Below are 284,366 nucleotides of genomic sequence, written 5' to 3' on the forward strand. Positions count from 1 at the left end.
CAGGTCATTGTGACACAGTTGGGGCGATTCAAGGAAACACGGGCTGTACACTTTGTACACTGATAACAAACTAGTGTCATGTAACTGAGCAAGCAGGGTGCAAAGAAAGCGGGGGGAAAAAAATAACTTGGTTTAGATGTTTTTTTTAGTTGTAATGAAGGAGGAACATCGGGTTGTTGTCATTAGGGGACGTCCTCCCAACGTGAAAGGCACTATATAAATGCAATTTGTTGTTGTTGTCATCATTCCTCTTCAGCCTGTCGCAATGTAAGTTCTGTGCTCCACGGATTAGGACTGCACTCCTATCACAGCGTTGAGATCTCCATTCTGCATAATTGTAGTTTGGGATTCTTGATGAAAATGATGATGATAATAATAATACTAATACTTGCTGTGTTTGTAACTATTTCAGGGCTGAGAGGCTCTTTTGCCACCAAAATCTGTTCAACTCTTTTACTTTTCACCCTCTTAGTTCTCTTGTTTTTTGAGAGGCATTTTATTTCCCCCAGCGTTGAGCCCACATGATCTGTCTCGAAGGGTAGGTTGGCATGTCGCCACCTCGGCCGACGCCACTCTTGAGCTGTCTATGGCAGAGCAGCTCTGGATGATTCACCCACTTGAATCTTTTTCATTACCACCACTACCACCACCTTGCTTCTTGTGACCTCTGCTCAACTCCTCGTAAGTGGACAAATTCAGGAACTTAATGCAGTGGTGAGCCTTGTCAATGGGAGGTCTGGGGTGAAACTTGGTTCCTCAACACTTTGTGGTTTGGTACCACAATGACACCAAGACTCTTTTCCCTCACACAGCAAGCTTCTGGTTTACCCTTTTTAACAGTTTAATAATTCTTTCATTTGATATAGTGCCTTCCACTTCGGGAGGATGCTTCAAAGCACTTTACAAGATTTATTCTGAAGTGTAGTGACTATTTTTGTAAGCAAACACAAACAGATATGAAGCGAATGAGCAATTTTATTTGGGCGATTGTTGGCCAGGACAGCAGAAGAAGCTCCCTTCTCTTTTCAAATAATGTCATGGGATCTTTAACATCCACTTAAACAGGCATCTTGGGACCTTGATTTAACATCTCATCCGAAGGACGACACCTCCAACAATGCAGCACTCCCCAGCACTGCATTGGAACTGTCAGCTTAGACTATGTGAGTTCAAATTCCTGTTATCGGGCCATGATCTTCTGACTCAGATGCAAGAACGCTACCTATTTAACCAGGCTGACACACTTCAACTTCCAGTGAACGTAACCAATTTAGAATCTGGGGAGCACTGAATTACAGAACATCTCTTAATTTATAACATTTGAGGTATAAATCATATAATTTTGCATTTGTGATATTCTTGGAGAAAACTTGGAGCAGAGTTCAAGGTATAATTAGGTTGAAGAGTAAATGTGTAGCTCTTCACACTTCTCTCTCTAATTCCCCTTCGAAACATTGAACATTTGGAATACACACAAGATCATGAGATTTTCCATTTACTATGAACAATGGGAAGGAGTGTATTCTGAAAGCTGACCCGGCCTTGTCAGGAATCATGGGAAGGACTTCAAAAGCATTGTGATCAGAATACAACCCTTGAACGCAATGATAGACCTTTTTGTTTTTGTCACTTAATGATTTTAATGCACAGTCCACAAAGCGAAGCCATACAAATGGAAATTGGAATTTATAACTCTGGGCCACAGCGCTGAAGGTTGATCATTTTTTTCTAATCGCTCTGTTTGACCATGCTTTTGGCCACCTTTCTCTCCCTCACCACCTCCCCCACCCCTCCCCAGCTTGGGCTCCCAGTTAGCTGTGTGAAGGGTTTTGGGACATCCTCCTGATGTGAGATAAAAGTGTAAATTGTTGTGGTTATCTCTTTAATAATCCTTAATAATCCTTGCATTTGATATAGCGCTTTTCACGTCGGGAGGACGTCCCAAAGCGCTTCACAGAACACACTGCAAAGTGAATTGACTGTATATTTGTGGGCGAACGCGGCAGCCAATTGCGCACAGCAATGTCCCACAGACAGTCGTAGATTGAAAATGACCAATTTATTATTGTTTTTTTTGTTTTGGAGGGATTATTATTAGGCGTGTGGAGTAAGGAAACTTGCCCAAGGTTTCGCCCTCTGCCTGGAATTGAACCCAGGTCTCTCACTTGCAAAGCAAGTGCTCTAACCACTGAGCTACAGGACTCCACAGAACTCTTTGCTTTTCCTCTCGGGCAGCTTTGAAAGTCGCTGCTGTTCCAGCCTGGCAATAGCCAGCGTCAGGTCATGGGCACGGGTTGCTTCCGCTCCCAGCTCACAGCATTCAACACGAGGACCTTCGTGCATTTTAAATGAAGCAGATGCGGGAGATAAGCTGTGCGCAGAGCGAGGGCAGCTCAGGGAGTTGTGTTCTCTCCGCCACACAAGCCGTTTTGTTTCTTAACAGCAGAATGAGCCAAGTGCCGTGTGTTGATTTTGTTCTCATTAACTTTTGAAACTGGCCTCATGCAAATTTAAACAAGGTATCCAGGTCATGGCAAGCTCTGAACTTTCAATATTGTTCAAGCCAGCATGATAATAATAATCAGATGATATTATTGGTGTTGCTTTATCTAACGGTATACTCGTCTGACCAGACCACACACTTCCCCTTGTGAGTTTCCTGTGTGCGTGTGTGTGTGTGTGTGTGATGGGGGGGAAAGGGGCTTACTGAACTCATGTGTTTGTATTGCCTAGCAGTGTCAGCCTGGCTCAGTTGGTAGCACTCTTGCCTGTGAGTCAAAGTTGTGGGTTCAGACCTGACATTGTAGGGACTTTGAGCTCACAGTCTAGGGCGACTGATGCTCCAGTGCAGTTTGAGAGAGCGCTGCATTGTATTGTGGACCCACATAGCACAGGAGCTGGATTAGCAAGACTGCCACTGAGGGTGGGCTCAATTCTGACATTCTGTTGCCAAATATATCACCTTGGAGCCAGTTCAGCTCGAAGGAGATTCTACTTACCTCCTCTTTCCCCCTCCCCAGGATGATAGTCACTAGTTGGTCATTTGACGTGCAACAAGCGTAGGTTTGAGCTCTCACTAGGTGGATGGCAGGTACCAGGAATTCCCTGCAAGCTTCCTGGTGGGCAACACAGTTCTGCATGAAATGAGTGAGAGCCTCGCCACCGTCTTCCTGTCCATAGGTCGGGCATACATCCCTTCCTAATGAGCGATGATTCCACCGAAGGAGGTGTGAAGTTTGAGCAGCAGCTTGTTACCTCTCTACAAACCTTGCTGAACAAGTTTTTAAAATTATTTTTCAGTATGGTGGGAGCCATCCCATTCAGATAATAAAAACTTCAATATTTTTATTTTTGAAAAGTTAATTAAATTAAGATTACAGAATTTTAAAAGAATGTCAAACCCATTTTCAGGAAATAAACAAATTGAATGTTAAAGAGAGAAAATCAAATTATTTTTCCCATGTTTGCGTTATTTTAACATTTATATCCAGTTTACATCCTCAACCAGCTTTCGAGTTGTGTAACGTGGGACGTTTATTCTGAACGGTATCAGATTATAAAACTCAAATTCCACTGCGGTTTAGCCAATGGGATCATATTGTCTTAACATTTTAAGATTGTCAAAATTGTGAGAAATCCTTAAATTTTGTTGCCAATTTCCACAGTTCTTACAAAGGATTTTTCACAATTCTGAGTGATCTTAAAATTGAAGACAAAATGATCTCGCAGGCTAGGACCAGGTGGCATTTTGGAGCCAATATGCTCCACGAGTGGTGAACAGAGGCTTTTGTGGACCTTGACGTGACCTGTTCCAAGTGCGGCAAAGAGGCTAGTGGCTCTTCAGTGGCGAGCGACACCTCTGCTACTGTCCCTTTCGCAGCAAACCGGCGGCATCTTTGCCCATCCCCTCATATTGCGGGACCTAGGGCTGCAGTTACACCCAGTGCACTGTTCGTCCCTCTCAAAGTGTAGAACTGTGGCTATAATAATCCCTCCAAAACAAAACAAAAAATTGGTCATTTTCAATCCACGACTGTTTGTGGGACCCTGCTGTGTGCAATTGGCTACCGCATTTTGCCGACAAATATACAATCAATTCGCTTTACAGCATATTCTGTGAAGCGCTTTGAGACATCTAGAAGACGTGAAAAGCACTATATCAAATGCAAGGATTATTATATTATAAAGTTGAGGCACAATAAAAACGTGCGTGCATATACCCTGGCTTATCATGACAGGGAACTGAAAAGCTGTTCTGGCTTGCGTTGCTCTCTCTGAATGTGAGGTGTTAATGCTATTCCTAGTTTAATAGTTCATGAGGCTGGTTGTCACCACCCCTCCTGTCAACCAGTAATCAGGGGACATTATCATCATTCCTTCCCTTGTTAGTGCCTTAAGCAGTTGACATAGTCAAAATGCTTCCTGCAGCCTGTAGCATATGACAGTCATCGCCATGGTGTGGTGTGCAGAATTGACACTCCATTAACTGCCTTTTAACAGCTAAATCAGGGTGGCTTTTAGTTACCTCTTGCCCTCCTTTCTCCCCGCCCCTCCTGTTTTTTTTCCCTTCAGTGCAGCACATTTTCGGCACTCAACTGCAGCACAAAGGGCCATCTGTAACTGTTTCTGTCAAACCTACGCTGACACGTCGCGTTCCACAAGTTTAATGTCAACACAGCTGCGACTTGCTGCTTTTAGAAACCTCCCAATCGGGAATTGGGGAGCTATCTTTCCAATGACGGATACAATTTCAGATGCTGTTAATTTTGCAGATGTAGAATTTTTAGCTGCTCTTCTAATCCTACAGGCAGACTCCAAATAGTTGAATGCTTTGCTGGAGTTCAGTGTTCTACCCCCCGCCCCCCTTCCTGTCTTCAGACCCAGCTTGTGATTTTGTTATAAGGACAAAATGTAAGGCCCACAAATGCCTGACTCAGTTGGTAGCACTCTCACCTCTGACTTAGTTGATAGCGCTCGCACCTCTACGTCAGAAGGTTGTGGGTTCAAGGTCCACATCGGGACTTTGAGCTCACAGTTTCGGTCTGTACTCCGGTATAGTGGTGGGGAATCTACATTGTCAGATAAACTGTCCTTTGAATGAAAAGTTAAACTGAGAGCTTGTCTGCCTATTCAGGTTGAAGATCCCAGGATTATTTCTGATGCATGCAGAAACCCATCACCATGTTTAAGAGTATCCAAACCAGACAAAGTATCATATATATATATATTATATATATGCCATTTACACATGGAAAGTTCCCTGGAATGGAATGTGTGTTCTCTCCCTGGAGGGACATACCATGGCAATAAGGTTCTGGAGACTATTAGGTGCAGGTTGGCACGAGCCCATGGCACTATTTGTGGAGACTATTTGAAAAGAGAGGGGAGTTTCTCTCGGTGTCCTGACCACTGATTCCCCAGATAATTGGTCAAACATACACAGCTGTTTGTGGGACATTGCTGTGAGTATTATTATTATTATAAAGTGCTTCATATAAACTTAATATAATCAAAATCGTTGAATTAAAAACACTTCGAAGCACTTTGAGACATCCTCCTACATCAATATATTGAGATGAAAGCTTGATGCATACATGATCCTGTGAAGTATTTTGAGATGTTTCAATGATATGATAAGGTGCAATGCTAATTGCAAGGATTATTATAATATAATCCTTGCGTTTGATATAGCGCCTTAACACGTCATCTCAAAGTGCTTCACAGAATTGTATTGAGATTTATTGTTAAGATTTCGGGAGCGGCAAAATTTCCTTTAGTTCCAAAGCCAATGGTGCACTGCCAGGTGGCTGTAAGGAAGCACGAGGGTGTCTTCATACCTCTACCTAATCTTCTACCAATGCTGTTTTGCCAAAGGCTCTAAAGGGGTGGTCCACCAGCCAGCTAAACACGACTGAAGCTAGCGGAGGATTGAGCCATTTGTCATTTTGGGGGAGTGAGGAGGAATGCAAGAAAGGTGATCATTGATAGTGCGATGTGATCAATTGTTTGGATATTACTATAATTTATTATATAATAATAATCCTTGCATTTGATATAGCGCCTTATCACGTCTTCAAGACATCTCAAAGTGCTTCACAGAATATACTGTAAAGTGTATGGACTGTATGATTTGTGGGCGAAAAGCGGCAGCCAGTTGCGCACAGCAGTGTCCCACGATCAGTCATAGTTTAAGTGTCCAAATTAGTATTTTTTTGAAGGGATTATTACCCCCGGAAAAGTGATCCGGCAATTGACCAACAACCTACTTAATGCTAGGTAAAACCGAGATGTGGAGTAAGGAAACTTGTCCAACGTTTTGCCCTGCCTGGGAATCAAACTCAGGTCCTTTCGGTTGCAAGGCGAGTGCTCTAACCACTAAGCTACAGTACTCTACTGTTTTCAGAATAATGCACATCAAATCTTTGGAAACTGGTAACTGTTGACATTGAGTTTACGCACGATCTTCATCAGCTTGTCATGTGCTTTTACCATTTGCAGTGTTGATAAACTGGGGGGAAAAAAGGCAGCACAGAAGTCCTTATCTGAAAGTTTTACTTTGGATTGCAAAATTGTTAAACATCGAGTCCAGGTTCTGTAACTCTTTTAGAGATTTCGCAGTTTTTTTGTTGGTGTCATATTTTTCAAGGTTTGACTTTTTCCCCAGTAACATAGTCTGCTGAGAATCCAGCCGGCGAGCTCACCTGCTGAACTGGCATTAACCTACTTGAAATAATCTGAACACATTCTCATTCTGTGACACACTTCAGTTTGAAGTTTAGTAATTGATTGATCTGAGCAACAAAACACTGACTGCTAGAGCTGTCCATTCACAAGATTTGTACACCTAGCCACCTCGTCTTCAAAACAAAGGTACCGACCGATACCATCTATGGTTCGGCGAGTTTATTCAGTTAGTGGCAGAGGCACACATGCTGGTCTGGGCCCAGGTTCAAAGCTTGGATGTTGCCCGAAGAGGTACTATGGCACTTCATTTGTGTTTAATGCACTGGATGAGGGAATCATAAAATCAGGCAGGGTTTCCAACTCGAGGCCTGAAATTTCTCATGCTCTTAGGCTTAAAATGTATGATTCTGCCAAGTTTTGAAAAATAACTGTTGGTTTGAAATATAAGCTGTTATTCTATGTTTCTTAAACTGTAAACTGGGGTAGAGGGGGGTACTGTATTAGAAGGGGATAAGGAGTAGAATGGAACTGCCTTGCTGCAGAAGAATTGGCAATGAAGAAGTATTCGTACTCTGAGGTATTGAGTGGAATCAGCGAGTGGCAGTGAGATGGATATTGGCTGCCCTGCTGAACTTTCTGTCTCCTTCGTCCCCTTTAATGACTGAGCTAAATTCTGAATAAAATCACAGATTTGTTGGATTGGTTCCTATTAGTGTTGGCATATTCTGATCTGAAATCCTGTTTGGAGACCGTCTCACTCAGGGACACAGCCCAGTTGATATAAACATTTAAGAAATAGCTTCAAAATTAGTCTGCGGAATAATCTATTCAGGCCTATTTACAGCCACTGTTGCTTTGGTGTGTTTTTTTNCCCTGCCAGATGCCTGTCAGTAGAGAGGAAAAGGTTGTCCGGGAGGGTGGGAGGGGGGAGAGAGGGTGGAGGGGGAGGGAGCGCTGCTAAAATCGTGTCACGTAGCACTAATTCATCTGCACTCATTAGAGTGAGCGAGGGACAGCGGTGATGGCCAAGAGCTCTACTCTATACATGACATACGAACAGTTTGGGGAATAGAAAATTGCTTTCTCAGGAAGCCCAGCCAATTAAGGATTTGACCATATTGAATGTCAAGTGTTAATTTAGGTTTTTCTTCATTTTCCCAGTAGTAATGTGGGTCCTGTGATGAGCAAATACATGTCAAGTAAAGTTGATTGCATGAAGGACCCAGGGTATTATATGTCACTGACAAGTCACAAATGTACTCCAGCATTTTAACCCCTTAGGTGTCACAGAAGAGGATTAACTATGTAGACGTAGACATTGATAAGAATGGTTTCCTTCGGGAAAAACTGTGGCAAATTCAGCTGGGGCTGGGACAAACAGGAATAGTAAGATGTGGGCTGGGTTGAGACTCAGGCTTGATGAAGTCTCTCTCTCTCTCTCTCTCTCTCTCTCTCTGTACAAAACGAGAAGGCATCTTTGGTCATTACTGAAGGCAGGGATCTGCACCAGTGATTGAAGCTGGGATTCTCATTAGGGCTAAACTGATAGACTCTTCATTACTGCATCTTAATGAGGGACTGGTTAATTTTTATGTAACATTAGTATTTTTATTGTTTATGGTAATAAGCCTATTATCACATTTTGCTTGTGTGTATATTATCAGTTTTACATTTTTATTATCTGATTACAGTTGTGTTTCTTCATTGCTGCCATTGTGCTGTAACTCCCAGCTCCGCAGTGGGGAAGACTTTCATCCCAGAGGGAAGACCTGCTTATATATACATTTAAAAAAGCAATAAATAATAGATACTTGCCATATCTATTGAAATTAGTTGCAATTCACTATTGTTTAATACTACATACATAAAAACATTCCATTTCAGAACCACCCCCCCCCCCAAAAATAGGGTTACAGTATACACAATAACAACAACAATTTGCATTTATATAGCACCCTTTGTGGAGATAGCACCTCGAAGCACGTAACAATGGCAGAGCTTAATGTCGGAGAGAGGGGGGAGGTGACCCTAGGCACAGTCATAAAGAGAAAGAGCTTCAAATGCGATCTCAAGACAGGCAAGGAGAGGGCGAGGCGGAGGGGTTGATGCATCACACAACATAGAATGCCTTTTGATGACAATGTTCTGGAGACATCCATGAAAAGAAAACTTTAATTTGGGGAACTTTACTCCTGTACGTTTTCAAAATAGTTGCGGAAGCCTGTAAGCATGAGAGCCAATTTTTCGTTAATTACTACGTGTTGCAATTTGTACCTTTGAAAAAATAACGAATAATTATTTATAGGAAAATAGCAATGGTACACACAAGCTCTTGTGAAATGTATGAATGTGCCCAGAGATTGGACAGTTAGCCAAAATTAATATTCAAATTTGTTCTTTAAACTTATACAAATGGACTGGGGCAGGTTACTGATGGAGACTGGTGGTATGTATCATAATCTTTAATTTGTATAAAAGAATGCAAAGTAGATTTTGACTCATTTTTGGATTTGATAGACTGACCTGTAGCCAGTTGGCACACAGACAGGTGTGCATGTCTGGCAAACCTTACACTGTTGGTGCCTAAAGTCCTACAATTGACGATCTGTGTAGCACATGAAGTGGCAGGAAGATGTAATAGGTTTAAAAACAAAAGCGAGCTATAGTCTGAATTTGTCCTGTTGTGCAGTGGAGGGGGTGGAAAAGGTGCTTGGCTATAATACCAGCAGAGAAAAATTGGATCAACTCTTCAATTCCTTTTCCTCAAACCACTTCCCTCTTGTTGGAAAGTTGTTGGTGCCTTGCCTTGGAGAGCAGAGAAGGTTGTGTCAGCAAACATCAGGGTGGGCTCCCTTGATGGCTTAGCACGTTTACCCAGTGAATAGTTGAGCCATCCAGACAGGAAATCCCAATCTGTGCTGAGTTAGGGCATCCAGTCAGGGCATCAACTACAATTGGTCTCATTGCCCTTGGTTATGGAGGGGGAATAATAAATACATTTACATTTGATATAGTGCCTTACCATGTCGTTGAGACATCTGAAAGAGCTTCACAGAATTTTTTTTATTGTGAATTTTCATGACTATGTATTTGTAGATAAACACAGTGACCACTTTGTAGGATATTACTGTGCGCAAACAACCACGAAGCGAAAGACCAATTTTATTTTGGGATTGTTGGCCGGAGCCACCAGTAGAAACTCCCCTTTTTTGAACAGTGCCATCAGATTTTTAACATCCACCTGAACAGGTAGACAAGATCTCGGATAATTAATCATTTCCTACAATGCAACATACTCGCAATGAAGTGTCAACCTAAACTGTGAGTTTCATGTCATGAAGTGGAGCATGAACCCACAACCCTGGCTCAGGGACAAAAGTACCAATGACTAAACCTGGCTGACGCCTAATAATCCTTGTATTTGATTTAGCACTTTTCCCTTTGGGAGGAGCACTCAAGCGCTTGACAGGATTTAGTGTAAAGTGTAGTGACTATAGTTTTGTAGCGACTGGTCCCACGTCCCCAATCACACAGCCTGTCACCACCTACTGTTGTCCAACACATTGACTAGTGATCACTGGGGTGGGGTCTCGGAGGGCGAGCAAGGAATCTCTATGGTCTGACTAATGATACAAACACCTTCAGGAATGAAGAGAATACTCTGTTTGGTAAAGGAATAAAATCAGGTGGTTGGGGGTTGAGGCTGATTGCATTGTGACCCTGCCCAAAGATAATAACAATAAATCAGAAAAATTGGTTTGGTTTTCATCCAGACTACCTTTTATTTTAAAATAAGTCTGCAAGTTTGTAACAGAAACTCAAGCCACTCTACCTTCTCCTCCTCCATCAAGATAGTAGTGAGGAGTCCTCATTGCATGCAGTAACTTGTGAACCCAATCCATCCTGAATATAATCCACCCAATATCCCACCCGTCCTTCATAATAATAATAGTCCTTGCATTTGATATAGCGCTTTTCACGTCTTCTAGACGTCTCAAAATGCTTCAGAGAATAGACTGTAAAATGAATTGACTATATTCGTGAGCTCAATACAACCATGTGAATTGCTCCTTCGTGTGTAAATCTTACGCTGTTGTGGATTCCATCCAACTCACTCCTGTAAAACAGTTCCTCTTAGATGCTTGCTCATCCCCAATGTAGGTCAGCAAAATTTCGAGAACTTCAATCATTCCCACAGCTCCGCTATTCACCTCTGATCTTTTTCCACCCTTCCAGAGAAGTGAAGTCTTTGCATTCAAAAGTAACTTCCCTCAGTGAAGCGATTTGAGAATGAAGTGAAGTTCTGACTTGAAAACGTGCTGTAGTATTTTATTCCTTCCAGCACGACACAGAGAATTAGCATCAATTCTGAGTTGATGGGGTGTGTGAAGAGAATCACGCAGCATGTACTGAAGAAGGTGAACAGAAAGAACTTGGAACCAATGTAACATTATCCCCTTGTACACTGATGATGAACCTTGTCATGTGTCCAAATGTCCAGCTTGTAATTTTTCATTTTACATGTGTAAAATTGATTCACCGCAAATTATGGCATTCAGTTTAATTGGCACCAAGACTGCAGCCTGATAAGATTTTGGGAGTGGGTTCTTCAAAGGGTTAAAGAGCAGAGAAAAAAAAAATGGCTTTGGGGATGCAGCCAGTTGATAGGATTTTTTTCCACTGCACACACTCAAGTGACCCTCTCAACTAAGCTTTTTTTAAAGTTAGTTTCCCTGTCTGCGTTCACTGCTTTAGAATCCTTGTGGTGATATTTAATTACAGCCTTTCTGCCAGCTGATCGTCTTCTGATCTTTGTGGGGTTGAGTGTGTCTGGGTGTGTGTAACCATATGTGTATGACTGTTTGTGTATCTGTGGATCTACACAACGGCTCTGCTAAACTTTCTTAAAGTAAATTCTAATTGTTAGCAATCTTGGCTGCTGATGTTAACTTCCCCTTCCTGTCACTTTTGAATGATGGTACCTGGTGCAATCTGCCGCAGTGCGAGGAGGGCTCCCTGGAGTATTGCGACCCACGTAGTAGAGCTGAAGGAGCAAAAAAAATGGACTGTTTTTTTTAAGTACCATTCCCTAGTTCTTGAGTGGAGGACGCCTTCCCTTCTCTGTGCTTTTGATAAATTTACGAAGTCAAATCGCTGACACAGATGGATAATCCAAGTGTATAGGGTGAAGAGTTATAAATTAACACATTATTCCCTCTTAATGTGAAATACTTGAGAATGCATTTTCTTGGTCCCCTGACGTCTACCTTGTGAGGGCTCGCATTGTACTCTTCAAGTGGCATTGATTTGCTAAAGCGCTGAATGAGCATCTCGGGCCAGCTGCCTCTTCCACTCTATGTTGCTGGGCTTGCTCGTTTCCCGCTGCCTGCCTGGGCCACACACACACTGGGCTGGGCGGCTGCTGCTGTGGCTGCTGCTGTCTGCTTACCCCAGCTTTTCCCCTTTGCAGCCTCATTCTTTTTGCAGAAGTACAGGTTAGCCACTTCCATGCTTTTTTCCCCCTTCCCCTCCCCTCCTAGCCTTGATGACCGACCACAAAGCAGTACGTAAATTTTAAAAAGGTGATTTTTTTTTCTCTCTCTCTCTCTCTCTCTGTGTTTCTCTTGCCGAGAGATTTCTTTAGAAACCGTAGCGCTGTCACACTTACTGTAGTGGGCTGAAATGGAGTTAGGACCAAAGGGTGTTGAGAACTAAATGCACAAACTGGCTTCTCTGCTTAGACAGATTATTTCGCCACAAAACAGACAGTCAATTCACTTTATAGTATGTTCTGTGAAATGCTTTGAGACGTCTCAATGACGTGATAAGACACTGTGTCAAATGCAAGGATTATCATTATGGACACTAAACTGCCTCGCTGAGAGCAACTTTCATTCCCCCCTTGTTTGAATGCCATCAACTATGTCCTCAATCGTCTGAGAAACCTTTCAAAATTTCCACTGCGGTGATTCTCACAGCAAGATCTATACGCGAACGTGCCTCACTACACCACTGGCTGACTGATATTGAATTGATGGAACAGATAAGATGATCATTAAGAGAAGGAAAATAGGATACAGTGCAGATAAGCACATAGTGAGCACAAGCAGTGAGTTTGGGCAATGCTTCGAACATGTTTATTGCACATAATAATTTTGTGCCTATAACATTGAAACATGTCAAAGTGCGTTTACAGTAATTACAAGGAAATCCCCGTTATATAATGCCCCTCAATATAGTTCTGCCGTGCATGATCCAGACACACAGAACACCTGATGTCACTTCTTGTGCTATGCGCACTGTGCGAACCGCTATAGCGGGAAGCAGCACTGACATCACTTTATGCAGGAAGTGAAGTCTACAGCATTCTGAAAAGCCAGAAGTTGGCCATTTTTCATTGCCTTGCTTATTGTGGGACGTTGAACACAGCTGACCATGTTGTAATGGAGTTTCCATGTATTGTGAAATATATTTGTAGGCAAAAGTTATGACCAATTTATGCATAGCAGTATCCCATAAACAGCCAATAGGCAAAAGATCAATTTGATGTGTGGTGGGGGGTGGTTGGGTGTTGCCAGGGTTTGCTTTGTTTCTTGTCTTATTTCTTTCTGTAATCCAAGACATTCCCATTATAACGCAGTGGTTCAGGTGCAGAATTTTAATCTGCAGGATGCGATATAAATGGTGACCTGGCGTTGCCATGTATTTTTTTTGTATGAGGCTAAGTTACTTTAGTATTTTCCTTGTATCCACATGCTATTATCAAGATAGAAGAATGGGCAGGCAGCCTGTTTTCAATGCTGCTCTACAGCTTGTCTGTGGGAGGCATAAGACAGTGCCCAAAGATGACCTGATAATTTTCCCTTTCATCTCAGTATTACTTTACCTCTGGAACTCTCTAACTCAATCACTCTGCCTTGCCCTTCTTCATTACCAGTCTTCAGATTGCACAAGAAGTCTCTCCTACAGTCGCCTCCTCTTTCTTCCCAGCTTGGCATGAACCTACGTCAATGTTAAGTGCTCCGAGATGCTACATAGTGTAAAGGGCGCTATATAAATGGAAGTTGTTGTTTATGGTTAATTAAGAAGTCAAGGTTAAACCTCACTTTACTCAAAAATGACGATTCTAAATAATTACCGGGTTAAAATAACGATTATTGGAAACAACTTGTTTTGTAGGCTGGAGGATGGGGAAAGTGAGGATGGGGAAAGTGAAAGAAACAAATAACAAGAATATATCATCATAAAAAATAGTGAGTAAGAAAGTGGGAATATTGCTAAAAATATGATAGTATAACCAGTGATATCCCATGCCACATTTTACTTCCCTTCTCCCCCCACACCACCTATGTATTGTAATCAGAAATAATTGTAACAGTTTAAACGTTAAGGAAACAAGGTCAGTAATGGACGTAAACGATTGTCTGTTTGCTGGAGAATCTTTTAATTGATAATAAAATGCTGTATCTGTGCTCTGGGTTGGGGTTCCAATGGTTGCTTTTGATCTCTTGGCATTGAGATACCTGCAATATGACCCAATTATCCACATACATTTATGGTGTTGCTGAGGTCCAGAACACAGGTTTGTTTCACTGTGTGACATGTTGGGTGAAATTTCACCCCTGTCTAGATTTATTTCTATTAATGTAGCTTTTTATAATGTCCAGAATTAGACAAATTGTTGAATTCACTCTGAAGTAGTTTTCTTTTAGCTTTTTTTTAAAAAAAAACTTGCAGAAAAACGGCTTCAAAATTAAGGCTGAATGTAATAATTTGTTAAATTCCGAACACTCTGAAATGCTACATTAATAGAGTAAATCTAGACCTCTTGGAATTTCTCCTCCATACTTTCAATACATACTCCAGTCCAAACCAAAATAAAATATAGCACTTTATCACGTCATCGAGACATCTCAAAGCGCTTCACAGGATTCACTGTAAAGTGAAGTGGCTGTGTATTTTGTCGGTAAAAGCAGCAGCTAATTTGGACACAGCAATGTCCTAGGACCAGTCGTGAAGTAAATGACCAATTTTATCCTGGGCATTGTTGGCCAGGACACCGGGAGAAACTCCCTTCTGATATCCATGAAGATTCAGAAATGTGCCAGCAGAATTGTCAGTATAACTCTTATTAGGCAGCAATAGTAAGCAAATTTCACTCTAAGTGTCAGTATATTATTATTTCCTTCATTTAATTTTATTATTGCATTCTTTTTATATGAATGTTAATTTTCCAGTAAAGTATTTGCTCATAGTTTAAACCAAGGTTTACTTAAAAATGTTGATGCAATTTGAAATGGTGACCAGTAAAACTGTTAAAAGGATACATCAGTACCAAGCTTATTTATAACACTCCAGCAACAATAATGAACTCCTTATATTTACCCAGGTTAACTCCATTCCAGCTATTTCTCACTGATTGTATGCAAATACCGAATTTTCAATTATAATATTATACAAATTTATTCAGAATTGCGGCCAGTGTGGAAGGCTTCTTAAAGACACTTTTAGTTAGAGGATCGTTAATATTTATGGTTACATCGACATAGAGTTGCGGGAGGGGGAAGGGAAAGGCACATTTTGATATTGGATCTACATTCATATTTTAGAGTCTGGCTAAATGTATTTTTGTTACACATATTTCTTCCTTTTTTTGTGTTTTTGGGGCCAGGGAATCAGCTAGTCGTATGACGAAATCAAAAACCCATCCCCATGTTTTAGTAGTTTGGTTTAGATACTCATAGATTTCCACATAAACACGAAAATTTGTATTTGTCTGGAATGGAATGTGGTCCCTTTCCTCAGAGAGACTCACCCTGCTCACCTCAAAGGTTGGCAAGAGCCAAGTCTTGTTGACCCCAGAGTGTGCATTGGGGCACTGCTGGGTTTTAACCAACTAAAACTGTGCCACTTGCCATTGTGAACCCTGTCTGACAAGCCTCTTATTGCCTATCCAGTTAGACCCACCCTACTGTTTTGGACTTTGGTTTGCAGGGTTAGCAGGACTCCAGTATTAAAGTTTGATTAAATGTAATTTAAGGACATGTGGAGCATTCTCTAGAACAGAATGGCCGCTTTGTTCTTTTCATTGCAAGTATCTAACTACAGCAAACTGGCTATGCAACATCCAGTGTTTGTATGAGACTTCGTCTCTGAGCGCTCCCATGTTACTGAAGCCTGAAATAAATACAAGAAACACAACTTTGGAGTGTTGCAGAGAAATATTCTTCTTCGTTCTCACATCCTCCTGATGATTAGGTCCTCATAATGTTTACAGCAGGGAAGGAGGCCATTCAGTCCATCAGGCCTCTGCTGGCTCTCTGAAAGAGCCTTCCATTTAGTTCCATTCTCTTGCCTTTTTTCCCCACATCCTTTTTATATTTCTTCATTTCAGGTATTTATCTGATACCCTCTCAAAATCTAATATCAATTTTGCCTCAACCATAGTTCTAAGCAAGCAATTCCATGTCTAACAACACTCTGTGTAACAAAAACTCTCCTAACCTTTGCTCTTTTGGTAATTACCTTAAATCTTTGCCCTCCAGTTACTGTCCCAGTGATCAATTTTCCCTGTTTGCTTTATCAAAATCCCTCAGCATTTTCAAAACCTTTATCAAGTCCTCTCTCAAATCCACATGGCATCCAACATTACACATCAGGTTGGTTTTATAGCTGAGTAAACTGAAATGAGTGGGAAAAAAATACAAGTTTTAGGTGTTACAAAGAGACATGATTTATCTTGGGTTAGTGTAGAAGCGATGTCATTACTCAAGACTACTGCTGATTTGGATCGCCGTGTGTGCCAGCCCATGCTGTTTTGAATGGTCAATGTTACAATATCCTTCACTGGTGGACAGGTGCTAATATCAAGTGATAAAAGTCAGTGTTCAGGGAGTTCTGAAATAGTTATGGCAAGTGTTAAACAGCCACCAGTTCTGAAGACCAGTTTGACAGATTAATCTGCTGCTCACTATCCCCGCCTCTTCACATCCATCTCTTTAATCACGTGACTCTTTAACAAGCTTGTGGGCACTCTCGTGTGTAGGATAGGTTGAACAACCAGCCAAAAAAAACATTAGACCCAAAATTGTTGGCCAGTATCACAGCTGAGTCATGAGGATGGGTACAGTGCTCGGCAGAAAAAGGTTAAGCCTGCCCCATATTATATATATATATATATATACCCACATATATATAGATTACGTCTGTATTTTTCCCAAACCAGATGTGCTGTATGTTTTTGGAAAGACTGATCTTTAAACTGTGAGATCAGGATTTGAATGCAACACAGATTTGATGTGATAGAACATGTCTATTTTCTGGCTGGAAGGTTCCTATATGAAACATGTTTAAGGGCAGTTTCAGCCCATCTCTACGGGCCATGAGCTCAAAAGTACCACCAATTTGGCTCCAAGTGATGCTCAGTTGTCAATGTCACTCATCGAGGTTACGAGACCATCCACCTGGTCTGGAAAATGGAGTGAGGGGGAAGGCAATCTTCTAAGTTTGCGAGCTTGTAAGTTAAGGCCTAGATTTTTGGAAAGCAGAGCTGAAATGAGTTTTGCTCTGCAGTTAACAACAACAACTTTGATTTGCATAGTGCCCTCCACACCGGACGGCATCTCAGAGCGTTTTCCAGTAACGGATCCCAGGGCTGAGCCAAGGGGAGGGGGAAGAAGGTAAGCAAAGGCCCAGTCGAAAAGAAGGGTCTTTAGCCGAGACCTGAAAGTAGGAAGAGAGGGAACGAGGCGAAGGGAGTGAGGAAGGGAATTCCAGAGCCTCAGGGCGTAGTGGCTGAAGGCCCAGCTGCCGAGGGCGGAGTGGAGGATTTGGGGGAAAAGGAGGAGGCCAGACCCAGTGGAGCGAAGGGAACGGGCACTGTTGTGAGGAGAGAGGAGGTTAGAGAGGTAGGGGGGTGCAGAGGGGTGGAGGGATTTGAAAACAAGAGTGAGGATCTTGAAACTGATCCTCTCTGGGACAACAACAGCAACAACAAGATTCCATTTATAGAGCGCCTTTCACGTCGGGAGGACGTCCCAAGGCGCTGTACAGTTGGGTCAGGACCCAAGCAGGAGGGAAAATGGTCAGGGTGAGGGGAGGGAAGGGAGGGAGCGAGGAGGGGGTAGAGAGTCGAGAGGGGAGCTGAAGGCTCGGTCAAAGAGAAAGGTCTTGAGACCAGCCTTGAAGGAGGAAAGGGAGGAGGCGGCGAAGGCACTAGGGGATAGAGTTCCAGAGCCTAGGGCCTGAGAGGCTGAAGGCCCGGCCACCGATGGTAGGGCGGTTGGGGCGGGGGATGTGGAGCAGACCGGAGCCAGAGGAACGGAGGGTACGGGCAGGTAGGTAGGGGGATAGTAGGTCGGAGAGGTAGGAGGGAGCAAGGCCGTGAATGGCCATGTAGGTGAGGATGAGGATCTTGAATTCGATGCTCTGGGGGATGGGGAGCCAGTGGAGGCGAGCGAGGGTGGGAGTGATGTGGTCCTGGTGCGGGACAGTACACGAGCTGCAGAGTTCTGAATGACCTGCAGCTTGTGGAGGGAGGTGCCGGGAAGGCCGGCGAGGAGAGAGTTCCCATAGTCCAGCCTTGAGGTGATAAAGGCGTGGACCAGAGTTTCAGCAGTGTGAGGGGTGAGGTAGTGCCGTAGTCTGACGACATTCCGGAGGTGATGGAAGGCGGTGCCAGTTGTGGCGCGGATATGAAGGAGAAAGGACAGCTCAGGGTCGAACAGAACACCAAGGTTTCTGACAGGCAGCCAGTGGAGTCTGGCAAGGACTGGGGTAATCGGGGAGCGGAGTTTGGTACGGGTAAGAATGCGGGTGGCAGAATTCTGGATGACCTGGATTTTATGACTGGTATTGGAGGGGAGGCCGGCGAGGAGGGCATTTGAATAGTCCAGCCAAAAAGTGACAAAGGCATGGACCAGGCTTTCGACACTTTTTGGAATGAGATATTGGTAGAGACGGGCGATGTGTCGGAGATGGATGAAACCGGTGCTGGTGAGGGACCGGATGTGGGGGAGGATGGATAATTGGAGGTTGAACCTGACGCCTAGGTTGTGTACGCGTTCGGAGAGTTTTAGGGGCAAGTCGGGTAGGTGGAGGAGGTGAGAACCATGTGATTGAAGACTTTGACGAGAGCCAAAGAGTATGGCTTCCATCTTGTCAACATTTAGCTGAAGGAAATTCGCACTCATCCAGCTCCAGGCAGGCTGACAGAACATCAGGGGGCTAGGGGTCACAAAGTGAGGTAGAAAAATAGAATTGGGTGTCGTCCACATACATGTGGAAGTGTACCCCATGTCTGCGGATGTCATCCCCAAGAGGGAGCATATAGATTAGGAAGAGGAGGGGGCCAAGGATGGATCCTTGGGGTACCCCGCAGGCAACCGGGTGAGAGCGGGAGGAAAAGCCGTTTGTGGAGATGTGCTGCTGGCAGTTTGTGGTAGGACTCGAACCAGCGAGTGCGGTGCCACTAAGGTGGATGACGGAGGAAAGGCGGTGGAGGAGGATAGTGTGATCGACTGTGTCAAAAGTGGCGGAGAGGTCCAGGAGGACAAGGAGGCAAAGGGAACCCTGGTCACAGATGGAGAGGATGTTGTTTGAGACTTTCACAAGCGCAGTCTCTGTACTGTGGGCAGGGCGGAAACCGGACTGGAGGGGTTTGAAGAGGGAGTGGGAGGTGACAACGTATTCTAGGACTTTGGCAAGGAAGGGCAAGTTTGAAGTAGGGTGGTAATGGCTAGAGTTTGAGGGATCCAGGGAAGGTTTTTTGAGGAGGCGAGTGATGACAGCAGTTTTGAGGGGGACAGGGACTGATCTAGAGGAGAGGGACTGATTGATGACATCAATCAGTAGTGGGCAGAGGAGGGGGAGCTGGGTGACCAGCAAGTTGGTGGAGAGGGGGTCGAGGCAGCAGGTGGTGGGTTTCATTGAAGTGATGGTGGGTGAGAGGAAGGAAGGAGAGGTGGGGAGAAGGAATGTAGGATGGGGGTCGTTGTAGGAGTTGATGATGGGGAGGGTGAGGAAGATGGAGAGGGGGTGGTGTGGGTGACAAGAGGCAGGAGGATGAGGCTGCCTGGCGGATATTATTTATTTTAGTTGAAAAGAAGTCCATGACCTCCTCGCACTTGGCATTTGATATGAAGAGTGAGGAGGCCTGAGGGGGGACATGGAGGAGGTAATGGGTGGTGGGAAAAAAGGACTTTAGGGTTGTTTTTTGCCTCCAAAATGACGTTGGAGTAGAAGGCCGCTTTTGCACATGTCAAAGAACGGCGGTAGCTGTGGAGATGCTCGAACCACATTTGGTGGTGAACTGTCAGGCCAGTTTTCTGCCATCTGCGCTTGAGCAGCTGGGTTGGGGTTTTTAGGGAGCGGAGATGATTGTTATACCGGGGGATTGGATGGGTTTGGAGATGGTCCTGGATTTCAGGGGGACGAGAGAATTGAAGGTGGAGGAGAGGTGATCATGGAGCAACTGGATGGGTCCTTCAGGATAACTGTGGGTGGAAGGCCAGAGGGATAGGATATCGGAGGACGTGAGGGCCTTTGTGAGAGTCTCAAGGGGTAGCCTTTTCCACGGGCGGTAGACTATGGTTGAGGGCTTGGTGGAGGAGAGAGGGATGTGAGAGGAGAAGGAGTTGAGGAAGTGGTCCGAGATGGCCTAGTCCTGTAGCCTTGTCCTGTAGCTCTGAGACGCCGTCCAGCGTAGAGGGCACTATATAAATCCAGTTATTGCTGTTGTTGTTGTAGCTCGGTAGCTGAGTTCTGTAGTTCAGTGGTTAGAGCACTCGCTTTGCAAGCGAGAGACCTGAGTTCGATTCCTGGCAGGCGAAACCTTGGGTAAGTTTCCTTACTCCACACGCCTAATAATAATCCCTCAAAAAAAATAATAATAAATTGATCACTTATATCCACAACTGTTTGTGGGATGCTGCTGTGCGCATTGGCTGCCACATTTCACCGACAAGTATACAGTCAATTCACTTTACAGTCTATTCTGTGAAGCGCTTTGAGACAACTAGAAGCCGTGAAAAGCGCTATATCAAATGCAAGGATTATTGTTCTATTATTGTCCATTATGCTCAGGTCAGAAGTGTCAAGACCGTGGGTGATGATGAGGTCGAGGGCACGGCCACGGTTGTGGGTCGGGGAATTAATGTGAAGGGTGAGGTTTAGGGAGGAGAGGAGGGCAGTGAAGTCAGATGTGGTGCAAGGGGAGTTTAGGTGGAGGTTGAAATCGCCCATTATGAGCAGGCGGTCGGAGCAGAGGGATAGGGAAGAGAGGAGAGTAGAGATGTCAGAGAAGGAGCCAGGGAGCTTAAGGGGATGGTAGACCTGAAGGATTTTCAATGGAAGAGAGGGATGGAAGAGGGTGAGTTGTTCAAAAGAGGGGAAGTAGCCAGAAGAATAGGGGAAAGACCAAGGGAAGCTTTGAAGATGAGGGCCACCCCACCGTCACGTTGGTGTGGTGGAAGGTGTAGCCTGGAGGGGAGACTTCAACTAAGCGGACGGAGTCATTGGGGGAGAGCCAGGTTTCTGTAAGCCCAAGAATGTCGAGGTGCTCATCCATGATGAGGTCATGGTCATGGATGGTGAGGGCTTTGTTTGTGAGGGAACGGACAGTTAACCAGTATGAATGCTTGATGCTGACATCCCATTCCCCATCAATGCCATCGCCCACCTTGACGAACAAGAGAGTGTTCAGTGTTGTGCCCGTCAGTAGGAAGTATACATCTCTTTGGTTGTATGTGGATGCCGAGTTTCACGCGTTGGATCTGAAGATTGTCCTGTTAATTAATTTCAAAATGATTTGAGACTTGAATGAGAAACCTCATCATCTTTGTTCTCCTGTAATTACATTCCTGCTATTATTCCGGCAACATTGCTTTTACAACAATTGCTGTAAAACCTGGAGTGAGAAAGAAGCAGCCAGGCTCTCACTAGTGTCATCCTGTTCGTAGAGATCATTTAAATAATTATTTTTATATATAAATATATAAGTGTGTGTATATATATATATATATGTGGAGTCCTGTAGCTCAGTGGTTAGAGCACTCGCTTTGCAAGCGAGAGACCTGAGTTCAATTCCAGGCAGAGGGCGAAACCTTGGGCAAGTTTCCTTACACCACACAGAGCCTAATAATAATCCCTCCAAAAAAACAAAAACAATAATAAATTGGTCATTTTCAATCTACGACTGTTTGTGGGACATTGCTGTGCGCAATTGGCTGCTGCGTTCGTCCACAAATATAACATCAATTCACTTTACAGTGTGTTCTGTGAAGCACTTTGGGAAGTCCTCCTGACGTGAAAAGCACTATGTCAAATGCAAGGATTATTATTATTATATAATATGGTCGTCTGGGTCCAATATCTCATTGACCACAGCAGAAGTGAAGCACAGAGAAATGGCTGACTTCTGGGCTGTTATGTCGCCAATGCTATCACTTCCTGCGTGTGGCTCAGGTGGGCTATGCCACTTCCTTCTTGGCGTGACATCAGCAATCATCCGGTGACCTGCAATTCGGCCATTTTTCTCGCTCGCTCAGCCAGGTGTTCCCAGTGAACAGGAATCCACACTACGTGAAGCAACATCATTATTGTAAGTGCACTTTCGGGTAAGAATTATGTGGAGGGAGGAGAGAGTATAAAAGCTCGAGGTAGAGGCCAGTCAGCTGCTGTCGGCTTTATCCCGAGTGACGCTGACCACCCACCCCCTCCCTCCCCTCAATCACCGGTGTGAAATGGAGTCAGGAGCAGGCTTGCGGGTGGGGTTCTCAAGTAAATATCATTCACTGTACCCCATCTGGCTGCCATGTGTTCTCTTTGTAGCTTGATGGTTTTAAAGAAAACAAAATAAAGAAAGAAAATCTTCGTGGGTGAGAGGCTCAGAGTGGTTTATGATATTTATGCAGAGATCAGAACCATGGTGTGAAACAAATTGTATTCAGCTCCTGTGTGAAGTGGGGTTTATTATTAGGGCTTGAGTGGCGCTGGGAATACCTCTCACCTCTGTAGCAAGTGCCCAAGGGATCTATACCATCCACTAGCTGTGACAGATGTGACCAGGGCTTTACATCTCATCAGACTGGTGCTCACGGAGCACTGTAACACCAAGTCTGGACTCAGAGGGAGATGGGACTGCCACTGTACGAACTGTGCCAGCGGCTTTATACTGAGACGGTGGGGAGAGGATTGGGGAGGAAGTTGAAACTTCTCCAAATCTACTTCTCCTCCTCCAGCTGCGACTCCCAGACCCCTGATGTCCTGTCAGCTTGTTTGACGGACATCAAGGCCTGGATGAGAGAGAATTTCCTTCAGCTGAAAGTCAGCAAGATGGAAGCCACACTCTTTGGCTCCCATCAATGTCTTCTCTCCTGCAGAGCTGAACCCTTCAAACTCCCCAGGTTCTCCCTCAGACTAACTAAACCCATGTGCAATTTAGGCATCAGGTTCAATCCCCAGCTTTCCTTTCTACCTTTCCTTGACCAGGCCTGCTTTTTTGCACCTCCGTCACATTGCCCGCTTCTGTCTGTACCTCACAACCAGCGCAGCCGAAACCCTCGTCCACACCATTGTCACTTCCCGACTGGTCTATTCCAATGCTTTCCTCGCTGGCCTACCCAGCTCCACCAAACACAATTAATCCAAAACTCCACTGCCCAGATACGCACCCACACAAAACTCCATACCCCTATCATATTAGTCCTTGACAGGCTCCACTAGCTCTCAATTACCGAACGGATCGATTTCGAAATTCTCTCATGGTTTTCAAATCCTTTCAGGTCCTGGCACCTTCCTACCTATCCCATTTGCTTACCCCCCCATTGCACTACCCGATGCCTCCACTCAGCTGGTTCCAGCTTCCTATTTGTCCCTCGTGCCCTCTTCTCCACCATTGATGGCCGTGCCTTAAGCCACTACGCCCCAAAACTCTGGAACTCAATCCCAACACCTTGCCCCCCCCTCCCTCCTTCAAATCCTGTCTTAAGACCTTCCTTTTCGATCGTGCTTTCGGTCACCTCCCCCGTCCCTCTCCCCCTGGATCTTTGTCAGACTCCACCACCGTGAACTGCTCCGGGATGCTACCCTGCGTGAAAGACGCTATATAAATACAAGTTGTTGTTGTTGAAACCTTGTCCCCAATCAATGATGGTAAACTATTGAAAGCTGCTGAGCAGAGAAATGCTCTGCGAAGTTACTTTTGCCAGGGGCACACACTGGTGATTGTAATGATGTAATGCAAGTGCAGGAACCAGGAATGTCTCAATAATGGACTGACGATGATAAAAAATAGAATACACTGAGGTAAAATTTGTGGCCTTAAAGCACGAAGAGGTTCTTTAGTACACTTGTTTCTCAGTGGCATTGTAATATAAGCTCCTCGCACTAATGGACGTTGGGAATGAGTCAGCGATAATCCTAAGCGAGTGACATTATTATTCTGTTATTATAAGTATTCTTATAAATGTTACTTGCTTACATCGTCGGACCCCTGCAGCCCTCGCCACGGGGGTGAAGGGACATGTTTACGTGAGAAAATAGGGTTATTTGCTTCCTGGTAATTTGTGGCACTGAGCAGTTATTTTTCAGCAAGTGAGAAAAAGAACAGGGGAAGATGTGGACTGTTGGTCTTCAGCACCATGTGAGCAGCGTGTAATCTGTGTGCAAACCTACATACCTTGAGGGGGGAACAGGATTTGATGCTCATTCCCTTCCATTTTTTTTGTGTTTTTTAAATGTACAAATGCCAACTGTCCCAAGGCAGTATAACGCCCATTTCAGATGTGTCTTGTCTGTACTGAGTTACAGGCATTTGCATGTAGCCTCCAGGTAATGTAAAATGTCCCTGCTATGTGCCCCCAGCAACTTCTCGTCCTGCTCTGTTTAGCCAGTCCATCGTGTCCCATGAGCCGAGCCATTAGCTCTGTAGTGTGTGTGCATTGAAAACCAACAACATGGGTGGGCAACTGCTACTTTGCACTTGCCCTGAGGACAAATAACATTTGTCCCTTATGCGTTAGGCAAAATAAAACTCCCAAGCCTTCTGCATCATGCTTAATGCTATCAAATTGCATTGTTAAGAAACCACTGTCAAGGCCTGTGAAGAAGAATTCCCAGCAGTTAACAGAACTGGGAATGGCTTTTGTTCTAAGATGAAAAATTGGACAGAAAGTTGCTTGAGTTTCTTTGTTTTAGTGGTTCATTGCTTCATGGGGTTTACAATGCCAGAGTACAATGAAATGCCTTGTTTCTGAGCCTGCTGTTGATGTGTGTAATGGACACTGAAATGGCCTACACAGAGGAGAGCACCAAAGTGCTTCTGTCTCCTTTGCTTATCTCCCAGACGATACACTAAAATGTATGTCGTTGCACATCATTAACATCCAACTCACTTGAGCACATTTTTGGCTTTTAGTTTCTCAGAGTGACAGCATTCACAACTCTGTGTCGACTGCAAGGTGAGAATCCTTGACAAAAATTGCACTCAATTTTGCCCAAATTCCAACCAGTGGGTGTGTGTGTATGTATATATATATATAATGTTGCTGTTTGATGTGTATGTTATATGTTTACATTATATGTTTATATGTGTATGCATCTATGACATGTTGCAGTCAATAAAATATAAAATAAAAGCGATGTTAAAAATCCCATGGGACTATTCAAAAAGAGAAGAGAGTTTCTACCAGTTTCTTAGCCAATAATTCCCCAAATAAAATTGGTCACTCACTCCATGGCTGTTTGTGGGACACTGCTGTGTGCAACTGACTGCTGCATGTCACCCACAAAATACAGTCACTCCACCTTACAGGATATCCTGTAGTACACCCCGAGGCTCTGGAACTCCCTTCCTCATTTCCTTCACCTCGCCCCCCTCTCTTCCTACTTTCAGGTCCCTGCTGAAGACCTTTCTTTTCGACCGCGCCTTTGATCACCTTCTTACCCCTCCCCCTGGCTCGGCCTCAGGATCTGTTATTGTGAAGCGCTCTGAGAGGCCGTCCGGCGTGGATGGCGCTATATAAATCCAAGTTGTTATTGTTATCCTGTGAAGCGCTTTGAGACGTTTCAACGACCTGATAAGGAGCTATATCAAATGCAAGGATTATTATTATTAATAATAATGTTATCTATGCTTATTTAGGTAGGTACAATTAGACCAAAAACTATAAATTGTATAGGATTACGTAGAAATAAATACATGATACAACATAGAAGCAGGTGTTTCAACTCAAGTAATCCGTGCCGATGTTTATTTACTTCATGGACCTCCATTTTTCCTAGTACTCTCTCCTAATAACCCTACATTTATTTCTCCATCATATATATATATGCAATATATGTGTATCGAAATTCTACAAGGTTTTCATTAATCCAGGTATTTTTAAAATAATCCTCTTTTTGAAAAACAGACAAGAAGATGTTTCGTGTCGGTCTCTCTATGTCTAGGTCCTGCATGACATACACTTTGTACAGTATGCAGTTTATAGCTTGAAGCTGGCCATACTTGACACTTTTCCAAGCTGAGATCTCACCGATCAATATGATGCACAGGGGTTTCTCTGCAGAAGATGCAATTTACATTTTTCTGGTGTTAAGTAACATTACCGCTTTCCTGAGGAGAGCTTTTTTCAATCCTATTTTTCTCACCAGGTTGACAATCTGTCTCATAGAGGCCACAAGGAGAGCTGGTGTGGGGAAATAGAAATGTCAGACTGGTTTGCCAGAAGGTTTTCTGAGGATGATGTAGAAACTACAGTAAACCTTGAGGGTTGAACATACTGTTATAGTACATACTGTTATAATGTGTCATATCATGGAGGCATCTCAACATGCTACGTGGGGTATTTTCTAATTGTAGTTATTTTGTAGGTGATCAGAGCAGCCAACTTACACTCAGCAATGTCCCACAAACAGCTATGAAGTGAGTGACCAATTTTATTTGGCCAATTGTTGGCCAGGAAACCAAGAGACACACCACCCTCCACTTCTCTTTTTAAATAGTATCATAGGATCTCTAACATATACCTGAACAGGCAGACAGAACCTCGGTTTAATATTTCATCCAAAGAACGCCACCTCCAACAATGCAGCGCAGCCCAGCGCAGATAGTGTGAAGTGTGCTATATAAATGCAAGTTATTGTTGTCACACCATTCTGCACCAGTTCCGCTTTGATGTGGTTTACTTCCACATTAAAGTGGAGTTCCCAAAGTTCAGTGTAATGCTTCTAGTTACCAGTAGTTGGTGCTATTTCTGAGCCCAGGTAGTGAATACCTTGTTTTCAATCTCCCTTTGTTGAGAAAATTGTAGATTTTTTCCATAGTAAATATGTTCTTAGAGAGATTTAAAATCGTGATGGTCAGGGAAATACTGAAGCATTTTCTGCATGTGTCAGAATTTATTGCTTGTAAACCACAAATGACTGTCGATAATACAATTTTTAAAATCCAGTTTTTTTTTGGTCTGATATCAGCCTGGCTCGGTCAATAGCACTTTTGCCTCTGAGTCAGAAGATTGTAGGTTCAAGCTCCACATTGGGACTTTGAATTTAGGCTGATATTCCAGTGCAGTGCTGGGGAAGCTTTGCATTGTTGGAGGTGCTGTCCTTCAGATGAAACATTTAAACTGAAGTGTCTTTCTGTTCAGGTGGACATTAAAGATCCAATGGCCCTAATTGGAAAGATAAGGGGAATGCATAGCAGCCCTGAGTTAGACAAGCGGAGTGGAGTACACCATTTTTGGGATTTATTTGCTTGGTTTATTTCAGAATGGCACTCAGTGAAAACAACATAGATAGCAATGGTGAGGTGATTGGGGGCAAAGCCAGAGAGCAGCTGGAATGAATTACAAAAGCAAATCTTGTTCCAGTTTTGGAAAATGGGACTACACTATAGAGCTCGGAAGAGTTAAGAACATGTGGTGTTCCCCCATGTGCAGCCATTGTAAATTGTTTTCAGTCATTCAACAACTTGCTTTTATATAGAGTTCTTCATGCAGACTAGGGTCTCGAAGAGCCTAAAGTTTAACTGTGGCTTGGGTGTTGCTCCACATGGAAAGGGATTAACACTCTTCGTTTCCTTTCTCTCTGTCTCTTTGTGACTGTGATTCAGTGATGCTCTGCATGAAACATGAAAAGCTTCACTCAGAATCTCACCCTAGTGGTCTGCAGTCTGAACCTAAGCCTATGTTTACCCTGGTCCCATCAGCAGCTTATGTTCTGCGAGTTAGGTGGGGGGGTGGAGGTCTCCTGTAGGCACTGAGAACAGTAAAATATCCTGAAGTCCACTACAGCTATTGAAACTGTGGCAATCTTATTACTCAGAAACCAACATGGAACCTCCATCCCCCTTTACTCCGCACCTCCACAGGCATAACTGGACACTGCGCTGTCCCCTCAAAACCAACCAAGTCTAGGGAGCTACACAGGCATCAGCAAAAAAACTGTGTTCAAACTTTCCTGGAGTGGTCTTGGTATTAGTTTTATGCCATTCAGAGGAACACTCAGCATTTGTTAGACTGAGAGAAAAACAAACACTTTGCAGGATTCAAAGCAGAATTTATGCAGCCCAGTTTGCCATCAAAAAGACGTGACCCACGGTCAGAAAGCACACACATGTACAAAAGCAGAAATCCACCCCACTTGTGTATGCATTGTGTCTGGATCGCGTTTGATTACGAATCTCATTTTCTGTTATCTGATGCAGGTTCTGTGGTTAAATTGGAAGTTTTTTTTCCACCATAAGCAATTGCCAGCAGGATGTTTTTATGTTGGTTCAACACACACAGTCACACACCTCGCACACAGAAAACATGCTTTAAAGGTTGCTGCAGTCTCTCAGCTTAGGAGCACCGGTGCACTTGAATCTTGCTCATTGTGGATGGACATTTGCTGGAAAAGGCTTTAATGGTAATCCTTGCATTTGATATAGTGCCTTATCATGCTATTGAGACATCTCAAGGTGCTTCACAGAATATACTCTTAAGTGGACTGACTTTTTTTTGTGGGTGAAATGTGGCAACCAATTGCACACAGCAGTGTCCCGCAAACAGTTGTGGATTGATGACCACATTTTTTTTGAGGGATTATTTCCCCTGGAAAGCCATCGGTTAAAGTGGGAAGTACAGTGGGTGCTGGAGGAGTTAATGAAGAGAACTTGTGTGGTTGTTCTCCAGTGAAGCACAGCAGCTTCACTTCAATGGGGGACTTGTTTTTTTAAAGTCTGGCACAGTTTGAACCGTTGCGACTTTTCAGACTTTACTCCCCGAGACAGAAGTTTTTGTGTAAGTGACACATACATCACAAGTCTGTCACAATCCTGAGGCAGGGGCAGAGGTCGAGCCCAAGAGCAGAGTGTTGCTGGAGGGAGGTCGAGGAAGCAGAGGTGGCCTCTCCGTAGTGTGTTGTCTGTCTGGATGTGTGTTGCTTTCCCGTCAGAGAGGGTTCAGGGCAGCCAAAAAGCAGTTCCTTGGCAGTGCTTAATGGCAGGATGATGTAGTCTGTTGTGACTACTGCATTCCATTCAGGTTAAACTGGGGAAATGGCATTGTGTTCAAATTCCAAGTCACATGAATGTTTTATTGCCACAAGTGCATTCAGTGTCCTCTGGGGGAGGGGGGGGGGGGGGGTTGAAAACGAGGGAGGAAAAGAGAAGATTCAGGAACTATCAGAAGAACACTTCCCCTGGAAAATGTTAGCGCGGGTCGTGAGGCTGATTTGGTGTGACAGTCACTTAGGAGGATTTCACATTTCTTAACCGTGGCTGTTTAGAATCTCATAGCTCAGACAATTAACTGCTGAAGGAAATATGACGAGACATACGCAAGGGGTAGGGAGGTAGAGAGAAGGAATGTGGCTGAGCGCAGTAGAGTTGCCTGCTTGTGTAAACTGCCAGATCCCCCAGAGCTGTTTGTGCTGTCTGCTGAAGGCTAGGAGTGATCTGTTAACTATACAACTGACTGGGAGGCCACAGCAGCTCATGGTACTGTATGTTACCACAATACTCCCTAATTCCTCTTCTCCCTCCTCCTCTATTTTTCTTCAGGAAGAGAGTATGGTTGAGTTTAAAGTTGCAAAGAGGGTGTGTGTCTGTGTGTGTGTGTGTGTGCTGAATAGCTGCGAATGAAATGAAAATAAATGCAGAGAATTTAATGAATTTTTCTCCCGACTGTCATATTTAGCAAATCTGACCGAGAGCAAAAGTGATTTGAGCGCTTGTTTGGAAAAAAAATGGCAGTGTTTAGAAATAAGTTGTTTGGAGCCCAAACAGTTAAAGAAGCTAAAACGAGATTGGAGTAAATACTGACTCGAGCTCTCTCTATGTTAACAGCAGTTTGCAGCAGCATCTTTTCAAAGTAAAAATGGGGCGAATGTTATAGAATGTGGCATTTATGTTGTAACGTTTACTAAAGTCATTTTGTGTGTGTGTGTGTTTTATTAATGGGGTAAGCTGTTACTCTGTGTTAATGAAACCTGAACTCAGTATATTTAGGGGCAGGTGTGCCAACTCAGTGTCACTTTGTATGCTGCTGCACAATTCATTTATCTTGAAGTATGTTATGGAAAAGCATGAAAAGAGAACAGCACTGCCTGTGTTTTGATAAACACACACTATAGCTGGTGAGCAGATTACAAGACAAATCTGATTACCTTATAACAACCAGTGAAATATGAACGATGGGTGAATGGTGGTGAGGCTGAAGAGAATGGATGAATACTGAATTGCCACAAATCCTTTTCTACACCTCTTTTGAGTTCAATCTCTAAAGCGGTCTCCAAGTACTGTAGCATTATAGCAATGGGTCAAGGGGTGATGCTGTTTAGATAAGGTAGGCAGAGTCCGTGCAGGCTTTCTTCCTACCTTGTCTTTTTTGTTCCCGAGAATTTGGGACATTAAAGGAATCAGTGTGGTAAAGCAAGGTATAGTCGTTGTGGCAATGATTGGATCTGGTGCTCTCAGCATATTCCGTTTGGTCATTTTTTTTAATGAACATGCACTTGTACAGTACCTTTTGCTTAGGATGAATATCTCAGAGTGCGCCACAAAGGCGATGGGGATCACTGAGCAAAGAAAAGGAGGGGTAGTTTGATGATGTTGAACAAAGTCCTGGTGAAAGAAAAAAAATTTTCTCAGAGGATTTTGAAGGCAAGGAAGAGATTTTGACAGGAGTTCCACAGAGTGGGAGGGTGGTGAGATAGGAGTGAGGAGCGAGCAGAGGCTCAGAGATACAAATGGTACTGGCAGGAGAATAGAGTTGTCGGAGATTGCACAGGTGAGAAAATGAACAATATAAAAGCTCAAAGTTTGCATCGCAAAGCACATTCCTCTACAACTGAAAAAACACCTGTGGCAGCCCGAATGGTAGCAGAGTGCAGGGAGAAGAGCGCGGAAGGGGATGAATGTGGATGCCAGAGCATTTAAGTTACTGTGTCCCTTTATGACCAGTATGGTGTTTCATGGTAGAAAATATTACAACTTTCAGATGTTTGATAACCATCTGTCTCTAACCCCGTGTTCTGGCGCTTCTTGCAATCATTTTAGCGTTAAAGGTGAATTATCTTCTTCTGAGTTTCTCCCACAATTGCACAATGTTATTCACTTCATGGCAGCTCTTGGGAACTTGCTGTGTGCAAAATGGCTGTCACGTTTTCCTACAAATACCCAGTCACTACATTTGACAGCTCTTACTTGTGAAGTACTTTGGGACTTCTCAATGTTAGAGGCTATATTAAGTGCAAAGATTATTATTATTACAAAGATAACTGCTGCTCAGTGGAGATGCTGCAACATCAAGCATTGTAGTGAGAGACATGAACAGAACCGACATCTCTTCCTTAATAACATTTTGGATGACGGGGAGAGGAGGAATGCATTTTGTAGAATATATATCCACTTTAACAAAGAGGAAGCTCTGAAAGTTTTTCTCTCCTTACAACTTATCATATAAAATCTTCAAAATATCTAGCAAGATTTAACAGATCCACAAACTAAATTTTATAACAGGTGTTTATTGAGAGTGATTAGTGTCAGTTGAGTATAATTATTTATCTTATATTACCTTTTGGGGTATTTTTTTTCATGTTCTGCCTTCCTCACAATTATGATGACAAGGTTTATGGGATCATAAACTTAATGACCAATTGACTGTGAAGCAAAATCTTGTTTTATGGCATACCTGCAGACTTGCAGTGCATTGAGTGAGCACTCGACCCTGTGACTGCAGTCATTGTTCTTCAGACTGTTATTGTTAAGGGGTCATTTGCTTTTTTTGATTGTCTGAATGCAAAGGCCATTAAAACATCAGCGGGCTACTAGTAAAAGGTGAGGAATTTTGCTTCTGTCATTTTCTGCCAACTCTCCATTAAATAGACATGGGTTTGGTGAGCGAGCAATGTGGTCTTTACACAAGGATGTGAGCTCTGAGCACCACAACGGAGATACTTCAAGGTTTTTACTGATCGTCACCTGTTACTATGTAAATCTAACTGAGGTTTTGCTCAGGAGGCGATAGGTTCAGACTGTAATGGGATGGGGTTTAAATGCTGAATTTCACAGGGATTCAATCACTTTAAATTAATAAGCATAATGCCTGCAATATTAATAATTCTGTCTAAGTATATGAACAGCAGGAGTTGGAGAACCTTTCTTTGTATTTAACTAAAGCAATCAACTCAATCTTAAAAGACACATTGTACCAACATGTATATAGGCCTGAAATTCCACCCAGTCTTAACCTGTAAGATGATTCTTAAATTCAGTCTTTAATTTGGACACAGATTTTCCGTAGTTCTTAAAAGGAAACCAAATTAAGAATGAATTTACAAATTTTCCACAATTCTGCATAATCTTCCTGTTTGACCATGCTTTTGGTTATCTTTCTCACCATCCACCCCCTCTTCGGCTCCCACCCCCAGATCAGGTGCCGAGCCAGTAGTGCCAAGCACATTGGGACATCCTCCTGATATGAAAGGCGCGATATAAATTTGTATCGTATAATTTTATATTTTAAGACAAAACGATCTTGCAGGCTAAAGGCTATGTAGAATTTCGGATCAATACTGAGGTAAAATCTGCAATGTTTCACAACCAAATTGATGTGATGGTTATTGCCAATAACTGTCTGACAGTGAGCAATGTGTGATTGAATGTTTAGGGTGAATATGACTGGTAATAGTGAAACCGCAGGTTATGGTGAGTCACTGAGGTGTTTGGCAGTTGTGATAATTGTCCCATTGAATGGGTGCAGTTTTACACAACTTACTGTGGAGATGGTGTGTCGTGTACACCCAAGCAATGTAATCAGTTAAAAATTGACAATAGGCGTAATGGTTCAAGTGCTGCTATCAGGGCCACAATGGTTTGCCTGATTCTCTTTCCTTATCATAGACTAATGGCAAAATGTGGGAATTTAATTAGTGTCCTTGATTTAATTGAGATTCACACTAATAGAGTTTAGATTTGGCAACCACATTTTCAGAGTCTCTCTCACATACCACCTACTAAACATAATATTCCAGCATGTCTAGATGTGGAAAGGAGTTTTGGCCATAGTTATCTAAAGGAGTTTCAGCCATGGTTAAATATTTCCCCTTCATTTTAAAGCTGCTTAAAGTGCGAATGGTTAGAGGTCAGTTGTATATGCGCTGAATATATTGGGAATCCTGCCCAGGGCTTTGTGGGGCTCAGGGCTCAGAGCCTGGCAGCGATGTGAGCGTTTGACGAAATGGCGGGACACAGCTCCTCGCAGGTGAATATCCGCCCTTTTGACACGTTGCTCTTTGGTTGAGTTGCAGCACTTGCTTTTCTTTATGGTTGTGTTGGGTCTGTCCCCAGCCATCCAGAATAGTCCAGCCAATAGTAAAAGTGTAATAAACAGGCAATCCCATGAGAGGGAGAAGACAGTTTTCCTAAGGAATGAAACAAAATGCTTTGTTATTCATTTGAACGCTGTATGAATAGTTAGGCTCAATGGGGCGAATGGCCTCATCCTTTACTGCAATTTATATGATTCCAAGAGCCAGACTTTAACAAGTATTTCTTGACTTTATTCACGGAATGGGTTTGGTGCTCTGAAGCCAACTCTCTTTCACTTACAGAAATGCCAGTGCAAATTTCCATAAAATTGAAATGAGGTTTGGTGTAATTAATGAACAATCATGGCTGCTCTCTGGTCTGAATAGTAATTAGCTGTGATCACCCGTGTTTAGTGATGACAGTGTTCCTGTAATGGTTTGACAAACTGGTGGGGTTATACCAGGTTACAATACAAACCTGCAGCACATGGTTGGGGAATCAGACTGCAGAGTTCAGCAAACTTGGATGTTGAGGCACATAAAACATTTGCATAGATGAATATACAAAGTCAATATGAAGCGATATTAAATATCTTTTTTGAACAGGATTACTTGTCCGTGTATCAGCCTGGCCCAGTTGGTAGCACTCTTGCCTCTCAGTCAAAAGGTTGTGGGTGCAAACCGCATGTCAAAACATGGAACTCATATAGTCAAAGTTGGCACTCCAGTGCAGTGCTGGGGGATGTTGCATTGTTGGAAATGCCGTCCTTCAATTGAGACATTAAACCTGTTCAGCCGGACATTAAAGATACCATGGCACTATTCAAAAAGAGAAGGGAATTTCTCCCAAGTGTCCTAGCCAACATCCCTCCAAAATAAAAGTGAATATTCGCTTGATGGCTGTTTATAATAATAATATTCCTTGCATTTTATATAGCATCTTATTACATCTTCGAGACATCGCAAAGCGCTTCACAGAATATACTGTAAAGTGAATTCACTCTATTTTGTGGGCGAAAAGTGGCAGCCTATTGCACACAGCAGTGTCCCACAAACAGTTGTGGATTGAATGATCAAATAATTATTTATTTATGGGACATTGCTGTGCATAATTTCCCACAAAATACACAGGCATTCCACTTTACAGTATATACTTTGCAGCTCTTTGGGACTTCCTCCTGATGTGAAAGGCACTTTTATCAAATGTAAGGATTATGATTATTATTACTGTAGGCTCTGTCTACATCAATCCAGCTTGTGATATCTATGAATTACAGGATATTTTTGTGCAAATCCATCAAACTTGCAAAGAGGCTTTTATCTATACAACAGTAGAGGGTAGATTCGGGAGGAAATATCTCTCGGGGTACGGTTAATCAAATAACTCAAAAGCAATAAATTCATGAGTTAAAGTTGTCCTATATCAGACTATGTGGTACACCAATCGGTCGCATTAAAATGCAGTGTATTGGCCCCTGCTGGTTCAGATTGTGTTGGATTAGACTTTGTGGTACATCAATATGATATACGTTAGCTCTGATATTTCTGGTTTCCAAGTCTTTCTTATTTGTTTTTATTCACTGAGAACTTTGGTTCTGAAGTGATAAACAGTTTTGCAGCACCACTGTCACTATAGCTATTACCACTGTCACCACGGCTATATCCAGCACTGCACCTAGTACTGCATCGCTATAACCACAATGTTGCCACAATTGATCAGAATGTGTGCTAAAATACAAAGCTCAGCAGCAGCACTCACATTATCAGATAGGTAAACAGAATACTATAAACGTTTACAGGTCATAAGCCACAGATTTACTGCATAGGAGCCTATTTCACACATTGTATATAGGCTTGCTCTACCGAAGCCCATTGGCACTATATCAAATGCAAGGATTATTATTTTATCAGACGCTGTGCAGTGCAGAATATACAATTCAAGAGCCTATTTCACATACTCTACAATCTGCAGCATTGGCTCAGTATTTTCTACAATTTTCTTGCGTGCACTTAGCAATGAGGTGATGATCAGGTCTTCAGTAACAATAATAATAATCATTGCATTTGATATTGTGCCTTATCACAACTTTGAAACGTCTTAAAGCGCTTCGCAGAACATACTGTAAAGTGAATTGACTGTATACTTTGAGGGCGAAATGGCCACAGTTATGCAAAATCCACCTTGAAACCGCACTTTCAGCTTCTCTGGGTGGTGTTTCCATTCTGTACTCATTCAACTGGGACTTGTCTCTCTGAGCTGAAGTTGCCATATTAGGGCTACATTATTCTGTAAACTCAGGACCACCAGGACAAGACTGAGACTAAGAGCTAGAACTCACTTTAATTGGAACTGGGGATATCACAAAGTTGTGATGTACCAATCTACTGTGAATGGCAAACACATACCTTAGTGATTTATTGTTCTCTGTGTGGCGATAACTGTAATCCGTGATAATTGTGAACCCTCTCCCACGCCCCCCCACCACCCTCCGCTTCCCCGTACAATGTTGCTATTTAACAGCTTAAACTGGTGATCAGTGAAAAATATGGTCCATAATTTGCCATCTCTGCAAACAGGGTTGGAAGAGCAATGCTCGTTTGTGAACTTCAAGAGTAATCTATCTTCACAGAAACCATAGAAATCTATGGCATTGCAGGAGGCCACTCAATTCCGTTGTATTAATAGCGTTAAATGACAAAAGGCTGAGTGGACCCACTAGGATTTTAAGCAGTAAATTGCCGTTTCCCAAAACTGGCCTTTTTTTTGTTGCATTTTGCTGGCTTTCAAAACTCCCAAACAGAAGTGGCAATTAGCGCATCTAAGGTGGTTTGTGAAGATTGCAAAACTAGTTCTCTTTGACTTACAGGACATTGCACAGAACATGCAGTCCAATACATTACATAATAATGTGCATGCGCAGATGATTCAAAGTCAGTATTTCAGCAGCACTTTGCCATGGTTTTCACACAGTTAGTTGGATTTGTGGGGGAGAATGACGCTGTCTGGATGGAATGAGAGCTCCTTTGAAGTAGAAGTTAATGCTTATTGGTTATAGATAGAGTGATCCCTGTACTTATTGCTCCTTGCATTAATTGACAGCTAATGATATTCTGATATTAACCTGAGACCACACCTCAGATTAATTTAGCACCTCTCATCCAATAAGTGATTTTAACCGGCATCCTTGTTGATGCTGATGCTTGGTGTAATAATCCTTGCATTTGGTATAGAGCATAATCACATCATTGCGACGTCTCAAAGCACTTCACAGGATATATTGTAAACTTTAGTGAGTGTGTATTCAATAACTGGCGGGCAAACAATTTTTTTAAAAAAGTCATTGGGGTCTGAAATGTGAGGGATTCCTTAATAAGCATTTTGAGCCACTATCTGTCACCTAACACATGGGAATTCCATTCCACTAATGCATCGCATTGATGTGATTACCGAAAGGGGTCTCCATTTGTGATCTGGAATCCCATTAGAAATCAACAATAGTTTCCATTTATATTGCGCCTTTCAAGTGAGTAACATCTTGGAGCGTGTAGAGGTGGTGTGGTTTGACGCCGAGCTGGAAGGAGAGGTGACTGAAGGCACAGTCGAAGATGAAAGTCTTCAGGTATGATTTGAAAATGGAGGGCAAGATGGAGGCATTGAGACAGAGCGTTACAGCATGTTAAACCCTCAGAGTCTTCAGAGAGCAGGTGTGACTAGCAAAGGAGTGCATAGTTGATTCAAATGACCCGTTCAGAGAGTGCCTGGACGTTCTGGCTGGTCAGCTGCTGGTGCCCATGCACTGAGCGGAAGCACTAAGCCATGGTGCCTCCAGGGCTTCACCTTTGAAACGCTGCCTCTGCTGGCCATTCCAGCAGGGAAAAGGACTCGTTTGAAATGTAGTAGTCAGTGTTCCCATAACGTGCATGTGTGACACATGTTTCTTTTGTCTTTTCATCTTCCACAACAGCCAAAAAGTTTCCTGCCGTTTTCATTCCAGCTATTGACAAATGATTGCCAGATGTGAGCTCCTTCCAGTGATCCTTTCTCCCGGTAAACCTGCAGAGATGGGTTATTTCATATTCCCTGTCCATTTTATCTCCTTTCGCATCTGCCACAGTTTAAATGGAATGGCCTCCATATGTGGGTCTTTTCTGCATTATTCTGTTGTTTCTCAATCTCTTTTACCCGAGGATTAGGCAATATGGACAGAGCAATGAAGGACAATTATTGTTTGTAATAAGTTAATAATTGGAACATTTTAATGACTTAGTTACTGTGGAAGTTAAGATGTGCACAGGACTCCACTGTCCCAGGGCAGTAAATGCAGTTAAAGAAGGGTGCCAGATTGGAGACTTTATAGTAATGACACTGGTAAGAGATGTTGAGCTGCCTTTGCTTTTTGCTTGTCATTCTATATTCCGGTCACAGACTGACAGTGTTTGGTTATGAACCTTAACCTGACGTCTTTTGGGGAAGTATATGAGAAGTCATCTCTTTGTGACCACTTTGACATTGTTGTTTGGTGGGTTTAAACACTGACAATGAATAATGATGAAGGGCCTCTGAAACACTCCCCCACTGACCCCTTCAGCTTTGTTGCAAATATGGGCAGTCAAAAATGTTGTTCAAAATAATGATGGAAAAATGTTGCAACCATTTCCAGGAGGAGTTTTCAGACATTGAGCCCAGGTGCAACTGAACTGGGAGCAAGGCTGCTACTTTCAAGGCAAATTGTAATTCCTCAGTACAGTCAGTGTCTGGAAGGTGACCCTTAACCCTGAACAATGACACATCTCATCTTATCGAATAGTGAAGTTATCTTTCCCCAATTCAGGATAACTGCTTACGTACTATGCACAGTGTTACACATACTATGCAAACAAATATATAATGCACACAAATTCACCACACTTAAGAGTGCACCCATGTAAATCCACTGTATGTAGAAACACACTGATTTATGGATCTATATGTAGAAACACACTGCACATATAATACATAGATTACAATTGAAAAACACAATTGCATATATATATGTATAAAATCAAACAGACATCCACAGGCTAACTAATTGTGCACACCTGTGTTCTTGTGTGTATATAATCACAAGTACATATGTTTGTCCACATTCAAATAAAACATACACCCAAACCTCTTGTTTTCCATGTTGATTTATTTATAAAAATAGGGAATGCAAGTTTACAAACAGAACCAAACTTGAACCATTCTTTTTCTTTAGCTGATAGGACCTTCCATCTATTCAATTAAAGTTTGATTTTTTTTAATAGTTATTTTTAGCCTTTCAATTTTTTTTAGTCAGTCTTTCAGAGAGATGACCAGGGATTGAAATGCCAGTTGCCCATTGGTACTTTTTTGAACGTGTTAAAACAGGACAAGTGGTGCAAGTCAATTAATGGAGTCTAAGGGTGAAAAATGCAACATTTCGTGACAGGTTTCAATGTGATACACATGACATTTCATGACAGAATTGATGTGGTATCACATTGAATCTGTTTTGATGTGCCATATTTTTTACCTTTCCCCTACCATTCACCCCCCCGATTCCCAAACAGTAAAAATAAAGTTGTTAAAACAAAAAACACGACACGAGGCTGAACAATTCTGTTTTGTAACTAAAGCAGCTTGCCCTTGCTCACACGCTGACTGCTGTGCTTCTGCCTTCCCTGTTCCTCTCAGTGCGGCTACTCATGGAGACAGCAAGGCGCTAAGCAGAGGAGGTGTCATCCGCTCAGAGCAACTAGGGATTGTCCTTCAGAGGACAACTTGTCACCAGCCGTCAGCGAAGAGAGTGGCTTAGTGGTCTCTGAACATCTGGCAGCGCTGCACAGGAAGCTTAGGGGGTGTCATTAATTGTGATGAAATAATTTAAACCATCAGGAATAAATGAGGCTGTTAAGCTAAGTTCAAATTCCATTTACTGTGCGCACATGTGTCTAGCAGCCTGTGCAGTTCTGGGTTTTCAGTAATCCCATCGCGGGATGAACGTAATGTTCACTTTAACCAAAAGGCTTTTTCTTTCTCAGATCCCTTTTCTTGTAAGTTTTATTTCCGCTCTGTTCAATAGGTCTTCCTTTCCCCTCACCCTGCTCAGCCCCCCTCCCCTCCCTCCACCTCCAGCTCCATTTCCTGAAGGAGAGGCCAGGCAAGTAATCTCTGTTTTCTGTTTTGAGGCTTCTCTCGGTGTCAATCAGAACCAGGCACTAGGAGATCTTGTCATCGCTTCCTCAGACACCACAATACCTCTGTTATGTTCCATGCCTCATCAGAACCGTCTCTCTTCTCCCCCACTAAAGATTGTGAAATCACAGTTTGGTAAGAGGAAGGGAAGAAATCCCGGATTCTGCAACTCTGTGATTCAGTGGATAGCACCAGAGCAATAAGCTAGTCATGTTTATTTCATCTCACTCGGTCCGGGACTCGGAAAGTCAGCTTGTCCTGTCTGCAGACATAGAGCACGGTAATTAGATAGTCAGAGCTACATATCAGCAAAAGAGAGATTGCCAGATGTTTACCAAGTCCCACTCTGTTCCTGATCTGGGCCCCATTCTCAACATTTTGCTCTATTTTCTGTGAACTCTGCACTGTTTGCAGTTGAAAATTTACAGGTGTGGATCCATGCCCACAAACAGCCCTGGCACACTGGCCTGCCTGCTGCATTGGCTAAAGAAAACACCACACATTTCACAGTTGTGCTGCACAAGTTTTGCAGCAAGATGAGGATTTGATTGTTTCCTGCATGGTTTGCACTGCTGCATCAATCCAATCATGCATGCTGCTAGAACCAAATTACACTTGGCATGTTAAGAGGTCAATATTGAATCTTTTTGAATGATTTTAAACCACAAAGATTTCTGATCAAACCCAACCCCTCTCATTCCACCCAATCTGCCTTCCAAAAAAATAAACATACATATCTTAAATCTTCCTCCTCTTTCTCTCTCCCCACCCCACCCCCCTCTCCCCTTAGACATTTTCTAGTATAATTATCATTTCCTGAAATAGGTGGGTTTACTGAATGAACATTTTCAGTTGTCAAATAATAATGGTATTCTTGGAGACATATATTTTCACACCTTTAATTTGCCGTGAAATATTTGGCTGCAAAAATAGCATTTATGCCAGCATTAGCTTTTGGATGTGGAGTTTGTGTGGTGGGACACCCCCTACTTATCCCTATTGATTCTGCTTCTACACCTTTCTGGAGCAGAGCATTCCACATCTTCACAACTTCGTGACCTGAGTTCTAACTGTTTTCTGTTCTGATTTGAGCCCATCTCCTTCTTGTAATGGGTCCCTCTACATGAGAGAAGTGTCCGCTATCTAACCTGTCAATCCTTTAAATTAATTTAAATACCTCAATCAAATCACTCTAAGGAAAAAAAACTCCAGTCTACACAGCCAGCATAATGTAGCCTATTCTCCTAGAAAGGGATAAGTGGGGTCGTCATAGGGCTGAGTTGGCTCCAAGTTGCCATGCCTGGATTGTAAGTCAGGCTATCACCTATGGTGGTCTTCGTAGTCCAAATCCTGAGCCAGATGGGTCCACAGTACTCCAAGCCACTATTCCTGTCTTGCCTGGCTCATTAATGGGATTTTCCAACTGCTCGTTTCCACGGTTCCCTTAAACCCTGTCTGCCAAAGCTCCAGTGGGTAGGGTGGTCCTAGTTGGACAAAGAGCTTACCAGTGTTTATAATTGTAAGCTGTGTGTTTTAGCTGGTTAAACTCTAGCAGTAAACCCCCAATGTGCACTCACAAACCTTTGCTTTTGGGATTGGGTTCCACCCTTGGGGAAAAACTGTGTACTACCCAGCAGGCAAATAGGAATCATACACATGTAGAACTCTTATACCTAAGTGGAACTTGAGTCCTGGGTGATTGGTTATGTGTGTGTATCAGATACCTGGTGGTTGACCACTCTTAACCGCTCCCCATCCCCTCCCACCCAAAAAAAATGTAGCCATTGGAAAACAAAACATACACAACATAAAAACTGATGAGTTGAATGAAGAAATTCTTAAGAACATTGGAGACTGTGCATAGTGGGTGGAAAGATTCGCGGGTTGGGCATGGTATTTTGGAGGTAGTGGTCGGCGAGGGCAGTTCATCATAAGAAAGAAGAAAGCATTGCGGGTACTTTAATTAACCAGTAGAGGTTGGGTCTAATTGTGACAAGACTGTGAGATGACTGCAGCAATGTGCTTCTGTGTGGTTTTACTTGTGAATGGCAGCCTTATAATGGGAATGCCATTCAGGGGTGGAAAAAAAACAAGTTTCTTTTTTTTTATTTGATGTCATTGTAGGAATTGAATAGGCTGTTTTTATTCAGCAATGCTGAATGTAGGTGACATTCAATTACAGCAGTTCTTTTTAACTGCAGTGTCCAAGTAGCTGTGATGTGCTATAGCTCTTAGCTCAGACAGCTCTGAGGAAAGCTTAACCTGAGGCTTTTTCGCTCAGCATGTAGGGAACATGTACAAAGCAGCCCTTCTGTAAGTGTATCATACAGTGCGAAGAAGGGACTTAAAAAAAACATTTTTATTTCCTGTCAGAGCTCAGTGACAGACTTGACAAGGGAAACACCAATGTTTCACAGGAGTCTCTTTACAAGGAGAGGTATCAGTCTCACTGGTACAGGAGCAGTACACTGAATAATACGAATTGCAAGATCATCTCCCTGCATTGGTCCAAAGAGCGCTTTGTGAAATTACTGATGAATGCAATTAAATTGATTAAAACCCACATTATTGTATGTAAGGGTTGGAGGTTTGTGTTTTATAAATGGAAAGGCTGACAGTCGAGCGTGAGGATGTCAGAGCCAAACTGAACACTTATGCGAGGTGTTCGTGCTGGAGATGACAGCATGTTCCACATTGCACTGCATTGTCAGAAAGGAGTGACGCTTGGAATTTTCCTTTATTGACCAGTGTTAAGAGAAAAAGTACTTTGTTTGAACTGTGATCGTAACATAAGAAGCTGGTTCTATTCTTGTATATTTTATTCTTCTCCACTGCCTTTCCTCTCAACTCTACCTTCACAGTTCTATCCTCGCCTGGTTTCCTTCTTGCCTACTACAACATCTTCACTTCATACCTGTCAATGGCTTCTCCACCCTTCCCCACATTGTCAAATGCAGCATTCCTTCTTCTCTTTAATATCTACATGCTCCTGCTCGGCGATGCCATCCACGGACCTGGGGTTAACTTCTACATGTATGCAGATGACACCCAACTCTATCTTTCTGTCTCCACCCTCGATTCCAGGACCACTGCTGTTCTGACTGATTGCCTGTCGGACATCACATCCTGCAGGAGCTTGAACTTTCTCCAGTTGAATGTCAACAAGACATTTTGAAGCATCATTCTACATAGATGCACACTCCACCTCATGGAGCCAGTGTGAAACCTTGGTGGCTTGTTCAACTCTCAACTATCCTTTAAACCCCACATAAGTCCTTTAACCTGTTCAGCTTTCCCTCACCTCTGTAACATTGCCCTGAGTGTGCCATTATCTTTTCCCTCAGACCACAGAGAACCTTATCCAAGTTTTTATCATGTCCAGCCTGACTCTCCATCTCTCTGCTTGCCAGACTTCCCAACGCTTCCTTCCACAAGCTGCAGACATTCCATTCCTGCATTGAGCTCTATGAGCCTATCACTCCTATCCTACCATCGACACTCCTATCCCACTTTCTGCCATCACTCTCTGGAACTCCATCCACGCCTTCTATCACCCTACCTGCCCTCCACCTCCACCCCAAAGCCCAGTTCGGGTCCAAATTCCTAACTGTCCAGCACCTTGGGACGTCCTCCCGACATGAAAAGCGCTACACAAATGTAATTTGTTGTTGCCTAGATCAAACATTGGATGTTGGTCTCTGGATCTCATTCTTTGTTTTTTGATATCACTCCTTAGTCCTATACCCAGCTCTCTGGGTTGCACCCTCAGGATCTTGATCTCTAAACTTCAATCCTGAATCTCACTCCCTAGCTTCTGTTAAATCTTTCTCCCTAGATCTCAGGTTAGAAGACCTGATATTGTCACTCCAGACGACTGTGGGTATGATTGGGGGATGTCCACTGGTCCTGCCATAAATCCTGATTTTGGGGAGCGACACCTAAATCTGATCTCACTAGAGTATTCATTTACTCTATTCACATTAAGTCATTAAATGATGGAGCAAGGGTTCTTTGAAGTTAATTTGTTTTTTATAACCGGATTTTCTTTAATTTGGGTGCTTCCAAACTATGCTGACTTATTGAATATGTTACGGCCCATTTCCTGAAAGACTGAAAAAAGCAGGGTTGAAGGTGGGAACAGTGGATGATACGGGGCTTTATTTCATGAAGCCGTTGCCCCTTTATAAGAGCTGCTCTGCCAGGATTGAGTTACAAGCAATAACATTTTTTACCGTAGTCTCCACTTGCTGTCAATTCTGGCAACACTTAACCAATGCAGTTTATTGGAACGGTTTAAAGACTAAACCTGCTGTTGTAACTTTCAGGTCTAGTCCCTATTATGACGCATCTCACTGCAATAAGCAGGCTTGGAACTTGGGACCCAGGGACTTCTTTACGGCTATTACTCATGTCACTGGTAGGAGAAGTAGACTGACATCCTCCTAACGTAAAAGGTGTTATACAAATGTAATTTGTTGTTGCTGTTGAGCAGAGGAGAGTTATTCTGAGTGGAGAATGACAGTCAGTGCCAGTCTTTCCCCCATACTTTTGTGTAATGGTTTGTTTCCATCGCTCTGTCTGGCTGAGGACTGTGGCTTTTCAGGAACATTGGAGAGTAATTTGTGATGCTCAAAGAAACTGGTGAGAAATGCTGGTTTATAACTCGAGTTTAGCGCTCCAATATGCTACCACGCGTGGAGGGAGCGATATAAATGCTAGTTGTTGTTGGTGTTAAATTTTGATGTGCTTCCTGAAGTGTGTAAAAAGGCCAGACAGCAAAGTGCCACCTGCCCCCGGCTGACTGTTTCCATTGGTCGCCTTTTTTTGCAGATTTGTGACCACATCTGGAAATCGACACAAACAGTTGTTCAAATTTTGCAAATTAAATGGAAGTCACGCTTAGCACTTCCCCTTTGAAAACATCATGTTAGGTCCCATTCTTGCCCCAGGATAGAAAAGCCTGTCAGATTAGAGTTATGTCGCACTCTGCCAAAGTTCTTATTCATACAGCACCCGCTCAGAGCGACCGTTCAATCTGCAGAGCCCAACATACCGGAGGTTGACTGGAGCGTGCGTTTTGGAGCTATCTGTTGTCGACTGTTCTGAACACAGAGTGATACCATTGATTTATACAATACAATACCAATTTACATTTATGAAGTGGCTTTAACATTGGGAGGATGTCCCAAAGTGCTGGGGACAGGACAGGACTACCCTATTGTAAAGAGGTAGTGTGGAGAGTGTCCATAAAATGACAGTTCGCTTTATAATGGGGCTCGCTCAGGCATGGCTACCAGATATCACTCCTGGGTTGTGAAGCCATCCATCACATGACCTTAGTGATGTCTGCGCAGATCGCCATTTGAAGACTGCTAATATATTAATTTTCAGGTAACAAAATGTTGGGGTCCACAGCTCTTTATAGCTAATACTCTCCAGAGAGGGAGCGTCCTTCTTGGGAGAGACTGAACATTCCATTCCGCACGCATGGAAATTCCCACTGTATACATACGTGGAACTCTATCTGGTTTAGATGAGTTAAGCACGGTGATGGGTTTCCACAAGTGTCAAACATCCGGCTGACCTATGAGCAATGGTAACGGAAGATCAAACTCTGAGTCGGGTCTGAGCAGATCCGGAGCTGGGAAAGCCTGTGATTTACAATCCAGTTACCCCCAGAGAGAAACCAGTAGTATAACAGCGATAAGGCACTACTTAGATGGAGATTATCATACTATCAACATATAAAAAGAGTTACCCCCCCTTGCCCGCCTCAACTCATTGTTTCATGCCTGCTCTTCCTGCAGTACGCTCAGCGTGACAAACTACAAGTACTTTGGAATGGATAACAAAGCTTCCTAAGTGGTCATTATTTAATGACACTACGTGGTAAGAAGTGTAATTATAGGCTGCACGGCAGGGGGGGAGCAGGGATTGAAAGGATATTGAGTTGAGAGAGGCGGGCCCTCCTGTTGTGCCGCTGATTAGTCTGCCAGTGTAAACAGGGCTCTCAAAATGAGCACTAAAAACAATCCGGAGAAAACAGTTTGGAAGCCGTGTCTGCTATTATTGGAAGGTAAACACAGTACAATGGTGAGGATGCTCATACAAAGGCATGCACTGAAAGAGTCAGGGAATATACTGTTACTACCTCCCTCTGCCAACTGACATTGAATGTGGGGAGATTTTCCCGCTCACTCGCACCCTGCTACTGAATCCTGGTTGTTTCAAACCCTTCGGTAAGCTGATTATTTTTAACATTTCCGTACAGCCTGTATCTTGCAAGATAAACCCATTCTCTGGAGCTCTGTCCTGGAGTCCCTCCAAGTCTCCCCATCCTCCCCATGTTCAAAACCCGTCTCAAAACATTGTGCCTTTCACCACCATTCGCTTTCCCAAACTCGTCACTTCTCCATTGCCCCCACCAACGCACTAACCAATGATGTGAAGAGCCTTGAGACATCCTCCTATAAAAATGTGTCATGAATTGTATTGTAAATGCTCATTTGCCATCAAAAGAACAACTTCAAAAACAGCTGTGTGTTGCACTGACCGTAAGCTTTGGGGTCCCACGTAAGGAGAAGCAGACAGCGATCCAAATGGTATGACACCATGGCCATTAGTGTAAGAGTGTGACAGCCTGACTGTAGTAATGACATAAAGTGAAATAAATTGTAGATTGCTGATTGATTATACCTGGCGGCTGTGTTATTGATATTCATTGTGTGGAATAGAATATTCAATATTTACTACTCTGTTTCCAGTCTTCTATTTAATGCACTGGCAGTGGTCAGTTCCTATCTGTCACGTGGCACCCAATTTCCTTCCTGGCAATATTCACAGAGAGTAGACCAAACAGACAGAAAGTTGTGCTGCTGACGGTGGAGTGTGGAATGAAACGGTTTCTACATTACCCATCACCCAATGGGTAATTACCAATAGAAGCCACTGATCTAATGATGCCATCATCAATAGGAGTAAATTGTGCAGACTCTTGTGGCCTTTACTCACCTATTAAAGACAATTACAAAGCAGCATAGATATGGCACCTGAGTAGTCACAAGATCACAGGGGAAGTTTGGATGAAGAAGACCCTTCAGTCCATTTGATCTCATCCTTCCCGTGTGTCAGGCTGGCTCAGTTGGAAGTGTCAGAAAATTATGGGTTCAAGCCTCATGTTGGGACTTTGAATCCATATAGTGTATGTTGATACTCCAGGGCCTCGCTGGAGGTGTGCTGCATTGCTGGAGATCCTGTCCTTTGGATGAGATGTCAGATCGAGGTCCTACCTGCCTGTTCAGGTGGATGTTAAAGATCCCATAGCACTATTCAAAAAGAGAAGGGAATTACTCCCGGTGTCCTGGCCAACAACCCTACAAATAATATTGGTCACTTATTCATGGTGACATTGCTATGTGCAAATTGGCTGCCCCATTTGCCCACAAAATACAGAATCACACCATTTATAGTATATCTTGAAATGGTTCAATGACATGAAAAGGTACTATATCAAATACAAGATTATTGTCCTACCCACAATTCCCATCTGACCAAGACAGCATCAAGCTGTTTTTTTTAAATGAGTCCAATGTCCTCGCCTCAATCATCCTTCACTGTAACCTGCTACCGTCATTAATTACCCTCCAGGTAAAGAAACACTTCTTGTCTATCCTGAAATTGCCCTTTGCAGCCCTAACCCTGTGGCCTCTTGTTCTGCTGTCTCCATGCATCCGACAGTATTGTTCTGGGTTTACTTTCTCAATCCTATTTAAAATGTAGTGACATTGGAGTATTGTATCCTGTCTTATCAAATTTCTTAGATTTCAACGTAACAGAAAGAAATATAATAAGGCTGGGAAATGTTGGGAGCTCCTAAATATCAGCTACGGGTTTTGGAGCAGAGCATTTCTAATATACACAAATCTGGTAATAACAATATAAACATTATTTGGGTGTGAACACAGTTCAGGCTCTGATAAGCCTCCACGTCAAGTAAAGCACCCTGGGCTCACACAGATATTTATCAGTTGACATGGTAGCACATTGGAAAGTGCATATCAACATGCATTGCCACAGTACAGGGCTACTAATAATACAGAGATAATAATAATTTGGTCACTCAATCCACAAACGTTTGTGGGACACTGCTGTGTGCAATTGGCTGCCGTGTTTCGACCACAAAATATCCAGTCAATTCATAATACAGTATATTCTGTGAAGCGCTTTGAAACGAATCGAAAATGTGATAAGGCGCTATATCAATTGCAAGGATTATTATTATAACTTAGACATGTTTACACCCTGCTTGTGCAACCCTGAAAACTGTGGAGGGGAAGAGAGAAAAAGAACATAAATATGAGGCAATTCTGTTGTTTTCCCCCAAATGACATTTATTTATTAGATCCACTCGTGGATCCATTCAGCATATCTGTGTCTGGCACAAAAAGACCTTGACAGCAGCACAAATGTAATAAATTGGACGCACTGTGTCATCTGGTCGCTGGCTGCTAGGAGTTATCAGGCATGTAATTATAACCACATGTACGACTATTTTCCACATAATCTACATTAACATGTATGCAAGACAAGCCAGCGGATTAGCCATCAATTTCCCCTCTAAGAATGATGTGTCCCGGAAAAGTCAGCGTTCCTTGTGGCTTTTTTTAATGGATGTTTGGAAAACTGTAAGGAAAGGCTCTTTTCCCAGAGATTGTCGAGGTTCAGCGACAAGAAAACAAAAGGATCGGTCGGGCCTTGCTGCTTAGTTACAAAGACATCCTTCAGCAGTGCTCCAGCCCCAGTGACGGACGTCAGTCATTGGACGTACTCACTGAAGCGATGACTATTGCACTGAGCATGGGGTGGGGTGAGGGGGAATGGGGATAATGAGGGGAGAGGGGAGGGTTTGGGTGTTAAGGTCTGCAACCTGAAACCGCTAAGCAGTACTTCATAACGTTTCTTCCTGCAGCACTTAGAGACTTGTTGTGGCAGTGACTTTCCCTGAGCTCAGGAGTCACTGTATTAGGTTGAGGTTTCTGGGCTGACTTTTCCAGCTCTGATTCTGAATAAAGTCTCACTGACCCCCGACACCCCACACAATTAAGAACATCATTCTCCCTTTCATTCCATGTTTTATGTGTCACTCTGTTTTTTCCTTTGTCCTATCTCTCACTTCCCAGCCCATCTCAGCCTACCTTTATAACTGATAATTGCATGTTTTCTGTTCAAGCAATAAAAGAACTTGTAATTAAATCTTTTTTTGATATGTTGCGGCCATATTTTAAACAGAACACCCTAAAAAGTAAGGGATGTAATACTTCAGCCAGCTTAGACCATTCTACTTGTGAGGCTCTGGTATTCCAGGGTTAATAGGAGCTGAGAGGGATGACTCCCTATCCCCAGTGACTGGTCTGTCCTTCCAGGTCCTGCCAATGAGCAGTGCTGTCATCATCAGTGCCGTGGAATACTGTATTACTAGTTTTTCTTTCTTTTAATGATGAACTGCTTCACCATTGGTGGCTGAGCCTTCGGGTAAAACCATATCCAAGGCATTGTGAGTTTGGCATAACCATTATACCTAAAAAGGGTATGTGCAAAATGTATCTATTCTAGTTTACAGCCATGAAACTATTTTTCAGAATTTACGGTGTGACCGTTCAAGCCATTATGAACATAGGAACATGAGGAGGCCATTCAGCCCTTCAAGCCTCTTCCACCATTTAATTAGACCATGGCTGATCTGTACTTCAACTAAACTTTTCAATTCCAATTTCCCGCTTTCTCTCTTCGTGGAGTCCTGTAGCTCAGTGGTTAGAGCACTCACTTTGCAAGCAAAAGACCTGAGTTCAATTCCAGGCAGGCGAAACCTTGGGCAAGTTTCCTTACTCCACACGCCTAATAATAATCCCTCCAAAACCCAAAACAATAATAAATTGGTCATTTTCAATCTACGACTGTTTGTGGGACATTGCTGTGCCAATTGGCTGCCGCGTTCGCCCACAAATAAACAGTCAATTCACTTTACAGTGTGTTCTGTGAAGCGCTTTGGGACGTCCTCCCGACGTGAAAAGCGCTATATCAAATGCAAGGATTATTATTATTATATCCCTTTATACCCTGACCTACCAAAAATCTAACAACCTCACTCTTGAAGGTGTGGATGGATCCAACATCCACTGCCTTTTGGGGCAGAGAATTCTAGATTTCTACCACCCTTTGAGTGAAAAAATGCTTCCTGATTTCACTCTTAAATGGCCTGGTACTAGTTTTAAGACTATGCATTGATTCATTCCCCTCTGTACCCTGGAAGTCATTTCCAAAACCACTTTGCTTCTGCCTCTCTTGTCGCCTTCAAAATCCGCCTTATAAACCTATCTATTTTAACATGCCTTTGGTCAACATGCCTTTAAATCTGACACGTCGTTGCTGGGTGCCCACCACCCTATTTGTCAAACACTTTGAGACGAACATTCCTTTTTGCAAAACGCACTACATACCTGCAGGTGGTGGTGGTGTTTTTTGATTCTGACCCTCTTGAATTGGTGGCAATGGACCGCCTGAATCATTAGCTCTCCTTGATGGATCTCAGTGAATGTTGACGATACCTGTGGCTGACTAGTGTCTCTGTATGTGTGTGTGTGTGTGAGACAGATCATTTGCAGCTTGTTTTTTGTTATAATTACAGCATGTTCCTTGCTCTTTGTCCCTCCGATCCCTTGTTAAAATGCCCAGTTTGACGTGAGTGCGCACTGTATTAGTTTGTGTGATTTATTGACTGACTAATAGCTGTAGGGTATGACTCTCTGTTGCACCTCAGCACTGTGTGAGGTGTCTCCGTGCCCACTTTTCCAAGCAGAGCAGAAGACAGCAGCAGCTGCTGGGAGCAGATCAGTTGAGAGGTGCTGAGACTCGCCTGAAAACATGTCAGGCTTACAGGTTTGTTGTTTTACACTGAGGGTGCAGCCATAGTCTAAAAGTATTGATTCTTTTCTTGTACAAAGACAGAAACTGTCAGCGCAGCAGCCTGACCTTGGTACAGCTTAGACAACTATTCCCCACCCAGACTGTGAGACAAATCCCGCAGGACAACTGCATGCAAGAGATGCCGTTGTCCATTTCACACAGAAAACACTGCAAGCCTCATCTGAATCCTCAGAGGACGACGGCAGTGGTTGTGTGTCATGTCCACAGAAATGACAAGGCTTCAGTTTTACAGGGAATACTCAGGGAAGGAAAAAACAATGCCTGAGACTTTCAAACTTCTTTCTCGTTTTTTTTGCTCAAGTCTCTTTGTGAGACCTTGCTGTATGCCAAAATGGCTGCTGCGTATGTCTGCAGAAACAAACGGCTCATTCAATCCATCTCGTCTCGTCGTCCAGGCCCTCTGCAATTCTGCTCAGACTGTATTTCACCTTTTTATTCCCCTTCTCAAATCCACATTTCTCCAATTCCCTTTTCAATGTTGTGACCAAATCGGTGTTTTCTGCTCTACCTGGGGGTCATAAAAGAGCTATAAAAGAGCTGTTTTGAGAAACCCTCAAATATGTGCATTTCTGTAGCTTTGGCGATTTTATATATAAAGGCATATAAAAACACATCTGGCCTTGGAGATGCATTCAGGGCCAGATATCTTTTTGGCCTGCATTGTAAACGTAGGGTCTAATTCAGAAAATGTGGTGTATGTAGGACAAAGTAGTGTGATCTTAGACAGATTGAAAGAATAGAAATCTGTATAAGGTCATGAATAACGTACAATATTACTTTCTCGTATTGAATATTTGACCGCGTTCTTGATGCTTTATTCCTGGAATGTACAAGTGAACTGATAAGATCTAATAATTACAACATTTAGTGGTGAATCAGCAGAACTGTGAGACAATGATCTGCAGAGAGGCTTCTCCAAAAACTCATTAGCCATTTCAACAAATTAGTGACCAGTGCACTGTTCAGACCAGGTTATCCTGATAGTTTTGTCTCAGCCAAGATCCTATTATCAACTATCTAGAATTTAAATAGTGTTTTAAATAATCATAAAAATTAGTCTTATATTTGATATTGCACCTTATCACGTCATTGAAACATATAGTGCTGTGCAAGAATTACTTTAGGAAGTAGCAGGTGTATTTCAAAGGTGAATGCAACAGCCAATTTGTGCACAGTAATGTCCCACAAACAGATATGAAGCGAATGACTTATTAAAATATCTGACTGTGGTCGATTGCAGATATTCTTTACGGATTTTGTGGGGGTGGACTGTGTCACAGTGAGTGTACAGGAAGGTATGGTTTAGGTAAGTATTTGTCTCAGGTGCTGTCTAATTAGAGTAACATTATACTAGCATAGAAAGCTTCGGAAGCCAGGGACAGGAAGAGGCCATTCAGCCCAGCATGCCTATACCACCAGTATATTAGATTTTGACAGATATTTGATTCCAATCATTTTTAATCGCTGTCCTTTCGCCATACCTCTCAATACCGCACCTCCCCAAATATCTGTCATCTCCCTTTTAAAAATCTCGGAGAATTCCACATCTTCACAACCCTCTGTGTGAAGAAATGCTTCCTGACCTCAGTTCTATCTGTCCTTGTTCTGATTCTTGTTCTGACCTTATTCTAATCTCAGTCCTAACTGCTCCTTGTTCGCTAGAGCAGAGATATTTAAGGAGGGGACCTAATAGAGGTGTTTTAACATTTTTAAAGAGTTCGATAAAGTTAACATACTGAGAAGGCTGTTTCCACTGGTTAGGAAGTCTGTAACCAGGAGATATAAGTATAGGATAGCTACAAGGGGATTTTAAAGAGAATATAGGATAAACTACTTCATGTTGTATAGTGAGATTGTGGAAAACGCTGCCTGAAGCGATGGTTGAATCCGTTGGTCTAGATGCATTCAAGAGGAAGCTAGACCTTCATATAAGAGAGAGTGGAGTAGAAGGATATGGGAGTGAGTAGGGAATAAGCGAAGACTCGTGTGGAGTGTAAACACTGTGCTGTACACTTTTTGTAAATATTTGATCTTAAAGCTATGCCCTCTTGTAATGGATCCCTTAACCAGAGTGAAGAGACGTCCACTGTCTAACCTGTCAATCCCTTTCATTATTTAAAATACCTCAATCAAGTTACGCCTTAAGATCCTCTGGTATAATAATCCCAGTCTCATTTACCTAGTGTCTCTGAGGCGGGTCTGTGTGGAATGCATTTGATCCAGATTACTAACGTAGAACTCTTCTTCAGAATTTTCTGTATCGCTTATTTAAGTGGAGATGTAGAGGATGTGTGCAGAAAACAGCTTCACATTCTTAACTAATACTGTTTATCAAAGTACCAGCCAACTCTCCCTCCGTTCCTTCCCTTCCTTCCAGTCAGATAACCCACTTACAGTTTGCAAATTTCTTGGGAGACAAATGTATAAAGCAGCGTACTCAAATACTGCAGCTCATTTTTTTAAAAAAAAACGAGGAGCATAAATATAAGGCAGCCAGGAGCGCATCTGAAAGGGAGTTTAGGGGGAACTTCTTCACGTAGAGAGTGGTGAGAATATGGAACTCATTGTCAGAAGTTGTGATTGAAGCAAATAGGGTCAATGAATTGAAGAGAAAACTTGATTTGTAATAAAAAATAATAATAATCCTTGCATTTGAAATAGCGCCTTATCACGTCTTCCAGACAACTCAAAGCACTTCACAGAATATACTGTAAAGTGAGTTGACTGAAGATTTTTTGTGTGGGCGAACATTTATACACGAGGGAGAAGGGAATAAAGGGGATTAGCGGACTAGTTGGGCAGAATGGGTTGTTTCTGTATTGTATGTAATGTTCTGTGTAATTCTATGATAGAGCATCTTATCTCACCAGGGCACACAGGGACATCTATAAGGTGCTCTAATGTGGGAACCAATACGTGGCACCTGCAATGTAAACAGCACTTTGCCCGTGGAACTCCGGCTGTGATGCGAGACCTCAACTTGGTCCTGAGATGGGCCGGCAGGCAGTGTACTTGAACAGTATGGGCATTAAGAAATATAGAGAAAAGGTGAGAAAATGGCATGAAGAGGTCTGCCAGTGATCTAATAAAATAGTTGATCAGACTCGACAGGCTGAATGGCTTGTTCCTACCATCCATCTCATACATTGTTAGATACCTATATATTTCTCCTATACGTGGCTCTTTGTCTGGAAACAATAATACACAAACGGGGGAGAAGAAAAGACAATGAATAAAAGATGCTAGACAGCTAACGTCAGCATTACCTTTGATTTCTCCACCTCCCCTCCCTCCCCTTCTCATCTCAATTGACCATGTTGGTTAGATTTGAAATTCTGCCTCTGAAAGACAAGAACGGCTTAAGACACCATTGACTATTGATGTACAGAGGTGTGTTTCTGCCCTGTTTCCAATACTCTGCCAAATGATACTGACTGTTTTTGCCATGCATGATACGGTGCGGGTGTGGGGGTGGGGAGTACAACAACAATTTGCACTTATATAGTGCCCTCCATGCAGGGTAGCGTCTCAGAGCACTTAACAGTGGCAGAGCCTGAATCCGAGCTGAGGGGGTGGGGGGGAGGTAGCCATAAGTACGGTCGAAGAGTAAGGTTTTCATGCAGGACTTGAAAAAGAGGAGAGAGGGGGCAAGTGGAGGGATTGGGGGAAGTGTTCCAGAGTTTCGGGGTGTAGTAGCTGAAAGCACGACCCCCGATGGTGGGGCAGAGGATGCGAGGGATGAGTAGGAGGCGGTGCCAGTCGAGTGGAGAAACGTATGTGCAGTAGGAGTGAGGAGAAACTTCGAGATATACATCCACGTCAATCCAAAGTACTGAATACTGCCATGATGGCTTAATTGTTTCTTTTTATCTTCTTATTGTCCCTTTTTATATCTCCGTGCCTCTGCACGTTCCAGGTTTCACTCCTGTCTGTCCCTGTGTCGCTACTATGTCTCTACTAACATATTCTCCCTGAGGTCACCTACAATGTTTCTCCGAGCTCTATCCTCAATCCTTTCCTTTTCCTCATCTACACATTCCTCCTTGGTGACATCATCTGCAGGCATGGTGGGTGGTGGTGGGCAGGGGGGTGGTCTTCCACATGTACATAGATGAAATCCAACTCTACTTCTCTGTCTCCACTCTCCACTCCAGTCCCTGTTCTGACAAACTGCCTATCAGATATCGAGTTCTGGATGAGACGTACCTTTTTCCAACTTGATATTGTTAAAACCAAGGCTATCCTGCTCAGCTCCCACCAGTGCCTCCTCACCTCAGGCACCAATCACATTAACCTTCCCAGGTTGCTCACTCCAACTCACAGACTCTGTCCAGAACCTTGGTGTTTTGTTTTCAACTCTCCTTCAAATCTTTCACCCAGACACCGACCAAGTCCACTTTATTCTATCGCTGCAATATTGCCCACTTTCGTCACTGCTTCACCCTCAAATCACAATGATGTCACCTCCAGACTCAACTTTCCCAATTTCCTACCTCCCAATTCAACTCCCAGCTCCATCCTCCTCAATCTCTAGATCATTCAGCTTGCATTCTCTCCTGCAACAGGTTCCTCAACACTTCCTTGCCTGGCTCTACTGGCTCCTTAACCCCCAGCAGATCACCTTTACTATCTTTATCCTTATCTTTAAATACTTTAAATACTTATCCATTTTCAGGTCGTGCCTGAAGACCTTCCTCCTCGACCGTGCTTATGGTCATCTTTCCCCTCCCCCAACTTGAGTCATGCTCCGCCATTGTCAAACCCTATGTGAGGGGCGCTATATAAATGCAAGTTGTTGTTGTTGTTACTATTCGTGACCTCGCTCCATCTTACCTCAGCAGTCTCCAGTGACCCTACTCGACCAGCCTCTGCTTAACCAATTCTCACCTGCTTCATCTCCCCCATCCCCTTGTCTGCTCTGTCCCACCATCACTTCTAGTCACTTTGTCCCTCCCTCTGTAAGTCTCTTCCCAAATTACTCCCCTTTTCCCTTCCTTCCCTGCTTTTGAAAACATATCTCTGTGTGTGTTCCCCTACCCCTCCTGGCTCCATCACAGCTCAGGCTCATGCAGAGTCTTTGTAAAGTGCTCTGAGACATTCTCTCTACGTGCAAGGTTCTATAGACAGCAATTGTACATTCCTGTGCTTTTATTTCTTATCTCTTTCAAACCTCTCCAACCCCAACGGGGTCAGATGACCAAGTGATGTCCTCCCGGGCGTTTGCCAGGGCAGTAAGAATTCCTCAAGGTACCTCACTCGCTCTCTAAATTTTCCTTCAATTTCTAAACGATCTCCACAGATGCACCTTTATAGAAAAGCAGTGAAAAGATTGCAAGCTGCCGAAAACAGCATTAGCTATTTTTAAAGGGTACAGGAAGGAGGCCAGTTCTGAAAGGGTCAAATGACAGCTGCTGACTGGGAGCTGTACTGTTGTAAGCTTGCCTGATAACAAAGTCTGTACAAAGTGTGCAAATGGTCTGGCTCAGCTGCTATCATGTTTTAGTCAAACCAAAGTTAGACACATCAAGCTCTGAAGATTTCTTGTCTGAACCCAACACTGTCCCTGATCTGGGCAAGTGTGACCATGATAGGGCTCTTCTGCGTTAACAATTCAATAAGATCATCACAAGCTGTTTATCCAAGATAGATATCAAAACCATTTAAAGGGACATTGTCCTTATGAAGCAACAAGCATCTGGCAAACTTTTTTTGCTCTGGGGAGTGAGTAAAGCCAGAGAAACACGTATCGCGCCAATGTAATTAATGAAGGTTTTACATTGTGGCATTTTGTATTAAAACCAAATGAAATAACAACAACTTGCATTTATGTAGTGCCCTTCTCGGTGGAGTATTGTACAGTGGCGGGGTTGGACACTGAGCAAGAGGGAGGGGGAGGTGGCCATATACGCGGTCGAAGAGGTAAGTTTTAAGGAGCGATTCAAATATAGATAAATAGCGGATGAGGCAGAGAAAGAGAGGCAGGGAGTTCCGGAGGTTAGTGGGACACACTCTGATGGTTACCAGAGTGATCGGGATACACACAGCAGGTATTGTGAGAGTGGAGCCCAGTGGTTAGAGCACTCACCTCGCAAACGTGAGACCTGGGTTCGATTCCCGGCAGGGCAAAGCGTTTCCTTATTCCACATGCCTCTGTTTGTGGGACACTGCTGTGCGCAATTGGCTGACGCGTTTTGCCCACAAAATATACAGTCAATTCACTTCACAATATATTCTGTGAAGCGCTTTGAGATGTCTCAAAGGTGCTACATCACATGCAAGGATTATCATTATTGTTATCATTCTGGTACTTGTGAAACAGGTGAGAGTGGCGAAAAGTCTAAAGTTTTGTGCAGCAAGTTTTCTCTTTGATTCTTCTCCTGTTCTTGTCTCTTTCCATTGGTGTTTTCTTTCTCTTTAATTCTCAATATTAATTCTTTATTTGTAGAATCCAAGGGTGTCTAGAGATTTGATTGCCCCATGTGGAGCTTCAAAGAGACTCGAGCACACAAACACATTGTGAGACATGAGTGCACACAAGCACACTGAGACAAGCATGCACACAAACTCACAGACAAGATCATGTACTCAGACAGCAACAACTTGCATTTATATAGAGTCCTTCGCATGGGGTAGCATTGACACGCATAACCACGCACATTGTGAGAAACAAGCACACAGACATGAACACATACATGTGCTGTGAGACAAAGACATGCGCAAACGCACACACGCAAACTGTGAGACTCCAGCACCTCTTCACAATGTGAGGCAGGGACATACACACCTACAGTGCAACACAAGCAATTCAAGGGCTGCATTCCTCTGTTTTCTAGACTTGGGGGAAAAATGAGATGTGAGCAAATATGGGCATAATGTGGGACTGATGCATCAACAGTCGAACCATCTGTGTTTAGAAGCACTATGGACTATCTCTCAGGAACCAGAATAAAAATAAGTAGCAAAAAAGGTGAAACAAAGGACAGGTTTGTTTGCGAGAGATCATTAGGAGGAACTCTTGCAGCATTCTGCAGCTAAGAAAGTCAATATTTAACTCTGAGGCAGACAGACTCAGAGTTAGTGCAGGTAATGGAGGCAATAGCTTCTGAACTGAGATGAGCTTTAAGTATGGCAAATATTATAGTGGGATTAAAATCTGATGGATCAATACCGATTTGATATTATCAAATATCCTGTGTGCAAATTGGCTGCTGCATTCTCCTACAAATACAGTCACTACACTTTACAATATATCCTGTAAAGCACTTTGAGGTAGCCTCATGATGTAAAAGATGTTGTAAGAAATACAAGGATTATTATATTTATTTATCTTGGTTTTCCAGCTATTCTTAAAGATTGGGTATGGGTGAGAACCACCCTACTCCCCCCCTTCCCCCTGTAATTTTAGAGTATTTCCAGGTAAGTGCATCCATTTGCATTTCCCAGAGGGATACATCCTGATTACTTAATCCTGATAAGTAGCCTGCATAAGTTGATAGGCCGGTCTGGGAGTGCAGAAGGCATCTGTCGTCACAAGTCACAGCAGGTACCACCCCAGACACTGAACTACCTGGACATGCCTAGAGGAGCAGATCCTGTGGAGGCTCAGACTCAGCAGAGCTTTGCCATCTGATACACAGAGACCTGAGGCACAGTTCACCATTAGGTCAGCACTGGCAGTAGCACCAGAGGTCAACTCAACTGATAAGTTACTTAGACCTTCCCAGCAGCAAGAGAGGACAGCTCAGGAATCCGTCAGTTTGTTGTGCAGTGCTGCAAAAACTGAGGAACTAGCAACATATACAGTCCACAAAATATATTTTGCCCACAAAATATACAGTCAATTCACTTTATTGTATATTCTACGAAGCACTTTGAGACATCTCGAAGATGTGATAAGGCGCTATATCAAATGCAAGGATTATTATTAAAATTGAGAAGAGAAAACTTGCATTTTTATAGCAGGCTATTGGGTTGAAGCGTCTCCAAAGCACTTCACTGGTAAATAACACAGAATTTAATTCCAGTGACTATTTTTTTGAAGATTAAAAGAGTAACCATTAATAGTCCCACACACAGCTATGAGGTGAATGACTAATTTATCATCAGGATTGCTGTTCTGGACCCTGGAAGAAACTCCCTTCTCTTTTCAAGTATTGTGACAGATCTTTAATGTCCAGTGAACTGAACCTTACTTTAATGTCTCATATGAAGAATAGTACTGCCAAAATTGCAGCACTCCCCCAGTGCTGTAATGTCATCTGAAGCCCTGACTTGGAACTTGTACCTACAACTTTCTAATCCAAAACCCAACATTTACTTTTGGTCTGAAACACATGGAAACCCATCACCATCTTTAAGAGTATCTCAACCAAACTACCCAGAGTTCCACGTATTATGCATGAAAATGTCCCTTTGTCTGGAATTTTTCTATTGCTGATTTATTCATAGATATCTACAATTCCCAAAGAGATGCACCCAACAAGGATCAGGCACAAATTGACAAGAGCTGAGGCTTGGGGACTTCAGAGTGTACATTGGGGTATTGTTGGGAGTTTAACCAGCTAAAACCATGCAGCTTGCCAACGCAAGCACTATCTGGCAAATCTCCTGTTGCTTGTCCAGTTAGGTCCGCTCTACCTGCTAGGGCTTTGGCTTGCATGTTAACAAGACCAGAGTGGGAAGAATCCCTGCCCCCAGTACAGAAGCTACCAACTGAACCAGGTTTATGAGCTACTGTACTGATTAAACAGGCCCTGTATTGCCAAGCTTTCACTATATGTTTCTTAGCAGCAACCAGAAGCAGGTATGGCTCTGCAACAGTGAGTCTAGGCAGGGACCTAGAAAATGACCTAGACAGTATGCCTTGGCAGACTATTCGGGGAGCGGGGGAGGGAGAGATGCATCAGAGCCAAGGGTCATCCTGTCTTTCCTGACATCCCCACACATACTTTGCCAGCAGAGGTCTCTAGATAGTTCTGGATCGAGGTCTTTAGATAGAGAGAGCTCTGGTTAGTTGGTTCTCTTCCCACCCACACACCCCCAGTTGGGGTCCAGACACTAAGTATAGCGCCCTCTACTGTTGTCCTAGCTGACATCATTCAACTTGGCACAGAGCTGGGATCTTATCTTTATATTTTACAAAGGATATGATGTGAACTCTAAAGTAGTCCGTCCAGGTTGGGCTGAAATGCAGATATTTATAAGTAAATCAGCAATAAAAAAAATAACTCACTTCTGTTCTTCTCAAGACCCTCCTCTTCGGCTGCACTTTCAGTCACCCTGCTTCCCCCCACCCTCCATGCCTCCTAATCCTAACTCCCAGCTCAGGTGCGCATCCTTGACTGTCCAGCGCTTTGGGACGTCATCCTGTTGTGAAAGGCGTTGTATAAATGTAATTTGATGTTGCCACCAAATTTTATCCAAAGTTTCTCCCATTGCTTTTTGACTGCAAATTATCCAACTCAAATGCAAAGCATTAAAATAATTTCTGGCACTACAAGTAATTTATCTCATGGCAGGGAAATCTTTCTGCTGAAAGCCATTGTGTGTTTCAGTTAATATCACAGCAAATTCCTGGAATCCTGTTGGATTGAAGAATGGGAGAGTTGTTGCCAATTTTGGAGATCTTTGTTTTTGATCATTGGTGGCTTGCATATTTCCACATCTACCCACTCCCTTCCCACTTGTCTCCCATAAAGTACACTATCCCTTTAAATTGTGTGAACATTGAGAAGGGTTAAACAAGCAAGAACTGTTGTCCTAACTATGTATATTGCTACACAAAAACCTTTATCTCTTTAAGACTACAGATTATGGAACTGAGACAAGTGCCACTATTTCCTCAAAGATCCCCTTTACTATCTACTGTCAAAGAAATAGTGATTCCAAATGACTGTGTTACTATCCCAGTGCTAGGGCTGTTTGGTTAGCATTACAGATTCCCGTTTGCTTTCATGTTATTCCCTAATTATGAGGAAGACAACTTGTAAAATAAAAACATGTACAGTAAGTGTTTCTGTGCATTAAATACACCTTTAGAGCAGTCAGTGTCCCTCCCCTAACAACCTGTGAAAACAGGGTAATATAACTAGGGCCTGTGTTTGTCTTGGCTGGGGAAACATTTTGATAAGAAAGTTGTTGCTGATGCAGAAATCCGTGCCAAGTCGTAAAGGCGACTCTGGTTTTGGTGGATTACTCACTGTCTGTTTTTCTTGGTGTCATATGAACCCAACTGTCCCGTCTCCAATGTGAAAATAGTTTAGCAGTGACACACCAAACCTCCTTGAGCTCTGCTTATGTTACTTGCCGTGTTTGCACTGAGCAGTGTGAAATCTGGAGGCTATTACTCATACACGTCCTCCCTAACAGTTACTTTCAGAGTCCTTGTCACCCCAGATTTCACAGTTGCACAATTAAACATGTCAGGCATGTACTTAAAGGCCACTCCCTGTTTCTGACACCACCTCTGTTTGGTGGGGCATCGATGCCTGTTCTGTAACAGGGGTCGCCAGTTTCGATCTGTAATGGACATAAATCCAACAGTGCAGTGTTTTTTTGCTTCGCAGACCAAAGAAGTGAAGACATCATGGCAGGCAGCTTGCTTATACAGCATGGAAGCAATGACTGAATCATTAGTAATCTAAGAAAATGGCCCCACAGAAAGTAATTGCGATGAGCTTTGTGCATGTGTGTGTGTCAGACAGAGGGAGAAAAACGGCTCACTTAAACTCGGACACAAATCTCACTCTACCAACTGTTAATCTATCTTCAGCTGTTATTTTAACCTGTAAAGGCTATTTTAGCAGTGTAAACTGTTGATAACTCCAAGGGATTTCATTTTTTTTGTTAGACCATGTGAACGTGTCAGCCAGCAGCTTCCTTGTACTGTTGCAGGAGAAAGTGTTTTTCTAATGTTTATTTCTAATTACATGAAATGTAATTTAACTGAGATTATGCAAAGTGCATTTAATTTGGCCCCTGAATATTGATTTGTTTGGTTAGATCTAACAGACAGGATCAATGATTTGTGCCGCAACACAAGAGGTTAAACACTATGTTACTAAAGATACAAATTGATTCAAATTTGTCTCTTCTCCCCTCCCCATTCATCCCTTCCCCATCCAACACACCCTATGCCAGAAAACTTCGGAACAATTGCAAACAATTGCAAGTCCTCAAAGTGTATCGGTAGCTTCACTCTTTGGAGCACTAACAAGCTTGGGGTGGTAAAGCAAGGATTTATACCCAGATCTTCTGTAAACAGAACTCTTGATCTTGGCATAGCTGTAAAGGGGAGGTGCTGAGGAGAAGCCAGGCATCTCTCCCAAGAGACGCAGGAGGTCACCACAGACATCTCTTCCAGTGCAATCTTGGATCCACGAGTCCATCTCTTTGGAAGGAGGGAGTGGTCTGGTTCTCACTCTCGGCAATGATTGGAGGAGGAAGCCTGAAGAGCAAAGCTGATTAAAATAAAAAGTTATTCCACACTGAAACTCTTACTCCAGAGAAAAAGATGGAAAATCTGAAACCTTGAATCTTTTTGACCAGACATTTATTTACAGTGAGAGGTGTGACATGTGGGTCGCAAGCCTCTATTGTGAATAGTTCCACAGCACCTGCAGCCTCATTCTTGTATTCCTCGTTTGGAATTTGCAGAAAAATATTATGACTGTTATTTGAGAGACAATCATGTGCACGTATTTTAAAAGCTGGAAAGGAACTTTTTTAAAAAAACATTGGCTACAGAGTCAGTTCTGAAAGATTTTCTCCAGAGGATGGAATAAATTTAACGGGCGGAATAAATTTCCACCGAATGTGATGAAGGCTGAATTGCGAGACATATTTCAAAGTGACTTGGACTGGGTCCTACATCTGGGGAAATAGATGGGTTCAAGCTTGGATGTAGACCTGGAATGTGATCAACATGGTCTATCTTAAGGTTTTGAAGTAGGTCTGGAGTGCGACATGCAATGCCCGCCTTAAGGTTGGATGTAGATCCAGAGTATGACAGCTAAGGCACAATGGGCAGTGGTGAAATACAATAGACTATACGTCTTGGTCTTTGGAACTATGAGTTTAGTGACAGAAAAATAATTATGATTTATGCGGAGTGGAATAAAACATACAGGACAAGGTTGCAAAACCGTTATTCCCTTCCAACATTCTCTTTTCCTGTGAGAATGCAAATTCAAGCTTCCCTTCATTACCTTCCCCATCGAGTATAGTTTGTGTGTCTAGTTTCATTCTCATGTTGGGGAGCTCATAATTTAGACTGATACTCCAATGCAGTGCTGGGGGATAGTTTGCATTGTTCTGAAGTGTTGATCTCCAAGTCAGACATTACATCGAGATCCCATCTGCCTGTTCAAATGGACTTTAAAAAATACTTGGCACGATTTGAAAACTGAAGGGAGTTTCTCTTGGTTTCCTGGCCAACAATGCTCCAGTTAAATTTGTCAAACCTCCTGGCTATTTGTGAGACATTGTTGTGGACAAATTGGCTGTCACATTTGCCGACAAATATACAGTCACTATACTTTACATTTTGTGAAGCATTTTTGAGACATTTTGGCATGATAAAGGGCTATTACCATCATTATAATTATGGCCCATTTGATTTCAACCTTCCAGAATACGTACCCTACCATCTTTCCATTATAGCATCAAGCTGTTTCTTAAATGAGCCTAGTGTCGTGGCCTCAATGTTACTTCCTGGTAACCAGTTCTGTTTAAACATGGGACCTTCTATATGACTCCATTCCACAGCAGAGAGTTTATTTAGTCAGGTGCAGTGATAATAATAATAATAATAATAATAATCCTTGCATTTGATATAGCGCTTTTCACGTCGGGAGGACGTCCCAAAGCGCTTCACAGACACACTGTAAAGTGAATTGACTGTTTATTTGTCAGGTGCTACAGGACTCCACTGATAGTGATAACACGATCACCTCTTAAGTCAGAAGGTTGGGTGCAAGCCCCACGTCTGGACTTGAATTCATATATTCGCCCACAAATATACAGTCAATTCACTTTACAGTATATTCTGTGAAGCGCTTTGAGACGTCTAGAAGACGTGAAAAGCGCTATATCAAATGCAAGGATTATTATTATATAATCTAAATTGACACTCAAAATGCATTGTTGGAGGGGCCGTCCTTCAGATGAGACGTTCAGCTGAGGTCCTGTCTGCCTGTTCAGGTGGAAATTAAAAATCCTATGGCACTATTCGTAAAGAGAAGGGAGTTTCTCCCATTATCCTGCGCTATATCAAATGCAAGGATTAATATTATTTACCCATTGAGAATAACATTATAATTAGGAAATAACATTATGGGATATTGTACATAGGTAGTTTGGGACATATGTGCATGCGACCGCCAGGAAGGTGAACTAGACGGACCTTGTATCATATAGCATTTTTTATATTTTTATATACTTATAGTGGGAACACTTTTATATTGAAACTTGGCACATGTTAATTGCCCTCCCAATTCTCTCCATTGTTTGAGGGCAGGGTGCTGAAATCTGAAGTTTCATTACTGAGCCTCAGTACGTCATAGGTTTCAGTGAAATAAAGAGGTTGAGGGGGAGATGGACAAGGCTGAAACAATAGCCAGCCTTAAGAGACGGCACACAGATGGCAGCCTGACCAGGGAGGGCAGCTGCATGCTACGTGTTTTTTTAAATTTAAATTTAAATCAGGTACTTTCTGTTGAATATTCGATTAGGAACATAGAAAAACAGGAACAGGGGGAGGCCATTCAGCCCATTGAGCCTGTTCTGACAGTTTATTAGATCTAGGCAGATCTTTCTGTCAGAGGGAAGAGTCGCCCACTATTTAATCTGCCAATTCCTTTCATTATTTTCTCAAGGAAATCAATCCTTAACCTGCTCCACTGCAAGGAATATGATCCCAATGTGCCCACCTCTCATCATAGCCAAATTCCTTCAGCCCACGTTTTAATCTATTGAACCATTGCTGGACACAGCAGTAGTAATATCCTTCCTAAGATTGGGTGCTCAAAGCTGAAATTAAACAAGCATTGAAGCCAGTCATTAATTTAAAGAGTTTTATAGTACTGTACTAGCAAATGAGGGTACTAATAGTAAATGAAACAAACTCCTGTTTTATTATCTACCAGTTGAAACTTGGTTCTTTCACTTGTTGCTTGTTCCTGGTATAGTTTGTTGGGGGAGTGGATGGGAGTTGTTCACATCACCTGGACGGACGACTGATAGGAGACTCGGGCTGCCTCTGATCAGGATTAGGGTGTTGTGGCGTCTTTGTTCCAGAGTATTGCTTTTGCAGCAAGTTTTGTTTTCATTTTGAAACGCTTGTGGTGGATACGACCCAGTGTACTACAGAATCAGTATTATTAACTCCAGGCCAAAAATAACAAGCAAAACTAAGTCATTGTGTCTGAGACCATGTGTAGTGCAAAACCTGAACTTCGGCCCACAGTATAATACTCTAGACCAAGGTTAATGCTTGAGTGAGACAGAAATAGATGTGGTGGATAGCACAGGAGTGCCCTGCATGTTGCATTGATCCAGTCATCTGGAATCTAAATCAGTGAGCTGGATCCTGGACCAAATTGTGTTTTTTTCTTGTTCTTCACTGTGTCCCATCAGGATATTTATTTATATTTACAGTATATTTTTTCAAATATAGTTTATTTACAGCAGAAGTAGAATATGCTTTGGGATGGTACTGGCAGGAATACAAATGCACATGGGAAAATCGGTGATGGATGCCTAATGATCCTCAAAGGGTTATTGCTGTTTGTTGACTCTAATATTGATAAATGTTATACCATTTTGAGGTTGGCAAGTTTTTAAAGGGAAAGTTAATGTATTTGATTTAAGCTCTCTGGCCAATAGGAGTTTATTGTGTGTCTACAAACTAGTTTATCACACACTCTCATACTCACTCACCCTCCTACTCACTCACTCACTCACTCTCCTACTCGCTCCCTCATGCATTCTCCTACTCACTGATTCACTCACTCATTAACTCTCCTTCCCTCCACCTGTGGTTGTCGTCCCCTGAACTGATTCTCTTTTCAGCGTGATCTTATTTTGTGCAGTAACTGAACCAGGAGAGTTCTGTTAAAAACACTGCCCCAACACACACACACACACACAAACACACACATACACACACACACACAGGGAGTAGTGTAAAACTTCTTCCAGGTGGGGAAAATAACTTTTGGACCAACGTACAGGGAAATCATTCAGTGATTAAATTCTGTTGAGTTTAACAAGGTGTCACTGTATCTGTTAACGTCACGGCCAGTTCGAGGAGCGGAGAGTGCCAGTGGGGGAGGTAGCACCAGCAGAAGCTGGATGGGTTGAGTGTCGCCTTCCTGAGTTATGATTTCTCTGAAATGCAGCAAGTTCCAGTTCACCTACAGTAAAGAGAATGCTGATTCAAAGAGCGGTTCAGAGACTTCTCCAATGTTAAATAAGTCCTGTTCAGGATGGGCGCATGACCAGAAACTTCACATGACAAATTTAATTCAGAGACAATTCCCTGCAGGAAATTTAATTCAGAGACAATTCCCTGCAGGAGAACGGGAACAGACTTTTTTTTAAAAAAAATCTTTGACTGAGGTAAAAAGTTTAGTACCCAGATAAAGCGATTAAGCACTTCTGACAATTAATCAAACCGACATGATGCTGCCTGCTATGGACTAAACAATAGAAGATTAGTGCTGAGACACTCACTCTAACTTGTAATAATTTCATTATAACAGGAGTTTTCTTTCATTCAATTACCAGGTAAGCAAATTAGAGCACTGCAATCGGTAAATTCGCTCCACAGTTATAATAGAGGTTCAACCTTCCCAAGGTGAAATAAATAAACTCCCCAGCAGGTTGATCCATTAAAGAGTTACATCCCCTTTATTCCAGGTAGGACTGAACTCCCCGTTCATTTGTTGACTTGGTCAGGTTGAACCATAGACAAAGGAAACAATAATAATAATCCTTGCATTTGATAAAGCACCTTTCGCGTCAGGAGAACATCTTGACAATTAATTAAACTGACATGACACTTCCTGTTATGGACTAAACGACAGAAGATTGGTGCTTAGACTCTTATTCATACGTGTGTCAGCCTGACTCGGTTGGTCGGCCTTTGTCACGTCTGGACTTGGAATTCATATTGAATCGGCTGACACTCCAGTGCTGTACTGAGGGAATGACTACATTGTTAAGCGTACGTCCTTCGGCTGAGACATTATCTCCAAGGCTCCATCTGCCTATTGAAGATCTCATGCCACTAATTGAAAAGAAAAGGAAGTTTCTTGCGCTGTCCTGGATAACAATCCCCCAAATATAATCGGTCATTTGTTTCATGGCTAATTGTGGGACATTGCTGTGTGCCAATTGGCTTCTGCATTCTCCCACAAAACACAGTCACTCCACTTTACTGTGATGCACTTTGAGATGCTCTCTGAGATGTAAAAAGCGCTATGCCAAATGCAAGGATTATGATTGTAATGGTATTATTATAACACTTTAACAAAAACATTTTGTTCAGCCATCACTGCTGGGATCTCTGGGAACAGGGTATTTGCTTGTGTGCACCCCACCCCCCCTGCCCTCCCATACCCCCAATATAGTACTTGTACTGCAGTCTACACAGTAAAATAAGAGCAAAGGTAAGAACAGAACAGAAAGAATGATCAGACTTGAAAAAGAAAGACTGAGATGACCATTTTGAGAATGACTGTTCATTTGAGCTGGCAGTTAACCTGACACATTAACCTCTACCTTTCCCATTTAGATTCCAATCGACCAGCTGTGCATTTCCACCATTAGTTTTGTTTTTTTAGTTCAGATGGTCAATATTCTCTATTTTTTTGTTTCGTGAGACTTAAACATATTGCTGGATGGACTGGTTGGAGAAACTGTGTCTGGATTGCCAACATGGCACACAACAAAGAGTTTGAACTTTCTGCATCTTTTTTAACCAGGATCTAATTCACGGTATTTCTTAATGGAATTTGTTAATAAAGAATCCATTAAAATTCCCATCGACCCATGAGAATTCCGCTTTGGACATGGATCAAGCTGGAATTGCGTTCTCGTGTTCCATTTCTCTGAAGGTGTCCTAATTTATACACTCCCACTTGTACCCTTGTATTCCTTATTAAGGAATTCCCTTTGAAGCAGGTAAACACTTAAACAAGTCTAAAAATTATACAATGTGGCTCTAAAGGAGATGCCCCCCCCTCCCATTAGCAAACAAAACCAGGCAGATTCTCAGCACTCCAAAGCATTGTTGATGATTGATCAGCATTTCTGCTTCAGCTGTAAGACAAGGAGGCAGAGTTGTGTTCTCAACCCTTACAGGTCAGGCTGGTTTGAGCTGCCTGAGACGTACCTGGTGACCAATTGTTTTTAAAGAAGAGTTGATAATGAAGGAGCAAAAATTCTCCAGGTTTTCATAACAAAGCAAGCGATGGTGAAGGCGGGTGATGTGACACAGACATTAAACCCAGTGGCTGACTGGCTAAGCGCAAAGGCCCTTGAGCTGGAGGATGGAACAGTGCGGTATGAACGCTAAGTATATATGGAAATAGAACAAGATTGAAATTGTTAATAGTTTGTAGACACAGAGTAACTGGTTCATTTCTTCTCCCAGTTGGTCCCAAGTCCAAAGAGTCCAATTACCCTCCATAATACTGTAACAAAGTCTATATAAATATTATTTTTAATGCCGCAGGGATATTCAGATTGCTTGCCTTCATTGTAAGGTACCTAAGTAACTAAAACCTGCTTGAAGCAGCAGTATCCCTTTTGAGCTGTGATTAATAATCAAAACTACCCATTCTTGATTTGCATCCACAAGATGCTTCCTGATGGATTTGAAGTGATCCCTTTAAAAGTGTGTTCACATCAATGCTTCAGAGTGAATTTAATAACAGCCAAAGTGTGCAGAGATTCAGGGGATAAAAGTCACCCCCGGATTGTAGCGCATAAAAAGATCTACAGGACAGTATGTGTCCAGCGGATCTTGCCAGTCCTTGGATTGGAATTGTTAATGCGGTTCAGACAGTCTGTGAAATAAAATTCTATTTTTGAACAAAAAAATAATTTAAATGTGCTCCGTTTAATAAATAAATAAAATCCATGATGCATTGCTCCATCTCCATCTTCTTGGGATTCTCCTACCTTTTCCCATGTAGTTTGTTGTGGAACAATAGACTTGACATGTGGTAAGGTAGAATTGCAGAGACTATTGAGTTCAGATCTTTCTCTGTGGGGTGTATTACTTCATGAAGATTGGAAATGATGCCTCAAATTAAAAGACAAAGCATTGCAATTAACGAATAGACAAACTAAATGACCAGTAGTTTAGTTTACAATTTTAATTCGTATCTAGATCACTTGTTGAAACTACTTAAGCCTTTCAAAGCAGCATTATTGTATGGTGTTAAAGATAAATAGTCTGTGTATTCATGTCTGCCTTTTGTGGAGTGCATGTGGTTAGGAGAGTGCTCGGTGTGTTACTCTGGGCTTGTGTTTGCTCTGAAATGTCCTTCATCTGATGCTGTAGGTGTTGGGTGATAACGCCATCTCCCAGGAATGTGATAATTAACTCCAGTGCAAAAAAACCTTTAACTAACTGCACTAAATCCTCACTTCAGTGGTCAGTGCTGCGCAAACACGTTCCAGGAGGTGTTTAAATTCAATCCGGCGAATATCACACCATTAGCGACAGCACTGCTTTGCTGCTATTCTTTCACCCGTCAAAGCCTCTGGGGGTGGGGGCACTGCCCCTGATCCAGGCTCTCTCATTTGCAACGTGCCTCTCGAAGCGTACCCTCTGGTACCACGTTTCACCCTCACTCTCACTTCATGGAAGCTTCAATTTATTTTTAATCCCCCCCCTCAAAATTTACGGAAACCATAACTTTTCTCTGAAAAGTAAAAGAGGATGGGAAAAAATCCTCGTGGTTTTCAAAGAGCTTAGGGCGTTGAGTTAGAAGGCACATTGAGATGTGTTTTTAATATAGCATTAAAAAGTAAAGGACATGTGTTTTTAAAAGGAACACATGACTTAAAGTGGAAGGGGATCCACAACCCAGTGTAAACCTTGGATTTGCCTTGACTCCACACCTTGAGTGTGTGTGTTTATGTGTGTTTGTTTATGTGTGTTTGTGTGTGTGTGTGTGTTTGTGTGTGTGCAAAAAAAAGTAGATAGGGACAGTGGCGAGACATGCGTTGAGACAAAAGAGCTCCTGAGAAAGCAGCTGGAGTTTTTATTCTGTTTGCGGTTTGTAGTACAGCTGGTTTCAAATGTGTCAGCCTTGTTCTGCAGAGTTTGCCACAGTTCCATCGCCAAAATGTGAATGTCACAGCTGGTAGTACTTACTGTATCTGCTGTAAAGTATGTGATTCATTAACTGGAGCCTTCTGGTTGTTGCACCAATCTGGTCATGTTTTTGTTAGGATGTGGTAAAATCAGTGTAGGGGGTGCAACAGCTCCGGAAATCTGCGACTGCTTAATTTTCAACCACAATCAGGTTTTCTTTTCGTTACATGAAAATTGAACGCTGTTTTTTAAAAAAAAGACTTGTTTTTTGGGGGATGTGACATAATCTGGTTTGTGATTTTCTTTTGTTCGTGTGAGTTTAATAAACCAAGTTTAACGCTGAGATGGTAAAATTAATTTTTTTAAAAAAAAATTGTTTTGTGGGTTATTTTTGGCAAAAGATATTTTCTTTTGCCCTTGGACTTTCCCACCCATGGCCCATGATGCCAGGCAGCCCCAATGAGCCGTAATATGAAAGTTGTTTGATCCACATGCATCCTACCACCACTGCTAACTGGTAAAGGGATCTTTGCCCCAAGATCTATCAGCATGTAGTGTAGTTTGTCTCAATCCCTCTGCCTTGTCCCCTCTTTATCTATCTCTAAATTTTAAGATTTACCTCTTTGACCCCACCTATGGTCACCTCCTTGTTCTCCTTCTCCTGTGTTTGGCATCCACATCGCCACCGTGCAGCATTCCGAGATTGTATTCTGTGTGAAAGGTAGTTTCATAAATGCAAATTGTTGGTGGTTTCGACACAGCGAGCAGCCAATCTGTTTCTAACAAGTAAGAGTTCAGATAAAGAAAATCCTTCAGCCCATCTGATCTCATCTTTCCACAGATCACAGTATCAAGCTGTTTCTTAAATGAGTCCAGCAACCCGGCCTTAAGCACTCTTCCTGGTAATCTTTTCCAGTTATTAAATATCCTCTGGATAATAAAATACTTCCTGGTGTCTGCCCTGAAATTGTGACTTGTGAACCTGTGTCCTCTTGTTCTGCTGCTTTGGCATATGTGAAAGTATTGTCCCGGATTTACTCTCCCAATCCCTTTTGGAATTTATAGGTGCCCATCACAGGGAGACAGCATTCGCTCTACGCGGGGCTTTTTGCCTAGACAACCTGCTAAGATCTGACCAAACCCCTCCCAGTCCTCACAAGTGGCTAGCCTCACTGTCAGGCTGACCACAGTGTGGTCCTGGGAATCTTTCCATTGTTGGCAGCAGGGTCCATGAATTGTTTAAAAGGGAATCAGATAGATGAAAGGGTGCTGGAAAGCTACAACAACAAATTGCATTTACATAGAGCCTTTCATGTCAGGAGGACATCCCAAGGGTGAAGGGTTTGCACCCAAACTGGAGGCTGGATTCAAGAGGGTGAAGGGCAAAGTGGGTGGAGGTGGGAAGGTGACCAAAGGTATGGTCAAAGAGGAAGGTCTTGAAGGAGGCAAAAGAAGGGTTAAGCCTGAGGGAATACAGAATGGACTTCCAGAGGGTGGATCAGAAAGGCTGAATGAGCAAGCTGGAGAATGGGATTAGATTGGGTTGCTCACTAGGAGGGAGTTTTTCCCAGTCTCCTGGCCAACAATCCACAGAAACAGAGAGAAACAGGAGTAGCCCCTCGAGCCTGTTCTATAAGATCATGGCTGATCTGTGCCTCAAGTCCACTTTGTGTCTGAAAGGGCTACAACAGTGGGCTGCATCTGAATCTCCCGCCCTTTTTAATCATTAATGTTTCACCGCCTTCATATTTTTGCATCTTCTGACGTTTACTTTGCTGGGAGGGTGATTGAACGGGTTTCTCCTTTTAGTTTTAATCTTATTTAACATCTATGCCAGAATAACCTGCCCAGTTTGATGTCACTGGCAAACCTTGGCTCTTTATTAAAGTCTGACAAACCCAAGGGTAGCTGGGTTCCCAGAGGGCATCACAGCAACAAAGGCACAAGGACCGAATGAAAGACAAAATAGGCCTTCAGATGAAGTAGTGGCTGAGAGCGGCAGTGGGAGTTGGTCTCAGCTCAGAGGCACCATCTCCTGTGAAACCTCTCACCACAGACCTCACAGTGGGCTTCACAAATAATTAATAGATTTTTAACTCTTGCAGAAACCATTTCCCCCTTTATCTTTATCACTGTATTATTTCTATACTCGCTCTCCATTTCACCTCTTCTTGCCGGTCTCTAGAAGGTGAACGAAATCCGACGTCGGGGCTTAGAATCACACAGTCTAAGCTGACACTCCAGTGCAGTGCTGGGGGTATGCTGCATTGTCAGAGGTGCCATCCTTTGCATGAGCCCTAAAATGAGGTCACGTCTGCCTGTTCAGGTGGACATTAAAGATCCCATAACTATTGGAAAAGAGAAGGGAGATTCTCTCGTGTACTGGCCAACAAGCCCCCAAAATAAAATTGATCACTCACTCTATGCGTGGCTGTTTGTGGGACATTGCTGGATGCAAATTGGCTGCAGCATTCGCCCACAAAATACACACAGTCACACCACTTTGCAGTATATCCTGTGAAGCACTTTGAGATGTCTCGACAACATGATGAGATGCTATGCCAAATGCAAAGATTATTATTACAAATGCAGCCCATGTCATTCCTTTGCTCTAGCAATGGGGCGTGGCCTCCAATCAGCCTCTGTACACAGCAGTGAGCAAATTGGGGGAGTTGAACTTTCGGCCCACCTCTCATTGCCTAGGGACAGGGATGCTCTGACATGCAACTCCCACTGCTGAGAGTTTGAGTGCTGCACTTTTATTCTGGGCAAGTCTCATCTGAAGGGTTCTGGAGGAGCGATAACTCTATGAAGGCTGATATCAGTGTATTTCAATATCCGTGCATTACGCAATTACGCAGAATATCAATAGACAGAATACCCCAGTCCTTAACCCAGTCCAACATTGTAATGCTTCTATTTATGCCCCGCTAAGAGTTACTAATTCCGTGGAGTCCGAGAATTGAGCCTTAGTTTATATGGTACAGCTTCCCACCAGATAAATTTACTGAGCCATCAGTGGGGGTGGGGATTTGCAAATAATTATAATTCTTGCATTTGCCTATCATGTCAGAAGGTGCATCATTAAAATCCTTACATTTGGTATAGCGCCTTTCACATCAGGAAGATTTCTCAGAGCGCTTCACAGAATATACTGTAAAGTGGAGTGTCTGTGTTTTTGTGGACGAGCTTAGTACATAGAGAATTTGTTACATAGAGCGATACAGCATGAAAAATGCCATTTGGCCCAATTAGTCTGCGCCTGTGTCCATATTCCACTCGAGCCCCCACCCTTCCTGTTCTCTCCTATACCCTCTCTATTTCCTTTTCCCTCACGTCCAAGTCATGTCTGCTCCTAATACTCTCTGGAATTAGGTAAACAGGATGGGTCCCTCCATGAAGAGAGTGCCCATTCCATTCTAATATGTAGGAATTCCCATGTGTAGGTGGGATGTGTGGAACTCTCAGTTTGGTTTGGATACTCGAGCATGATGATGGGTTTCCGCATGTGTCAGACACCCAGCTGACCTCATGTATGCACCAAGTTTTCTTTTAAATCCACTGATGTAGGAGGATGCCTGAAAAACTGTTTGCAGGATTTTCTGTAAATTGTAGTAACTGCATATTTTGTAGTGAAGACAGCAATGTCCCACAAACAGCCATGGAGTGAGTGATCAATTTTTATTTTGGGGATTGTTGGCCAGGACACCTGAAGAAACTCCCTTCTCTTTTCAAATAGTGCCATGGGATCTTTAATGTCCAGCTGAACAGGCAGACAGGACCTTGGTTTAACATCTCATCCGAAGAACATACTCATGACACAGATCGTGATATTGTTTCTAAACTCCTCATACTTAATAATTTTAAAGCTCCCAGGTCCTTCTGTACAAAAGGAGACTTTTCTAATTTACACCAAGAGATCGAGTATAGGGTGGAAATCACTGGTTCCTGAAAGTGCAAGTGGTGATTTTCAATGCTGACATTGTGCAAACTATTGGCTGTGTGGGCCTCACTCCTTCTATGTGCAAAGGAGCATCTGATTAATATTTAAATTAATATATTATGACGTAAATAGGTGATTTAGTGTGCTATTTACATTACTCCTCCTGGCTCTGGGGAATGAGACAATGTTGTGCAGTGAGTATCATAGCCTAATGTGAAGTGAAATTATTGTTTAGATACAGACGCCACTTGGTGAGTACTGCACCCCTGTGGTGCTAAAGCTTTCTGTATTTTTTTTTGCATCAATTGGTTTAAGGTGTAAATTCAAGAATGCAAACACTTTGCGGTTTGTTTGCTCTTGTGAAGAATGTCACAGGAAAGATTCACAGCCGCAATGAAAAGTGGATTTTTAAACAAAAAGTACTGCTTGTGGTCATCAAACTGCTGTCTTTGTCCCACTTCCAAAGGAATCCACTTGCACGCATTGTTAGTGCTCACAATGTTACCACCTCCTGCATCCACCCCACCCTCCCCTGCTGAAATAAACCACTCTTTGGGTGTCAATATGCCGCTCACCAGAACAAGCAAACGTTTTTGCTTAGAATGGGATTTCCATAAGGGGCATGGAATTAACTGTCTCCTCATATTAATTAACAAAGGGGGTGACAAATAAAGGGAATCACTTTAATTGTATCATATTTCACATTTTTCCGCCTTATTGCATGTTAGACCCAACAACTAGGACTCACGAGACAGTATTAGAGCACTCACATTGCAAGCGAGAGACCTGGTTTCGATTCCCAGCAGGGTGAAACTTTGGGCAAGTTTCCTTACTCCACACGCCTGATAATAATCCCTCAAGAAAAAAAACAATAAATTAGCAATTTCAATCCACAACTGTTTGTGGGACACTGCTGTGCGCAAATGGCTGCCACATTTCACCCACAAATATACAGTCAATTCACTTTACAGTATATTCTGTGAAGCACTTTGAGACGTCTAGAAGACGTGAAAAGCGCTATATCAAATGCAAGGATTATTATTACTCCACTTGTATATGTCATAAATAGTCCTGGTATGACAACCGCTGACCATATCACACTGTATACCCACAAGTAGATTGGCCTGTTGCATTTTAATGCCCTTGTACGGATAGCAGGGGAAATCTCACCTAACTCTAGATTCACTCTATTTACTATAAATAGTATTTCGGCTTCTGCAGAATTTGGCAAATTCTTAAATTCAATCTTAAATTTTGAAGCTAGTTTCCTCCAACTTCTTTTAAGAACTAAAAGAGTGATAAGACAGGCTAAAAGATCGCATGAGAAGAGGTTAGCGGGTAACATAAAGGGGAATCCTAAAATATTTTACAAGCACATAAAGGAAAAAAGGTTAAAGATAGGGTGGGGCCAATCAAGGACAATGACGGCAATCTTGTTGTGGAGGCAGAGGGCGTGGCTGATGTACTGAACGAGTAGTTTGCATCTGTCTTCACAACGGAAATGGATGCCCCAAATGCCGCAGTATTGGATGAGAGGGTAGAGGAAATAGATCAGATTACTATAGACAGAGAGTAAGTTCTGAAAAGATTGACTGGGCTCAAAATTGATAAGTCACCAGGACCAGATGGGTTTCACCCAAGGTTGCTGTGGGAGATACGGGTTCAAATAGCGGAGGCTTTGGCCATTATATTTCAATCTTCATTGGACACAGGAGTGGTGCCAAGAGACTGGAGAGTGGCTAATGTTACCCCCCTCTACAAAAAGGGGCAGAAAGACAAACCCGGAAATTACAGGCCAGTCAGCCTAACTTCGGTAATAGGAAAACTACTGGAGACCATAATCCGGGACAGAATAAATCTCTACTTAGAGGAACATGAGGTAATTAGAGGCAGCCAACATGGATTTGTTAAAGACAAATCTTGCCTAACAAATCCAATAGAATTTTTTGAAGAGGTGACTGCGAGGGTTGATGAGGGAAATGCGGTGGACGTTATTTACATGGATTTCAAAAAGGCTTTTGACACAGTACCGCATAAGAGATTAATACAAAAATTAGAGGCCCACGGTATTAAGGGGACAGTGGCAGTTTGGATTAAGAACTGGCTGAGTGACAGAAAGCAGAGGGTGGTGGTTAATGGATGTTTCTCGCAATGGAAGGAGGTGTCCCCCAGGGATCGGTATTGGGACCACTGCTCTTTCTAATATATATTAATGATCTGGACTTGGGCATAGAGAGCACTATTTCCAAGTTTGCAGATGATACAAAGTTAGGTAGGGTAGTAAATAGTGAGGAGGACTGTAACCAACTGCAAGCAAACATACACAGAATGGTGGAATGGGCTGACATGTGGCAGATGCATTTCAATGTGGATAAATGTGAGGTGATACACTTAGGTAGGAAAAATGATAGGAGGCAATATAGACTTGGTAGCTCAATCTTAAGGGGGTGAACGTACAGAGAGATCTGGGTGTTCAAGTAAGCGAATCATTAAAGGTAGCGGGGCAGGTAGATAAGGCAGTAAAAAAGGCATTTGGTGTACTGAGGTTTATTAGTAGGAACATAGAGTATAAGAGTAGGGAGGTTATGGTTAATCTATACAAAACACTGGTTAGGCCTCAGCTGGAGTACTGCGTCCAGTTCTGGGCACCTTACTTCAGGAAGGATATTAAGGCACTGGAAAGGGTGCAGAGGAGATTCACGAGAATGATACTAGGAATGGGGAACCTTAGCTATGAGGACAGGCTGGAGAAGTTAGGACTTTTCCCATTAGAGCAGAGAAGGTTACGCGGGGACCTGATAGAGGTCTTCCAGATCATGAGAGGTTTCGACAGGCTAGATAAGGAAAAGCTGTTTCCACTGGTAGGTGTGTCTGTGACCTGTGGTCACAGTCTTAAGATATCTACCAAAAGAAGCAGAGGGGAGGGTAGAAGAAATGTTTTCACTCAGCGAGTTGTTCGAATTTGGAATGATCTGCCTGAAAGGGCAGTGAAGTCCAATTCGATAACAGCTTTTAAGAGAGAACTGGATAGGTATCTGGGGAAGACGGGTTTGCAGGGTTATGGGGAGAAAGCTGGCGATTGGGGTTAGTGAAAGTGACTTGCTCTGTCAAAGAGCCGGCACAGACTCGATGGGCCGAATGGCCTCCTTCTGTGCCGTAACATTCTATGAATCTATGAAAAAAACTAACAGGAAACCCGACTTAAGTTAAAGCTGTATTTAAGCTTTTGGCAAATTCTGGACTTCCCATTCCCCAGAGAATTGAGTTTGAGATTGTTTAAAGCTCTCCATGGTCTTGCTGCCACTTACGTCTGCGACCTCTTAACACATCACCAACCTGTCCACTCCCTCCGCCCTGCAGGCACTGGCCTGCCCCATGTTCCCTGCCCTGCTATCAGCAGTCAGGCCTTCAGCCTTTCTGTTCGCACCCTCTGGAACCCTCTGCCTTGCCCTCTCCTGGTCCTCCTTCAAGGCCCATCTCAAGACCTTCTTTTTCTACCTTTTCTTCAGTCATCTTCTCTCCTCCACCTCCTTTCCACTCTCTGATCCCAACCCACAGCTCAGGTTCAAACCCCTCATTGTCCAGCGCCTTGGAACATCTTCCCAATCTGAAAGGCGCTATATAATGCAATTTCTTTTTGTTGTTGTTGTTGTTGGATGCACAAAAATGTTAAAAATAAAAAGCAAATCTGGAGCCAGGTGGTAGTTCTTCTACTTGTAATGGAAATGCTATTTTCAAGCCTATAATATCCTGTTTGTAGCAAAATTGTCGCCATGTGAAAATGTAGCCCACTTGTTATGTGATCACCTCAGTGTCATCACGTGGAAGGTTAACCCACTTGTTATGTGCAAACATATTAAAAGAAAATAATCTCAATTGCCATTGAGTTTATCAGGTCTCTACTTAGAACAAGAGAACTGTGCAAACAGTGCGTGGATTTAGATTAACCAGCGTGTTTGTGTTTCTGAGTACACATACTGTTATTAAAGTCAGTATCTGAGTTTGTTGATGTGTTGCAATGAGTCCCTCCTGTATCTGGATAGAGTGACCTGTGGCACTCCAGCACTCTGATACACTGTCTTTCCATGCCACCACAGCTTAGTACCTTTGAACTTTGTAAACTTGATAAAAGACTCCAGAAATGAGTGTGAAACTTCAGGAGTAATGGAAGCTGAGGCCTGTTGATGTAAATGCTTTTTGGATGGTTAATTTGAGCAATTGGAAGATGTCCAGCTCAATCGCATAGTGGATACCCAGTACAAGCTGTTCACCTGAATGCTGTTGCCGTTGCTGCTCGTGGCCTAACTTTTAGGAGGAAGTGCTTGCATGATCAGACTCCTTTCTCCCTTATTGCCTAAATAGAAGCCCTGACGTCTGCCACAAGGCAGTTGCTGGCAATGCAGTCTAAGGTAAAAGGCGACGTAAATTAATACGCATGCTGTTTGTCTGTGTGCGTAGCTGGCAGGCAGCTGGGCATTGCTGGTGCCCTTATCTTAACAAAATATCTTGTGTGACTTAAACCTTGTTCATTGTGAATGTGCCATGTTTTATAGGTAAGATAGATCAGCAGTGTTCGCCAGTAGAGTTGTGCTTGCCTGAGAGGAATTAGAATATGTTCCTATTCTCAGTAGAGACTAGCTAAACGAAACCTGGAATGTGATTGTTACAGCAGACTCTGTTTGCTTTGCCTGTTAACGGAACTTAGGTTGAGGTCTTAAAGGGTCAACTGTGTTGAAAAAANTTATCCTTAAAAGGTTTTTGATTAAACTGTCAATAATATATTGCTCTTGCGATACCTCAAGTACTACCAATGAAAGATGATTTTACTCACCAGAGTTGAGGCTAAAATCAAAGCCAGCAGTGTCCAGATGACCGGACCAGCTAGGAAGCCTCAATAAAAAGAAGCCTTAGCACAATTAGAGAATTGCACCTTTAATGCTGACACATGGCTCTTCTTGCACTGCGTTTCTTAGTGCGCACAAATGTCAACTGGCTCAGATAACAGACATTTCTTCTGCAATCTTTTCTTTCTGTTTTTCTCCCATGCAGTTTTGTGCCCGAGTTGTCCCTTCGTGAAGTTAAAGCTGCGGTGCATTACTTGTGCAGACTACACATCTGCATAACTTTTATGAAGCCAAAACGCCTGCCAGAAATAACTTGTGCAGCCTAGTTACACAGCATGCTGCCCCGTCCAACCTACTGACAATCTAATGTAACCATGAGCCCTTCCGCTCCAGAACATAACAGCGCTTTTGTTCAGTTCCTCCACTTTTTTTTAATATATGTTACATGCTTGTCTGGGTCACCTCAGTTTAAAATAATTAAGCAGAGAAACTGCAGATTTGTCTAATGCCATTGAACTGGAATTGTAAAATTCTGGCCCTTTTTGGTTGCTTTTATTTATAAAATATTTAATGATTGTGAAGTTTTTGGGGGTTAGTAGTTAAATTTTTACTGCGTGTGTTTGGGCAGGTTGTTGGTTCTTCATGGGGAGGGGAGGGGGAGATATTAATATATCCATATTAATATTCATATTAGTAGAGGTTGATAGATTTTGAGATTGGCCCTCAAATCCAGTCTTTTGGTTTCCCTCCAAAATTAATCTCCATCCCAATGATCCAGAAATGACTTTGGGGAATCATTATTTTTAATCAGTCAGTCAGTCAGTTAGTCAGTCAGTCAGACAGACTAAAAAAAATGTAGCTGGTTAAAGTTGAGAGGAAGCGCTTGTTTGAAATTGGATACTGGAACTTTGAATTGTGAGTCACTGAGGTTTTGAAAATTGAGTTAAAATCAGCTGGCCTAGAAACTTGTGCTCAGCAAGCAGCACAAACCAATAACAACAAGCCTTGCAGAATCAAAATCTCATTCATCAGAGCTTTGTGGAGTTTGTAAACATGTACAGATTTGTGCTGTGGGGAACGCGTGGAACTAGTGGGCTAATGAGACGACTATACCTGTATTGTTTCCGTAAACTTTACCAAACCACAAGGACAAGGATATCATTTTCAGGAACTAAAAAATTACAGTTTTTGTGGTGCTGAATTGGAACTGTTTTGATTGTTATTGCTATATAATATACAGTACTAGATAATGCCTCGCTGTATTTTGTGTTACACCAGCAACTGTTAGTCACATTTTGCTTACTAGAGCAGTGAGATAACAGAGACATGACTTATGTGTGTGTGTGTGTGAAGAAACGTGTACCAACTCACTGTTAACAGTAACTACAGGAATGCTCCACTGTATTCTGTGTCACAACAGAAATGTTTGGCCACGCTTTGTCTGCTCAAGATAACGAAGAAATGATATGTCGGTGAAGAAGGGTGTACCCTGTAACTAAGTCAAAAAGATTGGTGTCTGTTTTGTGGTGCACTGCAGATCTATCAGCCAGCACCAGGAGACTGAGGATTTTTAACATGCTGTTTATTCACAGACTGTTCCCTTTCACACAGCCTTATACAAGATGAAAGTAAAGCAGATTAGTCTAAGGTTCTGTGTAAAAGGTGTTGCTATTTTGAATTAAAACGACCAGCACAATAGTTTGGGTTACACTTGTACCTTCCAGGGGCAAAGAACCTTTGCTTCACTGAGAGTGTTAAACATTTATTTTCTGTGCTGTTTGTTTTCGTTGCAACTGCACTCCTCTGCACCATTTTTAGACCATGTTGTTGGTTCTTCACATGAGGGAAGACTTTCTTTGGTGCCAAAAGGAAGTGAAGAATCAAACTCATTCTGGTTAATGGCTTGTCAGAAATTGCTGTTCACCAAATGTCATCACCCAATGGCACCAAAGAAAGGAGTTGATTTAAAAACCACTTAGGTTGACAAGCTTTGTATTTAAAGGGTCAGTATTCCCATTGTTGATGAGGAAGTGAGGAATGGGTTTCAAGGGCAATGCTTAGAGCAGCATTCACTGAATCCTTATCCGCCACACTATACTGAACAAATGGGAAAAACACTTGCTGTAGCAGTCCCTGGATCTGTAGCACTATAAACATTCCCGGTGTGTCCCTTTTTTATTTCTGGAAAATAAAAATAAAATCTGCTTTTTTAAAAAATTTTTTTTATGAAAACTGAGATGAAAATAAATTTGAAGGACCAGATTCAGTTCAGAGGTGCGACGGCATTGAGTCATCACCGAATGTATTCCACATTGTGGTCAGCGACCTGGTCAATTGCATTGCTGGACGATTTACTAGACTTTGCTAGATATACTAGCAGTGCTCATTTAAAGGTACTGTGGTTCTGTGCAGTGTCCAGACTACATACTGCAGCAGAGCTTACTTTTAAACACATCCACATTTTGCGTCAGATGCAAATTGGGACCTCTATTGTTTTGTGCATTAGTGGTATGTATTGAGAATATGTGGGACAGGATTTATTTATGTGCAAGGTCAGAATATAGATGAAAGAGGCTCCACACTCTTTTGGGGAACCTGTCTTTCATCTTGTTCAGGTAAATCCTCCATGATTCGTGCTGCTTTCGAAATCCTAAATCTTCCCAGCTGCTTCCTTCGTGTTTGCACGAATATCGCAGCAGCAACATCAGCAGCTAATGGATTTTAAGCAGAAATTTATGGCTTGCAAGCTTGGAATTCTAAGAAAAGGAGACTCACTTAACTGAAAATTGTAGTTAGTATAAGGAAACGGATGCCGAAGCTGGCGAGGTCGGATTGTCTTTTGATCAGCCGGGTGTCTGATGCATATGGAAACCTATCACCAAACCAGACCGACACTTCCACATATGTATGCCACCTATACGTGGAAATTTCCTTGTGTCTAGAATAGAATGTGCACTGTCTCCTTGGAAAGTATCAGGCCCAGGTTAACCTTGTGGTGCATCAGATATATGTCCAAATAGTTCTCGTTCATAGTTCCAAGTTCCTGGGCAAGGAGCCTGGATATATTTGCTCTCTTTCCCCCCCCACCCCTTCACCACCCTACCCAGGAAGAAAGATTATTTCTTCCTGGGTGGGTTAGTGGGGAAGACATTGCTTGGAGATCCCAGACTATGCATTGAGTTATTGCTGGAGTCTAACCAGCTAAAACATTGCGCATACTATCTGGCAAGCTTCCCATTGCTTATGGAGCAAGGACCTACCCATTAGGGCTTTGGCTTGCAGGGTTAACAGGAGCTGAGAGGAAACAATCACTGACTCCAGTGACCTATCTGTCTCACTAAATCTTCCTGATGAGCAGCCTAGCTGATCTGTCATTAACAGTGTCCATTGGAGTACTGCGGAGTACTTGATGGCTTAGAAACCGGACTACCCAGAATGCCACAAAGGATCAAATCCATTCTGATATTCTAATGTCAGGCTCAGGCTTAAGGAGAAAGTCTCTGTTTAACTTCCTCCCACCCCCTCAAGTCATTCATTCTTGTTTGACATCTGACAAGCACAAGTTTGAGGCCTCACTAAGTGGATAGCAGGTCCCAGGAACTTCCTGTGAGCATCTTAGTGCATGAAATATTCAATTTCCTCATTAGGTAGTGTTGGACATCTGCCTTCAGCATGGTGGAAGGACCTATGTGGGACAGTTGTAACGTGCCATCCACCTTATTGTTCTAGAGGTCCAACTCCAATAGTGTATAGCAGATTTACTCAATACTGACTATGTAATACAGGTCCTCATGTGAGTGGCCTTGGCAAAGAGATGTGCCCACTGTGAAGCCGCCTCTGTCTCCAGGATACTTAGCAAAGGTCACTATAGGCCGAAGCCCTCCCTCCCTTTTTACCACAAATCCTGATCACTGTTTAGCTGGCGACTTTACAAATGGGCTGAAGGAGACTCCTGCTTGCCCAGGAGCTTGGAACAATGAAGGAGAACCTTTTGGACACACATCTTATGCACCACAAGTTTAACCTGTATTGGGATTTTGCTATTAATGAAGAGAGATGAGAGTAAACAGAGAGTAAACTTTGCCCCTTTTCAGGCAAATCCCGAAGGACACAGTGTCTCAAAACAAAACTTGGTGTCCACCACCATCATGTGTTGATACCAATTGTCAATTAGGTCGAATGCCTCCTGTATCTATCAATCCATCCAGGAGGAAAGAAAATTCAAGAGATTTTGCTGTCTGAAAGCGTTAGAGATAGACTCTTGAATTTCCCTTTCTCCTGGGTGGGGTGATGGGGAGGGAGGGAGGAGAAAGAGATCAAATATATCCAGGCTCCATTCAGTGCCTACCCACTCTCCGTGATTCAGAGATTGACAGTAAATACCCATCCTATCAATTTACGGAATAGTACATCATTGTCTCAATGTGCTGTGATAAGCCAGGCCACAAACACGTGCCCAATCCAGGCATGGTGTGTGGCAGCCTGGAGGCACAAAGACAAAGAGAAAACACATTTAAAAAATTGGGGGTGGAGACATGACATGAAAAAAGTGACTCTCTGCATGTGATGAGCATGATGTGTTGACAGCAGAGTGATTTATTTAACGTATCCAAGACCATCAAAAGCACTTATGGCAGAGGAAGAGCTTTTTCATTCTCTGTGTTGGATTTACTCTTCACCCACCCAAAAAAAAGTTAGTGAGAAAAAAGGAATTATGCCGGACAAAAAGCTCCTGAATTTGATATTGTAACATCAACCCTTTAAGAGTTATGAAGTGATTTACAGTTGGAACAAACGCACACGATTTCCAAAGTGATGGCTTTCATATTACTACAAGTCTATTAGCGCAGAGTGAATCATTGTGGTAAAGTATTTAACCAGAAAGTCAATAGTGTCTCCAGACCTTTGCACTGAGTGAGGCATTTTACGGTAAATTTTAATAGGGCAGCTGTGCTAGCAAAACCGTTGACACCCCTCCGTTCCCCTTGGCTCTTGCCTGGCTACAGAAAGATTTTGTTTTCCATTTGGCTTTTGCTGCTTTTGATATGCAGGAATGCGCTGGAGGAGCTGGGCATTTCTCAATAATTGTGCCACATTGTGGTTCGAGGCAACAAATTACACAGTCAATCCACTTTACAATATATTCTATGAAGTGCTTTGAGACTTCTTAAGGATGTGATAAGGCACTATATCACACGCAAGGATTATTATTATAACTATCGCAGACAAATCAATAGTGGTTCTTTTTGCTCTATTTTCTATATTGGTGGACCTTTGTACCACTTAATTCTTCCCAGTCACGGAGACAAAGTATGGTGGCTTTTTAATCAACTGAACTACTGCATCACAATACAATGTACCGTGCAGGGAGCTTCATGTCCAGTTATGTGGACTATTAGCCATGCAGGCTACAGAAGTTCAAAACCTGTGCTTACCTGTTTGGTATGTGGAGGGAGTTGCAAATGTAAAGAACCTTGCATTTTTCAGGAACGAAGGGAGGGGTGGGAATGCACCATCTGCTGTGCGCAAATGACCACCCAAAATTTGGTTTCACCCAAAATATATGCAGACAATTAATTTTACAGTATATTCTGTGAATCGTTTTGAGACGTCTTGAAGCTACATCAAATGCAAGGATTATTATTATGATCAATTTTCTTAGTTTTCGCTATTTCCCTCCCCTTTACAAAAGCCCTGCATCTTCTGTGGGTTTTGGAATGGCAAACAGGAGGTCTATCAGGAAGTTATCAGGAGTTGTGCAAGGTTGGCTATGCGAAACCCCCACCAATCTGATTTTCCCGTAAGCTTTTGGCATATGTCCAGTTTCAATTTAGCACTTTCCCTGTGCAGTGTTGCTGACGTTGAGACCTCAGTGGAGTGGACTGAAGGCACACAATCATGACCTCCCATCCCCTCACTCCATCATGATGCGTGCAAATGCAGAGCTATCACTTTTTGACGTTTTAATCATATTAGATGGAGTGGGGCATTTACATTGCATATGATCATTTCTTCATTTCCTCAGACGTTGTTTTACACTTGTCTCCTGCACCTCTCTGAGCAAGTAATTAAACCGGTAGATGTTGCCTATCCAGTAAATATCATTTAGTTGGACTTTGAGAAGGCATTTGAAAAAGTAATGCATGTGAGCCTTCTGAAGAATCAGGTCCCTTTTGAAGAAAAGAAAAAGCACAGGGATTAGTGACAAAGTAGCTGTCAGTGGTTGGATTGGAAGCTGATTTAGAAACAGGATGCAAAAGTTAATGATAAAAGGAAAAATCTTGTCGGGGAAGTGGGGGAGAGAATTTCCACAAGACCCTCATCTGGATCCCCTGAGATTCATTTTAATTGATTGTTAATTTCATAGTTAAAAACATCACTATTTCCTTCTGTACATATATATTTACACACAGCACATAATGAACTCCACTTTCTATACACAGGGGGAATGGGGGTGTGGGGCTGGGTGATGTATGTTGGGGGAAGTGAGGCAGAGTTGAACAGACAAAGATGAAAAAATAGTGAGGAATTTAAGAGAGAGCTAAATAGCTACTTGGTTTGAGTAAGAATGCCTAGGGTTGTGGCAGGAGACAGGATCAGGGAAGATTGTAGTCATGGGGCTTGGAATGTTTTTGGAAAAGTAGCTCAGTGGGCTGAATGTCCTTCTCCTGCTCCGAATTTCCCACGTTCCCTGCATAGTAATTTTAGCTCAATTGGCTTCAGTGATAAGGGAGGATCTCCTGCAGAACTCTTTCCAGGAAGACAATAATGATGAATAGGTTGGAGGATACAATAGGGCAGGTTCTATGTGGTCTGTGGGGAGAAGTGGGCTTTAGGGGGCCAAATGGCCTTTTCTTATTCCATGCTTTCTTCTTACACTTGAATACAGCTGTTTGCAACCAAGTTACAACTGGTTCAAGCAACACCCAGGTTCTGGTTCATCTCAGGTATGTGCAGGTATGTGCTGCTTAAAACTCTAACCTTAATTCTGAGCCACCCCAGATTCAAGTCTATCTGACTTTGGGCACCTAACCACTAGCCATTTTGATGGGATTAGTTGTTAGACTTAGAATGCAACTGGAAAAATGTAAGGTCACATAGTTCCATTTGGGGATTTGAGGATTTTAAACCCCTGAGTTCCTGGTTTTAAAAAAAAATATGTTTAAAAAGTGCTCCACCCAAGAGTACAGCTCTGGTGACGAGACCAAAACAGTCAAGAGAAACACAGTGATTTATTTGAAAGGGCCTTTTTATGTGTCACATTTCTGGATTGCAAGGCGGAATTTCTTGATGTAAATGTATTGCCTGCTTGGCAGTAATACACTCATCTTCGCAGTAGAATTCATCAAAGTTATCCATTATTGAAAGGTTTGCAGTCGACAGTTTCCAAAGCTGCTGGCAACAGCCCAGAGTGTCGTGATCTGTCGCCATAATCACTTACCTCCTCCCCAGTGGCCCAAGAGTGCAACTTTAGTGAGGTAACCCACTTTCAACCACACCTACCAATCATGCCTCATTACAGGAGCACAAGTCAATTACTGTACCCAACAGTAGTGAGCGGCTAAGAGATTCCTGTACTTTCCATTAAAAGGACTCGGTCTTAATGAGGGGACAAGTATAGCCGATCATGGGTCCAAAATTTCACCCAGTCTTAGCCTGCATGACCATTTTCTCTTGAGATTTAAGCTTGCGCAGAATTGTGGAAAGTTCTTAGATCCAGTATAATTTTCTCCTTCAAGAGCTGCGGAAATCTAGAGGTCAGACCAAGACTGAATTGAAGATTTTTTTCCCTGTAATTCTGCCCGATCTTAAATTTTAACTCAGAAATATTTCTGCAGTTTAAACACTAGGTGGAATTTCAGGCCACATGATTTTGTTCAACAGGAACACAGGGAGGATTGAGTCAGGAAAATAGTCAATAATTTTCATCACAGTGTCTCTCTTGCAAGTGACAGGCTGGATCTTGCTTTCTGATTCAATGAATTTGATTGCATCATGTGTTGTCAAAACAAAGTGGATTTCCAATCACTTTTAATGTCGCCAGTGACTGACCCCTTTAATAGGAATCAATGAGGTACAGTAATACAGAAAGGAAATGGCTTAGATTTGTCCTTCCAGTTTACTTTACAAATATTCACTTATCAAGTGTCACTGAGGAACATAGAACGCTACAGCGCTGAATCAAGCCATTCGGCCCAACTAGTCCGTGTTGATGTTTATCAACATCAGCTTCCTCCCCTCTTGATCTCCTCTCCCATACCCCTCTATCCACACTTTTTTTATATACTGCTTTTTTTAAAAAAAGTGTTTTTTTTGTCAAGGAGATGGATTTAAACTTTCTCCAGGTTGTGGCTGTCCACCATCTGTGTTAGGAATGTGCAATCCCAGACAAAGGATTGGCAAAGACTTCTCTCTGTCTGAATCTAAGTGCCTGAAGATACCCTTGAAACACCTGGACAGAATCAGCAGGTGACTGGAGCAGGAGGAGGAGGAGGTGGGGGTGTGGAGACGAGAGGATCAGTCACTCGTATTAGAACAACCCTGACTGAATATTTTAAACATTACTCAGTCTTTGGCTCCCGAAGTAAAGACAGAAAATAAAATCATCAGGTTCCAATTTGAGTGGAAGTGTTATGGGACAGATGTACCGCGTAGAGGACAAGATGTACCACTGTTCCAACACAAACGGGAAAATCCAACTCAAGGTTATGACCTCCAATTATTTATCAATAATGCTTGTAGAATGTATGCGGTTGATAGGGATAGTAATCTGCATCCAACAATTCTGCTGAACTTTAATAGTCTCTGAGAGTTTTATTCTGTTATACAGAGAGTAATGGAATCTAACTATAAAAACATGAAGGGATACTGGAAAAAAGCTGGAAAGTTAGATTGATGAAAGAAAAAGGTCAATTTAGAAAAACAGATAGCAATAGTGTGGCACTGACATGTTGGGCCAAATGGCCCCCTTCTGTGCTCAGTGTTTATGCTTTAACTTATACATTGTTTGCATTTATAGTCATTATAACACTATTGCCAAATACAGCTTTGACATTGTTCCACCATAACTGTTCAAGGGGCTAACAAATTATTTGAATTTAGAACCCCCTAAAGTATTGAATAGGAGTTACAGTAACTGGATGTGCTGGAGACAGATCCTCTCTTTTCCCCCCACATACAGGTACAAAGGTCACTGCACTCTGCGGTAAGCCTCTGAAGGGTTTTGAGCCATTTCAATTAAGTGATAAGCGCTACATCAATTGCAAGAGTTATTATTCTACTATTAAACCAGGTATTGTATTATACTTCCAGTTCATTTGTGGTTCCTGGCTTTTGACCATTGACTCTCCACATTTTACTAAACAAAATGCTCAGAGTAAAGCTATGATCCCACAAACCAGTGCCACAACCAGCAGTTGAATACGAGGCTGGGTTGGAGGAGTCCAGCTCTGAGAAGTTTTGGTAATTCCTATTTGATAGTTTAGAGATTTTTAACTTTAGGACAGACAATGGAATTTAAATCACACTGTTTTTTTTGGAAGGTGGCTGAATTGTTTTCTCTTGAGCAGAGTTTCAATAATTTGGTTGCTTTATCCTTTGACATTCACAGAAAAGTATTAAATGATATAATTACTGGATTGTTGGATGGAATTATATGTAGTAGATTACAAGGCAATACTGTTTATATTATAGATGGTGCATTAGTGTAAAGTAATGGACTGTAATCCCATTTTAGTAGGTGATGTGCTGTTGGCACACTAATGGGTTTCACATGTGCAGTACATCCTACCACTGGGTGAGGTCAGACAATGGCAAATACTAGATCATATGCAGAGAGACATATGAAAGACATATATATCTTTGAAAGAGAGCTATAGTGTCAAGAGATTAGATGAGAGATGAAAGATGCCCTTCAGACCATTTGATCTTATCTTTCCAGAATACCCAGTTTACCATCTTCCCAAGTTACTTATAAAATGAGTCCAGTGTTCTGATCTCAAGCATCCTTCCTGGTAATCTCTTCCAGCTATGCAAAATGGAGTATTGTTGGCCAGGATACCAAATAAACTCCCTTCTGTTTTTGAATAGTGCCATGGGATCTTTAATGTCCACCTGAACAGGCAGATGGGATCTCAGTTTAACATCTCATCCAAAGGTTGGCATCTCTGGCAATGCAAACCCCCCTCCCACGCCGCAGCACTGCACTAGCGTGTCAACTTAGACTATTTGATTTGGAGTCCCAGCTTGAACCCGCAACCTATGACTCAGACACAAGAGTGCTACCACACAGCCCCAAATGACCCTCAGAATTTTACCAATGGATGCATTAGTTTTATTTGTAGGTAGGTGGAAAATGTAGAGGTAAATATATACAATTCATGGCAAGTGGAGGGCAGATTTCCCTTGGATGTTTCTTTTAATACCCTAACTACAAGGTTGACCCTCCCCACTTCAGTATTTTGAATTAAAGATCCTCTTTGGTTGTCAACATTTAAGAACTTGGCAGCCCAACCTATTGGCTCAAACATACTTTTTTGATTTTTTTTGTTACAGTATTGAGAAACTAGGAAAAGGGTCGAGACCATAATACAAGATGCAATGCAGCAAAGGTTGAAATGAATAGGAGATGTAATGGTTTATAATTAAGTTCAGTTGTTTATCACCAAACATACTTTTTTATTAACAATTCTTATTTTTAGAATGCAGCGCATTAATTTTGTTTAACTGGTGAGTTGTGCCTCTGTTTGCACATTGTGCTATTCATCTGTTGCACAAGGGGAAATTCTCTGTTAATCCCTTCCACAGCCAGTACCCACATTGCTAATGTCTGTGCTATCCAACACAACAGAGCTACTCCCTTTCTCAGGTCAGTAACAGAGCTATGCACAAGTGCTAGACAATTACAGGCACTTGCACGGAATCCAACTTCAGATATGATTGTGCTGTCGCTTTCAAATGCAGCTCTGAGCCTAATCTCGCTTGGCACCTATTAGGGCACACATATGAAACCGAGGTTTTGTGCCAAATTGATTCAATCTGGGTAAAGCCATGAGGTGGGTGAATCCAAATCGATCCCAATTGACAGAATTCAGGACTCGTTGGGTTCAGAAACAGCACTGAAGCTCTTCCCTAGCAAATTCCAATTGCTCTATGGAACAGTGTGTAATAGCCTTTCCCACTGGAAAGCTCTAACTTTCCAATAAAGTTCCTTGGCATTTCTGTACAGTTTGTATGTGAATGCCATGGTTTTATTTTGAAGGATGTTAACAAAAGAGAGTTGTGCCTTATTTCTTGTGCTAACTAATTTTTTTTCTCACGTGCCAGTTTCTGATTTTCTCCTCATTGGCACATGCCTATCTATTCCTGGTCCCCAGCCTCTTCACGCTGGGTGCAATTTCACAGACGTGGGCTTACTTACTTACTTGCTCACTTGCCCGCCCACCCCCCTGAATGGTTGGTGAGTCTTGGCATTGAGTCTTGGCAACCACTTGACTAGGGTGTCATAGCTGTGCCTGACCTGTCCTACTTGGCTGTCAAACATGCACACTACCATCAGAGGGTGCTGAAGAGGGACAAGATGTAGGACCACAGCAAGCTTTCCATTCCCTAATTCTTGGAAGGCTGGGGCCAATTCAGCCTCTACGGAAGAAACCAGCAAATACAGAAGAGACCAGCAGAGTCAGCATAGATCAGGACCGGGAGAAGGAATGATTTGAACCAGCGAGCTCCTGGACCATAACAAGAACAACAACAACAAAATTACATTTATAGAGCGCCTTTCACATCGGGAGGATGTCTCAAAGCGCTGTACAGTCAGGTGTTGGGGCCCGAGCATGGGGGAGGGGTGGTGTAGGGGTGAGGGATGGCAGAGAGGTGGGAGGGAGACCAAAGGCACAGTCGAAGAGAAGGGTCTTGAGACCGGCCTTGAAAGAGGCAAGGGAGGAAGCGAGGTGAAGGGACCTTGGGATGGAGTTCCAGAGTGTGGAGGCAGAGAGGCTGAAAGCCCGGCCACCGATGATAGGGTGGGTCGGGCGGGATACATGGAGCAGGCCGGAGCCCGCTGAACAGAGGGAGCGAGCAGGTTAGTAAGGAGTCAGCAGGTCAGAGAGGTAGGAAGGGGCAAGGCCATGGATGGCCTTAAAGGTGATGACGAGGATCTTGAATTCAATCCTCTGGGGGATGGGAAGCCAGTGGAGTCGGGCGAGGGTGGGAGTGATGGGGTCACGGAGCCTGGTGCGCGAGAGTACACAAGCTGTAGAGTTTGGATGATCTGCAGCTTGTGAAGGGAAGAGTTGGGAAGGCCGATGAGGAGGGAGTTCCCATAATCAAGCCTTGAGGTGACAAATGCATGGGTGAGGGTTTCGGCAGCCTGAGGGGTGAGGCAATGCAGCTCCAGCCGCTGCACCATCAGGATGCCCCCTTGTGTTCTCTCTGAAAGCAACAAACAAGATATATTGAATGCTGTAACTGAATTAATCTACATTTAAAAAAATATTTTTTTCTAATGATTCGAGAAACATTACATTATCCGCTGTCCAAATCACCCCAGTGGCTGTTACTCACAGTGTGATTGCTTTATGTTCTTACCTTGTGTTGATAAGAGACGGTGGAGTGAAGCCAATGATGAGGTAGGCATTGTGCAGTCTGTGTAAGGAGTTGTGTGCGATAAGCTGAAAGCCCTTTATTGTTCCATGTTTTCCTATGTCTTTATAAAACAATCTTTGAAAGCTATATGGAAACACAATTGTAGTGAGAGGCACATTAGAGTCACCATAAACCATGGATTTTATAACAAAATCTGCAGTAGACCAATGACTGTTATAAGGGGGTTACAATAGTTCTTGATCATACTATGTTCACAGAAACATGAAATGAATGTTTTCACCTGACTGATTTCGATAGGTTTTACTTATTGTTGGACATTGGCTTTGCATTCACCAATAGCTCTTAATTTATGAAACTTGTCCATGGTCCCAAGGCCGGCATAGAAATAACTGGAAATTGTATATCCTTCTGATTTAATTTTCAATATGGCCAACACATCATGAGAGGGTGGCCCAGCTTTCTGGTGTAGCAAAGCACTGTGCACTGGGAGTGGAAAGACATATGATCACATTCATGATTCCACACAAATCACATGACCTCTTCCTCATAGAGGAAGTAAAGGAAGTTAAAGGATGTTTGGAAATCTTGACTACTTCATAGTGGTTGGTTCACGAGGGGCATTAGCAGAAGGTTGAAAGTGTGCCTGCCTGTCCCTTGGTCGAAGATGTTAAATATCAAGGCCTATGAGAGAGAGGTGCGTTTTTAAATTAGTGATGCGGAGAATGAATGAAAAGCTTTAATTCAATGCCAACATTCCAGATATTCTTCCCAGGACAGAACATGATCCTGGCTGCCAGCTATGCAGTACTTTGGTTTGTGTTTGCTAAACTGCAGTGCAGAATTGGACCCTTTGGGGTAAAGACCTAACAATCTGAACATGAACATATTGAATTGGTTCAAATTGAATCAAGAAAAATTTCAAATCGTGTTCGATTAGGAATTGCTTATTATATGTGGTCTTTTATAAAAGAAAGAACATGTACATGGGACAACATTTGTACGTTTTAACAAGTTCTGTTTGAACACAAGTCTGCTGTGAGTTTTGTAATGGTGAAATTTTTTTCTTGAGTGCACAGCAGAAGTGGAGTTGCTGCAGCGTCAATCTTTGTGCATGTGGAATTTTTTTTTACACACATGTTAAAAGTTTATTTTTCTACAGAGGAGAGTGGTTGGCCCACTTCATTTTGAGTTTGGCTGAATGGCACGCGTTCCAAAGGGAACCTTTGTGCCTCTTCTGTGCCTTTAGGGTTTGCTCACACCCAGTGCCAAGCTCCACTACTCAGGAACATTGTAAATGTCTTTTAAAGGGCTCCATGACACATAATAACTTTTTACAGGGACACATTTTTTTTAACAGAATACCAAGTTGGAATTTGAGATTGCATTATCTAGATGATGATAAATGAGTGTATCACAGGACACATATCTGAAGCGTGTGCGGTCGGCACTGTGTGCAATACAATGTTCCATCTCTAATCCAGAATGACTTGCTTATGAGATAGTGAGGATATGGAGGAAGAAATTTTGTTTACTTTAAATGTGTTTTTTTTCCCCCCTGTCTTGGTTCACCACAGGAAACCATCTCCTGGAGATACGAGCTCATTACCAGGACGTGCTTTCAAAAGGGACATGTCATGTGCCTAGGATAGCAGCCTTGAGAAAGATAACAAAGCACTTGTAAAACATTTAAGAGATGAGATGAGCATTTTCACTGAACAAATTATGTTAAAGAACTTAATTTCAGACAGCTATCTTCTGGAGGCATCGCTCAACAAAACAGTCAGTTTTGATAGATCTTTCCCTGAAGGTGTAATGTTACATTCAAATAGAAAAGATCCTCAAAATCATCTTTAATGCTTTTTTTTGTTTTTCTTTCACTTATTGACTAGACGTACAAATGTTTGTGCTTCGCAAGAGACATTTAATGGTGAAGGGGAGAGGAAAAAGTTGACAAAGTGTGTGAGTGAAGATAAGTAATTGGCCACGTCTAGAGGATCGAAACAGCAAATTTTTTTAATGTGTGGGTGCATGCTTAAATGAATAAAACATGCGTGCCCATGTGACATAGATATGTGTTCTCATATTATTTAGTGCATGTGGGTGTGTGTATACGAGTGAAAAGTGTGATGTTGCAACCTTTGAATCTCTCAAAAAGTTTGTCCAAGCTTCTCAAATCTCCTCCACTGTGTCCCTATGTATCCTGGGAGTATGGTTCATCTCTCCTGAGAGATATGTTGGTCTTCAGCCTTTTTGGAACTTATCTAGAATATCTGAAATGCTAATGTTGCAAAATCCCAAAGCTTACATGACATGTGTTGGGTCTTGCACAATATGATTAAATACTCCCCTCTTCATTGCTTTAATTATGACTGTTCAGTTACAATCATTGCTGCAAGTCAGTATCTTGTACCAAGGCTCATTTTCTCATTTTGGTGTCAAAGACAGGTGGCCTTCGACAAAATAATTTGGGTCTGTGACCTACGAGTCCATGCTTGCTGTGCTGTCAGTTTTTCCAGTTACTTGGGAATTGAATGTATATATAGGGTAACAGATGGCTGGGACTACAAGACTATGCCACGATCTCAGGGCTGTGTTGTCATTTGTAACCGACTTTGAGCCTTGACACTAGGTTCCAATATTTAACTCGCACCCAGCTCTCTGTTTTATGTAACATTCAGTTTTGGGCTTTTTATGTTTTCTTTGCAAAATGCGTGCCTATCAAAAGTGCCAATGGGAACAAGAGTAAACAAGCCCATTAGGAAGACCACAGCACTGTGAAATGAACAGATAGGAACTCAGTTATTATTATATAAATAGATGTCGTGATACGGTGTCATGTCACCCATACGAGTGTGTTTCAGGGGGTTTTAGCCCCCAGTGTACTGCTGCATTATTCATTACCTTGTATATATTATGATGCCAATTGCTGCCTGACGTATTTGGCTGGCTATATCCTAACGTCAACACTTTTATTTTTGGTCTGTTTTGACTTTGAACATCAGGTAGATTGAGAATCTTACAGCACAGAAGCAGGCCATTCAACGCACCATGCCTGAGCCAACTCAAGAAAAATCCCTCCATTTAGTCCCTTTCTTTACCCGTTTCTTCCAATGTTTGTTTGATTCACTTTTAAAATGTTCCTAGATGAACAGGAAAAGTCAGCATCAAGCAAATACCTTGTTGTACACTTAACAAAGGCTTGTGCTATCAAGGCAGGACGTCCAGTTAGTTGACTGCAGCATAGTGGGACATCCTCCCGACATGAAAGGTATTATACAAATGTTATTAGCTGTTGTTGGTGTAGTGCCGAAGTTGAATGAATTCTAGTTCAATGATATTATGGAGCGATGATGTTCAAGCACCAACTCCTCCTAACCCCACACAAACTATTAAGATGTTTGGTGTTAAAATCGCAAGTAAATACTATTACCCGGACCATCTCATGCGGTGTTCCTCAGGGCTCTGTCCTTGGACCCCTCCTCTTCCACATTTAATGCTCCCCCTTGGTGACATCATCCGCAGACATGGGGTCAACTTCCACATGTATGCGGATGACACCCAACCCTACCTCTCTGCCTCCACCCTTGACTCCAGGACCACTGCTGCGCTGACAAAGTGTCTGTCAGACATCAAGTCCTGGAAGAGAGCTAACTTTCTTCAGTTGAACATCAACAAGACCGAGACCTTCCTGATTGGCTCCCGTCAGCGCCTCCTCACCTCAGGCGCTGACAGCATCACCATCCATGGTTGCACACTCAACCTTGCTAAGACAGTCCGGAACCTTGGGGTCTTGTTCGACCCTCAACTATCCTTTCTACCCCACATTCGCACCATTACCCGCTCTACCTTCCCCCACCTCAGCAACGTCGCCCGGCTCCGACACTGTCTCACACCGCAGGACGCCGAAACCCTCATACATACCTTCATTACATCGAGGCTTGACTATGCAAACTCACTGCTTGTCGGCCTCCTCAACTCCTCTCTCCATAGGCTGCAGATCATCCAGAACTCTGCAGCCCGTGTCCTCTCCCGCACCAGGCTCTGTGACCCTATCACCCCCATCCTTGCCCAACGCTACTGGCTTCCCATCACACAGAGGATACAGTTCAAGATCCTAGTCCTCACCTTCAAAGCCCTCCAACAGATTATACAGTATATATATTATATATGTGTGTATCTATCTGCGAGTGTGTGAGTGAAAAATGCAAAGCTTTAATTTTATACAAATGAGGATTAAAATATTGCAGCACTTACTGCCTTTTTGGTGAGATGGTGATGAAAGCCAAGGAGAGTGAGACTTCCTCCAAACAGACTATGGCTTCCACATGGTTGGCTTCGAATTCACCAGCTCAATATAGGAAATGCACCACAGGACAATTAAATGCTCCGACAAACAAAATAATAAAATCCCTTACACTTGCTATAACTCCTTACATGTCAGGAGGACGTCTCAAAGTGTTTCCCGTCATTTACTGTAAAGTGTAGTGACTGCGTATTTTGTAGATGAAAATGAGCAAGTTTGTCCCACATGTAATTGTACAGTAAGACTGCACTGCCACCTATGTCAGTGTTGAATTCAGCAGCACTGTAGTATATTAGGTGCAGTGCAGTGAAGGCTGCAAATGTCCCCTGAACTGGTAGCTTCCAGCCATGTCTGAAGCAGTGACACCCCCTTGTGAAACTCTGGCTTACTCAGCTCCCTTGCTGGTTAGCTCTAGAGTGTATGAAGACCATGATGTCACAGCTCCAATTGGTACCCACCAGGATCAAACAGCCCGAATGAGGCAGAGTGTCGCCACTGGTCTAGCTGAACTCACATAAAACTGGTTGTGGCTCTTTGTTTTTCCCAATCCAGCACTGTCCTGTGTTTATACGGTGCATGTTCTCCACTTGCCTGTGACCGTTGTTAACAATAACAAACGGGTTCCAGCAGTGCCTCATGTTACCTCGACACTCACTGCTCACTGTAAACCATTCCTGGCACAGACGCGCACAATCTGTGAAAATACACAACTGGAAAAGTATGGGCCAAAGTTCCAGTTTGACGTATTTTTCGGTGGGTTTTCTGGCTTACTGTAACTCACTCTGGATTGAATGTTTACTCGGATATACTCCAGAGTGACAGCCCTATGTATTATATCTCGACCTTTCCAAATGTCACCCAGCATTTTGGCAGCTTAAAAACAAATAACAGGAAAGTCCAACGTTCTGATCTTTGTGAGGTGCACACAGTGACAACCCACTGCATTATTTGTAATAAGCCTTTAGTGAGTGAATAAAATAAATTCTATTAAACTATCTCCAAGGAACTGTACTTTTAGCATTATTTATCCTGTGTACTATTGTGTTTGTATTCCTAGTGGTCGCTGAGTGCAGACATTACGATATATATAAATCAAGCAATTTGTGAATACAAAAGTCGGAAACTGTGGAAGATATTAACTGTATGGAGTTACAGGAAAACCAGCAGCGAGACAGGAAGGTAGATCTGCCAAGGCTGTAAGTGAGGTGCTGCAACTAGGCAAGGGTTCAATCATTCTCCATTGACTGTTGGATTGATCCAAGGAAAGCAAACCAGAGAGGATCACATCTTACAGTCAATTTTTTGTTGGACTGCACACATGGCTTTGCCCACTGCCATCATATTCATTACGTCTTAGAGCACCAAGAACGGAATGGGAAAGGAGGAGAATCAACAGACCTTAGTTAAAGAGAGTGGTATTTCAGACGCATTTATCACAGTGTCCATAAGCTTTCAAAACGACTGTCTTGAGGAAGATTGTGGAGAGCAGCCAATAATACAAATACAACATTGAAAGGGAGATACTTCAATTTGAATTTGTTTTGGGACACGCCACATGGACCACAGTGGTCTTTTCCTGTCTGAAGGTTAGGATGAATTGTAAAGATCCAATGGCACTATTTGAAAAGAGAACAGTGTTTCTCCCAGTGTCCTGGCCAACAATCCCTCAAATACAATTGGTCATCATTCATAGCTGTTTGTGGGACATCGTTGTGTGTAAATTGGTTGTTGTGTTCACCTACAAGTACACAGTCACTACACTTTGCAGTGGATCTTGTGAGGAAATTTGGGGTGTTCTCCCAATGTGACGGATGCTAAATCAAATGCAAGCATTATTATGTCGAACCGTTTCAAAGTATCTGTCTGCGAACGTGGCAGTCAATTTGCACTCAGCAGTACTCCACAAAAACCCATGGAGTGAATGACCAATTTACCAATTTATTGAATATAGAACTAATTGGATATTATGAATATGCCTAAATACAATTGATATCGGTAGCTGCAATAAAATAGCATGAAAACATAGGAGCCTTCAACCCTGAGCATGCTGTGAACACGGTAAGATAGGCTACTGGCTGACTACTGAGTTGGTAATATGTTTGTTGGTGGACCAGATTTTGTAGGGCAAATCAGGAGTATGGATTAGGACGAGACAGAGCAAGTCGAGGAGTCATTTGTGTTACTTTGAAATGTTAGAAGCAGTGCAAGAATCGACAGCCCTCATTTTGAAGTCCCATTCCTGCTCCCTGTCAGCAACAATGACATAGGTTTTGCCAGGAATACTATTAAAAGCCTGCTTTGCTTTCCACCTCACTGATTTTTAGAGTGCTTTCAATTCATTTCATAAAAGAAAAAGATTGTAATGTACTTCTTGCTACGGAAAAGAAAATCGAACCCTTTGCAGCTAAACCCTTTCTTCACTTCTCTGTTTCATTTATTTTATTACTTATTAGTGGCTGTGCTCTTCTTTTAAAACAGTCTAATGACTACATTGGCAGGATTGTAATTTACCTCTTGCTTCTTCATACATTAATTATACCATCACGCTTCACTCTAAACCAATTTTTGACACCTACAAGACAGCTGCACAGAATGCCTGAAAATGCCAACTCCTCAACAAAACGCCCATTATGTGGTTTCAAACTGCAAGTTTATCTAGCATTTTGGCACGTTTTTACAACGTTCAAACAATGATTAAAATCTACATTAATAGTCATGATCTGTCCGAGCCTCAACTCTTAGCCTCTCAACAACCTCTCAACAATTGACCATTATTCAGGCCCTATATAAGTCAATATAAATCTTTGATTTTTCTGACAAGAGCTAATATTCAAGAGTGAAGTACTGTATTCTGTTTGGTAATGTTATCCGTATAAGTATCAATAACTTGACAACAGGCTGTATTATTGAGTGTCACTTGCAAATAACTTCAGTCACATTTCACCTTATTCTTAACCCCTTTTATTCAGAATAAACAACAGCTACACAATATTGGCACAGCAACAAATGGTTTCGCTGATATTTTAATGGTTTACCATGTGATGCTGTTGTGTAGTATTACTAAGAATTTATCCTTCTCCAGCTATATAATTAGGGTTGTAGTACCACATGTGCAGCCACACTGTTTCGCCTGTGATGTTTGGTGTAATTATTTTAGTTATGATTTTAAGTGAATAACATTCTGTGTCAGTCTGGCTCAGTAGGTAATTCTCTTATCTCATGAATCAGAAGGTTGTGGGTTCAAGGTTGTGGGTTCCAAGGTTGCTACTTGGAACTAATATAATCTAGGCTGAGTTTCCAATACACTACTGGAAGTATGCTGCATTGGACATCAAAGATCCCATGGAACTATTTGAAAATAGAAGGGAATTTCTCCCAGTGTCCTGGTCAACAATTCCCAATAAAGTTGGTCATTCTCTTCACGGCTGTTTGTTGGACATTGCTGTGCAGGTAGTCTGTGCTATAGTGTATACAGAGGGAATCACTACAAATCGAGATTGACAGAAGATATGTATAAAAATGTGTGTAACTATGCATATATTTGAGTCAATTAATACAGGAATGAGCATTAGAGAATCTGCAATAAAAAAAATTCAAGATACAATTCAGATTTATTGAGTATGGGTTGCCACAGTTAGTCAGAAAGCTTTGGCCTATTGTCAATCATATAAAAACATATAGTTCCAGTTAAATCTGTCACAGAACAAAGTGATATGCAACTAAATTGAACGCACCAGGGCACTTATTTTTTTGCAGGTACAAAATGTTATTTTTGGAGTGTTGCTGAACCAAGATTGTGTTTCAGTTGATAGTTTGCCACTCGGAGGACTTGTCAATTCTACGAGTTCAAAGTTTCTCAGCGAACAACAGTAACTCGGTGGCTGAGTGTTTGTTTTCATCGCAGAGAGCAAATGTATCAAGGAGCTGAGAAACCTGGTGCGCACTGCACTGCGCTGCGCACTCTGCCAGTGTGCCAATCAGCATGGCTCACAAGTCAGCAGGCAGCTTCCGGCCACTGTCGCCAGTTTAGCTTCATTTTTATTTTTCCGCAACTAAGATTTAATGCTCAATTGTGAGTTTCTGGCGGGGTGGGGGGGGGAAGCTGCTGAAATCATCAGAGAAAGTGATTCAATTGCATGTCAAGCAATCGATTCAAGAAGCGTTTTTTTTAAACAATGGTTTTTTTATAGAAGTAAAGAGCTACTTTTCAGTTAAGCTGTACTCAATTTATAATATATAATGATCCTAATAATCTTTGCATTTGATATAGCAACTTTTCGCTTCGTTGAGATGTCTCAAAGCGCTTCACAGAATATATTTTAAAGTAAATTTACTTTATTTTGTGGGTGAAACGTTGCAGCCAATTGCGCACAGCAGTATCCCACAAAGATTTGTGGATTGAGCAACCAAATTATTGATTTATTTTTATTTTTTGAAGGGTTTTTAACCCCTGAAAAGCAATCCGCCAATTGCCTAAAAAACAGGTTCTTACTTACTGCTCGGTAAACAGAGGCTTGTGGAGTAAGCAAACTTGGCTTAGGTTTCGCCCAGCCCCAGAATTGAACCCTGGTCCTCTCACTTGCGAGGCGAGTGCTCTAACTAATACCCTACAGGCCTCCACTGATGGAGGAATAAAGGATATTATTCCACAGATCCCACTGACATTTAGCACTGGCCACTAGTAACTGGTAAGATTTTACCAGACGCTATGATAATTCTAATAATTTAAAGCTCGTTCCTCAGGATTGATTGTAGAGCTTTCATTTCAAAGGCTCCTCCGATCTCTACTGGAATTTTTGGGAGCAAAACCAGAATTATTCCACCAATTGTCAACGTTTATAAAAAGCACTGACCAATTTCCTATTCCACCCAAGACACCTTATTTTAAAGAGATCAAGCTTTTACAGGCTTTGTCTCATGAACTAAATATTTGTGAATGCAAGACAGATTTAAAGGTCTTAGTGTACCTTGTGCCCACTTGATCACTGAGGGAGGCAGGTGATCTGTTCCACTGCTACTGTGTAACTTAGCCACTGAGAGATGTGTGAAAGCACACCAAGCTGACTTCTAATTTTTATTGCCCTTCACACTAAGCGCCTGAAAACAATTACATCCTTCGGTTGAGGCGTTAAACCGAGTTCCTGTATGCCTGTTCAGGTGGTCGTTAAAGATCCCACGGCACTATTTGAAAGGAGAAGGGAGCTTCTCCTAGTGTTCTGGCCCACAATCCCCCAAATAAAATTGGTCACTCACTTCATGGCTGTTCGTGGGACATTGCTGCGAGCAAACAGGCTGCCTTGTTCGCTCACAAAATACAGTCAAATCCACTTTGCAGTATATCCTGTGAAGTGCTTTGAGATGTCACGATGACATGATAACACATTTTATCAAATGCAAGGATCAGTATTTATTGTTACATATTGGGTTTCAGGAAACTCACACTCTACAGAATGAGGGGAGCAAGATTCAATGCCACAGTGCAGCATATTATTGCACCAGCACTCTGCAGCATCTGGCTGTAACCATTTGCCAAGTGTCTAGACAACAACAGCACCAACTTTATATAACGCCCTTCATGCAGGCGCTGGAGCTACAGTTGTATGTACGTAGCAATTTCCAAGGTAGAAATGTCCTGATGGCATTACCCCTTTAGACTTCCAGCAATCAGAGGTCAAGTGACCCAATAGGGAGCATGTTCCCCCTGATAGGGGTACAACCACTTCTGACTGCTTTGTTCGCTCACAAACTATAGAGTCAATCCATTTTACAGTAAATCCTGTGAAGTGCTTTGAGACATCTCGATGACATGAGAAAGCGTTATTCAAAATGCACAGCCAATGCCATCTGTTGGGCGCGAGTTTTCTGAAACCCAGTAGCGGTGATAAATCTGATGGATTACCGAATGTGGGATAATCCTGCTTTGTCTACAGCTCAGTAAATGTTGCAAGGTACCAGTCATGTAAAGGCAGCTTTGTCAGTTACCAAACATGTCAAGACAAGTTTGTATGGTAACAATTCTGTAGGGGCAGCTTTGGAAGGTACCAGTCCTGTAAAGGAAGCCTTACAATGTTTAATGGCCAAGAACTGGAAATGATGGCTGTTAATACTGCCAAGTAGAAAAGAAACCCTAATAAATGGAACATTTGTGCAATAATGATCTGGGAAGATCAAGACTGTTGCTGACTTGAATCCACCCGACTCTTCAATTGAGACAGTATTGTGCTGACCATTTGGTGGGACTCCAAGTGTTGCAATGGAGGTTGTTTGAATATTTCTATGTTCTTTACAATGAACTTTACTTACTCAAATCAGTCCAGACTGCACGTGCATCTCAGTGCAAAATGATCACAGGGGAACAGTTGTCTCGCATGCAGTCTGGCTCTCTAGCTAAACACATGACATGAGAATGTAAGTAAATTAATCAGTCCACAACTGAGACAGACCCTGACAAATAGTAACATCTCCAGCACTGCCTTGCTGTTCACGAACATAATTTATCTAAAAAATAAGGGATTTCCAACATGAAGGAAAAGTTTGAAGCCCAGATGTTTTTTTAAAGAGATATACTACTGTATAACCACAATAGCTCAATACTATTTTTGCTTTTCTTATTACTCCAAGAATGTTCTTCGTACAATAGCTGAACTGTATGCCAGTTCTTTCTGTTTGACTGTAGCTACACCTATTGCCTACAAATACACAGGCACTGCACAGAAAAATCCTGTGAAGCACTTTAAGATGCCGCAACCCAATGGCATGTCAAATGCAAAGATTATTATTATTGTAATCCGTTACTTACTCTCCTGTATTGTCTATTTATCATGGACAATGTCATCACTTGGAGACACAATTGTATTTGAATAATTTCAACTGCATGTTATATTACCTTGTAACAGACGCTCGTGACTTTAATCAATGGTTTTTACCCGCAGATATGTACATGAAAAAAATAGAAGGGCGGATGGAATGAGCTATTCATCAATTTCACTCTAGCAGCATGTTAGGAAGTTGATTTATATGCACGATTGTTATTGTTCATTAAGGATGATTCTGTGCTGTATGAACTGCAAAAACTATGAATTCAGTGCCTGTGCTTACGTTTGGTGTTCTTAGGAACCATACTCTCAGTGTAAATTGCTATTTATAACCACAGCATTATTTTGAAGTACATTATGAATTGAGGGATTACCCAGCGAATCTATCACTGAATTCTCAGTACTCTGCTTAGGCAACTGAGAACAGATCCGAGGATTTACACTTAAACTCTGACCAAAACTGTATGCCCTCGTCTCGGGGAAAGCAGCGGAAAATTGAGATTTTCAGGTTTAATTGGCTTCCAACAGCAATTAAGTGCTTTAATTGATGTTTTCAACAAGATGGGGGTAACCGCTTGCATCGCTGGGGAAGGGGGGAATTGCAGCTTCTGTTTTTAATGGATGGCATGTCCATACCACTTAAAACCTGTTTTCTCTTGCCCTCCCCCCCACACACACACGCACATTTCCCACTGTCAGGTGACACTTTTCCTGGCAGGTGTGAGATTCTCTCCTTTCTCCCATTTAAATGTCATTTAAATGTGACCAAAGCCAAAAGTCTAATGTCTAATTTGTCCGTGGTTTCCACTAAGATGATGAGAAAGTACACCCGTTACTTCCACAAACTGTGTCGGGAGGCCTGGCTAGTCATTCGGTGACTCATTCCAAATATGTGGCATGGCATTTGATAACAATCTTCTTTACTGTGGTGACAGTCTTCTCCTGCAGTTTATTAGCCCAGTCCCAAACAACCACAGGCATGCTGTGTGTATTACAGCAAGGCATTAGAAACACTTTATGTATGACAGGTCCTGGCTTTGACAAGGATGTGGTTAATTGCTTCAGCAAATGAACTGTTGTATGCTGCTCTGTTTTCTATAATTCCAGTAATTGTTTTCGTTTTAAACTGAAGAAGAGCCCACTGGCTTGACGTGCAACCTAATGTAGCCATGAAGCAACTTTATTCAAAAGATGCCAGAAATGGCAGACTAATAGACAGCTAGTTACTAATTGCTGGAGTTAGTTGCTTAAGTATCTCTTCCACTGTCAACTCAGAGAGCGCAGATGAAAACTTCACTAATTATTTGTAAGGCAGGACATTGTCGAGGTTTTTTTTAAAAAGGAAAATAAATGAAGTTCATGTATTGATGATGAATACATTATTGTAAAAGGAGGCCAAATGTTTTACAGTTAAATTGCTGTGTCTAATCATAAGAACATTAGAAATGCTAGACGAAAAAAGATCAAGATCCATTTAGTTTGCCTTTCACCTTCCTGGCGGTCGCATGCACATATGTCCCAAACAACCTATCTACTATATTTCATAATGTTATTTCCTATGAGAAAACTATCTAATCTGTGTTTGAAAGAGTCAACACTTCCTGCTTCAACCATCTCCCTAGGGAGCCTGTTCCACAGGTTCCCTATTCGCTCACTGAAATAGTGTTTGCGTAGATTCGTTCTGAATGTACCCCCTTCAATCGCAGGCCATGTCCTCTGGATTTACTATTCTGGACAAGTTGAAACAGCCTGTCATGATCTAGATTGTCTAACCCCTTTAGAATCTTAAAGACAGCAATCATGTCACCTCTCAATCTTCACTTTTCCAGCGTGAACAAGCCCAATTTACTTAGTCGCTCCTCATAGTCCAGTCCTTCCATTCCCTCAATCATTTTGGTTGCCCTCCTCTGTATCTTCTCGATTTCTCCAATATCCTTTTTGTACCACGGTGGCCAGAACTGTACACAGTACTCTAAATATGGTCTCACCAATGATTTACACAGTGACAGGATTACCCCACTATTTCGACTTGCTATTGATCTTTTGGTATATCCCAACATCTGGTTTGCTTTATTCACTGCCACAGAGCATTGTTGGGAGAGCTTCAATTTATTGACAATCAGGACCCCCAGGTCCTTTTCATTTTCCATACATATTATTTTCCTTCCGTTCAAATAATAGTCCCTTCCACGATTTTTTGTCGCCATGTGAAGTGCTTTGCATTTCTCCACATTAAATTTCATCTGCTACCGATCTGCCCAATTCCCAAGCATGTTCAAATCCTCCTGAAACCTATCTTGTTCATCTTCGCAATCAACCACCTTCATTAACTTGGTGTCATCTGCAAACTTAGCCACTGTGCTTGCAACTCCTAATAATCAGTGAATGTGATTCTGCAGTGACCAGGGTCATCTGTACACCATTAAAGGGACTTTATTGGTGAATTGGTGAATCAGTGGCCAAGTCTTTAGCAACTATGCCCTCACCATTTTAGACTCCCTCCCTCTACCCATCTGTCTCAACCCCTCTCTATCTCTTTAAATCCTACCTAAAAAAANTCTATTTGACCACTCCAACAGTCACCTATTCCCACCCCTTCACTTTGCTTGGTATTCAATGCCATCGTTTGTAAAGCACACTGTGACATTATCCTACATGAAGAGTGCTATATCGATGCAAGTTGTTGTGGTTGTCTTTGCAGGACACTTTTGCTGTGTCTGTGCACAGAGGATGCCAGTACAGAAGGATGCAATCATGTCATTTAAGGTCTTCCATTCACAGCGTTTTTTAAAATTTCTGTCTTAATTGAAAGTGTGAACAGTACATTGAAAACATTTGAAGTTGCAGTTGTTTTGTCACACATCCTACTGGAGTGTGAACTTACCCCAGGGTTTGGTGCTGAGTTTTGGTCGGTTCCAAGAACTGAAGCACTGCAAAAAGAAAGTCTTTTACTCTGACAACACCCCTTTAAAGTGAATCCTGTGTTTAAAGTAGTATTGTTGCTTTTTTTGGTGGGGTGGGGTCAACCAGTGTGGGAACAGTTTACTCAAATGACATAGTGTTATCTAAGGAGGATATTTGGCCTGCAATTGACATTATGGACAGATATTAAATAATAATCTTTGCATTTGGTATAGCGCCTTTCACATTGGGAGGACATCTCAAAACAATTCAGAGGATTTACTGTAAGGTGTGGTGTATTTTGTAGTAGACACAGCAGCTAATTTACACACAGTAGTGTCCCACAAACAGCCATGAAGTGAATGACTCATTTTAGGTGAATGACAAATATTCTTGCAGTTGCTAATTTTAACAACATGGAGGTGGGTAAATAGGGTAAAATATTGGGAGATGATGCCAATAGACAATTTGTTGCTGTAACCTTAGCCCTCCAAAAATTGTGTAAAATATCTCGGTCAAAGTAAGAAACCAAGACTAATTTAGCCCAATCAAGTTTTTGTTGAAGGTCATCAAACCAGAACATGACCAACACTTTAGAGTCAACATTGACAAGGGAGCTACAAAGGTCAGAACAACAGTACAACAAAAAGTATCCAAAGGTAGTCACTGAAGTAAATTAAAGATGCAACTGACCCTTTATCGCCATCCATGGCCAAGCCTTCAACTCCCAGATTCCTAACCTCTGGAACTTACTTCTTCTATCTCGCCCCCTTTCTATCTTTAAATCTCAACTTAACACCTACCTCCTTGATTCCACCAATTATCACCTCCCCCTTTTCCCCCCCTCTCCATTTTCCCCTTGTTTGGAATCCATTCCCATCATTGTGAAGCACTTTGAGACCTTATTGTACCTGAAGAGCGATATATAATTGCACCAAATGACACATTGCAAGATAAGCTTACAATAATAATGTGCAGTGGTAGTGATGTACTTGCAGCATTTGCTCTGGTGGATTGATGCACAGTGAAGTGAGTTTTTGAGCTGGTCCTGGCTAAAAATAGAGGTGGTGATTGTTCGTGCTCTGCTGTGCAGTGCTGTTGTGGTGCTGTAAGTAGTCCATTGGGCTCTCTCTCGCTCTCCTGATTCTGTGAACAGAGCAGATGGCACACTATCAGTACGCATGCACACTCCGATCCATTTGGTACTACAGCCCTGACGCAACTGCATTATTTAATATAATGTGACGCACCTGTGCGCGGATACATTCTTGGAACATATTGGGCAATTTATATGTCAGAATTTAACACGGCCTTCAATAATACTGGGCCGCCATCCAATTTTGTTTGCTTTAATTTGGAGGGTTCATTAAATAGGCTTTATGTTCATTTCTTATGCTCTGAGGAAAGTTGGCCCCTGTGACAGCGAGAGTGAAAATGTTTCCGCCGTCTCCGATAATACCTCACCCCAAAAGCTGCCGAAATCCTTGTCCATGCCTTTGTCACCTCTCGGCTGGATTACTTTAAAGCTCCCCTCCTCGCCGTTCTCCCCTCCTCCACTATCCACAAAATTCAGCTCATTCAAAACTCTGCCGCCCACATTCTCACCTGCACCAAACTTTGATGCGCAGCAGCGATTTCGTCCTTGAAGCTCTCATCAGGATGGTGACTGAGCTCAGCCATCAATCCCAACACAGCGGAATGGTATGGCTGCTGTGGAGCCCACATTTGTACCAGCTTCATTACAGTACAGTTTACTTTCATGCTAACATTATAATAACAATCCTTGCATTTGATACAGCACCTTATCACGTCATTGAGACGTCTCAAAGCACTTCACAGAATATACTGTAAAGTGAATTGACTGTATATTTTGTGGGCAAAATGCGCAGCCAATTGTACACAGCAGTGTCCCACAAACAGTCGTGAATTGAGTGACAAACATTTTTTTTAGGGATTATTACCCAGAAGACGATCCACCAATCGACAACAACCGCTTTCCTACTTACTGCTAGTTACTAGAGTTTTGTGGAGTGAGGAAACTTGCCTCAGGTTTTGTCCTACCTAGGAATCGAACCCGGGTCCTCTCGTTTGCACGGCGAGCGCGCTAACCATTATGCTATGGGACTCCATATTAAATTGTTTGCCGGTAGAAATGGAGCATTTTATTTAGTATGAGTCATAGAATTCTATGTCCAGGATGGTGCTGTTTTAAAACTCAATTGTCAGGACTGCTTTCACTACCTTCTCAATCCTATGTACATCTCCGCTGCATTGCCTGTGGAGTTTTGAAGCGCTACTGAGTCTGTGTTGTGCACTTCCAAGACAGTACGCGTTGCAGTTAATCGGTCTTGCAGATTGTGTGCCAATAAAAGAGGCTCTACTGTGAATTACTGCATGGCCAGATATGATCAATAGAAAATACACTATACATAATATACAGTAATCACAATGCGACACAATTACTGCATATAGCACAGGGAATACCACACACACAGTACAGTATAAAAGGCATGAAAGGTGCTATACAGATGTAATTTTTGTTGTACATCGGACAGGTAAGCACCCAGTGTGCAAAGCATGTACATTGTTACTGTATATAAGCAGCAGCTGAATCGTAAAGGCACAAGTGGAATTAGTGGATAGAGGCAAATCTAGAAGACTTGAAAAGCGCTATATCAAATGCAAGGATTATTATTATTATAAATCAGGTGAGGTGTATAGAAGAGATGTGTTGAGTAGATTAGATAGTTCCTGCCTATAGTGGATAATAGGGGTTTAGATAATCAAATGTTCACTGCAGTGTGAATCAAATAAGGTGCAGCACAAAAAAAAACACCCTTTGTAAGTTCTGGAGACTGGAAAACATAGGACTCAAAATTGTAGCACTAAATCTATCATATCACACGCAGCAAAAAGTGCAGATGCTTGGGAGGAAATATTCATTATAATTTATTATGTACGTGTACTGATTCCTTTCTGTATGTTCGCACGTGTTTGTGTATGTGTGTGTACGTGTTGGAACTGCAGGCTCGAGGAGAGTGTGGAACGGTTGTTCTCTTCATTGTACATTTTGCATGAGTTATTGTTTTCAGAATATCCTAATAATGACACATGTTAAGAACTGACAGGGTGAGATAGGGTCATTCGCACTACACACAGAATCTGGTTAAACCTCAAGGAAGTGGGCCCTTCTGACAGGAGTAGAGTGGCAAATCACACCTCAGCTAACGGTCTGGGTGGCACCAATTGACCTCCTGACACCGGGGAAGTGCAAAGTAGCCATAAACAATTGAGTATTTATTTATATGGGGGGGGGGGGGGGGAGGAGCTGGGAGAGAAATTGACTTACACTTCAGGATTTCACAGTTCCTTAAAACTTCAGGGTAATACAGAATTCCAAATCCTTGTGAGCTTTGGGGATTACCGTGTAAGAGGAGCCCGAACATCCAAACAATCCGAATGTGGAAAAACAAAGGCAGCAGAATACATAATTACAAACACAAAATGACCTGAATTCCCTATTTGTATTATCAGTCCGTGAGGAATTTAGAAAGTACACCAAGCATGAAGAAATCAATACGAAATATGAGTTTACAACTTTGTCTGACATGAGGGCAAACATTTCCTGCAACCTTTGTAATTCACGAAATGACTCTTAACATATTAGCCAGTCTTGATTTAACAAATCGGAATGGTCAGGTTGACGGACAAGTTCTTTTCACAAATTGGACAATTAGTTCAAATAAATGTTCAGATTAAACAATAAAACATATGATTTCTAATGCCAAGAACATTTTGAGTTGCTTTTATAGTCGCAGGAGAGAAGGCTGGGGTTGAAGTTTTCGGGGAACCAGCTGTTGGGGTGCAGAAGTGGCTTTAATAGGGGTGCAGGATTGGCTGCAATTTTAAGTTTATGGTGAGAGTTGAAAGCTCTTGGAAAGAACTGTGCGAACATTAATTGCTTTGAAATAACGCTACAAATTTTTTTCTGGTTAGGGGGCATTTTGGTTCAATTTTTTAATTAAGAAGGCAGTGGGCGTGCAAAGGCAGAAGATTGTGATAATTTTCAGTCAAGAAATGCTCTCGAAAGTGTCCTGGGTAAGGGATCATATAGTTATTTGTTTTCCACATAATTACTAAGTGTGTAACCCAATGCCTTGTTTAATCCTGATAATTTCTGTGGGAATCAAGAGCACCTTCCTTTTTATATACAGTTTCAGTGTGACCTTCCCTTTTATTTGCAGTGTCTGTGTAAGCAGGGATATGACTGCAAATGCATTATTTAAATATCCACTAAGTGAATCCCCTCTGTATTTCTTAAAATTAAAGTGTTAAGATCTTCCACTAATTCTACCTCGGTAACCCACATCAAAAGGCAGCTTTGTTTCTCTGTCTGACTTTCATTACAAATAGAGAGACTTATGTAATTAATAGTTTGCATCGCAGATTCCTGCAGGGTTCATACTTTTCTATTTATAAGGCTGGAAAGATTGATAATCGTTAAACATTTTATTGCACAACTGGAAGCTATAATTTGCCATATACCCCCTAATGTTTTTATTTGCGTTTACACTGTGTTTGAATCCAGCAAGAGAATGCTGCTTAGGACAAGTGAGTGCATGTTCAGCATTGTAACAAACAAAATCTGCCTTGTGAAGGTTGTTCCCTTAAAACCCATCCAAAATCGTCTTGTTTCACCAACCTACAGTTCCGCTGCCATCATGGACACAAGTTATCATAGAATCATAGAATTACACAGCACAGAATGAGGCTATTCAGCCCATCGTGTCTGTGCCGGCTTTTTGAAAAGAGCTATTCAAATCAATCCCACTCCCCCGCTCTCTCCCCATAACCCTGCAAACTTGTCCTCAAATAATTATCTACTTCTCTCTTAAAAGCTGTCATCGAATCAGCTTCCACCACCCTTTCAGGCAATGCATTCCAGATCCAAACAACTCGCTGTGTGAAAAAATTTCTCCTCGCCTTCCCTCTGTTTTTTTTAACAACAACCAGTGCTTTGGGACATCCTCCCGACGTGAAAGGCATTGTGTAAATGTAATTTTGTTGTTGTATTTTGTTGTATTTTAAATCGGTGCCTCGGGTTACCGACCCACCCACCAGTGGAAGTATTTTCTCCTTGTTCACCCTATCAAATCCCCTCATAATTTTGAAAACTTCTATTAAGTCTCCTCTTAACCTTCTCTGCTCCAAGGAAAATAATCCTAGCTTCTCTAACCTCTCCTGATAACTGAGGTCCCTTATTCCTGGTACCATCCTGGTAAACCTCCTTTGCACCCTCTCCAATGCCTTGACATCCTTCCTAAAGTGTGGTGCCCAGAACTGAACACAGTCTCTAGCTGAGGTCTAACCAGTGTTTTATAAAGGTTCATCATAACTTCCTGACTTTTGTATTCTATGCCCCTATTTATAAAGCCTAGTATCCCGTATGCTTTTTTAACAGCCTTATCTACCTGTCCTGCCACCTTCAAAGATTTACTTATATGAATCCCCAGGTCTCTCTGTTCCTTCACCCCTTTAAGATTGCTTGCAGCAAAAGGCATTCCTAACTGTGTGAAAAGGCTTGAAATGCATGAATTTGGGGCCACTTTAAAATACTGAAGGGAGATAAACAAATTGGAGCAATTTCTTAATTCATGGCTACGTATAGGTTGCATATTCGGGATTTTATCCTTCTGCAGTTTCCATTGCAATTTTTGTTTTGAACTAATGTACAGTAAACTTAGCTATTTAAAGCCAGTTATTGGTGGTTTATTCTTTAATTTAGAGAACATCAACAACAACTTGCATTTATGTAGCATCCTTCAAATGGGGGGAATGTCTTGATGTGCTGAAAGGATTCGGGGAGGGCAATTGCACCTTTTTCTCTAACATCAAGCATCAAATTAAGGACAACACAATAGAAAATAGAAACAAAATGAATAGGAAGTGGAGGAGAAATGTTTTAGTAAAAGGTTGATAATCACGTGGAACAAACTAAGTGGTGGAGCAAGGAACTATCTCAAAAGGCTTTAAAAATAAACTGAACTAGTTCCTGGAAATTAAAAGCATTCGGCTTTATATAATAGAGAGACATGATGAAGTAAGCTTTGGGAATGGTTTGATGGCAGATGCACCAATGCCTAAAACTGTTACCACGTTACTGTGTTACAAACACAGGAAATTTGTAGAAAATCATTCACGCAGACGTTAACTGGCAAAATGTGTAAGCATTAAGTGTTGTGAAGAGAGTTCAGAACTTGAACTGCACATAGTGTGTAGGAATTCAATAATTTCATCAATTTGAGAGAGTGCTGTTTTGAAGAGGCGAACATTAGTATCCTGGAAAGATTGTACCAGTTGCATTCAGAACCGATTTTTTAATTATGTCCCGTTGGTATCTGTTTTGGGGCTGTCTTTCAGTCCTCTTCATGTGATGCCTTTTTATGTATAAGAGAAATCTTCAGAGAATGGCAATAATCGTTTTAATGAGCTATTAAATTTTTTTTAGTGCTCTCCTAAGCGATAAAAAGCTTGGCCGGTCACCTCCCGATTACAGTAAATGATTTCACCTTAATGCATTATTGATTCATTTGTGTGTATGTACAATGTATTTTTGTCAATCTATAATCATATAGGAGTATGAATGTGTGGTGCATAGGGCTAAGCTTGAACTGAAATACTTCTAACGGTGAAAACATATCCACTAAAATAAGACTAAATGTCAATTATGTCTGGAGACAAAGGGATGAATTCACCTCGACCATTTTCCTTTTTGTTTTGGAAGAATGAAATACCAATATGGGTTTGTTTTCATTCTCTTTCTCTTGTTCTTCTTTCATGGTACATATACTTAGAAGTTGCCTTTTGCAAAATGTACCGCATGTAATAACCGTAGGCACCGGACTATATATTTTTGAGTGTAATTGATAAAAATACAGAGAGTTGATACATTTTAAAGATCAGGTAAGAAAATGTTATCAGTTCAGAATTTATGAAAATTTACCATTCGAGATCTTCTTTGAGTTTACTGAGGAAATATGATTCCAGGAAAACAATATTTAGCAAATAACATTGTTCAAGTTTATATTTTCTCACCTATCTTAAAAAGTGCTACTGCATGTTAATTTTGATGTTAATTGTTTGCAGTAGGCTTCCTAATGTTGCTTCTAGTGCTGCCTGCACACACTTATTCAAAGGCACCGCAGTGTAAAATGTCTGTGCCCAGATGTGTATGATTGCTGCAGAGCTGGATGCTGCCAGTGGATTTGTATTGTTCCCTTCTTAGGATAAATTATCTCTATATCCTGATCAGAAATACTTGTCTTCTGGCTCCATGGTTCAACTAATATTGTCAATTTTGCTGATGGGATATGGTAAAACGCTGCATACTGACTTTTTTAAAAATACACTTTCTAGATTTACAAAAGAAGCCTATCTTGTACAGTTAATCATTTCCTCACAATAAAATTTACACTAATTGAACATGGCCTAATATGTTTACTACAGTATTTCCCTTACCATTAGATGTCTGGTCACTGCTTACCCCAAATGAATGGGCACCTCCTTCCTCCAAATCAAAGAACATTCTCTTAGTCGATCAGCGTGTGATTAGCTCCCCAGCAAGGTTGAAAAATAACATCACTTGAATAGTTCAACAGTGTCTGACCTGTCAACATCACAGGGAAGTGTGGAAATACAATGGCGGTTTAAAAATTATTTTTAGGAGATTTAACATCAACAAGTTGCATTTAGATAGCGCCCTTCACGTAAAAGAAACGTTTCAAAGCTTTTTACAGAATGAAATTAATTAGAAATGAATCGTGTGTTGTGCAAGCAATCACAGCAGTTTGTTTGAGTTGTACAATGAGAGCACAGAAATGTTCTTATTCTCTGAACACAGTGAACATGCAAAAAGATTTTGTGAACTAAACAAGAATATATTGTTGTGAAAATATCCAGGTATAAATAAATATTCACACATTTCATCTTATAATTTTACTTTTGAATTAATCGGAGGGTGAGAATTTAAAAGCTGTATTTTTCTCGAAAACTACCCTGTTTATCCCAATCTTACTAGTAAGAGAGTAAACCTTAACAATTGTGTTTCATTTAGCATATTATCACATTATCAAGATGTTTCAAAGCGTTTTACTATAGAGTGTAGTGACTGTCTATTTTGTAGGCTATGATAACATTGGAGATCAAGAAACTAATTTGATATATTTTTGTCAATAATACCAATAATTTTAAACCTCATGTTTAAAAAAAGGCTAATAAAGTCCAATCAAACAGCAGACTATGTCTCGACACAATTGGAATAACATTCTGGTAATAAATCTAATAATTATTCATTCCTGCATTGAACTTTATTAATTGCAAAATGGTTGATGAGTGATCAAATGTATCAGTACCGACCTTGGCTATTAGCAAAGTGGTCCTTGTCGATAGCCTATTGACAGTGGGGAAGTGATGCAGTGTCTGGATGCTTGTGGTTACGAAAGTAGTTCATCCTGCAGGTGTGCTCTTGAGACTCTGGCTGATTTGCGTCAGATGATTTTGTAACCGTGGAAGTGATGCTAGGCATGGCCTTGTGTTTGTTTTGGTGTTCATCGGCAGTACTTTCAGTTTTAAAGTGCATTTATTGTAGTATGCGTTATAAACAGACTTTCTGCTCGAAATGAAAGAGAATAAAAAAATCATTTCTTTCATTTACCAGAAAGTGCATAATCCAAAATGCCCACAGATTTTGTCTTCCCAGAATCACCTTTATATACATTCCCTGGCCCATTTCTCAGTGGGTAAACATATTGTTCATCTATCTACTTACACCCTTCATTTAGTTCTCTATATACACACACATCCTCTGCTGTTTGTATCCTCTGTCTTTGTGGTTGTAAAATGTGCATCCCCTTCCCGTCAGACCTGACCCAGACCAGTGCTCCTTGTTCCTTGGCTGATTGGAGACATGCTCTGCTGGCATTGCGTGATATGAAAGTGTTGGGGACACTCCAGCTGTGTTGAATATCCTTTGTGTAGACCAACAAACTGGCGCAGTCTATTGTCAGTGACTAGAGAGTCCTGAAGGTCTCAGAAGAGCAGTGTGGTTTACTCACTACCCAAGACAAGTAATATGTAGTCTTTTCAATTATAGTGTTTGTTTAACCTTTTCATTTCTGATTCATAATTCATTATTCTAAGAATCTTGACCAGGCATTGAATTTTTTTGGGGGTGGGGGGGAATCAGAGACACAGGTAGGGTAGGGGAGCACATGTTCTCAGCCTTAAGGACATTGTTTTAACATTTTCAATTAATATTGTCTTAATATTGAAGCCGACTTTCCACAGTTCTTTTTGGCACTATGAAGATTTGTGGATCCCTGGCATTTAATTTCCTGGTGGTATTTTCAATCTTTTGATTAAAGAGAGTTCTTGGGAGTATTTCTGTATGGCTCAGATCCCAGACTCTGCTGGTCAGTGCGTATACACTGTCTCGGTTTATTCTCTTTTTTTCTAGTCATTGCCCTTTGCCTCTGGGTGCCGCAGATTGATAATAACTGTTTGGCTCATTTATTGGATGAAATAAAAGACGAGTTCAGACCAATTCATTGGCACAGAGTAAATGCAAGTTTGGAAGAGCCCAGTAATAATAGATGATGCATAACTCTGACTAGCAAGATTTTCATGCAATGTTTAACTACCAAACAGTCAGCAGATGTTGCCCACAAACTGGAGCCTTTCAGAGAATCTAATCTGCTAGATACACAGAGAGTTCTTATCTTTCAGTCCTAACGTTTGATTGATAGAAAGCTTCTGTGCAAGCCTGCAATGTACTGTCTGTCCAGTTCTGAGTCAGATCAGGGACAGGAACAGTGAGATACACAATCCAGGTCAGGGCATGTTACCATCGGTTCCGTTTGCTTTACAATCCGAGTCCTCAACTTGGAGCTCTGTTTGTACAGTTTCATATATTAAAAAAAGGTGACAAATGTCTCTCAATGACTGCAATGTGATATACAATCGGAGTTTTGAGATCTTTGAATTTACCAGGAAATTGTAAGTCCAGGAAACACTATTTAGCAAATAGCTAAGATTCTAAATACTACTGTGCACTTTCCTGTATAGTGCCTGTCCATTTGAGCAACTGATGTAGCTAAAACTACATGGACATGAACCTTTTATTTATTCAAAACAAATTTGGCCACTCGATCCATCCATGACTGTTTGTGGGACACTGCTGTGCACAACTGGCTTCTGCGTTTCACCCACATAATATACAGTCCAGTCACTTTACAATATATTCTGTGAAGCACTTTGAGATGTCTCAACAACGTGATAATGCGCCGTATCAAATGCAAGGATTATTATTATTATTAATCTGACAATCTCCTTTTTCCCCTCTCTCTTTTAGGCCATCCGCTGCACTCTGGTAAATTGCACTTGTGAATGTTTCCAGCCGGGGAAGATAAACCTGCGGACCTGTGACCAGTGCAAACATGGCTGGGTGGCTCACGGTAAGTGAGAGAGGAAAGGGTGTCCTGGAATAAGGTATTAACAAGTATTACACTAAGTCTGCACTTTGCATCCTTTTCACCCACAAAATATACAGTCAATTCACCTTACAGTATATTCTGTGAAGCGCTTTGAGACGTCTCGAAGACGTGATAAGCCGCTATATCAAATGCAAGGACTATTATTTTTATTATATTTTCATTTCTGAATCAAACTTTTTAAATCATTCTATAAATTTACAATCGGAGTTTCAAGATCGTTGAATTTAGCAGGGAATTGAAAGTCCACTTCAGCAACTTTTACTTACTGTCTGAGGCTGTACGATTATGTAAAAGTACATCACAAGCCATTTAACAAAGATCACAGTGAACATTGAGCTAGGATTATTATTATTATTTTACCCCATATTTGGGTGAAATTTGCAGCATCTCATGACAATAAATGTCACAAGGAAAGTGTGTTGTATTGTTGCTTACGAGTCCTCAGCCTTGTCAGCTTTGAGACGTTTCAGTGATGTGATAAAGGTCTATATCAATTGCAAGGATTATTATTATTATTATTATAAGCATTTCACAATCTGTAACTGCAGGACTTGAGGCTCACAATATACCTGATGCTCCAGTGCAGTGATCGGGAAGCATTGCACTTTCAGAGGTGCTGCCTTTTGTATAACATTAAACCGAGGAGGTCCCTTCTGCCCGTTAAGATGGACGTTAAAGTTCCCATGACATAGTCAAAGAGAGAGAATAGAGTTCCTCTCTGTGCACAGCCCAACATCGGAGGAGGGGGAGAAACTATTTAAAAAAAACAGATGTTTTGTGTCTGTGTCTGATGCTTTATATTTCAAATTTTCCAGACAGTCCACCCAGTAGCTGGGTGTCTGTCTGAAAAGACTTGATGGTGATGGTAGTCCTCGCTCAGATTAATCACCTTTTCATTAACCTTTTCAAGAAGCCAAGTTCTCATCAAGTGCAGCCCCATTACGCTGTAGCTTTGAGACACAGAGCACAAGTCACTTCTGGCTGGGGTCACATGCTGCTGGTTCTACAATCAACAGGACTCCTTTCATCAGACAAGCCACATTTATTCTTCCTTTCATGATTTTTAGACAATAACCTTTCAAGACCTCTTTTTTCCATGATAAATATAAGAAACTTAAAAAGAAACACCTGTTTGTCTTGTCTTGTAGGTGGGATTTGGCCAGTTCAGGCATGGCTGACCCGAGCAAGCCAAGAGCCATTGCTACAAAACCACATTACCTGTCAAAGAGAGAGTGAGAGGAGTGTTTGTGGTGGGGGATAGAGAAAGAGAGAGAGAGAGAGATGCCTGAAGAAATATTTTTCATGTTAACGTTGGCAGCCTCTCTGACAAGTACTTCTTCATTTTTATTATGCTCATGTCTGGCAGAATGTGTGTCAGACAAATCTCGTCAGCAGCAAACCTGTCGTAGGATCAGAGGAGACAAAAACAGGTGTCACATCCACGGTCAAAACTCCAAAAGATTAGCAAAGGAGAAACGTCAGACAATTACATTAATGCTGCCGCTTTTATCTGGAGATGTTATTATCTGTAGGTGCTGACTGCTGCGCGATTGCCTCAAAGAACATAAGGCAGCAGACAAAGGAAACTTGATAGTTATTGAATAAAATAAAGGCAGTGTGCGGAGATAGGTTTAGGCTTTTAAAATTTGGAGTGAAAGTTGCAGAAGAGCACATCTTAGCAGCATCATGCTCGTGGCTATGAGAATCAGCAGAAATCTGAAGTGTCATTTGGAATAAGATAACTGGAAACTCTGATAAAAGTTTCCTTTTTAATGTGATTTTAATTTATTCTGTGTACATGATCTGTCCGAGATAACGGTTGTTATCGCATTGTAGTGAAGATAAATTGATTATCACACATTAGCAGACAGCTCCATCACTTCCAATCACTATATAGCCCTTGCCAAAAATTAGCTTAATTCCCCTATTTTTGTAATTGTTTTAATTGTGAACAGTCTATGCAACATCAAAGGGTGCACCAGGCTCTCCAGCAGTAACGGTTGATGACACATTAATTTGGAGTTACCCGTTTCTAAAATAAATTTAGATCATTGATATATACACATTTCTGTTCGCAAGACACCCTCAGTGAAGTAAAAAAAATTATCCAGTAAATGAAAGTCCAGCTTTGAAAGAATCTAAGTGACATGTTTGAATTCCTGTTAAGGAAACAAACTCTTTAAATTAGGTTGAATTATCATCGAGCAGAAATGTCTTCCATGAGTAGTTAGTGCAGTGAGATATCCAAAAGGAATTATGCACTTTCATAGTCAATGAAGGATATTTTAAGGAAGATCATGTAAGGCTCACAATTTTCTTTTCATTTTCGTTCTGTACCTGATCATTACGATCCCTGTGGGTCAGCAAGGTGCAGTGGTAGTCCTCTCGCCTCTGAGTCATAAGGTTGTGGGTTCAGGGACTTGGAATCACATTGTCTAAGATGACACTCCAATGCAGTGCTGGGGATGTGTTGCATTTAGTATGCCATCCTTCGGATGACATACTAAATTTAGGTCCCATCTGCCTGTTCAGGTCGATGAGAGAGATCCCATGGCACTATTCAAAAAGAGAAGGGAGTTTCTCTCTCCCAGGGTCCTGGGCAACAATCACCCAAATAAAATGTGTCACTTGCTCCATGGCTGTTTGTGGGACATTGCTGTGTGTAATTAGCTGCTGGATTTCACTCACAAAGTACAGTCAATTCACTTTACAGTATATTTTGTGAAGCGATTTGAGACTTCTCAACTCGCGATAAGATGTTCTGTCAAATGCAAGGATTATTATTATTATTATAATATGCAGATTGTGTGGGGCTGAGCTATTAGACTGTGCTCCTTATGTTTGCTGAAAGGAGGAAGAAGTCCACCTCAGTGTATCCATACTGCTCACCTCACTGACGGTGGACACCAACAAATGAGTCGGGAGTACCCTCTGCAGGAGGAAGTGCACAAAGAGCATATTAGTTGTCCTGTAAAGCTCTCTGATCATTAGCTTACATAGCGTTACATAGTGATATGCCATGGAAACAGGGTCCAACCAGTTTGTGCGGATGTTCATACTCTACACAAAGCACATCCTAATCCATTTCCTATACCTCTCTATTCACTTCTTCCTCAAGTGCACAAGTTTTTTCTGAAATACATGGAAGCTTGGCATGACGATGCTTACAGGTGATGGATTGCATTTTTGCATTGTGTTGTATATGATTAGCTCTTTCTTTCACACAACCTTAAAACCTCCGGCTGATTTCAGAAGAGCTTGAATCCCACTCCCACCCCCTACTCCGTTGGTGAGCATCAAAAGCTCTAATGAGATTGCTTAGCGCTGGAGGGGGTTTACTTGTCACCTCACAAGTTTTGTTACCTGCACAGCTTTTCTTTTGTAATGGAGACAGGTTGGCAGTGTCAAGGTGCCACTAACAGCAATGTGGCTATTTAGTTTATAATTTAAATAATCCCCAACTTCCCCTTCCCAAAGATTCTGTTCTGACTCCTGAGCCCCAACTTTGTCACAGTCCCCTAAGCCGTGTCCCACCTCCACTGCTCGATTCTGCTGTGTTCTTGTGATGCTGCTCACAGGTTCAGCTAAGAGGGATTGTGGGAACCCATTAAACTTCCCTACTCTGTTTGCAGGGAGGGTAGACGGGTGACCCGAAGCACCCATTACAAGCAGTAAATTAGAACGATTTCCGTTGGTGCATAGAGATACCACAGACACAGAGAAAGAGAAATTCAGACCCTGATCCTATCCTCACTCGGCATTCACGTGTAGGTTTTGCAAAAGCAGGAACTCCAGTTGCTTTTCCCCACCTTAACTAATGGGCATCAGGCCAATTGTGCCACCCCATTTGCTGCCCCAGCTGAGATCACTTCACTCAGCATAGGCCAGGGGTTAAACCTGTGATTTTGTGGCCCATACAGCCCAGTAGTCCACTGGAGGAGAAGAAGAGGAGGTACCTTCCTTATTGGCTCCATCTCTTTAAGAGCTACATTTCTTTCCATAAGAGAAAGCATCAACCTCTAGTATTGTAGTCACGTTACTGGGAACGATTTCCACTCTTTACACCATGTAATTATAACACTTTTTCTCCGGGTCAGCCCCATGACTGTGGATGTTCATAAGTGTTCACACACCCCAAAGGAAGTTTCTTTACTTTTCATTGAGTGAACCTGTAACCTAATATTGTGGCCCCAGCAGAGTACTTTAAACATATATAATACAATATTGCAACAGTTTCTGCGTAAACAGCGGTATCAAATTCAAATAAACACTTCATTTGTGGATACAGTAAAAGTCATAAGAGTAAAGACATTCAAGTAGATTGCAGTAATTTTATCCGGTGCAAAAGTTCATTTGATTCAATCTTACGCTTTTCCAAAAAAGGGGATTATATATCAGGACAAATGTCTATCCAGGAGCTGACATACAAAAGTACTCACACAGTGATGTGTCTTGCCACTGAATGAGATTCAGTTTTGTTTTTATCAGTTCCTCTAATAGTCGACCTGGCTCAGTTGGTGATATTCCCAGCTCTGAGTTATAAGGTTATGGGTTCAAGCTCCATGTTGGGATTTTGAGCTCATCGTCTAGGCTGACATTCCAATGCAGTAATGGGGATGTGCTACATTATTGAAGGAGCTGTCCTTTGGATGATGAGTTAAAGCAAATATTTAAGTGCATGTGAAAGATCCCATGGTGGTATTCAAAAAGAGATGGGAGTTAATGTTGCTGTCCTGGCCAATAATCCCCCCCCTTCTCCCCACTTCATTTCATGGTTGTTTGTCAGACATTGCTGTGTGTAAATTGGCTGCTGCAATCACCTCCAAAAATACACGGTCACTACACTTTACAGTAAAACCTGTTTAGTATTATGGTGATATAATGAAACACTATATCAAATTCGAGCTTTAATATTATTGTAGCAATTTCCAGTCATCAACTGATTTAGGGATAGCCGAACTCCAGACCTACTCCATCTGTTGTACATAACAGGACTTTGCTGTATCATTTTATTCCAGTATTACAGCCGGATCCAAGACAGTTCCATGTTAATTCACCTTCAGCATTATCTTATTCTATTCTGTTATATTCTTTTTTATGCTGATTTAACTGTTGTATTTGCCTGGTTTCTTGAAATGTTTGGGTGTCATATCCCACCCTGGAGGTGGGATCCATATCCTCCAAAATTGTTCTCTGGTTGTCTGAAAATCAGCTCCATTGGCCACTGTTTCAGCCAAGCGAGGGTTTAGATGTTCAAACATGACCTGGTGGAATCACTGAGGTCATCAGACAATCCTTTTGACATAGTATAAAGTTCATGGTGGAGTCCTGTAGCTCAGTGGTTAGAGCACTCGCTTTGCAAGTGAGAGACCTGAGTTCAATTCCAGGCAGAGGGCGAAACCTTGGGCAAGTTTCCTTACTCCACACAGAGCCTAATAATAATCCCTCCAAAAAAACAAAAACAATAATAATTTGGTCATTTTCAATCTACGACTGTTTGTGGGACATTGCTGTGCGCAATTGGCTGCTGCGTTCGCCCACAAATATACAGTCAATTCACTTTACAGTGTGTTCTGTGAAGCGCTTTGGGATGTCCTCCCGACGTGAAAAGCACTATATCAAATGCAAGGATTATTATTATTATTAAAAGGACAGATGGTTCAACAAGAATCAGTTTTTGAGGCATCCTTTTCCCTGACTGCTGGAGACTTATCTATTTGGTGCACTTATAGGAGTTAAAATTAAACAAATTAAATGGATTTAGCCTATAGTACTCCAATACACATTCTGGGGGTATAGGATATACAAGTAACTCTTATCATGGCATTATAGTATCTCAAAGTGCTTCACAAGTTTCACTGTAAAGTGTAGTGACTGTATTTAAAGGCAAATTAAACATTTAATCTGGGGGATTGCTGGAGAAACTTCCTAGTCATCAAAAATGTAAAAATGGCTTTTGAAAATAAAGTGGTATGAGATGTGAATACTTATTGTCCTTCATAATATTAATTATAATCCTCACATTTGATACAGTGCCTTATCACATCATTGAGATGTCTCAAAGCACTTCACAGAATATATTGCAAAGTGGATTGACTGTGAATTTTGTGGGCGAAACATACTTATTTGGATAAAAAACACCAAAGATAAATCAACTCAAAGGTTTTTTTTAGATTTATAAAAAAAGTATGATTTTCCGTTCTTTTCCTCAGCCTTGGACAAACTCAGCACTCAGCACCTCTACCATCCGACCCAGGTGGAGATAGTTCAATCCAACGTGGTGTTTGACATCAGCAGCCTGATGTTGTATGGGACCCAGGCTGTCCCCGTGCGTCTCAAGATCCTACTTGACCGGCTCTTCAGCGTGCTCAAACAGGAGGAGGTGCTGCAGATCCTGCACGGCCTGGGCTGGACACTCCGTGACTACGTCCGTGGCTACATTCTTCAGGTAGGAACGTGCAAAAAAAAAACACCACAAACTAACTCCAGCTTCAATTTGGTACTAATTGTTTCAGTCAGTCAACCTGATCGTGGGATTTTGTTGAGTTGTGTGGGATAGAACTTATTCCTTTTTCAGCTAGCACTCCAAGCACCAGAAAACTACCTCACTGACACGACAGTAAGTGTTGTCACAGGTATCCCAGCTTCCAGCTTGTCTGGCTTTAATGTTTTGAAAGAGTTTTTTTTAGACTTGCATTGGGTATCTGGGTACGTGTGGTATGTTGCACTTTTGCAGCGTAGCCAGGCATTGTAACTTGCTCTGATTTCTTCCTTGTGAATTGTGAATCACAGTTTGAGGCAAAACCCTCATTTGTCTAAGGAGAAAATAAAATAAAAACTACATATCAGTAGGGATGAAGATGTATTAACAGATCACAGTCAATTTCAAAACTTCATAGTACTGCATTGTGTTTCTCTTACTTTATGGAGGACCAGTAAATAATCTATCCTCCACTATAAATTAACATATTTTATTTACAACAACAACTTGGGTTTATATAGCGCCCTCCTCTCTGGACGGCGTCTCAGAGCGTTTCACAGTAACGGATCCCGGGACCAAGCCAGGGGGAGGGGGAGGAAGGTGACCAAAGGCACGGTCGAAGAGAAAGGTCTTCAGCAGGGACTTGAAAATAGGAAGAGAGGGAGCGAGGCGAAGGGAGTGAGGAAGGGAGTTCCAGAGCCTCGGGGCTTAGTGGCTGAAGGCATGGTCGCCGAGGGTGGAGCGGAGGACTCGGGGGACGAGGAGGAGGCCAGACCCAGAGGAACGAAGGCAACAGGTACTGTTTTGAGGAGGAGGAGGTCAGAGAGGTAGTGGGGTGCAGAGGAGTGCAGGGATTTGATTACAAGGGTGAGGATCTTGAGGTTGATCCTTTCTGGGATAGGCACCCTGTGCAGTCTGGCAAGGACTGGGGTGATCAGGGAGCGGAGTTTGGTGCTTAAAAATTAAGAATGAAAACAAACCGCTTTTTGGGGAAAAAATCTCATTCGTAACACTGCTGTCTGTTTTCAAGAGGATTAGATTCCTTCTGTTAGAAGATTGAGATGACACATGCCCAGGGTGCTTGCAAAGTGTGCTGATGTGCTTCTCTCCTGCCGTGTGCTGTGCACTCGTTTCCTAATGATTCCCTTAATCGGATGTGCCCCAGTTAGGGTGAGTTTGCTTTGGATGTGATTGGGTTTCCCCAAAAGAAAAGAGCACAGCCACCAGCCCAGATGTGCTCTCTCTGAACAAGTTCAACCGCTGTAAGCTTTACATTTTATGTGCTCTGGCAGCTGTGAAACTCTATCCAGTCCTGACAGTTTCAGCTCCACTAGCTTTCTGCATTTTTTCGCCTAACAAGATCTATGCATGAATGCATTTCATTGGGATTAATAGCGAGCGCACAGGCACCCTTGGTGGGATAATTTTCCCCTCTTTTATATTTGTTTAACATTGCATTGAAGCAACAGTCAAACTACCTGGTGAGTCATATCACTGACAGAAACCAGTCGTTAATCAAGAATATAGCTTCAGGCTGTGTAATTGTCATGGTGTTGTTACCTTCAAGCAGAAAATTCCCAATCTGTAAATAAATGGGGCAAAACGTGTTCACGATGATGGTAGAAAATTGACTTGGGTGGACAGCCTTTGGAATCAAATTGGCCCAAGAGAGTTTTAAAGATAATTCCCTCCTACCCAACTGTACGTCATAAATTCCGTAGTCTTCCAGTGCACTTTAAAAATGGTGCCGTTTGTTATACTTTGTTGCCCTACACAAACCTTCTCCCGAGATTGGAGGAAGTCTGTGGGCAGAAGGCCAAAGCTGCTAAATGAAGCTTTGAACTAGCCGCTTCTGATTGAAGTGGCAGTGGAACGAACAAAGCTGGTATAAAGTTTACTGCCCTCCATTGCTTTGGTGTTTGTATCTGCTTATGTTTACATGGAAGGAATGGCTTTAAAAAGGGGTCAGAAAGAGTTCTGATAAGGTGGAAAGGCATCAGAAGGTGTACATTAAATGTATCATTTTGCTCTGCCACAGCAGTCAGCCTCTGTTCTGCATCAGAGCTGCTGCTGGGAAGTCAGGAGAATTGCAGACCGCAAGTGCAAATCAATACATTACATTTTACTTTAATTTTGTTTGAAAATAACCGTACCCTTAATCTAATAGCAATAATAGACTCAAAAGTGTGTGTTTGCAAAGATCCAGAGTTTAAGCAGCTCTGGGTCTTTGTTTTGTGCACTTGTCTTCACGCAGCCCCTGAAACACATGATAAACGCACATCTTCTTGTTAATTACGGCCTCATTTTTGCACTGCTCCCTTCTGAGGCTGTTCACTGCAGACCATCACCACTCTATTGATAAAGAGACGAGAAAAGCTTTGCAAGTTGATATCCCAGGCTGTACCTTTGCTAGTTGCAATGATTGGAAATTGGAGCCCTAAGGTGTGATAAACCATATAATGACACCATTAGGTGGGAGTTCTGACTGAGGCTGACAGTAAGTGGGTCACCACATAAACATTCAGCGCAATATTGAAGTCTTGTTGCTTTCAGCTACACATACACTCAAGTGAAGGCAGTCATTAGGATGAATAAAAAAGATCCGGAAAGACTTTCCTCAGAAAGACATCCTCATCGCCGGAGGTCTGAAAATTCTCATGGTTTTTAGCCTAAAGATTATCATTCCCTTAAAATTTAAGAGAGTGCAGAATTTTGAAAAATTCTTCAATTCAACCATAATTTGAAAGCTGGTTTTCTTCTGATCCTAGGGGAGTGAGTGACTAGAGGACATAGATATAAAAGAGAGTCACAAGAAGAACGAAAGGGAGAGCTTAGGAGAATTTTTTTTCTCACAGAGAGTTAGTGGGATATGGAATGCCCTGGCAATTAATGTGGTCGAGCCATAGTCCACTGCAGTTTTCAAGAGGGTAGTAGACAGGTGTGTATGAAGGTTAGAGGCTTGAAGGGGATTGGGTGGAGCAGTGGAATTGAATGAACAACTTGTTCTGAGAGTTGGTGTAGATTTAATAGCTACCCCTGCGGTGTAAATTTCCATGATTCTATAATTCTAACTGTGGAAAATCACCGTCCAAATTAAGACTGAATGTAATAATTTTCCAAAATTTTCTGCACTTTCTTAAATGATGAGACAATGGTCTGATGGCTAATACCTTGAGAAAGGCCTGGAATCTAATGCCATTTTGGAGCCTGAATTTCCACTTATTTTAAGACCATTTTGCTTTAAAATTCAGAATAGTTGAAGATGGTAACTGCTGCTGTAGGGGGTGGCAAGAGCCACCTAAAGAGCTGGGGTTTGCACCAGGGATCATCGAGACAATTATTAAATCATTATCTCTTAGGTCACCAGCCTCCATTGCTCTCTGGCTGTGGATTGGCTGAACTACCAGGATTTCCATAACTAAGTTGTTGGAGAACTTTCCCAGATAGCTGGATGCTCCAGGGTCTGGAAGTTAAGTCACTGCTCATGTATGAGTTTGAGCTTGCCTGTGCGATATTGGTTGGCTCACAGTGTAAGTGGGAGTGCGTGTATATAATAATAATTCTTGTATTTGATATAACACCTTATCATGTCTTCGAGATGTCTCAAAGCACTTCACAGAATATACTGGTAAAATGTATTGACTGTATGTTTGTGGGCAAAACATGGCAGCCAATTGCGCATAGCAGTGTCTCACAAACAGTCATGGATTGAGTGACCAAATTGTTTATATTGTTATTTTGAAGGGATAATATTATATTATATATTTTGACATTGGCTTTTCTTATGAAAGACTTTTTTTCCTCCTATAAATAACGCACTTTGTGCTAAAAAAGCTATGGAATGTAGGGGTAAAAACAGAGACATTCAAAGTCGAATTATCACATCATCAGAAAGGACAAACCAAACTTGTGGACCGGTTTGGGAGTGTGAGAATAACTTACCCCCATTTCCTACCCCCACTTTGACACAACCGTTTGGTCCAAAGTTGTTCGCAGTATCCTTGCATAGAGTACTGTAGGGTATTTGTTAGCGCACTCGCCTCGCAAGCGGGAGGACCCGGGTTCAATTCCCGGACAGGGTAAAACCTTAGGAAAGTTTTCTTATTCCACATGCCTCTGTCAATATGTAGGAACTGCTTGTTAGTCAATTCACAAATTGCTTTCCAGGAGTAATAATCCCTACAAAAAAAAATGTTTTAAATAATAATTTGGTCACTCAATCCATGACTGTTGTTGACATTGCTGTGCACAATTGGCTGCTGAGATTCGCCCACAAAATACACTAGTCAATTCACTTTACAATATATTATGTGACGCATTTTGTAACATCTCTATAACTTGATAAAACGCTGTATCAAATGCAAGGATTATTATTATTAATATCCAAGTAGCGACATCATTATATTTGCTGTCTGTGATTGGGACCTTTCAGTTTAATAATCCTTGCATTTGATATAGTGCTTTTCAAGTCGGGAGGACGTCCCAAAGCGCTTCACAGAACACACTGTAAAGTGAATTGACAATATATTTGTGGGCGAACACGGCAGCCAATTGCGCATAGCAATGTCCCACAAACAGTTGTAGTGTCCCACAAACTTCAAATTAGGACACTGCAGTCACTTGAAGTCAACATCTGCGCAGTTTGCTTCATTCTGGAGTTTGTTTCATTTCAAACTATGTCCTGAAAAAAAATTTCCACTTTCAGTTTTACCTTTTTAACCATTTATAAGAACATATTGATAATTGCTGTAGATGGCTGGCAGTCATTTACCACACACAGATTATGTTGGCTCCATGTACACACAATGAGGCCGTAAAAGTGAGAAATTCTCAAATGACACTTTGTTATATTCATTGTATTTCAAAATTTGCAGCCAACAAATCCCAAATCCTAAACTGGAAAAATCCGGCGAAAACCGGTGAACAAAACACCGATGGGAAACGGATGGTCATAAATTGTGCCACAAATTTCCCTGTAGGCTCCATTGACTGTGTCCTAGGGGACCTTTGAATCTGTGCAGGTGCCTATTGAATATTCATGCGAGTAGTTCCCCAAAGGCTTTGTGGCTAATTGCACACGCCATGTTAGTTACAACAGTGTCATCAGACAAGGGAGAGAACAATTCAGCCGGAGTTTCTGCTGATTGCTTTCCAGTGAGTCGTTCCTGAAAAGGGCAGAGAGCAGATATCTTGGGAGGACAGGATAGGGCTCGGCTGCAAAATACCCCTTGTTCGTCATTGGCTTGCTAAAACTCACGAGCCAAATAGGCAAGTGAATTACAGTCACTTGGGGCTGGCGCTGAAAGGGTGCAAGTATGTACATGTGTAACAAACCCCAACATCAATCTACTTCTTCTGATGTAGGTATGATTAGTGTTTAATCCTTATTCCTTCCCCTTCTCCCCCCCATCCCTAATCAACAGTGAGGTATCCTCAATCTTTGCAATCACCAGTGAGGTTTCTGAGGGTGAATGTAAAGTGTTGCCAGAGCTCTTTGAGTCTGTTTAACAACCTCCTTCATCTTATTCTTTTTCTTGGCAACAGCAAAATGGAATCCATTCTGGTCTGACTGTCATGCCACAGCTGCGATGGTTTTTGTACTGAGTAAGTTAATAGGAAATGAAGGGCCTAATCCAGTCTTCAAATATTAGTTACCAGTTAATTAGGTAAATACATGGAGATGTATTGATTTCCCCAATTAAGAGTTCTGCAGGCAGACCGAATACATTTTACAGAATTGCATGATTCCAGCGAGTAATAATAATATAAAGCAAGCCACACTGTGGCCTCACATTCACTACAATGTGGGGTGCGGGTGGGTAAGAGAAATGGATCTGATCCTGGGTAGGATATCACTTCCCCATTTCTATTGACGTTCCGCACGTTTCTGTCAAGATAATGCAGAAATGGCGTGAGCCTCCTTCATTAAAAGATTTTCTCCTTGTAAAAGGACAAAACAGAACCAAACACATGGTACATATACTGGTAATACTTTATAGATCACTTTCCCGCACAGAATATCCAATTGTGTGGTTCTGGGACACTACCCTGCATGAGGGGCGCTACATAAATGCAAGTTGTTGTTGTTTATAAACTGTTCAGTGTCTGAGAGGCGGCTTTCAAAACACAAATATGAAAGGACGCAGGTTCAGAACTGTTTGTGGGACACTGCTGTGAGCAATTGGTTGCCGCGTTTCTCCCACAAAATATACAGCCATTTCACTTTACAGTATATTCTGTGAAGCTCATTGAGACGTCCCAATGATGTGTCAAGGCGCTATATCAAATTCAAGGATTATTATTATTATAGTTGTCCTGTTGAATATTACACACCAGGCAATGGAACATCACTACTATCCTGCACTCAAGCACTCCCAGGTTAGATAAAGCACAGCCAGATACATACAGATTCCTCTACTCTGGTCCCAACAGAGTGTTTTTAACTCGATGTCAAAATTGCATCCTCTACTGACCAGAGTGAAACTTTCCACATTGGTCACCATGTGGTCTCTGAGTCAGATCACCGATTAGGGTTAGGCGTGGGCCAGCTATAGGCTCATATCAACTGAGAGCTGGATTCAGACTGGACAAACTAACCTTGCACAGGTCCCTTACAGCCAACAGATAAAAGAGACATTCATCCAATTGGTAAACCCTAACTCTCAGCAGTGAGAGCTCAGAATGCAATTGATTGCTGTACTTTTCCACCCAGCACAGACAGCAATCCAGCCCCAGCACTAATAACTGTATCATGGTCAATCTGTTATTATAATCAAACCTGTCTGCAGTATTTCAACGTGTGAATCACCAAACCTTGATTTCCTCTGTGTCCTTCGATGGGGCAGTGAAAATCTAGCTTTTTTTCAATTCTTCAAAGACAAAGTTTCTCCATGTCTCCTGTAAGTCCAGCAACTTATCTTTGATGGCTCCACTCTTCATCCTTCTTCATCTATTGACATTCCTGGCTTGACTATATCCTCTTATCTTAGATGGAATTCTCACATCTCCACCATTACTAAAATCGCCCGAAGGAAGCTTGTTTTCCTCTTTCATGGAAAATACTTCCTTCTCCCCTTGACAACCCTTGATTCTCTAAAAAAAACATCTATAACTTGAATACATTTTCTATATCTGGGGAGGTTCTTGTCCTTGTGGACAGGATACAAGAAAAGACTTCTTGTCTGAGAGGTAATTTGTCTTTTCACATCTGTTCTCCTTTATCTTCCTCTCTTTTGCCTTTTTTTGTCTATTTTATCAATTATACTTTGGTCAAAGTTCCTCTGAACACCAAACATGCTCTAAATAACCTCACCATTGTTAAATCCATTGAAGGGCACTAAATAACTACAATTTGTTGTTGTAAATATAACAGTTTTTTTTCCTTCTCCTTGAATCCTTATCTCATTCTCTTTACTCAAAATTGAAACTCCCACTCATCTCTTCATCCCACAATCTACTGGGTTTTTTAAAAAAAAGCTTGGTTTCAGCTGCCCATCATTGTCTAATTTAATTCATCCTCACAGAATTATTTTCGATTTTCGTGGCATTCTGCATCTTGTGGGGTTCCTCGATTTTTAAAAAACAAACCTAGAAGCGATGCATCCCAGTCACTAACCCCTCTGTGAGATAGATGAGAGACAGAATCTCATATGGTGTTCTTCAAACTTTGGGGCTGGTTGGGTAGACAGCGAGGGTCTTCTTTCCCAGTAAATTCTTCTGTTACTAGTCTGAATATCGTATTGTATGAAAAATCTAGAACTTGCTGTGGTCAGCAACAGCAATGACAGTCAATCCCAGCAGAGCTATGGGCTCAGTAACAACAAGAAAAAATCTAAAGTTTGCAACATATAATTACAAAACAATATTAATGAGCACTCTGGTCATGTTTGGGTTTGGGTAAAAGTTGCCTGACCCCCTCGATCTGATTATTGCTCAGAAATCATTTCCAGGTGCAGTATGTATCATTCTCCCTGACCCTTACATCTTCCCTGAATATTCAGTCTATTTTTATTTTATGTTCTATATTCTATGTATTTTTTAATATTCTATGTTTTTCTTTGCTGAATTCTATTTGAATCCTCTCAAGCACTGCACATGTCTCATGCACAACATTCAAAAATACAAGAAGGTTGGAATTTGACAGCTTATTTTAAAACTACTGTTAATGGAATGTTTCTTTGCTGTAATCTTTTGATTAATGGCTCAGTAACATGCCACAGGAAAGAACTGTATAAGATGTGTGATTAGACCTGTGTTCATATCATACAGTTGGGCAAATTCAATTCATTACCTAGTCAATTCCTCTTTCATTGCAAAATATTTGATATGTATTTTATCAATTAAAGCTGCATTCTCTGTTGTTATTGCAGAAATCAATACTATTCTGCAAAATAAGTATCTCCACAAGATAGTGTAATTTAAATCCATCACTAGGAAAAACAATTGTATTCTAAAGCAGTACGTTTTACTGCAGTACTGCAGAGTTGCTTGAGTTTTGGGAGTTCCCAATCTCACCTGTGTGAAACGGAGAGAGCATGGAGAAGAGCAAGGGAAATATCCCAAAACAATTCACCATGGGTGGTCTTGTGTACCTCTGAGATGCTGCTTTAGCAGAAAAGCCTGTGAGTCGGTTGCTTCTTCTCTGTGCTGTCCTAGCAGTTTGTGGCATAGCAGATGTAAAGAGAAAAGACTGGTGCATTGCTTTTAAAAAGAAGAAATTTACATTATCAATCTCACCACCCATTTTGTATTTTCTCAATTTTGACCCCCCCTTTCTATGTAGTGAATTTTCATTCCATGCAAGTGGTTTAGCTAGAGACTATTTTCTGTTAGGCTTCATCCAATGTTGCTCTGGAACTAGAAGTCATGAGGGGCACAATCACAATAGACCACTTTATCTGATGATTTTTGTCTCTGTCCTTATAATAATAATAAATTATTCTTGTATTTGATTTAGGGCCTTTCGCATCAGAAGGACATCTCAAAGCACTTCACAGGATTTACTGTAAAGTGGAGTGACTGTGTATCCTGTAGACAAGCACGGCAGCCAATTTTGTTCATGGCAATCACAAACAATTTTGAAAGGGATGACCAATTTTATCTGGGGGATTGTTGGCCAGTATACCACGATAAACTTCCTTCTCTTTTTGAATATTGCCATGGGATTTTTAGTAACCACCTGAACAGGCAGGTGGGACCTTGGTTTAATGTCTCATCTGAACGATGGTTCCTCCAACACTACAGTGCACCCCACAGCACTGTATTAGAATTTTCAGTCTTTAGATTGTGAGTTCAAAGTCTCCACATGGAGCTTGAACCCACAACCTTCTGACCCAGAAGCAAGAGTGCTACCGACACAGCCAGGACACACTGTTTTTCTTTCTCCTCCTGAACTCATTGTGCTGAGATCTACAGACATAATTTCATGTCTCACTATGCTACAATGCAGAACACCAGAACATTACCGTGCAAGATTGCAAATATCCTATTCCAGTTTTGAGAGATAGAAAACTTTACTCGCTATCATAAACCTGATTTACCTCTATGCGGTGAAAACTTGTCAATCGTTGTATGATAAAAGCAAAAAATATAAAGGTCAAAATCATTTTTTAAACAAAACTTAATTTAAAAATTACTCATTTGGGGAATGCAAAGTATTTCAAATTTTTTAGTGATCAATTATTTTTGTCATTTTGTGGATAATTTAAGTTTGCTACTTTATTCCTATTTAACAGCGATTTTATTGTTTTTTTAAAATTTGTGGTGACTCGTGAGTGTATTCAGTTTAGGAACTGAACTATAGGTCAAATTTTTTCACAGTGTGTCTGCGCCACACACTGCCAGGTGCAAAGTAAGCTCCGCATGTTGATCATGGAAATGATATAAATTAAGGTTCATTTATTTTCACTGAAAAATTACTCCAGCGAAAAACAAATTTGAAGGGTGAAATCAAAGTAGCTTTTTTACACGCCCCATTTCCAGTTCCCACACCAGACATCTTTGTGGCCTGTGTGAGTCAAGGCACCAGACAGTGGATAACCAGATTGCTGAGGGCCAACACTTTTTGGAACTTGCTTCAATCTGGCTCAGATGCATTTTGTTTAAACCCTTTGCAGTTAGAAGAGGGAGAAAATGTTCACCCCACATCATCCTCGGCTGGATTTGAACCTAGGTCTCAGATGTGAGGGGACAAAGTAGAACTGATTCACTAGGTTACCAAGAAGAACAACAACAAGATTACATTTGTATAGTGCCTTTCACGTCAGGAGGACATCCCAAGGCGCTGGACAGAGTACAGCATTTCAGACCTGAGCTGGGGTTGGGGGGGAAAGGAGGGGAGGGGAAGGGGATTCCAGAGGATGAGGGCAGAGTGGTTGAAGGCTCTCCCACCAATGGTGGGGCAGGTGGGTCGGGGGACGTAGAGCAGGCCAGAGCAGGCTGAGCGGAGGGAGCGGGCGGGTTGGTAGGGGGTTAGGAGGTTGCAGAGGTAGGATGAGGCGAGGCCATGGAGGGCTTTGTATGTGAAGACCATGAACATGGATCCTCTGAAGGAAATGGAGCCAATGGAATCGGGCGAGAATGGGGGAGATGGGGTCACAGAGTTTGGTGCAGGAGAGGACGCGGGCTGCAGAGTTCTGGATTATCTGCAGCCTATGGAGGGAGGAGTTGGGAAGGCCAACAAACAGGACATTTGCATAGTCGAGCCTGGAGGTGATGAAGGCATGATCAAGAGTTTCAGCGGCCTGAAGGGTGAGGTAGTGGGGGAGTCGGGCAATGTTACGGGGGTGAGAGAAGGTCGAGCGGGTCATGGCTTGAATGTGGGAGAGAAAAGACAGTTGAGTGTTGAACAAGACACCTGGGTTCCTGACTGGTTTGGTGAGTTGTCGTGTGCAACCATGGAGGTTGATGTTGTCAGAGCCTGAGGTGCTGAGGCGCTGGCGCGTGCCAATCGGGAGGGCCTCAGTCTTGTTCACATTCAACTGTTCGACCCTCAACTGTAGGAAATTTGCCCTCATCCAGAACCCAGTTTAAAAGCAGCTTTAACAAACTCGCAAAAAAAGAATTGTGGACAATGTAGCATTTAATTATGGGTCCAATTTTTTTTTAAGGTTGAGCACCAAAGGAAAACATATTTTGTACTTTTATGGCCACACTTACTTTTTTTTCTTTATCTATGTTTCTATGTTTCTGAGATACTTAAAAAAAATGTTAACTGAGTGCTGGAAGGAATTATGTCTCTCTTATGCTGGCTCTAATTGATACAACAGCTGTGGCTGTCTTCGTGCCAAAGGGAATCATCAATATACTTTTCAAATTTTACAAAGTAACTTAGTGCGCTTTTAACTATTTAGATACCATTATTTGTTTTTAAAAATCCCAGTTTTATAAAACCCTGCAATTGTGAGGTAAGAGTCGGTGAGTGGGATCCTATGTTGTGCAGCACAAGGAATGTTTGTGATCCCTGTATATTGTTTGGAGGGGTTCCCAGTTTGGATACTTGAAACTCAACGGATTGTTAGTGAGTAATGAGGTCCCACAGGAATGTGCCAGAGTGGGGATTGCAGACACTCATGTGTTCCTCCCATTTGATAAGCCAGGCGCTCGTGGTTTATAGGTTTGGTGCCTATGGACTGCCCTGGCTTTTACAAGCTGGTCACTTGCAGGATTCGCATAGTTAAGGATATATCTTGTGAAAGTGACGATAAACCAGATGGAAATATATGATGATAATAATCCTTGCATTTGATATACTGTATTATGCACACCACACATATCTATATTATGTATATATAAAAATTCACTGATATTAGAATTATTAACCATGGTACTGCACATTGTATAATATATGTACAATATATATAATATATCCTATCAAAAGCTCGAAATTATACAGACAGTATTACATCGATTCAAAGTGGTAGTTCCAGAAAATGTTGAAGAAAGTGGAGGGATGCTGTTTGCATTTGCATTGGTGTAGGCAAGAGAGACAGAGTGGGCCGCTGTATTCTGTTTAATCTGGGAACAAAGCAATACCTTCAGATTGCTGCAATGTGCAGTTTAACCTTTGGCGCACTGACATCAGGGTACAAATGACAGGCCTTCAAATGTGGCCAGTTCAACACGGTAATGAGGTATTCAAATCCCATTTGTTAAATTGTCCTTCGGGGAGAAAAAAATGTGAAAAGAAATCTGCTGCAGAGTAGTGATGCTCCCGGGGGGGGGGGGGGGGTGGGGGGGAGGGGGTGTAGGGAAAGTATTTGTGGTGACAAGTGCACAGCATACGCTTTGCACAAACAGTGCACTTATGAAAATAGTGTACCTGTCCCGACCACATGGCTTAAAGCTAATGGGTGCTGCTTTCAGTACACAACAAACCCTTACACCTCCCCACCCATCCCTATGTGTCAAAGAGAATAAGAAGTATCGCCAACTCCTGATGTTTTATTGAAGATTCTGAATTATGGATACCCGTTAAATCCAAGCACCTTCTATTACACTGAATGTAACGTTTGTTCAATCATTTCTGAAGATCTAACAATTGACATCTAAAGTTAATCACTTACATTTCCAAGAATGGATGCAGTGCTCTTGTGTTTTATTCCTCTCCCAGGGATAAGAACTATTTTTAATTCAGCTCCTGAATATGTCAATTTTTAAACATTTATTCAAATTCGGAGAATTCCCAACCAAACACGCTGCTGTTCAGCTTCCCCTTTTTTAAAAAAAATATTAGCTTGTAAAAATGTTACAAGTCTTCTTTTTATGTTTCGGAAACTTTAGTTTGAAACAGTTATGCTTGATTTTGCTGGTCCTGCTGTGTTGAAGCATGTGATTTTTGATTACGACTGGAGTGTGTGATTTGCTTCCAGCTTATTGTTGACTGGTTATTTAGGAGGGGTGGCATTGCTTGAATTCCTATTGAATTTCTCTCATTCTGCCTCTTTCTCTGCTTTGTTTAGAGTATACCCAAGCATCCTACATATACAAAGACACCACCAAATCTCCCATGCACTCTACATACACACAAACATGACCACCATGCTCCCGACACATACAAAAGCACACCCATGCAACCTACGAATACACAGCACCACATTCCCCATGCACCTTACATATACACAAATATCACCCCGCACTCCACCATGCACCCTACATATAACAACTTGCATTTATATAGCTCACCTCACACAGCTTAGCGTCCCAGAGCGCTTCACAGTCTACACAAACACCAACTCTATGCATCTCAAACATACACAAATCCCAGCCCCAATGCATTCACTTATAATATCGTAAAACTGAATGAACCAAGAAAAGCAAATCATGTTTTGATTTGATTCAGAGCCTTTTACCTCTCAGATGGAATTCTCTGATTCCTCTTTGACTTATCTGCAGGTTTAAAAAACAGGGTTACGTAGTTTCAGAAAGAAATGTGAAAACTTCTTTTGCAAGAAACTTGTCACACCTGACTTCTATCTTTGTTTTAAGTAACTTTAGTTTGGACAGGAGTCCAAAAAGAAAAAGCACAGCATTTTACTCGGATCAAATGAGAACAAATTTGATTCTTGGTGCAGTGATGTTTCCACCGTTCTAACATAATTGGACGATCTTTACAAATATCTCTCTTTTCCAATGTTTTCAGCAATTGAGGTATTTGAGCTCCTCACCTTTCCACTGCAGTTCATAGATGACATTGCTTTGCTTGGAAGAGCTTGATTTCTGTAGCTCATCTTCCCCCACCCCCCCCACCCACACTTTAATTTGTAGCGGAACATTGCATTTTGGTGACAGGCAGTTGTTTTTGCTTGAATAACCCTAGATTTGAATTCTACAGTTTGTGGCATCCATGTAATGCTTAGCAGTAGGTACAGCTGTTAACTATTCGCTTATAAATAATCTTTTTTTCCTCTCAACCTGTCTCCCAGGTAGTGTACCTGTCACCATTAATAACTCATCCCGAGCTCCCCGGCGATTCAGCCCATCAGTTGTCATTCTCAGCAAAGCTTTCTCTGCTCTGCTATTGATGCTCATATACAAGCTCCTTCAGTAACTGACTCACTGTGGCAGCTGCATCTTTTGAACCTCCTGGTTTTCATGAACTGTAATTGCTTTGTATCAGAACTCCACTGTCCTGCTTCTAATACAGCTAATATAGCCTGGACGTGGTTTGGCACACAATGAGGGAGGTTAATTTCAGCCACTGAACAGTTATTAACGCAGTAGGGTCTCTGCCAAATTTGAGATGTTTGGTGGGGTATTCATGCACATCAGTGTGAACCCTGAACCTGTCCCAAACTTCCTTTTCAGAGTCCGTCCCAGTGCACGTTCAGATGCTCAGGAAGACAGTCAGAGAAGTGCTGAGCCTGATTTACAGAGACAGTGCCTCCTGTTAAGTTTTGGTGATTCTTGTCCACAAATCACAAGCACCTTTGTGCCTGAAACGAATATCACGGGATCGTTGGATGTTAAAGCTTTTTTGTTGCATGCCTGTTATTGTTTAGAAACATTGCTATTGGCGTTATTTCAGGAAGTGGCACAATTAGTAACTATAGTTACGGTATGGCAAAGACATTTCACAGTCGGATTCGACGAGTTAAAGATTTTCACGTGCACCAGATTACGCTTCGGAAAGTAAAGAATTGGGTCGAACATGCGATGATTTCTAGTGGATCCATAATAAGAAAACAAATACATCACTCCGCTGCCACTCTTGAGAATCATCTTAGTGGAGTCCTGTAGTTCAGTGGTCACTTTGCAAGCGAGAGACCTGAGTTCAATTCCAGGCAGGGCGAAACCTTGGGCAAGTTTCCTTACTCCACACTACTAATAATAATCCCTCCATAAAAACAAAACAATAATAAATTGGTCATTTTCAATCTACGACTGTTTGTGGGACATTGCTGTGCGCAATTGGCTGCCGCGTTCGCCCACAAATATACAGTCAATTCACTTTACATTGTGTTCTGTGAAGCGCTTTGGGACGTCCTCCCGACGTGAAAAGCGCTATATCAAATGCAAGGATTATTATTATTATTATTAGTTTCCTTATTAAGGAATTCTGCTGGAAATAACTACATTTAATTCCTCAGTATTCCATTTAAGATGACCTTTCTTTCATTTGCCAATTTCACCCTCTTGGTATCTTGGCGCCAATTGTTCTGCCATTGACCTTTCCACTGATTAATGTTGTATGGTGGCAAGGTTTCAGTTTTTGTTGTACAATTGTTTTTTTTTGGTCAGCGAAGTGTTTGACACTTGCGAAAACTCTGCACCATGTTTATGAGTATCCAAACCAGACTGAGAGCTTGAGAGTATTCTTGATGAACCAAATTAGGTTGGTGTAAGTTGCAAGCATGTGAGGTAAGTCATTCATTCGTTCTAAGTGCAACACTTTCCAACCTGCAACTCATTTTATACTCTGAGTAACATGACCTATTTTACTTGGGATCAGCCAAAAGGAAGCTCTGAACATTGTGTGTAACTAAAAAAATATTATAAGTACTTCTAGCAGAGTGCACATTTGTGAAATTCACGCTGGTTCCCAGACTAATTGGCCTGTATCTACACACAGAATGGCAAATGTTGTGCTGCAGGTAAGTTCTCTGTACAGTACGTGATTCTATCCCAGTAGCTCAGTTGATAAGGGTACTGCCCAGTATGAAACAGAGCTGCACAGACCTGGACAATCATAGGTTTGATCCCTCATCTGTGCTGAGTTTGCTGATATCATTCGGACCAGCAGTTGGGGGTGCTGCAATTAGCTTCAATGCCTTGAGCTAGGGAGAGCTAAAACTGGCCAGGGCTCCCATTCCTGATCATAATACACTGACCGTCCTCCCCTCCCCCCACCCCCCTGCTGGAAAGTGTGCATGCCCAGACGATAAAAATAAAAAAATCATTGAATTTCATACAGTGCCAGTGGAGTGAATATTTGTTATGGCGAACGTGGCAGCTAATTTGCGAAGAGCAATTTCTTACAAGCTACCACAAAGTGAAGTGAAAGACTGATTTTTATCCAGGGGGGAATTGTTGTTGTCTTAGTAAAAAAAAACTCCCCTCACCAGGGTGGGTGAGGACAGGATAAGGCTTGACTGCAATGATAAAGAGGGAAAACATAAACAAAGATGGAAAAGCAAGAGGACCCAGGTTCGATTCCCAGGCAGGGCGAAATCTTAGGCAAGTTTCCTTACTCCACACACATGCCTCTGTCTACATAGCAGTAAGTTGGAACTGCTTGTTAGTAGATTAGCGGATCGCTTTCCGGGAATAATAATCTCTTAAAAAAAGAATAATAATCATAAAGTGGTCATTCAATCCATGACTGTTTGTAGGACGTCACTGCGCGCAATCGACTGTCGCATTTCACCTACAAAATACAGTCTCTACACTTCACAGTATATCTTGTGAAGCTCTTTGAGACGTCTCGAAGATGTGATCAGGCGCTATATTAAATGCAAGGATTATTATTACTATAATTAAATTGGTAAAGAGAAATGACATTTTCAGTGGTTGTTTGCCCATAGTTATTCTACCACAGTGAATCAGTGTGCCCATGTGAGACTGAATCCAAGCCAAGCAGAGAGGTATAGACATATTCTAAACCATATGAGCCAAAACACCAACAGATAGGGTGGTCCTAGTTGGACACATACATGGCTGCATGGTTACCAATTTAAGACAAGAAACCTCTGGTATAGTTTTCTGATCAGTTTAATTACAAATTGGCAGAATATGAATTTCATTCATTCACAGTCAGTGACCCTTTTATAAGTACACTATACACAATCTCTCTCTGAAAAATAACTCCTCTTTGACCCTCAAAACAGTTACCAAAGCAAAATTACTTAACCCTTTAGCTCCTGACCTTTTCAGGAATATCGGCTTGTTTACCATAGCAGCCTTTAACCATTTGTCACTTCTAGATATTAAAAGGTTAAAATACATATTTGTCCTCCCCTCCCTCTTTCTCCAGTTGTCTTTAATCAATAATCTGGAATGCAACAGTAAAGGGGTTACACAATGAGTGACAACCATTTTATTAATGGCTTCATAGGACATCTGAATGGTGTTCAAAAAAATTACATTAATGCTTCCGGTATTATGAGTTCAAATGTGTTTATTTTGTCCAATTCTGCAGCAAGCCCTGCCAGGAAGATGTGCTTTTGAGTCATAAAATGAACTTAGTTATTTTCCCCCTTTTTTAAAAAAAACACAAGTTTAATCAGTTGTGAAGTGTGAAAAACATGAGAAAGTCTAATTTGTGCCAGTGAGGCCTTTTCAGACCCTCATATGTTTCTAGCTATGGCTTAACAGGGAACAAAAGCTGAGAGCAATGGAGAACAGATGCCAGTATTTCTTCACTGTCACTTGTCTGGCGAGCAGATGGAAATCATATCAATGGGGTATGCTGGGAGGAAGAAGCCGTGGCAGCCAACATGTGGAACTTGGGTCTGAGTGACATTTTCGCTAATGTTTTGTCCTTGTAGAACATTATGCTTCCTTTGCTCGGGAGATGTACTTTTCCTGACTTGTGCAAGGCTCCAAGCTCAGCTGGAGTGTCTGTCCCCCAAGGGAGTACTGAGAGCTATTGAGGAGATTCAGGGCTGCACAATGGAGCTATTTATTGAAATACCTGACATCTGCATGTAATGCACCCAAACATCTTAGCTGTTAGTCGGGAATTTTCAGTCACTTCTTTCTTTCCCTCCCCCCCATCACCCCCACCCCATGTAGTACACCATCCACATCTGACTCATTTAATTAATCAATAATTACGTCTGATGGAAGAGCTCCTGACATATTAAGGCCATGGCAGCTATATCAGGCACTGGTACCGGGGTAGCTCATGGGATAAGGTTGGTGCAATGTAAAGGATTCAGCTGGGTGGTTATTAGAAAAATAAATGCTGCATTAACTACCTATTAGAATAGCCATTCACTTTGTATTAGAACTGGACATCTCTTTAGCTTTTATCAACCGTGACTTTTTTTTTCCTTTGGACTGGATGGTAGTGATAATAATAATCCTTGCGTTTGATATAGTGCCTTAGTACATCTTCGAGATGTCTCAAAGTGCTTCACAGGATATACTGTAAAGTTTAGTGACTATTATGTGGCCAAAACACAGTAGCCAATTGAGTACAGTAGTGTCCTACAAACAGTTGTGGATTGAGTGACCTAATCATTAATTTTTTTGGCTCTCTGAGAGATTCTTATTACTCCAGGAAAAGTGATCTGCCAATCAACTAACAACCGGGTTCCTACTTACCGTTAGGTAAACAGAAGCGTGTGGAGTCAGGAAACTTGCCGGGAATCAAACCTGCTTGCGAGGCGAATGCTGTAACCACTAAGCTACGGGGATTCCACTCCCACTCCCACCTTCCTGAAGTGCTTTGCAACCCCTGGCATTTACAAGGTGTCATTGCCCAGTGACGTCTGCAGTACTCGAGCTCCAGGTTCTTATCAGTAGGATATGAGAGGGCCTTTTTTGGAACTGACTCACATGGAGAAGATATCTTTTTATAATAATCCTTCCATTTGATATAGAGCCTTACCACGTCAGTCAGATGTTTCAAAGTGCTTCACAGAATATACTGTAAAGTGAATTCACTGTATACTCTGTGGGTGAAACGCGGGAGCCAATTGTGCACAGCAGTATCCCATAAACAGTCATGGATGGACTGACCAACATTTTTTTTGAAGGGATTATTACCCCTGGAAAGCGATCTGCCAATCGACTAACAATCAGGTTCCTACTTACTGCTAAGTAAACAGAGGCATGCAGAATAACAAAACTTACCTAATGTTTTCCCCCGCCCGGAAATTGAACCTGGGTCCTCTTGCTTGCGAGACGAGTGCTCTGACTAATTCTCTACAGGACTCCATTCTTTCCCCATTACTGATTAAACCAAGGGTAGAGGAGGATTGTTTAATTAAAGTTTTTCTTTAATAAGTGTGCTTGAAAAAAAGAGAGGAATGGTTCTTCCCCAGGAAGAATGTCAGCCTCCAAATAAGTCTGACCCCAGCAGCATACTGAACCCTTATGAGGCTCTGTTTCCCCCATACCTGCCAATGGCAAGGGAAAGCTGCTCTGTTTTCTGTAGTTGGTTTCCATTGTGTCTACGTCGGCAAGGATACCTAATTCAAACCACGTCTCCTTTCTCCCAGAGGCTTGCTGAAGCGATCTAGACGCTCATCTTACACAACTGTGGTCAAACCCCAAGGCTGCTTGCTGCTCGCATCTGCTGACCATGTGTGTGGAGTTTCTGCCAGTTCTCACCTGGGAGAAGTGAAGTTTGTCACCTGGCTGGGTGGGGGTTTAGGGTTGGGGGGCGGGGACGTTCTCAGATTTTCTCAGAATACCAGTTTTTAGTGCATTCTTCCACAACCATTTCACTCACTGAAAGAGAAATGCAAGTGGCACCCTTTTTACATGCGCTGTTCGGAGAGAGAGATGCTTGACCAAGTTTCTGCCAGTGTCACCAGGTGATAGTAGTAAGTGCAGTGGAGGATACTCTTCATTGGTAAATAATAATAATGATAATCCTTGCATTTGATATAGCGCTTTATCAGGTCGTTGAGACGTCTCAAAGCGCTTCATGGGATATACTGTAAAGTGGATTGACTGTGTATTCTGTGGACGAAATATGACAGTTAAAGATCTTACACAGGGGAGCACAATTAATAATTGCTTTATCCTACAGCTATTGTGGAAGAAAGTGAATGCATATCTTAAAAGTGCTGAAAGTATCATCCCAGTACCAGTCAACACTGAAATCTGTGACTAAGTGCACACTTTAAATGCACAAGCATTGGTACTGTACTCACAAAGAGGGGATGTCGAAACAAAATCATGATTCAAGTGTGCAGACATTGCAGAGTGTTAAAAGTTTTAATGCTTCCAACATTAACTCCCAACAACATCTTTTCAATGGTCGCCAGACCATCAAACGCACATGATAGCACAATGTAACTCCAACTTCACACCGATCGTTTGTACATGTTGTTTAACAACAACAACTTGCACTTACATAGCGCCCACACCGGGCATCTCCGAGCGCTTATGGTTGTGCCCAAGGCCAAACCAGGGGCAAGGGGAAGGTGACCATAGGTGCGGTCGAAAAGAAATGCCTTCAGGCGCAACCTGAAGATGGGGAAGGAGGGGTCGAGGCGAAGGGGTTGAGGTAGGGGAGTTGCAGAGTTTCGGGGCCTAGTGGCTGAAGGCACGGCCGTCGATAGTGCAGTGGAGGATTCGGGGAATGCGGAGGAGGCCAGACCCAATAGAGCGGAGGCAGCGGGTACTGCTGTGGGGAGAAAGAAAGTTAGAGAGATGGGGTGTGCCAAGGAATGGAGGGATATAAACACTAGAGTGAGGATCTTGAAGTCGATCCGCCCTGTGACAGGAAGCCAGTGGAGGTTAGCAAGGACTGGAGTAATTGGGGTACGAAGTTTGGTGCGGGTGAGAATGCGCGTGGCGGAGTTTTGAATGAGCTGAATTTTGTGAATAGTGGAGGACGGGAGACCAGTGAGGAGGGCGTTAGAGTAGTCCAGCTGAGAGGTGACAAAGGCATGGATACAAGGCTTTCAGCAGCTTTTGGGGTGAGGTATTGTCGGAGATGGGCAATGTGGCGGAAGTGGAAGAAAGTGGTGCTGGATGTGAGGGAGAAAGGATAACTGGGGAACGAACCTAATGCCTAAATTGCGCACGGTTGTTTAACACATGATAAGATGTTATATTTCCCAGGTTCCTAGTTACTGTTCACCTAGCAGTAACCAAGAATCTAGTTGTCAGTCGATCAGCAGATTGCTTTCCGGGGGTAAGAATCCCTTCAAAAAAAATAATATAATAATAAGCCTCACATTTGATATAACACCTTATCACATCTTCTAGACTTCTCAAAGCGCTGCACAGAATATAATGTAAAATGTATTGTCTGCATAAATTGTGGGCGAAACACGGCAACCAATTGTGCACAGCAGTGACCCACAAACAGTCGTGGATTGAGTGATCAAATTATTATTTTTAAGGGTTTATTACCGCCAGAAAAGTGATCCTCTAATCGACTAACAACCACATTCCTACTTACTGTTAGATGAACAGAGGCGTAAGGAAACTCGCTCAAGGTTTCGCCACGCCTGGGAATCAAATCCAGGTCCTCTTGCTTGCGAAGCAAGTCCTCTAACCAACATGCTATAGGACTTCACACTACTGTTGAATTTGGTCACTCAATCCACAACTGTTTGTGGGACACTGCTGTGGGCAATTGGCTGCCACATTTTGCAGAGTCAATTCACTTCACAATATATTCTGTGAAGCTCTTTGAGATATCTCAATGATGTGATAAGGTGCTGCATCAAATGCAAGGAATATTATTATTTAGAATTGGAATTGCAGCTCATTCTGACTTTGAAATGGGATTGGCCTAAAAGCTGTTACGTCTTGCCGTGTTGATTTCTCTCTCCTGAGAGCTGTTGCACTGCGGGGAGGAGAGTCGAACACTGCTTTAAAAGCTACATTCAGCAATAAAAGGGAACAGCACTCACTCCCCTTGGATTCTGGTGTGACATTATTAACAGCTATGCCCTCCAGTGTGGCAACTGAGAGGATTCGAGTATTTGGCTAGAAATAAGGAGTGTTTGTACTCTATACATATTTTAAGCAGATTTAAAAGTTAGAACACACGTGAATGAAAAAGATATAGGAAGTTATGGCACATCTAGCTGACAAGCTCTCCGGGACACTACCCACATGAAGGGCGCTATATAAATGCAAGTTGTTGTTGACATCAAAGGAGTACAGTGCATTCGGATCTCTGAGCTTGTCGGTTATTTTGTGAGAGGCAGTCAAGGCGTAACTAGGAGGGAATGGAAGGTAAAAACTCACTAATTGCTAAAGCCAGTGAACTTTTCGTACCGCAAGTATCATTAAAAATGCTCTGTTCAGGTTGGATTGTTCTGAGCGTGTGAAACACTTCCTGGGACACACTGCAGCAGAGCCCACGCCCACAGTGCATGTCCTTATTCAACGCTTTGCTGATCACAGCAGGGATCTTCCACAGTGGCCAGGTTATTTCTCTAGGAGAAGGACAAGGACTTGAGCTCACAAGAAAAAAAGGTGACCATAAAGTTCAGATGTCAATTACTTTACACAGAGAGCATTGGATATGTGGAACAGACCACCCAACGAGGCAGCAGAAGCAGATTGCGTCACAAGCTCAAGAGGGGTGTTAGAGAGCTATCTGGTGAAGAATTCAAGTGAGGGATATGAAAGGTAGACAGAGGAGCGGAGAGTTATTTATTTAAACTTGTGTGCAGGCCAGATGGAGTGCAATGGCCGTGTCCAGCTCTGCACAATCCTGTGTTCCCTTTAGGGAAGGAGGGGCAATTGGAGGCAGCAGGCAGACGGGCTGCCCGACTTGGCTAAGGGATGGTGCGGAGCAGGAAGACTAACGGAGGGAGGAAAGGGGGAAGAAAATAAAGTACAATTTAAAAAAAGAAAAGGGCACATATGAGGGAGGAGAAAGTCAATAGTCGTTGTGTGCAGTGTAACTGGAGTGCTCAGCAAGAAAAGCTGGAGCAGATTAATGGACTTGCACATGGGCCAAAACATAAGTGCAGCCAGTCGGGGTTGTCTGGTACATTAGATGAAACGCATCAGATCTCAGCCACACTGTTCTGCATAAGAACATAAGGATTGCTGGACGAAAGAAGATCAAAGTCCATCCAGTTTACCTTCCACCATCCTGGCGGTCGCATTCACATGTCAAACTATATATTGTATCCCAAGGTATTATTTCCTAAAAGAAATCTATTTAATCTGCATCATTTCCCGTTCTTCGATTTTCTTTGGTGAAATCTATCAACGGAACTGTTTGCATGTTCGAACATTTGCTGTCCCGGTTTATGATCTGACCCTCCCCCACCCTTTGGATGCATCATCTACCTTTGCAGCTCCCTCTATTTTTCTCTTTTTTTGTCTCTTCTCCTTAAAGTAGCAAGTGAGTCCTGCTGGGGTCTAGTTCCATGGTAGCTGGCAGATCCCAGGAGCTCAACCAAGTAGTGTTCTTCCTGTGGAAACCTCGTCCAAGTGTCAACGAGCACTGGGCCATCATAGCTAAACCTACGTTGTCTACAAATAAAATCTATCACCATGTTCATTTTACAGCAGAGGTCATTGGGTTGTGATTAGGAGTGGGAATCCTGGCTGAAGCTCTCCTCCTAATCTGACAGTTAGTTGCAATACCCCACCACTGCCAGTTTAGAGATCACAATGCAATACAAAATTACATTTGTATAGCGCCATTCACATCTGGAGGACGTCCCAAGGCGCTGGACAGTCAAGGATTTGCACCTGAGCTGGGGTGGGGGGTGGGGGGGCGCAGTTGGGGTAAGTGAGGGTGGAGGGTAGGAGGGTGGCCGAAGGCTCGGTCAAGGAGGAGAATCTAGAGACGTGCCTTCAAGAAGGCAAGGGAGGGAGCGAGGTGAAGGGAATGTGGTATGGAGTTCCAAAGGGTGGGCGTGGAGAGGCTGAAGGCCCGACCACGGATGGTGGGGCGGGCCAGGCAGGGGATGGAGCAGGTCGGAGCCTGCCGAGCGGAGAGAGCAGACAGGTTGATAGGGCGTTATCACTGCTGCTAGTCAGACACCAAAGCTGGAGGGCAGGACCCGGACTGTGATTGGCTATCATAGCTGTCACTCATCTTGGCGATGGTTGGCTCGTCCAAGCTGTCACTCACCCGGAAGACAGTCCCTGAGGTATTAAGTATCGGGAGAAAATGACAGGGGTGCTCAAGAAATTTCCTGATTTCCCATATAGACAGTCTGCCCTTGGTTGTAATATATTATTCATATTTCGGAGAATCAAGCACGTTGTTTCCTCATGATATTTTGATATCTGTTGAAGAAGATTACCTATTCGTACAGAGTATCCATACCTGTACAATTCCCTCTTATCACACCAGGTAAATGACAAATAACAAAGATTGTGGCCCGAGCCTTCTCCTTGTGCACATATAATCCTTGCGTTTGATACAGAAAGTTATCGCGTCATTGAGACGTGGTGAAGCGCTTCACAGGATACACTTTAAGTGGTGTGATTGTTTGTATTTTGTTGGTGAATGCAGCAGCCAATTTGCACACAGCAATGTCCCACAAATAGCCATAGAGTGAATGACTATTTTATTTGGGGGGGTTGTTGGCCAAGACACTGGGAAAAACTCAGTGTCAGAAAAACAATGCAACACATCACCAGCACTTTATTGGAATGGCAGTGTAGACTACATGAGTTCCACGTCCCGACATGGGGCTTGAACTGACAACCTTCTGACTCAGAGGTGAGAGTGCTGCTCTCTAGAGTGCTATCTTGTTTACCTCGTTGTATCTCTCTCTGTCTCATATTTTATTTCTACCCATTTTTTCATTCTTCCCTTTGATATATTTATTTTTCCCCTCTTCAATGACTAAATTTTCTTAGATTTCCTTGCAATATTTAACTGCAATATATATCGTATCCTTCATTAAAATTCACACCCCCCAAATTTAAAAAAAATTAATTTGCCTCCTATGGGTAAAGTTTTGTGATATTTCTTAATTAATCCCAAAGTTAATTTAACGCCTGAGGTTAATTATCGCCACAATTAGCAGCTTTTCATCTTTTTCTACTGGCAGATTTTTGTCTTTACGTTTGACCCAAGAGAATCTGGTCAGTGTTTTCCATTTGGTTCAAAAGTTATTTTCTGGCCAGATCATCTTAAGAACAATGAAAGTCGTGCTCTGTCCAGCTCAGAAAATGGATCTTTAATGCTCAAGATCAATATCTCAGACCCATGGGAGGTCCACTTTTCAGCCCTTTGAACTAGATGGGAACTGAAGCCACTTTGGTGCACACTGATCCAGACTACCCAACTCTTCCCTCCACAAGCAATAGACCATTCAGAACTCTGCAGCTCTTGTCCTCTTCCACATTAATCTCTAAGAGTCGATCACCTGCATTCTTGCCTGGCTCAGCTGGCTACCCATCCCCCAGAGGATCAAGTTAAACATCCTTGTCAGAACCTTTGAAACCCTGCGTGATCTTGCCTGACCCTAACTCTGCGGCCTTCTCAAATGTTACATAACCGCCACTCCTGCCACTCGGTGGGCAGTGGCCTACTTCACATCCCCTGCCCTACCCATCGGCCTTTCAGCTTATCTGCTCCTACTCTCCAGAACTCCATCCCAGAGTCCCACTGACTCATCTCTTCCCTTGCTTACTTCCAGGTCTGCCTTAAGACCTTCCCCTTTAGCCATTCTTTTGGTCATCTTTCCCAAATCCACATTCCTATCCCCCTCAACCCCCACCTCACTCAACCTCCACCTCTCTCAGCCCCCACCACTCGGCCCCACCCCCAGCTTGGATGAAAACCCTTGACTGTCCAGCACTTTGGAGCATCCTCCCAATGCGAACAACAAAACAACAAAATTACATTTATATAGGACACCTTGGGAAGGATGTCCTAAGACACTGGAAGGCGCAAAATAAAAGGTGTTATATATAGTTTGGGACACAACATCTCAAGCAACTGTCAGGATGGTGGAAGGCGAATTGGATGGACCTTGGTCTTCTTTTGCCTAGAAAATTCTTATGTTCTTATGTAAATAACGTTTTTGTTGTTGTGGTTATTCCAGGATTTGTGAATTGCTGTTGGGTTACCCAAGTCATGAAACATTGCAACCTGTTGGCCTCTAGTGCTTTAAGACACTGCCCAAGCAATAGCTTCCAATACTAAATTACTACACAACCCCTTCCCAGCCCCCTCAGGCCTCATCTCCAGCTTGGATGACCAACTGGTATTCTTAAGGTCTTTGAGATGTCCTTCCAATGTGAAAGGTGAAATATAAGTGTAAATTGTATTGTATTTACTCACTTTTTAGTGGGCTTCCGAGCCATGAGGTGCCATGTGCATTGTATATGAGCTATTGTTAGCAACAGGCATCAGTGTAAGAAAGAAAGAACTCCTTATTTTGTACCTGCCTCATAAAGTCTTCTGGGAGCCCTTCATAGTAATCGCTATCGTGTGTAGTGCCTAATTTTTTGTAGGCAGCCATTTTGAATGCGGTGTAGTGTACTGGAGAATATGTGACATGTGTGCCAGGTTTTAAACTGTTTGAACCCAAAGCTGAAAAACATCTCCATGAAATTTACAGAAGTGAGTTCCCACCGTGGCCAATCCCTCGGCCACTACATCAACTTGCATTTATATAGCACCCTGCACATGGGATAGCATCTCGGTGCACTTGGCCAATCATAGAGATTTTATAGTTCCAGGGATCAAGTCTCTTTACAAAAACTCTTTCCCCTCCTGCTACTGCTCCTCCACTACCTCTACCCCCAAAATGAAACTGCCATATTTATGGAAATAAAGTGCTTCCGATACAGCCAAACATTTGTTTTCTCGAAACCTCCAGCTTGAATTGGAAAGAATTAATGGAGTCAATAAATGCAATGGAGTGAATGGCTTTCCATTCTTTTTGGATCTTTTCTAAGCATTTTACACACATGACCAAATCTCCATTATCTTCAAATCTGGTTTGTGTTATCTCTCTCCAACGCTTCTTCCATACCAGGGGAGAACAAAATGTTTTATGTGTTACTTCATCTGGTTGTGATTTGAGCACATCGAGACAGATTTTTTAAAAAAGTTGTACCTTACTCTGGGCACTTAGCTCACTGCAGGCACATCAAAGAGACTGTGGGCTGGATCAAGGTGATTGTGTTTGACCACATTATCACAAGCCAACATTTTCTCTCTCTCTCTCCCTACCCCCCTTTCCCTTCATATGATTAGAGTCAGGCATCCTGACACCTTGCTTTTCACAGTGCGTCAGATCTTTAGCAGAAACCATCTCACCAGAGTGACACAGAACAGACAGCTAGAGGGCCAGGGGCCCCAGCGTGTTTACAGCCAGCTCATTACAAAGTGCCAGCTCGGCATTGAACAGCTCGGAGGCCCTGGTCTTGCCTTTCAGCACTGCTTTCATTAGCAATGGGCTCTGACGAGAGCCCAGCAAATGCTGTCATTGATCCTCTCAGTGAGGGAGATATGTGTAGCATTCAGGTCACGGCCTGCTCGGCTTTGATGCAGCTCCATTTCATGGTGCTGACAGCCACATACTGCCGATTCGCTAGGGCTGACACAATTCCCTCTCCGATCAGATCCTTGGTCTGTGCTGCTAACTACACCGATTTCCCACCGGATTGCTCTTTTCTAGAAATATTAACACTTGTTTACTGGGCTTGTTGACAGAAGGATTCTGCAAATAGACTCCCCATAACATTTCCATAAGGAATCTGCTTATTCCGAAGGGTTCGCCTCGGCTTCCCCTTAACCCCTCGAACACGGCCTTTCCCTGAAACTCTGTGTAATGTCTTGTGTCACCTATTGTGACATGAGCGTTGAACCAGCCAGTCCTCAGTAACTGCTGTGTGCCGCTTGACTTCTTGCAGTCCCTTCGAGTGGAGCTGTGTAATCTGTGCGCGCACAAACATACGCGCACACTTTACAGACAAAAACTTGTCTCTCGGCTAGGATTATCACTGGAAGAGGGGGGATAAAAGGAGAAGCTAGGAACTTTTTTTTACACAAATGCACACACGACAGTGGTGTATTCAATTGTGGAAAACGAGTCCACTGCACCATTCAAAAGGGAATTGGATAAATACTCAAAGAAAGGTTATAATAGAGAGTTGTGGGGAAAGAGTGGTGGAATTGGGATAGAGTAGATATCTCTAGTGAGCTTGCTAAAACCAGAACATCCCTGTAAATATTGCATGATTTACAGGAGACAGAATTGACTGCATAAAAAAGTCATTTTCACTGAGGATCTTGTTACATCAAAAATGTGTTCGGATTGAATTTGCGTCTTTTTTTAAAAAAAGAAAATCTAACGGGATACCGGTGAATTAACACAAAAGCTTTTTTTTAGTTCTTATCGAGCTATTTGTTAAATTTCTCGCATTTTCCCAGCCTCGTTCAACACCTTGAGGAGTGTGATGGAAACCCAACTGTGTTTTTATTAGCACTTCCCCTAAGTTTTATAAATGGGACGTCCACAACATGTAGGGGTACAATGCTGAAGCATTCCCATTCGTCTTTTAATGGGAGACGGGTGGTACCAAAGGCTCTGGAGTGGGCACTCTCAGGACTAAAACTGTCAAAACAAATTTATTGAATGCGAATTTGCGAATAGAACATTCAGCAAATAAAGGAAATTTCATGGGCAAAGAGAATCCATCGCTGGCTGGCTTCGTTTCAGCTGATTTTCACTGAGTATCTGGCGTGTGTGTTTAATGAAAGGCTTCCTGCAATCTGTTTTAATTAGTGACATCTCCGCTCGTAATTACTGATAAACAATACAGACAGGCTTATGTATGTATCTAGTTACTGTTACGTTTATTAAAACGGAGACAATCCTTGCCATGCCGATTATGATAAGCACCGACAGGCATAAGAAGCAGTTTTTTGCAACGTTTTGTAACTTTGGACCTGTAATATTCTATGTGATATATATTATATGTGCTATTTGCCTGTTTATATTCACAGGCTCCGCAAACCCTGCTTTGGTCAGGTTTATTGCGGTAATTACAAATTTGTACAGACCAGGTGGACTGGATGGCCTTCTTACATGCAGTAAATGGCCTATTATGCTATGTAGTTTCCTACTGAAAATTTCAAATTGAAGCCCACCTACATTTCTTGTTTCCGTTTGATGGATGAGAAGAACTGTCTTACATGCTCTTTATGGCCTTTGCAGTTCTCTTAGTGAGATCGCATTGTGACTTCTCACTATACATAAGAACATTAACACTGGCTTGTAGGTGAGAACGCTAACATTGGCCTGCATGTAAGACCATTAACATTGACCTGTGTGTGAGAGCATTAACATTGACCTGCATGTGAGAGCATTAAGCATCGTGGAGTCCTGTAGCTCAGTGGTTAGAGCACTCGCTTTGCAAGTGAGAGACCTGAGTTCAATTCCAGGCAGAGGGCGAAACCTTGGGCAAGTTTCCTTACTCCACACGCCTAATAATAATCCCTCCAAAACCAAAAATAAATTGGTCATTTTCAATCCACGACTGTTAGTGGGACATTGCTGTGCGCAATTGGCTGCCGCATTCGCCCACAAATATACATCAATTCACTTTACAGTATATTCTGTGAAGCGCTTTGGGACGTCCTCCCGACGTGAAAAAGCGCTATATCAAATGCAAGGATTATTATTATTATTATTAACATTGGGTGTATTTTGAGAGCACTAAAATTGGCCTGTGTGTGTGAGAGAATTAACATTGACTTGTGTGTGACACATTAAGATTGGGTGTATTCCGAGAGCACTAACATTGGCCTGTGTGTGAGAGCACTAACATTGACCTGTGTGTGAGAGCACTAACATTGGCCTGTGTGTGAGAGCACTAACATTGACCTGTGTGTGAGAGCACTAACATTGACCTGTGTGTGAGAGCACTAACATTGGCCTGTGTGTGAGAGCACTAACATTGGCCTGTGTGTGAGAGCACTAACATTGGCCTGTGTGTGAGAGCGCTAACATTGGCCTGTGTGTGAGAGCATTATTATATGTGGGTGAATATGAGCTTTGCAGAAGCTCCATGTAAATACACTATATAAATCCAAGTTTTTCTTGTTGAAACGTGACTACTACAGCTTTGCATGAGTGCGTTAGACTACTTTGTTCTAAAATTTAAGAAACTGCAGAATTGTTGAAAATCATTCAATTGAATCTTACTTTGGAAGTTTGTTCTTTAAAGAACTGGAAAACTGTCTTGTCCAATTAAAGCTCATGAAAAGAACTTTGCACAATTTTGTACAATCTTAAATTTTCAGACAAAACAGTCTCGTGGCATTTGGGGTATCTGATATCCCAAACAACCACAGAAGCTCACATCCCAGGCTTATCTCAATGTTTAAATGTGATTGGCTTAATTGGGCTTTTCACCTGTTCTGAATTGGTAGAGTGGAGTGCATGAATGTGTGAAATGGGTGTAAGAAATAACTGAAAGAATGTGTCCAATTCTCCCCTTCACCAATACAAGCACATTTGCTGCCCCCAGTTGCACAGAGGAATTTAAGATGATCGTGAAGAATTTAGCAGAGCAAACAAAGCCCGTCTCTCTCAACCACCGTCACCTTCTTCATCTTTAGCTGAAAGGAGATGCATTATCATCAAGCACCTGAAGGAGGGAGGCAAATGTTTATACAGGAATAATGTAAATCTCCTTAAGAGAGGTTTTAAAATGGAGAACTTGAAACTATTTTCTTCATGTTGCCTGCACTCTATGGGTATGAGGACTAGGCTAAGAAATTCCCTCCCTTCTCCCTCCAAAATTGCACACTTGATATAATATTTCATTACCTGCACACAGGTTTGGATCTGGTGTGTTTTCCTGACTTGTAATCGACATTTTGTCATTTGCAATAGGGTGAAAGACAAGGTGGTTTATAAAGGGAAAACAAAAAGTTCCAGGTTTTGGTGAAGGGTTCACGATTGTTAAAAAAAACAATGTGCAGGTATACGGAAAATGTCCCCTTTACAGAAAATCAAACGGCTGAAACACGCAGCTCCAGAAAGCTGCTCTTAATTTTACAGTCTGAGTAAATAATAAAGGCACCTAGCAAGAAGGAAAACTGCAGCTATTTTACAAGCTGATCAAACTGTAATTGTTTGAGTCTGTTTCAGGGGTAATTAGATTCATGAAAAAAATAGAAATGATTACGTTTTGCAGGAATTGTAGCATCACTCCTAAAGTAACACGCATAGATTTAGATTACAAAAAAGGAGCTTATTTTGACACAAGGGCAACAGATACTGCCCTGAGTCCCTGAGTTATCTGCATGTCTGTAGCAAAGCATTTATTTTGATTATTTTTTTCTGTTTTGTCTTTGTATTATTATTAATAGTATTATTTTACACGTGATTCCCAGTCTGTTACATGATTCTTGCAGCTCCCCACCTTGGTTTCTCCCCCGTACCGCCTCCCCGAGGCTCAACATCAGGCTCCACCACTGTTAAGCACTCTGACAAGCTGCCCTGGGTGAAGAGGGCTATATAACTGCAAGTTGTTGTTGTTCAGTGTGTTGGTCAATTGCTCGGTCAGTTGTTTGGTCGAACAGCTAGGCGTGATCCCAGGTCTGAATTCCCACTCTGGCAACCTCCCATCCTGTTCACACAGCAGCCTCTTTTCCATCTGCTAAATGTAAGGCTGGATTTACAAACTAATAAATGAAACCCCACACAGCACCATTCAGCATCCAACGACATTCTCAATTCATGCAGTGTGTGCTTTCTTTTAGAAGTCTGTTTAACTGCTGCAAAGTGCTTACAGATGTAAGTGAAGGCAGCTGCCAGTGATTTTCAGCGTTACTTGGTTCTTTGTGCATAAAACAGTTTTCCAGAAGCAGTCCCTCAGAGCTCAGGATTGACTTGAGATCTGCAAAAGAGATTGCTGTAGGTGATACCGTGCTATCTGACGATTAAGAGTTAATTATTTTTCAGTAACAACTTCAGATTGACTTATCCATTGTAGGCTCGTGCCCTGGGCCACCAGAAGGGAAGGACCCTCTTTCCTTTTTGCAATGTTTCCAAGTCGCGTTTATGTCGCAAAGGGACACTGGAGCTTTTAATGTTGTAAAGAGTATCAGGTCATTTGCTTATCACAGTGACTTAAACCATGTTGACAGACTGCCAGACCTGACCCTGGTGCCAAGCCCTGCCTTATCTTACAGCCATCAGTGCTGCACCATTGGAACACAGTTTTGTTAGGAATTGTTTACCACTCTGATAAACACAGATGAAAGAGAAACGTTCATCTTGGGGACTTGTGTAACACTGGACCGATTGCTGAGAAACCACAGTCGTGTGTCGTGGAAGAAAGCTGTTTACTTGCAACACACAGGGGGCATTAGGGCTGCAGCAGATGTCTGTGGCTTTGGGCACATTAAAGTTTGTCAGTCTGATTCTGATCTGCCTCCCAGAAACTGGTTCTGGTTTGCTTGATTTACACTCTAGGTGCAAAAATGTCTCAGTGTGCGAAGAGGCGTGAAAACATTCTCTGCTGAAGAGATGCCAATTTGGATGGCCCGGTTAGGTTCACAACTAGCTAAATCATTCTTCATTTCAGGCCAAGCAATGTGTACAGTTCCTTCTAATTCCATTTGGGTGAATTGTGGTGATCTGGGTGAACATAAAAGCAAAGATGAAACATTTGTGGGTTGTTGTGGCTAGGACACACCAGAAGAACTCACTTGTTGGCTTTATAACATGCACACTACACAGATTTATAGGTATGTCATCTTGGCACAGTTGATAGTATTCTCGCCTCTGGTTTAGAAGGTTATGGGCTGAATCCCCATGTTCAGACAGGAATTCACAGTCAAAGCTGATGCTTACACTGCAATGAATGGCCACCTATGTATCAACACACTTGGTGCATTGGTTATGAAGAGATAGATGTATGCCTGATGCAATGGGCGGAGGAGAAGCAGAGGTGAGGAAGGAATCAGACAGTACTTTTCTAACCTATAATAATCTTGCATTTGATACAACACTTTATCACGTTGAAACATGTTAAAGCGTTTCACATGTAATTGCTGTCAAGTATAGTGACTGTATTTGTAGGCAAAAATGGCAGCTATTTGTACCAGCAAAGTCCCACAAAAATGAGATGAATGCTCAGTTAATCTTGATCAGGATAGTGCAATAATAATTATTTAAAACTCTAATCCAGTTTTCAGTCAATGAACAGTTGAGAATGGCTTTCATTGATCTAAGCCATTCCAAAGTGTCTGAGCATCAGGACCCAATCTGATCCACAGGAACTGCAAGTGCCAAGGAAAAGCTTTGCCAGTTCTGAGGTTTTCCTTTTTTAAGGTTAAGGCTGGTTATTTGCACATAGTACCGGTTTGCAATAAACATACCTAATGTAACTGTTGTGTGTGTTCCGAACCCAAACCAAGAAATGTTTCTAGTTTTCAACGATGATAACAACAGCTTACATTTAAATAGCTCCCTTCACATGCCCGTGGCACCCATAATCAGAAACAAAACAGAAAATTTTGAAAATTACAGAAAGCCGACCTATCTCTGAAAATAGGCCAGTGTTCAGGTGTGACCCAAATTAGATTTTCTATTTCCATCAACTGTAGTTTATGCGAGGTTTACAAAACATCTTCTCAACTTAATGGGCACAAAACGTCACACAACATTTCTAAATAATACATCTAATGTGTAGACTAATTAGGAGAAATTGCTCCTAAGATTTGCTGTTCAAATTTCAAAGATGCGAGCAATAGTGATCCTGGTCCTGTTAACTCCATTCACATTCCCAGTCTGGACAATGCATCATTCATCCTGAAAGGACTGCTGACAACACTTGTGACATTCTGGTGAATAGTTGACACTGCTCCATTATAAAATAACAGAACCATTTCACTTCCACTAAGAAAGATCCAATGCAATTGTTGTGATGGTGCTAGTTTCTCTCAGTTGGTAGCGCTCTAGCGTCCGGGTCAGAAGGTTGTGGCTTTGAGACCGACACCACCGCTCGCTCTCATAATCTGGGTTGACACTGACAGAGCGCTATGGTGTTGGGAGATGCAGTCATCAAAAACAGATTAATTGCTTACTCGGCTCATTGTTCTTTGTTGGATAGTACTGGCGTACATCAGCTGCTGTGTTTGCTTATGGTAATAACAGTCACAACACTTCAAATTCATTGTATGAAACTCTTTGAGATGTTTTGATGTGGTAAGGTGGTCATTAGTAATAGTAGTAGTATTAATAATGTTATTAATAGTTTCTATACAAACTCCTTAGTGCAATGAAACTTTCCGCAGTCTACAGGGTTTAAAATACAAAGTGAATTTACCTCAATTTGTTTTCCATTAAATTAGTTAAAAATTAGCCCTGTGATTCATATTTAGAATTTATGCTGGAAAATTTCCAAATTAGGCAAATATGGTAACTTGATTTTTCAAGCCTTGTGCATCTCCAGTCACAACCAAAGAAGTACAGGGAGCTGTATGATGGGTGACTCAGTGAGCAGACACAGTCATTGTCTGTGTGTTGGTAATCCTGGGAATATGCAAGCGATTTTTCACGTTAGGGAAGGAGTGAATGGAGTAAAAGTGAAGCACTTTCCAAATGAAGAGAGCGAAAACCCTAGACTCTGCCCTTATGTATCTTGTGTTGTTCAGCTCTGAGGTACTTTTTGGGAATCAGGAATAGCACGGGCCGTGGGGTAAGGTTATCTACAGAAATGAATAAAGGGAAAACATTCCTCATGTTTTGGGATGTCCTTCCAACATGAAAGGCACTATAGAATTGTAATTTGTTATTGTTAAGATGGATATTGAGCAGAAATTGCTGCAGAAATTCAACAAAGACAACTTGCATTTATGCAGGAGCGTCTCAAGAGACACTGATTTGAAGTTATTATTAAAATTGGCCTGAATTCCTTATTTATTGTTCTTTAATAATTGACTCCAACGCATGTAATGATAATAATAATAATCCTTGCATTTGATATAGAGCCTTATCACGCCATTGAGACATCTCAAAGTGCTTCACAGAATATATTGTCAAGTGGATGGACTTTGTATTTTGGGGCGAAATAATAATAATAATAGTAATAATTCGTGCATTTGATATAGCACTTTTCACGTCTTCTCAACGTCTCGAAATGCACCAAAATGTAGCACCAAAAGAATAAAACAAGTGGAAGCTCCTCAGCACACTGCTGAAGGTAAATCAGTGCAGAATGTATCATTTTTTTATGCTGCAGAAGGTTCAAGTATAACCCCCGTTATTTTAAGGCAAGGAAGCTTTGACATCATCACGCTTGTACTGAGATTTTTGAGGACTCCTCTTACTGTTTGGAGCCTCCAAACAATAAAAAAAAGTTTTTTTTCTTGAGGACCAGGGAGACAGAGAGGCCAGGGAATGGCTTTTGGGTATAGGCTGGATGCCAGACAGCAGGTGTACAGGATGATCTGCAGCTATCAACAGTTGGCAGTAAAGCCTGTGACATGTTGACCTGTGAGGCTAACACCGATCTATGCCACCTGCTTGAGGGAGGTCTGCAGCAACACTGCATTGAGACTGCAGTGAGACTGCACAATGCCTATCATGTGACAGTAATGTGACCATTACTGTGACCAATGTGACCACATGGGACTACATGGTGACTGCGACCCAGTATGTACAATTGCTGTATCATGGTAAGCAACAAGAATAGAAATTTGCATTAATATAGCGCCCGTGGCGTCTTAGAGCGCAGTGTGGTTTGACACCAAGCCAGAGAGGGAGCGGAGGTGACTGAAAGCGCAGTTGAAGAGCAAAGTCTTCAGGTATGATTTGAAGACTGGCTGCGACAGAGAGATTGAGGCAGGGACTTCCAGAAATCTGGGGCATAGTGGCTGAAAGCACGGCTGCCAGTGGTGGAGTGAAGAGGACGAGGGACGTGCAGAAGGCCTGGGCCAGCGAAGCAAAGGCGGCGGATAATGGAGTGAAGCGTGAGCAGATTGGGAGGTAGGTGGGGCGTGAAGGGATTTGAAAGTGAGAGTAAGAATCATGAAATAAATCCGTTCTGTAACAGGCAGCCAGTGGAGCCTGGCAAGACTTGGGGGTGTGGAGCCTAGTATGGCTGAGGACACAGGCAGCAGAGTTTTGTACCATTTGAACCTTGTTTATAGTGGAGCTGGAAGAGCTCACACGTATCGTACAGGATAAACCTTACTCCCCTCACACTCTGGAAAATGCAGCACTCTTTGGACAAGAAATGGAATGAAAGCAATTGTAATGGAGACATGGGAACAGAGGTAACCTAAGTCATTTCACAACGAAGAAATCATGAGCCTGAGAGTACAGGAAAAAATCTATCCGAAAGTTCAAAACAAAAATGTAAAAAAATGTTTTTTTTAAAAAAAGGCTTCCAGAGTGTAAAACAATTTACTGCTGGGCCAAAATGCATACACAAGCCTTTCAAATTCTGCCATCTCTTCTCCCTCCCTCTCCCCCTGTGCTCCACATCTGGCAGGACGACCAGGTGCATTAATCCCGTTGTTGGCACCTCATTAATATTGTTGAGAGGTGCCAAAAATAGACAGTTGCAGTGGGGCCCACTCTTCATATGCCCACTCTTTCAAAGATTCGGAGTAGAATCTTTGGCGATACATAGGGCATCAGCCTGGCTCAGTTGGTAGAACTCGTACAGGTTGACCTTCCAGTGCAGTGCTGATGGGATCGACGTTAGACTGAGGACCCAACTGTGTTCAGGTGGATGTTAAAGATCCCACCACAGTTATCAAAAAGAGAAGGGTGTCCTGGCCAATATTCCTCCAGATAAAATTTGTGCACCATTTCAAGGTTATTTGTGGGACATTGCTGTAAATTGCTGACACAAATTGACTGCCATGTTCGCCTACAAATACACAGCCATTACACTTTCCAGTGTTATGTGAAGCGCTTTAAAGTGTTCAATGATGCAAGTGCAAGGATTTTTTTATATTTGTAGAATCATGGATGACAACCAATGTTAGCACACATTTTGTACACACTACCCACATAAGGTGGGTGGTAGAGTATGTTGGGTGGATTGAGATTCGCTGGGTGTTACGAACGACCCTTGAACACTTAAACCCATCAAATAATGGATCACTCTCTGTTTGATGCATATACGTGTTACACATGTGATAACATGAACTGTGCCTGCCTGTTAGCGTCAAAAGAACCAGTCTGCTACCAGGCATGTGATCGACGCCTTATGTTTCCTCATCTCATTAAAATGCCTGTATCAAGAATTTCCCGACATTACATGAGACATGGGGAACATATGCATGCAAATAAGTCACCCAGATATTGGAATGTTTTACACATGAAAGCAAAAATGGTATTTGCTGCCTAAGATAAAACAGATGGGCAAAAGTATGCTGCAAGCGAATCATCTGATCCCACTGATTGTGTCACTACCTTGTAACTCACTCGGAAGCATCCATTACTGTACATTTATAAATCACAGTGCATAAACAGTGACATCCCCATTCCAGGTCACAACCCTTAGCCTCTAAGATCTGAGGCTGGCAGATAACATGCCAGACCCTCGGTCGTTAAATGCAAAGGAGTTACAACCACTGGTGATTATGGTGAGGCTGCTGTATCTCACTAAAATTTGTGACTCTTTCCCCCACCTCCCCCCACCACCCATTTTCTCCTCCCAATAGTTATCAGTGTGAGAAGGTCATTCTTTCTCTGTGTTCGGTTTGAGTTTTGAGGTTTAACATTTGTCGTGTTTTCTTTAAAGTAGTTTTAAAATTTTAATTTTAATTTAATTTTAATTTAAAATTTTACACCGTGCAGCATTTTGGAAAATCCTTCAAGTCTGTCTTAATTTGGAAGCTGCTTTGCTGAAGTTCCTTTTTGTAAAAAAAAGTATTTTTCCTTTTAAGGTATCACGCAAATCTGCTTTGGCTGAATTTAAATTTTCCAAAATTTTGCAAAATCTTAAATTGCTTTCCCTCATTGGCATTGCTTCCCTTCCACAACTGCCTGAGATAATCACCTCCCTTCTTTCTCCTTTTTTATGAAAGATGAGAAGCATATTCTCTCTGAGGATCGAAAGCAAAATTTGATGACAGGTGGTGAGGCTGCTCTCTAGAATTATTTAACTTCAGTCCTTTTGGCATAGTGGGACAAGTGGACACGACCACCACTGCTCTCCCCCCCACCCCCCCACTTCATCCATATGATGGGGAGAATGTAGTATAATATGCCATTTCCGTGCGCACTCAGTCTCTTCATTCAAAGTAGTTCAAATAGATGCAGTCAGATTTGAATATATAAGAGCATAAAACAAATGACTCATCTTTTTCATTTCTCCGTAGAAGAACCGTCTTGAAGCGCAAAATTAATTTTTAAAGAAGCTTCTATGGAGTACAAAATGAAATAGTTTGGAATCTGTTTAGGCATTCTGAGACAATTTGGTCTTGATAGTTTTGCTTTACAGTCCAGTTAAGCTGACAGAAAGGGATCTTGTCTTTTTATAGTCAGCATACATAACGCCGATTGTCGTGACATCTGGAAGGCTTGTTTTATCAGTAAGCACAGTTAAAGACAAATGAAAGCAGACAGATGTAAGACTGGTGTGGCATCTTCGCCTCAAGCACTTATTCACTGTACATTTTGCAGTGTGTCAAAAAGAGGCAGCATTTACAGAACGAAAACATTCTGTCACATCTGCACACTGCTGAGCCGGGCCGTTTAACCCATTGAAGGGGATTTTCCTGCTCCTGTAGCATGTTACAAAGCAGGAGCTTTGTAGCGCTGATATACAATGTGGTGTTGCTCTGGTGTGGCGTTTCACTGACTGCAGGACTTGGGTTGGTGGCCTTGGTTCTCCCCATGGTGAGAGGCTAAGATCCCAGTCTATCAGACAGGACAGAGGCTTAACCGTGAGCAGCTAAGGGAAGTCCCCACAGTAAAAGACGGGAAATGTAAGAGACCAAGAGCTGATCTTACGCATTTCCTAATGGCCAAGTATGGAGCACCATCTCTGGAAGCTGTCACTTGCTGTAGTGGTCTCTTGGACTGTATTTGTTGGTGGCTAATACAGCACAGAGGAATCTAAAGAGCAATAGCAATATGGGAAATGAATAAGTGAACAAGAGTCACTAAGGCACTTCTAAAGCCTTTAGCATTCCAGAATGAAATAATAACCAACATCTTAAATTGGTACAGGACAGTATATAGTCAATTGTAATTTCCACATCAAAACAGTTGATCCATTCCATCTCTTGTCACCTGCGCTGAGCTGGTAGTCTGAGAAGACTGGCTGAAACAATGCTTGTCTGGGCTCTCAGTGCTGTCCGCACATCAGCTTTATGGGTGACATTATTCAGACTTTTGTCTTGGTTATGAATTCACTGCTTAAGCTGTTCTTTTAACACTCTACATCTCTATCATTATAACAGGACACCATGGCAGCATTTAATATACAAACAGCTCTCTTTTTAAACTCTGTAGACCACACACAATTTCTTGCATGTATGTCGACTGTAACATTGCTGAATGGTTTTGAATTCTTCTAAAAGCGTTGGACACTTTCCCATCTTATTTCTTTGCACAGTTTGGAAAACATGTCATGAAGAGTTGTTCTTAGGGGTCTGGTTCTCAATGAAACCTCCTTCCAATGGTTGCCCTTTGGACTGTTTATTTGGAAAGTAGCATGGAAGAATGTGGGCTGGTATTAATGTGCTGTGTCTTGCTTCTTTAAAGAGCAGCACATACTCACCCAAGCCTCTCTGGATTGAAGCAAGACCTTCTCGTCTTTAAGAAAGGGCTTTGTCTTCTCTGTCACCCTGCCTGCAGAGCTTCTTGTTCCTCAATTGATTGCAGAATTCACAGGTTCAGTGGTAATCAGAAGACAAACAGACCAGTTCCTGGTGAATGGCAATTCATAGTTTTGGAATAGAATTAATAATAAGTCCTGTAGCATTTTGGTTAGAGCACTCACCTCACAAGCTAGAGGTTCTGGGATTGATTCCCGGCAGGGCGAAATGTTAGGCAAGTTTCCTTACTCCACACGCTTTTGTTTACCTAGCAGTAAGTAAGAACCTGGTTGTTAGTCGATTGGCGGATCGCTTTTCCAGGCGTAATGATCCCTTCAAAACAATTAATTAATTATAAAAAATAATAATTTGGTCATCCAATCCACGACTGTTTGTGGGACACTGCTTTACGCAATTGGCTGCTGCTTTTTGCCCACAAAATATATAGTCAATTCACTTTAGATTTTTTTTGAAGCACTTTGAGACATCTCAAAGACGTGATAAGGCACTATATCAAATGCAAGGATTATTATTATTAATTACCAGGTAACAACTCTATTTACAACCATAAACTGAAAAAAAGCCTGAAATGAAATAGTTAGAACAATGGCTGAACTCTGTTGATAATTTAAGACGTGCCACAGCCTCTGAACATAAGATGGATAGAACAGGAAAAGGTTATTCGCACCATCCAGTCTACAATAATAATAATAATAATCCTTGCATTTGATATAGCGCTTTTCACGTCGGGAGGACGTCCCAAAGCGCTTCACAGAACACACTGTAAAGTGAGTTGACTGTATATTTGTGGGCGAACGCGGCAGCCAATTGCGCACAGCAATGTCCCACAAACAGTCGTAGATTGAAAATGACCAATTTATTATTGTTTTTGGTTTTGGAGGGATTATTATTAGGCTCTGTGTGGAGTAAGGAAACTTGCCCAAGGTTTCGCCCTCTGCCTGGAATTGAACTCAGGTCTCTCGCTTGCAAAGTGAGTGCTCTAACCACTGAGCTACAGGACTCCACAATGCAAAATATGCCCTATTATAAACTGCACCCCAACCTATTTGATCCCTGGAGCAAAACTCCATGTAGATATTCCATGAACCCCAAAGTCAATCAAGCACGAATACTGTTATTGCATCCCCACATCTCCATAACAACCCTGGCCTCCTTCCTGCCAGACAAGCTTTAGTAAGGCTTAAAACACAGTGAATTTTAATTAAAACAAAAGTGTAATTTTGTCACACGGGTCAAAGGAAAATGCAGATGAAATTGCTAGGCAGACAGACTAGGGCTCGCCTCTGCACCAAGTCTACCTCTTAGACACACTATCTGTTCTGTATCTGCCTTTCTTTGGTCAGTAATAATGGGTTATTGACCAGTCGGTGGATTTATTACTGAGGTCATAGTGCGTAAGGACTGAATGAATGTAAGTGGAATCTTTCACATGGTTGGAAAAAGGTCATAAATTGCTCTACTGCTTAATGAAGATATTTATTACCCACCTTAAGAAAGTTTGGTGTACTTCTCTACCTGCTCACTCACTTTAGCATATTTACAAGTTGCTCTGCACCTCCTATTGTGATGCTCAGCACTGACCAGTGGGAATATTTTACTGATTTCTTGTGTCCTGCCCATGCAACCTGCTCCACCAAAGAGGTGAGGAAAATTTCCATTTTAGTACAATGGATTGATGCACTGGGACCATTTTCCTGCCTGTCAAGAGTTTAGTTGTGGATTGTTTATTAGTGAAGTCTTCTTAGCCCAGATTATGATCAGCTTTTAGCAGTCCTGCCTTTGTCACTCACCCTGTGGCCAATGGAAGCAGAAAGCCCATCTGGAGAGCAGCTTCCTTTGGATTGGGAAGTCCCCTCTACCCAAGCCTCAATGTTAGAGAGAGCTGTTTAGAAGGTCCAAGTTTTCCTGTCGTCATGAGATCTGGCAATAACTCTGTTCCCAGGTCCCTCCAGGAATACGTGCACCACATTGACATCCATCGCTTTGTTCGCTGTAGTTTCTCTCACTTTGCGTCAAACAACAGTGAAGCAAAACTGAAGACATCAAAGAACCTTTGCTTTTTTNAACTCGCAAAATCATATTTTATTTCAAACCCGTTTCATTTGATTTCTGAAGCCCTTGTTCTCGGAGAAAATATCCTGCTAGTACATTAAACTAGATTCTTGCTGAAGACCACTTGTCATTGTGTAGCTGCTCAGACAGCCCAGGCCCTTGATAATGGAACAAATTTCTAAATGACAGCAGCTGCCACACACAAAGCATCCTGTGTGACCGTGTCAACATGACAATCTACTTCTATTTTCTGGCTTGCAAGAATGAATAGAGAGGCAACAGATCACAAAGAACTGGTGTCCTGTGGTTATTTATTTCTCCCCCCCCACCTACCCCCTGCCCCCTTTCAAGATATAAGTTGTTGCTGAAGAAGCTTTTTTTTGTGAGAAATAGTTTTGTTCCAAATGTTTTTAAGACATATTGCCCCCTCCCCTCCCCAGGGAGAGGGTCAATTGTTGGTAAGAGTGCAGGTTGAGCAGTGACAGGGCTGACCTCTGTTCTTCAACTCTGGTTTCCAACTGTGGCAGGCGAGTAGTGAGGTGAAAGGCCAGAGGTCAGCATCGTAAGTACATGAGCAGTGTGCTCCCTCATATTGATCTGCACTGCAGACAAATGTTGACTATCTGAGGGCTCAGTGAGTGAATGTACTGCTCTGTGTGACTTGTGTCTTTGTCATTCAGAGGAGGAAAGCTCCCGTTTCAAAGCTCAGTCTTTGTTGTTCAAAGTAAGGAACTTGCCCCTTCCTCACCAGAAGAGCCTACCGACATTCACATCCTCGGCTCCGGTGTGGTAAATGGCTACGTAGAAGAGTTGAACCAAATAACCTTCTTCTGTGCTGTAAATGTCTATGGCTCTATGGTTCTGGTAACCAGTGGTCACCTAGATCTGTAGCCCAGCATAGGTCAACCCTTTCCAGAAAGAAAGAGAGATAAAAGAATAAGGTTCAGAGCTGCAGGTGAGGCAGACAACAATTCCTCACAGCCAAGATGCCTGCGTGCCACTTGTAGGTGGAAAAATTATAATTGTAGTGCACTGCAGCTTTAAGCGGCGGAGGAGAATAGAAGTTGGTGGAAAGCAGGTTATTCGCTTATCAGCAGCTGCCATATCCGAAATGTCTCCTTAGGTTTTCCTTCACATTTGTGCATCGGTGGCATGGATAGAGCTTGTATCTTCTTCAAATTTCATGAACATTATCTCGCAATTAGCCTGGGATTTTTGAACCTTGTCCATTCTCCACAGTAGCCTAATAGCACTCCCAGTAATCCTCTCAGAGTGCTTTTGTATTCACAGCTGAGAGCCCCCTAGCAAGAATACCTTTGTGAATGGAAATGTTCTGAGCAGCAAAGAGAGTGAGAGAGGAAGGGCAATTTCTATTTTACATGCTGTTAATGCCGGGCTGAAGACAGGAGCATGAAATAGCAGATGTACAGCAAATGGCTATTTGTACCTGTGAGCATCAAGCAGCCTCATCAAATAGATGGTCCTGTCTTTAATAGCGCTTGAGTTCACGGGCAGTAGCCTCATTTAGATGTACCTGGATCACGAGAGACCTGGACCCTATTGTACCTTTGCATGACTTTCCACTTAAAACGACCATTTGTGCTTCACCGAGTCCATCAGCCTATGCTTTGTTGTACTTATAACTTGGTTTGTTTCTGCTAATAGTCCCAGCTCTGGTCCTAGTTCAAGGCTAAGGGGAAAAACACAGTAATGTCCATCCCCTAATTATAGCAAGACACAAGGCAGCCTTCGTGCACTACAACAAATGGATCCCTTCAATAACGGGTGTTCTCCTGGCTTCTGTAACATCTGTGTTGTCCAGTTTCTTTTGTTAGGCTATGCAAGTGTGATGTGCTGCCCAGATTGTGATGTTGAATTGCATTAATCACACTCCAATCATCTGAAGCACATGGATTTACAAACAGTTTATTTCTATTTCCTCCACAATTTTACCCATTTAGCCACAATTTACATGAAGATGCCACTGTGCCCAAGTGTCTGTGTGTGTATGTATGTGTTCAACAGCAACAGTTTATTCTTTTAACTGCTCCCAGAAGAAAAAATATTATTCTACACAGTAACACTTTCTGAGGTTCTCGCCTGAAACACCCATTGTTTACAGCTCCCTCTCTAGGAGAGAAACCATATAAAATACCATTTTTTACACACCAGTGACTATAAGTTCATCTAAAAATGCAGTCACTGTATGTTACAGAAAACGCACTTCAAGAAGCTATAGGCAATTTACCAAATGCAAGGATTTTTGTTGTTATTCATTTCATACCATTCTCAAAGACAACCTGATCAGGATGGTCAGGTCTGCCTGGGTTTAACTTGTAAATTGGCGGGAAAGAAAATAATACTTCAGCTTAAGTCATGCAGTGCACAGTGAAAGAAGTATCTATGTGTTGGTGCGTGGAATGTTGGGAAATCAGCACTAAATGTCTACGGGAACTGTATGTAATGTGGGGAGAAAACAGTTTTCATTGCTCCAATTTGCAGGAGTTTTCTAGACACTTAAATCCTTTACCTGGAATCCCCTTCATTCAAAAACTAAACTTACTGATATGGTACCATGTTCCTCACTTCCACTGTTTCAAAACACAACTTAAAATTGAAATGTAACAATGGGGCATTTAGTTAGTCTGGGCTGACACTCCAATGTAGTGCTGGGGGAGTTTGGGATTCTCAGAAGTGTCACCCTTCAAATAAGTCCTATCTGAGGTCCTATTTGGCTCTTCAGGTGGATATACAAGATCCCAGAGAGCCATCTGAAAAGAGGAGGGAGTTTTGTTTGGTGTCCTGGTCTGTTCCTGGTCAACAATTTTCCCGTTAAAATTACTTACTTCAAGGCTGTTTGTGGGGCATTGTTGGGTGGACATTTGGCTGCTGGTTCATCTACAAAATACACAGCCATTACACTTCAGCAATTAGCTGTGAAGTGCTTTGAAATGTAGGCAATATATCAAACATGATTGTTATGTATACACTTAATGCCAAAATCATATAGTATATTTGTCATTCAATAGCTTTCCTCTTAGTTTTGTGAAAGGTGGGGACTGAGAAACTGCAGTTTGTGAGAGCATTGCCAGGGATACTCCCACATGCCACATTTCACCCCCCTTCCCATAAAAGCTCACATTAATACTGTGTAACGTAACAGCTTCATATCTACACTAGTGTCTTTAAATCTAAGGTAGAAACTTTCAACAGTGCAACCACAACAACCGTTCATCAATTATCAATTGCTTAATAACCGTACACATTAGTAAGCGATTTACACACTGATTTTATAGCTTTTTTGAACAGCTAGACAAAAAAATTGAATTTAAAAAGTTCTTGCTTACGTTTATACTGAGCCTGATAAGACAATTGCGCCCCATCTGGCCAAACACTGTTACGTTAAACTGTTGAACTACTGTATTCAACTTTAAATTAAATGTGGGTCCACAATCAGTGCTGTAACAGTGAGGAAATGTGGAAGTGAATTAAGAAATTATATTGCCAGTTTCCAAATCCAGTCTGCTGTCAACAGAATGAGAGAGATCCTCCACATAGTTTCCTCATGGTCTGGTTGGGGGAGTGGGGTTTCAGAGCCTGTGAAAATGTTGCCTACCTACTCTCCTTCTGAGAATAGAGCATGGCATGGAATAACCTAATCCGAAAGAGAAAATCAGTGCAGAATGGTAAAATAAATAATTCCTGTGAGGCTTTGCTTTCATTTTCCACAAATCTGGTTTTATTACATTGGTCAAGATGGTTGGTTAGATAATTATTTTGGGAAGACAAGTTTACAGGGCTATGGGGAGAGAGCAGGGGAGTGGGATTGATTTGGATAACTCTTTTCAAAAAGCCGGCACAGACACGATGGGCTGAATGAATGAATGAATGAATGAATGAATAAGTGAATGAATGAATGAATAAATGAATGAATTGAATGAATGAATGACTGAATGATCGAACGAACGAACGAACGAACGAATGAATGAATGAATGAATGAATGAATGAATGAATGAATGAATGAATGAATGAACGAATGAATGAATGAAAGAATGTGCTGTATAATTCTATGATTCTTTGATTCTGCTAAACTCTACTGATTTTCTTGAGTTTCTGGTTAATATTATGCTCTATTTACAACCTCAACAACTTGCATTTATATATCACCCTTCACACGAGGTAGGGTTTCAGAGTGCTTGAAGGAAGGTTTGCCAAAGTAGTATGCCTTGATGATTATAATATTATAATAATAATCCTTGCCTTTGATATAGTGCCTTATCATGTCGTTGAGACTTTTCAAAGCACTTCACAGAATATATTGTAAAGTGAATTGACTGTGTATTTTATGATGCAATGCTTTGGAGAATAATGTAGACTGAAAATCATTTAAATATCATAAATCACGTGCATATGTGTATGTAGATATAATGTTTAGCTATTTTAGTGGATGGAGGGGGAGGGGGAGGGGTGGAAGGGGATGGGGGGAGAGAGAATTTATCTCTTCCTCCCTCCCCATGGCCGTGTGGTTCAACATAATGAGACAGTGACCTTTCAACTCCAGTTCCTGTCAATCACAAAGCCAGGGAGCCAAGGTTGTCAGATCAATGTCAATGTACTTTGTAAATGAAAGTATAAGTATGAAATATCAATCTCCCATCCCCCACCCTAAAAACTAATCAAGTTACAGACTCTGTGGTTTTGTAAGTGAATTATTTAAACCTCTACCTTTAAGTTGCATAAGGTTCCTTCACACCAAGTGTTCCAGCAGTTTGGTCCTCTGTATTGTTCCAAGAGACCTCTTTAGCCCCAGTTCTTTGGAATTCAACCTCCCAAATCCTTTTGCGTTGTACCTTCTCTCCATGACTTAAAAAAACATATTTTATTTGGAAACGCCTTCAAACTACCCTGTTCAGTGATACCCATCATTTCCTATACCAGGCATCAATGGGCCTCAAATCAACCCATTCCTGACCTGCAGGACCACTTCTCTTAAAGTTTAAGATCACACAGAATTGTGAAAAATTCTTAAGTTCCATCTGGATTTGGAAATATTTTCTTACAGTTCCTAAAAAAAAGGCTTCTAAATTGAGACTGAATTTCAGGATTCTCCAGAATTCTGGGAAATCTTACATTTTATGCAAAATAATCTCACAGGCTAAGACCATGTGGAATTTCAGACATCATTTCTCGCTAAGAGAGTCTGCTAATTTTGTTCCAATGAAGAGCAATTTGTAAATATACATCGAAAACTGGATTGAGACTGAATACTTTAATCTTTCATGTGACATTTCAGGCAACAGAGAAGCAGGGTAGTTAACTAACTCACTATACCACTCCGTTCCCCTTCTTAGAGCTGATCATAAAACTATGATCACTTAAGCTGTCTCAATATGTCTTCCTCTCATCAGACGTTATCTGAAATAACATGTACCTGAGCCAAGATGGTATTTATCAGTCTTCAATAATAGTGATTTCTATAAGAAGTTAGAAGCCTGCGACTGCCATGAAGAAACTCGAAAGGAAAAACAACCATTAGAGAATTATGTTGTTGGAGATGAAGGCAGTTCATTTCTTCAATGTTATTGACAGTGTGAGTGTCACAGTATGAAAGCACGTATGATCTGTCATTGCTTCCCTGCCCTACAGAGCAAATATCAGATTCTCCCAAATGGCTCAGTGAGTAAAGTCACCAATGTGACAATCAGATATGGAATTTTTTTAATTCCTGCTTCTGTATAGTTATAATGGGAGTGGGGAGCAACCAGCGTTCCTATTTCTGATATTCTTTAGGCTCACATTTGAAAAAGAACCACTTATGCGGGTGGCCAGCACTCATGGAACCTTAAATCAGTGCGAGTCATGTTTGTGTTCAGAAAAGGAAAGAAGAAAGTTGGAGTGGAAACTGAACTTTTTGTAAAACCAAAACTTGCTTGAAATAAAATATATACAAACAACACTCAGCAAATAAAACATATACAACTCAGGTACAAAATGTGGTTGGATATAAAGAAGTTTCTGATTCAGAGAATAATCTTAACAAAGGAAATGAGTGTTTAGTACATTCCTTTACCAAAATTTTTCCCTCAAGAAAAAAAATAATAAATTGGTCACTTCAATGCACCACTGTTTGTGGGACACTGCTGTGCGCAATTGGCTGTCGGGTTTCGCCCACAAATATACAGTCAATTCACTTTACAGTATATTCTGTGAAGCGCTTTGAGATGTCTAGAAGACGTGAAAAGCGCTATATCAAATGCAAGGATTATTATTATTATTACTGTGTATTATGCAGCTTCCTGAGGAGAGAGGGTTTGGGAGAGGGTTATGGTTTAGTTTAAGCATGAGCCACTTTGTACTTGCTGTATTTGTAGACTTATTTGTTAATTTCAATGAAAAAGTGCTAACCTGTCATGCATAGCATCTGAGTATTGACATGCTTCTTTAGAGCTGCCCTAAGTGTGACTCTCCTTAAGGAGATTAGTCATTTGTCCTAATGTGGCAAGAAAGCAGTCCAAATGTGATTCATCTGCAAACCACACTGTGACCAATTGGTTATTGACTGACAATTTTCCGTCTGCCGAGTGATAGATCAGCACACTGTCAAAGTGCAGAAATAGCAGAGTCACCCTAATGCCAACAAAATACTAGAGAGCTTTTAATGTGGATGTGGCAGAATGCAGCCCATAAGGTGCGTAACATTACAGAAACTGAGTGGCGAGTTTTCTCGGGCCTATAAGAAGCTGAAGTAAGTTTGTTCAAATAGGGCTGAAGACAGCGTTTTCCTTTAAGATTATTTAAAGTTTATTTACCACAAGCATATCCAGGAACCTCAGTGGAAATCCACTTCTTTCCCACAACCTCCACCCCCCCCCCAACTGTATTCCCTGATTGGGCAGATTTACCCCATATTGACAGACATAAGGAAACCTACATTTTTAAAGGGTGGTCCTGTTAATTGTGGAAATACACACAGTTCACAGTTTTCACGTAGACAATTTCAACTACACTGGCTTCAGTAGGAATGTATGCTGGAAATTGATTCAAATGCTCCTGTGTTTTGTTGATTCGATTGTTGTTGTTGAAACAAGGCTTCACATTCCTGACAGATATACAGGGTCATTTGGTGCTTCGGAGAGCTGAAGCTCACAGTGCATCGGGGCTGAGATTTCAGGGATTAAAATGTCACAGAATATCTCATGGTCTTAGGCTTAAAAAGAACAGTTTCCATATTACAATTGATTTTAAGAATTTTCCCAAATTCTCTACGCTTTGAATTTTAAGGCAATGGTCTTAAGGTTAATATCATGAGGAAGTTTGGGCATCTGGTTATTAGTGCTGGTTTTGCAAGCTCAAATTTACTGATTCTAGTAACGTTCTCCCATATTGACAGAAAGTGGCAAATTGGTAAACAAAGCATTTTTAAAAAAAATTGTAGCTTTGAGGTAAAACAGCACAATTTTCAGGCTTGATGTTTTTATCACCAAGATATAGACTCACCGAAATAACCTGGAATGATGAACACGTCGTTCCATTATATCCCATCTGTAACTCCATTATTATATCAGAAGGATATTTTCCACGCTTCACTAAAATGGTGACCCCCCTCAACACCCTCCCAACCTTAGCCTGATACAAAACAGTCTGTAAGAGTCACATTCAATATATTTAGAGAATCAATGCCCTACCATAACGCCTAATCTATTGTTTAGCATTGCATTTCATTCATTTTGCTGTGTTTAGTCAAGGCCCTGTTTTGACCTTTGATTCTTGTCTTCAGTCAGTCGATACATTTAGCGGCACCTCACTCTATTCACGCTCACTTTCAAATGTGATGACACCTTTGTAGAGCAGGTAGCATAATGGGAAATGAACTGGGTAATAATAACTAGATTCAGCATTTCCACCAATTCTCTGGCCCTCAGAACCGCTCGAGCGGCTCCCACCACAGGCATGTGGGTAAATTAAGACTAACACGTTCTTGCCCGGGAAGTGCCAGGGACATTAAGTAATCCATATTTATTACATCTATCAATTCTTTAAGCTTGTAATTTGTATTGAAAGATGTATTAGACCTAACATTCTGTGCTCTGGGAACAGATTTCTTGTAGAATAATTTTAATAAATTGCATTACTGACTGTATGTGAGAGGAGTGCAGTCATTGTACCTTGGTGTCTGTGGATGTGTTTATTTTTTCTCCTTTTCTCTCACATGGTTGCTTGTATCGTACTTCCATTTTGTGCTGTATTTTTTTTAATGCTGAAGATAATTTCGCTGACCATAGCACTGCACAACTAACGTTGTGTATATTACTACGTGTGTGGAAACATCATCCAAGAGAATATCTGACTGCTTCAATGGTTTATTAGTCAGCAGTCCTTATTGTTCTACATTTGTACAATCTTCGTTTCAGGTTCTGTAAGTGTCAGCTCTTTTATCAGGGAGTCTCGTTATTCTGGTAGGGTTCAGCCACAGTGTTTGTGGTTTGATTGCCAAGTGGAAGCAGTGCAGTCAATGTACAGAGTTACATTCCTAGCACTTTCTGCATCAATTGTCTCTCCTGCTGTTTTGAGGAGTGGATTCTTAGCACAGGAAAATCGTACATTTGTAAACTCTCTACTGTCATTTTTTAGTTGCATATAGTTTGTTTTGTACATCTTTCTACCCTCACTGGCCACTGGAGGCACAAGGTTCTTGTTAACCTTCCCTTTAAATGATGTTTCAGTTTGCCACAAAATCACAACAGAGGTATGAATAAAGAAGGCATTTGGCCCATTTGATCTCATCCTTCCAGAGTATCCACTCTGCTTTCTTCTCTTTTAGAGCATCAAAATGTTACTCAAATGAGTCCAGCATCCTGATTCTATCAAACTTCCTGGTAACCTATTTCAAGCTTCAGTTGGTCATGTTGAATATCCTCTGTGTAAAAAAAATACTTCCTGGTGTCTGTCCTACACTTGTCCTTCAAAACCCTGAACCCATGCCCTGTTGTCATGTTGCCTTCCCATATCTGCAGTACGAGTCTGCTTTCTCTATCCTACTTAACATCTTATATACCTCTTTAAGGTCCCCTGTGAAATGTGTCTTTTTGAGCTTTAGGAGTCCTGGCTTATCTGGCTATTCCTCATGCCTTATCCCTCTAACATGGGTTCCTCCCTTGACGGGTTTGTGTAAACTGTTTGTGATGCTACAGGCAGATAGCTGGGGTGGACAATATGACTTTAATCTGATGATGGCCTCACCAGTACCGCAGGGCACTGTGTAATTACTATCTATTTTTTTAAAAAAACGTATAACTGAACTTTCAATGTCCAAATACAAAGCAGTTCAAAGTTCTGCCTTTCTATGTCGTGTGAACCCCCACCAAAATATTCTGGACATAAACTGACTGAATAATTTACTGTCTTGGGTTTATTTCAATCCTGTAAAAAACTTAGGGACAACTGAAGAGATAAATTCCACCGGGGGTCTAGATTTATTTTATTTATGTAGCATTTCAGAGCGTCCAGAATTTGGCAAATTGCTGGATTCAGGCTTCACTTTGAAGCTAGTTTCCTGTAGTTGTTAAATTGACTCAAACTTCCAGCTTCAAAATTATGACTATTTAATAATTTGCCAAAATCTGTATGCTCTGAAATAATACATAAATAGAACAAATCTAGACCCAGGTGAAATTTCTAACTCCCAGCTTTTTTCCATTATGTTTTCAGCATGTTGCAATCCACTCAGCTGCCAAGTGATTTCCAGGGTTAAACTTCACAGAGTGACCATAGCATTTACTTGCAGTGTCAGAAATTTCATTTTATTCAAATTGGTGCAATTGTGAATAAGTGATTTTCAGACAGAATTGTAAGACCTGAAAAGCTCTACCTTTACATTAATTCTCAACCCAACCTTCCTACCTCGTCTCTCACCATTCATTCATTCCCTTCTCACTCCAGAAAAATATTTAGACGATTGTAACTTATTGCACATTTATCTTTTTACCATTTACCTAAAGGTGTTCTACCTGGCTTGCTTTCTCACTCTCAATTTTAGTTATTTGACAAAAAAGGGGGATTATTGTGGAAGCAGAGGAGTGGCTGGTGATTTGAGTGAGCGATGAGGCTCACTGCTCAGTTTTATGGCTCTCCCTTCAAGGAGAGAAGGTTTAGCAGAGGAAGAACCCCTCCCCCCACCATATCCCCCGTCCCCATTGCCTTTATTCAACCCTTTGAGGAGAATGGTAGCATTGCTTTAACAAACTCAAAATGTGCCTTCATTGCACTGGGCGAGTTTATTTTAAGAGCGTTTTGATTGAAGGGATGTGCCGAGCTTGTGTGGCTTCCTCTGATCCCACTTTGTATCACTGCAGGTTAGCAATTTACAGAAAATCAGACAGGCAGAGGTTACGCCATCAGAACCGTGTGTGTCTGAAAGCTGCAAAGGTTAGTCAGTACTCAGAGGGTCAACTGGTTAATAATCATCTCCAATGTAGAAGATATTGCACCCCGAGTAGTGCATTACTGAGTTCATTCACGGGTGTCAAAGTGTCAGAATTCACGAACCCTGCGGCTCAAGGTGAATCATGACAGCCTTAATGCACTGCTATCAATGTCATAACATCTGCTAATAAATCTCTCTTACTGTTTAAATGTACAGAGATGATTTTTTTTCAGATAAGGGGAGACTCCTTTTTGTAGGAATTTGGAACAATCTCTGAGTAAAAGCCCATCAGGAGAAGCTGCTCTTGGTGTGTGTGCACATGTATTTCTGTATTTGCCTCACTCATGTGCGTTTCCCTTGCATGTAAGGTTCTCTATATCCGTGTGTACATCTGTGTGTCTGTGCATGTGTGTGTGTGTTTTGGATATGTGTACTTGTCTGCATTTGTGTGTCTATCTGGCTGTATGTAATATGCCTCGTATTCTACATATGTGTTTTTGTTCTTCTACATGTGTACGTATGACACTCATCTGTATTTACATGTTGGTCTGTACAGATATGTGTCGATCCTCATGAGTATTGTGTGCATGCCTTCTTGTGTTCCTACATGAAATATACTGTATGTATATGTTTATTGACTGCATTAAAAGATCCGCTATGATCTAATAAAACATAGAAGTTGCTTAGCAGACTGAATGGCCTCCTCCATGTCTTATGTTCCCAATGCCTAGTTTACACTGTTAGAAACAACTTATCATTTCCAGTCATAAAGCAATTAGGAGCAGGAAGACCTAGGCCTGAACCTCTTCATGGTCTGACTATTGTCTTAAAATTTAAGATTGTGCAGAATTTTAGAAAATTCTTAAGTGCAGTCCTAATTTGGAAGCTGATTTTCCACAGTGATGGATGGATAAGACTGAATTTCAGAATTTTCAAAGTTTCGGCACAATCTTACATTTTAGGGCAATGAACCTCAGGATAAGACCACAAGGAATTTTGGGCTGTTGGTTTATGCTTTCTACTCCCAAATTCCTTTAGCCAGTGGTTGAGAGCAGCTCTGCCAATATGAAAGTGAGCACATGTGCAGGACTCCCCAAACAGACGTTAAATACTGATTAAATGTCAATGTTATTAAAGAGCTGATTATGTGACTGGCTTTTCAGTAGTATTAAGAATACTCCTTTAAACGTTATTTGGTGGTCTATCAATTCATACTATATTATTATTTGCATTTATCCTTTTCTGGTCAAAGGAACTTCTAAAAATGCAAGTGCACACTTATACACATATGAGTGCAAACTTCCTGCAGTTGAATGTGGACAAGACGGAAGCCATACTCTTTGGCTCCCGTCAACGTCTTCACTCAAGGGGATCTAAACTCCTCAACCTCCCTGGGCCCTCCCTTAGACTAGATGAACCAGTGCGCAATCTAGGTGTCCGGTTCGACCCCCAGCTGTTTTTCCTCCACCACATCCATCCCTAACCAGGACTGCCTTACTCCACCTCCGTCACATTGCCCACCTCTGACCGTCCCTTACCCCAAATGTAGCCGAAACCCTCGTGCATGCGTTTGTCACCTCCCATCTGGATTACTCAAACGCACTCCTCACCGGTCTCCCCAGCTCCATTATTCAAAAAATCCAGCTCATTCAGAACTCTGCTGCCCACATACTGACCCGGACCAAACTCCATACCCACATCTCACCAGTTCTGGCCAGGCTTCACTGACTCCCCATCACCGAATTGATCGACTTCAAGATCCTCACACTTGTGTTCAAATCCCTTCACTCCCTGGCACCTCCGTACCTCTCTGACCGCCTCACTCCCCAGTCCACTACCTGCGCCTCCGTTCGACTGGCACCAGCCTCCTGCTCGTCCCTCTCACCCTCCGCTACACCATTGGAGGTCCCACTTTCAGCCACTACACCTTGAAACTCTGGAACACTCTCCCTCAAGCCCTCCGCTTTGTCCCCCCTCTCCCCTTTTTCAGATCCCGCCTGAAAACCTTCCTCTTCGACTGTGCTTTCGGCCACCTCCCCCCCACCCCACCCCGGCTCGGAGTCAGGCTTTGCCACCATTAAACGTTCTGAAACGCTACCCTGCTTGGGGGCACTATATAAGTGCAAGTTGATGTTGTTGTTGTTGCCGGGTTCTATTCACTAGTCTTGTAATATTAATGAATAAACATTACACTGTTGGCTCATTACTAACAATTCAAAAGTAGAAGTAATTCAACCACTGGGATCTTTCCAAATTTTGAGTTCTAAGCATTGTGAAACTACCCTGTTTGCCAAAATGTAGGTTGTATTCCGATCACAAATTCTGATCAGAAAATAGCAAACTAGAGTTATGCTGCAGATTATTCATCAATTCAACATGAAACCAATATCATATTGTCACAGAAATTTGCAAAACAACTGCATATGTATGTGTGAGTGTGTGAGTCTTATGTGTCTGGTGTGCCTGAGATGTCTAACATCTATCTCAGCTTGTACAGCTTTTGCTACTTTTAAGAGTTGTTGAATATCCAGAGATTGAGTCATTTAAATCATATTTAATTTATGAAAAAACTGTTCTATAAAGGGATAAGATTGTTTTATACTTTATCTGAGATATAAATTGAGTTTTTAATCACACATTTTATGTAATACAGCCCTGAATAAATAGCTTGAATAGCTTTCCAATTGTATTTCAGACATTTAACTACATTTTTAGTCCATATGCCAGTGAACCGTAGAGTAATGCTAATGGATTTGCTGTTTTTTGGCATGATGTCAACAGTGAGGACAATTGGATTAAGTGGCTATTCTGTTACCTCATTCTTCTGGAGCATGCAGCAGAACAACATGTTTTCTTCCCTGTAGATCCTAATGAACAAATATTGCTGCTGGATAATCAAGTCAAATCACTTGAGCCTATGAAAAAAATTGTAGTAAAACACCAGACTATATGTAAGGGGTATGGTAAGTCTCCATCAAATTTCTAACAGTATGATACGCCCGCCCCCCACCCCCACCCCAGCGGAAAGATTTCTCCACCTTCTCTTGACGATGTGCCTTTATAATAAGATATTATAAGGTTGTCCAATTTCACAGAGGAATGGGGAACATTGTCAACATTATTGGTAAATTGTCACAGAATCACGCCCAAAATTCCCCATGGTCTGGTAGGTTTTATTTTGTTCACAGAATGCTATCAGTGTTTGGAATTACCATTACCATTTGTGGCATTTTTCCTGGTACAGTAGGATCCAGGACTGAATAGTTGCACTTGGGAGGTTTCAGATGGGCTAAGCTCTTGAACAGCCAGCTTTGAAAACTCAACCGAAGCATTACTATGTTTTGTCACAGGGGTACATTCATTGCTTCTAGTGTAATGAATACCAACAAACTTTTATAATGCTTATGTAGATAATGATGCCTTAAGGAGATAATGATGCATCCTCTGATTATGTGAGGTTTCTACCTAGACACTGGCAGACAACATCCTGTTAAATGGCTCTTTCTAACATTATGAAATTGTGTTTCCATTTCACAAGGCAGTGGTGTCAGGACTTCTATATCACCAGAGTTGTCACTACATTAAGAGGATTTCACTGTCTCAGCAGATTCGTCATTTAATACAGAGGATTTCACTGTACCAGGAGTGCTCACAATGTTAAGAGATTTTACTATATCAGAGAGTTGACACTATATCAGGAAGCTTTTCACTATATGAGGAGCTATCTGATTGTAACTTTAAAATTAATGCAACTCAAAAAGTGATTAGTTGTCTTTTAAAAATTAGCTACTGAATATATTGCCTTGGGACATCCTCCCGACGTGAAAGGCGCTATACAAATGTAATCTTGTTGTTGTTGTTGTTGTACACAGCCACTTAAATGCATGCAAACTTGAGAGTTCCCCTAAACCTTGATTAAATGTGAGCTTACTCACTCTCTGTTTCTCCCTGCTATAAAACTGAGTACATTTTAACAAAATGATTGCACTCTTTCGGCTATTGGAGACATCTCCAACAATCAGCAGATCTTTAACAATTCAGCACACCCCCAACTCCTCACTGGAGTGTTAGCCTAAACTGTGAGTTCAAAGATTGACACACAGATGAGGAAGGGTGGAGGTAAGGAATTCCACACTCCTGAGGTGCTGGGAAAGAGTGAATTATAGTAGGAGACTGATTATATTAATGTCCACAAAGTGCTTGAAAAGATATTGAGCCACGGTGAATTGGAACATCCAAAATTGTAATTTGGGTGGACACTGGAACACCAGTGTGTGTTGGGAAAAATGCAAGCTGATTTGGGATTTCGATTGACATGACACTGAGCTCCCAGTGCCAGGCTTGTCTCTCTGGGGAGACACTGAACAAGTTCAGGAGTCTTGCTACACATACAGTGAAGAACGGACAGTCAGGAAATGTCAACACAGTCAAACATGAATAAAGAGGAGCGTATTGAGATAGAGAAAAGACATAAAGAGTCATATTAAGTGTTCAACGGATTAATAATTACACATTTAAGATAGGCAATAAAGTTATAATCCAAACCAGTTCCTTCAAAGCGGATTGAAATGATTCAGCTTTGTAACTTTCAGAGCAACCCACAGGGCAACAAATCAGTTACAGGAATAAATGATAACTAATTCCCCTTTTTTTTATTATTTCATTCGGACCTGGTAGTGCTGATTCACAATCTCAAACCCAGCTGACAAATTACGCTTATTTATTGGACTCATCAGCAGGGCTGAAAAGCTATATTTTTGACTAATCCAGACAAAGTGTCTCAATTGAGAGGAATCATACTCTCATCATTTCTATGTCATCACACCATTCAGAGATTTTAAAAACAATTTTCTCAAAATGTATTGCTCAATTGCTCCATGCTGTGTATTTCCATATTAGGAAAGAGTTCAGGGGAAATGCAAAAGGCCAGCTAACAGCAAGCTGTACAGTATTTTTGTGAATGTAATTATTTCACTGTGGCACGTAGCTATTGTAGTGTCAACTACGTAAGCACTTTATGTCCATATAAAGGTAAGAGATAAATCGAGAAATATTCTGAAATCAATAGGTCTCAGGATTTAAAGTTACTGTGAACGGAGGCAAGTCATAGTTCTTTCTGAGCGACACAAGTTGAAAAAATTACTAGGGTCAAAGTCCAACAGGCATAGGTCACAAACTACGCTGATCGAACTGAGCTCTGTTGCTTGTCAGCTCAGCTGCTCATGCCTTCATCTGACCAGTAAGTTCTCTGCCAAAGCAGTAAATATGGGCCAAAGGGACAGAGGTCAATGAGATCAGGGAGAGATGTGAAACAGTAAGATTAGAAACAATAGGTGTCTTTTAAATCTGGTGATTTTTTTTCTTTCATCCCTCTCCTTTTATTTCAAAGGTAACGCTTGTGATATATAGGTACTTGGGGATCTGTGTGTGATATTTCTGTCTGATTCAGGCGCTGATCTCCTTTGAAGTGGACACTGCAGTCACTGACTGACCAGCAGATGTCTTGCTGCAGTTGCATTGACTGCACACAGGACAGACAGTGAGCTGTGTCTCTCGAGACTCAAGGCCTGCAGGTTACCACTCGCTTAAAATCGATCCGATGCTTCAAGTATTATTCTTGACATTGGCACTTCAGCTTTTCTTCTCACTTCTGGCTCTGCGTATGTTTGTGTGTGTGTTTGTGTGTGTATGTGTGTGTGTTTCTGTTTTTCTTTGGTCTGTGCTCTATGAGCGATATTTCAGACTTATTTTTGAAACAAAAATCTATTGCAAATCCCTTTGTCAAAAAATTCCTTAAGGAATTTGATAGTATCGTAGAATCCTATTGGATCCTATAAGACTTTTATAGGATTTTCAGTTTATCCCATAGGATTTTATAAGATTCAATACGAAAACCTAAAAATAATTGTGAGGGATTTGGGAAACAGGCTATTTACAGAAATGTGGACTCTTTACATTTTGTTTTTTGCAATGTAGAAGGAAAACAAAAATAAATGACCACTTTTAGAAAGAGTGGAACACTCTCCCTCAATCCCTCCACCTGGTCCCCTCTGCCTGCTCTTTCAAGTCCCTCCTGAAAACCTTCCTGTTCGACCGTGCTTACGGTCACCTCCCCCACCCACCCCCCCACCGGTTCAGAGTCAGGCTCCACCACTGTTAAGTGCTCTGAGATGCTACTCTGCATGGAGGATGCTATATAAGTGCAAGTTGTTGTTATTGTTGATGTCTTTTCTTCAAGACTGTTTAAATTATGGGTCTTCAAGGGCAAGGTTAGCCATTCCAGGGTTAGTATGACAGCAGGTCTGAGTATAAGCATTAGAAAATATCCTGTCTTGTCCACTGTACATATTTTGTACTTTTCTCATCATTAACACTCAAAACCCACTTCAACATCTACTTATCACGTGGCTGCCTTATATCGATATATATATTTTAGGTGCTGATGCCTATTAGGCTTTCATATCTTACTGCATGGCATTGAGCATCAGCTGAAGATTAAGAGTTTAATGTACTGGTGTGAAGACGGTGTGCCAACTGAGAAGGCACTGTCAGTCAGTACTTGCACACTCTCACAATTTCCTCTAATGAAGTGATGTCCCCAAGTATTGTGCAGAAGCATTTTCACTTTGAGAATTCACATGGAAGAATTTTTTCTCAGGTTGGGCATGCTCTGCTAAGGAGGCAGTAAAAAGAGAGGGTTGCATGAATTTGTGAATAATCTGACATTGATTTTCCTAAATCCTGGTAGTGTGATGTTAGAGAAGTTAATGTTTCAGGGTGAGATTGCCTCCACCTTCTGCTTTTTGGCATGGTCCCCTCCCTCACTCTTTATGCCAAAAAAGTGATGATTTCTAATTTTATGCAGGGTATTGGGCATTGTTACAGAGCCAGAGTCATGGTCGTATATCCTCTTTGCACATTATTCTTAACCCTTAGATTTGTGGCAGCTTTAGGGATTCCAGGCTTCCCGCACTGCAATGGTCAGCATTGTGAGATTTCAGCTTACACACTGTGAGTGTGATTATTCAGTGAAATAATGCTAGTTAGAATTTTACTAGATGTCAGAGGTAGCTTCATTACTACAATTTTAATATTTCACTGAATAAACAATTCAGTGACAATTCAGTCAAAATAAGAAAATACCTTCAATTTGTTTTTAAAAAATATAATTTGGTTATTCAATCCATTGCTGTTAACAATTGGCTGCTGTGTTTAACTCACAAAATATACATTAATTCACTTCACACTACATTCTGTAAAATCGTTTTGAGACGTTTCAACGATGTGATAAGGCGCGATATGAAATGAAAGGATTATTATTATTAATTCAAGCACTTGTTTTTCTAAAATAAAGTTTAAACAGCTACAGTACTTTAGTTCTTCCTGCCTTTCCTTTAGTCTCGAATTCTTCTCTTTCTCGCATTCTCTCATTTTTGGGCGTTTCGATTTTTTGGGGGATCTCTTACGCATATACAGTCCCTACCCGGACAGTCGTGTGAAGTTCTTTGATGTTTCAACGATGTGATAAGCTGCTATATCAAATGCAAGGATTATTATTTTTACGTTATTGCCAATTAATATTCAATGTTTCAAATTTCTCGTTTCTTAAAAATACTATTTAAAAANGATACAATTTAAAATCCTTTTTTTAAAAAAAAACTTTGCACGTTATGCTATATTCTCAATATCCAGTCTCTGATTGACTGAAAACCAGCTCAAAAGTCCGCTTTTCCGATCACTGCACATTCTTGAAGGTCGATGCACCTTTGCACCTCCCCTGATCGATTCGGTGCACGTTGTCACCTCCGAGGTGTCACACAAGCCGAAGGCGGGATAATTCGTCAGATCATAAGCATCTTATTTATTGTATGTTTTTTCTTTTTTTTAAAAAAAAATCACTGTGTAGCACTGAATCTCGGAAATAACTAGAATCGGTGGCCAGAGTTTCCGTCTGCATATAATAATAATAATAATAATAATAATAATAATAATAATAATAAGGTAGTTCACAACACTGCCCGGATTGAACACAGTGTAGGGTGGGTGCAGAGGCAGTGACATTGCAGACTTGTCCCCTCTTCAGTGCACTGGGCACCAGCTCAGCACTGCCCACCCTCTGCCTCCTGCACACAACACCTGTTTGGGACAGAGCTCTGTGGGGTTTACCCGCAGCTCTTGCGGCGCTCTGCAGACGGCTGTTTGCAGACTGCAGCAGAGGCGCAATGCACAGGTCGGCAAAGGGGGGCAATATCCTAATAACCGGGGCATTTTTTTGTGTGTGTGTGTGTGTGTGGGGGCGCTTCTGTGCGCTTTAACCTTTGGAGGTGTTTAAAGACCGTCTTTGCCTTTTGCGCTCGATTTCGTTCCTAAAACAACGCGATAAAGAATGTCACCTCTTCTGCTAAAGATCAGTGTTTCACACACACACATATATATATATCCATATATATAAAGTATATATACACACAACACTGAGATGGAATTGAGGCATTTTCTATCGCAATTTTTCTTTGCACTTTTTATCCCCCGCAGTATTATTTTCGCCTTTATATAAAAAATATTAAGGGGGTGTGGGGGGGTGGGGTGGGGGGCAAGTGCACAGGGACCACAGAACATGTGGGGTCCACACCAGCTTTGGGGGGGGGGTTAAAAATGCTCCTTGTGTCTGTGCATCCAGTTGGTTTGTTCATTATCGGTTTATAATAACTATTATTATTATAATTATTATTATTAAAATAAAAAATCCTTTTTTTCCGCAATGGTTGTTTGAAGCCAAGTTCATAATAGCATTTAAAAGGAATCGACTGACTATTGGATTCGTCAAATAATATTAAACGGTGTGGGGAAGAGCAAAGGGGATGTCAATAGAGTAAATAGCTCTACTGGAGGGGAAAATAATCCCCACCCCCCCCCCCCCCCCCCCCCACACACACACACACACAATAATGAGTTTAAACACTATAAAAACAGATCTGTGACTAAAAAGAGCGCTGTGATTTCCACAGTCCCAGTTCCAAGTGCAATCCTGTTATCTCCCTCTTTACGACAAGTCTGGGAAGCACAAGGGTTGTGTGTGTGTGTGTGTGTGTGTGTTTCTGTGTGTTTTAAAATCTCTAAATTTACGCACAGTATACACTGCAAATGCAGCAATACATAAAAGGTATCTGGGGCTGAAAGACTGAACGAAGGGGCTGCGGTTTATTTAATTGAGGGAAGGACAACCAAGAAGGCGAGAGCGTCTCTAATGGGATAATGAGAGCTGCTGAGGTGGGTTTGTTGTGTTAGATACTGACATGGACCAGTGCTCACAGACTGCGAGCATCCCGCTGTTTTGTATGGGTTTGGGGGGGGGGGGTTGGAGGACAAAGTTGGTTCACACTCAGCGCTCTTCATTTTATCCTTTTAAATGAAGGTTACGACTGGAATGGGATTTTTTTTAAAAAAAACTGGAGATTTTTCTTGGGAGCCCCCAAAGATTTGGTGGCTGCAATGAGTTCAATCACGGTTGATGCTCTATTCGGGGGAGAGGTTTTTTTTTGCTGGTTTACGGAGGGTATGTGCTGTTTGCATACATCGGGTTACATTTGATGGGATTTTCAGGTTTGTCGGTCTGGATTGCAATCGTTTGGAGTTTCTGTCCTGGTCACTTTGCATCGAGCTGTAGTTATGCAGTTATGTAACTGCTTAGCGAGTGAACGACAATAATGCTGTAATTCGAGCACAAGTCACTGGGTCCACTTTATCTCAAAGGGTAAAATAAATACCTTTAATCCCTCTGAAATAACTTTGTGCAAAACCAAGGCGTGTTTGCTGTGTGCTCAAAGCGTTCTGGAGGTTTTTTCGATTTTCACTGCAAAAGATAAAGCTTGAAAAGGGTTTGGCTCAAGGTAACGAGCAAAAAAAAGTTGTTTGTAGTCTTAATCCTACCCCCTGAAGACCCAATAAAATAAAATAAATTCAACACCAGCTGTGTACTGTTGCAATTTATAGGGCACTACTGTACAGTCAAAACAAGTGGTTGGTAAAGAACCCTTCATTTGTAGAGAGAGCAAAAGATCAAGGAGACACAATGATGTGAATTTGACCTGTTTGATTTGTACTTCCAAACATTTTTTTTATTTGTAATACAAATCATGGGAGTCAAACACAAATACAAAAAAAAATGTTGTGTCACACGCTTTTCTTGGGATGAAGACATTGCCCCCTTTAACACAACAAATACATATTGGAAATAAATTGAGCAAAGTAAACCCACCAGACACCCCATGCTTTTAAGTGAGTTCTGAATGGGAGTGAGGTTATAGACCTTTGAACTTCTCAGGCAGTTGAATAGGCTGGTGGATGGTCTTAAATATCTGTCAATCTCTACAGTTTAATCTGCTAATACACAGTCATATGCTTTACATTAATTCCTGCGGGTCGCTTTGAGGTGTGATACAGCACCAGGACTAACCCGGGGATTGTTATTATTTATATGCAATGTTCCAAAATGTTTTAAAGTGGAATTTAAAAAAATAAAATAGGCGGTTTCTCCATGTGCTTCTTTTTTAAATGTGGAAAACAATTTCAGTGGCTGCGCTGCAGCATTGCCTGTGCAGCAGGAGAGCACAGAGTATTAAGTGTGATTGCGCTAATTGGGGGTAGACTGCAGCATTGTTGTCTGTTCTGTTTTATCAACAGTGGTATTTAAGTGATGACACACGGTAATTTGTTCATCCTGCTGTCAGCATAATTTACAAGGTAACGGGAGATAAATATATCTGTGTAAGATTCATTTACAGTGACACGATGGCAGTTACACAACGCAGACGCTGCACAGAACCCTGACTTTGAGATAAAGTGGACCTGGTGACTTATGCAGTAATTATGGCATAATTGTCATTAACCTCACAAACAGTAGTTTACCCATATTGTTTAAAAGGCTCCAGGATGCGTAATGACAAGGCAATCTGTCAAAGCGCTGGGGGAAATATTAATGAGATTTGTGGAGAGCTGTATGAAAATATGCAGAACCTGGCTGAATTACATTAATGGGAAGGGATGGGGGTGGGGGGTGGGGATGGCTGAAAAGACACTTGCATTGGCTCCTCATGGTATGTTTGCATGTTGCTGAACACCTTCTGGTGTTGTAGCCTGAACTACCCAACAAATTAAAACTGTATTGAAGAGTTCCACAAATCTTTTTTCTTGCTGGTGAGGTTGCCCTGAACTAGCCCCCCCCCTCACACACACACACACACACATATAGGCACACACACAGCTAAGCATACATACATGCACAGGCAAACACACACACACACACACATATACACTGGGCATCGAGGCTTTCTCTGGGACTCAGTCATTATGTACCCCATTGCATTGTGTGCCATGTGCTCCCCTGCTCATACTCTGTGATACCCCAAGTTTCAGATGAATCCAAACTCACTTAATGGCTCTGACGTTGGACTTAGCACTAATAGGTATTATTATCACAAGGTATATTCAGTTGTTAGCTGTTGGACTGGAGTTCCATAATATAATATTGCTACACTGGGGTCTAATATGGGAGCATCAACAACAACAGGAACTACAACTTGCATTTATATAGCGCCCTTCATACCGGGTAGCTTCCTGTCATACTGGGAATTGGTAATAGCCAGTAAAGAGATAAGTGTGGTGCCAATGTGTGGGAATGCTGTGCTTGTGCACCCGGAATAAACGATGGAGTTGCAGCCAGTCGGTGTGATGCTGTTCTGGTTGTACCATTAGGATTAACCGTTTGTGACTCAGTCACTATTACTGACTTTGATTACAAATTGCTGTATATTAGACACCCACCCATGTCCACCTCCTGGGACAGGTGGTGGATAAGGCAGCACACTTTAGTTAGTCACTCTTGAACTGCTGGGACCAGGGAGAGATTGCTTTTTGATGTACGTGTAAAAGGAACATGAAATTCTGAGTTTACCATAGCCATTAGAAATCAGAGAGGAGTATTTGACTCTGAATCGGTTTCTAGAATGTCTTGGCTACAACTGTTCCAAATGATCTTAAACACTGCTAGTTCTCTGCTGGGGAACCACACCAGTGGATGCATTTGAATAAACTGCCTATTAATATCTAATGGTGCTGCACAATTTTATCTTTTTTATTTTCTTATTGACAATGTCTCTTCTTGCTTGTACTTAAACAATATGCTAAAGCTCTTCTGAACTCTCAACAATACGCTTTAACCTGATTTAAGAAGAATCCTTTTTGTGGCATTCATCTCTTTTGGAGTCCATTCCTAGGAAGCAATTATCTGTTCTTGGCATAAGAAAGCACAAAACAAAATAAAAGGTTGTTCACTCCATAAAGCTTGTGTCTTTACTTGACTATTTGTTACTTTGCCCTGTCACAGTTTAACTTCCTGTGGGAAGATTCTGTATAGTGATACTCCTGATCCCCAAAGGTAATCCACCAAATTTCCAGAATATCTCCACCTCTCACCTTGGCTGATTTCCCTCCACAGATGGAGCCGTAGCAAGACTCTCCTCTGCTGCCTTCCCTTGCCCATGTATGATTTAATAGAAGCAGTAATACGAGTGGAGAAAATGAATGAAATGGTAACAAACGAGAGGCAAAGAATAAGAGACAAAAAACAAACTGAAGAGATTAAAAACAAGTTTTTACCTCAGCCTTCCTTTCAAATCAGGCAACATACAGTATTTTCCTTATCTCTGTAATAATCCTGTTTTAGACTTTTTTTTAGGAAATCGCAGAATTTCTACACCATAGAAGAAAGCTGCTCGGCCCATGTCTATGCTGTGCTAGCTTCCCTGCTGGAGCTTTCTCCTCTAGTCCTAATCCCCTGCTCCACATTCCCTTTAATATTATTTTTCCCTTGAAGTATTTGTCCAATTCCCATTTAAGAGCTCTTATGGACTCGGTTTCAAGAGACATTTCTGGTGAAGCATCCTGTATTCTAATAGCCCTCTGTGTGCACGCGTGTGTGTATTCAATAAATTCTGCTAGCCTCCTCCTGTTTTCCTCTAGTGATAATCCTTTATCAGGTTAGCTTTACAGATAGGCAGCTCTGGGTTAGCAAGCTGTTAGAATAACCAGTAATGAAGTACAATATTAGATACAGTGCAGCTGTTCATTGTCACAAAACCCAGGAGTGTTTGGGGCTGTAACCAGCAGGAAACCGTTCTCTACCCAGATGTGACTGCCCCACATACCCTACCCCCCTCCCCCCAACCCTAATCCACTTTGATAAGCAGGAATGACAACAATAACCAAGAAGTTCGAAATTATAAAATTGTGTTATTGCGAGTTTCTCATCAGTTGTGTAGCCTTGCTAATTGAGAAGAATTTAACTTTAACTAGGAATGTTTGATTTTCAGTTTAAAACTCTGTCTGGTTTACACAACCTATAATCTTCGTGGAGTCCCATATTTATTATTGTTTTTGGTTTTGGAGGGATTATTATTAGGCTCTGTGTGGAGTAAGGAAACTTGCCCAAGGTTTCGCCCTCTGCCTGGAATTGAACTCAGGTCTCTCGCTTGCAAAGCGAGTGCTCTAACCACTGAGCTACAGGATTCCACGATTTGATTTATTAAACATTTTTCTCTCAAGTGGAATAAATTTATTATATAAATAAATGATAATAAGTATTAAAAATGAAATGCTGGAATAAATTATTGCCAGCACCTGATTCATTCCACCACGCGTTCCTGACAATAGCACATCCCACAGTCAGTGCACTCACTCAAATGTATCATCCAAAATGTCTTCTTTCAAACATGCGACAGTTTTGTATAGTCTCTTTTAATTAGTTCAGCTTGTACAGATTGAGAAAGAGAGAAGGCTGGCTGGCTGCGAAGGTATGGCAGAGCTGTCATCTCATTTCACATCTTAAAGCCTTTGAAATCTCTTCAGGTCTGTCACAAGGTTAAAACTAAAACACATTGTGGGACTGTACCCACATGGACTGGACGTATATTTCTGAACTACATATTGCAGATATAATTGCCCTCCCGAAGAGCAGTTAGAAACAGGATGGATCCCTGTTATGTATAATAGGTCAGGACAGAAAATGAGGTTGTACATCATCAGAGTGGCACGTAGCAGGGCAGCTGTACCATTGTTCATGTTGTAAGTAGCAGGATTATTCAGTTAAAAGAATTTGCGAGTATAGAGAGATTGACAGGAATTTGCTTAGATCATGACTGAAAGAACTCCCATCCTCAACATAAGGCTCTGCATTTTGGCACTATTTCTGTCATAAAGCTACTGATCCTTAACTCCTAGTTAATTTTCCACAAAACATTCAATACTGCGTGGTGGGGCATTCCCTATGGCACGTTGTATAAAGCACAAAAACATTTGGAGATTCTGTGTATCCTGTATTTTCCTTCCTTATATAGTAACCCGATTAGACATTTATGTACATGTTGTCTCACGCAGTGTGATACTCAATTTCTCTTGAACATTAAATTATACCAATGTAGTGTTGTGCCTTGAGTGGTTAATTGTGAATGTTAATTGGCGATGAAGCTTTAAGGCAACAACTACTTTGCTTGTAACTATTTTTTGTGAGTGGGTGTTGAAATAAATTTGTATCCCTCAACTACATGCCTGAAAGATATTGAGGGACATGGAGAGCAACAGAGGTGCAATTTGGGCATAGAACAAGCACCATAAATATAATTCCTGGCAATATGGGATATTTAAAAAACCAAAATGGGAATTACTTTAATAGTATTTTCTATTCATAATACTCTTTTAAAAAAAAGAAAGCTTGTCAGTATGTTTGACCTGTGTTTGAGCCTTTTAAACAACTCTTAGATTTCATGCTGTGCTTTTCAATCCAGGAACCAGTTATTATCTTTGTTATGTAAAAGCATAGCACCAGTAATCATTAACAAATATATCCCCTCTGCTTTCTAAGTGGTTGGAATTCTCCAAAGATGAAAAGCAAATTAAGCAAGAATGTACAAGTGGGTGTACGCTGACCAGATTTCAGGACATTGTGTTTAATGAAGCTGAGCCTCCAATGGCAATAAAAGGATGGAGGTGCAAATTAGATGACTGCTGCCAATATCTGCACTGAAGTTTTGTGGCACACCCTGAATGCAGACAGAGCCTGGTGCAGAATGTAACAGTCGTCTCAAGATGGGTCACTGCAAAATCAGCTTCTCCTCGACGTTACTGGAGAATGCGCGCCGTCTGACTGAGATCTTTAGGAACAAACCTGGGGAGCACAATAGAAACAAAGCAGAAAGGGACTTGTGTTTTTCTCATTTGTAATGATGTCATTACCAGATGGCTGGGTTCATTCACTTGTGATGTGTATGTCGCTTACTGCCTCTCTGAGTCTGGTTACTCCAATGCTCGCTTTATCTGCAACTCTTCTGCACAGCAGTTGTTCTGTCAACTTTGTACATTCTTTAACAAAATCACTCTGCATTTGTAATCATTTTTATTTTATACCCAATCCCCATTCACATGTGGTGACAACACCACCTAGCAGGTCCTGTCTCATCTCAGCATGTGTCTCTTCATTTGATGATTTAGGCCAGTTCGTGATCAGCCTGCTAATTAATCTTTTCATGAGGTGCTCCATGTTGGAGAAAGGTAAAACATGCACATCATTCCTGCTCTTGGAGATGCATGTAGGAAGAAGTGACATGAGGTGGACAACTGATGATTTGGAAATTGGCCATGTTTTCATGCCTCTCTATAGGTGTCTCACCAACACACAGAGAGAGGCATGAAAAAATGGCCAATTTCCAAATCAGTCGCCTAACTCGTGCCACTTCTTCCTACACGGGTGCCCATGATGCAGGAAGTGACAATAGCAACCCTTCCTGCATGTAGCGTGCATGAGTGTAACACAGTAAGTGACGTCAGCAGTCACCTGATGACCCAGAAGTCAGGTTTTTTTTAGCCAGCACCAGAAGTTAGATGCTTTGCACTTCCAAGTCAGCGGCTCCGCACTGCAAACAAAGCAACACTATGGCAAAGGCCGCTAGAACAGGGTCCCCCTGTATTAGAAATATTGTGTATTTGACCCCAATTTTAAAAAAAATTCTAAATTGGTTCATTAGAGTAACCACTCTTGAAGATAACAGACAGCATAAATGAACAAATCCAGGAATTGAAGGGGGACTGGTGATAACACGTTTAAGATTGTTCAAAACAATTAGTCTTGTTCTGCCCTGTCATTTATAATATAAAGATGTAGTAAAAAGATGGCTTTGTTAGCAATTAACATATGATAGACCCCATGGCAGCAAAAAGGATTTATTGCAAGACAGGTTGAAGAGAATTGGACTGAGACCCTTGCTGGTACTCTGAAGTTAAGTTGTAGACTTTGCAAGATGGCTATTCAGGATGTTTTCTACAGCAACAATGGGGAAAGAAGCTCCATTCTTCTCCCTTCCCATTGCTCTCATGTTAACAAGATGGACATCTGCTTATTCACGGGTTTACATTTGTGACCTGAACTATGTGACTCTAAGAAAATATTTGAGATCTAAAACTTAACCAAAAATGTCATCCGTATCCTGACCTTGTGGGAGCATTAACTCTTCAAACAGAATGCAGTGCAATCTGAGGAAGTATATTCACATCAATTTATTTGGTGCTATCTGTCCAGCGCTCTTGTTTATTTATGCATTTGTTGGTGTTGCATAGGATTGGGTCAGAACATTCAAAAAGCTTTTCTGTGCGTTGGGAATGTAAGCAGGAAATTACTTCAAGATGATTTTCGAGAGCAGTGCATAGAATTGAAAACAGTTTTTCACTGCTGAGCTCGCATAGTATTATTAGATGATGTGAACACCCTTACTCTGTGAAAAAACATTTTTCATACATTTATGTAACCTTTTTTTCTGGTGTCAATTCTCACCAGGTTGAGATCAACGCGTTGGGCTTATGCATAATCACAACAAGCTGCTGCACTCTCTGTGATGTTAGCCGGCAGTTTTGTAACAAACCAGATCTCAGGTTGATGCATCACATCTAAAGGAGCATCCTTCAGGGTACATTCTAAATGCCTTGTGAATATGGAAGGCAGGGAAATGTTTAAAATAATGATCAAAGCCAACTACCCCACCCCCCCCCCCCCCCCGAATTCCTCCTGCCAGTAATCCATCGGATGTTTCCCGGTAAAAGGTGTGACAGTTTCAGTGTCAAAAGTTTGACTAACAAGAGGCAGCTGGAATGATGGAGCGGTAGTTAAGCGAGAACACCAATCTGTACCTGATGCATGTGTTATTTAGCAGAAAGCTGCACAGTCAGTGCTGACTTTTGCAAATGTGTGTTCTGTATTTATAATAATAATCCCTGCATTTGATATAGCACTTTATCACATCATTGAGATGTCTCAAAGCGCTTCACAGGATACACTGTCAAGTGAATTGACTGTATTTTGTTTCTGAGCAAAATTTGCTTATTTGCTTGGTTCTAGTTTTGAGGCTTAATGAATCAGTCCTGATATGTGTTGAAACATTAGTCTAATTCTTCCCTGCAGCCCCTACACCCATTCCTGCAAAACAACATACTGATACTGGAAGCAAAAAATGTTTGCTGCATTTTGGTACCACTTTCACCATACTCTGCCTCAATCACAAACTCATTGCTGTGGAACTGTTAGAAAAAACAATGCCTTAAAAGGGAATAATAATGCAGGAGGAAGTACTTGGAAAGCAAAGAACTTCCCTTTTATCTTTGTCACCTGTGGGTTTTTTAGAGGGTCTGCTGCCGGTTAGAATTACCGCTTTGTAACACGGTCCCGAGGAGACTCGACATTCCGATGGGGCAGATGCTGATCTGTTCTGCTCTGCATTTCTGCTCTGAAGCTCCCTAACCAAGTACCCACTGAATGCTGCAGTTTACGCTGTACTATCTATAAAAGGGTTTGGGGAATCACTCTAGATTATGGGATGACTCTTATTGGAAATTGTGCTAAGAGAAAATGAAACTGGAAACATTGGAGGGTACATTTATAAATCAGTTAAAAGGCAAGATCGGGAAACTGGGGCTTATTGTTGCTCATTTTCAAGTTCCACCGAAGACTTAATGGTGGAACTCTAATCCTGTTTATCTTTCACATGTTGAAGTAATTGTTAGTGAATCAATAAAATACTTTACTGCAATGCCCAGTACTGTGTGAATGATTGTAATACATACAGAACTGGGTATAATAGCCTGAAAATCGGAATAAAACTCAATGGATTGCAAGGTACACAATCAGATTCAATCAGTTTACCCCCTATTCTCCTCTCCTCTTCTATTCTCCTCTCCTCTTCTTTTTCTGATGGTTACTACATGCTTTCATCATCATTGAATTTAGGGATTCTAAAAATAATGAAATAATCAGAAGGTTCAACGGCACTGTGATGTGGAGCCTTTGGTTATTTGCTGGAAAGTTGCACGTCGGATAGTGATTGAACTGATGAGAATGAGCGATAAACCATGGCCGTGAATATAGACAGTCCAAATATGTCCGGTCCACAAATATCAGGTCAGAATCAAAAGTAGAAACTCTGAACTTTTGCTCTGCCCTGAACTGAATACAAAAGGTACAAGACTCTCCAGTGTCTCTGCGTTGCGTTGGCTGGGCTATGGGTCTGTATCTTGTTGAGTTTATCCTGTTTATGTCAAAATGAGTATCAATGCTCTTCCCAACTCCCTCAGCTCCCATTCCCCTCAGCTCCTACCCTCAGCTCGGGTGCTTGTGATGCCCTCCTGATGTGACAGGCGCTATATAAATGTAAATTTGTATTGTATTGTTGTAATCATATCCTACTGAGCATCCTCTGCCATTCATACACACACAACACACATACATTCACCTATAATTAGCATTGGGGAAAAAACTATTTTCTGCATGTTTGTGCCTATTGCAATTGAATCACATGTATTCAATTCCTTTCCCCTTTCAAACCATGCAGTAGTCGACGTGTGTATTTGTGTGTGTATGTGTGGGGGGAAGAGATAAATCAGCATTCACATTCCACTGACTCTTTTTTTCTTTTTTGCTGTTCCTTCTTTATTATTTCATGTTTCAAAGAGTTAATTTGAAGTGCTACATCAATATCATTAATATGTTACAATATTTGTCCAGAATAAAACTAGAGTGTAACATCAAATTTCCAGTGCTACCTCGAGGCATATAGCAGACTGACATGCTAATATGAAAGCTGCGGAATGCTTTTTAATGTATATTTAACAAAGGCTCTAGTGATCATCGGCTACAGAAAATTCTCCCTTTTTCTTTTGTGAAGATGTTATGATAAAAAGGAATAGAACTGTGCATGTGGAACCTTCATCTCATTTTTAATATTAGCATTCAATTTGGATGTGTGGTAGTTTGGTTCACAGTTAAGTTTGGAGCCTTTCTTTTCTATTTTTCTTTTCTTTCGTTGGTTCTTTTATTTCTTTCATTTGTTTATTTGTTCGTTCTTTCTTTTGTTCTTACCTTTCTTCTGTTTTTCTGCCCTCTTTCCTATCTCAACAGGAATAATTCAGCAGTACAGTATTTGTGTCCTGTCTTAGGTTGTATTATTTACAACAGCAGTGAAATCATATCGTGGTTTTCAGACTGTGGCACCTATCTCGGGAGGGTCATGAAAACACCCATTACTGAGTTATTTAGGAACAAGAATATCATGAGTGTCCGTTATGTTTTTTTTTCTATTACTAAGAACAGTTAACCACAACAATTGTTGTTAAATCAATTTTGTTTTTATTACATAGTATTATTTTTGGCCGCACTCATTCGTGTTTGCAGACATTTTTTCTCAGATGCTTCCTCCCATGTCACCATATTTGTAAGGATTATAGAAAAGATCCTTAATTTACTTTGAGTCTGCACAGCAAGAGTTCCCATATTAATAAGCAATGTATACTGAACATCTACATAAAAGCGATCATTGTTTTTGTAATAGCAGAATCTTAGGTAGTTCATATCATTGAGTCCCAATGGCTTTCATTCTGTTTGCTCTGACATTATTAAACTCTGTCTGTTTCACTATCAGTGAACCTAATTACCACATTTGCATGCTAGAAAAGTTTGCTTTGCGGGTCGAGTGGTATTAGCAATCTTTGCATGTTGCTCCTGGGCCTCTGTTTCATTAGTGGACAGCGGAGCATCTTCAATCGACTGCCGTAATTATGCAGGATCAATAAGTTTTTTGTGTTTGTCTTTGTTGTTTCTTTGATATGGCCTGAAGGATGCTGCAGGCAAGGTGCTGGACCGCTGGGCCATCATGTCCCGGGAAGAGGAGATCATTACCCTCCAGCAGTTCCTGAGGTTCGGAGAAACCAAATCCATCGTGGAGCTGATGGCAATTCAAGAGAAGGAAGGGCAAGCAGTAGCTGTACCAGGTTCAAAGGCAGATTCTGATATCAGGACTTTTATAGAAGGTAACAACCGTGCCAGAAGTCCTAGTGTGCTGTCTCATCTAGAGAACGGCAATCCTTCCAGTATCCACCATTTTGAAAACATCCCCAACAGCTTGGCGTTCCTGCTTCCATTCCAGTACATCAATCCAGTCTCTGCTCCTTTACTCGGGCTTCCTCCAAACGGAGTCCTGCTCGAACAGCCCAGTCTGAGATTGAGGGAGCCAAACCTTCCCATTCAGAACGAACACGTTGAGAGCAGCAAGTCGGAAGTTTCTATCTCACCGTTCGGAAATGACCAGGCAAACGGCAGAAATATCAGCAGCATTACCAATGTCGAGCCCAAAATAGAGCCCAACAACCTTTCGCCCACTCACACTTCGCCTCCTGCAAGCGATCCAATCAAGCTGGACATCCCCAAAAGTAGCTTTCTGACCGCAAAGATTCAAAGGATGAAAAGGATGGGTCAGACACCCAGAAAAGGGCGTGTGGTCTGCAATGCCTGTACTAAGACTTTCTATGACAAAGGTACTCTCAAGATCCACTACAATGCTGTCCACCTGAAGATCAAGCATCGGTGTACAATCGACGGGTGCAATATGGTTTTCAGCTCCCTGCGGAGCCGTAACAGGCACAGTGCTAACCCCAACCCACGCCTCCACATGCCCATGCTGAGGAACAACAGAGACAAGGACCTCATCCGAGCCACGTCTGGAGCAGCTACTCCAGTCATCTCCAGCACAAAATCAAGCTTAAGTTTAACATCTCCTGGACGTCCTTCTATGGGTTTCAGTTCTCCTTCGATAGACCCAGTGCTGCAAAACCCTTTGGTCTTCCCTTCACTAAAGACAGTTCAGCCCGTTCCTCCATTCTACCGAAGCCTCCTGACGTCCGGTGAACTGGTGAGCCCTCCTACATCGCTGCCCACCAGCCCCATAATGCCAGTGCCCGGCATCGAGCAGGCTTCTCTCACCGAGCCACAAGCTTCCGCACTTTTACCTCCTCAAGAGCAGCACACGGCAGATCTCGCCCCCAAGAAAAAGTCCCGGAAATCGAGCATGCCTGTGAAGATTGAGAAGGAGGTGATCGACACCGCCGATGAGTACGATGATGATGACAAGTCCAGGGACAACTGTGTCTTGAGCAATGATGGCATCCACGACGATGAGATGAATAACTGTGACTCACACGACGAGATGAGTCCCGGCCTCCCCGTGAAGGGCACCCTGGCTGGGGACGAGGAGAGAAGCCTGGGTGGGCTGGAGGACAAACAAATGGGCAGCATCACGTCTGAAGACCAAGAGCACGACCGGGACTTTGAGGATGAGTCGGAAAGCTCTGACCCCAAGATGTGCGACGAGCCCATGGACAACGATGAACAAACACACAAAGACATGTATGACAAGGATGAGATGTTGAGTGGCAAGGATGAAGACAAGCGCAATGCGCACTCCCCTCATCCAGAAACCATCAAGATAAAGGAGGAGTTCACTGACCCAACCTATGACATGTTTTTCAGTATCAGCCAGTATGGGTTGTACAATGGCGGAGGGGGGAGCATGCCTGCCCTTCAAGAAGGCTTCTCACCTTCAGTGGGCTATAGCAGCCCCCAGAAATTCTCACCAGAGAGCGAACTGTGCTTGAGTCCCGATCCCAAGATTTGTTACGTGTGCAAGAAGAGCTTTAAAAGCTCCTACAGCGTGAAGTTACACTACAAGAACGTTCACCTGAAGGAGATGCACGTCTGCACGGTTGAAGGCTGCAATGCTGCATTCCCATCGCGGAGAAGCAGAGACAGGTACTGACTGCCTTTTTCCCCTCTTTAAGTTAATTGTTTAACTTAATCGTTTATCTTTTGTTGACCGAATAGTAATTAGTTCTTTTTAAAAATCAAAAAAATGTATATCAGCCCTTTGCATATTTTTGTTTTAAATATTAATGATGTGATTAAGCCTAGTGTTAAGCTTTATTTGATTAAAAAAATGTTTATAATGCTGCAAAACGTTTTATGAATTAATGCTTTGATTGGTTTGTTTTGTTCAGTTGAATGTTGTTAATCTGGTGTTTGAGGTAGCCCGGTTGCTACAGGGCTTTAGTGTGCTTACAGACTATGTCAGGCATGTGTCTGCCTCTGCAGCTTCACAAATGGTGAGTTCCAGATCTCATATGCGCTGTCTTGGGAAAGACATTGAGGGGGAGACGAGGGAATGAGAAAAAGAAAATTTAAGTTTTTTTAACCAAACTGAGCTTTTATCTACTTTCTCGCAATCACTTCAAGAGCAAAACTGGTGTAGGTTCTAGAGCAATCCACCTGCTCGGTTGTGTATCATGGGGAACTTAATAAAAATAATAAATCCAATTACAAAGTGGGGGAAAACCCAATTGTAAAGTGTGTTCAAAAACAACATCCATATTGGAAAGTAAACTGCAGGCTTTCTACTGTTCTGTTCATTATTCACAGTTTCTGGGCTTTTGTAACACAGTGGAGAATCTCCCGTTGTGTTAACGTGAGCTCCCAAATTGTTGTCTAAGCTCAGTGTCTCACTTGGTGCCTTTGGTTTCAGTGCAGCGACAACATTTATACATTTGGCCACCTGTGTTGAAATTAAATGGCTCCATCTGGTCTGTGCAGCTCTGCCTACCTTGCTTCCTCCCTCCAGGATCCGCACGCTAAAGAAACATCTTCGCTTTCTATTCAGTAACGACAAACTAAAGAAAAGAAACTTTCTCACTGACTGCCCATGTCTTCTCCAGTATCTTCACCTAAACATTCTTACTCACTGCCCACATCCCTTCTAAGTATCCTCACTGTAAAACTAACATCCTCATTATTTCTTCTCCAGTAGCCACACCCTAAATCAAATATCCTTGCTTACTATCATGCGTCTTCCAGAACATGCATGCTATCGCAGCTTATCTCACTTACCGTCCATGTCGCCTCCCTGGTGCCCACACGTTTTATCAAATGTCCTCACTTACTCCCCCAACCCCTCCATCACCTGGATGCTGAAGCATGGATGAAGAAGTGTTGCTTGTGACCCATTTGCGGAATGTAGTGGAGGTACAGGCTTTGTGATCTACAGCTGGATTACTAACCTTATTCCATTGCTGCTGAGGGACAACATTAAGCAAAGTCAAGGTGTTTCCCAACATGAAATAAATTGAATGGAGCAAGCATCATTGATGATCTTGGACAACTCTTAGTGGTCGGTACTGGATTGGCAAAGTCTTGGAAATGGGTTGCCTCCGTCCTCTTACAAAAAGATGGGAGAAAAAAAAATATCTTTAATTCAAAAGGGAGTCATGTGTAAAAACACACAAATTATTGATTTGCCAGGACTGTGTTGTGCATTGGGTTAGTAAATTGGTCTATCATTCTCTGGGACATGGGTTCACATCCAATCCACATTGATGGGATTTAAGTCTTCTCCATCTGTGAAGACTCTAAATGGTGTTTTTTTGAAACCCAGTTATTTGTCTCCTAATTTGACACAATTTGTCTCGTTGCGAGTATGTAAATTGGAAAATTGGTGCTGTTGCAGTAGGAGGTTCTCCTCTGAGATTGCACTGAGGCATATCAACCAATTTACACAAAAAAAGGCTTCAACATTAAGATTGTAATTAAGAATTTACCAAATTCTATACACTCTGAAATACTTAACAAAAAGAGTATACCTTAGCCCAGTGGAATTTCACGCCAATGTGGAAACTTCTGTGGAAAAATATCAGAGATCCCCAAGCAGGTGTACAGAAGTGAATAGAGCAAGTGACCAATGCTTTTATTTAGATGTATCATACTGTGCTCACATAAATGGTGGACTTATTTTGGTGTTTGGGGTAACAAAACATGTGCAAATGTGTCCTTTGGGGAGAACTTCCACCTGGGGTTAGTTTACTTTATTTATGTAGCTTTTCAGAGTGTTTGAAATTTGGCATATTCTTAAATGAAGCTTTAATTTTGAAGTCAGTTTTCTGTAAGTTTCTTTTAACTGACTTCAAAGTTTGTGAAGAACTGAATTCAACAATTTGCTAAATTCTGGATGCTCTGATACAGAATAAATCTTTACCTGGATGGAATTTCTCCCCACACATGCCTTTATTATGCAATGAATAAGCAATACAAAGGATTTCAGAATCACCCGTGATGCTTTTCATTATTGTTGATTTCATAAGTAAGGGTGCCGGTAATTTTCTCTGTACAGGTGGTTAATCCACAATGTTTGGATGTTGATTGCTAACCCACAAATCAGACACCGGGATCGCACAATATGTTGTACTATTGCAAAGGTACTTCATTGTCCAGGTGATGTGCAACAGTAGAAAAAAAAGAAACACCCAATTATTCCAGGGAATGGCACAGCTCTTTCCTTTGCCTGATCTGTTCAAAGGAGGAGTAGACCATTCAACTACAAGACCGGTGGCCTCCATGGACATTTATGGTACCTGTGAAACTGCTTTTAGTGGCCTACTTCTTACAATAGTCGCACATCACCTGCGGATTGAAAGAATTAAATATCTTCGTAAAAGTAGCTTGGAGCTCTGTACCCACGGGCTCAAACTCCAACTCACACATCCAGCAATAGTGGGTTTTGATTGGTAAATTGAGTCAGTCTATGACTGATTGGTGGATGGAGTCAGCCTGATAACACCTAACACAGTTTGCTTGGTAAAAAATGAAAATCTAATAGCATTTTGCAGGACATTGATTTAAATTGTGTGTTTAAATCCACCTGCAAACTTTAAGGAAACCTCACTACAGAATTCCGCCCCCCTACACAGTTGGATTAAGGTTTGATTACTGCAGCATGGACTCTATTAAATGTGAATCAAAGCCCAGTTCACCGGTCTCAGACACAAAAAGACTTAATAATAATCCTTGTACTTGATACAGCGTCTTATCGTGTCATGGAGATATGTCATAGTGCTTCACAGGATATATTGTAAAGTGGATTTACTGTATTTTGTGAGCAGAACATGGCAAACAGTTACTCACAGCAATGTCCCACAAACAGTCATGGAGTGAGTGACCAGTTTTATTTTTGTGAGGATTGTTGGTCAGGACACCGAGGAGAAATTCTCTTCTCTTGAACATGAAGAGGGGAAAATTCACCAGGGCTGAATTTTTTCTCTCTCCCTTTTTGTCCTCTTCTCTTCTGGCAGCTCTGACTTATTGCTGGACTACCTCACGGTTCCACTGGGTCTCTGCAGTTCTCCTGTACCTTGACCACATGGCCATTGTATGAGTTTAGAGCAGGGCTGGGCAACTTTTATTAAACAAATACCAAAAGTCCAGAAATTTGACTTTTTACCAAGGTTGGGTTGGGCGCCAAACTGTTTTAGGCAATCACAAGCTGGCTGCATTCATACGATGAAAGTCCACCTTTGTTGAATGTGTGAGTGGGAAGTAGAACTCGAGTTGAAACTTGGAGTTATGTGGGCTGGACATTGAGCTCCATGCCTGAAGAAATTTCTCTGCAGGCAAGAAATTGTCACGTTTTACTGACCCTGGCCTAGACAGTAATAAGTCTCAGTAGACTATTGTGGAGTCCTGTAGCTCAGTGGTTAGAGCACTCGCTTTGCAAGCGAGAGACCTGAGTTCAATTCCAGGCGGGGCGAAACCTTGGCCAAGTTTCCTTACTCCACACGCCTAATAATAATCCCTCCAAAACCAAAAACAATAATAAATTGGTCATTTTCAATCTACGACTGTTTGTGGGACATTGCTGTGCGCAATTGGCTGCCGCGTTCGCCCACAAATATACAGTCAATTCACTTTACAGTGTGTTCTGTGAAGCGCTTTAGGACGTCCTCCCGACGTGAAAAGCGCTATATCAAATGCAAGGATTATTATTATTAGGATTATTATTCCACTGTGAAGCACATGACAGCCAAGGACAAACTTATCCCATGCTTGCACATTTTGCCAACACTCAATTTATGTTCATACGTCAAAAGTGGAAACTCTCTTCTCTATTTGAATAGTGCCATGGGATCTTTTACAGGATCTTGGCTTAAAGTTTCATCTGACGGATGGCACCTCCAACAATGCAGTACACCCCCAGCAGTGCAATGGAGTGTTAGCCTAGACCATGTCTAGACTAAGTCTAAGTCCTACTGTGGAGCTTGAACCTACAACCTTCTGACTCAGAGGCAGGAATGTTGCCAAAGAAGCCAAGCTGATGCCAATTGTTGGACCAATTGGTTATTTGATGCCTGAAACTGTTGCTATGTTACTGCTCATGCGTCTGTCTACAGCAGCAACAACAACTTGCACTCATATTGCGCCCTCCACACAGGGTACTGTCTCAGAGCGCTTAGCAGTGGCGGAGCCTGATTAGGCTTGCACAAAAGATGGCTACAAGGGAAAAGTAGAGAAAGGTGACCATTTCCCATGAAACTGTACCTAGTATATATCATGGTTTAAATGAGATGAATAGTAAGAAGAAAAATGAAGAGTGTAAGGGAAGGGGTTGTAAACGTTTCTAAAAGTGCCAGGTTTCTTCAATTATACGAGACTGATGCAGATACCACATATTTCAAACCAATGTGCATGACACACATAATCACTGAATTTCTTGGCAACAATATTCAGCAAGCTATTTCTTCATCACTTCACCATTCTTGACAGCACAATAATCAGTCAATGTGGACGACATCGCATATCATTGATGCAGAACACACTAGCTCTCGGAATTGGGACTCGTAGGCACAGCGGCCAAACAGAAAGAAACTTGAAAGGAAACACTCCCACTTCCCTGGAAAAAAAAGGAGCTTATCACGAAGAATGGATACATGGGAGTTATTACAAGGCAATAATGCACCCCCCTCCCACCCACTCATCCCCACCACCAAAAAGGGATTGAGATGGTCATAAACTACTGAAGCGAATCCAAACTAGTTCATAACCTTGCCTGATTACACTCCCTTTTCACATAGGTACTTTTACACATTAAGACCCAACACTTTAGAATGTATCACTTTCATTTCATTTGATACTAAGTTTATGAAGTGATAATCTCTGACTATTATCAGAAAAGAACACAGTCAAAATACAGGATAAAAATATAACAGACAATTGAAATCATTTTAAGGGTGTAATCTTACTGAAGCTCGGATAAGCCACTTTGTTGTTTTATGGTTCAAAACATCATCTGAATACTTTGATCAGTTTACTGCCTTGTAATCACTCCAGGCATCCAGTACCTCAGCTACTCCCACAACCCAGTTTTCAATCCTCCTGGGAGAAAATGTGCGTGCTTGAGTGTGAGTGAGTGAGTGAGTGTGTGAAGGTAAATTGGGTCTCTTTAGGGATTGCTGAGTTGGCTCCAAGATGTCATGCCTAGCAATAGATGTTGGAATCAAGTCAGTCCTCTGTGATCGCTTCAACACAGGTTTTTGAGCCACGTGGTCTGATGACCTAGAGGGCAACCCGGATGACAGACCAGCCAAGGTGGCTCAACGACAGTACTTGAAGGGGCAAGCAGTGGGAAGCTTGCCATACTGTGATCTAGATAACAAGCTGGTTAGCTAACAATGTTAGCTGGTTAACCTCCAGCAGTACACCCAGTCTATATGTTTGGGTCTCCAAGCCTTATCTCATGCCAACCTGTACCTAATACTCCCTGGCATTAGGTGATCAGGGTACATTCCTCTGTGAAGAGTATGTGTTCCATTCCAGTCACAGGGAAATTTCTACTCATATGTGGAACTCTCAATAGTTTGGTTTGGATACTCAGAAGCATGGTAATTGGCTTCTGCGTGCGTCAGACACCCAGCTGAACAAAAAAANCACTTTTCAATTTCATCTTGTTACAAATTCTTGGATTTATTTTGTGCGGTATTAAAACGAGGAGTTGTGATCTCGCTGGGTTTTATTTTCCTCGCCCCCGCCCAACCCCTCCCATCACGTGTACTTTAAAATAAAAGTCACACGTTCCTGATGTGAATACTTCAAGCTGAACAACGAGTGTGTGAGAAGCGAGAAGCAGGTTGGAGAAGAGCTGGTAATTATTAGTTCTGCCAGGTTTTTTATAAATACAAAACTGCATATTGTGTATGATCTATGGATGGGTGATTCATAAACGAATCTTCAGTGTATGAATGCTTTTGCGTACTAAAGAGAACGATTGAAAATATAAGTACCTTACAGTTATTGTAAAATCAATTTTGTTTTCTATTCTTTTATTTTGCTCACACTCTTTTGTAAAGAGAAAGGATTTAAACTCGTTATGGTAGTAGATTTGCCTGTCAACGTACTGGAATGTTTGCAATCAGCAGGTAACAGTTGCTGTCTCTGCTGTTCCTTCATCCATCGATAAGGAACCTGTTTAGGTATTGAATTTTGATAGTGTGAAAGGTTAATTCATAACCACTGCAAGGAATACCCTTTACCAGTATCTTCAATACGAACCCAGGGATCTTGATCCAGAAATGAAAAGAGCTGATGCTCATCTTTCTTACCATAATACACGCAAAAAAAAAAAATGTTCAGCTGTTGCAGATGTGTGCCTTTGATTTTTTTTGGACAGTCTTCAGTGGGATTCAACTGCAAAAATTAAGCCGACATCAAGCTTTCTGATGCAGCATGTCTAGTATATACTGTTGGTTGACATTCAGCTGCTCTCTAACCCTTTCTTCAAGCCACTACAAGTCTTTTTAGAAAAAATCTGTGACAGAATTGGTTTACTTTTGTATTGTTTAAATCTCTGCTTTTCACTTGAGTTTTGCTTGTTCCAAAATGTTCATCGTAAAAACGAACATCTTTTAGACCCATTGGTCTCTCCCTCTCCACCGCTCGCTTTTCACTCTTTGCGACATCCCTGTGTGTTTCACTCTACATTTGTTCACCAGATCTGGACAGGTGAGTCCAACCCAGACCTTTGAAACATTCATAATGATTGGGGAAAAAAGAGAAACTGAAACGCTGGAAATCTGAAAAAAAAACAGAATAATGCTTTGAAAGATAAGCTGAAGTTTTGAGTGTGATTCTCCAACGGAGAATGTTAGTTCCAATGTCACACTATACTTCTGGAGACCAGAAATTACACCCCGGCTTAGCCTGGACAATTCCTAAAACCTGACTTAATTTGGAAGCCAGTTTCCCACAATTTTAAATTAAAAATTGTATTGCAATCTAAGACTAAACAACAAATTGCATTTATATCACTCCTTTCACCTCGGGAAGACATCAAGGCACTGGACAGTGAAGGATTCACCACCGAGCTGCGGGCTGGAGTCAAAAGGTGTGGAAGGCAAGGGAGTGATGGTGGGAAGATGAGTGAAGGCACAGTTGAAGAGGAAGGTCTTGAGGGGGCAGGACTAGGAGATAAGACCAGGTGGAATTTCAAACCTGAGAAATGGTTGCTGTTCTTCTTCATGCCTTCGTCACCTCCAGGCTCAACTATGCAAACGCCCTGCTTGTCGGCCTTTGAATTCAAGATCCTCATCCTCACCTTCGAATTCAAGATCTTCATCCTCACCCACAAGGCCATTCACGGCCTTGCTCCCTCCTTCCTCTCCGACCTACTATCCCCCTACCTACCTGCCCGCACCCTCCGTTACTCTGGCTCCGGTCTCCTCCACATCCCCCGCTCCAACCGCCCTACCATCGGTGGCCGGGCCTTCAGCCTCTCAGCCCCTAGGCTCTGGAACTCCATTCCCCCAGTGCCTTCGCCGCCTCCTCCCTTTCCTCCTTCAAGGCTGGTCTCAAGAATGTTCTCTTTGACCGTGCCTTCAGTTCCTCTCTCGACTCTCTACCCCTCCTCGCTCCCTGCCTTCCCTCTCCTCACCCTGACCATTTCCCCCCTGCTCAGATCCTGACCCAACTGTCCAGCGCCTTGGGACGTCCTCCCGACGTGAAAGGCACTCTGTAAATGGAATCTTGTTGCTGTTGTTCCCAACTCCTCCCTCCACAGGCTGCAAGTAATCCCAAACTCTGCAGCCCGTGTCCTTTCTCGAACTCCGTGACCCCATCTCCCCCACTCTCGCCCGACTCCACTGGCTCCCTATCCTTCAGAGGATCCAGTTCAAGATCCTGGTCCTCATATACAAAGCCCTTCATGGCCTCACCCTACCCTACCTCTGCGACCTCCTAACCCCCTACCAACCCACCCGCTCCCTCCCTTCAGCTAGCTCTGGCCTGTCCACGTCCCCCGACCCCCCGCCCCACAATTGGCGGGAGAGCCTTTAGCCACTCTGCCCCCAACCTCTGGCATTCCATCCCCCAGTCACTCCGCCTCGCCCCGTCCTTAGCCTCCTTCAAGTCCCACCTCAAGACCCTCCTCTTCGACCATCCCATCGGCCACCCGCCTTCCCCTCCTCTCCCTTACTCCCTCAATCCCAGCTCGGTTCTGAAATGCTGTACTCTGTCCAGTGCCTTGGGACGTCCTCCCGACGTGAAAGGCGCTATACAAATATTATCTTGTTGTTGTTGGAGTACTGTAATGCACTACTGGTCCCGGCAAACCCTCAATGTCCGAGTCTTTAAGACCATCACCACAGATGGCATTGTATCAAAGTTGGAAAGGAAAGCCACGAACACCAGAAACCTGATGTAAAAATCAGGAAATGCAGTAAATTCACAGCAGGTCGATCGGCATGTGAGAGTTAAAGAGGGGTAGGATCCTTGATCAGAACTGAGCCATATTCAAAACATTAACTAGACTGTCTCTTTCAGATGTCGATTGACCTGCTGTGGTATCCCCAGCCTTTTGTGTTGTGTATAACTGAACATGAATGTCTGCTTTTGATGGGTATTTTTTTAAAATTATATCATGTCAGCCTGATTTAGTTAGAAGAAAATCTTGTAGTACATGGGCCTATTTAGTCGTACACTGGGGTTAAGTCGCTGGTTGTGAGTTCTGTCACTGGCTGTGCTCTGTGAAGTTAGGAGAATTCTTTTCCACAGAGTTACTGAGGACACACTGGAAAGCCTTACCCAAAGCAGTGGCTGGGACAGAATCCATAATAGCTTTTACAGGGGAATCAGGCAATTGTTTGACAAAGAATAAAAGGAAAGAGTATGGAGAATTTCTTTCATGTGAACATGTTAGTTCTCGACTGCTTTCTACACAGTAGAATTCATAGTACCTATACTACAAATGAGATTAGAGGTTGCGCTCTCAAATAGCACAAATTTCACTCAACAAACTTGCATTCACTTATCTAGATGATACAGCAATGAAGTTAGAATCAAAGATTACATTTACAGGCTGCTTTGGCATAATTTTTACAGTGATGCATCTCTGAGGCACTTAAAGATAACCAAGTGCTTCCACATTGACTTTCCTGGCATGACTTTACTGTGCTTAGCTGAGCAAATGTCTGTGGCTCTTCTCCATACTTTGATGTGCCACAGACGCTGTCTCTCCAGAATGCACCTGCAGACATTTAAGGATGTGGTAGCCCCACTTCTAAATATGGCTAATTTAATGAGAATCTAGAGCAGGCTCTTGAACACAGTTACAATGTGTGCTGGAGACAGATGACTTCAGCCTGAAGCCAACCCATTCTGTGCTTGCGAGCATATGCCACAGAGAGAAGCCTTAGCTCTTTGAGGACTAAATCACAATCCAAACCACATAAGTGCATCCCTGATCCAAGTAAATAATCCATTGTCCCAAATCACCTAATGGTTCATTCCCATTGTATAAAATTCTGATAGGACAAATCAGAAGCTCAAAGTGTCTCATGGTCTAAACCTTAAGACCATTATCTTAAAATGTAAGATTATGCATAATTTCTGGCAAATTCTTAAATTCGCTCTCAACTTGAAGGTCAGTTTTTTCACCGGTTCTTTGTTAGAACTGAGGCTTCCAAATTAAAACTGGATTGAAGACTTTTCTAAATTCCACACCAGATGACCTTCAGCACTTTCAGAATAGTGTCCAATATCACTTCTCATTCCCTCTGACTATAAAGAATTCTTATTGCATAAGATTTGAATGATCAAACTAAATCTTTCTCACCTCTTATTTGTATAGGATCCATTATCCCCCAAATCACTTTCTTATTTACTCCCTATTGTGTAAAGCACTTGTACACCAAGTCACATTCAAAATCCAAATTGTTCCTTATTTATCTTATTGCTCTAGTTCCATGTGCAGAGTTCACCAGTCGTCACCTGGAGACAGTAGCATATTTTCAAAGTCAAGTCACGTCAGTGTAAAACATCCACTTTTGCTCAGTGTTTTTTCTTCTTTAGATTGATTGCTGAATGATTGATTAAATGGGCTAATTGGCTATTTTTAAATCTGCCATCCACAGAAGTCCTCAACCGAGCACAATCCTGATTCAAGTAAAACATATTTTGTCAAAGTGATTGGCATCTGTTTGTCAGGATTCAGTTGTTGTGCTTGCAAGAACTTGCCAAGTTGAAAAATTGCCAAGAGATGGCAGTTTTTTTCATTTATTTAAAGGATATCACAACAAGATAAATGGCACAAATTTTTAGCAAGTAACACATTTCTACTTTCGATTTTTCTTTACAGTATTAATTTATGAAAAAATCATTCAATATAATAATTTATGTTTACGAAGCCCCTTTCACATAAAAGAGCAGCTCAAACCATTTGACAAATGTAGTGATGGTCACCAAACAGGGAATTAATAGATGCAAAGGTATTGACCAAATGTGCAGTCAAAGTGATATGTTTTTAGGAGCCGTTTGTAGAGGCGAATGAGGTAGAAAGATAAAGTGGTTTTGGAAGAGAGACATAGCAGGCATCTTATGGTAGCAGCACTTAAAGTGTTAAGAACAAAAAATACCAGCACAATAAAAAGCATCTGATGTAGTCTCTAATTCTGTAATTAAATAAGTGTAGCCCTCATGTAGCTTGGCAATTGTGGAGGCAAAAGAGAGAGAAGAGTCAGGTACAGGTTGCAGCACCAAAGCACCTAGACGGTTGGTGGTAAATCTGTTTCTGGGACTTTGTTGCTACATTTTTGTGTTCATCATCTGTTTTTGCATCCATGGGAAGCTGTGAATAGCAGCTCCCGAACCATCTGCACTAACGGTAGGGGTTGGAAAATTTTTCTGACTTAGATCCTGAATCGTTACCTTGACAAGGAGTGAAGGGACTGTTAGGCATCACATGCTTTTCTGCATTTTGTGAAAAAAAGTGCTCTTTGTTCAAGTTCTGGGAGTGCTCTCTTCAACGGACCAAAATAAATGTGATTAAAATTTAACAGCCACTATTGTGCAGACTGATGTTCGCCACATTTGTGTTGTCCCTGTAGGTATAAGGGCCAGGTTTAGGAATGATGCTTGGCTCATGCAAACAGGAGAGAAAGGATAGGACAGCTTTGGACAGTGAAGAGAGGTGTGCAGAGATAATTTTGTTGTGAATGAAGCCTGATGTTGTAGAGATGTGAAGATTGTGCAAGCAGTCGGAGCAGAATGGCAAGGGCTTAAAATATTTTTAAAAACTGTAAACAGGTTAAAAGATTAGAATAGATATTTTTCCCACAGATTTGTAGCGATGTGGAAGAGACAACTTACAAAATATTGATTATTGCATGGATTAACTTCTTCAGGAAAGAACTGAACACAGGTTCAAGCCCCACTTTAGAACTTGGAGCTGCTATTCCAGACTGACCCTCCAGTCAGTCTGGAATAGGATGCTGCTAGAACGCTGCATTGTTGCAAGTGCCAACCTTCAAATGAGACATTATAATAATAATAACTTAAAACCAATGTCATGTCTGTCTAATTGGACATTAAAGATCCACTGATACTATTCAAAAAAGAGAAGGCATTTTCTCCTAGTCTCCTTGCCAACAATCCTCCCGATAAAATTGGTCATTCCCATCATGGCTGTTGGTGGGATATTGCTATGTACAAATTAACTGCCGTGTTCGCCTACGAATTAAACAGTCACTGCACTTTACAGAACATTTTGTGAAGTGCTTTGAGGCATTTCGACATTTCAGGTGCTATATTACAGACAAGGATAATTATTTGTTTGCAGATATATTTTGAAGATACAGAGATCATTGTGGACTAAGATACATACTCGATGAGACGTAATGGTACTGGGCAGTTGTATGGGGGTGGGGGGGTGGGTGGGAGGAGGTCGGGTATGAACATTGAGGATCTGCGAAAGAATAAATATTCTGGAGTTTTTCTTGGATTCTGGAATAATTTTCCAGGAGAAAGAGTGAGAGAAGTTGGTGATGCCATGGGAATGCAGTTTTTTTCCTTAATGGTGTTTGGAAAGAATGGGTTTGATAGGATGAAGATCATGTTCTTGTTTCATGCTGTCTTATGATGTTAAATACAGGCCTGAGGGTCGCCAACAGTGCCATTAGCTGCTTGCGATAGGAATAGTAAATTTGTTACAGTGCCTGTAGACAATGGCATTGTACTGTTAGTACAGATACAGTTCTGTATCTCGCAAACAGTTAACCTGAGAGGTGATAAGTAATAGCAGACATTTTGTAGTAAACTCCGGCAGACACAATCAACTGAAATAAATACCGTAACTAAAATGGTTCAGATGTTTTATTTTGGGTCAATTGGGTATCTAACATGTGGAAACCCATCGTCATGCTTAAGAGTTTCAAAACCAAACTACTGAGAGTTCCAATTATGTGTGTTTTCCATTTGTCTGATTTGGAGAGTGCACTCTCTCCCCAGAGGGATGCTTCCTACTTACCCAATCCCAGAGAGTTTAGGCACAGGCTAGCAACAGAGTGTATTGGAGGTACTGCTGAAATTTAGTCAACTAAAACCACACAGCCTACCATTGCAGAGTTCCAATAAGCTTTTCATTGCTTGTCCGGCTAGGACCAATAAACAGCTACCCTACCAGTTAGCCTACCAGTTAGAGCTTTGAATCGCAGAGTAAACTGGAATTGAGTGAGAAGAATCACATCCCAAGTGTTTTGATGAAAAATAGTATTGAGAAACATACAATGTTAATAACAAAAATTCTTCCATTCTTATATTGAGACATCTCAAAATGCTTCACCGAGTTTTCTATAAACTGTCGTGACTATATTTTCGGCGATCACAGATGCCAATTTGCACACAGCAATGTCTCACAAACAGACATGAATGTTGACTGATAAACACGAGACACACAAAGCACTGTTCACAGAGCCTCACACTGTAATGAGGAAGAGCAACTGCCACATGCGCAGTGCACATGGGGTGGGACAGGTGATGGGTGGAAAACATCAGGTGAACTATATGCTTTTTGCAGATATACAAAGAATTTCTGTGATGAGCTACAAAAAACATTTGAGATGCATACTGCTCAAAAATGCTGATGGAAAATGACTTCTCATAATGGAGCACTCACATTGATGCAAGCATTTTGCCAAGCTGTGGCATCTCGCATCACTGAGGAAACCCTCACACAAGACAGGGCATTCAGAATACCATGAAATGTTAAACCCACACACATATACATCACACGAGAGGATCAGATTAAGACCCTTCGGTCCATTTGATTTCATCCTTCCAACATTCTCATCCTACCAATCTCCTATTACATCATCAAGCTGTTTCTTAAATGAGTCCAGTATCCTGGCCTCAATCCCATTTCCTGTTAACTTGTTTCAGCTGTTGATTACTCTGTATAGAGAAATACTTTCTGGTATCTGTCCTAAAATTGCCGTTCACACCCTGAACCTATGCCTTCTTATCACACTGCTTTGGCATATCTAAATGCATTGTTGGGTTTACTTAATTCCACTTTGCATTTCTTACACTCTTTGTAAGAAAAGGTATCTCTTCAAGATTGAAGAGCCCTGGAAAAGACATGCCTTAAATCAGGCCTTATATTGAAGATACCAAATAGGATAGGAAAAGTCAACCCAGAACAATACCTAAAGATGCACCAAGACAGTACGAATAACAGAAATGGAATGTTCACTCAATCCACAACTGTTTGCATTTGCTGTTTGGATGCTGCTGTGTGCAATTGGCTTCTGCATTTTGCCAACAAAATGCACAGTAACTCCACTTTATAATATATTCTGTGAAGCTCTTTGAGATGTTTCACTGATGTGATAAAGCACCATATCAAATGCAATTGATATAATCAGAGAACAGTTGAAAAGCAGACCAGATAGAATTCCTGGTAAGAACTACAATACACCAACCTGTTGATCGAATGTCAACCTTCTTGTCACTGGAAGCTACCCAAAGCAGCTCAAAAGATGAGAAAGGACACATCAAGAGAATAAGGCAACTATTACATCTTACTCCTCAATTGAAGGTAAAATACATGCTTGAATGCTTCTCAATCATTCACTAACCAATATCACTTACTAAGCGATGCCTGAGCTCCAATGCAGTTATGGGCACAAAGAAGCTCCCCTGATATGATAATTGTGGTTCACCAACTCCAGGAAAGCATCACTGACACCCGCACAGGGTTCTGAAATTACCGGCAAACTTTGAATGTCATTAATATTTTAAGACATCTGCAAGATGGCTTCGTGGGCAGTCTTTGCTTGATGGACAGACCCCCAAATCATTCATCAGTTCCAACTGGGTCAAACAGGATTGAGTCTTGGCATCAAATTGTTTTAGCATGTTCTTCACACCAATGTTAGATGAGGCAAGTGCAGATTACCAGAGGGTGTGTGCATTCACAGCCAAAATGATAAAGTGGTCAATCTTCTGACATTACAAGCATCAACAAGGGTAGAAGGAAAATTCATTCATGAATTCTTGTTTGTTGATGAATGCACACTTGTGGCCCACTCAGAAACCGATTTACAGAAGAGGTCCTACAGAGGCAGACAGAGATTACAGGCTAACCAAAGTGATGTATCAGCTATCTGTCTAACTCTAAGAAGTTATTCATTTAAGCTAATTATCTACATCAAATGAACCACTCTGCAACCCTTTATATAATTTACCAACCTTGAGAACATAATACCAGACCTCACATTCATTGTCCTGAACTGAACCGGTCACTGACACAGCTCATCATTGACATTACCTGGTGACTAACATTACCTGATGATTGGGATGATTGATGACTGGAACAACTGGTGAGTGAGATGACTGGTGATTGAGCTGGTGAATGATATTATCTGGTGACTGAATGTGCAAAGTGGAAACCAGCAATCAAACGTGAAGTGAAAACAGTTTTGCACAATGATTTGTCTGACAGATGATGGAGCAACGAGAACAGTGAAAGTAAGGGCATCAATAGGGACAGGGACATAAAAACAATAGCTTTATGATACACGTAAAAAGATGCACTTCGGTATAGGGCTCAAGGCAATAAAAACCTATCAAATGGCTCGACACCTGAACTCTTTCCTCTTCCAAACCAAGGAAGCTGCCTTTATACATTTTACACTGTTCGCTGATCACTAAAAATAGTTATCTCTTTCCTATATCTTTGTAATAGGAAATCCCATCATACAACAAATGGTATTATAGGTGTTGCAAAATGATTGCTGCCTTCATCAACAAGCGTAAAACTGACCCCCACCGTATAGAGACCTAGGACTCTCAGTTTGAGTAAAACAAGCTCTATCATCATGTAGTTACATAAAGGGACAACTAATTCTATGGCCTCTTTTGTCTCTGTGGTCACAGGAAGGGCTTCTTTGGGTCAAGAATCTCACCAGTAATTGTGCGTTACGGTCTTAAAAGATCATTTATCCTGTCAATCCAATTTCAGTGAGCAGCAGTGAACACTTTGTTGAATTTTTGTTTAAAATGAATGCACTTAACAATCTGTCTTTTTTATGGCTTGGCTTTGACGTTAGCAGTGTAGCATCTTTCACTTTGGCCTGTGTGAATCACATAATCTGTGAAATAATAGACTGGGAAAAGTGCTGTAATTTACTGCTGAATAAAGATGAAGGGACAGTGCAGTGGAGCTTGAGTTCTGAGGAAGTTTGCTATGGGGATAATCCACATGTTTTATCATCACAGGCAATTGGTTTGTGCCATGATTGGGACGATAGTGAGTCGCTTCTGTCAGCAGTGTCGATGAGAGTAGCTGAGCAGAGCTCAGATGGTTCCCTCAGGTGAAAAACTTAAGGGCAACTCTCCTTCGGAAACTCCCACACATTGTAGCAATGAGGCTTGGAGCAGTATTAGGAATATGGCTTGCTCTCTCAGCTGGAAAACTGCTGCGTGGGCCAGAGAGCCTACCAGAAGGGGATAATAGCTTCCCAGTCCATAACAGAAGCATTTTATAGCTTTACCGCTATGTTTATCAGGAAATGCAAGTCAACTAATATACCTTGTGGTCACTGCCAAAATCAGTTCTAGTAGATTTAGGATCTTGTATTTATTTCAATGGAATCTAAGATATGTGGGTTTCAGGATATTGGGACAAAGGATTCAGACACTATAAAGAGTGAGGCATTGCTAGGAATTAGCTTTTGGCTTTCATTTGCACTCCTTCTTCCACCCTGCCATGTCCCAGCTAAACTCATCTGCCTGTCTTTCAACACTGGTGACTTATCACATTTGAATTCTGTCAGATGACAGTGCTCTGGGATGCTACCCTGCGTGAGGGACACTATATAAGTGCAAGTTGTTGTTGACAGACTTTAAGTAACTTTTGCATGTCTGCCCGGGAACATTAACTTACCATTTGGATTTTTTTTGCACCACCGTTCTGTGCTTTCCTAAGCATTAAACAGCTCTTGGTGAATTATTGCTTTCAGATTGGACGTTCTTAATGGGAATTGGTTATTGGATATTAACGTTGGTGAAATATTACCCCAAATAATTATCAAAACAAAAGCTTAGTCCTAATCTGGCTGTATGTGAACTTTGAAACAACCATTCACTTTATGACCTGAAAGCTACATTCAATATTTGTCTCAGATACCCTTGAACTAAATTGGGCAGGTTTTGTGTAGACCATGACCTGTGCATTGAAATGTTATCCACTATTGACCACTGATTTTGCTCACTGACCTCTATTGGCTGCAATAGCGGCCTGTAGTCTATCGGCATCAATAGCCAAAATTATTTCCTTGTACATATGGCTCCTCATTGTTGAAGTTAACAAGATATGATGTATGTTGTTAAACATCAGGAATCAGACACAATAAAGAGTGAGGGATTACAAGGAATTAGCTTTTTGCTTTCATTTGCACACACAGACTGGTATGCTAACATTTTAATGCAGTTTCCGTTTTCAGGCATTTAATTTTTTGAAATGAAGGTTTGTAGAAATAAAACCTATAAACCAAATCACTTGGAACATTTATCTTGCACTCGTGTTTGAACTTATGGAACAGGAATTGAGGGGAGGTGGGGAGGAGTGGGGATGAACAAAGTTTCTAATGCTCTTACCCATGTGCAAAGCTTCTGATCCCACCAAACATTTATATGATAACATCATAATTTGCCTGCCACTATGCCCCAAAACTCTGGAACACTCTCCCTCAATCCCTTCGCCTTGGCCCCTCTCTCCCCTCTTTCAAGTCCCGCCTGAAAACTTTCCACTTTGACCATGCCTACAGCCACCTGCCCCCTCAACCTGGTTCGGATCAGGCTCCACCATTGTTAAGGGCTCTGAGACGCTACCCTACGTGGAAGGCGCTCTATAAGTGCAAGTTGTTGTTGTTGATAATTTCCATTCATTGGGATGTTGCACTCTGGGGTCACAACTTTTCGTTCCAGCAATGGAGGAATCGGAAGATCTGGCTCCCGATGAAATTTGAACATTGCGCTTGGCTCAGACCTGGTGCCATACCTGGAATATTAAAAAAATGACCTTGGTGGCAGAACTTATAATGGGAGAGTAGTTTAGCCAGCTGGTCATTATATTCTCTGATGAGTGTGGAGTCACCCTCCCTTCTCTTAGTTAGTTGTTTTCTTCTGTTTATTTCGCTATGACCAGTAGCAATGCTGCAGAGTTAGATGTGGGGATGATCAGAGGCAGTCAGGAAGCTGCTGACAGGGGCCAGTGGGTTCGAAGCAATCCCAAGTGTGAGGAAAGCTTCACAGAAAGAAGCTGTAGGGGACATTGAGAGATACTCTGCGACCAGCTGGGAGAGCTCGTCCATGTTTATCAAAGTATAAAAGTCCCATTCTGAATGGGTTAAAGTCCCCATGATTAAATGGGGGGATGTGTAGGCGATTTTGCAGAATTTACAGATACCTTTTTTCTCAAACGGTAACTGCGCCATTTAACGGGATGAAAACCCAGCATTCCATGTGATCAGACTGAAAATCACATTGCATACCATTCAAATGGTTCACATTGAAATGTTTCATTTTTCAACCCAGTATTGTATCGAACACAACTGGATTAGGCAGAGCATTGGTTGGAAAGGATGGAAGAATATTATGATGGAATCTGAACATTCCATCCATCTCATATTCCACTGATTATTAATGTTAAATTATTGCATTAGATTAGCATCCACCAAGTGTGCACTAAAGTAACAGTAATGGAAGTTGGGATTCAAGGTGAGGGATGTTTGTAGGAAGGGCCTAGCCCAAATGCTGTTTTCCCACTCCGGACTTAGCCCATGTTAAGATTAGGTGCTTCCACCAGTGCTTCACATGCAGCAGCAGACAAATGGAAATGCCCCGATCCCTGCCCAGATAACTTAAGTCCCAGCTACCACACCCCCACCCCACAGACATGCGTACTCAACCCCCACCAAGTCTCCACATCTACCAAGGAATCATTAGACCTCAAACTTGATAATAATAATAAAGTAATAATACTTGCATTTGATGTAACACCTTATCACTTAGTTGAGACGTCTCAAAGCGCTTCACAGGGTATACTGTGAAGTGGACTGATTGGGTATTTTGTGGGCAAAATCATTATAAAAATAATAAAAAATAATGTACAGACCATTATTCTCAATATGTTCTCCTGTATGTATAATGCCTGCAAGTACCATCATAACTTTTGTTGAATCAAGATTACGTGTAAACATTATAAACTCAAATAAAATACTTCAGGAGATAATATATACTGACTGGCAAATTGCAGACCACTCAGTCCCCTAGGAGGGGCTATTTAACTGCCACCAGAAGAGATGTGTAGGTGTATACTGTGTGGGAAGTGGAGTGGGTTCTCCCAGGAGCAGGTTTAATGGCCTCAGACTTTTTGTGGTCCCTCCTGTTAATGTATTTATGTCCCAGGTTGCTGTGTTGAGTTTCTGATCTCAGACACACTTGTACTTATATTTTCTGCAATAAACATCGGTGACACAGGTCAGGTAGTGGAAAATCAGGCAGGGTTCCTTTTCAAGATCACTACCCAATAAACCCTGGGCGAAAACAGATACCAAAAGGAGGACAGTATTGCTATCCCACTGCAAAACTGTCTGTGATCAAAAAGCCTCCTACACTCACTATCAAGGCTCAGACCTTTAACAGTGACCACACTGGAGGGGTACTGGAGAGCAACCTGCCACAATGGAACTGCCCATTGGAAAGGAAAAGGAATCCTTCAGGAGAGGAAGGCAGGAGCAAAAATTGGTGACAAAAAATAATAATCCTTGCATTTGATATACCACCTTATCACGTCATTGAGACGTTTCAAAGCGCTTCACACAATATATTGTAAAGTGGATTAACTGTGACTGTGGATTTTGTGGGCAAAATAAATAGTAATAGGAAGTAAATGATACACTAGAAAGGTCACACCACCATACGGGGGCGAAACGCATAGCTTATACCAGAATTATCCATACGAGCGTTTCCCGACTACTGTGGAAACCCCTCATTGAGCCGATAGCACTGCTTTGAGTGACGTGAGATTTGTGCAGCGTGAAGATGAATGCAGTGCTCGTGAAAGGGTTAAGTCAGCAGTGGTTGGGGAGGGTTCTGCGCCGTCCAATTTTCTTTAGAAGGGACGAAATATTAAATGAAGCATTATTGCTAGGTAATTCACATACATTTGTGGGTGACCTGAGGAGAAGGATTGACTGTCGGAGCGAGGTAAATGATAGCATGTTTATTGTGGTTGTTGGCAGCCAGTGCAATATGATAAACTGCTGGAGCCACACATATCAGTAATCATCTAGATTATTAGTGTCATTAATCATAATTCTAAAAAAAATGGCAGCAGCCAATTTTGACCACTGCTGTCTGCTCTGGTGGTCGTTAAAAACTTCACTAATAGACTCCAGAGCTCCTGTGCATGGCAGGCAGTTTGCATTGAGAATGTAAGGTTAATTATATTTGAGCTGCTGATTTCTCCTCTCCTCGGAATAGACTGAGCACTTTGCCAATCCCAGGAGTTCTTTACTGTTAAAATGGTAAAAGTATTTTATTGAAATTTTTTTTTCCTTTGGTTGGGATCAAGGAGATATGAAGCTCCAACGTGGGTCTTGCATTAGGGCTGACAACTCGCTGAAGGCTCGTGAGGGAGGATGCGGATTCCGGAGTTAACCCTTTCACTGGGCCATGTGAATTAGAGCAGCCACAATTGTCCAGCCATTTGCCTCTTTTCCTGGTTATTAGCATGACAAACAATTAAAGGGGCTCTGCCCCCTCTTCTTACAGAGATTAAGCCTTGCACATTCCCTGCCATCTGTCTCTTTAGAAATTCTCCGTGATCATTCCACAATCTATAATTGTGATACTGGAATTTGGAGCCAACACTGTCTTTCTTACCTCTTTCTTTACATGCTCCTTAAATAGGGTCCTTCGGATGAGTCATTAAACGAGGTCCCATCTGCCTATTCAGATGGACATTACAGATCACATGGCGCTATTCGAAAAAAGAAGGAAGTTTCTCCTGGTGTCCTGGCCAACAATTCCCCCAAAATAAAATTGGTCTTTCATTTCATGGCTATTGTGGGACATTGCTGTGTGTAATTGTGCTGCCATGTTTGCCTACAAAATACACTCCATTTCACAGTAATTCCTCTAAAGCACTTTGAGACGTTCTTCCGATGCGATAAGGCAAGTTCCAAATACAAGTATTATTGTACAGTATAAGAAAGTCTTTCTTATTGCTGCATTCTTATTCCTTTCTCAGTGCTGCATTGTTGGATTCTGACAAAGCCACTTAAACCAATTGCATCTTTTAGCTTCCTTCATTTGAACCCCACTCCCCCCCACCCCACGCACACACACACATCCCACCCACTATAATTTCCTATATGAATTTATCCAAAACTGCTCTGTGAAACAATGTAATGTCAATGACCATTAGTAAGGATAGACGTACATCTCTGTTACTAAAAATGCAACTGGAGCGTAAAAACTTTGCACACACTTAACTTTCATTGAAAAAAGGTCCTTAGCCTTCACCGGGCAAAGTTACGCAAACCCACTTGGTGCAGAAGATGAGACCTTTTTCAAAGCCTAGATTTGGCAGCTCTCTGATTTGTCTGGACCATATACCAGTAACTAGCCTGGAAATGTAACTGGTTCAAGACAAGAAATGCTTTGACAAGAACTTCAACCTTTTTACGGGCAAAGGGAATGGGAAACTCGCCCGTGCATAGGGTCAGGATGTAGCAGGTCTCAGGTTGATGTTACACTTGAAAACTTAAACACTGGTCCCCAAATCACTTTGTACTTGTGAGTCGAGTCATTTATATGGTATTCTGGATACCTGTGAGTCAGTTTATAGGCTGTAATTTAATTGAGGAGTTCAGAGGATGTCAGAAACAGAATGAATCAAGCCAAAATGGTTCATGGACAGGAACTTAACACTGAGATTAGTTTACAGCCTTTAATGCTTTCTTTATATTGGTGCCAAATCGATACAAAAGAAAGAGAAGAAGGTTCACAATTGAAACAAACGGCACTGGAGACCGAGCTCGTCTTAGGAGGTGGGTTCACCAGGAATGCAATTCAAACCAGTGCAGTAATAATAATAATAATCCTTGTATTTAATATAGCGCCTTATCATGTCGTTCAGACATCTCACAGCGCTTCACAGAATATACCATAAAGTGGATTGACTGTATATTTTGTAGGTGAAACACATATTTGTTTGTTTCAGTTGTGAACCTTCTCTTTTGTATCGATGTGGAGTCCTGTAGCTCAGTGGTTAGAGCACTCGTTTTGCAAGCGAGATACCTGGGTTCAATTCCCGGCAGGGCGAAACCTTAGGCAAGTTTCCTTACTCCACACAGAGCTTAATAATAATCCCTCCAAAACAAAAAAAACAATAATAAATTGGTCATTTTCAATCCACGATTGTTTGTGGGACACTGCTGTGCGCAATTGACTGGCGCGTTTCGCCCACAAATATACGGTCAATTCACTTTACATTCTATTCTGTGAAGCGCTTTGAGACAACAATTACAACAACAAGATTGCATTTATAGAGCGCCTTTCACTCGGGAGGACATCCTGGGGCGCTGGACAGTTGGGTCGGGACCCGAGCAGGGGGGAAATGGTCAGGGTGAGGGGAGGGAAGGGAGGGAGCGAGGAGGGGGGAAATGGTCAGGATGAGTGGAGGGAAGGGAGGGAGCGAGGAGGGGGTAGAGAGTCGAGAGGGGAGCTGAAGGCACGGTCAAAGAGAAAGGTCTTGAGACCGGCCTTGAAGGAGGAAAGGGAGGAGGCGGCGAAGGCACTGGGGGATGGAGTTCCAGAGCCTAGGGGCTGAGAGGCTGAAGGCCCGACCACCGATGGTAGGGCGGTTGGGCCGGGGGATGTGGAGCAGACCGGAGCCAGAGGAACGGAGGGTACGGGCAGGTAAGTAGGGGGATAGTAGGTCAGAGAGGTAGGAGGGAGCAAGGCCGTGAATGGCCTTGTAGGTGAGGATGAGGATCTTGAATTCGATCCTCTGGGGGATGGGGAGCCAGGGGAGGCGAGCGAGGGTGGGAGTGATGTGGTCCCGAAGCCTGGTGCGAGACAGTACACGAGCTGCAGAGTTCTGAATGACCTGCAGCTTGTGGAGGGAGATGCCGGGAAGGCCGGCGAGGAGAGCTGACGTGAGCCAATCAGGAGGGCCTCAGTTTTGCGCACATTGACGCCGAGAACACGTGAAAAGCACTTTACCAAATGCAAGGATTATTATTTATTATATGCACTCTTCCCCCAACCCCCTTTCCCAGTGAAAACCCTGGAACAGCAGACAAGTGGAAGACCCCAGTCCCAGCCCGTACGCATGTTGGCTTGGATGTAGTGTGTTGTATTTCTTAGATTTCTATTTCCTTTTCAAAGTCCTCTTGCCGCACACATCCCTCAGCCAAAGCAGGGCTAGAGAGCCATACCCAGGTCCTCTGTCCTTATGATTCTGTATCAGACGATGAGGAGGTGCTCAAGAGCAGGCTAGGCTGGGACGCTACCCTGCCTGAGGGACGCTATATAAATGCAAGTTGCTGTTCTTTTGGGATGATCAGGGCTTCCTGTGGGAAGCATTTATTTTATCTTTTATTTTATTGACCAGGGAACAATCAGCCCATTTTGGTCGGAGAGAAAGCATATCAACTTGAGGAAAGAAAGAGGAACATAAACCCACCTCATGTAGTTTCCAATGATAACAGTACAGCATATAGCAGTGTGATCTGTATCTTGTACACCGATTCTCTGCGACTATAAGAACACAACAGGGTTTCTTTCTGGATGGTAGCTTCTTGCTCCCATTGCTTTTAAGTGAATGTTATTCCTGAGTCAGCCTTGTTGGTGGTAGAATTGCAGATACGTTGGATGCAGTCGGCCTTTTAAAACTTACTAGACATTTTTTTTCAAGTTGTAACAGCAGGGGAGTAATAATAATAATAATAATAACAATTGTTGCACTTGATATAGCACCTTTCACATTGGGAGGACACCTCAAAGTGCTTCACAGGATTCACTGTGAAGTGGAGTGGCTGTGTATTTGCGGGCGAATCTGGCTGCACAATTGCACCAAAACTAGAGGAGCAGTCCTGCCATAGTGACACCATCTTAAACATGGGCACATTGAGCTGAGTGTGTAACTTCAAACCCGACTCCACAGGGTCAGACAAGGCAGACACTGGAACCGGCTGAATTAGAGGAACAACATTTTATAAAGTGCAAAATTATTTTGTTCAAGTAACTGAAAGGGGTTTTCTCCTCCACAGCCCTTTCATGTGCTGGCATCATTCTCCAGACAAGTGGTGGCACAGAACTGCAAGCCATGAGCTCACAGCTCATGGCTGACATCCCAGAGCAGTTCTGAGTAACATTGCATTACAGAAGGTGCCGCCTTTCAGATGAGATGTTACCTGCTTGCCCAACTGCCTGTTCAGTTGGACATTAAAAGATCATGTAATTCTATTTGGAAAGATAAATATGGATGGAGCATTATATAAAACGCTGAAGCTACAAAGCCCCTTATATTGGAGCATGCATGGATCAGAATATGTTTGAATGTAATATATCTGCTTCTCCCACTGGAAACACAGAGAAAGTAGAGCAGGAGCTTTCTTGGTCGACGTGAATTGATTCCAGGTTGTCACCGCTTTCTCGTTCTAGCCTGTTTGTTTCTGCCACAACTGATCTCCATCAAGCACCACAGGAAACTCTCCTCTCTCAACTGCACTGCCGGTGATTACCGTAAAACACTTTTATCATCTAATACTAATCAGTTGCAAATGCAAAGCGCCTCTCACTGCACTTCGCAGAGACCCAGTCTCGCTATCACCTCACCTTTTGTGTTCTTCCCCCTTCCTCCCTCTTTTGCCTTTCCAAGTAGTGCAATAAGAATGTGAAGCAGTCTGCAGGATCCTGCTTGCTGGTGCCTGGCTTCGTACTTCATCATGCTGTTGCTTTGGTTTGTTGCATGAGGCAGCTCTCAAGTTTATTAATCAAGAAGCCCCCAGCCTGCCTGCACGTGGTGCTCACCCGCTGCACCAATGGCTTCTTCTTGCTGGGAAGCAGCTTTGTGGCATTTTAATGCACAATAATAATATTAATAATTCTTGCATTTGTTATAGGGCCTTCATGCCAGATGTCGTCTCGAATAAGCTGTAGACCAGAGCTGGAAAAGCAGAGGGGATGGGAGGAGAACAGGTGATAGGAAAGGACAAAGAAAGGTGGGAAAGATTGTGAAAAGATTTGCAGGTCAAGTCAGTCTGCTGGGGTATTAGGAGTGAGTGGAGCCTGGCGAGAATGGGCATGAGGAGGCTGGACCAGAAGAGAATAAAGGCTCCAAAGTTTTAGATAAGTTGCATTTGTTACATCAGGTCAACTGTTTACCTAGGAGTCAGTAGGAACATGGTTGTTAGTCAATTATTTTCAGAGGTTATAATCCCTCAAAAAAAATTTTACTCAATCCACAACTCTTTGTGGGACACTGCTGTGTGCAATTGGCTGCCCCATTTTGCCCACAAAATATACAGTTACTACACTTTGCAATATATTCTGTGAAGCACTCTAAGACGTCTCAACCAAATGCAAGGATTATTATTGTTATTATTAACTGCCTCGTGATATAAACGCAGCAATCGTTCATTTGCACTTACTGGCAGATTTGTAGCCTTTTTAGCAGTTAAGTTGTTTTGAGTGGAATTAATAATAATAATGATAATCCTCGATTTGATATAGCAGCTAATTTAATTTGAGATGCCAGATAATCCTGATAAAATAAAAACATGACATGCATTTTAGGAAATTTCTTCCAATTAAATAATCCCAACACAAAGAATCCTCAATCAAAGACATCTAAATCTGCTCATCTTTTAAAGTTAGTTCTTTTCCAACTTACTTATTAAATTAATTCAGGAAGCAGTTTTCCAATTACATGCTGCAGTTTGCCACATTTGCTGCATGCTATGTGAAGAACCAGCTGTTACCAGTACATTCAGTGAAAGATCTGCAAATTCTGGAGTGAAATTAGTAAATTAAGAAACACCTAATTTTAACACAAAACTACCTTTAATTGAAGGCCACTGTATGTGAATCAGGCCATCAAAATAATACTAATCCTTAGAATCCTTGCATTTGTTATAGCGCCTTATAATGTTATCGAGACATCTCAAAAATGCTTCATGTGATATACTGTAAGGTTGTGTGACTGTGTTTATTTTGTGGGTTAACGTGGCAGTTAATTTGTGTACAGCAATATTCCTAAGCACTATCTTATAAAATGAATGACCGATTTTATTTGGGCGGTGAGATTGTTTGACCAGGACAATGGGATAAATTCCCTTCCCTTATAAAACAAATGACAATTTTTTTTTGTCTCTTTGTAAACTATGATAACAACTTACACAAAGAGTTGTCACAAGCTCTCCTCACACTGCATGAGTGACTCTAGCATTGTAGCTTGACAAGACATGTGGCCACCAATGAGCCACAAACTCTCTTGGTCCTCTCTGTTTTCCCCGATAACGCACTATTGTATTACATTGATGATCTTCTCATGATCTTTAACCTGCAATAATAACAATAATCCTTACATTTGGCATAGCGTTCTTCATACCTGAGGATGTCTCAAAGCACTTCATAGGATATATTGTGAAGTCCAGTGACTGCGTGTTTTGTGGCTGAGTGAGTAGCATAGACACAGGTAGGACCCCCGCCTGAAGCATTTTTAATTTGCGCAATTAATTTCTGATACTTCTGGTTAGTGGAAGGAAACCCCACTTAAATTCCTCAATTGAGGATTTACATTAGAAATCTCTGTATTTTGGACCCCAAGTGTCTGGATTCAAGCTTGTAACATGCTTGAATGGGTTCAGGTAACATTAAAAGTGCAGAGAGTTGATTTTTGAGTAATTTCATGAATATAATACAGATGTATTACTATGTGAAAGCACTCTTCATTATGTATTATTCTTTATGACTGATACAGAGGTACTCATCATTTCTCCCAAATTGGTAGCAGAATCCAATGATAAATTTTCCAATAACATAGATTACATTAGTGCGCTATTGTACTACCTAATTCTGGCTGCAGTACCAAGAAGTCTCAAATGCGTTGTAAATTCCTATTGGTGCAGGCAGTCTGTAGCTCATTTGTAGTTATATACATTAAAGGTTGGGATGTGGGGTTGCTATTTTGCTGGTATCGTTGGTACACGGAACTCATTGCTGCCGTTTGCTCCGAGGAGTTGTTATAATTTCTTGTCGACAGTGGAGGACACTTTGCAGTGAAGAATCAGTACTTTGTTATCTTCGGCTCTTGGCTTTAGAGTAGCGACCGTGGGTGATGAGAAAAGCTTTCCTCTCTCTGACTATTATGTCCGTCCATAGAACAACCTCTCTAAAAGCAAACCTAATCTTTTGAGATACCCTCCCAATTTTCCTTGCAGCAAGTGTGTGATTTTAATCATGCATAACACCCATGAGGATAAACTGTTTTCAGATCACGAGTGGTTCCTGCAGGAGATGGGTTATGAAGGCTCTTTCACGAAATAAGTAACAAGAGAATTGTTTAATTTATGAGGCAATAGCTGCTCCCGCTGTCCTGAACCCTACAGAACAGTTCTGGAACCCCATCAACATGATTACAGCAACTTGCATTCGTAAAGTGCCTTTCACATAAAAATCTTGAAGCGCTTTACACGATGTAATTGATAAGAAATGAAGTGAAAGGTACAAGGGCAAATGTAGCAGTTAATCTGTAGCTGCAGCATTGCACAAACAATGAGATGAGCAGCCATTATTATTATTAATAATAATAATTCTGATATCTTGTATACAGACTTTCACGTTGGGAGGACAGCATAAAGTGCTTCACTATAAAGTGTTTTGTGGATGAACGTGGCAGCCAACTGCACACAACCAGTGAACGAGCAGTCTTATTTGGGGGATTTTTGGCCAGGACATGAGAGTAACACCCTTCTGTTTTTGAAGAGTGCCATGGGATTATTAATGTCCACCTGAACAGGTAAACGGGATCTCTGTTTATCATTTCAGTGAAGGACTTACAAAGAATTAGATTGAAATTGGGGATAAATTTGGATTCAGAGGGGAATATGAGGCAGGGTAACATAATACATAAATATATTGATATGAAATATATATTTAAATCTATAAATTTGCCTCTATTGCACAGTCATTACACTTTACAGTAAATCCTGTGAAGTGCTCTGAGACATCTCAACAATGTGATAAGGCTCTGTACTAAATGCAAGGATAATCTTAATTATTATTATAATATGTTGTGGCAGTGAAATTTAAAGGAATCACACGCTGGGATGTAAAATGCAGAGTCCCTAAAAGACTGGAAGCCTGATTTGAAACATTGAGTCCTGTTAGTAACCAGATGTGTGTCACTTCGACCCACGGGAACTGCACTCCAATGCTTCATAGCGTAACGACATCTGGCTACAGTGAGGATTCTATATTTATGAACATTTTGCAGGTCCTGTTACAAATACTGCATTTTTAGACCCCGGTGTCATTTCTACTGATCACAAAGAACACAGGCCTGACCTTCATGTTATCCAAACACACACCACAAAAAAAATTATCCCTGATCTATTTCTTGTTTCGACAGAAAATTTACCATCTATACTTAGATATTTTTTGCCGTTTACCTCGCACCTTCATTCACACATTACAATGGGTTTGGTAAACAAATGTCTCTTACCAAATTGAGAGAAGTGCGAGAATGATTAACGCTCCAGAGGTAGGCACATTAGTACATCCCTTCCTCTGCAAACTTTTCCACACACCTCAAGAGACCTGCCCCCCTCCTCCACCCCTTTCCTCTGACAAGAGGAGACTGTCAATTTTGTTTGCTGCCACATTACAGGCCTTGAGGGGATGCCTGACTGCGATGAAGGGAATGGTGTAGGCAGAGTAATTCACTGCGAATTGAGAAAAGAAGTCTAATTCTGATAAATGGTCGACCCCAATACATCCTACCTGTTATTATAACAGACATGCGGTATCTGCACAGTAAATTAGTTAAACCCCATAAGAGTTTTAGCAGTAGCTTATCTTCAAGTGAATAATTTGAGCGTAGAGGGAGTTGCACGCGTGACCAGTGTGAGCGATTCTTTTCACATTAAAGCAGCTTTAATTGACTGTTATTTTCCTCCTTAATTTATAGTAACAAGTATTTTTCTTTAGCTGGAAAGAAAGGGATTCTGCCTTCCAGCCATTTCTGTTTTGATTGCTTTATCAGTACAAAATATGCCTCTTGGACAGAATGAATAAACATATATAAATAAATCCAGTATTGGTTACCGTTGAGTGACTTTCAATGCAAGAAAATAATTTTAGCACATGCGTTGACCATGTAATTCCAGTACCGTAATATACAATAATATTCTGTATATAATACATACTTAGGAACGTGGAAATGAGTCAGACCACAAAATACATTTATAATTCACATGGCTACTCCCAAAGTATTTTCCTTAAATGATCCCACACTGCACTATTCCTACATTTCACCATCTTTAATATTCCTCATCTCCCATACATTACATGCTGACTGTGTAATCTCTATGTAATATAGAGACCAGTAATCCTTGTAAAATATACTGTCCCTTGTAATTGCTTTATAACATACTGTGCAGGTCCTATATAATATATAATGACTGTTAACCTGGAAATGATGTATTGCAACTGTATAATCCTTCAAAGGAAGCAACCATATTTAAGCGAGCAGAACTGCTTTAAAGAGAGTAGTGTAATTTCTTCCTAGATTTTTCTTTCTTTTACTTTACAAATCCTTCAATTATCCACAGCCACTCTTTGTCCTGGTGCTCTGTGCCCTGAATCCTGTGGCTGAGGTGTAGATATGTGACCTCCAAACCTGCTGGTCTTCAGTTAGCTACTGATGCCAGCCCATTAGTGGCTGCCCCCTATCCCAGTGTTTGAGTCTCTCCCCGGCTCTCGCTCAGTGAGCTCTCGTGCCAGCTTTGTATCAAGCACTTGGTGAAATGGGTGCTCAGATCTGCACTGTGCGACACTCAACAGTACTGTATCAAGACTCTGTGACCACTCTCCCTTTCGGCAGCCTTTCTTGTACTATACCCCCATTGAAGTACATTATATTTACAGTGACCTAAGCCAGGCTTATAGAGAGGTTCTGCATGATATATACAGCATAAGGGCATGATACAGAAAGTGATTTGCAATGAGTGTGTAGTGTAGGAAAAGACAGCAGGATAAATAAGCAGTGAGAAATTTGAGATTTAGTTTAGAGTACTTGTTAAAGGCCATCATATGCCCATGTGGAGGGAAGTGTAGCATAGTCTTGATTTTCCCAGAAGGAAGATAAGGGGGAGTGGGGGAAGCCAGGTCATTTAGGGTAATAGATTTGAACAGTCTAATTTGTAAAATCTGTCAGATAAAGGAGAATTTCAAGTACATTAATTGTTTTCTTACTGTTATCAACATTTTACAAAAGTCACTTGATACAGTAAATACAACATCAGCCTCAGAAATCTTAATAATAATAATTATTATTATTATATTATTATCATATCTTCAAGTCCAAGAGGATTCCTCTTCTCCAGGATTTCTGCATCGCAGGTTGAGGAATGGCCTCTGCCCACAGGCTGATTAATTGCGCACACCCTTGCTCTTTCCTACATAATGGTTTCTTTGAAATGGTTTCTTCTGGTACATTGAATTAGAAACTGTTGCAGCAAGGATTGAGGAGGAGTGTGTGTGCATTATATCCAGAATTGTCTTAACAGTGACAATCATTAGGAAATGACGCAAGATGAGAACTCGAAGCTCTGAAAGCCCAGGTGAGGCAAGAGAAGTCAGAATATACTCCAGTGTCTTGACACGATCTCCAATTAATGATGGCTGATACCATGTTTTAATATGTCAGGATATCACGTTTCTCACAAAACAACAACTTGCATTTATATAGCGCCCCACAGCTAGGAGCGCTTAACAAGTGGACCTGTTAGAAATGTCAATCTTGAAATATTTCTTCCAGTGAAATTTGATTATTTCCAGAACTAATAGTGACCTTGTAAACATGGCAGTAGCATCTGGTAACCAAGGTTTAAAATAAAGACAGTATGTTTTCGTTTATTTAGAGAATGTTCTGAATTAGCAAATGTTCCACAGCTCCATGCATTCGCTAATTCCACTTGATGATAATCAGCATTAGAAATGTCTCAGGAAATGGATTCTTGCAGCTGTTGCATGATAGAAAACATACAGAGTTGGAAAACTGGGAAAGGCATTCTGTACTCTGAAGGTCACAAATTAAAACCAGGCTGGAGATCGAGTCTACTCCATTTCACTGTATGGACTTTTTAGAAGCCAAAATGGCTACAGTCATTCTGCAGAAGCTGGTTTCTATCAAGTGTTTAATAAAAAAGGTATTTTCATTTATATGGATTGTTTTCTACTCCATGCATGGTCACACGTAATCAGTGGATTGCTGTAGCACCCGCTAGCCTCAACTTTTACTAATGCTTATGCTTCTTCACTGTTTTCAGAAGCTGTAATATGTTACACTTTGCATTTCAGTATTGCATGACCCAGGTTTGCAAAGCTCAACTTGGTCCAGCAGATGAATTTATCTCCTCGACATTGAACACCAGCTTGGCCTGGTCCAACCTGACTGCACACATGAACTATTGTGTTCTTCAGTGCTGATGTTTCATTCCGTGTGTGTTAAGCACATCATTGGAGATGATTCACCACTGGTAAATTTATGAAGTGTGGTGGTGTGAGTTTATAACTGGCTATCAATGTTTCATTGATGCTAATGGCAGTGCTTTCTTTAGGACAGTCTTCGGTGGGGTGACTTATGTACAGCAAGACTTCAGGAAGCACCGATGAGCCCAAGCCAGTCTGATTCAGCCCAACCGGCTGGTCTATCTCAGTGGTATAATGTTATGATCCTCATAGTGAAAAGGTGACATCGTTGACCTGTCCTTTTGCAATGCTCTACTTTGTACCCATCAGCCAAACCCTTTTTGTTTTACAAATTAGATTGTGGTCATCAACATGAGTAATGTCATTTTTAGGAATAGAAGATTTTGCACCCTGAATCAGCATTAACGACTCCCAATATCTCCAACATGGTCAGATGCAAAGCACAGCTGTATATACTGTGCTGCAAGTACATGCTTGGAACACAGCCTCAGAAACATTTTGGATGGCTGATTCAGTTAGACTATCAAAAGTTAGTTACCGTTCAAAATCCTCAACCTAAATGCCACCTCTGGGGGAGAAGGGAAGAGGAGGAAGAATAAGATAAGTTTTCTCGGATAAACGTTGAATGCTTTAAAGCAAGTGACAGGGGACTTACACTTTGCGGTAATTGTTGATCCCAAGCACCTCCTTTGGTTTTTGGCCTGCCCATCACTGGGTATTGGTTCAATTGTATCAGATGCTGCTTTCCACTTGCTAATCAGAGTGAATCCACATGACAAAAAGTTGACGTACACTGGCACTGAATTGGCAGGGTTCAGTTGATGTCCGTGTCTGAAGGAAAGTAGCATAGTGCTGATGTTACAAATGCAGATCAGGGAAGGTGGTGGGGACACAGTTCTCTTGTTTGCTAAGAATCTTGACAGGGTGGTCTAATATGCAGGAATTTGTGAAAGGATTCATGAATATTAGCATACTCTATAAATATCTCACACCAATCTGACCAAACTCTGCTTGGACTGGAATTTCATTTCCACAGGAGGCTCCCAGCAGGAAATTGGCTGAGATCCATGCCCAAGTGGAATTCAAGTGAGATGACACGAGACAGATCTGGGAATAGCTGCATTCTGAAAGCCTTTACAAATCCCCATATATTTGAACACCAGTATTGAGTGATCTTTTCTGCAGTCTCCTTGATGTTGGATTGCAATGGGTTGAAACTCCAATTGGCGTTGCATGTAGTGCCTTGATGAACGATTACAGTGGGGAACATCCGATTAGATAACGGCTGACAATGTGTAATGTCAACCTGAATTTCAGCTCGTAAACATTAAAACAAAAACGTAAACGGGATGGGGTTTATTGCAGCAACTGAAAGAGGAGCTCAGTTTTATTAGCTGTAATTCAGCTGTCGCACCCAAATTAAAGGCAATAATAATAATCCTTGCGTTTGATATAGGACCGTATCGCGTGTTCGAGATGTCTCAAAGCGCTTCACGGCATATACTGTAAAGTTAATTGACTATATATTTTGTGGGCAAACAAAATTATTTGAGTATTTGCTTCACAAATATTTTACAACCGGGTTTCCACTGGATGGGCATCCTTCCAAATCGGAATTGGCCTCATGGTTTTGTCAAACTGAGGGAGGGATCTGTGGGCGTTTCAGTATTCCTTGTTTTCTGTTGTGATGTTGTGTGATAACATGTTAACAATGTCCTCCCCTCATCAGGTGTAAGGCTTCCGATGGTGACGACACTATATAAGTTGTTTCTTCACTCATCTCCCGGTTTGTTGTGTGACTGAACGTTATTGAGCAGCTTTACTAATTTTTTCTTTCTTTTTTTTTATAATCCCATTTCTCAGGCACCTCATACACAGAATACCGCACAGGTATAACCATTTACTAATCTTACAAAGTAGTAGTAGTTTATCGTGAAATGACAGATGATGGTCAAATGCCCGCATACACATTATTGGTAAAGTACAGAGCTAAGTTAAAATCCTACATCGAACACTTATAGCTTTCAGTGGCATGAATTCTTAATGAGGTACAAGTGCTACCTAACAAATGGAGAGAATTATCTTCAAAGCGATATGCGGCTGTCTGATGTTAAAATAATGTTCACCTTTAGAAATGCTAATCCAATGTGTAAAATGCAGCTTATCTGTGATATCAAGAGGTTTGGAGACTGTGCTGAGGGAGCACTGATGTTCCACTGATTTGAAGGAAAGTCTATTATCGACACCAGTTTATTGAAGATTCCCGTATTTTCAGAGGCCAGCCCTTCCCAGTTCTGATGCATGTGCTGATGCGATCATTTTCCAACCAGAGAAACCACATGGGCTACACACACAGAGCGAATTTAAACTTATCTTTCTCAAAACGTCAGTATCGCTTTTCCTCCCCTTCATTTATTATCAGCTTGCAGGGTCAATTGCACAGTTTCAAAAAGCATTTAACAGTGAGCTGCACACACTTAATCTGAGTCAGGAGAAAAGTCCTCAGACAGTGAATTCCTGAATGAATTTTTGCCAAGTTTTAAAAACCTTGTTGGGGGGGCAAAGGGGTCAAATAACTGCAGACATTCTATTGGGACTGTCAAATTTAATTTTAATAGATTTTTCAGCTATTCTAATGTTGGTTGCAACAGGCTCAAAAGAAAAGGGATGTTTCTATTAGATAGCAACCATTTGCTGACCTGAGACACAAACTGAAGTTTCCTCAGAGCTACATTGTCTACATTGCATTTTTATTAACCTCCATCAGTGGTCTCTGATTCCATTGGTTTTATTAATTGATCTCCGTGTGTTTAGCTTAGATCACATCACCTTTTACCCTGCCTGCTGCAGACAGTTATCATATTGTCACACCTTCATATCTTGCATGTACACACATTAGTACTGTATCCCCTTGGTGTAAATCATTCTTTCCCAGGTACTTGAGACTCTGAGACTCCTTACCTTTCTCACAAGTGTTCCCTTCTCCTGATATTTACCAGCATTTAAAACCCAAACTTGGTGTTGTCTGACCACTTTTGTGACTGATCGCTAGCTTTTTTAAATCTTTGTGGTGTCCTGTACTATGGGGACTTTTAAGTTTTCAAGTTAAAGCACGGAATCATTTGTTCTGTTCCTCCCTGTTAAATGCTTACCAAGCAGCCTATTAAAATGCTGCAATAGGGTTTTCTTCTGTTTAATCATTAATTCCAGTGATTACCAACATCAAACTGATAACTTTGAGACCTGAGAGGTCTGTGAGTAAACCAAGGGCTAAGTTTTAAAAACAAACACTCGTACTGTTGCTGTCAGCAAGTAATGCCAAGAATGCTACTATAATCCTACTGCTCTCGTTTAAACGATCTTTGTGCCCACAAAGCCCTTCAATACTGAAATGAATTTGACTCTGAAAGTTCACACACACGAAGAAGGAATATCAGAATGCAAGCAGCATCAGGAAGTTAATGCGCTGATTTCCCAGTCAATCTCTATCAATGTAAAAATTGGCAAAACAGTTTAACTTGCTATTTAGGTTTCATGTGCATTAAGGACAAGAATCGTTTCAGTGGCATTTGTTCATCTCCCTGTGTCTTTCATGTCTTTTGTGTTGTTGAAAGCAGCACAAGGTTCCAGGGACAAAACCACATTCAGGAACAATAGAAACCAATAGAAAATAGGGCCTTTTATCTTCAAATGGAAAGCAAAGATTACACAGTTAAAATAGTAAAACCGATCTGAGGCTACATTCCCTTTGAACTTCATTGATTGTCACCTTTTGTGTGAGGGATTAATAATAATAAACCTTGCATATGATATAGTGCCTTATCATGTTGTTGAGATGCCTCAAAGCGCTTCACAGAATATATTATAAAGTATAGCGTACTGTGCATTTTGTGGGTGAAACTATGTCCAAGCCCGCATGTCTTCTGTCCATTGCTCCTGTGGCCAAACCAGACAGAGCTTAGTTCCCCAAGATTGGAAAGAGATTCAGAAATCTTCCTTCAAATTGCCTGTCCATCGTTGCTAAAACATAAGAGTGATTGTCTTTTGTTATTGTGCTTTTATCACACAATGCCTCTTCCTGAATATTTCTCTTGTGGGAAATAGCATTCTATCAGGGTGTAATGGGTGAAAACCTTCACCTGTCACTTTTTTAACTAAGTCAAGGTACCTCTGACTTGGGCCACAATGGTTACCATCTTCACTGACATTTTTGGGAAACCAATGTTTATTGAATGGGCCTCTGAAAATATTTGATTTGTTTTTGGTAGGAACTGTTTTTGTTAATGTACTGAGAAAGCTTTGAGATCTTTTTCCCTTCCTTAATCAGCTCCTGAATCCAGCACTAATGCAGAACTTAGTTTAGTTATTACATTTCACCTGCATCATTTAGACCGACTTGTTATAGTGTTCAAGAACATCAAATTGAGTAAACATCAACATAAATGTATTACAAAAAGTGGGCTGTGCTGCTGGAAAAGGAAAAGGGACATGTACAAGCAGAATACCATGGTTTAATAGTGCATTTCAGCACATCACTCAGCCAACCAGAATTGAAGACTGGGACAAGGTGTAATCTAATTCAAATATCATTTGGAATCTGACCTGCAAAGAGCTTCAGGAAGTATCAATCCCGCCTTTAGATTGTAGGGGTCTATCTTCAGCAACCCACCCAGAGATGTCACCATGCGATTTTTGTAATGATGGTACAGTAATTATCTTAAAGGAAATCACAATATTCCAGTAATTGCCAATGTCTACCACCAGCCTCTCATTCCCCTGTGAAGGTCTCTAAATACAATATAAGAACACATGTAGGATCAGTTTTAATGATAAGTAGGTCACATCTAGCGCACCAACACAATATCTTTTCAAAGCCAGAAAAGGACTGTATTATGCTAACTAATGCAGTTCTCTCTCTCTTGTTAGAGTCAATGCATCTGTGTTGTTCTTAAAACCTCATATGCAATAAAGATGCATGTGACACCTTCTCCTGACTGTTGTTAAATGTTAAACACTGTTACATGAGACTCAATGGGATATTTTTACATCCAGGATAAGACTCACTTAGGATTGCATTACCAGGCTGTATTTCAGTCAAAGAGGATCAGGTGAATTCATAAACATAAGAGCAGAGCATCAACCAAACCTTAAGACCCAGCTTGTTTCCACCTTTATTTCCATTACAATATTTTACATACCCTTACATTTTTTGAATATCTTTTGCTGGGATATTTTGGCTGAATTACTGGTCCCTAAGCTTATTGGGCTGCAGGAAAGGTGATTGGTGAGTGTAGATTAAAGTACTCCAGATCATTGTATTTTATATAAAGATTTCAATCAGATTTTGAGCCATTCATAGCTTTCTACATCAAACATCCTGCTTAACTACCGCCTGCAAACTTCCACAGCATGCAGCATATGACTCACTTAGTAAATTGCCTCACACTGATTCACCAAAGCAATCATGCATCTGTGCTACACACAGTTGTGGAGTCCTGTAGCTTAGTGGTTAGAGCACTGGCCTCGCAAGCGAGAGGACCTGGGTCTGAGTCCCAGCAGGGCGAAACATTGGGCAAGTTTCCTTACTCCACATGCCTCTGTGTACCGAGCAATAAATAGGAACCCAGTTGTTAGTCAGTTGGTGGATCGCTTTTCTGTAGGTAATAATCCCTTCAAAAAATAATAATAATAAATTTTGGTCACTCAATCCACAACTGTTTGTGGAACACTGCTGTGTGCAACTGGCTGCCACATTTCACCCACAAAATATACAGTCAATTAACTTTACAGTGTATTCTGTGAAGTGCTTTGAGATGTCTCGAAGACATGATAAGGCGCTATATCAAATGCAAGGATTATTATTATTATTTATAGTTAATGGTTAAGCAAGTCAAAAATACAATTCAATAAAACAATCGAGCGTTATTGAACTATCAACCAAAGAAGCAAAAGCTAAGATCAACCAAACTCCATAGCGATTGAACTGCCTTCTAACATATAACAGAACACAGGGGAACATATAAAAGAAGGTGGGGAAGGGGTCGGAGAGGAACTATTTTCCTTTGCTCAGACTCTCAATACAGTTGCGTGTACAGAATTGTGTGTGATAACCAAGAAAGAGCTAGAGAACAGCTCAGCTGTGTTCTGTAAATTCAATTGGGATAACCTCATGATTTCACAAGAGAGTTTTGGGTGAAGAAGACCTTTGACTTGAACACATGTCAACCTTACCATCTTCCCATTTAACTGTGACATGAGGAACACATTTTTATTTAACTCTTAACTCTTACTATGTTAGAATATGAACTTCATACACAAACTAAAATCTGACCCTCTTTAGACCGTATTTGTACATGATAACTGGCTGAAACTTAGAGTATTAGGTGACCGCCCCCCAACCCCCCACCCTCTAAAAGCTGTACCAAGGCTGTATTTGAGCAACTCTTGGATTAGCACATGTTGACGTGTCACCTTTTCCTGTAGGGAAATGTCTCTCCTCCATTCCAAACCTCATAGCAGCTTAAGCAAGAGTTTGTAATGTCAGATAAATAAAATTGGCAGCCAATTTTCCCCTGTTCTTAAAATCAATTAAAAGTCATTCCAATACTCCAATAACTAGGTAAAAGGTCAGTGGAGTCTTCAGTGCATTTCTCACCGTTTGCGCTGTTTCAAAACCCTGATGTTTATTGTAATGTTGATGTTAATGCTGAACGGGTTCCTTCTTTTGCTCCTTCCAGGCACAGCGCAAATATAAACCTGCACCGCAAGCTGCTGACCAAAGAACTGGATGACATGGGAATGGATCCAGCTCTGCCATTGGCCAAGGACCTCCGTGAAGAATTCTTGGCAAAGATCTACAGCGGGCAACATGGAATAGGGCTGGACATGAGGGACGAAGCCAGCTCACCAGCCGGAACAGAAGACTCCCACACCAATGGGTACGGAAGGGGGACCGCAGATGACTACATGGTCTTGGACCTCAGCACCACCTCCAGTATCCAGTCTGGCAGCAGTGTCCACTCATCACGGGAGTCGGAAGCCGGGAGCGATGAGGGAATCCTGCTGGACGATATTGACGGTGCCAGCGACAGTGGAGAATCCATTCACAGGGCAGAGGGCCAATTCCGGGGAGCCGGCTCCAGCAGCGAGATCCTAGAGCCTTCCATACTGCAATCGGCGTCAACTAGCAACGGCGGGATCATGTGCATCATCTGCCATAAAATGTACAGCAACAAGGGGACTCTGAGGGTGCATTACAAGACCGTGCACCTCCGCGAAATGCACAAGTGCAAGGTACCCGGCTGCAACATGATGTTCTCCTCCCTGCGTAGCCGGAACCGGCACAGCCAGAACCCTAACCTACACAAAAACATTCCCTTTGCCTCCTTAGAATAAAGCAGACCTTGACTCCAGGTGGCCCTGACCTTTGAAAACTGCTTGTCTTTTTGACATCAGGTGCTTTCAATGCAGTTTTGCCCTTCAACCTGGGGTTGGACACAGGGAGCAATTGTTTCCACTCGGTAAATTCCCCCCCCTCCTCCCCCACTTCTCTCCCACACCACCCCAGCTCTTGTTGAAATTGCTCATGCTTAATTCATCTCCAAAGAGACAGTTTGAACTATTTGTGACTGTTGCCTGCGAAAAAAAAAGTACCTTCTTGTTGTCTTTGTGTACTTACTACTAGTCAGCTTTTGAAAGAAACTTCGATTAAGCATGGCAGCTTATTTTGTAAATACTGTGCCCTTGAAAGGCCAATGTGTAAATCTATTGTGTGGTGATGCTGATGAGCCTAGCTGTGCTTTTTGTAATATTTGAGATTGTTAAACATTTGGCTGAAGTTGGCCAACACAGAAGTCCTGAGGTAAAACTCATACCTCTTCCCCCTTTGGTTATTCGTATAGCTACGAACCATGGTTGCTATCAGTGAATTTCTGGCCCACAGACACTGTGTGTAACTAGCACCATTTCACAGCCTTGTCCTTTACTTCTAAAGTATCAGTCATCCAAACCCAGTCAGCTTCTTCACAGTCACCAGTTGGCTGTTCATAAACTGCAGTAGATGGCCCTGACTGTGTATTTTGTAGGCAAATATGACAGCCAATTTGCACACATCAATATCCTACAAATAGCCTTGAAGTGAATGACCATTTTTATCTGAGGGAATTATTGGCCAGGACACCAAGAGATGTCAGGATGCCAGAATTATTTCTATTTTTAAATAGTGCCATGGGATCCTCAATATCCACCTGAACAAGCAGGTGTGACCTCAGCTTAGTGTCTCATCTGAAGGACGACACCTGTCACAAGAGAGCATACCTCCAGCGTTCCACTGGAGTGTCAGCCTAGACTTGTTGGCACAGACAGGGTGGGCCAAATGGCCTTCTTCTGTGCCATATAATGTTATGGTTCTATGGTAATAAATGAGCTCAAAGTCACAGCATGCAGCTTGAAACCAAATCCTTCTGAATCTGAAATGAAAATCCTACCAAGTGAGCCAGGCTGAGAACCGGCTTCATCTGAATCAGAGGGAGACAGAATAAACCCTCTATTGTGGTTCATGAGCCAACTGAAATGGTTATTGCCTCTGATAGAGGGGCATTTCACATCCTGCGGGTTCCCCTTCCTTCTACTGGCTTAGAAAGATGGATTGTACCATCATGGCTAATGCCAGCTGTGGTTCATCTCCCCCTTTAATTAATCCCACTTCTTCGCTAAAGGTGATGACTCTTGCTTGGGTCATGGTTGTATGTTCAGCACTAAAGTGTCCATTTTACACAGGCCAGCCATGACAGTGAGCGTTGGCTGACTGCGCAAACATAGGGGAGCATCACAGGTAAACGATAGCGTGGCCACATGACAAGGAATTTTGAAGGTCAGCAGTAGTGAGCGTAGCTCGAGTCTCCCCTTATTTCTCACTCACCCCCGAGTTAGCTCCCAGAGGCCCGCAGCAATCAACACCTCTAATGTTGCCCAGCCGGCCAATTGGAGGAAGCCTGTTACTGTGACAAGGAATTTCATCCCCATCTCAGATAGAATTCCCTCAGAACCCAACCCCTCCGAAACATTAGCGAGTTACCTTTTTAACAATTTTTATCGGTCTTCGAAATAGATGACCCAGGTTCCATCCATAACCGTAGTATTCCAACAGCTATAAGCGCTTTGGGATGTCCTCCCGACGTGAAAAGCGCTATATCAAATGCAAGGATTATTATTATTATTATTATGATTGTGAGCACTTGATGGCTGGTATCTGAATAATACACACACACACATAAGTTACAAAAAAAATCAAACACTGTAAATCATTTTAGTAACCCGTGCATTTGTCCTGCTTCATCTCGGGAGTATCATTTTACATTTGTTATCTGTGGCATTAAATAATTATTTTATACATATTTAAAAAAAGAGGAGTACCAAATTGAAGAAAGGCCAGTTGATTTTCCGACTGATGAGGAGTAGAAATCTAAAGCAGATTCCCAAGTCCAGCTTCTCATTCTACAGGCATCTAGGTGTGTGGGGGGGTTGGTTAGAAGAAGAAAGAAGGCTGCTGATTTTGACAGACACAAACATCTAAAAAGAGCATTTTCAAATTCCACTCCCCAGACCTAATATGGACAAATCCAAGGCATAGATACGGGAAAAGCAATCACAGGCAGATCAATTGAAAGCATCAACATGATTGCAGAACCTAGAGAGGACTGAGGAAAGGGCAGGCAAATGGGACAGAACAGATTGCTCTTAAAAGAATCAGCACCAACATAATGGGCTGAATGGCTTTCTTCTGTGCTGTAAAATTCTACGGTTCTAACTTTCTGTGTGATCCAACTTCAGTGAACTTTTGTTCTTTACAGACTCCAAAAATGGGAAAGCGAGGCTATTGGCTCATCTGTGTTACACTATTGAATGGTTGTTAGTTTTTATTTTAGTTCACAGTCTATCTTGTCGGGGACTTCCTGTCAGCAAAGGAGGCTGTGAAGAGAAAGCGAAGTGTGCCGGGCGGTTTGGTTCATTTTTGTTAGCTTTAATGAGCTCTGGCCTTTTTTTTTCTCTTTTTTTTCTTTTTCGAATTTAGGAAAAAAAATGAAACACAGCTTGTTTAACTATCTGCTAGAAATAGCAACGGAAAGGGTGCTGGCATGCTGCAGCTCCCGGTCGGAAAATAAATAGTGTGTCTCTAGTACTAGTACATGAATCCAGTCATGCACTTTTCAACACTACGTGGTGATGTATGTTATTGCTATATCATTTTATACACTCTTTTTCTTAACGACCATCATCACCCTTTTAAAAAAGGCAATCCACTACAGGAGGCCGCCCAGTTCCACAAAGACAGACTGTCCCTGCTGTGGCCGGCTCATACTCCAGCGGAAAGCAATGCCAATGAAGCTGAAGTATTACTTATTTGCAACCTTTAAAAAAAAAGAAAAAAAACCTGCTGACTTTGCACAAGTTATGTGAGAGGAGGAAAAAAAGGAGGTCTTAAGCTGTAACTCGATCCAGTTTTTTTTTAGGGTTTTTTTTCCTTCCTCACCAGGAAATAGCTCTTCAAAAATACAGGCCCAACAACAAATATCTGGCCAAAAATGCAAATAAATGAAAGTATTCTAAATCATTCAGATGTTGAATGTATGTACCCAAGTACTCAACAGCCTGCAAACCGAAATGTTTTGCACTACATTATGTTTGAAATACACAACACATCTTTTGGGTGATATGACAAGCAGTTATCAGTCGTTTTCCAGCAAAGGATTAGGCAGAGTTTTCCGATTACATTATACAAGGAGCAGGTCAAAGAAAACAGTGGGTTCTCACGGAAGCCATGTGAAAATGTGTTCCATTGAGCAGCATGTTACAAAGAGTGTTCTTCTTCCCATTTCTTTCTCAAATGAGCCATTTTTTACGATGAAGCTTGTGGTGAACCACAGAATGTCACTGAGTTGCGGATTGGAATCTGTATTAGGTGAAACGCTTTGAAACCTACGCTTCCCAGAACCAAAGTTTTTTTTTAAGAAAGTGTCTTCATTCAGAAAAGGAGCTTCCTATTCCCTTTTGTCAGATGGTGAAAGTTTAATAATACGAGATACGGTAGGCAAGCGGGGAATGGCCTTTTTTCAAAGGAACATGTAAGCACTTCTTTCTTCATGATATTTTTGACTTGTCGAGTCCTGGTACTTTCTAAATTTATCATTTTTTAAAAACGAGTCAATCATTCCTTTTCAAAATTCAGATATATAAACGTGGCCATTGAGCACCTAGTTTGAATAAACAAGGTGACCTTTAGCATTACAGCAGACAAATATAACTTCTAATAGATAGAAGGCTGCAAGTGATGGTGGAAGGACACACCCATCATGAGAACCATTTGACTTGGCTATTCATGCCTAGGGCAGCAGATAGAATGACACTGTAGGGGGGAGAGAGCCTTTGAACTAATAACCTAAGAATAGCTGTCCCATTTCAGGGGGTTTTGGTACAAATCTGACTAACGCTCAGAGAGTTAAGAATTTTAGTCTTAGTAAATAGCATGTACTCTTCTCAGTCTTAAAATAATGATTCAAATAATTCTGGTCAAGCTTCCTTCCGATCCCACATAGGAGATGTTTGAGTTTTTTTTACATGAATCGGAAAAGAAGCCGTATATTCTATCTTGAAAGTAAAAGGAAATTAGGGAGGGGGTTGGGGGTGGGGCATAGCACCAGAATCAGGAGCACTTATTGACTGAGAAATTCTGTGCACAATGATGAGGGCCAGTATTACCCACAGACAATAAAGAACATTTACACCTGTGATTGAATTAAACTTTCCACAACTGGTGAGAACGATGCGGTCAGTGAGATTTCCTCCCCCACCCCCCCCCACCCCCCCACCCCCCCGAGAAAATAATCTTTTTGTTATGATAATATGAACCTATTAAACATGTCCTATGAGTTCCTGAATCACGTTGACTGCATTAACTACCACATAGTATTGTATGAAGACTGACTTTCATTAGGGCTTTGCCTGCAGCCAAACAATTTGTGTGTATATGTACGTCTGATAGAATCATTGTCAAGTGCATTTTGTCTCAAACAAGGTGAAATTCAGCAACACTAATGTATTGTCTTTCTTAAACACTTGTCAGCCAGAGATTATTTCTCAAGTTTGTTCCTTTTAGAATTTTTTTCTATTCCCTGTGTAGAAAAAAAATCAGTTAATATTTCTCTGGTGTTTCATTTTGGTGCTCGGGTTATGTGCTGTTTTTTTTTAAAAAAAATTACTTCTGTGCATTTTTTAAAATTGTATTTGCACAAATATCTTTAACTTTGGTCGATTTTTGCCAAATGAGACTGTGGACTTGCAATCTTTTGCTTTAGTCAACTGATACCTTGCAGTATTGTGTATTTTTCCAAACCAAGTGGCTGCCTCTGGAAAAATCTAGCGTTTATACATATATATATATTAAAAAATACACAGACATATGCTGTAATGAGGAAGAGCAGTCATTTAATGTGTATTGAATGAGAACAAATTCAGAACAAACTGGGGAATATGAAGCTTGAACTGGTGAGAGTTGGAGGCACTTAGTATTTCCCGTCATCTAGTCCCGGTTCTAATTACTCACTTGTCACTTTATCACCTTCAAAGATGTGAATGTAGATGGCAAGATTTTGACACATATAATAACCCTCTTCTCTTCCCCCTCTCCCCCTCCAGCTCTTCTCTGTATGTATTCTGCGAGTCCTATAGGGATGCAGACTAATAGTGTACACTTAAGTTCACCATGCGGCCATCAAGTATAAGAGGATGTGTAATTGCCTGTTTATCGTATGTGAAGGGAAAATTGAGTACAGTAACTCAGCCTGTCCCTGAAGTTCACTGATGCATGCATCTGCAATGCAGTGAGAGATCGGAGGTCCCAGCTCGAAGTTTGGGAGCCTGTCTCTCTGCAACCCAGGACTGCCAGAGCTGCTTTTGGCTGATAGCAGACAGACAGTAATAAGATGACTTGTTAGCCAAGGCTCAGCTGAGAGATGCTGTGCCTGACAGCCCTTGTCTAGGCTTTAAAGCTGCAGTGGATTAGAGTTCAGAATTGTAGCACATTCAGACCTGACGGGTACAGGGTAGAGAACGGTAGATAGTTCATTCCAAAGTGACATTTCTTGCTTGACGCCACTTACATGTGCAAGGCAGGCGCGATGGAGGCAAGGTGCCAGAATTGTTCCACACGATACGTGACTAACACTTTGGTGTTGTGTGATAGCCTGAGAAAACAGCAGTGTGAATGTGAGGCTTTTTTATAAACAGAAGGGAACAGGGAGGTTGAGCCTGAAAATTGCAAGTTTATGGAACCTAGTGTTGTGATCAATGAAGGGCAGCCACTGCCAGGATCGCTCTGCGGTCAGTGTTAATGTGCCAGCTGATTTGGTGCTACTGGCAATTCAGTATCCACCCACTGTCTAGCAGTGAGGACATTCCTGGCATCACACAGCTATCTGTGAGAGTGTGGGGAATCACTGCACTTTCATTTCAAAGCTTGCAATTTGACTTCAACTAATTTCACAACCAGAATTGGTTTCATAACTTGGTTGTAGCTGGTGTAATGGAGAAGTGCATTCATAGAGGGAATAAGAGACGGTTCTTAATATAGGTATAGTTACAGAGTAAACATTCCCCACATAAACACTACCTGGAGAGTGAGCTTTGCTGCTGATGTCCTGCAAACACATCTTTGAGGTGGGAAACTGACAAGCCTCTGACTCCCAGATCCCAAATAAGCAGGAGCCCCCCTAAACAAATGGTATCAAGAGTTCACTCATTGCTAACATTTTTGTTCCATTACCTTTAAATTATTCACTGTGAGGCATTGCGAATACCTTTCAGAAATGTTATTTTTTTTCCCTCTCTCGTGTACAGCAACTCTCCCAACAAATACCAAACTTCTTAAAACATGGTTCGGTATTTTTGTTTTTGCTAAACTTAACTAAAAAAATTAAAAGGACTGCTAATAACTTATAAATCTGTATTCTACACGTTGTAGTATTAAGTGTTTATCAGATATATTATACAACTATGAAATCTAGTGCAATTATTTTAGATAAATAATTGGTTTATGTACTTTCTGGAAAAAAATAATTCCCCGGATGATGTGCTAAGAGATTGGACCAGCTGTGACAGCAGTGCAGAGCTTGGGGTTACACATTCTTTCAAGTTTTACCTTTCTTCTGCAGTTTTACACACACGCAGGCTGGCGGTGTGAATGAAATGTCAATGCTTCTGTTGGCTTGCAAGTTAAGAATTGTTACAGCTTTTAAAATTTCAATAAGTCCCATTGCACCCTGTCCGACAGTTTTCCAATTGTATAATTCTCTTTTTTATTATTGTTATTAATAATTATTATTTTTCAGTTCATTTGCTTCTTTGTATGTGAAAGTTAATGCACTGCTATAATGCTTGTGTAGCCACAGTATGCACTACAACGTATAGCTGTACCTGGGGATTTGAAAAGCCTGCTTCACTTTGATCTAATAATCATGACATTGGTAGTTTCATAAATACTGTATGTACTGAAAAAATGTTTTTTTCATTTAGTAGTTCAGAGGGAAAAAAAAGTCTTTTTATTTGAAATTGTTTTCCTTGTACTTTCTGTACTATATACTGTCTCTGGTTTTTTGCATAAAATGCATAAGGGTTTGGGATGTAAATGGAATTTTATTCATATTTTGTCCAAATACCTCTTGTAATTTGTATCAGAATTCTTGTACAATTTTTATATTAAAGATTTATCAGTCACTGGCAAATGTCTCCCTTTCCTTTTTTTAAAAACAAAAAGAAAATCCTCCCATATTGCATCTGGCTCAGGTGCCCTGTTTAGAGTTGATGCTTTACATTTCCTCAGAACACATGCTTTGCTGAAGTCTACATATGTTACAGATTCACAGGCTTAGATATCATCAGCGACTCTTGAGCCGAAATGAAAGTGATGGAGAAGTGTTTCATGTTACATATGCTGAATTTAGGTAACTTTTGTCATTGACTGCAGAAGAGACTTTGACAGATACCCTCACACTGTGGAATCCACAGTATTTGATTTACTTTTTTGTAAACCAAATACTAGTACAGTACTGGTACACAGTATTTGGTGTACCATGGTTCAGATCTTATCTCTCACACCGTTTCCAATTTGTCTCCGCCAACAGTCTCTCTTCCAGCCCCTGCACAGTCTTGTGCGGTGTTCCTCAAGCCTATGTCCTTGGTCCCCTCCTCTTCAACGTCTACATGCTCACCCTTGATGACATCATCCGTAGACTTCCACACGTAGGCGGATGACACCCAACTGTATCTGCCTCCACCCTTGATTCCAGGACAACCTATGCCCTGACAGAGTGTCTGTCAACCATCGAGTCCTGGATGAGAGCCAACTTTGTACAGTTGAATGTCAGCAAGACCGAGGCTCTACTGATTGGCTTGCGCTAGCGTCTCTGCACCTCAGGCCCTGACAGCATCAGCATCCATGGACGCACACTCCACCTCACCAAGCCAGTCAGGAACCTGGGTGTCTTGTTCGACCCTCAACTGTCCTTTCTCCCCCATATCCGTGCCATGACCCGCTCTGCGTTCCCCCATCTCTGCAACATTGCCCGACTCCGCCACTGCCTCACCCCTCAGGCCACACTCGTCACCTCAAGGCTCGACTACGGAAACTCCCTCCTTATCGGCCTCACCAACTCTTCCCTCCACAAGCTGCAGATCATCCAGAACTCTGTAGCTCGGGTCCTCTCCTGCACCAGGCTTCATGACTCCATCACCCCATCTTCGCCCGGCTCCACTGGCTTCCCATCCCTCAGAGAATAGAATTCAAAATCCTCATCCTCACATTTAAGGCCCTCCATGGCTTTGCCCCTCCTACCTCTCTGACTTGCTGACCCCCTCCCATCAACCTGTCCGCTTCCTCTGCTGAGCCGGCTCCGGCCTGCTCCATGTCTCCCGCCAGACCCGCCCTACCATCGGCGGCAGGACTTTCAGCCTCTCTGCCCCCACCCTTTGGAACTCCATCCCGCAGTCCCTTTGCCTTACTCCTTCCCTTGCCTCCTTCAAGGCACAACTCAAGACCTTCCTTTTCGATCATACCTTCAGCCGCCCTCCTACCTCTCTGCCCTCCCTCATCCCAACCAGGTCCCCACGCTCGGATTCTGATTCCCGACTGTTCAGTACCTTGGGACGTCCTCCCAACATGAAAGATGTTTTACAAATGTAATGTTGTTGTAGTTTTAAAGTCATAATAAGCCTATTCAACTACAAGACTGGTTTGCCAAAGAAACCTTTGGGCAAAGGTGCAAAGGCCAGGCATGCTTGAAAATCACTAGAGTTCAGCATATGTTAGTTGTGTTTTGTTTGCTTTAAAGAGACTGTTTGGAGCTCAAAATCACTAAAACCATTAATCATTAAAACAAAACACTCGATACCTGACTCCAGTCCCAACTATGCAGTTAAAACTTCTATAGGATTGTTGTCCTTCTGACAAGTTTTTAATCTGCTTTAATGTTCTTTGGGCTGAATTTTACATTCCACGTAATCATTACATGAACTTATTCCGGCCCTACATCCTGCTGAATAGAAAGCAATTCCAGGCAGTTAGCACAAACGATGGAGTGCCAGTACTTCATGGGTTAGGGGACTATGTGACAGATTCACAATCTGCTGTGCTTTGGGACAAGTCATTGACTTCCCAGAAATCATTTTGTTCACTAAAATATTTTTAATCAGTGAAAGCAGTAAAATTCCTTGCATTTGACATAGGGTCTTATCACTTCATTGAGACGGCTCAAAGTGAATTGATTTTATTATGTGCGCGAAACGTGGCAGCCAATTGCGCGCAGCAGTGTCCCACAAACAATTGTGGATTGAGTAACTCAATATTATAATTATTATTAATAACAATAGGGAGCGAGAAGGGGATGAGAGAACAACAACAACAACAAAATTACACTTGTATAGCGCCTTTCATGTCGGTAGCGTGTCCCAAGGCGCTGCCAGACAGAGTTTCGGACCCGAGCTGGGGTCGGGGCCCGGGAGTGTTGAGGGCAGTGGGGGAATCAGGGAGATCAAAAGCACATTCGAAGAGGAGGATCTTGAGATGGGTCTTGAAGGCCTTCGACATGTCAACCACTCTATCTTCATCCACCGCCTCTTCTATCACCTCAACCTTCATGGCTCTGAGCCTTGACTGGATCAGATCGCACCTCTCACACCTACTCCACTTCATGTCCACATATAGTTTCTCCTCTAGCCCCCAGACCGTCTCATGCGTTCATCATGGCTCTGTCCTTGGTCCCCTCCTCTTCAGTATTTATATGCTCCCTGTTGGTGACATCATCTGCAGACATGGGGTCAACTTCCAGATGTATGCGGATGACACCCAACTTTACCTCTCTGCCTCCACCCTTGACTCCAGGACCACTGCTGTCCTGACAGAATGTCTATCAGACATCAAGTCCTGGAGGAGAGCTAACTTTCTTCAGTTGAACATCAACAAAACCGAGGTCCTCCCGATTGGCTCCTGTCAGCACCTCCTCACCTCAGGCACTGACAGCATCACCATCCATGGTTGCACACTCCACCTTTCTAAGCCAGTCCAGAACCTTGGCATCTTGTTTGACCGTCAACTATCCTTTCTACCCCACATCTGCGCCATGACCTGCTCTGCCTTCCCTCACCTCCACAACGTCGCCCGACTCCGCCATTGTCTCACATCGCAGGCCGCCGAAACCCTCATACATGCTTTCATTACATTCGATGCTTGACTATGCAAACTCACTGCTTGTCGGACTCCCCAACTCCTCCCTCCATAGGCTGCAGATCATCCAGAACTCTGCAGCCCGTGTCCTTTCCGACACCAGGCTCTGTGACCCTATCACCCCCATCCTCACCTCCACTGGCTTCCCATCACACAGAGGATACAGTTCAAGATCCTGGCACTCATCTTCAAAGCCCTCCGTGGTCCTGGAGTCCTGTAGCTCAGTGGTTAAAGCACTCGCCTTGCAAGCGAGACACCTGGGTTCAATTCCAGGCAGGGCAAAATCTTGGGCAAATTTCCTTACTCCACACGCCTAATAATAATCTCTCCAAAACAAAACAATAATAAATTGGTCATTTTCAATCTATGACTGTTTGTGGGACACTGCTGTGCACAATTGACTGCCACGTTTCGCCCACAAATATTCAGTCAATTCACTTTACAGAATATTTTGTGAAGCGCTTTGAGACATTTAGAAGACGTGAAAAGCGCTATATCAAGTGCAAGGATTATTATTATTGTTATGGTTTTGCTCCCCCCTACCTCTGTGACCTCCTAAACCCCTACCATCCTGCTCACTCCCTCCGCTCACCGGGCTCCGGCCTGCTTCACATCCCCCACCTCGCTCACTCTACTATTGTCAGGTGGGCTTCAGCTACTCTGCCCCCACCCTCTGGAACTCCATCTCGCAGTCCCTCCACCTTGCCCCCTCCCTTGCCTCCTTCAAGACCCATCTCAAGACCCTCCTTTTGAGAAAGGGAAATAATCTTGCTACATGTATATTTTACCAATAGGATTTTTAAATCTGGGTTTGATGGGTACAGTACTTCACAAGCAGTAACAGACACAAATGTATGAACACATTAAGAGCCATGTTGAAATCTGACTAACTGCAAAGTTAAAGCACAACCAAAACCCGTGTGTATGGTTTATTACAGTGGTGCCATGACATCACTGGAGCAATTAACCAGAGAGAACTCGGAGCGTGAGCACAAATGACAGCCTTGGTTTAGCAACAGCCAGTGATCTCTGGTGCCCTCGGCAGCCGGGCTCTCACATAGATTGGCACTGGACCAGCTTGTTCCAATTTACTGCACATTCGCAAGTCACAACACAAAGGCTTTGTTCAGTATTGCACAATTGCGCATTTCTATTTGCAATGACATTTGCACTCGTTTCCTCTTGGAAAGCTGAGTCAGATGGGATTCTCCTTCCAGCATGTTGCTTGGAACACCCTTGGTTTTAATTGAAGCCAGTTTACATGGGATGCACTATTTGCCATTCCTTGCCTCCGATTGATTTGATTAGTTTCTGGCGGATTGAAAAAGAGTAGCGTTGGTCCCTGCAGCACCTCTGTGTCACCTCTGTTGACCTGTTAAAGAATACCAGTTGTCGAGCATGTGAAGAGGAACAAGTTTTTGAAGGATTGATTGGAATAACCATGTAGTTAGCAGTGCTGGCAGTCACTGAGCATGACTGTGGTTGGTGTGCTGGCTAGGGAGGTTGACTTGCTGCCAGTGATACATTGCAACTTACAACTTCCCACTCAGCTCAAGGGGATCTGGAGAAATTGTCTTTTGCATTCCGCAGTGACTGCCAACTGGTAATGATTTCACCTAGATGTTGATGTATAGACTACTCAGCATCAATATAGTTTCCTCCACACCTCCCCCCACTTCTCAATAAAAAAAATCAAAGTGTTTCAGTTGCTGAAGGCACTTGCTGATCGTCTGAATATCTGTGTCTCACTGTCTGTACATCACTCAGTGATTTTCCCTGACTGCTCTTTTCCGCTCTGTTCTTTCTGACTTCCTCCGACTCTTTGTTCCTCTCTGACTGTTCATTTTTTTCTCTTCTTCTCTGTCATGTTACAATGTCTTTCAGCTGTTTTCTATCTCCATTCAGCCCAACTCCACTGCTTTTCTCTCCACGTGGACTCGCACCCATTCTCCTCTATTCCCAGATGTTAAGGCTCTTACAGTTCCTCACTGTCCTTTTTCCTATATTTTAGGCTTTCACCTCAATCTCTCACTCTCTCTTCATGTATCCTCCAACTCTGTTCACATACCCTTGGCTTTATTCTCTGTTCCTAAACCCCAGTCTGTGACTATATTCCCATATCTCAATGTCAAACCCTCTGTTCACATAATACAGACTCTCACTCTCTGTTCCTATACCCCAATCTCTCAATCTCTGTTGCTATACCCCAGGCTCCAACTCTCCAATCCCATATTCCAGGCTCTAACACTGCAATATAGGTCACCTGCAATTCAACACACCATGGAGTAGAAATATCACCTGGATATAGATTTACTCTTTATTTAAAATTCAGCATATTGTTAAATACAGTCTTAATTTTGAAACCAGATGTTTGCAAGTTTGTTTTAAGAACTAAAGAAACCTCCTCCAAAATTAACACTGAATCAAAATAAATGCCAAACTCTGCATGCTCTGAAATGTCATACAAATAAGAAAGATCTAGACTCGAGTTGAATTCCTTAGGCTTAATGTCATTGACATATGAAAGAGAGAGGCTTGAAGGGGTATGAGAATGAAGCATCTCCTTGCTCTGTGAGCCAATGCAGACTCGATTGGCCAATTGGCCTCCTTCTGCCCTGTAGATTTCTATGTTTCCTCTCACTCCATCATCCTCTTCAGCGAACAATCTTCAAGTCACATTGGAAAGTTATCCTTTCTAACACACAGTTGGCTCCATGCATCAATAAAACTGAGTTGTGTTTTATTACATTGAAAACTCATAGCTTTAAAGGTTCCTCGGAGTGCTCAAAAATGCTGCTCTGCATGAAGGGCATCATGAAGGGTGTTGTTGTTCCCCATGCTCTTATATTTCTCCTTTTGCAAAAGTATGGGGAAAAGACAGGAGGATGAAACTCCGCAGATCACTCTTTCATAAATCCAAATGGGCTGAATAGCCTCCTTCTGTGCTGCAAACCGACCCAACTGTCCAGCGCCTTGGGACGTGAAAGGCACTCTATAAATGAAATCTTGTTGTTATTGTTGCAAACGTCTATGGTTCTATGCTTCAGAACAGTACAGAAAGCTATTTTGTGGCTCCATCGGTAGAGAAATTACTGCTAAATGAGTAACAGTGGTGAGTAACGTGTGGAATTAATTTAAAAATGTTTAAAGTATCGATCAGGAGCTCTCTGTCTCTCCCTATCTGCCTTTCACTCTGTCTTTGTCTATTTGGCTCTCACTCTGTCTCTGTCTCTGTCTGTCTGGCTCTCACTTTTTCCCTGATTCTTTCTGATGAAAACTACCAGTACATGTGTCTGAATGGATAAATTAAACAACCCATCGATGATTTCAATGCTCGCTTGAAAAAAGTCCCACTGGTGGTATGACCGTGGGTGCAATGAACTTTTCTTCACACAGATTTCCTCACTACATAAGTGTAAATTGTATTATATAATTTCACAAAATGGCTATTCTTCTGGGATCTCAGCTCCACAGTGTCTATCCAGCCTGTAAATATGTAGCACTCCCCTGTAAAAACAAAATAATTGGCAATGTTAGTGATTACCCCATGACAAACTTCAAAGTTCCTATGTTCAATAACATGAGGAAGTGCTCATCAGAGGAATCTATTGTGGAGTCCTGTAGCTCAATGGTTAGAGCACTCGCCTCGCAAGCGAGAGATCTGGTTTTGTTTCCCGGCAGGGAGAAATGTTGGGCAAGTTTCCTTACTCCACACATCTCTGTTTACCTAGCAGTAAATAGGAGCTTGGTTGTTAGTTGATTGGCTTTTCTGGGGATAATAATTCCTTCCAAAAAAAAATAAAAAAATTGGTCACTTCAATCCACCACTGTTTGTGGGACACTGCTGTGCGCAATTGGCTGCTGAGTTTCACCCACAAATATACAGTCAATTCACTTTACAGCATATTTTGTGAAGCGCTTTTAGATGTCTCGAAGACATGAAAAGGTGCTATATCAAATGCAAGGATTATTATTATTATTGTGTTCAGAAATCCTTTACATATGCTCCTTTACACAACCTTTATACACAATCTTAAATACAGAGTGCTCTGACGAAAATAGCTGTAGACAACAACAACAAAATTAGATTTGTAAAGTGCCTTTCATGTCAGGAGGATGTCCCAAGGCCCTGGAATCCATAGTGATGTGCGAAAGAGAGATAGGAGGACACTTGGTCATTAGAGGTACTAAAAGGTATAGCAATTTTAGGGCGGACTTGTGGGATTAAAAGATCTGCCAATAAATAGACATGATGGACTGAATGGCCTCCTCCTGTTCCTCTTTTCCTATGATCCTAAGTTACCTTTTCACACCTTTAAATAATATATAGGATAGCAACAGCAAATTTCATTAAAAGTGGAATTGTATCAAAACAGCAAAAATTTCCAAGCTGTCCCAGTGTACATGTCTTAAAACAGCTCCCCCATGCTGGCTGTTAATTAATGTGCAGGGCAGGGGCTGCTTATTATTGCTTTGAAGACTTGGGGAATCCAAAGTTTGTTTTTTTAATTATCACTTCACTATTGCACATCGCACTGCAAATCTCAATTTTTTTGGAACGTCTTCCCTCTACAGGTCATTCAGTTGTGTGGTTGTAAACTTTTCACCAACACTTTGTGATTTGACAGGTGGGCGAATGGGCGGACAACACCTAACCTCCCAGCAGTACTCAGGAGAAGCACCACCAATGGCAACGTCTGGACTTTGCGCCTGCAGTAAAATAATAACCCAGCAGCCATTCCACTTCGTCCGCAAACAGTGAAACCAGAACCGCTGAACAACAGTAAAAATCCTTACATCTGATATAATACCTATTACGTTGGGAGGTCGTCTCAAAGTGTTTCACAAGATACACTCCGAAGTCTATATTTTGGTTTTATTGCACTCTTCCGATTTTCCCTTCCTTTTTTCTCTGTGAAATGCACGATTGGAGTGCTGGTTCATTGAGTACATGACAGCAGGCTCTCATCATAGTTGGATGCTTCAACTGTATATTTTAAATACAATAATGCCCACACTTGGGGCTCGAAATTGCTCACATTCTTAGGCACGACACCATTGCCTTAAAATTTAAGATTGTGCGGAATTTTATAAAATCGTTCAAAATACAGTCTGAATTTTGGAATTTTAATTTTTGTTGCTATTGTAAATTAGCTTTCAAATTAGTCTAAATTTAAGGCTGTTTTCGAAAATTGCACAAACGTTTTAAGTCCCTGATTCTCCCCCATTTCTTGTCAGTGTTGTCATTACATGAGATAAGATCGATCAAAGCTGCTCCCAGACTTGCCAGGGTGCAAAGCGTCAGCTCTTAAGAAGCCTTCAGCTATGGTGAGAGCCTGGAGTCTTGTTCTAAATGAGCCAAGCCTCCAACCGTGCAATTCACAAAGTAAAAAGGGAAGGGAAAACAGGAAGAGCACATTAAAAACACATACATGGCTACACGACTCACCACTACACATTGACAGTATTCAATATAGACACAATGAGAAGGGTAAATTCCACTTGCTGAGCATTCTCATTTAACCTCTCTTCTTACGAGCAGAAATCTGAATGTTAGGAATATACATAAGAACAAGAAGAGCCCATTCAAGCTAATATTGTATCCGATCATAGCAGATCTTTAAATCCCATTTCCCCATATTTTTCTCCATAATCTTTAGATAGGATATGTTGCCTGGAACCATTTGCACTATTGGATGCAAAAGGAATTGGAAGGGAATTAAATAGCTATTTGGCAAAGAATGTGTTGAGGGTTGTGAGAAATAATCTAACAGTGCATGATGGGAGGAAGGGGAGAGTACCAATGGACAGTGCAATTTGGGACATGGGTTCAAATTCTGTCCCAGTTGATGGGCTGATAGTCTCCTCTATCTGCTAGCTCGGTGAAATGAATTTATGAATTGCTATTGGACACCAATCTATAAAAGAAACCTAACTCTAATTTAAAACTGTAAATTTACATTGTAAATCTCACTCACAGATTCCTGGTGTAGGAAGTGGAAGTGTCACACTGGTGCAGTGCTCTTTTGAATTTGGGGCTAAAGCACATTAATGGGACAGAGAAGAGAGATCCAATTCTTAATCTAGCTATGCAGGACTTCATGCTGATACTGGTGCCCGAAAGGGGACAGTCTTCAGTCTTATCAACGCTGCAATTTCTTTTTCAGTCCCCTACGTTCCCACCACAAAATCATTAGATTGATTCGGATGAAGAAAGCCAATTTGATCCCATCCTTCCAGAATACTCATTTTTTTTAATGATTCCAGCACTCTGGCCTTAGCCACCCTTCCTGGGGTAAAGAAATATTTATTGGTGTCTATCCTGTAATTACCCTTTGCAGTTCTAAACCTGTGTCCTGTTGTTCCACTATCTTGGTGCATCTGAAAGTAGTAACCACCTTAATGATCACACAGATCACCTTCCCCCCACCGCCACACCCCATGAGAAAAACAGAGAGGGACCATATTTTCAGTGCTTGTGACCACCATAATAACACACTCTGACTTTGTCAAGTCACCAGTTGTGAAAACATGGTACCATGCCAGCAGCCATCTGCTCCTTCCATTCAATGTCAGCCTTCCCAGGAAATTCACCGGCTCCTAAAACCCCAATGGACCAACATAATGCAAAACCTGATTTAACATTTACTGTATTATAAAAGTGATAACGTTTATGCTTGTTGATGAGCATAAATTGTCGTTATGAATGGCATTGGATTCTGAAAAGAGGAGCATATGGCAAAATAGATTTAGAAAATGGAAACTGATAAATGGCTGCATGACGACACTGTCCGATACCAATGTCATCTCATCATTTACAAATGACAATTTTCTTCAGTATGACTCCATTGAGGCCCCCAATGCAAATAAAAGTACCAGATTGACAATGTGCCAATGAGGTCTAATTTGCAAGATTTGTAAAAGGATCTATAAATAGTGTTCTGTATCCTTCAGGTACCCAAGTGGATCTCAGCACGACCCACTGTATAGTCTCTCACATGCCCATTTTGTCCCGGGTGCCTGAAGCTTCCTTTGGCTGGAATCTGTCCTTCCAGATCCAAACTGAGATCTCAGGGTCCAGATGCATATTCACTGTGCACCAGAAAGCATATAATGAACCTTCACATTGATCAGCTACAAGGCTGAAGACTTTTGCTTAGATTGCTGATAGGCCTCCAATGGGAGACTGAGCTGGTGCTAGCACAGTGAAGACCTGGAACAAGACTCATTATGTTCCACATCTAAAAATTAATTTGCTGGAGAAACACTGTGGCTCTGAGATGACATTTGAAAGAAATGTTTCTGGAAGCACTTTTATGATCCCCAAGTCGCGAGCTTTTTTGACATGCTGGTGAAAACTTAGCAGTATTCCCGTAAACACTGCCCCAAATGTGAAGGAAATGTATAAGCCCTCGTTATCCATAGATAAAGAGTGTGTTCTGACAACACAATGAAAATTCACGACCCTCCCTTTCACCTTTATTTTGGTGCCTTATAAATTCCACGTAGGCAACATGTTGGGTGCAGTTTCAAACAAGTGCATTGGCTTCTCATGTATCTGGGTCTTGTTATAATTACATATGGTTTACTTCCTACAGCTACTGCATGTTTCCAGCTATGCATTGGGTTGCATTTAGGCAATCATTTTTATTAGCTGGACAGAAAAGGGATTTGTCATTACGTCATTCTCTCTTAAAGTGAAGCTGTCAATTTTTAATCTGGCCTTTGTTAAAATGGCAGCCGATGATACTCCAGCAAGCCTGCCACCTCGCTTTATTTCTCCTCTTCCATCTTCTGAAATAGTTAATTTCACGTTGTTACTGGAGAGTAACTTTTCAGAGATTTAGCTTAAATTTTTTTAAAAAATATATATTTATTTTTAAATTGTAGTTCGTCCAATTATTCCTTACTGATTTTCTTCCCACTGGTATATGCCTCTCTGCTTCCACTATGGCCTCCTCTTGTAGATGTGGTTCCACATGCACTGTTGCCTGATGAGAGGGTCTATCTTAATGCAGCACTCACTGGTAAACATTTGAGAGCTCTTTTTAAAACAAAATATTCAGCATCTCCTCAAAGTCAAAGTCAGATTTTTGTCAACTCTTATCTGCCTGTTCAGGTGGACGTTAAAGATATTGTGGCCCTATTCTAAAAAACAGAAGGGAGTTTCTCCCACTGTCCTGGCCAGCACCCCCCAGATAAAATTGTTCATTCACTTCATGGCTGTTTGTGGGCTATCAGGAGATCACAAGATCAGTTTGGACGGAGAAATCCCTTCAGCCCAACTGACCTTTTGTCTCCAGAATGCCACCTTCCCGTTCTCCCGTCACAGCATTGCTGCGTGAAGATTGGTCACTGCATTTGTTGGCAAAAATGCACAGTCACTACACTTTACGGTAGATCCCGTGAAGCGCTCGTGACATGAAAGGTGCAATATCAAAGGCAAGAATTATTATTATTATTTCTTTCATGTGTGTTGTATATACAGAGCATAGAGCTAAAACTTTGCTTTTATTTTTCTTTTTTTTAAAAATCTGTGAGAATAAAAACAGGCAGACTGTTTCCTTACATTGAATCAATGGTGCAATTATAGTTTAAGTCTTGTTTTGTGCTTGGTTCAACCTAAATGATTTTTCTGCTTTTCACTAGTTTATCCTAAGCTGGCCGCAGAACAGAGGGCAATAAATCTTAGTCAAGAAATCATTGTGTGGGGTGAATAACCAGCATTGACGCTGATTCCTTACAAAAACTCATTTCTGGTAACGTGAGCCCTGCTGAGGATGGTCATGTCAACTTATTAGACTTTTTACTCTCCGGTATTGATCCAGTTCTACACCAGTGCAAGCCATATTGCTGGCTAATGTTATTGACTAGCCATCAGTCTTCTCCAGAAGTGTGGAGGCTTGCAGCTCTTTCTGAACCACAAAAAAACCATCAATGGACAATGATGGAGAGGGCAGGGAAGATGCAAGCAAAGCACCCGGCATGCCTCTTATTGGAACTGAAAATATTAAAATCGGGACTGTCCCTGTGGTCCAGGGCTGCTTTTTTTGACAAGTGAATTCACCAAGAATCTAGTTACTAGTTATGTCTTTCTTCTTATCAATTTGCTGCGATCAGATATTGAATATTGGTCAGTTAATTTATCTTTAAGCTATACCGATCTTAAAACATCTAATCTTACAGCTAAATAATGTGTCCATGCAAACTAAAACAATTTTTTCTCAAGTATTTATTAATCCAGTTCCCTTTAAACAGGGTTCCTGTGAAGAAATAATAGAGGGAAGAGGGAGGAAGGGACTGGAAGTAAACATGAATGCACTCTAGTATTTACAGTGACAAGGTGCTCGATTTCTCTTCAGAGATTTGAACTCCAACCTTTGTTAATTGAACCTACAAACCTTTGACTTTTGAACTAAGTGAGAGTGGGGACCGACCTTCCCTTTCCTCAGGCTGTAAATGGGAGTGTGTCAGTGAGTGGCAGCAGTGAGTCACTAGCAGGAAGAATTTCAATTAACAAATAAAATGAGAGAAAACCTGTGATGCAACCTGATAGCATATTATGTTTCTGCCCATTTCAGGTGGATGTTAAATATCCCACAACACTATTGAAAAGAATAGTGTTCTTTTCTCGGGGTCCTGACCACATTTTTCATTTTGTGGCTGTTTGTGGGACTTTGCTGTGCACAAAATAGCTGCCTCACAGTCCTACAAAACCAGAACACTGCACCTGATGTGTAGTATAGCAGTGAGTGTATTTGTGCGTTTTTATGTAATAGGCTCTATAAACGTACAAATTCTTTCTTCTTCATCTTGATAATGATTTGCACTCACCAGATACAGACTACTGCCATAAGGAAAATATTCTTAGAAGGGAATTATTGATGGTGGGGGTGAAGTGGAGAGGAAGAAAGAGAGAGAGAGAGATGGGGGGGGGGGGGGGGGGGGGGGGTGGGGTTCTCAAGAAAGATGTGATGAAATTTGGCAGATCTTCTCACCTATCTCCCAAACAATGTGGTCCAGATTCCCAAACGCGGGATGGCCTGAATGCTTGAGTGAAAGGGTAGCACATGGCATGTCTGCTCTGCATCAACCATCTCAAGCACTGTCAACCAAGTGTAGGGATCTGGGAGAGCAGGATGTCCTTACGCCCTCCAGCACAAAGTAGAACTGGAAAAAATGATTTCATACATGGCATCACAGACCACCTGCATTCATGGCTTGATGCCACTTTCTGAAAGACTGCTTCATTATGGACAGGTGGTCTGAGAGGCATGTGTGTGCAATCAGCTAGACCCAGGGCATTTGTAAAGCCTGCTATTAGGTATAAAGTCATGTTAGACCTGCTGTTGATGCAGTACTGACCCAGGAAACCAGCTATCAGGCTAGCCTCATCTGACAGGAACATCTGTCATCTGAGACGCTACATAATATAGGATGCTTGGATGATGATACGTCCCCTGTTGGCACCTGAATGAAACCTAAAGCAAAGCAGCTCAACGTTGGTGTGACCTTAACACGGGCAGTCAGAGCACGACATCTGGAAGTGTTGTACTTGAGATCACTCTTGAGCATATGACAGGTCTAGGGCGACATGGTTAGTGAGCCAAGCCTCCCAACGCCTTCAGGACCTGCTCCAAGGGTCTTATCCAGGGCAGAACGCCCACTGAACAGGGGAAGGTGAGGCATGTATTCAGAAAAAAAATGGGTCTTTTTCAAAACTTTTTTTTTCAATTTTGAAACAAACTACAAATGGTATATAGCACAATAAGTAATTTCACTGGAATGAAAGCCTTTGTAATATTCAGTATAAACCATAATAAAGTATTGCCTTGTTTTATCATAAAATGTATTGAGTTAGCACCCTTGATGGTCTGGTCCTCCCGACATGAAAGGTGCTATACATTTGTTGTAGTTGTATAAAGGCATTTCTATATAAATCAAAGGCTGCAGGTTATGGGCCTCTGCTTCACCATCGGGAGTTGCACTTTTAGTCACCGTGCCCCAAAACTTTGGAACTCTCCCCCTCAATCCCACCGCCTTGCCCCTTCCTTCCCCTCTTTAGGTTACAACTGAAGACCTTCCCCTTCGACTATGCATAAAGTCACCCCCTCCACTCCTTCCACACTCCCCATCCCACCACCCCCGGTGTGAAGTGTTGTGTTGTTACTATTTGAATCCCAGCCTGTGCTGAGAAAGCTTTTGTCAGCTGAAGCAGAAGTTGGGGTGTTAAAATTATCTTCGACACCCTGAGTTAGGAAAGAAAATGAGATAGTATTTTCATTCCCGATAGCTACCCAGAGACCTCTGCTGGAAGGTACAAGTATGTAGACCTTGTGTGAGGGATAGAAACGGACCCGACGGTGATGCCTCCCCAGTTGAGTAACCTGCTAACATTCACTTTGAACCTCATATGTGAATGAAAGCCACTTGACCAAACCATAGAGGTACACCCACTCTGCTGGAACCAAACTCCAACAGAATGAACAGGGAGTCAAAAGCTTTCAGAAGAGGAGGAGGCAAACAATAACAAGCAAATTAACAGAAGGGTAAAAATTGTTTTTTTTTGGTAAAAGCAAATGAGCACATACCATTGTAATAGTGGTTTCCACATGTGGCATCAACAACAACAAATTACATTTGTATAGCGCCTTTCACGTCGGAAGGACAACCTGAAGCGCATCACAGTTGAGACTGTTTCTATTCCTTACACAAGATCTACATACTTGCACCTTAAATCAGTTGCAGGAACTGGTTCACTTTGCCCACCACACTGGCCATTTTTGGTTAGACTAACCACATGGTGAGCAACCCAGTGCAGTGTGGAGAGCACTAGCAGGCAACCCTGGAGCAAAACACATTAAGACAATACAAATTCATAATCTGCTGCGAGCGTGCAATCTGCCAGAGACTCTGAATCCAGGTCATCCAGGCTTAGTGTGTTTGGCTGGTGGAAAAGGTTTAGGATGTGATTGAGAGGGGACCAATCAATGTCCTAGTTCAGGGAACCTCTTTTACAGGTAACCCCAGTTAAGTGCTGCCTTTTATCAAGATTAGTGACCGTCATTGACTGCATCAGTTTTACAAACCCAAAAGTAGCACTTTCCAATTCAGGGTATATCAGATATGTACTGCTCTAATTTCAATACTTCATCTTCAAAAGATATGAAGTGTGTATTTATTTCCCTCAGTTGACACCTATCCATATAACATCAATCCCATCACCAAACTGTCAGTTGTCCGTCTATTTTTTGACACCATTGACCAACTCACTTTCAGTAGCTTTTGCTGTTTGATGTGCATTGTCCTGAAATCTTCTGGGGCTCAAGTAAGGTCTCAAGTAAGGGGCTTAAAGGTTTCATATTAATCGTGCCCTGACTATATCCTGGCCGACAATCCCCCAATAAAATTGAACATTGATTTAATGGCTGTTTGTGGGACATTGCTATGCACTAAATGGCTGCCAATCCTACGAAGCGATTTGAGACTTGTGCATGACATGAAAAGTGCCATACTGAAGTAAAGATTATTATTAAAATGACTTCAAGCTGTTAAGCTGACATTATTGATAGAGAGAATACAGCTCTAAGGAAGCCAGAGCAGAGTCACTACAATTGTGATGATGGACTGAAATCCTTCTCTTTTACACAACTGAGCTCCAACAATAAATGCCAGAAGATGCTTAAACACACACAAAGAATTCTGATTCTTTCTTTTCAAGGTGATTCATCTCACTCTAGCAAATAGAACACATTTTCACTTCAGCTCAAGTGTCATTATCGAGGTCTCTACAATCTAGAGACTGGGGTAAGAGAGGAGAAAAATAAAACATATATTTCTCAAAGCAGGCTGGAATCAAGCCCAGATCCCAAGTACAGTCCCCTCCCATTCCACTGGATAGTGTATCACAGTCTAAAATGTTTCAGAGTTAGAAAAATACCTAAATATGCAATTGAAATAAACAAAGTAAAATACACTTAAATGTGATGACAGATGTATTGCTATCAATAATAATATCTGTACATTCTGAATCCGATCTTCCATCTGGGGAAAAAATTTAGAAGTTGAATGAGCAGCATCCACCGCTTTCCCTTTGCTTTTTTGAGCAAAATTTACAATATATAATAATAATCCATGCATTTGATATAGCGGCATATCACTATACAGTCAATTCACTTTACAGTATATTCTGTGAAGCGCTTTGAAATGTCACTATATCAAATGCAAGGATTAGTATTATTATCACATTGTTGAGACATCGCAAAACACTTCACTTCACAGAATATATTGTAAAGTGAATTGATTATGTATTTTGTGGGCAAAACGTGGCAGCGTACAACAGTGTCCCACAAATAGGTCATAGAGTGAATGACCAATTTTTTTTGAGAGATCAATATCCCCAGAAAGCGATATGCCAATCGACTAACAACTGGGTTCCTACTTACTGCTAGGTAACGAGAGGTTAAGGAATTAATGAGTTAAAGAAACTTGCCTAAGGTTTCACCCCACCCGGGAATCAAACCTGGGTCCTCTTGATTGCGAGGCAAACACTCTAACCACTATGCTCCAAGTTTGTGGTGCTGCATCTAATGTTTCACTTCTGCCCTGCAACATAGGTTTCTGCTTTGTTTCAACAACAGTTCTCTCCTGCTCTATATCTTTGTGTACCTTTGCAAAGTTTGTCCCACATGAAACACATAAAACTCTCAATAAAAAAAATCAGATGCTTGAAGTGATCGAAACCAGATCTCACCTGTTTTTACCACACAGCAAAATATTAGAACAGCTGGCAAATCAACAAGCCAAGCCAGTGAGTAAAGCACAATCCAGTAAAAGATTGATAACCTTTACACAATTCTTTCGAAATCTCTTCGAATCTATTTCAGGAAATCACAAGAATAAAAAACAACGCAACGTTTAAGTTGATTTTTTTCAGGGAGTCAACTGGCAGTCTGTTTTTAGTTCAGGTTTTTGAGAGCTAACAGAGGCAGATTTTCTGTTTGCCAATTCTGAAGGGCGCAGTTTTGTCCCTTATCCATAACACTGCACTTGGGGCCACCACCATATCCCACTGGTTCGCTAATTGTTGAAACTGGTGCGTGGAGTGCATCAGATCTCCAGACAAACCTGCCATCAACACACTGCCAGCAAAAAAGTGACCTCATCACCTCAGAGATGCCTGGAACAGGCACTTGAAGACCGTGCCTCTCACTGTTACACCCAACACATCAGATAGTATCAGTAACAGTGTGAAACCTCGTCACACTTCACTTCTGAGTGAGATGGCTTGGCAAGTTCGCCTTTTCCCCCTCCCCCATTAACTCTTGCTTAGGTTTTGGAGTGAGAGGACACATGCAGGTGAGATCCAGAATTTGGCCATTCGTCCCAGTCACTTCCTGATTCTTCAGAAGGACAGAATAAGGCAGTAGATCAAAAGTCTATAGAACAATGGACAGTAGATCAAAGGCCCAGGCAGTCAGTATAAGTGGGGTTCTACTGAGCCTTAGATCATTCTGCAATAAATAATAATAATCCTTACATTTGGTATAGTGCTTTTCACATTGAGGGGAAGTCCCATAGAAGACTCTATGTATTCATGGGTGAATACAATCTAATACGAAGCCATGGCAGGTCTCACCTTCTGGTGAAAGCCAGCCTACTCCTTACTGACCAGACCACAGACCTTCAGAACCCTGTGGTGATCTAATGATCCTTTTTCAGGTACACTGAAATGAGTGAGTTTCCTTTTCGGATCCCATTGGTGTCACCTTTCTTCTGAATAGACCTAGTTGTACATGGAGTAACACATGGGATGGGTTTAAAACAGAACCTTATTGATGCAACCAAAATGGTTGAGGGGATGGAGGGACTGGGCTATGAGGAGCGTCTAGATAAACTGGGCATGTTCACACTGGAGAAGAGAAGGTTGAGGGGCGATATGATTATGATCTTTAAGTTTCTGAAGGGAATAGTTTCTGATAAGCTGTTTTATTTGGTACTGAACAGTAGAACCAGAGGACAGAGGACATGGCCTGTGTTTGAAGGGGGTAAGTTCAGAACAAATCTACGGAAACACTACTTCAGCTCGCGAGTAGTAAACTTATGGAACAGGCCCTAGGAAGATGGTGAAAGCAGAAAATGTTGTTTGTTTCAAGAATGAATTAGATAAATTTCTACTAGAAAATAATATCTTGGGATACAGTATATAGTTTTAGGACACGACATATCAAGCAACGACCAGGTGGAAGGCGATCTAGATGGACCTTGGTCTTCTTTTGCCTAGCAAATTCTTGTGTTATTATGTTCCTTTCCAGTCTCAGTAAGGCAGCTCCAAGGTAACTTGAAGACTTAGCAGATCTTTAAGATCTTCACCATTCCCCACCCTTGTGTCTAGAGGAGCTTTAGGAACTCACCCAAACAATGGTCTACCATTTGTCAAATGTTGCAGACATTTACCTAGTTCCTCCCAGCAGACTGGGTCATTACAGACTCCTATCTGCTGATCACACCCAATTGCCTTTGCCAGCCTCTATGCTCCGCTTGTTTTTTGTTGAATACTTTAAAAATGAACAGATATCATCGAACGAAAAGGAGACATCGTCCCCATTGTTTAGGCTGAGGGGTGAATGATTAATATCACTATTTTAGAGGTAATATTTGTATTCTTGTTTCATTGATCTCAGATGCAAGGATTATTGTGCATATTTGAGGCTATTCATCAAAATCTAATCAGTTTCACCTTAAATTATTAAGGGTATGTTGGTATGAATATGCGCTATTAAGTTCTGATTGTACAATAATAAGTTCTTGTTTTCACATCAGACCTATTAATCACCTTCCTTTCAATCAGTCTGACATGAGTTTCTGACAAATTGATCAGCAAAACACTTCCCAGATCCAAATCCCACCTACCATTGGAGGGGATATCAGACAGGTGCCCCAAATTTTAAATGAGATTAAAAAGTAAATCCAGAAAAATACTTCAGGGTTCACAAAGGGTGTAGAAAAAGAGGAATTAGGGTAAGAGCTACAAGGGCAATTTCATGCCAGGGAACAGAACGTTTCTTTACCCAGAGGTTAATTAACCACTGGAACAGGTTGTCAGGAAGGGTGATTGAGGTCAGAGGACTGGAATTATTTAAAAAGCAGCTTGATGCTGTGATGGGAGGACAGTAGGGTGGGTATTCTGGAACAATGGGATGAAGGACCTTCTTCATCCAAAACAATCTTGTGAAATGAGGACATGGGAATGGAGTTATGGCTGCCTGATATTCTTACACCTTAAACATATTTTTTTTTCGTTTAAAAAAAGTTTCAAAACAGCTGGACTTATTGTCTTATCTCTGCCAATTTCTTCTTCAAAGACTTTTGATTCCTTTTCCCTTTTATTGGGTTGTGCTGCCTCTGGTACCTGACCTAAGTTGTCATATTCATGTGTGAGCCTTGACAATGAGCATTGGCAGGCTACAAAGGGGCAACACAGCCAAGCCTGAGCCTGCTGCCACCTCATGTCCATATACATGTTGGCTTTTAAGCTGGTTACTTGTACAGCAATCTGCAAGGCCAAATATTTCATAGTCTTAGCCTATAAGACTACTTTGACTTCAGTTTCAGAAAATACTTAACTTCAGTTGTGGAAAATATTTAACTTCAGTCTTCATTTTGAGGCACTTTTTATTTTAATTACAGCAGAAAACCAGCTTCCAGGTAGTAATAATAATAATAATAATAGTGATAATCCTTGCATTTTAAGACTGAATTTAAGGAATTTTCACAATTCTGTGAAATCTTAAATACTGGTCTTCAAGGTTGAGATTAATTGGAATTTCTAGCCTCTGTGGTGGGAAACCTGCCTGAATTTCCTCTCTCTAATCTCAAGTGATGTTTTGGTTAAGATGAGTTCACTCAAGATTCTAACTTGCAATGCCCCAGCGAGTTCCTGGCTGGAGTTTAAATGCTGTTAATGCATAAATCTACAGGCATACAATTACCCTTTTCCTAGTAATGTCGCAAAGAACATTAATTACAGGTAATACCAGATTGGCAGCATTAAGCTGCTGCGGGTCTTGCATTGGTGCATGACAATAGACTTCACTATTTCAGTGCAAGAACACAGTGTGACTGGGGTGCATTACATTACGCTATGAATTCTGTAGAAAACCTGGGAATTAGTTTGAGAATTACAACCTCTATATTAGGAGTTTGCAGATGTGTTCATAAAGTATCTGATTTTCTCAATTGCTGTTGCTGCTACAGCTTGGATTCTAGTGGAAATTCAATCTTAGCCATGTGCAGTCAGGAACACACATACACACATGAGTGTGTATATGTACATGCACATATACACAGTCTAACTCAATCTGATAGCTCAGTGCCAATTCTTCAAACTCCCACCTCATCCCACACTCCATTCCAATGCTGCAGCTTTTGTAAATATGGGGACAATATGAGGAGTTTGATCTTGTGCTGACTGGGTGGTCACATACTTGGACTCAGTCGGGTTGGGGGTTGGTGTTGTCACTGGATGACAATCAGGAGCAGGATCCAAGAGCACTTCCTCCCCACTCTCAACCCAGAGTAATGAGGCCAATCCCAGGATCTCAGTGCTGCTGAGATCAGCTAACACTTAATGGATCAAGCCCTGGACTTGCCAGGCTGAGCTTCATACAAAACAATAGTTTGTCATCTGACCCACCTCGAGAGCTGAGTGTAAGTTTCTAATGTTAGTGAAAGAGATTGCATTCCTCAATTAAAAATTTATCAGTATTCAGAACCTGGTTTACACACCAGTTTACTTGTACTTTGTTCATAAAGGGAGCAAAGTGGAGTTGACAGAATAACTCCAAGAGTCAACAATAACACAACAGCCAAGTGGATTTGATTCATTACTTGCAGTATAGCTGAGCCATAAGTAAGATATATCACTGAAATAAAATATTCTTTGTTAGCTAGAATGTGGTAAATTCGGAAGACAACTTTGTCTGCACAAGTTACTTCCCGTGAACGTGGAAGAAAGTACAGTGAGAGTGAGAGTTTTATTGAAACTAGTTTGACATGCCTGTCTTAAGCATTTCTCAGATGTTGATTTGGGAGGCTCCTGCTAATCAGTCTTCACCAGGTTCTTTTTACACCATAAAGGAATTGGTGTGATAACCAGCCAGGGGTCTGACAGACTGTTGTGCGGTTGACACTTTTGCTCTTTCCTTTCTCTTCCAATCTCAATATTTGACTGTGTTAAAGTGGCGATGGCTTAGCTGCAGCTATTTCACACAATTACCCAGTGCCTGTTAAATGGCCACTTGTATTTTACAGAACTGTAGCATAGCTGCTGAACCTTATTGTGCGGGTGATAGTTATTAGCACGGTCTGAATTAAATGCAAACAAAAGATGTACTTTGAATACACCGCAGGTGAGATTCCCTTTGCTTGAATCACACCTCCTGTCAGACAGTTACAGAGTGGTATCGAGAGAGGTCACACAAACATCCCTGACTCAGATAATCCCCTAGCATCCCTTGGTTGAAGGGGCATCTGTGGGCATGAGTGGCATCTGCTGTATAAATATATATTAACCCTTAGGGTGCTGATAGCTCTACGGAGACTCAGGTGCCAGCTGCCCATTTACAGCTCCTGTTTTAAACGTACTTTCGCCCACAAAATACACTTTATAGTATATCCTGTGAAAGCCGTGACAGACATTTCAAAACTGTGATAAGATTCTGTATTAAATGCAAGGATTATTATTATACTAATATTACCCTCATACTCAAATATCAGGATGGATTTATTACTTAAATAATATCATTAGCACAAAGTCGTGAACACAATTTAAAATAACAATAAAATATGTTGTTAAGAAACATTACCTGTGCTCATCCTGTCGCCAATTTCCCAGCTATGTCCTCTCCCTAGTCTTTCTGTCCTTTTTAAACTGGTAACTTTAACTTTACCTGTGTGATCTCCTGGATACCTGTACCATTTTTTTTAATACCTGTTCATAACTTTAAAACCTGTCACTTACTATTCTTCTTGCTTCCAGTTCCCGCCATCCATTTCCTAACTTTCATTTTAACGCCTTCTTCATCCACTGAAAATGGGCTTTATGGGCTGGTTTCCGCAGCTAATGGAAACCAATAAGCTGGAAGACTGACAGGTATCATCGATGTGGCAATAATATCAACGGCTGATGCAATTTTCACATCTAAACCAGAAAAAAATAAAAAATCACTAAAGAGACAACCTCCACATGCAAAACAATGGAAGCTTGTGTGGAGTATACACCACCAGCACAGATTAGTTAGGCAAAATAGTCTAGGTCCATGCTGTAATGTTCTATATAATTTATGTGATCATACAATAAAATGTACTTCACAAACCTTTTCGTTACCAGCCCTGTGACCTCCACCTCCAGGAGAATGAAAACATCCATATCATGGGAACATCATCACATCCAGGTTCTCCTCCTAATCACTCACCATCCTGACTTGAGACATAAATCACTGTTCCTTTATTGTGGCTGGTCAAACTCCTGTGACACCCTATCAACACCATTGCCACCAAGACCACTTCAGTAACAAGAGAAGCCCCAACCTTCCTTCTCCAGGGCAACCAGGGATGGGCAAGAAATACTGGTTCTACCAGCATTGAACACCTCCCGAGACTAACATTAATTAAAATTGATACACAACGCAATATCAATACAGTTTACATTTGTACAGCGCCTTTCACATTAGGAGAATGTCTCAAAGCTCTTCACACTGCTGGCTGGGCATTCGAACTGGGGATGGGAGCCAAAGAGGATGGGTTGGGGAAAGATCACCGTAAGCGTGGTTAAAGAGGTACATCTCGAGAAAGGCTCTAAATATGGAGAGAGAGGAGGTGAGTCGGAGGGACTTCAGGATTCAGGATAGGGCAGGGAACATATCACAAGGGAGATTTGGTTGAAGAAGGCCCTTCAGGCCATTTAATCTCATCCTTCCAAAATATCCACTGTACCACCCTCCTATCACAGCATCAAACCGACTTTCTGGGCTCTGCCACATTTTGGATGAAATTAATGTTATCTCCTGCCTCTCACAGACCAAATGAGGCTTCCCAAGCTCTTCCACACTGGCAGTACCCTTTTAAAATCTGGCTGTTCTGGATATTAACCTTGCACAAATTCAATACAACAACACAAATTGCATTTATATAGCATCTTTCATAAAAGGGGGATGTCCCAAGGTACTGGACAGAGAAGGGTATCCTAAATCTGGCCTTAGTAGAAAAGAAATAAGGTAAAGTCCAAATGCCTCATATCGACATTCACTTGAGCAGCATCTGAAAGTGAAAGACAGGTAACTGCAATGTTGCAGGGATGTTTATATTCTGTTGAAGGGATCCTGCCCGAAATATTATCTTGTTGTAGTCCTCTTTGCAATGTTGTACTCTGCACAATGTTAAATGTTCTGAGACGCTACCCCTCGGGTTACAACCAACGTTTGCGAAGCAGGTTGACTTTTATGTTCCCAAGTAAATTATCATTTGATTCCCATTTCACTACAGGACATGAGAAAATCAGGGCAACCCCAGGCTGAGGTATTCAACTCTACTAAGTGTAAAACTTAGAAAAAGCTATGGATCAATGTATGTTGTTATGGTGTGGGTTTAGACAGTTCATGAGTACCACTTTCGTTTTGCTAATATTCTCATAACGTATTGATATATTTTTAACCTTGCTCAGACATGAACCATGAGCCACAGAGGGTTAATGCTTCTGTTAGATGTTGCTGGAGAAACATAGCGCAAACATTTGTCGCTGAATTCTGTAGTCCTGAGGTAGTCACAGCAAAGTGAAGCCATATCGATTCTCATATCTGTTTCAGAGCAAGGAAGAGGGCCTGAACCTGATACCCTCTTAATATGGTTGATGAGTCAAAATAAAGTGGGATATTCTGAAAAATCAAGCAAAAAACCCAGCGATACATGAAACGATTGGACTGCTGACATCTCATGCTTCACAAGAGATGCATTAAAGTTACACAGAGAAAATATTGTGGAAAGGAAAGATGTTCCTATCAGTTCCATGCCACGACCATCATACCTCACATTAAATCCAATTAAAATAAGTTTAAAAACTGATTGAAATATTTGTCATTTGGACAAATTTTCTTTGGCGATTTTATTTCTGAGAAGACGACAATGATCTAAAAATTGCCATCATCTAAAAAATGTTTTTTTATTCTTATATTGTTTCTCTGCAACACTATTTGGAGGGGTTGCACTTGGCGGATGTCGGGAATCCAGAAACAAACAGACAAAGTATCAAGCCGGCAGCCAGAACTACTTGTGTTCTTCAATGTTCATCACAAGATCCGTCAGCCACATCAGGGCACACTTGGGAGTGATTCACATTCAGCACGTTCAGGAGTGGTGCAGAGATAGCAGATGTCATCCAACCTCCCTTTGTTTAAAAGCCATACAATCTTTTTGATGCATTAAAAAACGGGCCCTCTCCTTTTATTGCCAATTTCCTGTTGATAAAAGTAGTATTTGCAACATTACTGGCACTCTTTATATTCCAATAAGGTTTTACAACCCGTACATTGCTAACAGATTTACAGAGACGACTCCCATTGTTATGTGTAGCGAAATTGATAATAAAACTCTTTGTAACTCTATGCAACTATGCAAGGGTAAGTCTGATTTGCGATTTTTAGCAAATGAAACTTTAGGGCAGTTTGTAAAAAGTTCGAAATGGAAAGCAGTGAGTAACATTTTATAACAGTGCAGTATGTGATGTGATCTTTATCATCTGTGATCATGATCAACCATGATAATGATCACATCACATATTGCATTCCCCTCCCCCACTCCCCCAATTCCTTCCCCGTTCTTTTTGAATATTACATCACAGCCGAGATCGATCGCCCATGCCATGGTGTGCGATTGGGAGACCGCGTCACTTCACCTCATCCCAGAATTTGCAACTCAATATGTATGCATTGTTCTGAAATATTTCATGAAGGGTGTAATTGTGGAATCCCGTTGCATAATGGTAAGAGCATTGCCTCATAAGCGGGTTCGATTTTGGGGCGGGGCAAAACCTTAGGCAACAACAACAACAAATTTACATTTGTATAGCGCCTTTCACGTCAAGAGGATGTCCCGAGGCGCTGGACAGTCAGGGATCCGGTCCCAAGCTGGTGGTTGGGATCAGGAGGGGTGAAAGGCGGGAAAGGTAGGGGTAGGAGGGTGACCAAAGGCACAGTTGAAGAGGAGTAAGGCAAGTTGCCTCTGTTTATGTGGTTGAAAGTAGCAACTGGTTGTTAGTTAATTGGTGGATCGCTTTCTGGGAGTAATAATCTCTATATAAAAAATTTAGTCACTCAATTCACAACTGTTTGTAGGATACTGCTGTGCACAATTGGCTGCCATATCGTGCCCACAAAATACACAATCAATTAACTTTACAATATATTCTGTGAAGCACTTTGAGATTTTTCCATGACGTGATAAGCCACCATATCAAATGTAAGGATTATTATTATTAATAATAATCTATGGCTGTGGCTGGCCCATAATGCATTCTGCAGGCAGGCAGAACCAGGTCAGAACGTAGTGGACAAGCAGATCATATGAGGATTGAATTCTATATCCATGTAAGTGATATTAAAATTTATCATGCATATATTAATCTACTCGTGTAAAAGTGCTTGAAGCCACAATTTAAAATAAAGCTAAATTGACTTAACAGCACTAAAGTCAATATATGCACTGTTGTAATTGTGTGCAAAGCTTTGAAACTATGTGTTTCTCCCTGGGTATAATTTCCACACGTGCTTAACAGCTAAAGGTCCAATTTACAACTTTGTATAGATATAAGTTTGACAATACAGTTTATCCATCTTAAATTAGTTGTAACATGCTTTAAAACTCACCAGCTCATTGAAATTGTATCTATGAAATGAAACAATTCAACACACAAACTTCCATTACAATTCAGTTGCGGTCTTTACAGCAATTTAAATGGGTATCAGCGTTTGACAATGGGAGGAGGGAGAGTGCGTAAGAATGTCTGTTGTTTTTCGATGTTTCTCAGTGAAGGTGGAATTCAGCTTCTAGGAGGTTTACAACATTCGGACCACTTTGTACAATGACTGTGCATTGTTTTTTGTTTTGGTCAGCCAGACGTCTGACACGTGGAAACCCATCCCCATGCTTAAGATTAACCAAACTGAGATTTCCATGGATCCCACCTACACATGGGAATTCCAGAGATAGATTGTTGGAATAGAATGTGCACTCTCTCCCTGGATCCTCATCCTCACCTACAAGGCCATTCACGGCCTCGCTCCCTTCTACCTCTCCGACCTACTACCCCCCTACCTACCTGCCCGTACCCTCCGTTCCTCTGGCTCCGGTCTGCTCCACATCCCCCGCCCCAACCGCCCTACCATCGGTGGTCGGTCCTTCAGCCTCCCAGCCCTGAGGCTCTGGAACTCCATCCCCCAGTGTCTTCGCCGCTTTCTCCCTTTCCTCCTTCAAGGCCGGTCTCAAGACCTTTTCCTTTGACTATGCCTTCAACTCCCCTCTCGACTTTCTACCCCCTCCTCGCTCCCTCCCTTCCCTCCCCCTGACCACTTCCCCCCTGCTCGGGTGCTGACCCAACTGTGCAGCGCCTTGGGACGTCCTCCCGACGTGAAAGGCGCTCTATAAGTGGAATCTTGTTGTTGTTGTTGGAGGGACACATCCTGCTTATCTAATTCTGGAAAGTATTAGGCACAGGTTGGCAAGAGCCAAGGCTTGGGAACCCCAGAGTGTAAATTGGGTTACTTCTGGAATCCAACCAACTAAAACCACATAGCTTGCCATTGATATCACTGTTAAGTATCCACTGGAAGAGCATCACCTGTTATCCCAGAAGTCAGAACCGATGACTGAAATCTATAGGTTGACAACCGGTGGGGTGATTCAATGCAAAGATTATCACAGGTGATAATTATTACATGTTTGGAATATCCACCCCAGGCAATGGCTCAGTCAGGGAAAGGGATCATAGAATTTCAGGGTTAGAGTGCAAAATAATGCAAATGCTTCCAACGACTGTCAAAAACCGGCTTCCAATTTAAGAATTTTCCAAAATTCTGTGCAATCTTAAAATTTAAGGCAATGATGTTAGGGCTAAGACCATAAGAAGAGTCAACTCATCAACAACATAGGCCACTCATTCTCGCTCCTGTCGTTCTTAATCCCCCACAATTTCGGGTTCAGTGCTGGTCTCTCAGAAGAAATCCTTCCTGGGAATTAATTCACCTAAATTGCTCATTCGGTTTGCTCAATTTCCATATGTTAGAGCTAAAAAAAAATCTATTTTCTAGGGACCCCACAAATAAAAGGATAAGAAAATTGATTGTGTTATGTTTTTAGTTGGACAGTTGTGTTCATTAGTTACAAGTGTTAGAGTTTTGAGTTAAAATTTCTGTGACAAAACTCCAGGCTCATTTGCCCCCTTTCCCTATCAACCTTGACCAAAACATGAATGATTTTAGCTGTATCCCATCCACCAGATCAGCTTCATTCTGGTAGACCAATCCTCTATGGTTAGACCAATCCTCATTGTCTGGGCTCACATGGGGAATGTGAGCCCTTTGTATAGGAGAACATCTGTAGAAATGAATCCCAGAAAAAGTCAGTGCCTTCAGGAGGAGGGAAGAAGACTGAATTGCATGGACAAAAACAAGATTCATCGTTCTTTGTACCAGTCTAATTGATATAAGGTACAGATGGTGAGACCCCCATGTTAAAAGCATTGAACATTCAATGTGTTTGTTTGTCTGGAAATTGTTGGCAGTTTTGCTCCAGCTGACATACACCCGCTAAGGGCCACTAACCATTGTGAACACCTTTTGTTTACTGTGCAATCACTCTAGAGAGAAGTGCCATTAAAGTACCACCCACAGCTTCCACAGCCTGGGCCAGGCAAACAAGTGCTTTCTTTTCAGCACTGGTGCTGAAATTGCAGAGAGGAATTTGCTTTTGTCAGCAGTTGTGCATCTGGGGCATTGGAATCCACAGCTCCTCGAACTACACAAGCCCCCTCCGTGCACTCGCTAACATCGTGTTAAGACGCTGAGAGTCCTTGCACACTTGAGAATGTCAAATCTTAGCAAAAATGACCACTAGGGACAGTTAGCGACTTTCTCTTGAAGAGAATTGAACTAATGCTGTATTTAGCCGGTACCGTTTGCAGCAAAACAAATACTGTTTATTCACCTCAAAAACTTATAGTATAAACATGCTACATTAGAGCCCTGCTCCTGAGAGGACTTTCAGCAACAAATTGATACCAACTCCAACAGTCCATTGATAGCTCTTGAGAGGAACCATTGGAAAGCCTTAGGACTTCCAAGGAACTATTCTCTTAATATTTTTAAAAAGCTGGCTGTCCAGCTATCTCTTTCATTGCATTAAAAAAACAGCAAATGCTGCAATGCTGGACAACACCCTGAGTTTTGTGCATCATAGAAATTCAAAATTGGACAATGTTTTCCAACAGCAATCGATGCATTAATGTGCTTGCAGTAAGAAGTAACTCAGGCGCCTCACTGCACATCTCTCATCTCCAGCAGCATAAACATGTATAGATAGTACTAAATACAAAGGGCCTGTTGTCTACTCCATGTCCTTTAATTGCATTGAGTTATTCTACTGGCTCTCCAAAGTTTAGGGAGCTAGTTATATATATATATATCCTTGAGCAATATTTTATATTTATGGGACAAAATATGCAATATTTCATAACACTTTCAATGGCGTAATTATCACCGTGAATCTGTAGTGAAACACTACATTTTTCACCCAATAATTTCATTTGATATTTACAACTTTGTAACTTAAAATGTAATTCTAGCAGGAGCAGGACACTGAGCAGTTTGTTACATTTCAGTCAGCAGAACAAAACAGAATATCGCTCCCCTCCACAATTTTAATCCTGCACTTTAAACAGTTACAGTCACCCAACTCCCAACGGTAGAATGAGCACGGATGTTCCTGCTCTGATACACTCGGCTCGCTCACCGGTTCACTTTATTTAACACCCAGGGCGATTGTTAGCTGCGCAGTGTGCGCATCCCACGAGGTATCCTTGATGGAGACATGTTAATGCAGTAAAATTCTTTCCCTGGCTTTATTTACTGTGAGTGCTCCCCGAGTCCTTTAGCTCTCACCGCGCCAAAACAGAAACGCTGAAGGTCAAAATCAGCAAGAGTGTTTGGTCAGTGGGTGTATTTGGTTTGACACCAGTTTGGGCTGCCTGTGAAACCCACCAAGTAGATGTACAGCCTGAGACACTCCAGCTACCCACTTCCACTCTATCAGCATTTTTGTAAATCTGTAATTAGTCTTAAGAGTCAGTGTAAATGAGTCCCCCTGATATATGAAGCACCTAGGCAGATGTCACATTTATTACAGCTCTATGTCTCCCCCGCTAACTTGAAATACAAAGCCAAAGAGAAATAGGGAATACATTGAAAGTTCAATGTTAACACTACACCTCACACAGGCTCCAACACATAAAACCTAGTTACGTCATTTTTAATGAAACTTGTCTTTATATAATGGCCTTCACAAAGGGTAGCTTCTCAGAGCATTGATTCTACAATTGTGAGATTGTAAGTATTGTGTCTGTGTGTGAGTATGGGTGGGGTGGGGGGAATCCTATTAACATTTCACACCTATCCAAACAGAGGAAAACAGGCAGACATCAGCCCAATTGACAGTGTACAGCAAACCTCTCATTTCCTTCTGAAAATAAAACATTTAGTTTTTTTTTAAAAAACTCTCTAAACTTGTCTTTTTTGTTAACATGGCTTCTTAAATTTCAGGATTTGCAACATCCGTGTCACTTCACCTCAACTCAGAATTTGCGACTCTCTTTGTATGCGTTGTTCTGGAATATTTAATGAAGTGTGTAATTGTGCTCTGTGCTAAGTCTCTCACACCAGTGCACATTTACTGGAATCATCTGACTCAGTGAAAACTCTTCCTCTCGTCTAAACACATAACAATGCATTGTTACAAAACATTCACTAGTGCAAGTGAACAGCACATTTTGCTAACCAGTCAGTGCGGTTAGACAGTTGTACTAAATTTGCACAGTTCTGCCTATCTGTACCATATAAGAACTAGACTGAGAGACTTCTCAAAGCCATTTCTTACAGTGCCTTTATACAAATGGGAGAATGGAGTGTGTTTTATTCCATGTTTGAGCTGGATTCAAACTCATGTCCCAGTGGGAAAGGACAATCCTGTACTTTGCATAAATCATTTTAAAAAGGAATGGTCCTAACTGGTACAACTTAAGTGAGATTTACTGTAAAACATTGTTCCGTGCTCAACCCAGTCCTCAAAGTATTAATTTTCAGCTGTTTCTGTTTTATCTTTGCTGTTAACTCGCAAGTCAAGTGTACAAATCTCTCAGAGCAGTGAAATGCAATGCTATGTGGAAGTGATTGTGTCCACTTCACTGGACAGCACTGCCCCTTTAAATTAGCTGCTGAAGCCTTCTGTGGAACGGACTGAACATGCAGTCAAGTGAGGCCTTCCTTCCATTTGTTCTAAGTATGTCTGAAAGGTCCCAGCGCATCTTAACAATCTTTTATCCCATCCTAACAATCCGTTCCCCCGAGCCCCTGCAATAAAGCAACCGCATTTCCATAATATGCTATACAACCAAGGGGAGGATGGTCACACGGAGCTCTTCTGTCTGAGTAAAACCTTTGCAAATCTTATCGAGTTGCAGTAGCAGCCTCGCACACTCACACACAAAAAAACGCTCGCCACGGAATGTCCTTCTGAATTAAGACGCCTGAAATTCCCTTGAGAACGGAAGGTTTTTAAGTTTTTAATTTGGGAGAAAAAGAAACAACTGAAATGAAAAATTATTTTCTCTGATGGAAAGTCTGCAAAAACTCTGATGTTGAGTATGTCAGACCATGATGAGAGGTGTGCACTGAGCATGTGGAATCTTTCTGTTTGTACGTGTAATGCAGGAAGTGAAGAACTGATAAAAGAATTCGCCTGTTAAGCCTTGACGTGCTCTGTAGTGCCACAATCTTCCTGAAGCCCTCAATCGTTTCTTATATTTGTCCTTGTTCGTCATGTTTCCTACATTTCACTTTCCAATCTCAGATGGAAGTGGGTAAATCGTGGGATATTTTGTGACAGCTTATTTGTTTTATAATAATAATAATCCTTCCATTTGATATAGTGCCTTATCACGTTGAAAGGACATCTCAAAGCGCTTCACAGAATATACTGTAAAGTGAATTGACTGTATATTTTGTGGGCAAATGCGGCAGCACAATTTTCGTACCCCAATGTCCCACAAACAGTCAGGTAATGAATGATCAATATTATTTTGGGGGAAATTGTTGGACAGGACAGTCGGAAAAAATCTTTTTTCTTTTTGAATAGTGCCATGGAATCTTTAATGTCCACCTCAACAGGCAGACGGGACCTCAGTTTGTCTAACCGGAAAGATGACACCTCCAACAATGTAACACAGCCTCAGCATTGCATTGGAGTGTCATCTTAGACTATGTGAGTTCAAGTCCCACCATGAGATTTGAACCCGCAACCTTCTGACTCAGAGGCAAGTATACTGCCCCTCAGCTAAGCTCGTTTTATGAGGCAACTGGACAATATATATTTATCATCAACATGGAGGCAATAAAACACTGGCAGGGTTAAGTCAATATTCCATTGTTAGGTAATTGTATCTACCGTTCTCCACAATCAGGAGCGCAGAGATCTTCACTGCACCGGCATTTAGCCATCGCCTTGAAGCCAGTAAAAATGCATATTGAGGACACGGGCTCTGTCCTCGTGGAGTCCTGTAACATATTGTTTAGAGCACTCGCCTGGCAAGCAAGAGAACCCAGGTTTGATTCCCAAGCAGGGTGAAACATTAGGCACGTTTCCTTACTCCACACATCTCTGTTTACCTAGCAGTAAGTAGGAACCCGGTTGTTAGTCGCTTTTTACGGGAATAATAATCCCTTCAAAAAAATAATAATAATTTGGTCACTTGATCCATGACTGTTTGTGGAACATTGCTGTGCACAATTGGCTGCCATGTTTCGGCCACAAAATATACATTCTATTCACTTTACAATAGATTGTGTGAAGCGCTTTGAGACGTCTCAACGGTGTGATAATGTGCTATATCAAATGCATGGATCATAATTATTATTACACAAGGCTGGTGGCCAAAACATTTTGAAGAAAATCTCCACGGAGCAAACCATTTTGCTAAAGCTCTGGGCTTGTTCAGACCTGAAACCGGTTGATAATTATTGACTCACGTTCCTCCGTTTCATAAGCCGATTCTACGTGACAATTAACACATCGAATCCGATACAAGATGCCGCAAAATATTAAACTCAAAATTTGTGTTGCGCATCTGCAAGTCTGACGGATCAATTGGCCAGGGAGGGGAAAGGTCAGTCAAAGTTGGGGGCTGAGGGAAACTTTCAACACTGAAGGAAAGAGATGAGAAATAGACCCAAAGCAACAACACTGTTAAAAGAGTTCTGCAAGACTCAAATGCACTATGGGAATGAACCCGAGGTAAAATCAATTTTATCGCTTCCCCTTATTCATTAACAAAGGGCTGAAGTGCAACACGAATCACTTATTATAGGCTCTGATACCGCAAACAGAATTTCTGGATGCCTTAGTTAACACTTCATAATTAAATACAACAGTACTTTACATCAGGACATCAAACAAGTTATTCATTTTCTGTTCAGGGGTAGGTTCTGTCCAGTTGAAACCCAGGAGACCTCATGCCTGACCTTATTAAGTGAAAAACTTATTAGCACCATTCACAGGATGCAAACACGTATGGTGCAGTCAGAACGTCCAAGTGCAAACACAAAAGATGCTTTGAAGCAATTATCAGTCGTATTTATGAATCATTTCACTAGGTGCCATTTGGTGACACCGGCCTGTCATGACAGTGACCGAGCTTATTATTGTGCAAATACAAAAAAAAAACAACAAACCAAATAGCACTTTGTTGTTTGGTTTGTTATTTTATTTTGTGTGGGAGGCCTATTAGCTCTGTGCGAAATAGGTGGCTTCATTTAAGTGAATCTTATGCAAAACAGACAAATGCAGTCAAAGCACTGCACCAGTCAATTAAAGTGGCTGGGTAAGTTCTCCAGTGCATAAATTATTGAAGCACTAATTTTGTCTTTGGGCCTGGGAGACACTCTAGCTTTAAAATGACAGCTTTATCCATTAGGATGGAGCTGGTGACAGGAGTGCAGGTTTCACAAAGAGCCATTGATGAAGGGCCCATTCTTAACTGCATTACCAACAGCAATACAGGGACACATCAACATCTCAATCAATACGCGGGAGTCAATTACAGAGGAAGCGCATGCTTAAGCAGGATCTGATTATTAGGTTCATGTTCAGTCCACCAAATGGACCGTATCGATGAGTCGCTATGCAACGCGCAAATCCTGCCTCTTTGATTGACAGGGGATATTCCGCTGGGCTGCGGAAGGACAAATGGGTAGTCAAGACCTCCTGCACTAGCCCTGCTGTGCAAAAAGAACAAAAAGCGTGAGAGGAGAGAAGAAAGAGGAGAAATTAAAGAATCAACGCTGCAGCAAATGATCTGTGGAAGAGTTGGAGCAATGCGGTGCAAGGTTTACAAATTTCTGCTGCCAATGAATAGAATCATTCACATAAGGTGCTGGCCTAAGGTTAGAGCCATCAAAGGTGCCTGGTCATCACAAAGCGAGGCAGGGGATTTGTCCCATTGTGGCAGTGTAAGTGTTTACCGAGTGAATAACTGCGGCTTCGCCCCCAAGAGACAATGGCACAGTTTTAACTCTATCATCAGACAAATGTCACAATAACAATGTGATAATAATGACAGCTTTATCCATTAGGATGGAGCTGGGGTAAGTATTTTGCAAGTATTCATCTAGAAGACACACATTCAATACATTTCACTGCATATCCTGTGAAGCGCTTTGGAAGGTCCTCTCGATATCAAATGTGAAGATTATTTAATTACTTAATACATGGCAACTCTAATATAAGGCAGTGGACTAGGTGCATAAACACAGAGCCTCAGTGGTAAAATGCAACGGCAAAAAATAATTTGCCCTGTGAGTTGTGCACATGCACGCTGTATACAGGAAGCGTCACTGAAATCACTTTCTGCACAAAGTAACATCAGCGCTGGTTCCTGTACGGCATGCAGGACATGACATCAGTGATGCTCCCTCCATATGTAAACATGTAGGGGACAAAATACTCAGGAAGTCAGTGGTGAACTTACAACCCAGAAGGAGGACATTTTGTAGCACAGAAAAACAATCCAGGTATTGCCTGGGTCCACAGTACACCTGCACTATAAAAGGCTGGGTCTGTTGCAACCTCCAACAGGATAATAACATGCTGCATCTTGCTTTCTGTAATGGGTTTGATACTGATACTGTAAATTATATCAACACATAAATATATGTATATTGTTGAAACAAAACTATTAAAAAAATCCTCGGCATTTGGTTCAGGACTGCTGGGGCATGCCAAAAAAGCTGTGAGGAGCGTCTAGATATAGTAAGGAAGAAACTGGGAATGTGGCACCAGTGCTCACTGTCCATCATCGGGAAAGACCTGCTATAAAGTGTGAGGTGCTCTCGGTGTTACTGTACATGGCCCAGGTCTGATCTTTGACCAGGAACAATGCCACTACAGTCACCAGAGCAGTTTTCCACCTGATCTGGAGGGCCAAGATGGATCGTGTCAATGCACAAGACCACGGAGAAAGGTGGCAAAGGTGTCACTATCGTAGCCTGATCCTCATGGCCACCTTTATGTGCTGCTGCCTGAAGCTATGCCTAAAGCCCTATTACGCCAGCAACAAATGCCATTACGTGCTGAGCCTCTACCTGTACCCGGTGCTGAGAAGGGTAAGTCTGACAGAACTGCCTCAAAACGTTCCACACAGTTGGAGCAGAACACCTCATCACTGGCTCTGATCAACAACCATCAGGACACGGCCTGGCTGGCAATAAAAAGGCCCCCCTCCCGCCCCCGTCTCAGGGCCTTCATGCACAGTCAAGTCCTTGCCCAGTCTGCGCTGCCCTCAGGCCGACTGGAGAGGTGTAGAGGCCGTGGACCACCTCTTCCTGGAGTGTTGGTATACGAAAGCGGTTTGGAAACAGATGGAATGGCTACTCTTGCGGTTCGTCCCTGAGGACCCGCTGTCACGGCACTTGGTGCTGTACGGTCTCTTCCCAGACTCTCACAGCGAGACCCACATCGAGTTGCCTGGAGGATCATCAACTCCGTGAAGGAGGCCCTTTGGCTCCTGAAACCTGGTGGTCTACCGGTGGAACATGGGAACAGAGAGGGCCTGCTTCTGCCTCATGCCTACTAGAATCAGGGACTACATGCTGAGGGACACACTGAAGCTTGGCTCATCCACAGCAAAGCACAGCTGGGGCCTGACCACAGCTGGAGCTGCTCTTGTGCTAGCCATGCTCACATTAGCATCACATCCCCATAAGCCAGGGTCCCTACCGGTGGAAGGGAGGCATCAGGGAGCGCTCACCGGGTAACCCACAAGCGCTCCCAAAACTGTGAATAAACACGTGTGTAACCATGTAAACGTACAGAGTGATGCTCGAGATGTAACAAAGAGCATCCCAAAAATGTACGTATGTCTGTTTGCCTCCCCTCGTAAAGGGGGGGAGCAGCAGGGAGTGAGGTAAAGGCTCACCGCCTGTAAAATGATGGCAGAGCCGGGACTTGCCCACCCACGTAACTGCTCCCTGTAGAAAAAGGGAACAGAACCCCGACAGGGATGCTGCGGTGACAGGGGTGGGACTGATTGGGAATATAGGCTATGTGTATGGGTTTGTGTTTGCGAGATTTCCGGGTGTGTGTTTGGGTCAACATGTGTGTGTACGGTACACGTTGGGGCAGCCTCCGAAAGTGGCAATTGCACCTTATCAGGGTGTGTGCGGGTGCGCACATTAATGTGGTGCACACTGGGGCAATTCCCAACTGTCTTAAAGGGAGCGTCCCAAAAAAATGTGTGCACATCCTGTGTGCTATGAACTTGCCGTACTCCCCACTAAGAGAGGTGGGGGGATAGGGAGGTGGGTACAAGGGCAGCAGAACCCCTTCACCAAAGTGGAGTGTGCAGAGACAACCCCCACACCCCCCACCAGACACCAGCGGCCGGGACTGTTATCTTATGACGGGATAATAACATGTTGCATCTTATTTTCTACAATGGGTTTGATACTGTCTGAGACAAGCATAAATATATATCAACAAATAAATATATATTTTATAAAAAAACACCTGTACTATACGTAATCAGCGATAAACTAGGATACCTTATTATAGAGTTATGTTAGTATGATCAGTGCATTTGATGGAGTTCAAATATTGTTGAAACAAAGTGACTGTGTCAGTGAGGCTTTTTCACAGGTGAAGCAATCGATGAATTTGCCGAACCAAGCTACCTTGTTCCCGTAGCAACATCTTTGCACGCACACTGTCGTTAGTCGCCACCGGTCAGTCACACTTTCCTGCTCTCATCCATCCTCACTCATTCACCACTTCCGAGTAACTGGAGTTGAGGTACAGATCAGCCATGATATAATAGAATGGCGGAATAGGCTCAAGAGGCTGAATGGCCGACTCCTTTCCTATGTTCCACTGGTCCCATGTTGGGCCTCGCTCTCTCACTGGGTCTGTTTTCCTGTGTTCTCGGTAAGCTTCCTGGTCTCAATCCGTTCAGCTCCCACGCTGGTCTCGCAATGCTTGCTGTGAGATCTAGATGAGGCAGCGCCTTATTTGCCAAGCAACCATTGGACTGTGTGCTTGTACATTATGGAAGAGTTTCAATGTGCATATCATAACACACAAGCCCTTTCAACCTGGTTACCATTTCTCCCTGTCTATACCAGCTACTCCTAGGTGTGAACCACACTTCTAAGGTCCCCTTAACTCACCTAAAATGTCCTACCTCTTTAGCCCTTCCCCACTAGGCATTAGGTGAAGGCATTAAGACACCAGTCCCTCACAATAGGGACAGCTTCAGACACAATCATTGATGGGAGGAAGGCCTCTTTGCTCCCCTAAATTAGTTTGTTCTGTCTAAATGCAGTTCCCAGTAGCTGTCAGTGCAAAATTACCGATAATTTGATATGAGATGTGCATAAAAGTCACAGTCTCACTCTGGTGAGGTACCTTTCTGAAGCTATGACTTGAGGCACGTTGTTGGGCAGACTGAAGCCAAATTTAAAAAAAGTAAATCCAGTTTATCTAAAATTGCCAACAGCGACACCACATGCAGAATTGTTTGGCTAAATGAGCACCGGAAGAGTATGAGAATAATAACCTTGAAATATCTAAAATCGCTTCACAGGATTTTATTGTGAACATAGGTGACGGGTGGGGCTGAGGGTCTCAGTTCCCCCAAACCTATCTACAGCTCACCTCTTGGGAGGGACTGTGGAGGACCACAGCCAGTTCTCCGAGCAGCCGCAACCCGGAGCACCCGTAGGCACCCTCTTGCCTATCTCCAAACTAGTTGGGGGTGCCCACCATTTCCAATCCAGCTGGTTGCTCATCAGGGCATCCTCATCCCTCACCTCTGATTGACTGATGGACCTCAGAGTCTGTGCAGTGATGAGGATGGGAGTGGTCATCTTTGAAGCTGGCACAGAGGCTGCACAGTGTGGAGGGAGGGGGACCTCTTTGAACAGGCAGACAGACGGGCCACTCGGATTAATTAATGTCCAAAGGACAGCATCTCCAACACTATCAGGCTGCACTGCATTCAAGTCTCAAACCAGGCTATGAGCTCAATGTCCCAATTAGGAGATAAAGCCCACAACCTTTTAACTCAGAAGCAAGAGTGTTACTAACCGAGCCAAGCTGACACCCTTGAATATACGTGGTTGAATTCTTAGAACAATTTCTGTTGAGTGCCTATTGGCCTATCAATCACACAACAAGCAGTTAAAACACCAAGCTCTGAGAGAGGTAGAAAATATAGTAATTATTGGACCATTCTTTCGCAGGTGCTCAACAGTAAAAGCCAGAGAAAAAAATCAACACATCTAAGGCTCTTTGCAACCCCTCAAAAGTTGTGCAAAAGTGATCACTTCAGCGATGCAATGTTCATTGTACTTTTAAGAAAATCCACTGGAACTAAAAAATCCATTTCTTTCAGATTATAACTTTTGTGCCTTGGCTGCCAAATCCTCACTGGTAACTTGTTAAGTACAGCCGTTGCCAGAGGCTGAATCATCACAGTATTGATTTGATTATGTTAAAGCTCTGTGGAACCCAGGGCCAGATATAGAAATATCTTCCAACAGAACCTAGTGGGACTGATAGAAGGAAAAAGCAATCTTTATATTGTTCCTGATAAAAGCATCATTAGTTTTCCTCATGGTGAAGTGGTTTCTTTTATTTCTCTACTGATCTATATGATTTTTCTTTCAGATCCACTGAAACATAATTAACAGTAAGTTAATAGGCCCTAAAGTCCCAAAGAGAGTGGGAGAAAGAGAGAGAGAGAGGGAGAGAGAGAAAGCAATATTTGTTTGCACCAGTGTGCTGGTGGGTCAAAGAATGAAGTAGCTCTTTGAAAACTGTGTCTTATAGCATCTGATTTTAATGCTGTAGTGATGGTGGGTCAGTGACCACTGGGCACTCTCTTCTGGGCTCTTGGCTTCCTTCGGCTCTGTGCAGTCTTATCAACTAAGTTCCCTGCACGTCTCGAGTCCTGTCCCTGTTTTCCCGTATTGTGACTGGAAACTGGGCAGTGAATTCCTGGATTGCTCAGCTTGCAGAGTTTCTGTGTCAAACTGATGGATCCTTTCATCCACGCCACTTCCAAATACTCCCTTGGGTGAAAGGCAAGGAGCCAAAGAGGGATAAATGGAAACTTATTGGACAGAAATCAAACTATCAACTCCACTATCCACATGTTGCTGGTTGATTCCTGCACGATTCACAGTCTCAATTGCATTGCTGAAAGATCTTACTTGCAACCTCCCACACTGAAAACCTGTGTTAAAATGATCAGTAAACCTCAGTATCATTCAGGACATTAGGCTGGAAAACAGCTGTTGTAACTTCCCATTTCATGATTCAAGCATTTCATTTCCAAACTTAATTAAGTATGTCATTATGTTTATGAATGAGGGAAATAAAGCGAATAGGTGTTCATAGTTTGCTGACAAATTATCCCGTCCTCTTCCTGTAATCTCCCTCCAATCAGTACTTCAACCTTTTCTAAACACAGTATTTGAGAAAATCGATTTCTTTACAAAGAATCAAGTTGAATGCATGATGGTGAGGGGAATATATGGATATGGGAGAGAGGATTAGGAAGGATGGAGGTTCATGTGATGGATAAACACTGGTGCAGATCAGTTGCACTGCAGGGCCTGTTTGCATGATGCAAGGTTCTGTGTAATTCCATGTAGAATCTGAAATTCCCCTTGTCCTAGCTTATAAGGCCATTTCCTCTAAAAATTTAAGATGGCACTGAAATTTGGGAACTTTTTAATAACATTCAATCCTAATTTGGAAACCAGTTCGTTTTAAGATCTGCTGAAATCTAGCACCTGGATTAAAGCTCAACTGAGTTTGAGGCTGTGATTAATATTTAGTTGTGGCCCTCTCGTGCATATTGAATAAAATGAGTCTAGCTTGTATTTATCTTCTATAGATTTTCAAACAATCACCCTTGATTATCATAGAATCATAGAATCATAGAATTGTACCGCACAAAAAGAGCCATTCGGCCCATCGAGTTTGTGCCAGCTCTTTGAATAGAGCAATTAATGTCAATCCCATTCCCCAGCCCTTTCTCCATAACCCTGCAAACCCGTCCTCCTCAAATACCCGTCCACCGCGTTTTTAAAAGTAGTTATCGAATTGGCCTCGACCACCCTTTCAGGCAATGAGTTCCAAATTCGAACAACAACTTGTATTTATATAGTGCCCTACACAACAGCAACAAACAACAAAATTACATTTATAACCTTTAACCAATTCACATCCCATTCCTGTGAAGGATCACGTAGTGTAATGTCTCAGAGCGCATTACAGGAACGGGATGTCCACACAGTTTTGGTTTGTTTGTTTCCTCGATTGGAGTGCCAACTAGTGGTGGAAACAATGTGTGGTGGGGAATGCAATGTGTTATGTGATATGGCAGGTCACATTTTCCTCAATTGTTTGTTTCCTCGCCAATGCAAACATCTCCAAGTTCTGCAATTTCTCCTTAGAGCTCAAATAGCCCTATCCATCTATCACTTTATTCAGCCTCTATTGTAGTTTCCAGCACATTTGCTGCAGTACTCACCAAAACTTTGTGGACATCCCATTCCTGTAATGCACTCTGAGACATTACACTACCTGATCCTTCACAGGAATGGGATGTGAATTGGGACGTCCTCCCGACGTGAAAGGTTATAAATGTAATTTTGTTGTTGTTTGTTGCTGTTGTGAATGGCACTATATAAATGCAAGTTGTTGTTGTCTCCACAACTACAGCCTTCTTCTTAAGCATTGCTTTCTATCTTGGTCTCCCCCATCATGTATATGCCTCAGAGAAAAGGCAGCACCACTGGTCATGGGCCACTTGCCAACATGCTCTGGAATCAGCCATTAAAATATGCACCAGGAGATTTCTGCTAACTTTGAGTGATTGTCAGAAAATCGCTGGAATGATTAGGTGAAACACAGCTCAAACTAATTGGAGTCAATTGATTTCTCTTTTTCAGTTCTCATTTAAAAAATTACTTTCTCCTGTTCTTCTCGCCACCACCCACCCCCTTTTCACTGATCATCCTGCCAAACACAACAGAGATGTGGGTCTTCATCTGTGATATAACCAATCCTTACACTCACCACCTCCAGAATGTGGAACTCTCAATCTGGTTTGGATACACTTGGTTTGGATAAGCATGGTGATGAGTTTCCACATGTGTTAAACATCCGGCTGACCACACAAAAGCAATTCCATTTCACACAGGGTTTTTCACTTTTTGTTCATTTATTTCTGATCAACCGCAAACAATAATCCATTGAAAATTATTAACCAATAATCGTAAAATGTAAGTAATTTCAGTGTATCCTTGTTAGCGACAAGTCATGCTAGTGAAACATATCATTCTCAATATTTTGTATATTAACTATCACAACAATGTTACTATATAATTCTCTGGGGTCCTCAAGCCTTGGCTCTTGCCAACCTGCGCCTAATACTTTCTGGAATTAGATAAGCAGGAATCATCCCTCCATGAGAGAGTGCGCATTCCATTCCAACAATCTATCTCTGGGATTCCAATGTGTAGGTGGGATGTATGGAAATCTCAGCTTGGTTTGGATACTCTGAAGCATAGTGATGGGTTTCCGCATGTGGCTGACCCCACAAAAAATTGCAATCAGAAAATATGACTTG

The 284,366-nt window shown here is 41.8% G+C and overlaps 1 protein-coding gene across 1 annotated transcript; it reads left to right on the forward strand.

Moving 5' to 3' along the window:
- The first annotated feature begins 114,754 nt into the window (after positions 1-114,754).
- On the forward strand, positions 114,755-235,479 carry bnc2 (basonuclin 2). The gene is made up of 7 exons (XM_042346828.1): positions 114,755-114,793; positions 115,804-115,906; positions 122,158-122,393; positions 194,498-196,464; positions 221,032-221,103; positions 229,948-229,974; positions 234,822-235,479. The coding sequence occupies exons 1-7, from the start codon at positions 114,755-114,757 to the stop codon at positions 235,477-235,479; spliced, it is 3,102 nt and encodes a 1,033-aa protein (XP_042202762.1).
- The last annotated feature ends 48,887 nt before the right edge of the window (positions 235,480-284,366 follow it).

The sequence above is a fragment of the Callorhinchus milii genome, unplaced genomic scaffold (assembly GCF_018977255.1).
Source record: "Callorhinchus milii isolate IMCB2004 unplaced genomic scaffold, IMCB_Cmil_1.0 Scaffold1, whole genome shotgun sequence".
NCBI classification, from domain to species: Eukaryota; Metazoa; Chordata; class Chondrichthyes; order Chimaeriformes; family Callorhinchidae; genus Callorhinchus; species Callorhinchus milii.

Excerpts from the sequence above, each read along its gene's own strand:
- bnc2 (XM_042346828.1), top strand. The coding sequence starts at position 114,755 with ATGAAGATTTGTGGATCCCTGGCATTTAATTTCCTGGTG. Across the intron at positions 122,394-194,497 it reads TCCGTGGCTACATTCTTCAG|GATGCTGCAGGCAAGGTGCT; the intron begins GTAGGAACGTGC and ends TATGGCCTGAAG. Across the intron at positions 221,104-229,947 it reads CTCTCTCAACTGCACTGCCG|GCACCTCATACACAGAATAC; the intron begins GTGATTACCGTA and ends CCCATTTCTCAG.